The sequence below is a fragment of the Anolis sagrei genome, chromosome 11 (genome assembly GCF_037176765.1).
Source record: "Anolis sagrei isolate rAnoSag1 chromosome 11, rAnoSag1.mat, whole genome shotgun sequence".
Taxonomy (NCBI): domain Eukaryota; kingdom Metazoa; phylum Chordata; class Lepidosauria; order Squamata; family Dactyloidae; genus Anolis; species Anolis sagrei.
The window spans coordinates 14,593,122-14,881,479 of NC_090031.1; the positions used below are offsets into that span (position 1 = coordinate 14,593,122).

The 288,358-nt window shown below is 43.0% G+C and overlaps 3 protein-coding genes across 4 annotated transcripts in view; 2 read left to right on the forward strand and 1 right to left on the reverse strand.

Annotated features, from left to right (window-relative positions):
- Window positions 1-2,496: 2,496 nt before the first annotated feature.
- COL27A1 (collagen type XXVII alpha 1 chain) lies at window positions 2,497-215,631 on the reverse strand. 2 transcript variants are annotated; one of them, XM_060757312.2, is made up of 62 exons: window positions 215,323-215,631; window positions 209,613-210,006; window positions 203,435-203,505; window positions 191,237-192,729; window positions 177,681-177,734; window positions 172,291-172,344; window positions 164,006-164,059; window positions 163,832-163,885; window positions 157,853-157,897; window positions 156,107-156,160; window positions 152,113-152,157; window positions 144,636-144,689; window positions 143,253-143,297; window positions 131,803-131,856; window positions 129,382-129,426; window positions 123,227-123,280; window positions 122,026-122,070; window positions 114,349-114,402; window positions 112,227-112,280; window positions 109,999-110,052; window positions 104,303-104,356; window positions 103,883-103,936; window positions 101,341-101,385; window positions 99,158-99,211; window positions 94,377-94,421; window positions 89,892-89,945; window positions 88,094-88,147; window positions 86,721-86,774; window positions 86,393-86,446; window positions 76,724-76,777; window positions 73,456-73,500; window positions 72,711-72,755; window positions 71,393-71,446; window positions 69,864-69,917; window positions 68,887-68,940; window positions 65,825-65,878; window positions 64,634-64,687; window positions 61,437-61,544; window positions 55,682-55,735; window positions 53,687-53,794; window positions 53,374-53,427; window positions 52,798-52,851; window positions 43,968-44,024; window positions 42,664-42,717; window positions 40,402-40,455; window positions 39,683-39,736; window positions 39,397-39,450; window positions 38,689-38,796; window positions 33,924-34,031; window positions 33,629-33,736; window positions 29,341-29,394; window positions 26,986-27,048; window positions 21,624-21,677; window positions 20,149-20,184; window positions 18,462-18,479; window positions 16,810-16,845; window positions 15,485-15,511; window positions 14,295-14,360; window positions 13,992-14,160; window positions 10,931-11,040; window positions 9,404-9,610; window positions 2,497-6,707 (listed from the first exon to the last, which is right to left on the reverse strand). In XM_060757312.2, exons 2-62 carry the CDS (start codon window positions 209,663-209,665, stop codon window positions 6,561-6,563), a joined length of 5,280 nt encoding a protein of 1,759 aa, XP_060613295.2. In that variant the 5' UTR covers window positions 209,666-210,006; window positions 215,323-215,631; the 3' UTR covers window positions 2,497-6,560. The 2 variants fall into 2 exon arrangements, with proteins under 2 accessions (XP_060613295.2, XP_067328002.1); XM_067471901.1 differs by lacking the exon at window positions 215,323-215,631 and having other exon boundaries at window positions 14,295-14,357; window positions 209,613-210,451.
- A 58,043-nt stretch (window positions 215,632-273,674) lies between these two features.
- On the forward strand, window positions 273,675-284,619 carry LOC132763857 (lipocalin-like). The gene is made up of 6 exons (XM_067472235.1): window positions 273,675-273,779; window positions 275,048-275,169; window positions 276,018-276,085; window positions 276,202-276,291; window positions 282,016-282,117; window positions 284,612-284,619. The coding sequence occupies exons 1-6, from the start codon at window positions 273,675-273,677 to the stop codon at window positions 284,617-284,619; spliced, it is 495 nt and encodes a 164-aa protein (XP_067328336.1).
- A 3,369-nt stretch (window positions 284,620-287,988) lies between these two features.
- The window catches only part of LOC137097682 (beta-lactoglobulin-like), a 3,591-nt gene continuing 3,221 nt past the window's right edge, over window positions 287,989-288,358 (forward strand). The window contains exon 1 of the mRNA XM_067472236.1: window positions 287,989-288,093. Coding sequence (XP_067328337.1) covers window positions 287,989-288,093 — 105 coding nt within the window. The remainder of the gene's footprint in view (window positions 288,094-288,358) is intronic.

The window sequence follows — 288,358 nt, forward strand, 5'->3', positions numbered from 1 at the left end:
GATCAGCCACCAGAGGCTATTTTAACCGATGATTTAGAGAAGATTGTAAGCTTTCCTGTGGCACAAAATGTTGGGCTTTCAAATCTGGAAAATTCAAGTCTGGGAAATGATGGTTCTCTCTGTGAGAAAACTGGCTCAGAAAGTGCAGGGCCTCAAGGGCATTCAGGGGAGTCAGAAGTAGCAACAGCAGATAAGGAGTCTAGTGAAGAGCTGAGTGATAAGGAGGGTTCTCATGGGAACCAACCTGTAGCTACGGTGATCAACAAAAATCTTCATTTACAAATCAGAGCTGAAAATAGATTGTGTTATTCAGAGAGATTACATGAGAAAGTTGTGAAAGAAATTTGCAGCAAAAGGGATGATTTCATGTTTAAAGTCAGTTCAGGCAACGCTGCATTAGAGTGAGAAGATAAGCCTGAGTTCTCATGTTTCTAGTTCAAGTCAAGCTCCCTCCCCTTATATAACAATATTTTTATTGTTTCAACTTTACAATTTCTTTCTTACACATGGTTTCCATTGGTGCTCATATTTATACACACTTCATTTCCATATAACATTGTTTTTAATCTTGATTTTGGTTTAATTTATCCTGGAAGTTTTCTATGTTCCTGTACTCCTGTTTAACTTTTACTAGTTATACCTTCTTGATTGTAGATTTAAGCTGTATCAGTGATTTCCGACTGTTCCTGGACTTTTGTCGCCTCTGGAACTTTTGGGTCATTGTTTGGTTATCACCTTTCACTAAACCTTTTTGGATTACAGATCCTTCTTTCTTGTTCCTGATTTTATATGCTTTTTATATGTTTCTACAATAAACTGTTTATATATCTGGACTCTTGTGTGGAGCGGTGGTCATAGGTGTTTCCAGGCCTGAAGTGCAACAGTCTAGAATTCCATTGGCCTTTTTTCACAGCTGCACCATTGTTAACTCATGCTCAGACTCCTAGATCCCTTTCACAGTCATGTTCAGCTTCTTCCTCATAAAGGCTAGGTTTACAGACCTTTGATCATTTTGGTCACCTTTCTCGGGACACCTTCCATCTTTTCCATCTCCTTTTTGAATCGTGTTGCCCAGAACTGGACATAGGTTGATTCCAATCAACCTTTGAATGACGAGGTTTGACCACAGCAGAAGGAAGATGGGGTTATTATTTCCCTGAATTGAGACACTATATTTCAATCAATCTGTGTTCACAAAAGATGCTCAAAGGGCCATTCAATTTTAGGGACTCCCTTACTCCACAAAACAAAGACGTTGAAACTTGGCACATTGTGGCCCAGCATTTAGGAGCAGCCTCTCTGCTTCCATACAGTCATGGATCTCCGTACCTTTAGCCAGCATTCTGGGTGCCGATGTAAGGAATTGTAGTCCAAGATGTTTGAGGAATAGTTAATTGAGAGGAAGCTCAACCTTGATCCAGAGAAGGACAGATGCTGCCTTTGTTGGTCTACTCGTTGAATGACAAGATGTATGAAAGATGTATGGTTGGAGCCTAATTGGGCTGAAGACACAATTCTAAAATATTGAGGTCGGGGGGAAAAACTACACTCAGGAACTGTAATTAAAAGTTGCTGATGACCAGTGACAATTATTAATTGTTGACGTTGTTGACTTAATTTTTTGGGGAAAGCAAAGTGTTTACATTAACAAGAGACATTGGCTCTTTAAGTTAAGGAAATGTTTACAAGGTTTTTGATGTTAAGAAGGAAGTCAACACAAGGCTTACGTTTACCAACACCAATTAAGAAGAGTCAACATCTGTCCAGGAACTGAGATGAAGCCAGGATGTTTCAGGCTGGAAAAAACATATATCATTCATTTACAACTTTGGAACAACATCAACAAGAAATATATGAGACCTTATTACAATAAAAAATGCTATATAAGAGACCTTATTACAATCCAAAATTGTGACAAACAGTTGTGCTGATCACCTGCCATGCTCTGCTCCATGGGAAGGAGAGAGATTGTATATGTATTTGAGACTGGCAGATCTGCAATGGAAAGCAGAAGTCTGGTCACTTGCTTCTTTCTCAGGGAAAGGGAAAAAATGCCTTTTGGGAATTTTGGCGTTTTGAAGTTTTGGGAACTGTGCATTGGTAGGCTGCAAGAAAGCGGAGTCTGGCCTAAGCAGGTGGTTCTCCAGGAAGGAGAAAAGATATGGTAATATTTGGATGAATGAGGATGAATGAATGTGTATGTGTAATGTGAATGCTGAGTGAAAATGTAAATGCTCTTTGCTCATTAGCCAATGTAACTGTAGGTTGTTTGTGAATTCAATATATTTACGTAGAATCTGTATGTCTGTATGTCTAAATGTTGTTCTGTAAAAGTTCTGATACCCTTTCTCTTACTGCAAAATTGCAATAAAAAGAACCTATGCTTTAAAGTTACTGAAAAATTATTCATAACATTTCCAGGCCTGAGTTTTTGCTCCTTCTGTATCTTTTTGTATGAGTCGTCACAACAAGAAAGAAAACGATGTGCCACAAAAGTTTGGTTGCACTGCCTCAGTTTTAAATATTTATTTTAGTGTTGTGTTACTTTTAAAGAATACGAAAGAGAAAGAGAGGAAGGTGGTTAACATGAATGGTGAGGGGAATCACTGCCCTTAGGAGGATAATGAGAATCCACTTGACAAGAGAACAACGAAGACATGGGGGGAAATGGAGACTGAAGATGACACAACATAATAATAATAAAAGGAAATGGAACTTGTGATAATCATTTCACCCCAAAATAAGTTTTGGCGCAGGCAATGGTTTGGGACCAGTCTGTCTTCCCATTTCTTCCCATCCAGATGCTACTGGGAGCACAAATCCAATGCATGGCTGGGGATGATGGGAAATGTCGTCCAAACCCTTCAAGAGAGCACCAGGTTGGAAAAGGCTGGTTTCAGTGACAAATGCCCTTCCCTTAGACTGAGGTATTCTGGGTAAAAAGAACCAAGACCAGAAGGAGAGAATGAATGAGGGAGTGAACGGAGTGAAAGAGAGGATGAGAGGAAAGGGGGGATTGAGAAAATCCAGTTCAAAGCAAGCCAAATAATACACACAGAGTAAGACTCACATATATTTTTACGAAACACAGAGATTCAAAAAGAACAGGCGCCAAAGCCATTCGAAATACAGTACAGCCCCGATTACATTAATATTACATTCCTTATATAGAATTTTTTTTAAAAAAAACGATTATTATAATATTAATCCTCCTCTTTCTTTCTCTCTTTCTCTCTCTCTTTTTTAAACTCCAAATTTACATACAGAGTCTACATTTCTACAAAACAGAATGGGAAGGGGGGGGGAAAAGCAGAACAAAACATAAAGTACCCATCCGAGGCTGACTGAGTGGAGAAGTTAACAAGATACCTCCAAGTTGGATTTCCAGATTGATGTAGATTTCAATGAGAAGGTGTTTCTGTCCCCATTGTATAAACCAGAAGTCGGACTTGCCGAACAGGCAAAAGAGCTTGCATAAATTACAAACCCAGAATCATATGGGAGAAAAGCTAACGTGGATTGAAATCCTTGAGTTGCTGTGAGTTTTCCAGGCTGTCTGGCCAAGTCCCAGAAGCATTCTCTCCTGACGTTTTGCCCACATCTATGATAAGCATCCTCTGAGGTTGTGAGGTCTGTTGGAAACTAGGCAAGTGAGAGAAGCCCCAAGTTAAAGGCTGTTGTGTGTGAAGCTGCAGTGTGAAAGCCACTGTGTGAAGCTCCTGTGTAAGTTTACTGTGAGAAGAGGCTCTGTGAGAGCGAAGCTTTTTATCTGCATGAGAAAGAAGCCCAGCGTGGAAGCAAAGATGGAAGTATTCATTGCCATGAAATTGCTTATGTCTTCTTCATACAAGCCGCTATTCAATGGCCAAATGCAAGGTCCCACAGCCAAGTCTTGAGTTTCCTTCTAAAGGACAGGAGGGAGGTGGCCAATCTGATGTCTTTGGGGAAGGAATTCCACAGACGGAGAGCCACTGTTGAGAAGGCCCTGTCTCTTGTCTCCACCAATCGCGTTTGCGACGGTGGTGGGATTGAGAGGGCTTCTCCAGATGATCTTAAACTTTGTGATGATTTGTAGCAGGAGATACATTCGGACATGTAGTCTGGCCCGGAACCGTTTAGAGCTTTAAAGGTTAAAACCAGCACTTTGAATTGTACTCAGAAACAGATCGGCAGCCAGTGGAGCTGGCATAACAGAGGAGTTGTATGTACACCGCTCCGGTGAGCAACCTGGCTGCTGACTATTGGACCGATTGAAGCTTCTGGGTAGTCTTCAAAGGCAGCCCCACATAGAGCGCATTGTAGTAGTCTAGTTGCAATAGTATAGCCCAGTATAACCCAGTACAGACAATATTGAGGCTGAATGGCATTCTAAGCAAGTGGACTGACTTTTGAAAGGTTGAATGCCATCAATTATGCCACATGGTCATTTAAAACATGGTCATGTTGGTCTTTATTTACTGTACTGATTTTACAGTTTTTAAATACTGGTAGGTAGACCCAACAAAGGATTCCCCAGGCAGCAGCCAGCCAGGCTTTGAAGCTACAAGGCCATTAAATGCTAATCAAGATGACCAATTGCAACATTCACGTAGACAAGAGTTCTTTCTCCCACCCTAGACATTATTCCACAGCTGGTTAATTACCAGCTGCAATAGATTACTGCCAACCGGAAGGTGACAGGTTGGAAGCCCCAGTTGGATTGAGCACCTGACTGTTAAGCCCAGCTTACTGTCCACCTAAGCAGTTTGAAAACAGCTGAGCTGTGAATAGAGAAATTAGGGATGGCTTAAAGAAGGGAGGTATTTTACAACACTGTAAAATGACAGCAGTCAAAGAGAAAGGAGGAAATTGATCAAATTTGACTTGGCGTGATAGTGGATGAGCAGCAGCTCCTCCTGTGGCCGGAATCAAGCATAACCTCCAGGCACCAAAGTGGAAATGCCAAAAATACCTTTATCTGTCTGTCTGTCTAGAAAACTGCATTGAATGTTTGCTGTGCATTTGTGCATTGTGATCTGCTCTGAGTCCCCTTCATGGTGAGAAGGGGGGGATATAAATACTGTAAATAAATAATAATATATAAATCTCATTTGCCTCGTTTCCAACAGACCTCACAACCTCTGAGAATGCCTGCTGTAGATGTGGGCAAAACGTCAGGAGAGCATGCTTCTGGAATATAGCCATACAGCCCAAAAAACTCATAGCAATGTAGTGATTTCGGCCATGAAAGCCTTCAACAACACATTAAATTCCTTGAGTTTACCTGTCTCCTCTCCCTGTCTTTCTTGCCTGATTGGTTCTCTTGCAGCCAAATGTGTTGGTAAGACACACAAGTAAAACACATAGGCACGTACACACACATACACACACATACACAGAGAACAGCAGAAGCATGTGTTTAGTTTTTTTTACAAGCTCTAAGAAAACTCTAAGAAAAGCTTTTACTTTTTTTGTACACAACCATGACAAAAATATAAAACGACTTGTTAACAGAAAACCTGGATTCCAAAGAACATACCAAACCTTCCCCCCCGCCCCGCATAAAATATTTAATGCACTTTTTAAGTTAAAGATCAATTTGTCGTTGTTGCCTCGAAGATCACAACGTCCCTCACCCGATCCCCTCCCTTTCCTCTCAGCTCTGCTTCCAAAGTGGAGGATTCAGCAAAGGAGTCTGCGACGAGACACTGTAGCACCTCTTAGAACCTTAAATAGTTTTAGTCATATATAAAATAACACACTTCTTGTTCGAAAAATAACACAAAAAGCACCAGGTATTTCACAGTGAGAGGTAGAATCAAATGAAACAAACCCATCCCCTCTCTTTCATGATGTCTCTCTGATTTTTTCTTGTTCGATTTAGCACCAATCGCTCCGTTCCTGTTTTGGTTCTCCCCTCCTCATAAACCTATGGAAAGGAATTTCGTTTTCCCGCAAAGGGGACGAAGGATCGCACTTGGTTTTATTTTTTTGCCTTAAATAATATATAATATATATATTTATACTTTTTCTTCTTTTTTTCTCTAATATTGCACATCAAAATGCTTCCTGTTCCAGAACAACAAGCAAGATGAAATGAGTTGACAAAGCTGTCTTTTCCAAGACTTATTCCTATCTCATTCCACAAACCCTGCCCTGTTTTGTGTCCGCAATCCCTGGAAAGCCACATTTGGTATCGGAGGGACCAGGCAGGATTATTATTATTATTATTATTATTATTATTATTTTGCGATATCTCATCTACCATCTTCTTTGGCCGAAGGAAGATATTCCGAAAATCTTTGGATGTTGAATCCGCTCCGTTCAACTGGCCTCCGCTTCAATTTCCTGATTCATGTCATGTTTCTGCGAAAACCAACGTTCCCTTTGCTCTCTCTGTGTTGGAAGAAACAAGAGTCCAATGGACCCTGGATTCATGGTGGTTTTTCGTGGTCCAAACACGGAAGGGCCAGTCCACTAGAAGCTCACTGAGCTTTGGGAGCAGATGAGCCCTTTGCTCAGCGACACCCCGTCTCCAAAACAGAGAAAGCCAACGCTTGAAGGACAACAGAGGCTGCCCTTTAGAGAAAACATACGGGTCCAACCTCAAGGAGATACTGCTGGCCAGACTCTGAGGGCAGAAGGTTGTGGACGCTGACGATGGGCAGCTGGTGCAGGTCCTGCGTTCGAAATGTAAAGAGAGCCTGGTGCCATTGTCCATCCTGAACCTGAATGCAAAGGGAAGGCGGAAGAAGAAGGTTAGCACTTGGATGGGAAGCCACCAACCAATAATAATAATAATAATAATAATAATAAATTTTATTTATACCCCACTCCATCTCCCTAAAGGGGACTGACTCAGTGTGGCTGACATGAGGCCACGCCCATCAGTACAATACACAACAATATAACACAAGAACATAATAAAACCAAAAAATAAAATACATGAAATGCAAAACAATGTAATAAGCAACACAACAATATAAAATCAGACATTAAAACAGGGCCAAATTCAGGACAAAATTTTAAAGCACTGGGAGATAGGACAATGTCAAACATCAGGAGGAGGATCTGGGATGAGAAAGGATTTAATTGCACGAACCATAAGATAGAGGGCTATTGAGGTCATTTTGTGAAAGGTTTTTGGTCAGGGAGTATATTACGTTCAATCACTGAAGGCGCATTGGAATAACCAGGTTTTCAGATTCCTCCTGAAGATTGCCAGCATGGGAGCTTGCCTAATATCTCTGGGGAGTAAGTTCCAGAGCCGAGGGGCCACCACAGAGAAGGTCCGCTCTCTTGTCCCCGCAAGTCACACTTGTGATGCAAGAGCAAGAGAAGAGCCTCTCCAGAAGATCGAAGAGATCATATGGGTTCGTAAATGGAAATGTGGTCGCAAAGGTAGGTGGGTCCCAGACCATTCAGGGCTTTGTAGGTCAAAACCTGTATTTTGAATTGGGCCTGGAAAATAAAAGGCAGCCAGTGGAACTCCTTAAACAGGAGGGTTGACCGCTCTCTGTAATCTGCACCAGTTAATAATCTGGCTGCCGCCTGTTAGACCAATTGGAATTTCCGGACCGTCTTCAAGGGCAGCCCCACGTAGAGCGCCTGTAAGAATGGCCAGGTGCTGCAGGCCATTCTTTCAGAAAAAGGAACTTGGGGGGTGGGGAACCACCTCCGAGGATTCCTTGCCTAAGAAAACACAATGAGATGGTGTGGCTATACAGCAGCACATGACTTGAATCATAGAATCATAGAGTTGGAAGTTGTGTATAAAGCCCTGGCCCAATTTATCTGTCCGAATGCATCTCCTGCTATTTATTTATTTATTTATTTCCTATATTTATACCCCACCCTTCTCATCCCCGGGGGTGCCATAGATACACAACATATATAGACAGACACACAGAGGCTAGTTAACTTTCCAGCTTCATGAGGGGTATGCTTTTTGAATTTCGGCCACCGGGGGAGCTGTTGTTTCACCATCCATTTGTGACAATGATGGAGTACTTCCTCATTCTTTTGAACACTGCTGGAGAGTTTTATGGCATTCTAAATTAGTTAAATTCGTGAAAAGAAGGGGCCAGGGGACAGTTCCATCTTGTCTCCTGTATATGTCATCATTTTGGAACCCCTCCCCCAGCACCAACTGCCGCTCTGCGTCAGACTAAAGAGAGAGCGGGGCAGAAGACAGTTCCATCTTGTCTCCTGTGCTATCTTAATAATATAATATAATATAATATAATATAATATAATATAATATAATATAATATAATATATCAGATCTGCATATCTGGAAGAGATTGGCATAAACCGTAGGGGTGATGCAGATATTTGGGATTGTGAAATAGCTGATCTATTTTAACCTTTGTTTTAACCTTCGTTTTTAAGTTTTGTGGTTTGAAAATTTACTATTATATGTGTTTTATTACTGTGTATATGTGTTTTGTGTGTGTATATATGTGTGTGTATGTGTGTGTGTGTATTTGTGCATATGTGTATATATATGGTAACGGCGCTCCATGCAGTCATGCCGGCCACATGACCTTGGAGGTGTCTACGGACAACACTGGCTCTTTGGCTTAGAAATGGAGATGGGCACCACACCCCAGAGTCAGACATGACTGGACTTAATGTCAGGGGATTACCTTTACCTTTTATGGTAATGTATTTTTTTATTTTTTGGCTTTTTAAGTCTCTTTCGCTATGTTTTCCAGTGTTTTTATGAGTTATGGTCACCTGTTGGCCTGATAGGTGTACTGTGTCCAAATTTGGTGTCAATTCACCCAGTGGTTTTTGAGTTATGTTAATCCCACAAACAAACATTACATTTTTATTTATATAGATAATTATATAGATAATACAATATAGTAATATTTAATACTGATATTGTACTATGCTAATAAAATATTGTATGTATATTTATATCTTGTCAGCCGCTCTGAGTCCCCTTCGAGGTGAGAAGGGCGGCATATAAATGTCGTAAATAAATACATTAAATTAGCCTCCCCGCATAAGCGGTACCTAAATTTCCTACTTGACAGGTGCAACTGTCTTTTGGGCTGCAAAGGTCGACAGCAAGCTAGACAAATGGTCGGGAGCTTACTCCGAACCGGGCTGGCTTAGAACTCATGACCTTTCGGTCAGTAGTGATTTTAATGCAGCTGACTCCCAGCCAGCTATACACAATTCTATGATTGTATGATTCTACACCCACATTTCTGCATCATGGCTCTTGAAGAGGCTGTAGTCCCTTCTCATTGACAGAAGATGGCAATGTGGCTTTACAGAAAAAGGCACTAGGCTCAACAAAAGGGTGAAATAAGGAAGGCATTCCCAAATAAACACGGAGAACATGTTCCAGGATGTGGGCTGCAAAGCTTGCTCCCAGGTCCTCCTAAGGCAGTTCGTGAGCTGTTCTTACCTGGCAATCGTTGGCTACGACTTCAGGCATGAGCTGTCCACCAGCTTCGAAGATCTGCCCATTCCAGGCCTTGAAACGCACAGACGTCTCGGAAGGCCCTTCCTGCCACACAGGCATGTTCAAGCAGTGAATGGTGATGTTCTGGACCACCTCGGAGCTCAAGAGGTTGAGGAAATTCATTTGCACTCTTCCGATGTCGAAGTCCAGCTGGGTGGGATTTGGGAGAGATGGAAACCCACAATGAAGATCAGAGTCAAGCATCCAACCTCTGCCATTCAGGTGGGCAGAATGGATTGTCACACAACTAGTGGTGGCTAATCACTTCATAACACTTACTACATTCCACTGAGTGCTACACTAAAAATCTGGGAGTCATAGTTTTCCAAGCTCCATACCCTTCTCTTGGTGCATTTACAGTATGGAATGAATGCCCTTGCACCCCACTTTAAATGCCACGGCTCCATGCAATGAAGTCCTCCTAAGAGTGATAGTTTCCCAAGGTCCATGCCTTTCTCTTGGTGCATTTACATTATGGAATGAATGCTCTTAGAGCCCACTTTAAATGCCATAGCCCCATACTATGTGGTCCTGGGAGTTATAGTTTCCCAAGGCCCATACCCTTCTCTGGATGCATCTGCACTGGAGAATAAATGCAGTCAGGACCCATTTTAAATGTCATTATTATTATTATTATTATTATTATTATTATTATTATTATGTCATGTCGCCATGCTATGCAGTCCTGGGAATCATAGTTTCCCAAGGTCCATACCCTTCTCTTGGTGCAATGAATGGAATGAACACCCTTGCACCCCACTTTAAATGACATGGCTCCATGCAATGGAGTCCTCCTAGGAGTAATAGTTTCCCAAGGTCCATAGCCTTCTCTTGACGCATTTACACTATGGAATGAATGCTCTTGGATCCCACTTTAAATACCATAGCCCCATACTATGTGGTCCTGGAAGTTATAGTTTCCCAAGATCCATAGCCTTTTCTTGATGCATTTACACTATGGAATGAATGCTCTTCGATCCCACTTTAAATACCATAACTCCATACTATGTGGTCCTGGAAATTATAGTTTCCCAAGGTCCATACCCTTCTCTGTGGGGAAGTCATAGAAGGTAGGGAAAACATCAGTTTCATTAAAAAAACAGAGTAAGACTGAGCTCTCCTTTGCTCTCCACTGCACATACTTCCCTTCCTAAAGTAACATTCCCCAGCAGCTAATCCCCAGATTGGAGTAACACATGCAGCTAGGAAGCATGTTTCCCACATGAACAGAAGTAAAGCCAGTCTTAAACATGCTTCTATCTGTTTTGTAAAATATTCAGTGGATTGCCAGTTCACTGCCTTCAAGCCAGTAGTATTTTGTACTTCGGCCCTCAGGAGCCCAACCCAGTACAGCTGAAGCTCAGGGATTCTGGTTGGGAACCATTGTCCTGCATTATCACCATCACCATCATCATCATCATCATGCATTAACCAATGTGGTTTGTGACTCTGGCCTGCAACTTCGCATACCTTTGAGGCCACGATGGGGTTGAGGCAGGTCTGTCCTCCTTGGGTGAAGTTACAAGTAACCTGAATGCTGTCTGAAGTGCATCCAAGGTTAGGGTCAATCCAGTAGGTACCTAAGGAAAGAAGGCACGCATAAGGCCACTTTGTTTGTGGTGTCTTTGCTTTGTGGGATTGGTAATTCTTCACATTTCTCTCTTGCTTTTTATCAAAAACTAACTGCCAGGCGTTGCTGTGGCCCAGTCTGGTGATCTCAAAAATAAAATAATGAGAAAGTGTTGGCTTCTACTATATCTAATTTCTTGATGCTTGTGGATGAACAGTACTTCCTATTGTTTCTTTGTCAGTGTTGACGTAGAGATTGTCTGGTTTGCCTACTCTGGACCATGGAACATATTATTGTTCTTCTGTCACAAGAAATTCAATGTGCAGATTTGACAAATATGAATTTAATATGATGTGTGGGAATGAATGGAAGGATGCATGGATGAATTTTGGAAACATCAGTAAAAGACCAAGGCCGGCAGTAACTACCTGCTTGCTAAAACTGTGATCAAAACCTTCTAATGAGAATTGATAAGAACTGTGACAATGGTTCTTTCAAGTTAAGGAAATGTTTGCAACATTTCTTATGTTAAGAAGGAAGTCAACATAAGATCAACACCAATCAAGAAGATCAACATCTGGCCAGAAAACTGAGATGGAGCCAGGATGGAAGAAGTCTATCATTAATCTACAACTTTGGGACTACGTCAACAGAATATTCCTATAAAAGACTCAGTCTAATAATGCTCACATTGTGACAGACAGAGACGTTGTTCACCCGCTATGCTCTGCTCCATGGGAAGGAGAGAGATAGTGTACCTATGGATAGTGGCAGATTTGCAGTCTGGTCACTGGGGCTTCTTTCTCAAGGGAAGAGGAAGAAGTGCGCTTTTGGAGTCTTAGGTTTTGTGCAGGGAGTCAGGTTCTGCTGTATGGAAAACAGAGATCTGCCCCTTGGCATTGTTCTTAGGGAAGAAGTTTTGGCATTTCAGCATTTTGAAGTTCTGGCATTATGGAAGTTATGGAACTATACGTTGGCAGGCTGCAGGGAAGCAGGGTCTGGCGTAACAGATGCTTCTCCAAGGAGGGAGAAAAGGATATGGTAATATCTGGATGCATGTGGATGAATGTGTGTACACGTATGTGAATGTTGAGTGAAAATGTTATTCCCCTTTGTTTGTTAACCAATGTAATTGTAAATCCAATGTAGTTGCATAGAATCTGTATGTCTGTATGTCCAATGTCATTCTTTGTCTAAATGTTTTCCTTAATCTGATATACCTTCTCACACTGGAAATTGCAATAAAAAGAACCTATGCTTCAAAGTCATTGAAAAGTCATTCATGACACTTCTTTAGGGGTCCCTTTCAAATCTATGATATTATATCTGTGTGTGTGTGAATCATATCTATCTATATCTATGGCTGGATGGCTCTTTGTCAGGAGGGCTTTGATTACATTTTCTTGCCCTGGTGAAGGGAGTTGGACTGGATGGCCTTAAGTACCGTATATTCCGGCATATAAGACGACTGGGTGTATAAGACGACCCCCAACTTTTCCAGTTAAAATATAGAGTTAAGACCACTCCCATGCATAAGACTACACCCGCGTATAAGATGACCCCTGACTTTTGAGAAGATTTTCTTGGGTTTAAAAGTAGTCTTATACGCCAGAATATACTGTATTTTCTGTTGGTCATGGGGGTTCTGTGTGGGAAGTTTGCCCCAGTTCTCTCGTTGGTGGAATTCAGAATGCTCTTTGATTGAAGGTGAACTATAAATCCCAGTAACTACAACTCCCAAATGCCAAGGTCTATTTCCCTCAAACTCCATCTGTCTTCATATTTGGGCATATGGAATATCCATACCAAGTTTGGTCCAGATCCATCATTGTTTGAGTCCACAATGCTCTCTGGATGTAGGTGAACTACAACTCCCAAACTCAAGGTCAATGCCCACCAAACTCTTCTAGTGTTTTCTGTTGGTCATGGGAGTCCTCTGTGCCACGTTTGGTTCAATTCCATAATTGGTGGGGTTCGGAATGCTCTTTGATTGTAGGTGAACTATAAATCCCAGCAACTACAAGTCCCAAATGACAAAATCAATTTTTTTGACTGATGGTCACTCCTTGGGTTAGTAGGTGTCTTGTGGCCAAATTTGGTGGCAATTCATCCAGTTGTTTTTGGGTTATGTTAATCCCACAAACGAACTTTACATTTTTATTCATATAGATAGATGGATAGCGCAGGAAGGCAACTTGGTCAAGGCATCAGTATGGAATGGGAACTCTAGTTAGGCCTGAAGAATAAATGAAGTGCAGATGCAGCATGGCTTAGCCCTGCAGTGTCATTTCTCTAGCATTATCTAGGCTCAGCGTTGCATATAGCAAAATCTCTTCCATTCAGTGGCAATATTTGTTCCTGGTTCAAACCCGAACTCAGGTCAAACTTCTGCCAAGATCCTATTGAGTTTGGCACAGCACAGAGCATTGTGTGTTGTCGAAGGCTTTCATGGCCGGAATCACTTGATCGCTGTGAGTTATTCTGGACTAAAAGGCTATGTTGCAGAAGCATACTCTCCTGACATTTTACCCACATCTATGAAAGGCATCCTCAGAGGTTGGGAGGTCTGTTGGAAACTAGGAAAATTGGGTTTATATATTTGTGGAACAATGTCCAGGGTGGGAGAAAGAACTCTTGCCTGCTTGAGGCAACTGTGAATGTTGCATTTGGCCACCTTGATTAGCACTGAATGACACTGCAGCTTCAAGATCTGGTTGCTTACTGCCCGGGGGATCCTTTGTTAGGAGGTGTTAGTTGGCTCTGATTGCTTCATGTCAGGAATTCCCCTGTTGTTAGGAAGGCAGGGTTGACAATGACATGAGCAGAACGGCTGGTGACAGGCTGACTGGGAGGTCCCTCATTCAAAGTCTTGCCATAAGTTGAAGTCAATTTGACAATAGTTAACAATCACCATTGGAAAAGCCCAATTTTTCTGTTCCAGGGAATCTGTATGACACATACCATCCTGCATCTTCTGTTCACAGTTCATGAGGTCTCTACAGATGCGGGCAGGGTTCTCCTTTGTCCCAAGGGGTCTCTTGATGCTCTGGATGAGGGTGCTGAGGTAGTGCAGAGTCTTGAAGATCTCCCCGCCCTGGTCCAGCATTGGAAGGTCTGGTTGCTGATAGTTCTGCCCAGAACAAAGAGCAGAGAGGTAGGAAGAGGGAGTAAGCCAGGACTGCACATTAGTCAATTGGGTTCATCTCCTCCTGTATGTTGGGGACTGGTATAGGAGGCTGCAGAAATGGTGTACTCACAACATACCTCAGACTTGAAGACAGTGCTGGCATGCCTCACTGCTTGAAAAGATGCACCAAAGTCATCTTGCTGCTGGTAAAGAGGAAGCAAACACGAGACACTTGTAAGTGAGCGCTAGGAGCCAAGCATTACTCTGTAATAACATTTGCAATACACAAGCTTACAGACTTTTATTGAACAAATAGTGTGTGTAGAACAAATAGTGTGTGGTATTTGCACAAAAGCCTGACTCCATTTAACATTGTAAATATATAAGCTATGGTTCTGGGGGGTCATATTTAGTTTATGTATATAGGACCAGGCTTTAGCACAGCAGGCTAACCACCACACGCAGTAAATCTTGCCAAGCAAAAGGTTGACAGTTCGAACCTCGGGTCAGGGTGAGCTCCTGACATTTAGCCCAGCTTTTGCCTACGTACCAGTTTTGAAAAAAGCAGGGAGGTATTTAAGGCACCCATAAGGAAAGGACAGAAAATGCTGGCAATTCGATCAAGGAGGAAGTTTACAAACAAAGCTCTTTGGCAGGGAAACTGGAGTGACAGCACCCCCCTGTGGCCAGAACCAAGCACAGCCTCCAAGAGGCCGAAGTTGGGAAAGCCTCTATCTATCTATCTATCTATCTATCTATCTATCTATCTATGACAGTTGTCTGTCTTGTCAGTGTGTGACGGCATTGAATGTTTGCGGTATATGTGTTCTGTGATCTGCTCTGAGTCCCCTATTGGGTGAGAAAGGCAGAATATAAATACTGTAAATAAATAAATGGCCTAAAAACTCTACAGGCATCAGATCCTGTCTAGTCTTGGAAGCAAACCAAGATCAGTCCTGGTTGTACTTGGATGGGAGGCGGTCAATGGATACCAGGTGCTGGAGGGTCTATTTTGGAGGAACGAAATGGCCAAACCTTGTTTGCTAAAGAAATCTCCATGAGATTCATGGGGTCAAAATAAGTTGGAGTCAACCTGAAGGCTCATTACAACAATACACTTGCATCTTTGCTTAGGCTACTTGGCAGATCAGATTTTTAAACCATGGGACTTTCATGTACCAACATGAAATCCTTGTGACAATGAGACGATAAAATGTCTGCCATTTGTCCCTGTTTCGTCTTCTTTACAAATCTGCTCTCATGTGGTGAAACACAACTGCAAGGAACTTGCAAAATTACAAACAGAATGAAATCCTGGAGAACTTACAAATATAGCTGGGATTCCTGGAGGGCCCTACAAAGTCAAGAGAGAAGGCAATACATCAGATATATCAATCAAACTCTTTGGGACATAGCTCTCAATCCTTTAAAGAAGTAATTCACTGTATGGGGTCTGATCAAAGATGCAGCTGGGGAGGATTAATTAGGCATCTGCTACCCTTATTAATTATCCTTAAGTTCCCTAAATTTCTAGCACTGCATTAACTTAAATCTTCAGCTGAATATTTAAATACATTTCAGATCTCCAAAGAAAGCAGGCTGTCAGTTTCCAAGGGAATGCAGACATATGTTGTAATTCAGCCATTGATTGTGCCTAATGTCAATAAGGAAGGGGAACATGGGTTTCTGGGCCTGCTGAGCCTGCGAGCCTGCATGAGATTTTAAGTCCTGAAACTGGGCATTCTGTGTCTCCTGCAGTTACTGAAAGCGAAGGTCACATTCCAGAGAGGGGCCCAGAGAAGTCTTTCTCTAGGGAAGCAAGTTCAGAGGATGAACTGCCAGGTGAAAGGGGGAATGAGCTGATAGATAAGGAGTCTCAGCTTTCGCAAATTCCAAGCTGATTCACAGACTCAGTGAAGGTCACAGTGTTTATTAGAGAAAAAGCCGTTATCAGTTTGCCAGGGAAAGCAGAATGATTTCATGGCTTTATTAAAGAGACCAAAGGGATTTTTCAGCAGTCTGGTTAACATTGGAGTTGAATCATTATCAAGTCCCAGTCAAGCCTGCTAAGGGAATTCTTGTTTCATGTTTCCAGTTGTTCAGCTTCCATGCTTCTAAGTTTAAAGGATTGTTCTTGAATTGTTTGCATTAGATTTTATGCTGCCTTGTGTATCCTGATTCTTTTGCATTCCTGTTTTTTAATGCAACTCTTGTACCTTGAATCTTATGGACTATTTCATACATACTTAGATCTTTTTACTATTTTGCTGAATTGCTTTTTATATATTCTTCAATAAACTGCTTTGCTGATTTACACTGGATTGGAATGTGGTGTTAAATACAGAGTGTTTCTTGTTCTGGAATACAACAACACAGTGAATGTAAGAGCTCTGGGTGTAAATGACTTTCAATCTCTTCCCCCTCTCTACGACGCTAAACATTTGGGGGCTCAAGAACATTTGGTGGAGAAAATTTCTTGTAGCTATTCCTTGAGTCTCATAAATCTGTCTTACCCCCACATTCTCAACCTTAGGCTTATCAACAAATCCGCGACCCTGTATTCCAGAGTAGCATCTCTCCCATTCCACACTCACTCAATCACTAAAATATATATTTGTACCGAGAGTCTGAACACCTCTAAAGAATACCTACCGGTGGCCCTGTGGGCCCACGTGGCCCTGGGGGACCCTGGGAAGAAAAAGATCAGGGAGGTTAACAAAGAGGGATGGTCTGGCATAGCTCTGGCTTAGGTTAAAAACAAGTCAAAAACAAGAAGGAGAGAGGAAGAGAATAAATCTTTTGGTAAAATCTATTGATTTCTCCTATTGATATAATCTTAGCCATTTCTCATTTTCTTAGATTTCATTTTGTTCTTTTGCTCTTTCTTGGGTGAGCCTTTTCCAGTTTGCTTAGGGCCCGTCCAGACATTACCTTTATCCCAGAAGCTCCCACAGAAAACTGGAGGGTGGCCAAATGCCGTTCTCTGTAAACGCGGAAGCAATCACTACAAACAGCAAAAAACGCGAGATTTTCAGGGCTGGGAATATCTCGGTTCTGAGCCGATAATCAGCATCTTCGAATGTCTGTATGGTCCTGCACTCGGAAATAACAGGATTTTTTATATGGGTCTGTTCCTGGGTTTTAGATGTCTGTTCCTGATTGCTTGGTTCCTAAGAAGAAGGTGACAGTTGAATAGAAAGCAAAAACTTTGTGTGCCAGAAACTTTACGAAACATGTGGAGGGCACATTTTCTCTGGCCAGGACAAAGTTGTGGCGTCCTAGTCAACATTGTACATCTTTTCACAACAAGAGCATTCAGGAACAGACATATATAACCAAGGAAGTACATCCTGTTTGCACCGATGGCCCTGCAGCTTATAGAATCATAGAATCATAGAGTTGGAAGAGACCTCATGGGCAATCCAGTCCAACCCCCTGCCAAGAAGCAAGAATATTGCATTCAAAGCATCCCTGACAGATGGCCATTCTGCCTCTGTTTAAAAGCCTCCGAAGAAGGAGCCTCCACCACACTCCGGGGCAGAGAGTTCCACTGCTGAGCAGCTCTCACAGTCAGGAAGTTCTTCCTTGTGTTCAGATGGAATCTCCTTTCTTGTAGTTTGAAGCCATTGTTCCATGTCCTAGTCTCCAGGGAAGCAGAAAACAAATTTGCTCCCTCATCCCTGTGACTTCCTCTCACATATTTATACATGGCTATCAAGTCTTCTCTCAGCCTTCTCTTCTTCAGGCTAAACATGCCCAGCTCTTTAAGCCGCTCTTCATAGGGCTTGTTCTCCAGACCTTTGATCATTTTAGTCGCCTTCCACTGGACACATTCCAGTTTGTCAATATCTCTCTTCAATTATGATGCACAGAATTGGACACAATATTCCAGGTGTGGTCTAACCAAAGCAGAATAGAGGGGTAGCATTACTTCCCTAGATCTAGACACTGTAACCCAGGAATGGAACTTATACAATGATTTGCATGTTTACAACTTAACTGCTGAAATTTCTAATGGAAGTCCCATGGTGGCCAACGGAGACCGAAAACCCAGGACCAACAGATATGTATCTGGACATCTTCTCAGGTCCTGGATTTTTTTGATCTTGACTAAAGCATGCGATTTGGTGCTGTCTGGAACTGCCCTATGTCTAAAAGGCTGGCTTCACCTGGCTTCTATTAGACATTCACCTACTATAGCATGATAGCTCTGAGATGTTAGTATCTAAATATACATCATATTTTGCTTCAGAGAGAATTGGTTGGAAGAAACCATTTTGTTGGCAATGCTGCTAGAGACTCACCTTTGGACCTTGCAATCCCTGTGATAATGAGAAAACAAGTGGATAAAAAATTGAGAATTTTTTATTAGTTAGTGAATGAAAAAAAGTAGTCAATGTGATTAAATTTTGCATTGAAAGGCTATTGTTTACCAGTAAGCTATTAGACTTATTTTCAGAATTATCTGGTATTTTCGGGCTATATGGCCATGTTCTAGAAGCATTCTCTCCTGACTGTGAGGTCTGAGGATGCTTGCTATAGATGCAGGCAAAATGTCAGGAGAGAATGCTTCTAGAACATGGCCATATAGCCCCAAAAACCTACAACAACCCAGTGATTCCAGCCATGAAAGCCTTCGACAACACATATCTGGTATTTTCCCCAACCTTAAGAAGTATCGGTAAAGGTTCACATTCACTGAGCTTTCCAGTCAGACCCGGGGGGGGGGGGGGGGGCAGACTTCTTTAGGTCCCAATAAGCCTCCTACCCCATGATATCACTGCTCTCATAATTATTTACTGAGAGAGGAGAGAAGCAGTGTGGATAATGGGCAGTCCATAAGAAGCCAAGGGATCAGACAGGAACAAGGGAATGCAAAATAGGTGGATGGACGTGCAAAATAGTGTAACCCCAGCCCTCCACATTTGCTGGGGTTGGGGTGCAGGACCCCCAAGAAGATAGTAAAACTAAAAATAAAAATCTTCTCTTTCCTCTCTGAGAGAACATCCCGCTAGGAATCTCTAGGCAGCTCTATTTTCAAGCTCTGGTGGAAGTTGGCCATAGACGTGCCCTGGAGGACGCAGAGACCATATTAATCAAATCCATGTATAACACTATGTGACAAAATTGGGGGGGGGGGGGGGAGTATATTCCTGGTTTGAAAATATTATTTCCTGTTTAATTGTGCGGCACTTACTTTGAAAGTTGTTATATTACTACTTTGATTTGGTTGAAATTTGACAAGATATTCCTTAAAAAACTATAGAAAAATGTGCTGCAGGATGTCCCTCCTGCACAAATAAAGTTTTTGCAGTTTAATAAACTTTTCCATGTTTTTATGATAGAACCAATTAGAAAATGACATTTATAACCCAGGAACAAAAACTGTGTTATATCGTGTAATCAAATCCAAAAAAATGTAAAACCTGTAGATGTGGAGGGCTGATTGCAGTCAGGTTCTAGTTCCAACTTTCCTGAAAATAGAGCTGGCTTGGGTGTATTTCCCACTGTTGACATTGCTTCCAACACTCAACAATGTTTTCTGTCTGCCTTATCTGAGCAGAGGGATTGTTTGGTAAGGCCTGCCTGCACTGTTTTATTTTACTTGTATATTTTACTTATTTTATTGTGATGTTATTTTTTGCTGTTCTGTATTTATTTTGCTGTAATGTATTACTGGGCTTGGCCTCATGTAAGCAGATGGTGGTGGGGTATAAATAAATAAATAAATAAATAAATAAATAAATAAATAAATAAATAAATAAATATTATTATCTGAGCTGCAGGTGGTCGGAGGTCCGGCCTGTGTTTAAGGGGCAGGGGAAGTGGGGAGCCCTTCCTGAGTGTCTTCAGACCCCACCCCCCCCCCCCAGAAGACAGCTCAGACCAGCCTGGTGCACATGACCTCCAGCAGCTGGCAAGTGTTTGCCAAATGCATTCCTGATCCCCTGGTTCAAAATACAATCCGAAGAAGGGCACAAGACCACTCACCGTTTCTCCTCGGCTACCTTTGTCACCTTTGGGGCCCTGTATGGAGAAAAAGAAATGTCAATTGATGTACTCCTGTATTTAATCTATACCCCGCCTTTGCCCTGACAAGGGATCAACAGCTCTGGAAATATCTAATGCAGAAAGAAAGAATGGTTGCTTACCTGTAACCGTGTTTCTTCGAGTGGTCATCTGTGAAATCCGCACATATGGTAGTCTGCTGCACATGCGCATCACACTACCATATGTGCAATTTCACAGAGACCACGAAAGAGAAATATCTTTATGGCTGTTTCTGCAAAAATAACAACACAAGTATGTGTCTTTGGAGAGTGAGCATTCATCCCATTTCTGTCTGTTCCATCTACAGTATTGTCCTTATGATGCACTTTCCCCCGTCCTAAATTGAAGGCCTAACCCGACTGTTCACCCTTTTTGGACTCCTCTCAAATACACTTTTTCTACTTCTACCTCATCTAGGGTTTTATCATTTTATCTTGTGCATTTGGCTCACCCATTGTGTTTGATTTTTTGCTTTATTTATTTTATTTTGCCACTGTATGTATTTTATTCTGATGTAATTTTTGTTGTTTTGTATTTTGTATTTTATTTTGCTGTATTGTATCGTTGGGCTTAGCCTCATGTTAGCCGTCCTGAGTCTCCTCCGGGGAGATGGCGGCGGGGTATAAATAAAGTTTATTATCATTATCTTTATAAGTAACAACAAAACGATTATTTGTTTATTTATTTATTTACAACATTTATATGGCGCCCTTTACACCCTGAAGGGGACTCGGAGCGGCTTACAAGATATATATACATACAATACATTATATTATTAGCATAGTACAATATCAATATTATATATATTTATATATATAATACTGATATTGTATTATGCTAATAATATATGAAGCCCCGGTGGCGCAGTGGGTTAAATCACTGAGTTGCTAAACTTGTTGACCGAAAGGTTGCAGGTTCAAATCTGGGGTGTGAGCTTCTGCTGTCAGCCCCAGCTTCTGCCAACCTAATAGTTTGAAAACATGCAAATGTGAATAGATCAATAGGTACTGCTCCGGCAGGACGGTAATGGTGCTCCATGCAGTCATGTTGGCCACATGACCTTGGAGGTGTCTATGGACAATGCTGGTTCTTCGGCTTAGAAACGGAGATGAGCACCAACCCCCAGAGTCCGACACGACTGGACTTAATGTCAGGGGAAAACCTTTACCTATCTCATATATGTGAATGAATGAGAGATTCCACTGGGTCCATTATCATAAATAAATATACTACTATATAGAACTATACAATTATATTGTAATATTATTAGTAATATTACATATAATATAAAATATATAATTATGTCATATTACTGTTATTATATTGTATTACATTATAATATTATAAATATTATATGTATATACAATATATTATATTACATAAGATAAGTAAACATGAGCAGGATAGATACTTACTGGGCTTCCTGTTGGACCTGGAATTCCAAGTGGGCCAATAACTCCTTCTTTTCCCTACAGAGAGAACAGAAAGTTAGTGGATTTTTTTTAAAGCCCTAACACTTCCCATTGACGAAGCTTGAAAACAATTCCCTCTCCTTATGTTTCCAGACAACTAGCTGGTCAATGTATTGTCCAAGGCTTTCATGGCTGGAATTACTGGGTTGATGTAGATTTTTCAGACTGTATGGCCATATTCCAGAAGCATTCTCTCCTGACGTTTCGCAGGCATCCTCAGAGATTGTGAGGTCTGCCATTTTTTCATTTCAATTTTTTACAGATGGGTGAAAGGGAGGCAAAATGTCAGGAATGCTGGGTAGTGGGCATGCAGTAAACCAACTAAGCTCCACATTCTCATTGTAGGATCTCAGTTACAAAGATCTGTCTGAATGAGTGCATAGGACAAAATGAAATGAACAAGGACATTTGGAGCATCCTCCTCTCCTAAAGGGCCTGGTCTAGGGGATGTTGGGAGCTGTAGTCCGGAAGAGAGTGTTGATATGCTATTGTGTGTTTTGTTTGCCAGGGGCATCATTTTTGCACATGCGCTGTAGCGTCTTTTTGCTTTTCAAGTTCCTTCTGGTGTGTGTTTTATGAGTGATGGTCACTCATTGACCTGATAGGGGTATTGTGTCCAAATTTGGTGTCATTTCGTCCCGTGGCTTTTGAGTTATATTAATCCCACAAACAAACATTACATTTTTATTTATATAGACTAGCCGTCCCCTGCCACGCGTTGCAGTGGCCAGTCTGTGTATATGTTTTGTGTGCATATATATATATTTATATGTGTTTATATATTTGTGTATTCTTGTGTTTATGAATATGAATATGTGTATATGCATATTGTGTATATGTGTGTGCATGTGTATATGCATATTTGTGTGTATATATGCGTGTATGTATATGTACATGCCTGTGTATATGTATATATGTCTGTGTGCATGTGTATATGTATATGTGTATATATGTATATTTATGTGTGCATGTCAATATGTATATATGTACGTACATGTGTATATTTGTGTGCTTGTGCATATATACGTGTGTGTATGAATGTATGTATGTGTATATGTATATGTGTGTGCATGTGTATATATATGTGTGTGTACATGTGTATATTTGTGTGTGCTTGTGCATATATATATGTGTGTATTAATGTATGTATGTGTCTATACATATATTTGTGTGTGCATGTATATATGTATGTATATGTATGTGTGTACATGTGTATATTTGTGTGTGCTTGTGCATATATACGTGTGTGTATGAATGTATGTGTATTTGTATATGTGTGTGCATGCGTATATGTATATATGTATGTGTGCATGTGTATATATGCATATTTGTGTGTGCATGTGTATATGTATATGAGTGTAGGTATATATGTATATATGGTGTATTTTTTGGGTTTTGAAGTCAGTTCCACTGGGGGGGGGGGGATTGTGTGTTTTAGGGGTGATGGACACTTGTTGGACTGTTTACACCTATTTATTTATTTATTTATTTACAGCATTTCTATTCCGCCCTTCTCACTCCACAGAGGACTCAGGGCGGATTACAATGTACACATATATGGCAAACATTCAATGCCAATTAGACATACAACGTATATAGACATACACAGAGGCTATTTAACTTTTTCTGGCCGCCAGGGGAGCTGTCACTTTCATCATCCATCTGCGACACTGATGAAGTACTTCTGCATTCCCCACATGCTTTGCTGGAGTGCTTTTTGCTGGAGTCTTTTTTATGGCCTCATAAATTTGTTAAATTAGCCTCCCCACACATAGGTGGTACCTAATTTTCCTACTTGACATATGCAACTGTCTTTCGGGTTGCAAAGGTTGACAAGAAGCTACACAATTGGTCGGGCACTCGCTCCGACCCGGGCTGGCTTCGAACACATGACCTTTTGGTCAGAGTGCGCTTAATGCAGCTGACACTCAGCCAGCTGCGCCCCAATCCCGGTGCTAACAGTGTCAAAATGTCATGTCAATTCGACCAGTGGTTTCTGAGTTATGTTAATCCCAAAAACAAACATTACATTTTTATTTATATAGATTTCACCTTTCCCCCTTTTTCCAGCACATCTTTACTTCATCTCCTCTTGTGCCTGCCTCGTCTCCTCCACGAGTGTCATTCCCTTTGAACTGAGGTCTTCTCTTTCTGTCTTCCTGGTTTCCTATCCTCTTTCGCCATCTCTAAGTCTTTGGATCATGCAGCCAAAGACATTTTCATAGCAGCCCCCCTCCTGCCTGCTTTGGCCTGGCTTCGCTGCATTTTTTGGCTGGTCTCATCTGTCAGCTATTTACAACTCTGTGCTCATGGCTCCGAGAGACACTTTGGCACAGAAGTCTCTGTTTCTCTCATCAGAGTAAGTTAATGCTCTGTTCTTGTTCTTCATTTCTTATGCTAAACAGTTCTGCATCCCTTCTCTAACCCAAACACATCCCTCTTCAAAACACTTCTCCATGTTCCTCAAAGACTGAAACCTTTTTTGATGTCCAAGACTTCCTGCTTTACCATCCCATTTCGCATCCAAATCTCTTCCACTGAAGTGTTTTATTTCCTGCTCTTGGGATACCCCAACTTGCAAAGTTTCCCTTTCTTATTTTCTCTTTGCAAACCACCCTTTACTTTTGCTCATTCAATTCGGGTCTCACTTGTTGCCATTGTCTTATCTGCTCTGATTCATGCAAACTTTAATCTTTCCTCTTGCCTTGAATCAGCCCATCTCCAATTCTTCTCCTCGCTTCCTGTCTTTTCTTCTCTCGCTACCTTTTGTGTTATCTTTTTTGTCTCCTTTGTCATATTTGGTATGGTAATTGGTATAGGATTATGCTTTTTCCATGGGGTCTAAATACCATATCGGTGTTGGGGCTCAGCAGCAAGCTGGGGATGATGGGGATTCCTCCTTGGAGAATGAGGGGAATGATGGGTTTTTCACTGAGTCTGTGTGAGATCAGGCAGAAACACAGGCTGAATTGCAGGCCGTGGATCACCTGCAATTTAGGGCCGGCAGCTGCAGAAGAGATAAGGAATATTTGGGATTCCATTTTTCCTGGGAATTGGGTTGTGGCGCAGCTAGCTGATAGCCAGCTGCATTAAAAAAACTACTGACCAAGAGGTCATGAGTTCAAAGCCAGCCCAGGTCGATGTGAGCTTCTGGCCATTAGTCTAGCTTGCTGTTGACCTTTGCAGCCCAAAAGACAGTTGCATCTGTCAAGTAAGAAATTTAGGTACCGCTTTATGAAGAGAGGCTACTTTAACTAATTTATGACACCATAAAATCTTCCAGCAGCATGCAGAAGGACTCGGTGTCACAAATGGATGGTGAAGCAGAAACTCCTCCTGTAGCTGGAATCGAGCTGGAATTAAGCATATCCTCATGAAACCAGAAAGCTGGAATGTTAAATTGTCTGTCTATATATGTTGTATGTCTAATTGGCATTGAATGTTTGCCAAGTATATGTGCATTGTAATGCGCCCTGAGTCCCCAGCGTGGTGAGAAGGGTGGAATATAAATACTGTAAATAAATAAATACATTCATAAGATAGGGTGTTTTTCCCCAACAGCCTCAACAACGATAGAGCAAAGGAAAGATTAACTAGAAGGTCAAAAAGACTCGGTGAGAAGCAATCCTTGAAACCTAGGTGTCGAAGGGACAGCCTCATGGCTTCTTGGTCAAGTTTGAGTTTAAATTAAGTGATGTTTTTGTGGTGTCTTCAGAGCAGACAATGTTGCTGTAGAATCAAGTTCTTGTTTCAGCTCTCATTCAAGTCTATGTTCCTGTCAGAGTTTTTTCTTGGAAAAAATCCTGTTTTTCATGCTTATGGATTTATGCCTATGATCTTGATTTCCTAGATTCAATGTACCTTGCTATTTTGGACGACTGAACGTTGTATATTTGGACTACTGTTATTTTACAGCACTTCTTCCGCTACTTTTTTGGGAAATGCCTTTCCCCTTAGTAAATAAACTGCTGTAGTTAGATACTACTGGTCTGCATGTGGTGCTGGGTGAAAGGTGCTATCAAGGCTAGAGTGCAACAATTGGCACAAAATGCTATCTGATCTTGGAAGGTAAATAGTGTGAGCCCAGATTAGTTCTTGCATGGGAGTCCCTCAATAATTTCTAGATTTCAGAGATAAAACCAACTCTGAGTACTCCTTGCTTAAGAAAACCCCATTGGACTTTAACTTCCATGTTAGAGAGGATGGACATCCAACAGTTTAAGAAAGCACCACGGCCGCTTTTGGCTCCTTAAGGACAAAACACCTGCTTCATCATCATAGAACAATTACTGCCTTCCAAGGAGCAGAGCATCTTGGAAGAATTCAACAGCAAAGATGAGGCCAAGTAAGAGGGTTGAATGAAAAGTAATGCCTTCACCTTTGTTACTTGGGTTTAGATGGGAATATATTAATAAATCAAATGCAGAAATAATCCTTAGAACGTGCTCTGTAACTACCACTATTCATTTTTTCACATAATCACCAGACAATTGGATACATTTCTACCAACAATGAACAAGGTTTCTGAAGCCATCATGGAAGAAGTATAATGATGTCCCCGTAGATCTTCTTTCATTATCAGGAAGAGATGGAAGTAATTTAGTGTTAAATCTGGACTGTACGGAGGATGCTGTACGGTGGTGAGATCCAGTCTCTGAAGTTTCAAGTCTGTGCGCTTTCATTTCAGGCATCAGCATCCTGGGTATCCACTGTGCACAGATCTTCCGGTAGCCAAGCAAAGCAATAATGTGACCCACACATTCTTGTGAAATACCGATTATGCTTGAAATTTCTCTCTGTGATACGACAATCGTCCTGAATGAATCTGTTAACCTTTTGCTTGTGAAACTCAGTGTTGCTGTCACAGGACATCCAACTCTTTGTTTGTCATGCAAGTCAGATGTTCTCGCCTCAACATCTTTACGCTTACTCACCCAACGACACACAGTACTCACATCAACACAATCACCATAAACAGCTTGCATTCCCTGATGAATCTCCTTTGGGGTGACACCTTCTGAGGTAAAGAATTCAATGACTGCACGTTGCTTAAGTCGCATTGACTGACCGTCTTTAACAACACAACCATTCAATGCTAAGGCTTCCCACCAAAATTGAACTGTAGAGGAGAGTCTACTGAACAAGCCAGTACCTGCCGCATACCAGTACTGTTGCGGAGTTACGAAGGTGGAGGTATTACTTTTCATTCAACCCTCGCATATATTTGCCAATAGGAAATTTTCAAGTGGAAGCAGCTACTGAAACAAGGGGGTGGGGGAACCATGAAAGGGCTTCGCAAACTCACCATAAGACCTTGTGGCCCCTTCGGACCCTGGATGCCTTTGAACCCGAAGTCACCAGGCGGCCCCTAAAGAGATTGCAATCGAGTGTGAATTCGACAAAGCACTATTATACTTTTCAGCATTCAAGATACAGCCTCATCATTGATTTTACAGATTAGGATAACCCATGTGACATTCTTTTTAAAGAGAAATCCAAACCCAAAAGGATTTGTTCTTTTCCCAAATTCCAGCACGTGAATGCATTTTATGATATCAGTCCAACGATTACTCTCAAGAGACCCACCAAATCACCAAGACTTGCAATGGTGTTTACTTTTCAGGTTTCTATTGATTTAAAGGAATGACTTTTTCTTACAGTATAAATCAGTTTTCTTCACTACTATTATTGAAATTTTTTACATTGTTAAGAGTTAAAGCAATGACAACAGCATGAAAACCCAAAATATATAAAAAGGCCAAACAAGGAGAAGCTACAATCCTCAATATCAACTTAGCCCCCCACAAGGATGGTAACACATCAAAACATCCGGGCGTCCCCTGGGCAACGTCCTCGCAGATGGCCAATTCTCTCACACCAGAAGCGACTTGCAGTTTTCTCAAATCGCTCCTGACACAACAAAAAAACCTAATTTATGCAATACCTTTGATACAAAATAAATAAAATCATAAAATAACAATTTTAAACAACAACAATATATAATAACATCAATTCTGAAAAGTCTTTAATGCAGATAATCTCTTCCAAAGATCTATCAAATCCCCAGTTAGGTTTCTTGTGTGCCTAAAAATCTTATGAAACTTCTGGAAAATATATGTGGGATGAGTGGGACGGAATGGTTGAGGAGCCCCATGTGTTTACATTTTATTTGGATATCTAGTGACTGCTTTTTCCTCCCATCAGTCCTTCTCTATAAAACTATGAAGACGTGTGATGCAAAATCTAAATGGCAGCTGCAAACTAGACTGCACTGGGGGAGTGACACGCACAGTGCAGCAGAGGCACCTCATCCCATTATATCACAAGCAACTTGGGCCTTTTCTGGAGCCTGTCAGTGTCCACAAGGTCAGAACATCTATGAAAAGGAAAAGATGCTCTTCTAAAAACATTGGAAGCTCCATGCCTTTAAGGTAAAAGGTAAAAGTTTTCCCCCTGACATTAAGCCCAGTTGTGCCCGACTTGGGGGTTGGTGCTCATCTCCATTTCTAAGCCGAAGAGCCGGCATTGTCCATAGACACCTCCAAGGTCATGTGGCCGCCATGACTGCATGGAGCGCTGTTTAGGGGTCTTTTAAGGGGTCTTTTAAGGGATCTTTTAAAAACCCATCTAAGGGGACTTTTAAATGTGTCCTAGCAAATGTTGGAAATGCTAAAAGGAACCAAAAAGATGGTTGGAAGGAGTTAGGGTTCTTTCCCAAAGAATCAACATCCCCCCCACAAGGAGAGTCAGGTAATATATTGTTGCTGTTGTTATTGTTGTTGTATGGCAATTCTGTGTCAGGATCTGTGCCCATCTGGCTTGCACCCAGTTGACTGTGTAGCATCTACGCAGCCAAAAACAGTCCTAATAATAATAATAATAATAATAACAATAATAATAGTCAGTGTTGCAATCCCAGGCAACAGCAGGATTGATGAGAAGCAACTGGAAACAATACGAGGATTTAAAGATCAAACTGCAAAGACTATGGCACAAGCCAGTCAAGGTGGTCCCAGTGGTGATTGGCACACTGGGTTCAGTGCCTCAAGACCTTGGCCTGCATTTAAACACAATTGGCACTGACAAAATTACCATCTGCCAGCTGCAAAAAGCCTCCCTATTGGGATCTGCACACATTATTCACCGATATATCACACAGTCCTAGACACTTGGGAAGTGTCCGACGTGTGATCCAATACAACAGCCAGCAGAGTGATCTTGTCTGATGTAGACTCATCTTGTTGTGTTTCAAATAATAATAATAATAATAATAATAATAATAATAATAATACAAAATCCAGCATATAGATCTCTTTTGTTGTGACATACTGTGCTGTTGTGTAATTAATAATAATAATAATAATAATAATAATAATAACAACAACAACTATTTATACCCTGCCACCATCTCCCCGAAGGGCACTCGGGGCGGCTAGCATGAGACCGAGCTCAAAACATACAGTGCAGCAAAGTAAAATACAAAAGAACAGAAAAATCTCATCACAACAAAATACATAAAGTAGCAAAATAAAATAAACAGTGCAAAATAACATAATAAAAGTTTTTAAAAAAACACAACGGCAATGTTTAAAGAGCCCTTGGCGAAACCAAGAGGTTGCTTCGGCAATGACGGTTATGTACACACGCACTGTGATCTCACCTTTGGCCCAAACAGACCGGCGATCCCTGGAAATCCTGATTCACCAAAGTCTCCCTAGAAGTTTTCAATAAAATCAAAGAGGGAAAAAAGAACATAGATGAAAGGAAATGTTCAGTTTAAAGAGCTCAGGGCTGCTAAACTCATTACGTACGGTTCACGAGTTGGAAAGGCCAAAGACGAGAACAAGCCAAGCCATGTCGAAGGGGGAGGAAATGATGTTGTAAAGAGAGTTGAAATCCATCTGTTCATTGGCTCCAAGATATCATTTGAGCAAGAAGTGACAAGAAGGCATTTAGGAACGTAAATACTGCCAATTTGAAGGAAGGGGACAGCAAGAGGCATCATTTAGATTCAGCATACTGGCCCTAATTTTTTTCCTGTCTGGAATTCCCCTGTTTTTTGAATGTTGCTCTTTATTTACTGTCCTGATTTTAGAGTTTTTAAAAATACTGGTAGCCAGATTTTGTTCATTTTCATGGTTTCCTCCTTTCTGTTTAAGTTGTCCACATGCTTGTGGATTTCAATGGCTTCTCACCTAATCATTTCTCAACAAAGAATTCCTCCAACAGACAAGAGTTCTTTCTCCTACCCTGGACTTTCCACAGATATATAAACCCAAATTTCCTAGTTTCAAACAGACCTCACAACCTCTGAGGATGCCTGCCATAGATGCAGGAGAAACATCAGGAGAGAATGCTTCTAGAACATGGCCATATAGCCAGAAAAATCTAAAACAACCCAGTCCAAGAAATGTTATCAAATGCCTTCTCTGCATCCAAGAACATCAATGCTTCTTGCTGGTCTTTATGCTCCTGTAGATATTCTATAGCATTCTATACCATATATTCCAGGCATGGACCAAATTCCGCCCTCCCTCCTGGTGTTTTGGACTTCAACTCCCACAAAATGAAACTCCCAAGAAATGTTATCAAACGCATTCTCTGCATCCAAGAACAGCCCAAAAAACCTACAACAGTGATTCCGGCCATAGAAGCCTTTAACAACACAACTGTATTTCTGGCATTCTCCAATGCCAGAAATACAGTTTAATGGTGTAACATTAGAAAATGTTGATCATTTCCACTCCCTTGACAGCCACCTCTCCACAAAAGTCAACATTGACACTGAAGTACAACACCGCCTGAGCTCTGCGAGTGCAGCTTTTTTCCGAATGAAGCAGAGAGTGTTTGAGGACCGGGAAATCCATACGGAGACCAAGGTGCTTGTTTATAAAGCTGTTTTCCTCCCAACTCTGCTATATCTCTGCGAGATGTGAACTGTCTACAGACATCACATGCAACTCCTGGAACGATTCCATCAGTGCTGCCTCCAGAAAATCCTGCACATCTCTTGGTAAGACAAGTGGACAAATGTCAGTGTGCTGGAAGAAGCAAAAGCCACCAGCATTGAAGCGATGGTCCTCTGCCATCAACTCCGCTGTACCAGCCACTTTGTCTGGATGCCCGATCACCCTCTCCCACAACAGTTGCTCTACTCTGAACTCAAGAATGGAAAATGGAATGTTGGTGGACAGGAAAAGAGATTTAAAGATGGGCTCAAAGCCTATCTTAAAAACTCTGGCATAGAAACTGAGAACTGGGAAGCCCTGGCCCTTGAGCACTCCAGCTGGAGGTCAGCTGTAATCAGCAGTGGTGTAGAATTTGAACAGGCACGAATGGAGGGTGAAAGAAAGAAACGTGCCAAGAGGAAGGTGCATCAAGCCAACCGCGACCAGGACCGCCTTCCACCTGGAAACCAATATCCTCACTGCGGGTCAAGAATTGGGGCTCCACAGTCACTTACGGACCCACCGCCAGGACACTGATCTTGGAAGACAATCCTATTCGGACAATGAGGGAACACCTAAGTAAATAAGTAAGTAAGCTGTGGACAAGTCTACATAGCGACCATCAAACACAGTGCCCAAATCAAAGCAAGGAACATGAAAGGCACTGCAGACTAACCCAACCAGAGAAGTCGGACATAGCAGAGTACTTGGTGAACCAACCTGGACATAGCATATAACTCAAAAGGGAACAAGCAGCAAGAGGTGGCATTTACAGTTGGACGTAGTGAAAAAGGTTCTGAGCTGAATACACCCTGCATTCTATTAATCCACAGGACAAAGCATTTGTATCTCTTGATCTTTGCAGATGGAACGTTTTGAGGTGGGGGAGGAAGGGCCAAAAGGACCCTCAATGAGTCACAGAGATCTCATTAATAGGGAAAAAGAGCCTTTTATGGCCTTCAGGCTCAGCTGCACTTTTGGGAGTATATGCCAAAGGGGCTTGCTCAGCTCAGTTGTAAATGACTCAAAAGGCCAGGGAGGTTTCCACCACTTCTGTTGCGAGGCCCCTTCCAGACTCCTAACGTCCTTTGGCGCTTAGAAAAGTTTTCCTGCCCTGTTCATGAGACACACTTTGGCAAGAGTGAAGCCTGTTTGGAAGCTGAAGATGCTGCAAGAGTGCCTTTCCAAAGGGCCATCCATGAGAAAAACCGAAGGGCGGGCTATGTTGTTGACATCTCTAGAATCATAGAGTTGGAAGAGACCTCATGAGCCATCCAGTACAACCTGATTCTGTCAAGAAGCAGGACTATCATGTTCTAAGCACCCCCAATCTCTAGTTTTCATTTGAATTCATAGGATCACAGATGGAAAAAAACCCAAACACCATCCAGTCCACCCTATTCTGCTAGGCAAGAACACACAATCAAAGCTCTCCCAAACAGATGGCCATCCAGTCTTTGTGTTTTTCATTCTATTAAGATGAAATGGGATCTTGTAGAACCTTTATTAAAACTATTCATAAACTTAAGTCTCTTTCATCAGACGCAGTTCAGTAGGTGCACAACTGAAGAAACAGAGTAAGGGTGCATCCACACTATCGAATTAATGCAGTTCAAATGCACTTTAACTGTTGTGGCTCAATGCTATGGAATCTTGGGAGCTGTAATTGTACAAGGTCTTTCACTTCTGCCAAAGAGTGCTGGTGCCTCACCAAGCTACAAATCCCAGGATTTCTATAGAATTGTGTCCTGGGAGTTTAAGTGGTGTCAAAGCACCAGGCTTTAGCACAGCAGGTTAACCGCCAGCTACAGTAAATCTTTCCAAGCGAAAGGTTGACAGTTCGAAACTTGGGTCAGAGTGAGCTCCTGGCCTTTCAGCCCAGCTTCTGCCTACCTAGCAGTTCAAAAACAAATGTGAGTAGATAAATAGGTAAAAGTAAAGGTTTTCCCTTGACAGTAAGTCCAGTTGTGTCTGACTCTGGGGGGGCTGCAAGAGTGCCTTTCCAAAGGGCCATCCATGAGAAATCTTATTGTATTTTAACCCTCTGCTGTTAGTCCCTCTTCGGAGGTCGAGAAGACCAAGTTACAAAAGCTCGAGAAGACCAGGTTACAAAAGCTCGAAATAAATAAATAATAAATTGGTGCCCATCTCCATTTCTAAGCCGAAGAGCCAGCGTTGTCCGTAGACACCTCCAAGGTCATGTGGCCGGCATGACTGCATGGAGCGCCCTTACCTTCCCGCCGGAGCGGTACCTATTGATCTACTCACATTTGCATGTTTTTGAACTTCTAGGTTGGCAGAAGCTGCAGCTGACAGAGGAAGCTCACCCCGCTCCCAGGATTTGAACCTGCAACCTTTCAGTCAACAAGCTCAGTGGCTCAGCGGTTTAACCCACAGTGCCACCGGGAGTAGATAAAAAGTTACCGCTTTAAATGGGGAGATATTTAAGACACCCATAAGGAAATGCCAGAAAATACCGGCAATTCAATCAAGGGGGAAGTTTACAAACAAAGCTCTTTGGCAGGAAAGATGGAGCGACAGGACCCCGCTGTGACCAGAACCAAGCACAGCCTCCAAGATGCCGAAGATGGGAAACTCTATCTATTTACAGTTGTCTGTCTTGTCAGTTTATAACAGCATTGCATGTTTGCCATATATGTGTTCTGTGATCTGCTCTGAGAAGGACAGAATATAAATACTGTAAATAAATAAATAAACAAACTGCATTAATTCTTCAATGCAGATGCGCTCTTTGTCTATGGAGGCGTGTGCTCCCAAATTCTCCCGATTAGTTTCCATAGAGATACCAAATCTCTTTGTATACTGATATTCCAGAGTAACATGGTGACATTAGAATATTTATAGTTGTAATGATTGTGTCAACTTTTCTTTAGCTATTTAAACCTTTTCAAGTGTTGCCATGAGCCCTAGACTGGCAAAAACAAACAAACCAACAAAATTCAGTATATAAACAAACAGCCATGTGAGCCATCTACTTACCGGCTGCCCTTTGGCTCCGAGGTCCCCACGAGTGCCAGGGGGCCCCATTTCACCTGGAGGACCTCTTTTCCCTGTAGGGCCAACCTGTCCAGACAATCCTGCTTCTCCCTACAAAGAATACAGGAGAAAGGTGAGTGAGCAGAATTCAAGGCTGACATGAAAGCCAGTGTCATGAGAATTTTCTAGCTCAAATCTTGACAAAGGTGCCTTTTGCTCATGGGGGACAGAGCCTGCAACTTTTGCCGTGGTTGTAAAGGCATTGCATCACAAACAAAGCAGCTGACAAGGAACCCACCTTGAATCCTGGGGGGCCCTGAGCTCCTGGGAGACCAAGGACACCAGGGTTCCCTCTTTTCCCCGACAGTCCGGTTATGCCTTCTTCCCCGTCCTCACCTTGTTCTCCCTGATCGGGAAGAGAGGAGAAAGAATGGTCAGTTCTGCCTGTTCTAATCCTTTGTCAACACAAGTGAAAGGCAAGTCCTGAGAAATAACAAACAGGTAGAGGATCCTTATCCAAAATGTTTGGGACCAGAAGTGTTTCATATTTTGGCATATTTGCATAGATAGATGGATGGATGGATGGATAGACAGACAGATATCTTGTATACCCACACTTCCTGTCATTTCATATCCTCGCGTATCTCTCCAGCCTCATGTCCCGTTCCTTTGCTACTTGGGTTGTGTGAGATGTAAGACCAGAAGGAGGCTGAGGATCTGAGAAACTGAGGTCCTGATATTTAATATAGGGTTCATAGATGATAACCTGTACTTTGTAATTGGACCAGGAAACTCATTGGCAGCCAGTGGAGCATACTCCCTATAACCAGCTCCAGTTAGTAATCTGGCTGCCAACCTTTGCATTAACTGCACTTTCCGGGGCATCTTCAAAGGCAGACCATGAAATCATTCAATTTCCCGTGAATGTCTTTCACAACCTTCCCATATAATCTCTCTAACGCAGCATTGCCTGAACTGAACATAAGGTAAACAACTTTTTGTTTTATAAACACCCATGAAATTGTTCCGGTTCCCATGAATTTTCTCCACAACTTTCCCACGTAATCTCTCTGAATGACACACTCTATTTTCTGCTTGTAAACGAAGACTTTTGTTATATCTATAGCTCCAGGCATGTTTTTCTGGGAACCCTCCTTATCACTCAGCTCTTCACTCGATCTCTTATCTGCTGTTGCTACTTCTGACTCTCCTGAATACCCTTGAGGCCCTGCACTTTCCGAGCCAGTTTTCTCTGAAAGAAAACTATCATTCCCCAGACTTGAATTTCCCAGACTTGAGAGCTCATCACTTTGTGACACAGGAAAGCTCACAATCTTCTCTAAATCATCAGTTAGTTCAAGTTCAAATTTATTTGATGCTTAGACCTTAGGTCATTCACATATGGTTATTCACCAGATTATTAAATACAGTATAAAATACACCATTAAAATCCTATAAATCAATGATTTAAAGTGTTTTTAACTTAATGTTCTATTTACTGTTTTAAACTGTTGTTATATTTGTTTATATTTGTATTATCTTGTGGCGTCGAATTGTTGCCGGTGTAAGTCACCCTGAGTCTCCCCTCGGGGGTTGAGAAGGGCGGGTTAGAAATGTAGAAAATAAATAAATAATAATTCATTAAAATGCTACATATATCGGTGGCAAGATGCACCCTTAAAATACTACATACTGTATGGACTCGCACTGCATTATTAAAACTAAATAAACAGCCACAATTAGTTAAAAGCATTCCCAGCACAGTCGACTGCAATCAGAATTTAGTCTTTCAGATCTGGTTGATCTACAACACAAGGGATGCTATTATGATTATGTCTTCTTCCAGAGCACCTCCAAATCTGAACCCTGTCCTTAACAGCTCCCCGAAATCAAGAATGAAAGGCAATGTAACAACCATATCACTTTGTAGTTTCTCATGCTGATCTTAGATCAAGCTTCCACATAACTCTCTGGATGTTTAGTCCATGATTAAGGAAACAAAGGGGGGAACTGAAGTTCAAAGGTCAAACTGTATGGCATCAAAGAACACGGGGCAGCTGTGGCTCCGTGTCTCTTCCTCCTTTATCCATATCACATGGGGCATAATGGGATGTGACAGCATTGTGTGTCATGTCCCACAGTCTCTGACCAGCAGTGATGTGGAACGGCAATGGAGAGGAAGTGGCAATACAGTGACAGCATGGCACCCCGGACGTGGCTGTTGCAACAAAAAAAGACAGGATATGGATACTTTTGTACTAGCGGAATCCCCAATCCGTTTCCGCTCAGAACAAAGAGCCAATCCGTTAAATGGTCTGTTCTGCTTAGATACGTGGGACATGACTGCAACCTGTGTGAATAAATGAAATCCCATCATGTTATGTATTGCAAGAAAAAAAAGTTTTATTGATTTTGGCTGTTGGGAATCTGGAAGTTAAAACCAGGAAACATAACTTTTTCAAGCTCTGATTAGAGTTCTTTAGAAGAGGAACAGGACCATCTGATAGAGAATCTCCACTGCTATAGCAGCATGGGAATACGGATTATTATTATTATTTCAAACATAACAAGATTAGTACACAGCAAACAAGGTCACTCTGCTGGCTGTTCTATTGGATCACACGTTGGACACTTCCAAAGTGTCTAAGACTATGTGATGTATCGGCAAATTACGTGTGCAGATCCCAGTAAGGTGGCCTTCTGCAGCTGGCAGATAGTAATTTTGTCAGCATCGATAGTGTTTAAGCGCAGGCCAAGGTCTTTAGGTGCTGCACCCAGTGTGCCAATCACCACTGGGACCACCTTGACTGGCTTGTGCCACAGTCTTTGCAGTTTGATCTTTAAATCCTCATATCGTGTCAGCTTTTCCAGTTGTTTCTCTTCAATCCTGCTGTAACCTGGGATTGCAACATCCACGATCCATACTTTGTTTTTTAAAACAATCGTGAGGTCAGGAGTATTGTGCTCCAAAACTCTGTCTGTGAATTCAGAAGTCCCAGAGTAGCATTTTCTGTAACTTTTTCTGGCTTGTGATCCCATCCGTTCTTTGACACAGGCAGATGGTATTTGTTGTACAGGTTCCAATGAATCATCTGAGCAACAGTGGTGTGCCTCTGCTTGTAGTCTGTCTGCGTGATCTTCTTGCAGCAGCTGAGGATGTGATCTATTGCTTCATCTGCTTCCTTGCAGAGTCTACACTTGGGATCTGTCGTCGACTTTTCAGTTCTGGCTTTCATGGCATTGGTTCTAATGGCTTGTTCTTGGGCTGCCAGAATCAGGCCTTCCTTTTTCAAAGTTCTATTTGTGAGCCACAGCCATGTTTTTTCTTTGTCAATTTGGCTCTCAATTTTTCCCAGGAACTGTCCATTGTTGTTGTTGTTGTTGTTGTTTGAAACACAACAAGAATAGTCCACAGTAAACAAGATCACTCTGCTGGCTATTGTATTGGATGATACATCTGACACTTCCCAAGTGTCTAAGACTGTGTGATGTATCAGCAAATAATGCGTGCAGATACCAGTAGGGTGGCCTTTTGCAGCTGACAGATGGTAATTTAGTCAGCCCCAATTGTATTGAAGTGCATTATTATTTATTATTATTATTTCAAACATTGGTACTCAGTCCTTCTCAATCCCCGAGGGAGGATACAGGGCGACTTACAATCGGCAGCAATTCAATGCCAACACATACGCCATAACAAAATTAACACAGATTCAAAATTAATTAAAGCATTAAATAATAAAATAGCCATTTAAAGCATTGTTATCATCACAATCACAATATAACTGCATCCAAGTTCAATTGAGAGACCCACTCCAAAGCCTCTGCATTATCAGTTAAAGTATAACTTTGGACCTGCTGCCCAAATGCCTGGTCCCCAAACCATGTCTTAAGCTTATACCTGAAGGAAAGGAGAGCTGGAGCCGATCTGATTTCCCTAGGGAGTGTGTTCCACAGACACTGAGAAGGCCCTGTCTCTCGTCCCCGCCAATAGTGTTTGTGAAGAGGGCGGGACTGAGAGCAGGGCCTCCTTAGATGAGCTTAAACTCCGAGGTGGATCATAGAGGGAGATACGTTCAGACAAGTAAGCTGGGCCAGAACCGTAAAGGGCTTTATAGGCCAAGACCAGCACTTTGAATTGTGCTCGGAACTGGACCGGCAGCCAGTGGAGTTGACTTAACAGAGGGTGGTATGTTCCCTGTATGCCGCTCCGGTGAGTAATCTGGCAGGCCAAGGTTTTTAGGCACTGCACCCTGTGTGCCAATCACCACTGGGACTGTTATGTTTATTTATACCTCATTTTTCTCTTCATGAGGAGACTCAAAGCAGCGTATATTAAAAGCATTTCAGTACAATTTTTAAAACTACAAATATACAAACATTAAAACAGAATTAAGTATCATTAGTGTTAAAAAATACAGTTAAAATCCATAAAAATATTGAAAACTTAACACCACAGCAGCCCCTTCTTACATCTCTTCCAACTACAATCACAAGGATATCTAGAGAATCATATAAAATGCATTATAAATGTGATGCTACATTATTGTTTTTTAAATATTTATTTTTATTGTGTTGTTTTACCCCACTCCCACCCTCTATGATTTAAAGGCAAGTATATTTTAAGGGAGAGTATATGTTTTTTGGGCAACTGAAAGAATGTATGTGTGTTTTTTGTGCATTGGCATCTCTTAGTCCCCGACAGTTCAAAGACATACCTACATACATCAGTTTAGCAGCTGAGAAACCCAATTGCCTTGCATGAATGCCATTTTCCCAAAAGGCTATGACTCTAACAGGTCGTGCTTTTTACCAAGAGGTTATGGCATCGCTTTTCGAAAAGTTATGACTTCTAACCAGGCCATGCCTTTGCAAAGATCATAAAATCTCCAGAAGGTTATGGAGATTTCCATTTTCCAAAAGGTTATGGGTTTCCAGAAGTGCTTGCCTGTGAAGCCTGTAAAAGAAGATTTGCAAATTTTGCAAAATTGAAGAAGTAAACTGAGCTGAGAAAGATACAGAGTCTCAAGTTTTGCAGCCTTGGAGCAAACTCTCACGCTTACCTTTTGCCCAGCGCTGCCATCTTTCCCGTGAATCCCATCAGGTCCAGGGGCACCCTCTTGGCCCTGCCTTCCAATAACTCCTCTAGGTCCCGGCAACCCAACAAGACCCTAAAAAGAGATGTATCACAGCAATTATGACCATAGACCCTGGACACCACATGGGTACCTTCAGGGAGAGAGTGCGGGTTATAAATAAAGTATTCTTAATTTATTATTATTATTATTATTATTATTATTATCTATATAAATAAAAATGTAATGTTCATTTGTGGGATTAAAATAACTCAAAAAACACTGGACAAATTGACACCAAATTTGTACGCTGTACACCTAACAGACCAATGAGTGACCATCACTCAAAAAATATTGATTTTGTCATTAGGGAGTTGTAGTTGCTGGGATTAATAGTTCAAATACAATCAGAGAGCATTCTGAATTCCACCAACAATGGAATCGAACCAAACTTGGAACACAGAACTCCCATAACCAAGAGAAAATACTGGAAGGGTTTGGTGGGCATTGGCCTTGAGTTTTGGAGTTGTAGTTCACATATATTCAAAAAGCACTGTGGACTCAAACAATGATGGATCTGGTCCAACCAAGCAACACATCAAGATGAATGTAAGGGGAGAGTGTAGCAAGTCAGGAGATGCGTGGGAAGGTGGGACTGGGGGAGAAATGCCCCCAGATGAATGCTTTATCACCTACCGGAAAGCCTCTATTGCCTGTGGTCCCCTTTCGCCCTTGCTTGCCTTTCTGACCCTTAAAAGGACAAAAAGAAAGAAAAAATAAGTCCAACTTACGGTTCCATGAACCTCCCTCTATGACCCCACCACTATTTTTAAAACCATTCAGTCAGGCACATCCTCATCTCTGGTCTCACATAACCTGAAGCTGGCATCTCTTGGAGAACTAGACCTTTAGGTTATCAACATTCCCTGCTCTTCATTCAACTCTGTGGATCTGCAAGTCCTACCGCCATTCCCAAACTTACTATACTGCCTTTGGATCCTTTCAGCCCTGGTTGGCCTGGAGGTCCTGGGTGTCCCTAAGAGAAGGAACAAAGACAAAATTCTTTAGAATAGTGTTTCTCAACCTTCCTAATGTCACGATCCCTCATGTTGTGGTGACCCCCAACCATAACATTATTTCAGTTGCTACTTCATAACTGTAATTTTGCTACTGTTATGAATTGTCATGTAAATATCTGATATGCTGGATGCATTTTTATTCTTTGGACCAAACTTGGCATGAATTCTCAATATGCCCAAATGTGAACATTGGTGCAATTTGGCGGGGGGGGGGGGGGGGGGTGTGTGCTGATTTTGACATTTGGGAGTTGTAGTTGCTGGGATTTATAGTTCACCTACAACCAAAGAGCATTCTGAACTCCACCAATGATGGAATTGAACCAAACTTGGCACACAGAACTCCCATGACCAACAGAAGATACTGGAAACGTTTGTGAGCATTGACCTTGAGTTTTGGAGTTGTAGTTCACCTATATCCAGACAGTACTGTGGACTCAAACAATGATGGAACTGGACCAAACTTGACATGAATACTCAATATGCCCAAATGTGAACACAGATGGAGTTGGACTGAATCTACTAAAGATTAGTCCCAAAGTGCTCCTGGCTTCTTTTATGTTTTTGTCAGCTAAAACAGATTAATACAGCTATCTCTATCGCAACAGTAATGAAGGTTTCTTACAGGTAAGCCTTGCTGTCCAGGTTTTCCCCTTTCTCCATCAAGGCCTTCTTGGCCCTAAAAGGAAGCGAGAGGGAAGATCCAAGTTATTCTTTCACCTGAGATGTTCACTGACCAAAGGCAAAATGCTGCAGGTGAAAGAAACGTTAGCAGAAAGGTATGAATGAGAATCTTTGTCAAGAATCAAGCTTCCCAAAGCATTTAAGCCAGTCTATTACTATTTATTGGTATACTATATTTGTATACCGCTCTTCTCAGCCTTCAGGCGACTCAGAGCAGTTAGCAATAGCAAAATTCAATGCTCAAAAACATAATAAAACAGTTAAAATAATTAAAACAGTAGCATAATAAACAGTCAATATAAATCAATAAAACATATCATTAGCGTCTCATAGTTAAAATCAAGATCCAGTCTCATTATCCAATTGCTCCATATTCCTTTGTTTGTTACACTGCCTATTCAAATGTCTGCTCAAACAACCAGGTCTTCACTTTCCTCCGAAATGTCAACAGACAGGGGGCCAATATGATATCTGTAGGAAGGGCATTCCACAGCTGAGGGGCCACTACTGAGAAGGCCCTGTCTCTCGTCCCTGCCAAACGTGCTTGTGACGCAGGCGGGACCAAGAGCAGGGCCTCCCCAGACAATCTTAACACCCTAGTTGGTTCATAGGAGGAGATGCGTTCGGACAGGTAAGTTGGGCCAGAACTTTATAGGCTGAAGCCAGCACTTTGAACTGTACCCAGTAGCAAACTGGCAGCCAGTGGAGCTGGCACAACAGAGGAGTTGTATGCTCCCTGAGCGCCACTCCCATTAGTAACCTGGCTGCCGACCATTGGACCATTTGAAGCTTCCGGACAGTCTTCAAAGGCAACCCCACATAGAGAGTGTTGCAGTAGTCTATACGGGATGTAACCAGAGCGTGGACCATCGTGACCAAGTCAGACTTCCCAAGGTACGGGTGCAGTGATAAATCCAAGATCACACCCAAGCTGCAAACCTGTGCCTTCAGGGGGAGTGTAACCCCATCCAACACAGGCTGTAACCCTATGCCCTGTTCGGCCTTACGACTGACCAGGAGTACCTCTGTCTTGTCTGGATTCAATTTCAGTTTGTTTGCCCTCATCCAGACCGTCACAGTGGCCAAGCACCGGTTCAGGACCTGAACAGCCTCCTTAGTAGCAGGTGGGAAGGAGTGACAGAGTTGGACATCATCTGCATACAGATGACACTGCACCCCGAAACTCCAGATGATCTCCCCCAGCGGCTTAATGTAGATGTTAAACAACATGGGAGACAGTATTGAACCCTGAGGAACCCCACAAGACAATGGTTGTGGAGCCGAACAGGTGTCCCCCAATAACACCTTCTGGGTGCGTCCCTCCAGAAAGGACCGGAGCCACTGTAAAACAGTACCTCCAAGGCCCATTCCCGAAAGGCGTCCCAGAAGGATACCGTGGTCAACGGTATTGAAGGCCGCTGAGAGGTCCAGCAGAACCAACAGGAACACATTCCCCCTGTCTAGCTCCTGGCGTAGATCATCAACTAAGGCGATCAAGACTGTCTCGGTTCCATGCCCCGGTCTAAAGTTAGACTGCGCCGAATCCAGATAATCTGTGTCTTCCAAGAATATCTGGAGTTGTGAAGCCACCACACGTTCCAGGACTTTGCCCAAAAAGGGGAGATTAGAAACTCTGATCTGTGATTATAGAATAATAGAGTTGGAAGAGACCACATGGGCCATCTAGTCCAACCCCTTGCTGTGCAGGAAAAGCACAATCAAAGTACCACTGACAGATGGCCACCCAGCCTCTGCTTAAAAGCCTCCAAGGAAGGGGTTCCACCCCACTCTAAAGCAGAGAGTTCCACTGCTGAATAGCTCTTCTTACAGTCAGGAAGTTTTTTCTAATGTTCAGGTGGCATCTCCTTTCCTGTCATTTGAACCCATGGCTCCATTAACAATCACTCTAATTCAGGCACGGGCAAACTTGGTCCCTCCAGGTGTTTTGGACTTCAACTCCCACAATTCCTAACAGCGTCAGGCCCATTCCATTTCCTTTCCCCTTTCCTTTTCTCCTTAAGCGGCTTAGAGGAAAAGGAAAGTGCCTGAGGGTGTAAGGAATTGTGGGAATTGGAGTCTAAAACATCTGGAGGGCCAAAGTTTGCCCATGCCTGCTCCCATTACTTCAAGAGTCGCAGAACATTCCAGAGAACTTTTCCCAAGATGGTTAATTTCCTAACCAGGTATTTGGAGAAGGACTCACAGGATAACCAGGGTCTCCGGACTCTCCACGAGGGCCTCTGTCCCCAGCCGGACCCTAAAAAGAGAGCAACAGAGAAAGACAAGAGAGACGTGAACTGCAAACTCATCCTCTTTCAAATCCCTGGTTCAAGTTCAGCCCGTGGTTCAGAGCTGCCACAAAAAGCAGGGCCTTTCCAGTGCAGGCTTCTCATGGTAGAAACCCCATTCAGAGAAGGAAATTCCAATACAGGGTGGTTCCTCTCCCACTTCACACACAATGAATTGGAGTAAAGGTGGGAAATAGTGGAGAATGAACTGATGCTAACATTTCTTTCACATGTCCTGTTTGCACTTGGCTTGGAAACAGTCCACGAGAAAAGGATCTAGCAGTCTTCAGAGACCACTAACTGATCATGAGACAACAGTGTGATGCGGCAGCTGAAAAAGCCAATGTGATTCCAGGTTTTATTTATGGGGAAATGTCAAAGATAGGATGTTCTATGAGCATTCGAAGTGGTACTGTTCATCTCAAGACACAAAAGTTTAGCATGACTTGTGAGAGATTGCCTTTTTTTCAATTATTTTCACTGTGAATTATTGTAATGCTGTTTGTGTTTAATTCTGTTTTAATATTCTATATTTTTAATAACTTTTTTATTGATAAATCAAACCATACAATTCACCGTTCTGGACACAAGGTGGCAGGAAAGGTGTAACAAATGCATAGACAAATTACTCCACTAAGGCTGAAAAATCCACAAATTTGAAGACCACTGCAAAGTTATTGCATGAATTACAATGGAGTTTTTATGGCGAACAATAGTTAAGACTATTTTTCTTCCTTTCTAATTATTACAAGGAAACTGTCGCCTTTTATCATTAGGAAATGATAATACTAAGATTTGTTGATGTTTTAAAACACATTTTCTTGAAAAAATGAATTAATACATTTTATATTAATATTTTAATATATTATAATAATATTGTACATTAGGCTTTGCATTCATGTGTGCTTTCTGGAATAGCTTACAAGCATCACAACATTCAGAAACATGCAATCTGGAACATTTCAACCCACCCCCTGAAAATGAACGATCATTACCCAAAAATCTGCATCGAGCCATGGTAATTAAATGAGAGATTATGTCCCTCAAAAAGGAGGTCCAAGGGCTCCTGAAGCAGTTTCCCTTTTGCCTTTGCTCAGTACTAAGATTATCATATTACACAAATCTAATGTGGACCCTAACTTTGGAGGCGTCATTTAGTCAAAAAAAGGTGAGCATCAGATTCGAGTAAATACGATAATTGATAAAATAGGTAGTTTACTCTGTCTCCAGGTGGTCCAGGAGGCCCCTCGATCTTCCCATCGTCACCTTGTTCACCCTGGAAAACGAACAACAGGGTTAAAGTTAGGTGGAATTAAAAAAAACCATTTGTAATAGTTAAGGCATAACTAAAAATCAAAACAAAAGATACATTTATCACAGCTATATGTAATTTACAGATAATGTAACACAGAGTTTCATCTATGCTGATGATCATGTCATCACCACCCAAGCAGGGAGCTTTCAAATGGTTGAACAGAAGTTTTCCAATGCTTTAGGTGCTCTTACTGCCTATTACAGGGAAAACCAAATGATTCCTAATCCATCTAAAATGCAGACGTGTGCTTTTAACCTTGAGAACAGACAAGCATTTCAAGCTCTGGGGATTACCTGGGAAGGAATCCCACTGGGCATTACAGCACACCCAAATATCTGGGAATCACCTTGGACCATGCTCTGACTTACAAGAAGCACTGCTTAAATATCACGCAAAAAGTGGGCGCTAGAAATAATATCATACAAAACATGATGGGCACAACCTGGGAATCACAACCAGACACAGTGAAGACATCTGCCCTTGCGCTTTGCTACTCTGCTGCTAAATACACATGCCTAGTGTAGGACACTAGGCATGTGTATTAAAACAGTGGACATGGCTTTTAATGAGACATGCCACATTATCACAGGATGTCTACACCCCCACAGTACTGGAGAAATTATACTGTTTAGCCAGTATTGCATGACCTGACATCTTTTGGGAAGTAGCATCCAATAATGAAAGGGCCAAGGCAGTGACATCTCAGGCCCATCCTCTGTTCGGATATCAGCCAGCATGCCAATGCCTTAAATCAAGAAATAGCTTTCTAAGATCTAAAAAGATACTCGCAGGAACACCTCAGCAAGCAAGAATCCAAAAGTGGCAGGCTTACACTCAGAACCTCAATTCATTGCTAATAAGAAATAAGAGACTCCCTCCTGGGCACACATAAGACTGGTCAACTTGGAAGGTGCAGAACACCATGAGACACAGGGCCAGTCTTATGAAATGGGGCTACACAGTGGAGTGCACGACATGGAAGTGCGCAAAAGAACAAACTACAGACCACCTATTACAATTTATTCCGAGCCCTGCCACATGCACAATGGAGGACCTTCTCACAGCAACACCAGAGGCACTCCAAGTGGCTAACTACTGGTCAAAGAACGTTTAATATAATGCAAAGTTTTTAAATGTTGTGTTTTTAAATACATCACAACTGTACCCTTGGTTCACCTACTACAATGTGGTCTGAGTCCTGCCACATGCACAATGGAGGACCTTCTTATAGCAACACCAAAGTCACTCCAAGTGGCCAGCTTCTGGTCAAAGGACATTTAGTATAATGCCAAGTTTTTAACTTTGTTCGTGTTTTTAAATGCATTACAACGGTACTCTCAATTTGCTTCTGACATGATAAATAAATCAATAGTTTGACCTGTAGATACATCGCAGTTGTAACTTAAGATGGATATCATCACTCCTTTTTCTTTGTAGTTACAGCCACTGTTACTTTTATAGATGAAGAAAGTAGCTTTGCTTTGGTTGTATCACAGGCCAGAGGCATATAGCATTCGAATGCCTTTCTTTTTAAGGATGTCAAAAAAGGTTATCATAAAAACAAATCAGTGTTATGAGAGCGCTTGGAATTGTGACAAATTATTTTCAAGGAACTTTCCAAACTTTTGTTACGTTTGTGCCATACAACTTTTCCTTTTCTGATTCATGGCGGGGTTTTGTTTTGGACGCTTAGAGCACAGAGTCCTTAGTTATCGGCACCCACACGCTCTCCCTGCCAATTCCACGTTAGCTCAGAGCCAACATTTAAAAATAAAAGCCTAACGAGTAATAAAAAAGGGCACAGAAAATAAACACGCTGCAGCTACAAATGGAAAAGGCCAGGCTGAGGGAAGGCCTCTCATTCTTGGAGACCATCCCGAGGAGGGAAAAGCATCAGTTTGTAATTTTCAAAAGCCTTCCAGCTGGACAGCCCTCGTCTGGGCAAGGCCACGATGGAAAGCGGGAAATGTACTAAACGGAGATGGTTAATTGACTGGGAAGCTCCAAGGAGTGAACTTGCCAAAGTCCTGGAGATTAAGCTGTAAGAAAAAGGCTGGTCACTCTGCACAGTTAAAGGGGCAGTTAATGCATCAAGACCAATTCAATTTAATTCAATGTTATTCAATTCAGCTCCCCCTTTTTGAAATTCCTCTCCAAGAGTATATTTAAGCATACCCCAGATCCTTCAACATCTCACATGTGTGCCAGGAATATCAGAGTCCGGTCGAAACGGCAAACATTATTAATGAGAAAGAATACAAAAGCTAGGAGAGGCTGCAACTGAGTTTGTGAGTGCCAACTACTTTGAATGCAGTTTGTGGCAATTTAGGTAGGATGATGACAAAAGGAGAAAGTGGAAGGAGCGAAAAACTGGGGTGTTTTAGAAGCAAGTGACAAAGCAGGTGAAAATAGTGGGATGTTGTAGATCAGACTGAGGCTCCTGATGCTGTTGGGTTCACTGATGATTTAGAGAGAATTGTGGGATTTCCTGGGGCTCAAAGTGGTGAAGATTCAAACCTGGGGGATGATGCTTCTCTCTGTGAGAAATCTGACTCGGAAAGTGCAGGGCTTCAAGGTCAGTCAGAGGAGCCAGAAACTGCAACATTAGATAAGGAGTCAGGCGAAGAGCTAAGTGATACAGAAGGCTCCCAGAGAAAAACACTGGAGCTACATAGATCAACAAATATCTTTGTTTACAGAGCAGAGCAGAAAATAGGCATCGCCAGAAAGTTGGGGAGAAAATTCATGGGAACCTAAATGCTTTCATGGGTATCTATTAAATAACAAGTTGTTTACCTAAGGGTTAGTTCAGGCAATGGAGCGTTCAAGTGAGAAGCTAGGCCTGAGTTCTCTAGATCTTATTTATTTATTTATTTACATTATTTATATCCCGATCATTTATTTATTTATTATTTATTTATTTACAGTTTTTATATTCCGCCCTTCTCACCCCACAGGGGACTCAGGGCGGATTACAGCATACACAAATATGGCAAACATTCAATGCCAGTTTGACAGACAACGAATACAGACAATACACAGAAGCTATTTAACTTTTTTTTTGGCCGCCAGGGGAGCTGCTGCTTTCATCGCCATCAGCGACACCGATGAAGTTCTTCCGCATTCCACATCCCGGAGTTTTCTTTATGGCCTCATAAATTAGTTAATTTAGCCTCCCACACAAGGTGGTACCTTATTTTCCTACTTGACAGATGCAACTGTCTTTTGGCTTGCAAAGGTCGACAACAGGCTACACAATGGCTGGACACCCACTACAGCCCAGGCTGGCTTCGAACTCATGACCTTTTGGTCAGAGTGATCTTAATGCAGCTGACACTCAGCCAGCTGCGTCACAATCCCGTATCAGCCCATATCAGCCCACAGGCGACTCAGGGCGGTTTCAAGTCAAGTCATGGTTTTGGATTCTAGTATTCTGGAAGTTCCTGCTTTGGGGTTCCTGCTCAAGTTTTACTAAGTATACCTTTTGCTTGTGGACTTTGGGCTATTTGGGCCATTCCTGGACTGTGTTATCTTTGAATCTGTATGAGACATTTTGATTCCTGTTGGATTGTCATGTATTGCTAAACCTTTTTGGATTATACATCTTCTTTCTTTATTCCTGATTTTTTCCTATACTTTTTATGTGTTTTTACAATAAACTGTTTGCTTATATTCTGGACTCTGGTGTAGTGCTGTGGTCATAGGTGCTTTCAGGCCTGGGGTGCAACAATGACAGAGGATTCACTGGTTCGCTCCCGTTGTTGGGGGCTATGATGGAAGTAGGAGAGAGGGAGTTTGTTTCCCTCTCATGGGTTCTAAAATGTCCACATACTTTCAAGAGTGTAAGGAAACTTCTGTAGGTACCTTTGCTCACATGAGCAGCGTCATCCAAAAGCATGAGTGCAAAGGAAAAGACAGCTGGGAATCACACCGTTCCACACCTCCTGGGGCTCTGAATGGCAAGCCCTTAACAAAACATGAGTCATTTTCTCTGGCTTGAACTGGTTTATAGTTGAGCTGACTAAGCACAAAACGTCTGGCCAGGAGAGGGGGAGATGGGAAACGCTGGGGAGGGAGAAAAGACAGAGCAGCAGCATGACAGCTGAGTCACAGAAGCCACAGGTGGGAAGATTTGCACATGCGGGCATGCCACTCTTGGGAAGGAAGGCAGGACACCAGCTAGAAACAGAATAGGCTGGCTGAAAGATTTATGCCACCCTTGATGACAAGCAAGGCCCTCAGATCTTGAAACTCAAGAAACTGTTGCTTTTAGAATTGGTGCAAGCCACCCAGAAAATCCCTCAAAGACATAGAAAGATGCCGTAATACCCACACAGCATACTCAACCAGCACCCTGGAGCCACACAGTCCCTCTGTAGTCCAAAGGAAGAGATGGCAGGCCTTAAGTGCCTGTTGTCATTTTGAGAAAGTCTGCAGGGGAACAGAAGTATTTGGGCTTGTGGAGGGGGCATTTCTTTAAAATCTAGTGCATTTCCTAGCATAAAGGCCACATGGGCCGGGCTTTAGCACAGCAGGTTAACCGCTAGTTTAAGTAAATTGTGCTATTTAGAAAGTTGGCAGTTCAAAGCCAGGGTAAGCTCCTGGCATTCAGCCCAGCTTCTGCCAACCTAGCAGATCGAAAACAGCAATTGTGAGTAGGTAAATAGTACCGCTTTTTAAAAGCGGGGAAATTTAGGCATCCATAAGGAAATGCCAGAAAATGCCAGCGATTCAATCAAAAAGGAGGAAGTTTACGAACAAAAGCTCTTCAGCAAGGAAGATGGAGCGACACCTCCACCCCTCCCCCAGTGGCTGGAATCGAACACAGCCTCCAAGATGCTGAAGATCGGGGGGAAAGCCTACATATACCTCTATCTATGTACAGTTGTCTGCCTTGTCATTGTCATAACGGCATTGAATGTTTGCCGTATATGTATTCTGTGATCTGCCCTGAGTCCCCTTTGGGGTGAGAAGCGTGGAATATAAATACTGTAAATTAGGATCTAGTACCATCTGTGGTTTGTATCTTTTGCTAGCGAGTAGCCCTTGTGTTGTAGTTCAGCCTGTGATTGTGTCTAATGTCAATGGGGATGAGGGTTCTTCTGGGCCTGTGTCTGTTGTCAATGAGAATGAGGGTTTTGCTGGGCCTGAGTTAAGCTCAGGACAGAGGCCTGAGCTGTCTGATGGATGGAGTGTTTATCGTGCAGATGCACAAGGTCAAATTCCTGGGAAGGGCCCACAGCAGTCTGTCTCTTGAGGATAATTTGTCAGGTGCAGAATTTAATCAGGATGAACTAGACTTTTGTAAACGAAGACATTGTTCTCAGGGTTGAAGGAGGTCAATTCATCTCCAGGAGAAGAGAGATAAGAAAGCCTTATCTGGTTGCAAGAGCAAGTGAAATGCTTTCCTTTTGTTTCAGGGGCCAGGAAAGGCTTTATATTGATACTAGGAAAAGTTTCACTTTATTCTCATCAATGTTGATGCTTCATGATAGTTTGTTTCTTTAAGTGGATTTCTAGTTTCATGTTTCAAGTTTTTCCAAGTTCCTTTTCTGTTCCTGTTCTGTTCCTGTTTTTAAACTTTGTGTTTTCTCAAATACATCACAACTGGACCCTTGATTCGCTCCTAATACGTTATCTTGTTACTTGGATGTTTATGGACTCACTTTTATCTTGGAACAACATTGCTTTGAACTACAGGGTGAGGCAGCATAACTGCCTTTTTTAAAATGTGCCATTCAGTCGGTTGAAGACGTGAAGGAGCGCTAGTGGTCTCGTTTGAGAGGCGGGAGTATAAAGTTTTGTCCTGACACAGTTCAGTCGCCATCATGCATTGGAACAGTGAGGAGTGTGCTTTTGCTTTCGAGGTCTGCTTTTCAAGCTGATTTGGAGTGGCCGGCCCGCTCTCCAGATTTGACCCCTTGTGATTTTTTTCTATGGGTTTTTTTGAAATCCCGTGTTTATGTGAATCGTCCAAGGACCCTACAAGATTTGAAAACCAACATCCAGAAAGAAATTGCCAACATAACGCCTGCTATGCTGGCAAGAGTCATGACAAACGCCAGAAATCGGTTTACTCAGTGTATGGAGAATGGAGAACGTCACCTACCTAATCTGATCTTCAAAACTAGGTAAAACAAAACTTTAGGTATGTGCCTACATTATAATTTTTTTATTCATACAATGGGGTTTATTAAGTTTTGAAAAAAGGAAGTTATGCTGCCTCACCCTGTATATTGTTTTTATCATTTTTATTGCTTTTCTCACTTATATCTTTCAATGAACTGCTTGCTGGCTTACTACACTGGTGTGGTGTTTAAAGACAGAGATGTTCCTATTCTGGCACCCAACACCTTGCAAGCCAGGAGATTCTGGGTGTTAGTCCTCAAACGACTCTTCTCAAGCTCTGAATAAGTTCTGCAGCTAACCTTTCCCCCCACATGATTGATGAGAAGTGCAAAGTGCACATGTACTTCGATGCCCAGAATCCATTCGGAAATGCAGGGAAAATATGGTTCATTCGCGTACAAGCCAATGTCAAAAGGCCTCCCCTCTTCTCGCTGCAAAATCCCTTGTGATGTCTCCCACTCACTTTTGGAGAGCATTATCTACCCACACACACACAGAGCCTTGCTGCCAAATTCACATTAAAACCTCTTCTCAAAAAACCGGCTAACTAAGCATTAAACTTGCAGACTGAACTAATAATCTATAAATTATACTCAGATGACAGTGCCTCTTAGGAAGAAATCAAGATCTTTAACAGATGGTCGAGGCCCGCGTTATATGAAGCCTGCTGAGTTGGATAATAAGACTGGATTACATTTCAAATCTTGCAAAGAACGTTCCAAGTTGCAAATTAATGAAGTGCAGGTCATAACCACATACACTGGATGGAATACTAGACGTAATGAAAGCCTGATACAGTGCAGGTCTTGATCATATTAAGGGTACCCTTTGGATTTCAGGCAAAATAGGATGTGCTTGTGCTCGTCTTTAGGCCAGAAAGAAGCAGTGTGATGTTAGCCTTCTGACCCTAAGGTGAGCCTATTGTCAAGATTTGTTCAGCAGGAGTTTCATCATGAGATTGGAAATGATCCCCAACAGCTGTCCAGTCCAACCTCCTGCCATGCATGAAGACACAAACAAAGTACTCCTGACAGATGGCCATCCAGCTGTTGGGATTCTTTCCCAGCCCTACCTGGAAATTCTTGATGGCTCCCCATCTAAATACTAACCATCCTTACTTAGCTTCTGAAATCAGGCAAGTGTGAAACCACACATGAGATCTAACTGGCAGCTATGCCCCATTTCTTCCAGCTGCTCTAATGTGGCAGGGAAAGGCCTGATTAATTCTCTATCATCAAACTTTTTCCAACATCCCATAATAATAATAATAATAATAATAATAATAATAATAATAATAATTTTATTTTTATACCCCGCCTCCATCTCCCCGAAGGGACTCAGGGCAGCTTACAATGGTTAAAACAGGTTAAAATAATCATAGAAAACAAGCAATATCAAACATCAATAAACATAAAATCAGACAACATTATAAAAATGATTAAAAGCTATCACAGCTGAACAAATAAAGTGCTGGGTTTAGTTCATAATTGCTAAGTGTAATGAATCCTAAGAAGAGCCAGGGAAAGTGTGAAAGTGCGACATACCTCAGTTTACTCTAGTTGGTATTGTTGAAGATCAGCCAGAGGCTGATAGTTTAACTGATGATTTAGAGAGGATTGTGAGCTTTCCTTGGCACAAAGTGATGGGCCCTCAAGTATGGGAAATTCAAGTCTGGGAAATGATGGTACTCTCTCTGTGAGAAAACTGGCTTGTAAAGTCCAGGGCATCAAGGATATTCGGAGTCAGAAGTAGCAACAGTAGATAAGGAATTGAGTAAAGAGCTGAGTGATAAGAAGGGTTCCCAGGCGAAACCGCCTGTAGCTACTGAGATCAACAAAAATCTTAGTTTACAAATCAGAGGTGAAAATAGATTGTGTTGTTCAGAGAGGCTACATGAGGAAATTGTGGAGAAAGTTCATGGGAAACAGAATGATTTCATGGGTGTCTATTAAACAGCAAGTTGTTTACCTTAAGATCAGTTCAGGCAATACTGCATTAGAGCGGGAATCTAAGCCTGAGTTCTCTTGTTCCTGGTCCAAGTCAAGCTTGGGTATTGGATTTAATATATCCTGGAAGTTTTCTATGTTCCTGTTCATGTACTCAAGTTTAAGTTTTTACTACTTATACTTAAGCTGTACCTGTGATTTCTGACTGTTCCTGGACTTCATCACCTCTGGAACTTTATGAGACATTTGGATTATAGCTTGGTCCTCACCTGTTGCTAAACCTTTTTGGATTATTTATCTTTGTTTCTTATTCCAGATTGTTATATGTTTTTATGTGTTTTTACTTATATTCCTGGAATTGTGTAGTATGGTGGTCATAGGTGTTTCCAGGCCTGGAGTGCAACAGGTGCAAACTTAAGTTCAAAATGCAAAACTCAATTAACTTAATAAGGGGAGGAATTTTGTCATTCCCTGTAGACTCAAGAGAAAGCAAACTGGAGCCTCTCCTTGGTTGCACATTAATATATTTTGCCATCTTGGTCACACTCTGTTGTTGCCTGGCTACATTTCCCCCAGTTTCATTGCTGAAATGTTGTAATCCCTCTGAATTTTCAAGTCAGTACCCTTTTCTTTCTTGAGCTTAACAAAGCTTCACTTACCTTTTCGCCTTTGGGCCCAGGTGGTCCGATTGGCCCCGGTGGTCCTGTGTGCCCCTGACAGAAAGAAAGACAATGCATTGGAATGGTGATACTTTGGCGGGAAGATAATAAAGGCGCCCAGGCAACCTTGCCGGCAACACGACTAGAGAGGTGTCTATGGACAACAGGCTCCTCAGCTTGGAAATGGAACAAGAACACTTCCCCATGGCCAAAGTGAGCACCATCTCCAGAAGCCAGAGATGAAAGGGGAAGCCTTTATCTTTGTTCTGTGTATTTGTATGTTGTTGTTATTGAGTGTTTGCCTATCTGTGTATGTTGTAATCCGCTCTGAGTACCCTCGGGGAGATAGAGAGGAATATAAATAAAGTGTTGTTGTTATTGTTATTATTATACAGTTAAATTACTTCTGTATCTGCTAAAGTTTTGCAGATGAATCAGACAGAATCCCCATAGGGCCAATCATTTGGGTAACCTTCCCCAGCTATGGACAAACCCAGCATGGGCATACAGAGAGCCAACCTGAAGCAAAACTAGCTACAGAAAGTAATGAACAAACAGCCAAATAGAAGGGCTTACCTGGTAGCCCTTCATGCCAGTTTCTCCTTGGACACCCATTCGACCTGGAGCACCCTGCAAAGAAAAAGCAGAGAAAAGAGAGTCATCTCTAACCTTACGGAGCTCTACCTGATGGTGTTTACACTCAAATGAAACCTTGGAAATCTTCAGGCTGATAAAATATATATTTTTTAGCTGGCTGGGGGAGGGAAGAGGCAAGGTGAGTCTCTTGGGCGGGCACCTACCCACATACCAAACAAGGCAAGCGTTAAAGGTAACATTCGGAGAATTCTGCCCTGGCCTCAAATGCAAGAAACTAGCACTCATTTCTCACCATCGCTCCCAGGGTTCCTCTGGATCCTTTTGGGCCTTGAGTCCCCTTGGAACCCGTTTTCCCAGGTGGGCCGGTCTCCCCAAGTTGACCCTGATGACCTTTGCTGCCCTGCAGATGCAAGTGTAGATGTCAGCGATAGTAAACCAATGAATCTGAATGCAGAAAGGCCTCACAGGACTATAGGCTTCTCCAAGAAATAAAGAATAAATACACATGTAAGCAGAGAGGTGTCACATTGTTTGAAAGAGATGTGCAATTCAGACAAAAGCTTGTAAATCGCCTAGAGCATCCTGGATGGAGGGCGATTAATTAAAGTAATTAATTAAATGATGATGATGATGATGAAAAGGCATGCCGTTTCAGGTATATTGGAGACTTGATTCTATCCTCTCCAGGAGCCGATAAAATCCGGCTTCCTATTCCTATTCCAGTTCCCATTCTATTGTTTGAGATTATATAAAACAGACCACTGAATATTACAAATAATTTTCATTCAAACTAATTTGGGCCCAAGCCTATTGTTTGAGCATACAGTGGACAATTACAATTCTATTATTTTATCAATTTGCCCCACCTCATCCCCATCTGTTTTTAAAGCATGGTGCGCTCCCCCCCCACCCCACCCGCGGTAAACATAAAATCTGTAGATATTCAAATTCCATTATATACAATGGCATAATACAATGTTGTTCCTTTATATTTGATACTAATGTGTTTGAATATATGGATTTCATTGTATGGATTTTATGGTGCTGTGTTTTGACTGTGTTGTGCCCTGATTGGGAGGGAAAAGCATAAGACTCTCCAAGCAGTCATACCAGTCACACGACCGAGAGGTGACAACGCAGGTTCCTCAGCTCGGAAATGGAGAAAGTCTCCCCCAGAGCCAAAGATGAGCACCGCCTCCAAAGCCTTTCATCTCTCACAACTGTGCTCCCCTCCCCACTCCCAAGTCACAGCTTTTACATATCACCAGTTCTTCTTGTGGAGGTAACTTTCCTACTTTGTTTTTAAATACTTTTTCAATAAATTTTCTTCATATTTCATCAAAATCACTTTGTTTCCATACACATCTTTTAACTTTTAATATACATTTCAGCTTATCATTTCCATACACATCTTTTAACTTTTAATATACATTTCAGCTTATCATTTATTGCCAATTGCCATACTTCCTTGTACCACTCCTCTATTTGTATATTTATTTCTCTTTTCCAATTCCTTGCTATAAGCAGTCTTGCTATTGTTAATAGGTTTGTTATTGCATCTTTATCCTCTTTTTTCAATTGTTTATTGTTATATAATGATAATAAAGCTATACTAGGACTTCTTTCTATTTTAATATTCATTATATCTTCTATTTCTCTAAATACTTTCCCCCCTCCAAAATTATTTACATATTTACATTGCCACCACATATGTATATATGTTCCTGATTCTTGGCATCCTCTCCAGCAATTTTTTGAGTAGTTTTTCTTTACATTTGCTATTTTTATTGGTGTTAGGTACCATTTCCATATTAACTTATAGTAGTTTTCTTTAACCCGTATTGATAAATTCTTTAGATGTCTTTGTCTCCATAATTGTTGACACTGTTTCATTTATTTTTATCCCTAAATCTTCTTCCCAGACCTTCTTAAGGGTATTGTTTTTTTGTTTTTCCTTACTTTATTTCAATTATTATCTTATATACTTTACTAGTTATTCCTTTTAAATTTTCATGGATCTGGGTTAGAATCCCTTCTTTCTAGGAACATTTCCAGTCTTGCCCTTTTCCCTTTGGTGGCCTGGCTTTCCTTCTGGTATCCAATAATGTAAGTAAAAGTATTATTTACTCTCTAATTAATAATTCTCTTTCACCCCTCAAGGCAGATTTGGCCCTTGTGAAATGGAAAGTATGAAGGGATTCTAACCCAGATCCATAACAGTGTAACTATGCCTTGGGTTTTGCAATGTAACCATCCATAGGAGTCAAAAGAACAGAGGGAAGTGTACCTTGGGTCCAGTCTTCCCCTTTTCCCCTTGGCGGCCGGGCTTTCCTTCCGGTCCCTGAAGAAAACAAGAGAGAGGATTTCACCCCATTGTGCAACAACATTCCCCAAAGGATATTGGAACACAGAGAACGAGGATGAGGAGGAGAGGAAGAAGAAAAAGAAGAAGAGGAGGAGAGGTAGACAAGCAAGGCTAGAAGAGAGGCTATTAGGTATTTTCCCAGAGATGTAAGATGACTCATTTCTGTTTCATCACTCGGAACTTGGAAGCCAAGGGACTCTGTATTGCGATGACTCCCGCAGCCCTCGGGCGGAAGGCCAAGGAATCGGTGGGACAGAATGGAACAGCTGCTGGAGAACACACAAAAGAATGAGCTTGGACAGCATTTTGGCAGGAAGGACAAAGGACTCCAGTTTTCAACAGGATTTTCTTTGCCACTCAGTTGTATTGTTTTAAAGTCTGCCTCTGCCTCTGAACACATTGACACCACAGAAGCCCATGTTCTGGTTCAGTGCATAGATACACATAACCTCATTTGGTTCTGAACTGACCATCATGGAGATTAAGCACTCTGTATTCTGGAATGGAAGCCTCTCTGCCATTCCAAAAAGCTTCACATGCAGACAAGAAATGTTCCTCGAAAGAAGCTTCAGGAGTTTAACATATCATCACGCTGGTGAGCCTAGCAATGCCCAGAGGGAATGTACTGTTTTGCAGTGGCTTCTGGAGGACCATTCCCAGAAGGTGTTGTTGGAGGACAGCTCCTTGGCCTCACAGCCATTGTCCTGTGGGGTCCTGCTCAGTTCAGTACTGTCCCCATGTTGTTTAACATCTAGATCAGTGGCTCCCAACCTTTCTAATGCCATGACCCCTTAATACAGTTGTGGTGACCCCCAACCATAACATTTTTTTTGTTGCTACTTCAAAACAGTGATTTTGCTACTGTTATGAATCGTCATGTAATATCTGATATGCAGGATGTATTTTTATTCACTGGACCAGATTTGGCACAAATACCCAACACTTCCACATTTGAATACTGGTGGGGTTGGAGGGATTGATTTTGTCATTTGGGAGTTGTAGTTGCTGGGATTGATAGTTCCCCTACAATCAGAGAGCATTCTGAATTCCACCAACGATGGAATCGAACCAAACTTGGAACACAGAACTCCCATAACCAACAGAAAATACTGGAAGGGTTTGGTGGGCATTGGCCTTGAGTTTTGGAGTTGTAGTTCACATATATCCAAAAACACTGTGGACTCAAACAATGATGGATCTGGATCAAACATGGCGCAAATACTCTATATGCCCAAATTGTGAACACTGGTGGAGTTTGGGGAAAATAGACCTTGACATTTGGGAGTTGTAGTTGTAGTTTTCTGAACCCCACCAATGATAGAACTGGGCCAAACTTCCCACACAGAACCCCTATGACCAACAGAAAATACTATGCTTTCTGATGGTCTTTGGCAACCCCTCTGACATCCCCTCACGACCTCCCCCCCAGGTGTCCTGACCTCCAGGTTGAGAAACGCTTTTCTAGATAAAGCCGCTGGGAGAGATCATCCAGAGTTTTGGAGTTCAATACCATCTGTACTCAGATGATGTCCAGCTCTATCACTCCTTTCCACTTGCTACTAAGACGGCTGTTCAGGTCCTGAACTGGTGCCTGGCAGTTGTGACAATCTGGATGAGGGCAAACCATAATTCCATAATTTAAACCATAATTCCTAATCCTGGCTTGCAAGCTTCCACAAAGCATGGGCCTTCCCAAGTGAGGACTCTCTTCAAACCATGGTGGAACTTCCTTAACTACAAGGTAACAGCTGTTTTACTACAGAAGACATTCATATGATGGTTGGCCTCAAATCCTCGTGGCAAATGGTAGATTAAAAACCTTCAGAAGTAATCTCCAAAATGAAGAACTAAGCTCCCTGCTTTGCTGCAGAAATAGGGATTTTCTTGTTCTCCTAAACATGTTGGATTTCATTACCTACGGACTCAGCAATTACTTTCCTGGAACTGTAAAAACATTGGCTACTTTCATATTCGCAGGATACAAAGGGCTGCGTATTTATGAAAAGCCGCAGCGCTCGGCAACAGCAAGCAAATGAAAACCCATCGGCTTGGCTCCTGCCAGTTGGCAAACTCTTCGTGTGGCTTCTGGCTCATCAAGCACACGACGAAGGAGGGAACTGAAACACTTGGTGCCTTACAGCAGAGGAGCGAGAAGAGAGATTTAATAAAGAATATGTGCTCAGGAGTCTTTACTGGATGGGATGGGTGATGCTCAGCTCGGGCCAGTTGCGTCCAGCTGCTGAGGAGCTGCTGATGGTTATATAATGAAAGCTTTGGTTCACCTTGACCACAGGAGCATGACTGAATGAGCAGCAGTGTGCTCAGTGAGGCATGGAGGGCTTAAGGCATTCCTGAGAGCAGGACCCACTGAGATCGTGTAGGACGCGCACACATTAATGCCCACATTTGTCCCTGCCAATGCACAGGCAATATCTAACCTAGATGCTCAGAAGTCGTTCTCCTCTTCTTGCAATACTTCATCTCCCAGCCATACCTCAAACAAATAATTTCCCTCCCCTCCTCTTCTTTTTTTATTAAAAACTGGAACTCTTAACTTGATCAAACATTTATTCCCAATTCATTCCCAATTCATTCAGGTCAAGACCATCCCCGCCAGCATTTTTCAGTTGCATAGGAGTTTTAGGGCTTTTTGTACTCTGCCACTGAGCTACATTCCTGTTGTAGATCAGCCAGAGACTGATGGTTTAACTGATGATTTAGAGAGGATTATGAGCCTTCCTGTGGCACAAAGTGATGGGCTCTCAAGTCTGGGAAATGATGGTTCTGTCTGTGAGAAAACTGGCTCACAGGGCCTCAAGGGTAATCAAAGGAGCCAGAAGTAGCAACAGTAAATAAGGAATTGAGTGAAGTGCTAGTGATAAGAAGGGATCCGAGGAGAAATCACCTGAGCAGAAAATAGATTGCATTGTTCAGAGAGATTACATGGGAAAGTTGTGGAGAAAATTCATGGGAAATGGCATGATTTCATGGGTATCTATTAAACAGAAAATTGTTTACCTTAAGGTCAGTTCAGTCAATGCCGCATTAAAGTGAGAAGTTAAGCCTCAGCTCTCTTGTTCCTGGTTCAAGTCAAGCTTTGATTTTGAATTATCTATCTATCTATCTATCTATCTATCTATCTATCTATCTATATCTCCTGTAAGTTTTCTATGATCCTGTTCTTGTACTCTTGTTCAAGTATTTACTAGTTATACCTACTTGCTTGTGGACATGCTATACCTGTGATTTCTGGCTGTTCCTGGACTTTGTCACCTTTGGAACTTCAGGAGGCATTTGGATTGCTGTTTGGTTATCACCTGTTGCTAAATCTTTTTGGATTATATATCCTGATTTTTATATGTTTTTGCAATAAACTGTTTCCTGGACATTTGTGTGGTGTGGTGGTCATAGGTGTTTCCAAGCCTGGAGTGCAACAAAGCAAACAAAAAACTCTGCTACATTTTGTTGGGTGCCTTGAAGTCATTTCTGATTTATGGTGACCCTAAGGTGGACCTCCCATGGGGTTTTTTTTAGCAACAGGTGATAACCTAATAGTAAGCCTTTGCTTCCTCTGAGGCTGAGAGAATGGGCTTGCCCAAGGTCCTTAATGGATGTCCATGGCTAAGAAGGGATTCAAATCCAGAGTCATAGGCCAATGCTGAAAGCACTACACCACGTTGGCTCTCCGCTAGCTATCCTAAATCACAGCAGCACATTATAAAAATAGTAGTGAGGCCTAAGAAAGGAAGTGGTGAGAAGAGAAGATCATGGAGGAGGCGAGGGGCTGGCTGGGATGGATCACAAAGCAGGCAGACGTGTTTCCAAATATGATTTGTAAGAAGCAGCATTTATGTGCCTTTAAAAATATTATTTATATAAAATGTGCACTAAAAATACAAAATGGGCCCATAACACTACAATAAAGAATAACAAGGGAAAGTGATTACAAGCAAGCAGAACTGTATTGGCTCCTCGTGCTACTTTTTCAAAAGGTCATGTTTAGTTTTGGCACAAGGAGGCTGCAGCCTCCGATCTTGCCTACTGACTGGAGCGCTACAACCTCACGGGGAAGGGATGGTTTGTTTTGCTTTACAAAGCAATACTTCTCCTAGTTCTCGTGAAATGGCTGTGGGTTTTGTTTTCTCCTTTGAGGCCAGACTTTACTTTTCCACAAGGCAGACAGGCGGTCATGCGCCTGGACTCAGCACTTTCCATTCCCCAATTGAGACCCTGGGAAGTGACAATCAGGATTATATACAATCGGCCCTCTGCTTTGGCAGGCTTCAGCATGTGCGAATTTGATGAAAATGTTCTCTCTAGGAATCCTTAGACCCTTCACTGCGATTCTACAGTCAGCTTCTGCCTGGGGGAATCCTTTGTTGAGAGATAATTAGCTGTCCCTGATGGTTTTGTCCTTATGTTTCCCTTCCCTCCTTTTTATCTAGAGAGTCTTAGAAATATGAATAAAATCTCCTCCTAACGCCAGCAAATGTAGCGGGATGACTGCATATTGATTGATTTATTATTGACAGCACTTATATTCCAGCCTTCTCACCCCGAAAGGGTGTATGTCCCCAACTCAATGCCAGCAGGACTGAAGACCAGTGACCTGCAGGTTCAAATCCGGGAAGAACGCGGATGAGCTCCCTCTGTCAGCTCCAGCTCCCCATGTGGAGACATGAGAAAAGCCTCCCAAAAGCATCCAGGCATCCTCTGGGCAAAGTTCTTGCAGACAGCCATTTCTCTCACAACAGAAGCGACTTGCAGTTTCTCAAGTCGCTCCTGACACGAGAGAGAGAAAAAACACGAGCCTAAGTCTGCAACAACTATTCTTAATTAATTTATTGAGCTCAATGTCCTTAAATATTATTTTATATTTATTTAAATGCATATGAAATGTATTTTGTTGACATAAAAGTATAGAAACTCTAGTGCATATACCTGGCATTGCCCAGGTATATATTTTCTTCATGGCTCTTTCTTTCCACCATTTCTTTCATATTCCTTCTTGCTCTCTTCCTTCCTTCCTTCCTTCCTTCCTTCCTTCCTTCCTTCCTTCCTTCCCTCCCTCCCTCCCCCTCCCTTGTTTTGCCTCATACACCTCCACCTCCGTTTCTTTCTTTTCTTTTTCTTCCCTTCTTTTTCTTTCTTCCCTCCCTTCCTTTATCTCTTCTTTCTTCTCTTCCTTACTCTTCCCCTATTCTCTTTCTTCCCTTCCCCTCAATTTCTTTTCCTGTCTAGGTTGTTGTAAGTTTTCCGGGCTGCCTGGCCATGTTCCAGAAGCATTTTCTCCTGACATTTTTGCCTGCATCTATGGCAGGCATCCCCAAAGGTTGTGAGTTCTGTTCGAAAATGGGGTTTATATAACTGTGAAATGTCCAGGGTGAGAGAAAGAATTCTTGTCTGTTGGCGGTAGGAGAGAATGTTTCAGTTGGCTACCTTGATTAGCATTTAATGGCCTAGCAGTTTTCAAAGTGGTCTAGATCCATCAATCCATGCAGGAGTCTTTGTGTTACAAACCAACCAACCAACAAACATAAACATGTTGACGCGTGCACAGATGTATATATATATATATATGTACATTGACTAACTTAACCACTCTACAAGATGCCAGTAAGGTCAAGCAGCAGAGTAAAGCCAAGTAGAGAAAAAGCAAGGGATCGTGGAAACTCACGCGGACGCCTGTCATGCCAAGGTATCCGGGAGGGCCTTCTTTTCCTTTGATGCCTTCCTGTCCCTTGTCGCCTCTTTCTCCTTCAGGACCAGGCTCTCCTTTATCACCCTGGAAGAGGAACACAGGATGAACAATGCTTTCATACTCAGAGACACAGGAGAAGTATTTGGAGGAGAAGTATGAGGAGAGGAAGCAGGGGCTTCCCAAAGAAGCTCATGCAAAATATATGACTCCGACAGCAAATTTGCATTAACACATCTTTACTGATCTGATGAACTTTCCCACACAGTGGATCTAGAATACTGCTTATTGGTGTCTGATCCATTTTAGTTCATTGTTGTCAGGTCGGCTTCGACTTATGGTTCCCTTTGAATGAGGAAGACATCCAAAGCATTCTGTTCTCAACAGCTCTGATCAGGTCTTGTATATACAAGTCTCCTTGACAGAAATTACCACCTGCAATGCCATCTCTCTTTTTTCTTCCTGCCTTGTGTTTTTCCTAGTATGTTTGGACTCATTCTGATCTCTGCGTGTGTCAACTGGTGACTCATGGCAACCCCATGAATTTCTTAGGGTTTTCTTAGGCCAGGAGCAGTCAGAGGTGATTCAGCCAGTTCCTTCCTTCAAAACAGAGCCTACATAATAATAATTATTACAGACCCTACTGTTATTATTACAAGGGTTGAATGAAAAGTAATGCCTCCACCTTCGTTACTTGGGTTTGGATGGGAATATTTTAATAACTCAAACACAGAAATAATCCTTAGCATGTGCTCTTTAACTACCACTATTCACTTTTTCACATAATCACCAGGGCATTGGATACATTTCTGCCAACGATGAACGGCTTCTTTCTGAAGCCGTCACAGAAGAAATCGACACTCTGTTTCCGCAACCAGCGTCTCACAGTTCTTTCAACATCTTCATCAGAAGCATAATGATGTCCCCGCAGATCTTCTTTCATTATCGGGAACAGATGGAAGTCAGACGGTGCTAAATCTAGACTGTATGGAGGATGTCATACGGCGGTGAAATCCAGTCTCTGAAGTTTCAAGTCTGTGTGCTTCCATTTCAGGCATCAGCATCCTGGGTATCCATTGTGTACAGATCTTCTGATAGCCAAGCAAAGCAATAATGTGACTCACATGTTCTTGTGAAATGCCGATTATGCTTGAAATTTCTCTCTGATACAATGATCATCCTGAATCAATCTGTCAACCTTTTCCTTGTGAAACTCGGTGGTTGTTGTCACAGGACGTCCAACTTTGTTTGTCACGCAAGTCAGATGTTCCCATCTCAACATCTTTAAACTTACTTGCCCAACGATGCACAGTATTCACATCAACACAATCACCATAAACAGCTTCCATTCTCTGATTAATCTCCTTTGGGGTGACACCTTCTGCTGTCAAGAATTCAATGACTGCACGTTAGCTCTAGCTTGCAGCATTTGGGAAACAGGGACCAATGTCAGATCGTTTGTGTGTATGTGCCTTTAATTCCTGTCAACCAATAGCTACCAAATAAATCCCATAGGGTTTTCTCAGGCAAAGAATCCTCAGAGACAATTTGGCTAATTTCTTCCTCTGATATATAGCCTAAAGCACCTGGTATGCATTGTCTGAGCCTGCTTAAGTTTTGTGTATGATCTGATCTATAGATGCAACAAAATGAAGTGGCATGATGGAGAATGTCACATTAGGCAGAAAGCGAATGTGATGTACAGTGTTCCCTCACTACTTCGCGGCTTGCTTTTCGTGGACTCGCTGTTTCGCAGTTTTAAAATCACATTAAAAATGACAAAATGTATAAAAATGTATTTAAAAGGTATTAATTCTAACACTAAAAGAAGTCGTAATTTACAGTAAATCGTAATTTACTGTAAATTACAATTTACAGTAAATAGCATATTTACTCAGCAGATGAATACACACCAAAAGCAAAAGTAGGACTTGCACAGCGGCTGCTTGAGATGCTACTTGCTGATGTGAGATTGTAAATATATACACAGCTTCCCTATTTCACGGATTTCCACTTTTTGCGGGTGGTTCTGGAATTTAACACCCGCGATAAGTGAGAGAACACTGTAGTTAGAATATCGGCTAGGTTTTAGCACAGCACGTTAACAGCCAGCTGCAGTAAATCTTGCTAATCAAAAGGTTGACAGTTCGAAGCCAGGGTTGGGGTGAGCTCCTGGCCTTTAGCCCAGCTTCTGCTTACCTAGCAGTTCGAAAGCAAATGTGAGTAGATAAATAGGTACTGCTTTAATGGAAATGCCAGAAAAATGCTGGCAATTTGATCAAGGAGGAAGTTTACAAACAAAACTCTATGACAGGGAAAGTGAAGCAACAGCACCCCATTGTGGCAAAAACCAAGCACAAGCCTCCAAGTTGCCAAAGATAGGAAAGTGCACACGTGTGTGTATGTATGCGTGTGTGTGTGTGTGTGTGTATATATATATATATATATATACACATACACATACACACACACACATACACAGTTGACTGTCTTGTCAGTGTATAACAGCATGGAATGTTTGTTGTATATATGTTTTGTGATCTGCTCTGAGTCCCCTTTGGGGTGAGAAGAGAGGAATATTAATACTGTAAATAAATAAAAATAAATATCACTTCCCTTGAGATGTTTACCTTACTCCTGCCTTACTCCTGCCTTACTATCGGAACTAATACTGCTTCCTTTACCTCCTCTGGCTTCTGTTACATGCACAAAATATGTTAAAGATCTGAGAGGAGAAAGCATTTGTTACGGAGCCATTCAGTAATGTCTTTGGGCGCGGGGCTCAGGTGGAATCAAGGTAATTTTTTAAAAAACTGGATTATCTCATAAAGAGAGACTTGCTCAGCTGTGACATTTGATGATAGATTGCCACAGAGAAGAGCAGCAAATTATATCCCTGGACTGACATAACAAGGGTTTTTTTTGTTCATTTGGCAGGAGTTTCAAGGAGAGATTGACGTTTTCCTGGAATGGAAGAACTTGGCTGACATGGCCATGGAGTCTAGCTGGGAAAGAAATGGTACAAAGTAAGGGAAATGCGTTCTTGCTGGCTGCACTGATGAGACGGGCACATTTCCAGGCTCCTTCTAGAGAAAGAGGATTTGCGGTGAAGTGAGATTCCTCTAAGTGGGACATTTTTGTGGCCAAATGTGAAGAGAAAGAGCTGCGATCTTTACCTTCAGTCCATCTGGTCCTGCTGGCCCATTGTCCCCTTCAAGACCCGGCTCACCCTACAAAAAAAGGGTGAAGAAAAGGAAGAGAGGGAGGGAGGGAGGGGAAGGAGGGAAGGAGGAAGGAAGAGAGAATGGAAGGGAGGAAGGAAGGAAGGAAGGGAGGAAGGAAGGAAGGGAGGGAGGGAGAAAAAGAGGAAGGGAGGGAGAGAGGGAGGGGAAGGATGGAAGGAGGGAAGGAGGAAGGAAGAGAGAATGGAAAGGAGGAAGAAAGAAAGGAAGGGAGGGAGGGAGGGAGGGGGAGGGAGGAGAGAAGGGAGGGAGGGAGGGAGGGAGGAAAAGAGGAAGGGAGGGAGGGAGGAAAAAAGGAACGAAGGAAGGAAGGAAGGAGGGAAGGAAGGAAAGAAGGAAGGAGGAAAATGAGGGAGGGAAGAAGGGGAATATTAAGTTTTTGTTTGGATACTTGATAAGAATTTGTTATGAATATGGTTAATGTAGGGGGTATGAGTAGTATGTATGTACACATAGCTGTTGAGAGGAAGACAGGAAGTCACATTTTTCTTTGTTTTCTTCCTTACATACACACACACACACACACACACACATATATATATATATATATATTCCTGTAGTGTTATATTTAAGACCTGGATCACCCTACAAGAAACCAAAGGAAGACTGTTGACATACACTATCATAGCAAGACGACTTGAACTCGAGTCCTGGAGTTTCCTAGGAAGATGTCAAAACTAAGCATTGGCTCAGGAAATATGTGAGGCAGAGAGAGGATTTAACATATGTCTTTAAGACATTTCCCAACTTATGGTGATCCTGAGGCAAGCCTATTGTAGGGTTTCTTTGGCAAGATTTCTTCAGAATAGGTTTATCATTGCTTTCCCCTGAGGCTGAGAGAGTGTGACTTAGGTCTCCCAAAGTCATGGTTGATTAAGGATTCGAACCCTGGTCTCCAGAATCATAGTCCACTGCTTAAACCGCTCCACTCCACCGATTCCTCTGGTTTAACATAGTTCTTAAAATGCAATGGCAAGAAAACATCCAGCCCCTTTCAAGGCCTTTTAATGTGATTGCAAAATAGAGGGTGAAGCATATTTTGGACTTCATTTTAGGACTGGTGACATTTTGGACTATATAGCATCTTTGGTATTACAAAGTCAGTGAGATGGCATTTCTACTCACGCGTTGACCAATAAGGCCTTGTTCTCCTGGAACCCCAAGTGGTCCAATATCACCCTATCAATGTACAGAGAGAGAGAGAGAGAAAGTGGCCTTTTAAAATACAGCTTAATAAGGACAGGTTGGAAGTCATGCATTATAGCATGACCTTTTTTTTACATTGAGGACACAATAACTTCATCATTTTTACTCATTGTGTTAACACATTGTGGGTTTGATACCAAAACTAATGCACGCTTGTTTTTTCAAATATATTGATTGTTTTAATGTTATGGGTAGCTGGATTTAGACAATGTAATGAAAGTAAACCATGAAATGTTACAGCATCACTCAAACTACAAAAACTGAAGACATCATCCACTTCATAGGAAATCTGCTACAAAACAGGAGCTTTTTTGTTGAGATCCAAGGTCACAGAAGCACATGGCGAATCAGAAAAATGGACCGTTCAGGGGAGCGTGCTTGCTCCATCCATGTTCAAAATTTACACAAATGACCACCTACTGCCAGAAGGGACAGAGAGCTTCATCTATGCTGATGATCGTGCCATCACTGCCCAAGCAGGGAGCTTTCAAATGGTGGAACAGAAGCTCTCTGAAGTTTTAGGTGCTCTTACTGCTTATTACAGGGAAAACCAGCTGATTCCTGATCCATCTAAAACACAGACATGTGCTCTTCACCTTAAGAACAGACAAGCATCTCGAACTCTGAAGATGACCTGGGAAGGAATCCCACTGGAGCATTGCAGCACACCCAAATACCTGGGAGTCACTCTGAACTGTTGCTCTGACTTACAAGAAGCACTTCTTGGCTATCAAGAAAAAAGTGGTTGCCAGAAATAATATCATACGAAGGCTGACTGGCACAACTGGGGGGTGACAACCAGACACAGTGAAAACATCTGCCCTTGCGCTTTGCCACTCAGCTGCTGAATACACATTCCCAGTATGGAATACATCTCACCACGTTAAAACAGTGTATGTGGCTCTTATTTATACATGCCACATTATCCCAGGATGCCTGCACCCTACACCACTGGAGAAATTATACTGTTTAGCTGGTATCGCACCATCTGACACCTGTCGGGAAGTAGCAGCCTGTAATGCAAGTACCAAAGCATTGACATCTCTGGCCCATTCTCTATTCGGATATCAGCCAGCATGCCAATGCCATAAATCAAGACACAGTTTTCTAAGATGTGCAGAGATGCTTGCAGGAACACCTCAGCAAGCGAGAGTTCAAAAGTGGCAGGCTAAAACCCAGAACCTCAATCAGTGGCTGGGACCAGATGAGAAACTCCCTTCTGGGCACACAGAAGACTGGGCAACTTGGAAGGCGCTGAACAAACTAGAGCTCTGGCAGAGCCAATCTTAAGAAATGGGGCTATAAAGTGGGGTCCATCACATGCAAGTGTGGAAAAGAGCAAACCACAGACCATTTACTTCAATGCAGTCTGAGCCCTGCCATGTACACAATGGAGGACCTTCTCACAATGACACCAGAGGCACCCCAAGTGGCCAGCTCCTGGCCAAAGGAAATTTAGTATAATGCCAAGTTTTTGACTTTGTTGGTAGTTTTTCTATACATTATATCTGTATTCTCAATGAGCTCCTGAGACGATAAATAAATAAACCCGACTTCCTGTCTTGTACCCAGCATTTCCAGTCAATGGGATGGGCGGGCAGGCGAAGCAAATAAATGGGGATTTTGTTCCAGGGGTAAGTTAAGAAGGTGGCCAAATGCCAATGAGGGGAGGTGAAATCTTAGATGGACCCCAAGAGTCCAAAGGCCCATAGCTTCGGAGAAGTGTTGGAAGACTTGCCAAGGCAAACTGAGCCATGGGAAATGGATGAAGGACTCAAAAGGGAAACTGGATTTAATCCCCAAATAAATTATCCAACTGATGTGCTATTGGCCTTTTACCAAGAGGAAAAGAGAGATGAGAGATTGGGAGGAAGCATTAGAGTTGCCACCTTGATTTCTGAGATGATCCTTTTCCTTAACATCCATATGAGACAAAGGTGGGCACAACACAAGTTTTCTTCATGCTGAAAAGAACTGAACCTGCTGGATCCAGCTGGAGCAGAGAGTGGGTAATGTTGACTCTGACTGTTTTGAAAGGAAGTTAACTATATTTTCTGACTGCATATCTGGGACACAAGGAACTTGAGACTACAAAAGTTAAAATTCAGGAGAAAACTATTATAAAATTCTCACCCAATGGACAAAAATAATATTTTAGGGAGACTGTTATTGCCTTTTGTGGCTCTACATCTGTGAACTGACTTTTCCCTTGCAGCTGAGTCAGGTTTAAATTGGAATTGTCCATCAGATCTTGGGCAGCATTTTGGGGTTAAGATCTTGGGTAGTATTTGAAGATGTGCAGCCTTTGGGGATAAGGAATCATACAAAGATGGTACTTGGCCTCAGAAACAAAAAACATGGGTTACTGTGAGTTTTCCAGGCTGTCTGGCCATGTTCCAAAAGCATTCTCTCCTGATGTTTTGCCTACAACTATGGCAGGCATCCTCAGGGGTCTGTGGAATATCCAGGTCAGGATAAAAAGGCAAGTATGAATGTTGCAATTGATCACCTTGATTAGCATTGAATAGCCTTGCAGCTTCAAAGCCTGGCTGCAAAGACTCTCAGAAAACAGGGGAATTCCAGACAGGAAACAATCAGGGCCAGCTGACACCTCCCAACAAAGGATTTCCCCAAGTAGGAAGCAGCCAGGCGTTGAAGCTGCAAGGCTATTCAATGCTAATTAAGCTTGCCAATGGCAACATTCACACCTGCCTTTAACAGACAAGAGTTCTTTCTCCAACTCAGGACATTATTCCACTTGCCTAGTTTCCAACAGACCTCACAACCTCTAAGGACGCCTGCCATAGATGTGGGTGAAACGTCAGGAGAGAATGCTTCTGGAATACAGCCATGCAGCCTGGAAAACTCACAGCAATTCCGGCCATGAAAGTCTTTGACAACAAAAAGTAACATCATTATCTCAAATCTGAAGCCAACATTGTGTAATGAGTGGGTACATGGATCCCCCCAACCCTTTTTACCTTCATGCCTGGTTCACCTGGAAGGCCACGCCGTCCCACAGAACCGGGTGGTCCCTTGGAGAAAAGGAAAGAAGACAAAGTAAAACCCACTGTTACTAAAACTGAGAAGAAAAGATCATAGGTGGAGTTTATACAGCTGAATAGTTGAGGAAGAGAAGAGTAATGGCATATTATCACCCCTAACTTGGCTTTAGGAAAGAGAGAGAAAGAGCAGATCTATTGCCCACTTCCTTTCCTCTTTCTATTCACTTCCCTTTGAATTCTCTGCCCTCTTTCTCCCCAAAGAGTTGTTGCAGGACTTTTGCTCCAGGTTAGGATTGTCAAAGCACTGGCACTGCTTCGTGTTGCCTACCTCTTTCTGAGCTGAGTGTGAAATGCACAGTAATGAAGTGCTGCAGATAAGCCTGAGGTTCCTGAGGCTGATGGGTTCATTGATAATTTAGAGAGGATTGTGGGATTGTCTGTGAGATTTTCCGGGGCTCGAAGTGATGATGATTCAAGTCAGGGGATGATGATTCTTTCTGTGAGAAATCTGACTTGGAAAGTGCAGGGCTTCAAGGTCAGTCAGAGGAGCCAGAAATGGCAATATTAGATAAGGAGTCAGGCGAAGAAGTAAGTAATACAGAAGGCCCCCAGGAAAAAACACCTGGAGCTATGGAGATCAACAAAAGTTTTTGTTTACAGATTAGAGCCAAAAATAGGCAATTATGTGGGGAAAAGCGCAATTATGTGGGAAAGTTGGGGAGAAAATTCATGGGAAAAGCCATGATTTCATGGGTGCCTATTAATTAGCAAGTTGTGAGATAACACAAAGCAAAGTACTGGTAAAGAAAGGGACATGACAATTGAGATCTTTAAAGAACATCCACTCCTTTTATGGGAATTCTCTCTTTTGTGCTCCATCTTGGGTTCCAGAAAAAAGGGCCAAAAGGAAGCATAGACAGAGCAATGCATGCATCCATGGAAATGCTACTCACCTTATGTCCAATTTCTCCCAAAGGCCCTGGTGGACCTTGTGCTCCCTGAGGTCCCTAAAAGAGAAGCCCACAACGTTAAGCAAGCATCTGCTGGGCCAGACACAAGTCCAGCCTAATGTAACCCTATATTCCGCACTAGCAAAACACAAAAGCAGCCACCATCTGTCATTATTTAATCTTTCTCCCTGTGGGGGGACTCAAGGCGGTTAACAATCCATTCTAGACAAGTTTTAAAAGTGCAATACAAAAATTAGAAAACAATCCAATAGTAATTGTGTGGTAAAGGAATACTGTGTTCCTTTAAGATGTTTACTGACTTTCAGCAATTTCATTGGGTTTTCTTAGGCCAGGAATACTCAGAGGTAGTTTCCCCAGTTCCCTTCTCTGCAACAGAGCTGGTGTGGCTTGATCATTCTTCTGGGCTTAGGGAATGTTCTCCTTGGACTGTCATTCCCAGAATATCCTGGCACAAACAGTTGGCTAGGATATTCAGGGAATGCCAGCTCAAAAAGATACCTTTTCCCATGCCCTGGAAGTTCTGTCTCTGCATTACTTGGGGAGTGTGCTTGCCCCATCAATGTTTAACATTTGCACCAATGAGTAGCCACTGCCAGAAGGGATAGAGAGTTTCATCTATGCTGACGATCGAGCCATCACCATTCAAGCAGGGAGATTTGAGGTGGTGAACAGAAGCTCTCCGAAGCTTTATGTGCTCTTACTGCCTATTACATGGAAAACTAGCTGATTTCTAATCCAGTATTGTACCACCTGAAATCCACCGGGAAGTATCAGCCAATAATGAAAGGACCAAGGTAGTAACATCTTCGGCCCACCCTCTGCTCAGATATCAGCTAGCACACCATTGCCTTAAATCAAGGAATAGTTCTCTAAGATCTACAGAGATACTCAAAAGAACATCTCAGCAAGTGGGAGTCCAAAAGTGGCAGGCAAAACCCAGATACTTGACCCTTTGCTGATACCAAATGAGAGACTCCCTCCACACAGAAGGCTGGACAACTTGGAAGTCACTGAACAGACTACACTCTGGCATCACGAGATGCAGAGCCAATCTTAAGAAATGGGGCTACAAAGTGGAGTCTACGACATGCGAGTGCGGAGAGAAGCAAACCACAGACCACCTACTACAATTTAGCCTGAGCCCTGCCACATGCACAATGCAGGACCTTCTTATAGCAACACCAGAGGCACTCCAAGTGGCCAGCTACTGGTCAAAGGACATTTAATACAATGCCAAGTTTTTAAATGTTGTGTTTTTAAATACATCACAACTGAACCCTTGGTTTGCTCCTGATACGGTAAATAAATCATTTGGGGATAAAGGACCAACGCCCAATCTTGTGTCTACCTTCAAGTCAACACCCACTTATGACGACCCCATGACTTTCAAAAGGGCTTTCTTTGGCAAGGAAAAACCGGAGGCAATTTTGTCAGTTCCTTCCTCTGAAATACATCACACAGAGGCAAAGCCTAGGTAAATAAGAAGAGAAGGAGCTATATGGAGTACTTGCCGGGTCTCCCAGAGGCCCCTTTGCTCCCTGTGGTCCAGAAGGTCCTTGGATACCCTGCAAGAAGACAATGGAGAGTCAGAGCACCCGGCCAGAAGGCCAATGTCTCACCTATCTTAGGAGGTATCATCAATATCCTGCACATCTCTCTCTATAAAAGTCAAAGTATGTGTTGGAAATAGCAACCTTCTTCCAGCCTCCACTAGTTATTCGTTATGTATATAATTCATACTGCTTACTGTATTGTATGTGTGTGCATATGTTAATATTCAGTTTTTTCTTAACTCTAAATTGTGGGAGGGACTACAAAGCAGGTAATCTGGATTTTATATGGCAGTGTAAAAGGGGCCTAGGAAACTCTTTTGTCTGGATCTACACTGCCATATAATCCAGATTACCAAAGCAGATTATCCAGATTATTTGCTTTGGACTGGATTATTTGAGTCTATGCTGCCAAATAATCTGGGATAAACAGATAATCTGGGATAAGATCCTGGGATATAGGGCAGTGTAGATCCAGGCTTAGGTCCCTTCAACACTGCCATATAATCTGGATTATCAAAGCAGATGACCCACATTATCTGCTTTGAACTGGATTATATGAATCTACACTGCCATATAACCCAGTTCAAAGCAGATAATCTGGATTTTATATGGCAGTGTAGAAGGGGCCTAGAAAACTCTTTGGCTGGCTTTATACTGCCATATAATCCAGATTACCAAAACAGATAATCCCGATTATTTGCTTTGAACTGGATTATTTGAGTCTACGCTGTCAGATATTCTGGGATACAAGGGCAGTGTACATCCAGCCTTAGGTCCCTTAGACACTGCCATACAATCCGGATTATCAAAGCAGATAACCCACATTATCTGCTTTGAACTGGATTATATGAGTCTACACTGTCATATAACCTAGTTCAAAGCAAATAACTTGGATTTTATATGGCAGTGTAGAAGGGGCCTTAGTGAAGTACTTTTATTTTGTCCTAGCTTCTTTCCTCGCAATTTCCAACACTATATTCAATGTTATTTCTACTATCATGTGAGTTTCTTTTTAATTCCAGAACATATCAGAACAACATCATTAGCACATCAGGAAACATATACTGCAACTCTATGATTGCAAAAATATTGTGGTTTCATTTATCAACATCTGACAAATTTTATCATTCCAAGGCATTTTCAAAGGCCTCCATTGCAATAGGGTTCACTATTAGCTGTGATTTTGCACATCCACATTATGTCCAGTAACATATTCCACAGGGATGCAGGGTTTGGGCTGTACTTTACAATAAAACAAGATGTGGGTTGAACTTACAGGGAAGCCACGGGGTCCCATCTCTCCGATCTCTCCAATCTTGCCCTGCAAAGACACAGTTAGGAGTCATGAATTCAATTCCAAATGGAAGCATATCCCATAAATTGGTGAAAAAGCCAAAAGAGAATCTCTTATGCTAGGGACCAGAAATTTTTTGTATTTTGTATTATTATTTTTTCAGATTCAGGACATTTGTATATACACCTGAAATGAGAAATCTTGGAGAAGAGACCCAAATTGGGCCGGGCTTTAGCACAGCGGGTTAAACCGCCAGCTGCAGAAAATCTTGCCGATTGAAAGGTTGACAGTTCCAGCCCGGGTTGGGGTGAGCTCCCACCATCAGCCCAGTTTCTGCTCATTTAGCAGTTAGAAAACAACAATATGAGTAGATAAACAGATACCGCTTAAAGCAGGGAGGTAATAAAAGGCGCCCATAAGAACATACCAGCAATTTGATCAGGGGGACATCTAAGGACAACAAAGCTCCTCAGCATGTAAGACAGAATGACAGCACCTCCCTGTGGCCAGAGTCAAGCACAGCCTCCAGTTGCCGGAGGTGGAAAAATATAGGAAAGCCTATACTTTTCTTTATGTATTGTCTGTCCTTATTAATTGTATGATGGCATTGAATGTTTGCTGTATATGTGTTCTGTAATCTGCCCTGAGTCTCCTCAGGGAGATAGAGCGGAATATAAAGAAGGTATATTGTTATTATTTCGGAGTACTTGAAAAATATCTGACATACCTGTTGCCCATGAAGTCCATCTTTGCCTGGATTCCCTAGAAGGCCCTGTGAGATATTAAAACAGAGAGAGAGTTGTATATATATACGGGATAAATCTAACTTGCTTATGTCCTGCCTCTCAGGTCACGAATTGAGAACTTGTCATTCTGCAGGTGCCGTTGGGCCACAACTCCCATTATGTTGGGTAAAGAATTCTAGGAGTGATGTTCCAAACTGAACTAACACTGCATTGTCGAAGGCTTTCATGGCTGGAATCACTGGGTTGTTGTAGGTTTTTCGGGATATATGGCCATGTTTTGGAAGCATTCTCTCCTGACGTTTTGCCTACATCTATGGCAAGCATCCTCAGAGGATGCTTCTAGAACATGGCCATATAGCCCAAAAAACCTACAACAATCCACTGAACTAACACTTCCAAGCTGTGCCCAAACACAGGCTTTCTTTTCCACCGCTCTCCTTTATTTGTGGCAATAAGGCCAACATTGAGATCTTCTGGAGAGGCCCTGCTCTCGGTCCCACCACCTTCACAAGTGCGTTTGGTGGGAATGAGAGACAGGGCCTTCTCTGTGGTGGCCCCTCAGCTATGGAACTCTCTCCCGTGCGAGATTAGATCTGGCCCCTCCCTCTTGTCTTTCAGGAGGCTAGTGAAATCCTGGTTATGGAACAAAGCATTCCCAGAATAATGACTGAGACTAGTTACAGACCAAAGAGAGTGACCACATATGCAGACTGAGTTGAACATGATTTTACCTTGGCGATTTGGTATATATGTATTTTATCTATATGTATTTTAATCTTGTATTGTTGTATGATGTTTTAACTTGTATTAATAGCATTGAATCCTTGCTGTAAGCTAGTCTGAGTCCCTCTATGGAGGTGAGAAGATCAGGATATAAAAGTTTTAAATAAATAAATAAATGATAAACTAAATCGCACTCTTCCTCCAGCCTCTCGTTTCTTTCCTGTCACAGAAGTGGCCTTCAACTCAGCTATTACGTTCGGAGCTTGTGTTCATCTGGAGTGAATTTATAACTGCCCAATCCCTGAAGTGCACAGAAGCTGTCCTCAAATCTTCCTAAACACTGCCAAGCATTTTTGAGAGGGAAGGAAGGAGAGAGAAAGATCTGGGAGAGGAGAAAGCTTGGAAAAGAGGAGAAACCCAATGGAAACACCATCCTCGTCCTTTCCACTCGCTCAGGTTCAATGCAGCTATTTATTCTTTCTGACACTGTGGGATGGGTTCAGACAGAGCAATCTGTTCAAAACAGAATGTTTGTCTGAACTTCCTCACTGAGAGAGCTGTTCAGCGGTAGAACTCTCTCTCTGCCCCAGAGTGTGATGGAGGGTCCTTCTTTGGAGGATTTGAAGCAGAGGTTGGATGGCCATCTGTCAGGGGTGCTTTGAATGCAATTTTCCTGCTTCTTGGCAGAATGGGGTTGGACTGGATGGCCCACCAGGTCTCTTCTAACTCAAGGATTCTATGATTCTATCTCACCTCGCTTTCTGTCGTGGTGATAATTGGATTTTGAAAATTTTGGCTTGTTGTGGAAATAAGGATTAGGGATAAAGTTTCAGTGGAGACTCCTTTTCCCCATGATAATAACTCTTCCAGGAGTGAAATTCCCTCCTTCCTGTTGTCTTAGACCCATTCTTTTTTAAAAATATAATCTTTATTGAAGTTTTCTTTTTTTAAAAAGAAAGAAAACAATACAGAAAAATCAAACAATGCGAACAAAACAAAAAGAGAAAAAAGTCATAAAGAGAGAGAGAGAAAAGGAAGAAAAAGGAAAGAAAGAAGAGATTAAAAATATTTGAGAGAAAAAATAAAATAAAAAAATAAAAATCTGGAGCAGGGTGGTATGTATCTCCTTAGTTGACTTCCTGAGTATATTCCAAGTGGTTTTTCCTCTTCTTTCTTTTGTTTTGGCTGTTATCCTTCTTGTTTTCTCTTCCTTTTATATTATTATATTTCCATATTTCTGTTTCAAATAATTTGTTACTTTTGTCCAGTCAGTTTCTTTTATTGGGGTCCCTTTGTTTTTTGATATTAGGTATGTTAACCTATCCATATTTTTAATATCTACCATTTTTTCTATCCAATCACTAATTTCTGGGATCTCTTCTTTTTTCCATAGTTTCGGGTAGCAAATTCTTGCTGCCGTATTCAATGAAAAAGGAGTTTATCTGTATTTTTTTTAAAAAAAATGGTCTGTTATCCCTAGTAGGAATATCTCGGGTTTGAGTGAGATTCTTATTTTTAACATTTCCTGCAGTATTTTATGAATTTTTCCCCAATATATTTTAGATTTTGTACACGACCACCACATGTGGAAATATGATCCCTCTATATTTCCACATTTTCTCTGTTGTCTTAGACCCATTCTTAACCATAAGTCATGGTTAAGGCTTTCATAGACAGAACCACTGGGTTGCTGTGAGTTTCCCAGGCTCTATGTCCATGTTCCAGAAACATTCTCTCCTGACGTTTTGCCCACATTTATGGCATGCATCCTCAGAGGTTGTGAGGTCTGTTGGAAACTAGGTAAGAGGGGTTTATATACCTGTGGAATGATATCCAGTGTGGGAGAAATAACTCTTGTCTGTTTGAGGTGATTAGCATTGATTAGCATTGAATAGCCTTGCAGCTCCAAAGCCTGGCTGCTTCCTGCCTGGGGGAAATCCTTTGTTGGGAGGTGTCAGCTGGCCCTGAGTTTTTCCTGTCTGGAATTCCCCTGTTTCCTGAGAGTTGTCTTTGCAATCAGGCTTTGAAGCTGCAAGGCTATTCAATGCTAATCAAGGTTGTTAATTGCAACATTCATGCTTGTCTCTTTATCCTGACCTGGATATTCCACAGACCACCCAACCTCTGAGGATGCCTGCCATAGATGTAGGCATAATGGCAGGAGAAAATGCTTGAGGCAAGTGTGAATGTTGCAATTGGCCAGCTTGATTAGCATTGAATAGCCTTGCAGCTTCAACGCCTGGCTGCTTCCTGTCTGGGGGAAATCCTTTGTTGGGAGGTGTTAACCGGCCCTGATTGACAAGAATGTGGACAATTTCAACAGAAAGGCAGAAACCATGAAAATGAACAACATCTGGCTACTAGTATTTAAACACTCTAAAATCCGGACAGTAAATTTAAAAAAAACAACACTAAAAAAACAGGGAAATTCCAGACAAAAATCAATCAGTCTTGAGTCTAACAATATTAGACCAGGCTCTCATTTCCCCACAATAACGACTGTCCAGAAGTGGGTGGCAGTCTTACCTTGGTGCCTTGTGGTCCTGGTTCACCCACTAGTCCATCAGGACCTCGGGCACCCTGCGGAGGGGGAAACACATAGGTATGAATGCATATCAGTCGTTCCCACCAAACAACATTGCAAAAAATTTAAAAAGGAGAAAGGAAAAAAAGTCAAGTTGCACAAGTGGAATGAACAGCAGGTGTCTCCCTCACGCTGCAGAATAATCAATATCCTCTAATCCTGCGAGAGCTTCAGAGCATTCAACTATGCCAGAATCTTTGAAACAGAGGTAGCCAATGACAGCCCTCAACAAAGTGACTGAACTTCAAATCCCATCCTGAGTATTTTGGAGTTTGGTGCCATGAGTATATGACTGATATTCAATCTTATTACACAACGGAAAGTGCTGGTTATGAACTTTAAAGCCCCACACAGCTCAGGACCAGGTTTTCTAAAGGAATCTATTCTTCCTTATGAAGAATTCAACCCTTATGACACTTAACGGACAGGCCCTTCTCTCTGTGCCTCCCGGTTAAATTTAGTGGGAACACAGGAGATAGGGCCTTTTTGGTGGCAGCTCCCAGGTTCTGAATTCCCTTTCCAGAGAAGTGAGACCAGCCCCATTCCCTACTTTCTTTGGGCAGACAAGAAAACAGGTGTTGTGAGTTTTCCGTGCTGTATGGCCATGTTCCAGAAGCATTCACTCCTGGCATTTCACCCACACTTGTGGCAGGCATGCTCAGACACTGTGAGGTCTGTTGATAATGAGGCAAGTGAGGTATAGATATCTGTGGAATGGCTGTGCATATGCTGTACTGGATTGCTGTGAGTTTTCCAGGCTGTCTGGCCATGTTTCAAAAGCATTCTCTCCTGACATTTCACCCACATCTATGGAAGGCATCCTCGGAGGTTGTGAGGTCTGTTAGAAACTAGGCAAGTGGGGTTTATATTGCTGTGGAATGATGTCCAGGGTGGGAGAAAGAACTCTTGTCTGTTTGAGTCAAGAGTGAAGGTTGCAATTGGCCACCTTGATTAGCATTGAAAAGCCTTGCAGCTTCAAAGCCTAGCTGATTCCTGACTGAATTGAAATCCATGAGAAGCATATGGACAATTTCAACAGAAAGGAGGAAACTATGAAAATGAACAAAATCTGGCAATCAGTATTTTTAAAAATAAAATAAAATCAGGACAGTAAATAAAGAGCAACACTCAGAAAATAGGGGAATTCCAGACAAGAAACACCTCCCAACAAATGATTCCCCCAGGCAAGAAGCAGCCAGGCTTTGAAGCTGCAATGCTATTCAATGCTAATCAAGCTGGCCAATTGCAACATTCACAGTTGCCTCAAAAACAAGAGTTATTTCTCCCACCCTGGACATTATTTCTCAGATATATAAACCCCACTTGCTTTGTTTTCAACAGAACTCACAACCTCTGAGGATGCCAGTCATAGGTGTGAACGCAATGTCAGGAGAGAATGCTTCTGGAACATACAGCCCAGAAAACTCACAGCAACCAAGTGATTCTGGCCATGAAAGCCTTTGACAACACAAATAACTACGAGAGGTGTTTGATGAATGACAGTATCACAGGGAAAGAGGCATGGAAGATCAAATGGACAGAGTGGAAAAAGGGGGCCCAATTTGGCCCCAGGACCTAAGATTCCCCACAGCTGCTGTGAATAGTGGGCTCAGAGCTCTAGATAATTTTTAGCTTCCCTGGAATGTGCGGCCCCAGTTTCCTCCTCCTCCTCCATCACACTCTCAAGCAAGCAGACCACTTACACCAGCTCTTAATCAGGCAGATCAGGGCGTGGTTTTATTATATTACTATTATTATTATTGTTATTATTATTATTATTTTACTGACACAAAAACACAGTATGTCACAGCAAACAAGATCTCTATGCTGGATTTCATATCACAAAATCACAAGTCGAAGACTTCCCAAGCATCTATGATATGTGATGTATTTTTGAATGATTCACGCAGATCCAAGTAAGTGACCTTTTGCAGTTGCAGATCGTGATTTTGTCAATGTTTATTGTTTCCAAATGCCGTCTGAGATCTTTTGGCACGGCACCCAGTGTGCCAATTACCACCTGTACTCATTTATGCCAGAGCTTTTGCAGTTCGATTTTGAGGTCAAGATAACGGCTGAGTTTTTCCTGTTGTTTTTCCTCAATGTGGCTGTCACCTGGTATGGTGACATCAATAATCCAAACTTTTTTCTTTTCCACAATCGTGATGTCTGGTGTATTGTGTTCCAAAACTTTGTCAGTCTGGATTCGAAAGTCCCACATTATTATTATTATTATTATTATTATTATTATTATTATTATTATTATTTTGCCCCTGGTGGTGCAATGGGTTAAACCCTTGTGCCGGCAGGACTGAAGACCATCAGATCACAGGTTCAAATCCGGGGAGAGCCGGATGAGCTCCCTTTGTCAGCTCTGGCTCCCCATGCAGGGACATGAGAGAAGCCTCCCACAAGGATGGTCAAACATCAAAACATCCAGGGGTCCCCTGGGCGACGTCCTTGCAGACGACCAAATCTCTCACTCCAGAAGCGACTTGCAGTTTCTCAAGTTGCTCCTGACACACACAAAAAAACTTGCCTGGTAAGGAATAGAGGAAGCAAAGGGGAAAGCCAGTCTAATAAGGGAAAGGGGCGGGAGGAGAGAAAGGAAGTTGCAGCCAAAGCTGATAATCAAGATGCAGACCTGAAGCCAAAGGGGCAAAGAGCCAATATTTGGCCAAAGCGACTAGTATGAGAGTGGGAGAGGGGGAGGTGGATTACACAGAGCCACAGTGTAATTGTAGGAGATGTGTATGTGTAAGAGGGAAGGGGGCAATCTCTAAAGTAAGCAAAGTTAAAAACACACAGCAGGAAATGCTGCCGATCTTGGCCAAAGCAGCGGTGGCAGATCGCAGCAGGGGTCTGAAGGGAGGAGGGCTTGCAGGCCCCGTGCAGAAGGGCAGGAGGCCGTCCGTTGCAAAAGCAAAATCTCCGGATCCATTCATCCGCTGGCAGTTGGGCCCAATGAATCATCCACAGCTGCTCCAGAGCAAGAAGAGGGATGCGGATCTGCATTCGATTCATTTTCTGAAGCCAGAGCCAGCAAGTTAATCTATTTGCTCTCTCTGTTGTAGAAAAAAAGTCCACTAAAACTGTCGTTCCTGATTTTCTGCACAAGAATCAGGTTTCCTGCATAGAAAGCAGGATGGGAAAATACATTCCTTTGGTTGCTGTGAGTTTTCCGGGCTGTATATAAATAAAAACGTAATGTTCGTTTGTGGGATTAACATAACTCAAAAACCACTGGGCAAATTGACACCAAATTGACACCTATCATGCCAATGAGTGATCATCACTCATTAGAACACCAAAAAACAAAGTGGAAGACTTTAAAAGCCAAAAAATAAAAATTCATTACAACGCACTAAACCACATATATGCAAACAAAACACATATATACAGACTGGGCCACAGCAACGTGTGGCAGGGGACGGCTAGGTATAAATAAAAATATAATGTTCGTTTGTGGGATTAACATAACTCAAAAATCACTGGACGAATTGACACCAAATTTGGACAGAATACATGTACTGGTCAACAAATGACCCTCATTCATAAAAAATACTGGAAAACACACCAGAAGATATTTTAAAAAATTACACAAAACCACACACACACACATATGCAATCACACATATATACACATATATACAAAAATATGCACACACATACACACACAAAACACATATACACAGACTGGGCCACAGCAATGTGTGGCAGGGGACGGCTAGTAATATAGTAATAATAATATAACTTTATTTATATTCCACTCTATCTTCCCAAAGGAACTCAGGGCGGATTCCAAACATAAAATGTAAACATTCAATGCCCAATTACAACAACAATACATCCATACTAACAACATTTATACAACCTAACATATAAATACAAATTATAATTTAACACACTAAAATTAAATAAAAAGCACAGCCTATTATAAAAGACATAAGACAAAACATCAAAAAGAAACAATAATTTATTTGGCCATGTTCCAGAAGCATTCCCTCCTGACGTTTCGCCTGCATCTATAGCAGGCATCCTCAGAGGTTGTGAGGGGTTTATATATCCAGGGTAGGAGAAAGAACTCTTGTCTGTTTGAGACAAGGGTGAATGTTTCAATTGGCCACCTTGATTAGCATTGAATGGCCTAGCAGTTTCAATGTCTGGCTTCTTACTGCCTGGGGGAATCCTTTGTTGGGAGGTGATACATTCCTTTTTTAAGTCCCATGTCTTCCTAGGTACACTTTAAGTGACAGGAGAGACAGACTTCTCAGTGGCTACCCCAGACTCTGGAAAGTCTTTCTTAAGGAGGTAGAATTGACCCTCTCCTTGCTGTCCTTCTATCAACAGCAACAATTCTAACAGTTTCATCAAGTGCCATAGCAGAGCACCTTATGGACCAACCTGGACACAGCATATTATTATTGGAGAACACAGAAATGCTGGACCACTCTAATAACCACCATATCAGACGACACAGAGAAGCCACTGAAATCCACAAGAAGCATGTGGACAATTTCAACAGAAAAGAGAAAACCACAAAAAATGAACCAGTATTAAAAACTCTAAAATCAGGATAGTAAATAAAGGGAACACCCAAAAACAGGGGAATTCCAAAAAGGAAACAACCAGGGCCAGCTAACACCTCCCAACAAAGGATTCCCCCGGGCAGGAAGCAGCCAAGCCTTGAAGCTGCAAGGCTAGTCATTGCTAATCAAGGTGGCCAATTGCAACATTCACACTTGCCTCAAAAATAATAGTTCTTTCTCCCACCCTGGACATTATTTCACAGATATATAAACCTCACTTGCCTAATTTCCAACAGACCTCACAACCTCTGAGGATGCCTGCTATAGATGTGGTTGAAATGTCAGGAGAGAATGCTTCTGGAACATGGCTAGACAGCCCAGAAAACTCACAGTAACCCTTTGATTCCAGCCATGAAAGCCTTCGACAACTCCCTTGCCTAGTTTTCAACAGACCTCACAACCTCTGAGGATGCCTGCCATAGATGTGGGCAAAATGTCAGGAGAGAATGCTTCTGGAACATGGCCAAATAGCCCAGAAAACTCACAACAACCCATTAATTCCGGCCATGAAAGCCTTTGACAATTCCCTTGTCTACTTTCCAACAGACCTCAAAACCTCTGAGGATGCCTGCCATAGATGTGGGCAAAACGTCATAAGAAAATGCTTCTGGAACACCACCAGACAGCCCGGAAAACTCACAGCAACGATGGGGCATTTGCATCTCCTGCAGCATCACCTAGATCCTAAATGGATCCAGATTTTGATCCATTTGGAGAATCCGATCTTGCCAACCCATGCTGCCTCCAGCAGGGTTGGTGACATTTCTCAGCCACATGGACTTAATTCCGCTGAGGCTTTGGCGCATGAGTAAAAGGCCATGTTGAACACACGCGGTTTGGGGCATGTGTTTAAAATTAATCCTTGGGATTAAATTGTTTTGCTAAAAAAAAATTGAAGACTCCTTGGAAAAAGAAATGCCTCTGTGGAGAATGGTACAGAACGGGCTTCCTAAAAGCCACGGGGGGAGAGATACTCTGTGTGTGCGGAGAGGAAAGACTCTTCTAAATGGGAACCATTCTTGTCTCAGAAGGAATATTCTTCATCAAAGGTCTATTGGGGGTTTTGCCTAAGTCGACATGGGGTCTTCGGGGGGCCGCAATCTGTAAAACGGAGAGTCCTACACACATACATACACATCAGTCATTGTTCTTCCCAATCAAAACCAGACTAGCTATTTCCTGGGCTTCAAAAACCAAACTGACTAATGAAGCATCTACATGGAGATCAGCAGAATCCGCAAGCTTCTGGCAATCAGGCGGCCTCCATGTCTTTCCGTTCTGATTTGAAATATGTTCTTGGATGTGGGATCAGAAACAAGCTGGATGGAGAAGGGCACAAATTGGAAGGATGGTGAGGGGCTCAGCAGCAGAACAAAACCAAGGGCTTGTTCACAAGAGATTATGAAGAGGGAAGGCGGGAAAGACAAAGCTGCTTGGGTGTTCACAGCGCATGTGGCTGACATCATAGGGATGTCTCAGCTGATGTGACAGCAGTGTTCGATTAGGGCCAGGACGGCCCCCAAGCAATGTCATACCACCCAACATTTGACAGATTAAAACCGGGACAAGCAGAAATGCCAGAGTGTTGTATTGATCCTCCTTCACCACACCTTTCAGCTGCTTTTAAAATGTTCACATTATTATAATACTAATACTAATTAGCCCTGGCCCTTGAGCGCTCTAACTGGAAGTCAGCTGTGACCAGAAGTGCTGCAGAATTCAAAGAGGCATTAATGGAAGGCAAAAGGGAGAAACATGCCAAGAGGAAGGCATGTCAAGCCAACCCTGACCGGGACCGCCTTCCATCTGAAAACCGATGTCCTCACTGCAGGAGAACAAGCAGATCAAAAATAGGGCCCCATAGCCACCTACGGACCCACCACCAAGACACTACATCTGGAAGACAATAATCCTTGAGCTATGAGGGATCACCTAATGAATGAAATGAATAATGATAATAATAATACAATCAAGAAATATGATCAAGGCTATCAACACTTGGGCCATTTTTGTCATCGGATATACTGCTGGAATTGTGAACTGGACGCAAGCAGAGCTGGATGATCTGGACAGAAAAACAAGGAAATGGATGACAATCCACTCCTCATGACACCCATGTAGTGATGTCAACAGGCTTGCCCTGCCTAGAAAATCAGGAGGCAGAAAGAGAGCTTCTGCAAGTGAAACCAACGGTAGAAGAAGAGAAACATGCGCTGGCAGATTACATGAAAGGCAGCCAAGAACCAACATTGATGGAAGTCAAGAGTAGAAAACTGCTTCAAGTGCAAAAGACAAGGAGGGAATACCATGAAAATACAATGCAGAGTAGAAACTGGCTAAAGAAGGCTCTCCATGGACAGTGCCTGGGGAAAATTGAAAGCCAAATGGACAATGAAAAAATATGGATGTGGCTCACAAATGGAACTTGGGAAAAGGAGACAAAGGAGGACCTGATTGTGGCAGCCCAAGAACAAGCCATTAGAACCAAGGCCATCAAAGCCAGAATTGAAAAGTCAATGACAGATTCCAAATGTAAACTCTGCAAGGAAGCAGCTGAAACAATAGATCACACCCTCAGCTGCTGCAAGATCATGCAGACGGACTATAAACAGAGGCATAACACCGCTGCTCAGATGATCAATTGAAACTTGTGCCACAAATACAATCTGCCTGTGACAAGGAACTGATGGGATCACAAACCTGAAAAAGTTATGGAAAATGAACACATCAAACTACTTTGAGACTTCCGAATTCAGACTGACAGAGGTTTGGAGCACAAGACTCCTGACCTCACAATCGTAGAAAAAAACAAAGTATGGATCACCGATGTTGCAATCCCAGGCAACAGCAGGATTGAAGAGAAACAACTGGAAAAGCTGACATGCTATGAGGATTTAAAGATAGAACTGCAAAGACTCTGGCACAAGCCAATCAAGGGGGTCCCAGTGATGATCAGCACACTAGGTGCAGTGCCTAAAGACCTTGGCCTGCACATAAACACAATCGGCGCTGACAAAATTACCATCTGTCAGCTGCAAAAGGCCACCCTACTGGGATCTGCACATATTACTCGCTGATACATTACACAGTCCTAGACATGTCGGACGTGTGAGCAAATTCAAAAGCCGCCGTAGTGATCTGGTTATGAAATAATAACTTTATTTCTGAAGGAACTCGGGGAGATGGTGGCGTTTCTTTCTCCTTCTCCCACTTTCTCCTCTATGCTCAGCGTACTTCAGATTGCTGCAAACCGAGGTTAAACTGCAAAGACTGTGGATTAATTCAGTAAGGAGGACAAGGAAAAGAAGGCAGAGCCTTCCCTTTCCCAGGAGGCTCAGTGCTGCAGCCTCTCCTCACTTGTGTGCTTGTCCTCATCATTTTTTCTGTCTTGACCACGGGCTGATGTCACTTGGCCACACAGGTGCCGATCATCTCCTGTGAAACGTTGTCAGGAGCGAGAATTGGGCCTCAAATAGCTGTTTCAACACTTGAATTGTGAGATCTGTAGGGAGGCTTTGCTTGGACTTGATTTTCTTATGCAGAATGGTCTGCAATCGCCCAAATTCAACTTGCCCAAATTCAACTTGCCAACCTCTAGGAATACTCTGGTCCTGGCCACCCAGGATATGAAAGAGCCGGATTCATTCTAAGATTAGGCTTTTTGCTATGTTAAAGTGAAAACTCCCGCTGGCCTTTCTAAACTCTTTAACTGCCTTATTTCCACCTCATTAAAATAGTATTTTTGGAGAGCGGCTTTCCAAAATTAAGTGACTTTGACAGCTCCCGGGTGAAGGTGGCCGGAAGGTTTCACCACCGGCGCCATACTTTTCTGGTTGCCTGCTTTGCCCAGGGATTGACAGGAATGGAGATGAAGGAGGGAAACCTGGGCCAGCGAGAGCCTTTGGCAAAGCCCTTGCCAAATATCACACTTACAGGGAACGGGCTTAACTAAAAAAAAAAAAAGCAATAGAGATACAGAGCCAGGCTTTAGCACAGCGGGTTAAACTGCCAGCTGCAGAAAATCTTGCCAATCGAAAACCTGGGTTGGAGTGAGCTCCCAACCAACAGCCCAGCTTCTGCTCACCTAGCAGTTAGAAAACAGCAATGTGAGTAGATAAATAGGTACCACTTTAAGTGGGGAGGTAATAAAAGGCACCCAGGTGATTTGATTGGGAGGACATCTACATCGACAAAGCTCCTTGGCATGGAAGATGGAGTGGCAGCACCCCCTGCCAACATGGTCAGAGTCAAGCACAGCCTCCAGATGCAGGAGATGGAAAAAGATGGGGAAAACCTTTACCTCTGTTTATGTATTATCTGTCCTTGTTAATTGTATAACACCATTTAATATTTGCCATATATGTGTTCTGTAATCCACACTGAATCCCCTCGGGGAGATAGAGCAGAATATAAATAAAGTATATTATTATTAAATCAAGTCTGGGGAATGCGTCTTGGTCCCAATGCCCTTCATTTCACCGATCTGAGGTACTCCGAGCTGTGGCCCCCAAAGACCTAAACCCAAATAAGATTAGATCCATTGGGTCAACTAATAAATAGTCAATACTTGTGTATGTTTATGCACTTCCTGCTGACTCAGTGGCTATGGTATTTATTTATTTATTTATTTATTTATTTACAGTATTTATATACCGCTTTCCTCACCCCTAGGGGGACTCAAAGCAGTTTTTAGTACTTCAAGTGAGGCCAAATTTCCCAGGTCTGAATGGTCGCTCTCACTCAAATGGCCCTGCTCACCCCTTGCCTTTGTCATGAGACCCTCATCCACAACCCACTTCTGCCAGGTTTAACTCCTGTGAGGGACATGGTCTTCTTGGTTACAGCCCCCCGAAGTCTGTAGCTCTCTCACAAAAGACGTCTGTTCATCCCATAGTGATGAGTTTCAAGTAGGGGAAATTAAAAACTTATTTGACCCCCACAGGTTTTCCTGTTGTCACCTGGAAGGTTAGTGGGACACACTGTCCATGGCAAATTTTGAACATTTGAGGAATATTGACTTACCCGACGACCTTTTGGGCCTCTGACTCCTGGGGAGCCACGGATTCCAGTTGGGCCCTAGAAGGCAATGCAAAAACACTCCTGAATAAGGTTTCACAAAAATGCATTGGGCACTTTCTGTCTTACAGAAAATTATCCTTTTGGGTATCCTTTTAACACTTTCCCTCTTGCTAAATGATAAAGTTGAAACCCACAGGATAGGGCTCATATCATCAACTTGGAATGTCAATTCAAATACCACTTCATTTCCCTTGAAATAAATGTTGTTAGTGATATAACTCCTACAGGAGAACCCAGAGGTCAGTCGCAAGGAAAAGAAATCATGACTTACCGGTGGTCCCGGGGCCCCCGGTTCACCTATTCCACCTGGTATTCCTGGATGACCCTATAGAACAAAAAAAGTTTGTATGAAAATCCTGGCATTTTTATTATCCATCTGCAATTCAGCCATCACAGGGAAGGAAGGAAGGAAGGAAGGAAGGAAGGAAGGAAGGAAGGAAGGAAGGAGAGGAAAGAGGGAAAGAAAGACAACAGGGAAAGAGGAAAGGAAGGAAGGAGAAAGAGAGGGGGGGAAGGAGGGAGGGAAGAGGGAAGGAAAGACAAAAGGGGTGGTAAGAAGGAATTAAAGAAGGAAGGAAGGAGAAAGAGAAAAGGGAAGAAGGGAGGAAAGAGGGAAGGAAAGAAAGACAAAAGGGACCAAAGGAAGGGAATGCAGGGAGGGAAGAGAGAGAGAAGGAACGAAAGACAAGGGAAGGAAGAGAGGGAAGAGAAAGAGAGAAAGGGAAGGATGGAGGAAAGATGGAAGGAGGGAAAGACAAAAGGGAAGGGAGGAAGGGAGGGAGGGAGGGAGGGAGGGAGGGAGGAGAAAGAAAAACAGGGAAGGAAGGAAGGAAGGAAGGAAGGAAGGAAGGAAGGAAGGAAGGAAGGAAGGAGAAAGAGGGGGAGGAAGGGAGGAAAGAGGGAAGGGACAAAAGACAAGGGCAGGGAGGGAGGAGAAAGAGAGAAAGGGAAGGAGGGAGGAAAGATGGAAGGAAAGAGAAAAGGTTAAGGAAGGAAGGAAGGAAGGAAGGAAGGGAAAGAGAGGGAAGAAGGGAGGAAAGAGGGAAGGAAAGATGAAAGGGTGAAAGGGAAGGAGGGAGAAAGGAAGAAAGAGGGAGGGAAAGAAGCGAGAATAGGATGATTAGAGAGAGGAGGACCTGAGAAAAGAGCTCAAGGGGCCGCATCCAGGCCCATGGGCCTGGGTTTACCCACCTGAACTACTGTAGTAGATATACAACAAACAAACAAACCAAAGGATTTTCAAGTGAGCCTTTTGGCCGCTCTAATTGCACAGGCTTTGAAATGATTAATGACTTGAAGTCATCAAAGGCTTCCTCGATAAACCAAAAAGAGAACCATTGCTTTCTTTTTCGCAGACTTGTAAAAACACAGTTGATTTCAGGAGGTGGATATGGAGGAGGAAGGTGCTGGGTGGTCGGCACACTTAATCCCATGCTCGGGCACATGAGTGCTAAGATACTATAACTCGGCTGAGGTCAAGCACCCTCCTTGACCTCAAAGCGTGGGGGCGGGACACAGCAAGTCACTGCGGGGAATGCAAAGCAAATGGCAGTGAGAAAGAGGAGGAGAGAGACTGCAGGAGAGGAGAGCTATTGTTTTCCCAGGGAGAGAAGGAGAGCCAGAGAATGCAGACTTACTCCTTACCATCGACCCCTTGGCGCCTGGTGGTCCTGGAGGTCCTACCATGCCCCGGTCCCCCTAAAGGAGATAATGCAACAAAGAAGCCCGAGTGAGAAGGTTCTGTTAACAAAACACAGCAAATAACGCAGAAGCGCTAAGTCTCACTGTCCCCGAGGCCTAGGAAATCCCAGCGCGCTTGGCCTGGCTCTAAGATTGCATTGGGCTGGACTCTTTTCTCCAGTGTTAGGACAAGGGGGAGCAATCCCAGGGTGAGTGTGGTGCTTTAAAATGTGTGTGTGTGTGTGTGTGTATACAAACTCACACACATACACACACATGGGTGGGTCAAAAAGCAATGCCTCCATCACTCTAACTTATTTCTTTCAGAGCTACTGGACAATCTATGCATGATATGATAGAGAACACCTTACTCTACTGTTCTGATTGACTTATTAGAGCCATGAATCTGAAGCTAAAAGAAATAGTCATCACTGAATTTATGGCAAAAGAAAGTTGTGCACCTAAGAAAATCTGTCATCGCTGGAAGGAGGTTTATTGGGATGTTGCAATGGATATCAGCAATGTGCGATGTTGGGCAAAGAAGTCTGAAAGTTTCAGATTCCGTGACTTGAATGATGTTAAAACAGCTTTGAAATCATGGGTCACGGAGCAAAACCCTGAATTTTTCCAAATGGTTTTGATGCCTGGGTTAACCAATGGTGCAAATGCATCCAAATTGATGCTGACTATGTTGAATGGTAGTTTTGTCTAGAGGACAGCTCAGGCTATGATCTGGAGCAACTCCTGTGGTTATAGGTTCATAGTAGGCAAAACTTTTTGATTCACCCTCGACCTTCGCTTATCCGACCTTCTGTCTTATCCGACAGCTCCCATTTCCTCCAGCATTTCCCCTTCAATTAAAGGAGTGCTCCCCAACTCTCTCTCCATTCCCAATAAGTGAAAAAGGCAAGAGGAGGAGGAGGAGGAGGGAGGAAAGCGGGAAAAGAGGAGGACTGGAAGTGGAAGCGTCCTCCCTCCTCCCCTCTGTGATTTCCACGCTTCTCTTCCGCATCCGGGTACTTCCTGCTGGCCCCGAGGCATTGCCTTGCCTTAACCATTTGAGTCCCTCTTGTTAATATTCTAGGTGTCTAGCACCACATCAGACAGGTAATAGTAGGAGACTCCATAGTATCAGACATTTATGTTTACCCGACGTTCTGCTGGCCCGTTTATGTCAGATAAGTGAGACTTTACTGCAGTGGTTCTCAACCTGGGGTTCCCAGATGTTTTTGGCCTACAACTCCCAGAAATCCCAGCCAGTTTACTAGCTGTTAGGATTTCTGGGAGTTGAAGGCCAAAAACATCTGGGGACCCCAGGTTGAGAACCACTGCTCTACTGTATATTTTAAGGGAGAGTAGAGTTTTTTGGGCAACTAAAAATAACACTTCTGAAACTCTGCTGAATATATATGTTTGTGTATTGGCATATCTTTGTCCCTAACAGTTCAAAGACAAATCTGTACATCAGTTAAACAGTTGAGAAACCATGAATGCTGGTGAATCCCATTTTTACCAAGAGGTTATGACTTCTAACAAGGTTATGCCTTTCCAAAGATCATAAAATCTCAAAAGGTTATGGAGATTTCCATTTTCCAAAACCTTCGCCTATCAAGCCTGGAGGTCGCATTTCAAAACTGCAGGCCCAATTTCCATTGCATTTTAGTGCTCAGATTTATTCAAGGCTATTATTTGGTGCTTTCTGAACCCACTCCTGATCTCCTGCAGAGCTGTGCAGATGATCCAACGAGCCAGGCTTTCTTACCTTCTCCCCGACTATTCCAGGTTCCCCTACTGGACCAACGAAGCCCATCAGACCCTGAAGAGAAAGAGGAACCGAAAGGGGAAACAACAGCAGAATTGATTTTCTGGTTTATTTACTTCAGAGCAGCAAACAAGAAAGGATTTCTCCTCGCTTGGCGAATGAACCCAGCGCCCTTTGCAAACTGTCCAGAACTTCTTGCTGGCTACCGGCAAGGACACAATTGCTCCCAGGCGGTGGGCCTTTGCGCGCCAGCCAGCTGGTCCTGCCTCCGAAACCACAGTTGGGCCTTTGAAGCTCAGGCGCCGAGAGAGGAGAGCCACAAGACACACACAGCGAGAAGGAACCAATTACAGGCCGTGCCTGCACTTTGTGGATTCCCTCGGCTTAACGTTCCTTTTTCTGCATCTCAGCTGAAGGTTCCTATGAAAAGATCCCAACGTGAAGGCATTTCCCTGACTCCCATCAGATGTTTCTTCTCTCCCCCTTGAATATTAGTTGCAAGATTGCATTTCTTCTTACTACATGTTTGTATTTCCTGACCAATGCCTTAATTGGTGTCTTTTGAGAATTGTGAAATATGTGTTTGCACATGTTTCTCAAAAGTGCACATTTGTTTAACTGTGCACATTTACTTCCATGGAACCTAATAGAGAAAGAGGAAAGGAAGAACACTGTTTGCAGTTTACTCCAGATGACGTAAGACTGGAAGATACATCTCTTGGTTTTGTGTATAGTCCTCAGTACAAAACAACGTATGTTTTTATTGTATACTTGAGGTCTTGGAGAAATTCTAGAGGCAGGGTGTGGGGAAAACCAAACTTGGAAGGAATACTCAATATGCCCAAATGTGAACACTGGTGGAGTTTGGGTGGTGTTGATTGGTCTGGAACAGGCATAGGCAAACTTGGTGTTTTGGACTTCAACTCCCACAATTCCTAACAGCCTTGGGCCCTTTCCTTTTCAGCTTAAGTGGCCAAGGAGGAAAAAAAGGGCCTGAGGCTGTTATGAATTGTGGGAGTTGAAGTCCAAAACACCTGGACAGCCCACGTTTGCCTATGCCTGTTTCAGACCAACAAAAGGCTGTTTTCCCCACACCCTGTCTTCGGAGTTTCTACAAGACCTCAAGTATACAAAAAAAACACATAAGAAGTTGTTTTGTATTGAGCCAAGTTGTCAGTCTACCTAGCTCCATTTTGTCTTTGACAGGCAGTCCCTTGGCTTTCAGGCAAGTGGAATTCTGGGGCCACACTTGGGACAAATTGCACAAAAAGCATATGCTCTGCCACTGATATGTGATCCTTTCCTCTCAAAAGAAGAGACGTCGTCTCCAGTCCTTACTGTTTTAGCTCAGTGTTTCTCAATCTTCCTAATGCTGTGACCCCTTCATACAGTTCCTCGTGTTGTGGTGATCCCCAAACATTTTTTTGTTGTTGCTACATCATAACTGTAATTTTGCTAATGTTATGAATCGTAATGTAATATCCGATTTATTTCTTTATTGTCATGTCATGAGCGACCTGAGAAACTGCAAGTCACTTCTGGTGTGAGAGAATTGGCCATCTGCAAGGATGTTGCCCAGGGGATGCCCAGATGTTTTGATGTGTTACCATCCTTGTGGGAGGCTTCTCTCATGTCCCCGCATGAGGAGCTGGAGCTGTTAGAGGGAGCTCATCTGCACTCTCCCTGAATTCGAACCTTTGATGTGTCAATCTTCAGTCCCAGCACAGGGGTTTAACCCACTGCGCCACCAGGGTTCCACAATATCCAATATGCAGGATGTATTTTCATTCACTGGACCAAATTTGGCACAAATACCTGATACGCCCAAATTTGAATACTGGTGGGGTTGGGGGTGTTGATATTGTCATTTGGGAGTTGTAGTTGCTGGGATGTATAGTTCACCTACAATCAAAGAGCATTCTGAATCCCATCAACAATAGAATTTGGCCAAATTTCCCACACAGGATCCCCCATGTCTTGAAGGGACTCGCTGGGGCGAGCTTCCCTCCAATCTGATGTGCTCTTTCTTGCCTGCCACATGCACACCACACTGCCATGCGCCGAGCACACCTGCTCTCCCCTCCTTGCGTGGAGTCTCAGAAACAGCTCTGCCTTGGCTGAGAGGCTGGCCAATCACAGCAGAGAAGGCCTTTTGGTGGAGAGATTCACTCTCTCGTTTCCAAAAAGAGGACAGGCGGAGAGATCTTCAGCCTTCTTTGCCAAAGGGGTTCCTAAGACCATCAGAAACATATGGCAACCCCTCTTAAACCCCCTTGCGACCTCCCAGGTTGAGAAACATTGCCCTAGATGCTGCTTTTGTGGCCTCTAGAGTTCCTAATCCCCCTAAAAAGAGGGTAAGTATGCTATTCCTTCTTTTTCCTCTGTAGTCTCTCTCCAAATGGCAATAGGATATGATGTAACACCACTTTCTGTCACCATTTTGAGAGGGACTGCAGAAGAAAAGAGATATATTTGGGCAAGCAGGAGTGAGAGGTGGCCCAGAGGTGACTTTGGCAGGAAATCCACATAGTGACCAACCATTCATTAGAGGACTTCTCCTTCCCGGGGAGGAATTCTTGAAAGTGTTCCTCCTAATTTCTCTAACCACGATTATGGTGAAGGGTTTGGGGAGTCCATTTACACACAGCTCCAGATCAGGCAATCAGTAGGATTCTTTCAAACTGAACAAGCCCATAAAAACTAGGTTCTACCACTGGGAAAAGGCTGCCAGGACAAGCCACAGGGCCTTCAGCCAATGGCCAAGGAGCCCACAAGGGAGTCTGGCCAAAGCCATGGCGGGGCTCTTCCATGCAGTCAAGCTGGGATTGAGAGGTGCGGTGAGGTTTACACAGCACTTGGTTGGTTGAATGGTTTCAGAAGTGTATGGAGAGACTGAGAGTTTACTCCTTTTTGTCTCTGTGATTCACCCTTCTAAGAAAAGAAGGCTTTCTTCTACCCCTTCATATCTCTGGATTAGAATACTGTATGGCATTCCCCACCAGCAGACAAGGATTCCCAATGGACCCTATGTGGACATTGCATGCATTCATTTGGGCATAGAAGAACAACACTGACATTCTCAGCACATTGCGCATCAATCCAACCTGAATGTGTCTAGGAAATACTCTGATCTAACTCTTTTATTTCCAATAGGTAAAAGGAAACAGCTATTGGCCTTATTTAGTTCCTCTCTTGGCATTCTCTGTGATGGACAAAGCTTTGCAAGTGGGATGGTTGCAGGTTTTTGCCATGCTTTTCGTTCGAATGTTGCTTTTGGACAAGTTCAGTTTTAGAATGAGTCATGACTACACTTTACTTTATGGAAGTGGCATACAAATATACAAAATGAATTCATCGTATAATGTAGGGAAGAGGCTAAGCAGGGGCATTTTAAAAGGTTTTGAACATGAGCAAATAAAAGACTGATGTACTGTTATTTGAGTCTCTGATTATTTAGCTAGATGGGATTTTGAAACAGTCACACTAGCAGCCTCATACATAATTTTATGCTGATGTTGTTTTGATAATTTTATGCTCATGTTGTTTATTCTGTATGTTTTTGGTGTTTGTTACTTGGAAACTGCCCTGAGTCCTCTTGGGGAGATAGAGCGGTATATAAATAAATAAATAAATAAATATTATTCAAATAAAGGTAAAGGCTTCCCCTCGACATTAAGTCCAGTGAGTCCAACTCTTGGAGTGGTGATCATTACCATTTCTAAGCCGAAGAGCTGACATCTGTAGACACCTCCAAGGTCATGTGACTGGCATGACTGCATGGAACACTGTTACCTACCCGCAGAAGCGATATCTATTGATCTACTCACATTTGCATGTTTTTGAACTGCTAAGGTAGCAGAAGCTGGGGCTAACAATGGGAGCTCACCCCATCCCATGGATCTGAACTGCCAACGTGCCAGTCAGCAAGTTATGCAGCTTAGCGGCTTAACCCGCTGCACCACCACAGCCCCTCGTGCAGGACTGCTCTATTATTTAAAGCTAAATGTATTGAAACAATTTCTGGAGTGTAAAGTCCTGGCAGAATGAAATCCAATTTTGACCCCATTTCTGCTTATTCAGATTTTATATGGTGCTACTACTCCAGTGGTTCTCAACCTGTGGGTCCCCAGATGTTTTGGCCTTCAACTGTCTGGTAAACTGTCTGGGATTTCTGGTAGTTGTAGGCCTACCAGAAATGTATGGCATTCCCCACCACCTGGGGACCCACAGGCTGAGAACTACTGTACTACTCTTTCAATATTTTCCATTCTTCTTCAATGCCTCTAGGTAACTTTATGCATTTTTCATTAGCGCTTACTCTGCATTGTGTGTTTTGTAGTCGTCAAAGCAAGCTGACAATTTCAAATCCAAACAAGAGGGCAACACGAAACAGCTACAGTTAGACCTATCAAAACAATCTTCAGCACACAAGCCTTTTCCTCAAGAAATATGAGCCCAGAAGTATCATATATAAGGAATACTTACCAGCTCACCAACTTTTCCTGGTCGGCCTGAATTCCCCGGTTCACCCTTAATTAAGAGAGACGGAAGCAACATAATAGTCTTACAAACTGCCATATTTTTTGCACTTAAAAAACTATCTTCTGAGATACCTTATCAGAGGTAATGTCTCTTTAAGTTAAGGAAATGTTTACAAGGTTCCTTACATTAAGAAAGAAGTCAACACAAGGCTCCTTACGTTTACCAATACCAATTAAAGAGAGTCAACATTTGCCAAGAAATGAGATAAAGCTAGGATGTTTCAGGATGGAAAAAAACATCTATTATTCAGTTACAACTTTGGAACAACATCAGCAAGAAATATTGCTATATAATAGACCCCCTAATATTCCAAAAAATGTGGCAGACCGGAGAAGTTTGGCCCACCTGCCATGCTCTGTTCCACGGAAGGAGAGAGATAGTGTATCTTTGGGAGTGGCAGATATGCAATGGAACGCAATCTGGTCACTTGCTCCTTTTCTCAAGGGAAGAGAAAGGAGTGTGATTTTGGAGTCATGATACATTTGCAGGGAGTCAGTTTCTGCTGTAGGAAAAACAAGCATAGTTCTCAGGGAAAGAGGATGCAGTTTGGAAGTTTTGGAACTGTGCTTTGGCAGGCTGCAGGGAAAGCAGGGTCTGGCCTAAGCAGGTGCTTTTCCAAGGATGGCGAAAGGATAAGGTAATATTTAGATGCATAAGGATGAGTAAATGTGTATGGGTAATGTGAATGCAAAGTAAAAATGTAACCTCGCTTTTTTTAGGTTGTTTGTGGATTCAATAACGTTACATAGAATCTGTATGTCTGTATGTCTAACAGTTGCTCTGTAAAAGTTCTCTATATCCTTTCTCTTACTATTTACTTATTGTATCAGGAGCAAACCAAGGGTACAGTTGTGATGTATTTGAGAAAACACAAAGTTTAAAAACTTGGCATTATATGAAATGTCATTTGAACAGTAGCTGGTCACTTGGAGTGCTTCTGATGTACCGTATATACTCAAATATAAGCCGACCTGAATATCAGCCGAGACACCTAATTTTATCACAAAAAAACTGGAAAAGCGTATTGACTCGAGTATAAGCCGAGGGTGAGAAATGTAGCTGCCACTGGTAATCATCAGTAGGTTAAATGTTTTTGAGTATTTACATAAAACTGTAAGTTAAGATAAGACTGACCAACTCTGATTCAATCATTATTCCTTCAATATAAATGTGCTTACCTATTACCAATAATAATAGTCAAATAATAAATGTAATAACATGTAATAAAAATAATAGAGTAAATAATGGACATTTAATAATAGTAGTAATAAAGTAATAACAATGATAGAGTAAAATGATAAATATAATAATAATAAATAGAGTAAAATAATAAATGTAATAAAAATAATAATACAGTAAATGTAATAGTAGTAGTAGTAGTAGTAGTAGTAGCAGTAATAATAGAGTAAAATAATAAATATAATAAAAATAATTCTAATAACAGAGTAAAATAAAAAATAACCTTGACTCGTGTATAAGCCGAGGGGAACTTTTTCAGCCTAAAAAAGGGGGTGAAAAACTAGGCTTATACTCGAGTATATACAGTCGTTATAAGAAGGTCCTCTATTGTGCATGTGGCAGAGTTCAGGCTGCTTTGCAACAGGTGGTCTGTGATTTGTTCTTCTCCACACTCACATGTCATGGACTCCTCTTTGTGGCCCCATTTCTTAAGGTTAGCTCTGCATCTCGTGGTCCCAGAGCACAGTCTGTTCAGCACCTTCCAAGTTGCCCAGTCTTCTGTGTGCCCAGGAGGATGCCTCTCATTTGGTATCAGCCATGGATTGAGGTTCCAGGTTTTAGCCTGCCACTTTTGGACTCTTGCTTGCTGAGGTGTTCCTGTGAGTATCTCTGTAGATCTTAGAAAGCTATTTCTTGATTTAAGGTGCCGGCATACTGGTTGATATCCGAACAGGAGACAGGCCAGGGATGTCACTGCTTTTGTCCTTTCATTACTGGCTGCTACTTCCCGGTGGATGTCAGGTGGTGCAATACCGGCTAAACAGTGCTATTTCTCCAGTGGTGTAGGGCGCAGACAGCCTGTGATAATGTGCTATATCTCATTAAGAGTCACATCTACTGTTTTAACATAGTGAGATGTGTTCCACACTGAGCATGCATACTCAGCAGTAGTGTAGCAAAGAACAAGGCCAGATGTCTTCATTGTGTCTGGTTGTGATCCCCAGGCTGTGCCAGTCAACTTTCGTACGATATTGTTTCTAGCGCCCAATTTTTGCTTGATATTCAAGCAGTCCTTATTTCTCTTACTGGAAAATTGCAATAAAAAGTATGCTTTCAAGTTATTGAAAGTTATTCATAACACTAAAACATTAAACACTACAAAACAATCTCCAATTTGTTCATGAAGAATTAACCACAGGCAATTCCCAAACACAGTGCGGATAGCAGAACAATTGCTAATTGGAGCAACTAAATCATCTTCAGCTGCCCATGAGCTCTTCCCACGGTTGTTTTATTAAGGTCTCAGCTTTTCCAGACAGTGTTGACTGAAGCCACTTCACTCTTTGAGCCAGATGGGTTTCCTCCATCTTGACTGTCTCTGTCTGCCCAGGAGAATGAATGCTGCAAAGGACTCATGCCTTTGCAAAGCTTTGGTGGAGATGTGCCAAGAGAGCACAGTGCCTCCCATGCACTGCCATGGGGAAAGACATGCTCTCCTCTTAGAATCATAGAATCATAGAATCATAGAATCAAAGAGTTGGAAGAGACCTCAAGGGCCATCCAGTCCAACCCCCTGCCAAGAAGCATTCAAACATTGCATCCCACTGCATGGGATGGGCCAGTCTGTCAAGCTCAATTCTGCTTTTTCTGATCACCATGATCATTCCATCCCAGTTCCATTAGTTGACCTGGTGTGCCTTCCAATCATTCCCAACCTAGGGCAATGCTACAGCTATGCTAACACTGCAGTTTCTATAGTTATCTATAGTGACAGCCAGCATGGTTTGAGTATTGGGCTATGAGCATTGCCTCCGGACATTAGAGATGGAAAGAGGGAAGGCCTTTATCTTATCTTTCTATTATATGTCACTGTCTGTGTAAAATGGCATTGAATGTTTGCCTTATATGTGTACTGTAATCCACTCTGTCCATCTGGGGAGATAAGGGTAGGTAAAGATTTTCCTCTGACATTAAATCCAGTTGTGTCCGACTTTGGAGGTTGGTGCTCATTTCCATTTCTAAGCCGAAGAGCTGGCATTGTCCGTAGACACCTCCAAGGTCATGTGGCCAGCATGACTGCATGGAACGCCCTTACCTTCCCACCAGAGCGGTATCTATTCATCTACTCACATTTGCATGTTTTCGAACTGCTAGATTGGCAAAAGCTGGGGCTAACAGTGGGACCTCACCCTGATTCGAATCTGTGACCTTTCAGTAAGCAAGTTCAGCAGCTCAGCAGTTTAACATACTGCACCACCAGGGGCTCCCCAGGGAGATAAAGCGGAATATAAATAAAGTATATTATTATTATTATTATTATTATTATTATTATTATTATTATTACAAACACAACAAGATTAGTACAGAGCAAACAAGATCACTATGCTGGCCGTTGTATTGGATCACACGTTGGACCCTTCCCAAGTGTCTAGGATTGTGTAATGTACTGGCAAATAATGTGTGCAGATCCGAGTAGGGTGGCCTTTTGCAACTGACAGATGGTAATTTTGTCAGTGCCGGTGTTTAAGTGCAGGCCAAGGTCTTTAGGCACTGCACCCAGTGTGCCGATCACCACTGGGACCCCCTTGACTGGCTTGTGTCAGCGTCTTTACAGTTCGATCTTTAAATCCTCATATCATGTCAGCTTTTCCAGTTGTTTCTCTTCAGTTCTGCTGTCGACTGGGATTGCAACATCGACGATTTATCATCATCACCATCATCATCACTACTACTACTACTACTACTACTTCAATTGCTACAAACTGGATTCAAAGTGTGAAAGTAGTTTGTCATTAACTCAAAGGGCGAACAGAAGAGATTAGGCTCAAGCAAAAGGAAAATGCTGCTCTTAACTTCTCTCGTCTTCCTCACTGGGAACTTTTGCCATTTCTTTCTCTTAAAAGTTCCTGTTAAATGTATACTAATCCAACTGAAACTAACAGGAGCCTTAAAGAAGGCAAGCTGAAGCAAGTCACAAGCAAGAGACAGGGAAGCTTCAAGCATTGAAAAGTCTCAAATTAGGATAACATCCTACACAGGATGCCTGGCATGGAGCAGAGTAAGGGAAAAATCTTTTCTCAGATGTCTGTAATGCAATTACACAGACAGGCTGACATTTGTCAGATACATAAGTGACATTTTCATTCTAGGAAAAGAGGGGGAGGCAGAAGGAGAGAAGCCATGCCCTACGAGGCTTCTGTGGACAATTCAGAGAAAGGAAGACATGGGTGGCTAACCACTGACATTTTCGGACTGAAACACAGAGATGTTCATGGAAGGAAAGAAGGAAAGAGTGGAAAGAGTTCCAAAGATCACTGTGCTGTTGAAACACTGTGGTTTCCAAAAATATGCACCATCATTCTTGATGCTGCAGAAACCACAGTGAGTTGGAATTTCCAGGCCGAAAGCAAAAAGGAAGAGCAAAAATATTTATAGAAAAGAGGGGGAACCTCTCTGTGTTAGGAATGAATGGATGCAGCCATGGGATTCCCTCCTGCTTTTGCCCCTTTTCAGGTCACAACAAACAAAGCATCTTCTTCTTTTACCTTTACGCCATCAGGGCCTGGTTTCCCTGGAAATCCTTTCCTGCCAAGTGGACCCTGAAACACAGAGATGCACACACATTCAGAAAGATTTGTCATAGGTATACAACCAGATGAACCAAAAGGGAACACAAAGAAATCAGTCAAAATGAAGTTTTTTTTCTGCCAGAAGTGGAAAGTTTACAGCTGCCTCAGCTTGAAAGGGGGAATTCGAGATGGTGGCACCAGTGGGAAAGTTACAGAGAAATCTTTCTAAGGGGTCAGGAATGGCAGGGAAATTTTTTGCAAAACTGAAATCTAGTTGAAATTTGACAATTCATCCAAAAAGTTATGTGATGAGGAAACTAATGTACACTAGCTCTGGAACACCTTTTCACGCAGCACCACTCAGAGTCCAATAGTAGCTAACTAAAGCAGTAGAAAAGGTGCTGTGATACAAAGATCAATAGTCCAAGATAGCAAGGTATGTGAATTCCATGAAGTCAAGAGCATAACATAAATCCATAAGCATGAAACAGGAACTTTTCCAAGGCAAAACTCATTCAGGAACAAAGTCAAACTTGAGAGCTGAACATGAACTTGATTTTAAGGCAATGTTGTCTACTCTGGAGAGGCCAGGGAAACATCACTTAATTTAAGCTCAAACCTGACCAAGAAGCCATGAGGTCATCACTTCAAGACTTGGGTTTCAAGGACTGCTTCTCAAGGAGTCTTTCTGACCTTCTATTAACCTTTCCTTTGCTCTCTCTGAACGGAGGCCTAATCTCATATCGTGGGATAACTCCCCATCTTCTGAAGACTGAGAAGGCCAATTAGAAACAAATTCCAAACATCCTCTATCTCTTCTGCAGCTGTCAGCCCTCCTCTCTGATCTACGGTCTGCATTTCTGGCTGTATTTCAGCATGATCACACACAGACTCAGTGAAAAATCCATCACTTCCCTCATCCTCTGAGGCAGAATCCCCAGCATCCCCAGCATCTTGCTGCTGAGCCCCAACAACTAAGTTGGTCCCATCTTTCCATAAAATTTCTTTTAAAAATGTTTGAAAACATAAAAACAAAATTCAAAATATTTTAGATCACAATCTATACACATAATAAAAATGGAAAATGTGTGTGTGCATGGCGGAAGTGTCCACTTACACAGACAGCCTTCGGCCTCCACAAGCAGGCTATAGTTCCAAGTGCTGAGAAGCCTCCAAAGGCACTTCTTCCACTGACATTGCAGGTTAGAGCAAAAACCATGAACATGGAGCCTAAATGCTGCCAGTGTCCTCCCCAAACACTATGGCCCACTACCCAAGGAATATTTTTATTTGGGGAGAATTTCATCCTAAACTTGATGTGTTTTCTCCACCACAGGCAGGCATCCCAGGGTTCCTTGTGTGAAATGTGCATGACCTTGCTGGCTGCCTCTTCCTTAACTCTTTCCTACCCTTTCCTATGGCACATAGCAAACATAGAGGAATTGATCAGCAAGTGAACAAAGCGGAGAGGTTTGGGAGACTGACTCAACAGGAATCCAGAGCACACTGAACCCAGCCGACGACGGATCGGGACCAAAATTGGCACACAGAACCAACATGGCCAACTGTAAATACTGGCTGGGTTTAGGTTTGATTGCCCTGGGAATCTGGGAGTTGTAGTTCACCCTTATCCGGAGAGCACTGAACACAGCTGATATTGGATCTGGACCAAATTTGGCACACAGACCCAACATAGCCAACTTTGAATAATGGCAGGGTTTGGGAAGGATTGCCCCACGATTCTGGGAATTATAGTTCATCCACATCCTTATGCATTTTCTAATGGGAGCACTCATTAAAAAAAAAGGAAAGACTGTTTTTTTTTCTAATAAAAAGCATTAGACATTATCCAAACTAATATTATAAAACTTTAAAAAACAAACAATGCCTTTCTCAAATAACCCGAGCACTACCGAGTTCTCAAGCTAGTTACAAATAAAACACCAATGAGCAGAATAATAATAAGAAAATATTGTTGATTGCTGCTTAAGCTAATACTGAACATAAGAGTGTTTTGAGCTGGATTCCAAAGGCAACGAGATACTACAGATACTCAACATCACTGAAAAGGTCTTGTAGAATTTCTTTGTGGAGACTCTAATTCCAGGAACCACCCCAGCCACAATCAAAACAACTACAACTCCCATCCCTTTTCTTACCTCTGCCCCTGGAATGCCATGTGGTCCCACTGGCCCTTCATCACCCTAGAAGGGTACATAAAAGGAGCAAGTATTTACAAAATATTCAACCAATAAACAAAATAAGGGAGAATCTTTGTAGTATTGCTGTCACCCAATTGGGGGTACTTAGGTTAAATTACAACATGGGCTTTAATGAATCCAGACATAAGCTCCAGGAGAGGAAACCAATAGTGCAGAAGGAGGGGGGTATATTTTTGCTTTTTTAAGTCACTCCAAAATTTGTGCAAATAAGAAATGTGATAAAAAAGAGTTGCAACAACAATAACAAGAGTAGCAGCAAACAATGACAGCAGCAACAATAAATGCTGTGTACAGATCAAGTATTCTCTCTGCAGAGGAATCTCTCTTTTTTAGACAAAGGAGAAGGAATGTGTCTTTTGAGACTCTGCCTGTCCCTTGCAGATTGTGCAAAGCTTTCTCTTTTCCGGAACAGCTCCCTCTGTGTGTGAAAGCTCAACAATTCAGTGCACAATGCCTTTGAGGTAAGGAGAAGCGGCCGTGTTGTGCACCTTTCAGGCGTTTCCGACTTACGGCAACCCTAAGGCAACCCCTGCCGTGATTTTCTCCTCCCAAGCTGCGTTACTCAGATTGCAGCAACTGAAGCAGACTAAAGACAAGGAGGCAGATTAGGAGGAAGAGAGAGAAACCAGGACCTTTTACAAGGGAGACAAAAGAGGATTAATTGGGATTACCCTTGCCAAACTAGGGCAGTTGGAGGGTATGCAATGGCAATGAAAACATCTTGATGGGAGGCTGAGTGGAGGCAAGCAATAGTTCTGCACTTGTTATGCTAAGAGAGGTCCAATAATGGTTCCTCACAGTCTGAAACAGCATGACTAAACCCATTAAATGGTCCTATGAGACAGCTTCAGCCAAATGATTGAGAAGTTCTGTGACAGTATCTTTGATAATAGAACAACATTTCTGAGGGAGCTAGTAGGCTCTCCTTTGCAAAACTTCTTTACGGAGAAGCGGACAGCCTTCTGCTCTTGCATCTGGATGACCACAATGGGCCAAGAATTGCCACATCTGCCTGGTCCACTTGCGGTCCTTCAGATGTTGTTGGTAGACTTGTTTAATCCATGCTTTGTTTTAGTATTCTGGTTTTTGGTGGGGGTCCTGATCTGTTTCTTGGGAGGGAAGATATCTGTTTTCGTTCTGGGTTGTCGAAAGATCTGTTTTCTATTGGCCCATTATGGGGGGGGGGGGGGGGGGTTCGCAGGCACCCCTTCCCATCATTAAGCTGATTCTATCTAGAGGAGAGGAGATTAAGGCAGGCACGCACACTTTCTCTCCCTGGAGGGCACACCACATGTACTATTTTCAAGGCATTTAAAGGAGGCAAGTTCTTACAGCTGTGCCTTACCCTGGAGGAGAGACACTTGGCTGTAGGCTGGCGTGCACACTTTAAGGAGGCTTCTTGTTCCTAAAGCTGTTTTTCTTTTACTCCAGAGGAGAGGTGCTTGGCTGGAGGCGGGCACGTGTATTTTAAGAACGCTTCTTGTTCTTAAAGCTGTTTTTTCTACTTAATAGGAGAGGTGCTCGGCTGCATGTAGGCATGTACACTTTAAGGAGGCTCCATAAAGCCGTTTTTTCTACTTTATAGGAGAGGTGCTTGGCTGCAGGCAGGTGTGTGCACTTTAAGGAGATTCCTTAAAGCTGTTTTTTCTACTCTATAGGGGAGGTGCTCAGCTGCAGGCAGGTGTGCGCACTTTAAGGAGGCTCCTTAAAGCTGTTTTTCTACTCTACAAGAGAGGTGCTCGGCTGCAGGCAGGTGTGCGCACTTTAAGGAGGCTCCTTAAAGCTGTTTTTTTTCTACTCTATAGGAGAGGTGCTCAGCTGCAGGCAGGCGCGCACACTTTAAAGAGGCTTCTTGTTCTTAAAGAGGCTTCTTGTTCTTAAAACTCAAGAGGAGAGGTGGTTAGCTGCAGGAAGGTGTGTGTATATTAAGGAGGCTTATTGTTTTTGAAACTGTTTTTCTACACTACAGGAAAAGAGGTGCTAAAAGCAAGCGGACATGCGCTGTCTCTCCCAGGCCTGCACCATGCCAGCAGCCACACACTCTTTCCCAGGCATTTTAAGGAGGTTTCCCACTTCCAGGTAAGGAAGAATAATTTTCAGGGAATGAAGGTTTTCTTTTTGTTTGCTGGGGGATTAATAAAAAAGATTAAACAGTGATACCGAAAACCAGAAAAGGAGGCAAAATCAGCTCCCGCTTGCTTTTGTGTCAGGTGGGTTTTCATATCAGGGGACACTTACAGTTACAGGCTCCTGAAGTACCATAGAAAATGGAGGAAACAGAAGAAACGAAATCCACGCACATATCTATTGGTTGGTTCCAGCAGCCCTTGCCACCAAGGCTGAGAGCTGATGGGAGTTAAGTACAGCAACAACTGGAGAGCTACAGGACCTCCCAGCTCAATAATTCTGTCAAATTAAAGGGGCTTGCTTGAATCGAGACCTTATGGAAATAATGTAGCATCGTAGGCTGAGATCCTACCTCTTGGCCAGGCCGTCCTGGGGGGCCAGGTACCCCTCGAGCCCCTGGTTTTCCCTGCAAGAGATAGGAAGGAGAAAGGCTCAGAAAAGAAAGAAGCATAATAACTATTGAGGTCCCATTGAAACAGAATGGAAGTGGCTTGCCAGCGCGTGCTGCCATGGGAAGGCATCCAAAGTCAATTTTCTTGTAGAACCAATAGTGGGGAGGCAGGCGGAGGGGGGGCTGTTGGAGAGGAAAAGAAACTCTACGCCAGCTCTTGGAGCCATCTCAATACAAACAAGTCCTAAAAACCAGAGCTTTGGCTAGAACTATCCACCGGGATCTCCAGCATTCCCCCCCCCCCCCCATTTTCTTTGGTGCTTTTGTTTTCATTGGCTCTTGGCAACTCAGCCCAAAGTCTGGTTTTTCAGTGTCACTCACCTTAATGCCTTCGGGGCCGTTTTGTCCTGGTGGGCCAATGTCTCCTGGAAATCCCTAAAGAGTGCCAAGCAGAAAAGATGTGAAGAGACCAAGTTCCCAAGTCAAAGTTTCATCTGCCAGGTCTTTGGGGAGCTGCTTTGTTGCTGGACTGCATCAAAACATCTGAGGGTGATTTGGAGAGGGCTCATTTTTAAATGAAGTGACGATCAGGTTTTAATTTGGATCAAGCCTCCTCTTCAAGCCAAGTCTAATTCCATATGAAGCAAAGGCCACTTTCAACCCAAACTGAACCTCAAGCTTAAACGCGATCAAGACTATACTGGACCCAAATTGAACAAATTGCAGCGTCTTCTCTGCTAACGCAAGATCTCAATTTCAGACTGAGCCAATACTACTTTTGTCTTAAAGCAAGAATGGATTATAAGCCCAGCTGGGATGAATTTGGGAACCTTGGTTTTAAATTAAGCAAGGAATAATTAAGGTGCAGATTGAATCTTAGGCTCAAAATATGTCAAGAGGTGGTTGTGAGTTTTCCGTACTGTCTGGCCATGTTCCAGAAGTATTCTCTCCTGACATTTCACCCACATTGATGACAGGCATCCTCAGAGGTTGTGAGGTCTGTTGGAAAATAGGCAAGTGGGGTATATATATCTGTGGAATAGTGTCCAGGGTGGGGAAAAGAACTCTTGTCTGCTTGAGGCAAGTGTGAATGTTGGAAATGGCCAGCTTGATTAGCATTGAATAGTCTTGCAGCTTCAAAGGCTGGCTGCTTCCTGCTGGGGGAAATCCTTCATTGGGAGGTGTTAGTTGTCTGGATTTCCCCTGTTTCCAGTAAATAAGGACAGGACACAACCAGGGCCAGCTAACACTTCAGACTTCAAAGTGCAAAAATAAAGAGAGGGCAATTCTTCTGCAAGGCTGAGCAAGGTCCAGGAAATGCACTAGCTCCCAACGATAAAATTGGAATGGCCCAGAAGGGCAAGGAGACACAATCAGATCTACCCCAAAACCATCCCTTCTGGAACCTTCCAGAAGCTGAAATAGATCATTTATTCTCATTGGAGAAAAACCTGATGATTAAAGGGGGGCCAACCTAGCAGTTTGAAAGCATGCAAATGGGAGTAGATCAATAGGTACCGCTTTGGTGGGAAGGTAAAAAAGGTGCCAATGCAGCCATGCCAACAAGGCAACCAGGAGGCATCTATGGACAACAGGTTACTTGGGTTGGAAATGGAACAAGAGCATCTCCCCATGGCCGGAGTTAAGCATCACCTCCAGAAGCTGGAGATGGGAGGGAAGCCTTTACCTTTGTTCTGTGTATTTGCGTGTTTTTCCTACCCCTCTATTCTGCCTTGGTTAGAACACATCTGGAATAGTGTGTCCAATTCTGGGCACCACAATTAAAAGGGGATGTTGACAAGCTGGAATGTGTTCAGAGGAGGGTGACTAAAATGATCAAGGGTCTGTAGAACAAACCCTATGAGGAGCGGCTTAAAGAGCCGGGCATGTTTAGCCTGAAGAAGAGAAGGCTGAGAGGAAACATGATAGCCATGTATAATTATGTGAGAGGAAGTCATAAGGAGGAGGGAGCAAGCTTGTTTTCTGCTGCCCTGGAGACTAAATGCAATGGAGTAATGGCTTTAAACTACAAGGAAGTAGATTCCTCTTGATCATTAGGAAGAACTTCCTGACTGTGAGAGCTGTTCAGCAGTGGAACTCTCTGCCCCGGAGTGTAATGGAGGTTCCTTCTTTGGAGGCTTTTAAACAGAGGCTGGATGGCTATCTGTTGGGAGTGCTTTGAAGGCAATTTGAAGGCTGAATGGGGTTGAACTGGATGGTCCACCAGGTCTCTTCCAACTTTATGATTCTATGATTGTCACGTCATTGTATTAAAGGCACTGAATGTTTGCCTATCTGTGTATGTTGTAATCCGATCTGAGTCCCCTTGGGGAGATAGAGTAAAATACAAATAAAATGTATTGCATTATTATGAAGAGGACCCTGCGGGATGTATGTAGCCTACTAGCTTCTAATCTAAAAGCTGCTCAGCAGAGGTGGTTTTGCAATAGGGCTTAATGTGGTACTCTGGAAACAGCCCAAGGTACAAGGATGCATGAAGGATGTCTTGAGTGTCCTGCCTGTCATTCCATCCAAGCCAGAAATCTCTTACGTCAGCAAATACTTCCCTGCCATTCTCAGCTCATAAGAAAGGCCCCTGTTCAATCTGTCTTGGATTTTGACTCAGCAGCATTAGTGGCATTCTCTCGAAGAAATAAATCAAGACCTTGCCGAGCTTGACAAAAGGGAAACGGGACTTGGCGGGACAGAGAGGAAAGGTGACGACATGCTCATTAGCCGGAGGTGGCCTGACGTGGAACGCCAACGCTTTTCCGCCCACCATCCATTCAGAAACAAAGAAAGTCACAGTCCAGTCCAATGCTAACAAAGAAGACCGATTACTAAGCGATACAACTCAACCGAGAGCCGTTCCAGACTGCGCAAAATGCCAGAACACTGACAATGAAGGGAAAAGACGATGTCAGCCAATGCTGCAAGCCTTTCTCCAAGAATACATCTTTCTTTTCTTTACTAGGATAACGTAAGTTGAGCATGAGGAGATTGGACCAAAGTTTAATCCAATCTAGTGGCTCTCAATGGCCAGACCTCTGGATCTTTGGGACTTTAGCTTTTCAAGGCAGCATGGCCAATGGTCTGGAGAACAAGCCCTATGAGGAGCGGCTTAAAGAACTGGGCCTGTTTAGCCTGAAGACGAGAAGGCTGAGAGGAGACATGATACCATGTATAAATATGTGAGAGGCAATCATAGGGAGGAGGGAGCAAGTTTGTTTTCTGCTGCCCTGGAGACTAGGACGCAGAGCAATGGCTTCAAACTACAGGAAAGGAGATTCCATCTGAACATTAGGAAGAACTTCCTGACTGTGAGAGCCGTTCAACAGTGGAACTCTCTGCCCCAGAGTGTGGAAGAGGCTTCTTCTTTGGAAGCTTTTAAACAGAGGCTGTATAGCCATCTGTCAGGGGTGCTTTGAATGCAATTTTCCTGCTTCTTGGCAGGGGGTTGGATTGGATGGCCCATGAGGTCTCTTCCAATTCTATGAGTCTATAATTCTGGGAGGTGAAGTCCACACCATTTGTACCAAGCCCTCCAGCTATCCTGATTTGATACAGCCTCAATTACTTCTCTGCTGTCCCACTTTCTCAACGGCTTTTAAAATGTCCCAGTTCCTTGCCTTTCCTCCTTTTGTCTGCAAACAGAGTTCAAAGCACAGCAATAGTTCTTAATTAACTTAGCAGAAAGGAGGGGAGGAATCTCAACTTTCTTAAAAAAGACTCAGGCAAAAGCAAATTTGTCTGTTTTTTCTCATTAAAAGCCTTTTCCATTTTGACTGCACTCTGATGCTGCTTGGCCATACATGTCCCAGTTTTGATTTGTGTTGGAGGCTATGCTATAGGACCAAGAGATGGGAACTGTAGCACGCCAGGTCTGGAAACACCTATGACCGCCGCACCACACAAGAATCCAGGAATATAAGCAAACGGTTTGTTGTAAAATCAAATTAAAACGCATATTAAAAGCAGGAAGAAGAAAGGAGGATATATATTTCCCACATATATAATCCAAAAAGGTTTAGCAACAGCTGGTAACCAAACAATAATCCAAATGTCTCATAAAGTTCCAGAGGTGACAATGCCCAGGAACAGCCAGAAAACACAGGTACAGCATAAGTCCACAAGCAAGAAGGTATAACTAGTAAAAACTTGAACACAAGTACATGATCAGGAACATAGAAAACTTCCAGGATATATTAAATCTAAAACCAAGGCTTGAACCAGGAAACAGAGAACTTAGACTTAGCTTCTCACTCTAACACAGCATTGCCTGAACTGACCTTAAGGTAAACAACTTTCTGTTTAATAGACACCCATGAAATCATTCCGTTTCCCATGAATTTTCTCCACAACTTTCTCACGTAATCTCTTTGAATGACGCATTCTATTTTCAGCTCTGATTTGTAAACAACAACTTTTGTTGATCTCCGTAGCTACAGGTGGTTTCTCATGGGAACCCTCCTTATCACTCAGCTCTTCACTCACATCCTTATCTGCTTTTGCTACTTCTGACTCTCCTGCTTGCTCTTGGAGTCCTGCACTTTCTGAACCAGTTTTCTCACCATCATTTCCCAGACTTGAATTTCCCAGACTTGAGGACCCATCACTTTGTGTCACAGGAAAGCTCACAATCCTCTCTAAATCATCAGTTAAACTACTGACTGATCTACAACAGGAACCACTAAAAGAGATGTCCATGTTAGGATGACAAGCAGAATATAGACATAACTAGGCCATTCCACCTAACTCTTCATCAAAACTGCCATCCACATACACACTGCCTTTGAATCTGCTATTGGTACCAAAGCTCATAGCTGTTAACAGTTTGTAACATTGCAAAGATTTTTTTCAAGTTTGAACACACCATGTGTATATATGTAAAATAAAGCTGTGGTTGCTGAGCTTGAGATAATGAGTGGAAAGGATTAGAACAAAAATAGCAGTAAGTTATAGTAGGAGCTATTCTTGCTAGTCCTACTCAATCAATCATGCCTGCTGTTGAAGGACAAGGTTTTCATTTAGCCGTTGACCAGACCTCGGAAGTAATCAGCTAAAATGACATTTAATTAGTCATGTATCGATGAACGCTAAAGTCTCATTTTCTATATATAGTTGTGAAAGACAAATAGTGAAAAATGTGGATGGCAAGACAATAAACCCATTTGAGATTTGGTGCTGAAGAAGAGTTCTACAGATATCATGGACTGCTAAAAAGACAAATCAATCATGAACTCTCCCAAAATCTAGGATGATCTAACTGAGTTTGTTTTACTTGGACCATATCATAAAATCATAGAGTTGGAAGAGACCTCGTGGACCATCCAGTTCAACTCCCTGTCAAGAAGCAAGAAAATTGCATTCAAAACACCCCAAACAGATGGCTATCTGTTTAAAACCCTCCAAAGAAGAAACCTCCACCACACTCTGGGGCAGAGAGTTCCACTGCTGAACAGCTCTCACAGTTAGGAAGTTCTTCCTAATGTTCAGGTGGAATCTCCTTTCCTGTAGTTTGAAGTCATTATTCTGCATCCTAGTTTCCAGGGCAGTAGAACACAAACTTACTCTCTCCTCCCTAGGACTTTCCCTCACATATTTAAACATGACCATCATGTCTCCTATTCATTAGAGGGGTGCAATTCACCCAAAAGGCATGCCATTTTGGGACCCATTGTCAGCTGGCCCCTCATTGTATTTACTGGGAAGTTACTCGAATTGGGAAGGCTGAGGGAGAAAAGGAATTGTGGGAGTTGAAGTCCAAAATACCTGGAGGGCCGAAGTTTACCCATGCCTGGTCTAGAAGGTGGCACTCCTATCTCTTAAGCAGGTCATTTCCAATGTTTGATTAATTAAATTTCCATTTTAATTTGTTTTTTATTTATTTATATATTTACAGTTCTTATATTCCGCCCTTCTGTTTTTTAAAAGATAGTTTGTAAAGAACATGATAGAATTTTATACGTCAATGATTTTCCCAAGCTTGTTTTTACTCTGGAGGTAAAGCAGGAAGACCTGATTTGGGCAGAAGAGGACTTCAAAGCAAACCAAGCCATATCACATCCAGAACGTACCTCAGGGCCAGGTGGTCCTGGAATTCCAACTGCACCTTTGTCACCGGCACTTCCCTACAGAAAACCAAAGAATAGGAAGCATGAGATGGCCCTATAAACCTCTGTGTGTGAACTGCGTAACATAAGAAAACTGAAACCAGTTTTATAGAAATATAGAAGAGATCCCTGAATCAAGAAATCAAAAACACCACAGACAGCACCTTTCAACCTGATTTGTCACATGTCTACATTGTTTTCACAAGCATATTTTGTTATATCAGCTGAAATCTGCCATCTGAAGATGAATGCCTTAGGCAGAACTTAGCTAAACAATGACGCATGGGCTATCAAGACATGATGGGTGCATCAGTCTCTCTCCAATTAAAGGCAACCCTTAAAATCCACAGGACAGCATTGGCGTCGCATTAGTATTTCTGAAATTTGGTCTATTGGATTGAAAATAATAATAATAATTATTATTATTATTATTATTATTTCCAGTATTTCTACCCTGTTGCTTCTCAACCCACTCAGGACGGCTTACATTTGGCAACAATTAGATGCCACTACATATAACAAAGCAATATGACAACAATTAAAACAATAAATAAAACATTAATCAAAACAGTAAAAATTGTACTGTTTGTCTGAAAAAGTACTGAAAAAGTTTGTCTTTGAAACCAACACAGATTCTGTGGGCTGTGGTCCCAAAAGGTGTTTTTGAAGCTATGGCTTCAACAATCAAGAGCTTGCTCAGAACATCTGAGCAATGCAAAAGTCTAGACAGCTAGGTTCCCATGACCATGGTGGTTCATGGAGTATGGATCAGGTCAGTCCATATCAAGAACATTGCAAACACAGTATTCCTCAAACAGCCCTGCAGTGAGAGATGACACGTGGAAGGCCTCCATGTTGACAATTATATGTACATGAAGTTTCATGTTGCACTATGGCCTGGATTCACCTTTGCACCACACAAGAGTCCAGAATTACTAACTAAACAGTTTATTGAAGAAAACAAATATAAAAAGGCAAAAACCAATACAAAGAGCAATGTCCCAAAAAGCAATAGGAAAAACATCTGGAGACAAGTTCCATCTTGTCTCCTGAATATGCCATCAGTTGGGGACCCCTCCCCACAGCACCAACTGCTGCTCTGGGCCAAAGTGAAGAGAGAGGGGGCCAGGGGACAGTTCCACCTTGTCTCCTGTGCTATGCTAATAATATAATATAATATAATATAATATAATATAATATAATATAATATAATATAACACAATATAATATAATTTATAATATTATAATGTAATACAAAATAATAATAATATGATATTATAATTATATATTTTATAATTGCATGTAATATTACTAATAATATTACATTATAATGGTATAGTACAGTATAGTAATATATAATACTGATATTGTACTATGCTAATAATATAATGTATTGTATGTATATATATCTTGTAAGCCGCTCTGAGTCCCCTTCGGGGTGAGAAGGGCGGTATATAAATGTCGTAGATAAATAAATAATAAATAAAAAACACTACTAAAGGGTTCATCAGAGTTCATCAGAGTTCTGTTCAAAAGTAACAAGGTACATAGAAAATCAGGAATCAAGACATAAGCATAAACCCATAACCAGGGACATGGGAACTTCTTTCAAAACATGAATCCATTTCCCAAGGAACTTAAACACAGTCTTGAACGTGGAGCAACACCAAAGTGTACTCGGTAATGCAGCGTTGCCTGATCTAACCCTTTTAATAAATTACCTTTTGAATTAAGGACCACAAAGCCATGAAATCATATCTTCGACATCTGCTCTGTTGTTTCAAGGATTTCTCGTGGAGTTTCTGTGACCTCCATAATCTGGCTCCCACCTCCGGAAGATCGAGCCTCAAACTCCTACTGACCTCATGTGTTTTCCCAGGGGAAGATCTCTCCCTTCTAGCTCCTTATCTTCTGTTGTCAAGGAACAACTAGGAGAAAAGTTCTCCCTATCTTCTGATGCCACATTTCAGGTTTGCAAGAACCCTGTGAGGAAGGTGGCTCTGGAAGTTAACCCTAACTATTACGCACTCTTGGTCATGCTTGATATGGGTGATAGGAGTCAAAGCCCATCATCATTCAGAGGGCCACAGGCTGCTTTTTGCTGCAATGGCCACCATGCTACACTGGATCTCGATAGGGTAGTCCTTTGGTAGATGTCTTTACAAGGTAGAAAGAGGAAGGATGTTACTTACAGGTAGGCCTGGTTTTCCCCGGGCACCCGGCATCCCTGGCAAACCTTGGCTACCCTGAAAGACAAGGCAGAAGGGGTCAGAGGAGAGACTGAGATGGAAAATTTGATTGGACAGCTTCTTAAACTTTTTCCACTTGCAACCCCTTTCGGCCTGAGAATTTTTTTACGTGACCTCAGTTATATAAGTTTATAAAATATTTACTGATAACCAATCAGCATTTGTAAGTTTTGCTAAATAGGCTGATTTTCCTTTTTCTGAAGGGCACCTGGAGCATCTTCTGCAGAGTCCACTGTAAACGCTGCACAACAGATTTGTGTAAACGTTAAAAACAGCCACTAGGTGGCATCCAGAAATTTTTTACTATTGCCCAATCTTTCGGGATACCAACATTGAGCTACAGAAGGCATGGGCAAATGTTCTAACTTGGGGCTGCATGGCAGGCCGAAATGGGGTGGGCGGGCCAGGAGGGAGGGGAGTCTCCTGAAGTCCCCTCCCTGCCCTTTCATCCTCTTCTCTTTCGGAGGCAAAAAGTGAAGGAAAGTAATGAAATGTTTGGATCTCAAAAGGGTTAGCCTTCATCAGGATGAGATGGTAGACAGGAGAGAAAAAGTGTATCCATTAGACCCCATATTGCATACTCTTGATATATGATCCTTAAATCCTAGATCTGGAAGAGACCTCCAAGGGCCATTCAATCCAACCCCCTGCCATGCAGGAAGGCACAATCAAATCACTCCCGATAGACAGCCTCTGCAGAAAAGCTTCCAGAGAAGGAGACTCGATCACATTTCCAGGCAGCCTATGCCACTTTCCAACAACTCTTAATCTCAGGAAGTTCTTCCTAATCTTTTTGGTTGAATCGCTTTCCCTGCAATTTGAACCCATTGCTCCCTTGTGCCCTGGTCTCTAAAGCAGCAGAAAGTTTCTCGTGTTCCCGCTCTACCTTCTCTTCTCCTAGGTAAATATCCCCCAGAAAGAAAGAAGGAAGGAAAAAGAGAAGGGAGGGAGGGGGAGATGGATGGATGGATGGAAGGGTGGAATGGAATGGAGGGAGGGAGGAAAGAGAGAAGGAAAGAAAGGCAAAAAGGAAGGGAGGGAGGGAGGGAGGGAGCGAAGGAGGAGAAAGAGAGGGAAGGAGGAAAGAAAGAGGGAAGGAAGGACATCAGAGTGGAAGGGATGGAAGAAGTGAGGGAGAAAGAGGGAGATAAGGGAGGGAAGAGAGAAGGAAGGAAAGACAAAAGGGAAGGAAGGACAAAGAGAGAGAGGGAAAGAGGGAAGGAAGGAAAAAAGGTGGAGGGAAGGAGTGAGAGAGAAAGAGGGGGTAAGGAAGGGGGAGAAAAGAGAGAAAGAAGGAAAGACAAAAGGGAAAGAAGGAGAAAGAGAGAGAGGGAGAGAGGGGGAGAGAGGGAGGAAAGAGGGAAGGAAGGATGAAAGGGTGGAAGGGAAGGAAGAAGGAAGGGAGAAAGAGGGAGGAGAGGGAGGGATGGAGAAAAGACAAAAGGGAAGGAAGAAAAGAGAAAGAGAGCGGGAAAGTGAAAGGAAAGAGGGAAGGAAGGACAAAAGAGTGGAAGGGAAGGAAGGAGGGAGAAAGGGTCTTAAGGGAGGGAAGGGAGGGAGGGAGGGAAGGAAAGAGAGAAGGAAGGAATAACAGAGAAGAGGGTAGAAAAAGTGAGAGATGAGGGTCTGACAAAAAGCCCAAGGGGCCGCATCTGACCCCCGGGCCCGGATTTGCCCATACCTGAGCTACAGGGATCCCATTTGGGGTCGAGATCCCCAGTTTAAGGAGAAGTGGACTAGAAGACACTTTATGATGCCTTGCAATTCAAAGAGTCTGGGAGTAATTGAGAGAAAGCACCAGAATGAAGTGGGGTTTTCCTTTTCTCCAGGAAAAGAAAAAACAAACCTAGCTAGCACCGAACTATGGACCAATCTTTATACAACATAGGAAGAATAAATTCAATTCGATTCAGATGGATACATTCCATCAAGGAAACCATGGATCTGGAAATGCAAGGCTGTGGGTGATAGGGTGACATGGAAGTCCCCCATTCATAGGGTCAACACAAATCAGAGCCAACTTGACTGGTAGTAAACAACAAAGAGGGATCAAAACATCATTTACCTTGTCTCCTTGGAATCCAGCATCTCCTGGAATACCCGGCATTCCCTGCTCACCCTGAATACACATCAGCAAAGTAAGTTACAACAGGCATCAGACAATGGGCAAAACCTATGCCCTAGTTAATGGACATTATTCAATTGGGCAGCACAGGGGAAATATCATTCTTAAAGCTGTTTTTGAGACAGAACTGGTGGCAAAAGATCTGAACACGGTTTCTGAGTGAGCCAAGGCAGTTGTTTTTTACCGGAAGCAAACCAAAAATACAGTGAAGTGGGTCTGAAAGGAAACTGCTTTGCTTCAAAATGCTTGGCACACAGTTTCAAACAATTTCAAGCTGTTAGATCATCTTTGAGCTGTTAATGTGTTTACAGAGTTGTCTGGTCTATATAAATTATTAGGATGGTTGAAATTGTTGAAATTCTTTTCACTGATTTGTATTATACACTGCCCTGAGATCTTCTGGTACAGAACTGGGAGAAAAACACAATAAACAGACCACTAACACAAACATTCAATTAATATTTGTATTTCTTTTATATTTCAAGACTTTCAGGAAAACCTATTTGCACGATATTGTGTACTCTTCTGAGGGGGAGGGGGAGGAGGTAGAACAAGAGGCTGAGATTGTAGGAGTTGGGGATTTGGGGCCAAGTGTTGAAGAGTAAGAAGAGGGTGAGAAAAACATACAGCTGGTTCCTATGTTTCAGGAATGCCGAAGGGCAAAAGAAGAAAGGAGAAGGTCAGCTAGAATTGCTGCAAGCACGCTGATCAATCAGGTCTTGCCCTGGGAACACCTGTGTTGGGAACTGAGGGCTATAAACCATCAGTAAAGCAAGTGGTCAATGCTGGCAGCAACCATTCTACGTAGTGCTTCTGTGCTCTAATTTCCTTGCTTGCAGCTCCAGCATCTGTGAAGCGCCTCGCAAAGACGTTTTGCCCAAGACCCTTGTTTCATGTCTGATGCAAGACATTTTGCGTTGTTTCTGGGATGCAGAAATGCATATATTTTTCCCTGAGTCCATTATTATTATTATTATTATTATTATTATTATTATTTGAAGGAACATTTGTTTTGGTCCTGACAATGATGATGTATATAATGTATATAATGAAACATTATGATGATATACTTTATTTATATTCCACTCTATCTCTCCGAGGGGACTCAGGGTGAATTACGGGACACATATATGGCAAACATTCAATGCCGTTATACAATTAACAAGAACAGACAATACATAAACAGAGGTATTAGATTTTCCCATCTTTTTCCATCTCCAGCATCTGAAGCCTGGTGCTCAACTCTGGCCACGGGGAGGTGCTATCATACCATCTTCCATGCCGAGGAGCTTTGTTGTCCGTAGACGACCTTCCGATCAAATTGTCGGCATATCCTTATAAGTGCCTTTTATTACCTTCCCGCTTAAAGCAGTACCTATTTATCTACTCTTTATTATCGATCTGCTAGGTGAGCAGAAGCTGGGGTGCCGGCTGGGAGCTCACCCTGACCCAAGCTTGAACTGTCAACCTTTCAATTGGCAAGATTTTCTGCAGCTGGCGGTTAACCCGCTGTGCTAAAGCCTGGCACTTTTTGTCCATTTTTTGTTTGTCTTGGCAATTTTTCTCCATCAGAAGAAAAAAAAAAAACATCAAGAAGAAAAAAAATAGAAATGGAAGGAAAAGGAGAGAACCTTGAGGAAGATATCTGGAGGTCAAAACACATATTATTGTTTTGTTTTGTTTGAGTAGTTTTGTTTTGTTTTGTTCTTTACTGCACACATTTTTTCCTTTTTCTTTTCATTCTATTCTATTTCCTACTTTCTTCTTTTCTTCTCTATCAGTCGTCTTTATTATTATTATTATTATTATTATTATTATTAATTGTTTTTATGAAAAATTTAAATAAAGGTCATTTATTAAAAAAGAATTTAAAAACATCAAAAATTCACAGAGCTTCTGGTTGTGTGAAGGTACATTGGAGAATAAATCAGGCAAAAATCAGTAACCCTACTTTAAGCATATGAGTGGGAGTTAAACACTCATAAAGTGCCTGAAGGAGAATTTCCGAGCCAGTGACCAAATTCTAACATTTTAAATGAAAAAGGGTACAGCAGGAAAAAAAAATAGATTTGATCAGGGCTCTGCAGATGGAATATATTGGGTATGTCTGGAGCAGAGGTTAGAATAGTTAGATGGCAGGCTACAACTGCTGTAATCCCCAGGATGGAACTTGGGGAGTTGGACCACAAAGATGTAGTTTTCCTATTTGTGGCCTGGACATCCATGTTTGAATTGCAGTTGGACATTAGCGTGCTTGAACACCAACCACAGTTAAAATTGCCAAAGCTTCTCAGGTTCCAGTGACATAAAAAGCTGTCACTAATCAAGAACAGAAAAAGGGGAGGCTTTTGCTGTCCTCTTAGGGAGCACAACATGACAGAAAATGGGTAACAAGCAAAGGAAAAAAAGAAAGCCATTTGGAAAGAATTAGGCAATGCTCTCCAAATGATTTATCCCCAAAATGTAAACAGCTGACTGAAACAGCCATATTAATGGCTCTGTATTGTGTTTATTAGCATTCCTTGACCACCCTGATCCTGAGGTGAAGGAAGCATTATATTTTTGATGACCTCATAAAAGTATATAATGAAACATACATTGAAACTTAACACCTGTCAATAATGTCACCCTGGTCAACTGAATAAGGCTGACCAAAAGTACTTGATAATGGGATTTCTCATAATAAAAGTGTTCAATGGATGCACTGATGTGCAAATGGGTGGGCAAAGCTCATAGCATGTGGAGGAAAGAGCATGTCCAGATCCTACAAAATGTTCACTGGCCATAACATGGCAATTTGGGGGCCTATATGGGAAACACAAGAATGGCCAACAGACTGGAAAACATCAACTTATATCCCCATACCAAAAAAGGGAAATGCTCAAACCTTCTTACAGGGGCACTTATTTCTCATGCCAGTAAGGTAATGCTCAAGATCCTGCAAGGAAGACTCCAGGAAAACATGGAGAGAGATACTTGCCAGATGTACAAACTGGCTTTAGAAAAGGTAGAGGAACGAGAGACCAAATGGCCAATATCCGTTGGATAACGGAGAAAGGCAGTGAGTTTCAGAAAAAAAAATCTATTTCTATTTTATTGACTATTCTAAAGCCTTTGACTGTGTGGATCATAATAAATTGAGGCAAGTTCTTGGTGGTATATGTCTCCTGAGGAATCTGTATAATGACCAAGTAGCAACAGTCAGAACTGACCATGGAACAACAGACTGGTTCAGTATTGGGAAAGGCATATGGCAAGGTTGCCTACTCTCACCCAACCTATTCAACTTGTATGCAGAACACATCATGAGATGTGCGCAGCTTGACGAATGCAAGGTTGGGGTTAAAATTGCTGGAAGAAACATTAACAACCTTAGATATGCAGATGATACCACTTTGATTGCCTAGAACAAGGAGGAGCTGAGGAGTCTTCTAATCAAGGTGAAAGAAGAAAGTGCAAAAGCTGGGTTGCAGTTAAATATCAAAAAAATGAAGATTCTGGCAACCGGATTGACAACTGGCAAATAGCGGGAGAAAACGTGGAGGCAGAGACAGGCTTTGTATCTCTAGGTGCAAAGATAATTGCAGATGCAGACTGCAGCCAGGAAACCAGAAGACCTTTCCTTCTTGGGAGAAGAGCAATGACCAATCTCAATAAGATAGTGAAGATTAGAGACATCACACTGGCAACAAAGATCCGCATAGTTAAAGCAATGGTATTCCCCATAGTCACTTACGGATGTGAGAGCTGGACCATAGGAAAAGCTGAGCGAAGGAAGATAGATGCTTTTGAACTGTGGTGCTGGAGGAAAGTTCTGAGAGTGCCTTCGACAGCGAGAAGATCCAACCAGTCCATACTCCAAGAAAGAAAGCCTGACTGCTCATTGGAGGGAAAGATATTAGAGGCAAAGTCCTTTGGCTACATCATGAGAAGGCAAGAAAGCTTAGAGAAGACAATGACGCTGGGCAAAATAGAAGGAAAAAGGAAGAGGGGCCGACCAAGGGCAAGATGGATGGATGGGATCCTTGAAGTGACTGGCTTGACTCTGAAGGAGTTGGGGGTGGTGACGGCTGACAGGAAGCTTTGGCCTGGGCTGGTCCAGGAGGTCACAAAGAGTCGGAAGTGACTGAACAAATAAACAACAAACAACAACAATCACAGCAAAAGTATGAGTTCTGAAAGGCCTTGTATGGTTTGGTCAATGCAAGGAGTGGAAGGGAATACCAATCTCAACAACGATCCACAAAAGAGGTCCAGAGGTCCAGGATGGACCTATGTTTGTTCATGTCATTTCCAAGATGCCAATCACTGTGTGTTATTTGAGTAATAAAATGCATGAGACCAGATTACCAAAGTTGCTGAAAGTATTTTCAACATGCCTGATTTATATGCTTCCCACTGCACTTTGCATTTTATTTATGTATTGAATGTCTTAGCTACTACCTCTAGAGCAACTCAAGTGCATGTGGGCATGGAGTGCGCCTTATGTTAGGAATTACTTCAGGGCCTCCAAATGCATTGATCAGGCTCAGTTTTAAAGGAGTCTCCTCTGAGCACAGCTAGTTGAAATACGTAGAAGATGAACACAGAGTGGAGATTCCCTGCCTGCAGATCTCAGCGCAGAGACACCGACAGCAAAGGAGGAGAATCAGCTTGTGCCAAGCAGGATGTGGGATGCCCTGAAAATGCAGAATTCCTTTTCTCTCTTTCTCTCTCTCCCTTAGACCTTTGCAAGTCAGCAGGAAAGCAGCAGATGGAATATGTTAGATCCAGCAGGGCTGCTCTCATCTGATTTGAATTAATAATTCGGAAAGCATTGCAAGCAGAGAAACAGGAGAGTCGGATTGCCATGATGTTCCTCCCACTGAACCAGGATTGCTATCAACCCATTGTTTAAGGAGCTCCATTGGCTGCCGTTCATCTTCTGGTCCCAATTCAAGGTGCAGGTCATCACCTATAAAGTCCTGGACGGTTTGGGACCCGCCTACCTTTGTGACTGCATTTCCTACCATAAACCTGTACGATCTCTTCAATCTTCTGGAGAGGCCCTCCTTTTGCCCCTTCCTCTATCACAAGCACAACTTGTGGGAACGAGGGAGAGAGCCTTCTCCAGTGTTGCCCCCCGGCTCTGGAACTCGCTACCAAGTGAGATTAGGCAAGCTCCCACCCTAGCAGGCTTTAAGAAAGATCTAAAAACTTGGCTTTTCCGATGTGCCTTCAGAGAATGACCATTCAACCCATTTTGTTTGTTTTCATCTACAATTGTCCTCATGATGCACTTTCCCCTGTCCTTAACAAAGGACAAACCCCACTGCTCCCCCTTCTTGGGCTCCTCCCTTACAAATACACTTTTTAATACACTCTTTTATTCCCATCTCATCCAGGGTTTTAACATTTTAGCTCGTGCATTTGGACTGCCCTTTGTATTTGATTTTTTAAATTATGTTACCTTGCACTGTTTATTTTATTGTGTTATTTTATGTGTTCTGTTGTTTTGTTTTGTTTCTGTTTTGCTGTATTATTTTTGGGCTTGGCCTCATGTTAGCCGACTCAAGTCCCCTTTGGAAAGATGATGGCGGGGTATAAATAAAGATTATTATTATTATTATTATTATTATTATTATTATTATTATTAGATACACAACAAGATGAGTCCACAGCAGACACTCTGCTGGCTGTTGAATTGGATCACACGTCGGACATTTCCCAAGTGTCTAGGACTGTGAGATGTATCGGCGAATAATGCATGCAGATCCCAGTAAAGTGGCCTTTTGCAGCTGGCAGGTGGTAATTTTGTCAGTGCCAATTGTGTTTAAGTGCAGGCCAAGGTCTCTAGGCACTGCACCCAGTGTGCCGATCACCACTGGGACCTCCTTGACTGGTTTGTGCCAGAGTCTTTGCAGTTCGATCTTTAGATCCTCATATTGTGTCAGCTTTTCCAGTTGTTTCTCTGCAATCCTGCTGTCACCTGGGATTGTGACATCGATGATCCATACTTTGTTTTTTAACACGATTGTAAGGTCAAAAGTATTGTGCTCCAAAACTCTGTCTGTCTGAATCCAGAAGTTTGGCGTGTTCATTCTCTGTAACTTTTTCCGGCTTGTGATTCCACCAGTTCTTTGTTGCAGGCATTCTTGTTGTTGTTGTTGTTGTTGTTGTTGTTGTTATTGCAAGCACCTCTCGGGGTGAAAAGAATGGCACTGCCTTGGCTACTGACAAGTCAAATGTATTGGCAGCTGTATCTTTGTACCATGCTAGAGGTCAGAGAGCATCATCCTGCATACCTGAAGGCAGTAGGCTAGCTTAGGGGTTTCAAGGTACATTGTGTGGGAGATGTCCAAATGCCTCCTCGCTGTTCCCCAGCATCCATCACTTAAGGTAGCCACCTCCCTTCAATTGTAGGACAGTTTTGAATCTTTTCCTTCTGGAAAGGAAAGGATCTGGAAAACTTGCTGGCAAAGTTGGTCTTTCTCAGGTTGGAAACCCAGGACAAAGAGGATTCTGGCAATGGCTAGCTCAGGCAAGGGAGCTGGTTTCAGTCTGAATCTGAAAGGAGCTATCCAAGATGCTGAACTGTACAACTCAAATAACTTCAGCTCAATTCAGCACCATTTGGGGAACAGGTTGGATGATTATTTCACCAACATTTTTAGAGGGATATGAAAGAGGTCTACAAGGCACAGGTTTCTCACCCCATTCTATGCCAAGCCAACTATTTGATTTGCAACAGGTACAAGAAACTGTAGCATATGCACTCCAATTGATATTGGGAGGGGGGAGAAAAAGTCCACTGAAAGAGTGAGAAATGCAGCTTAGAAGCAAGACATATTTCCCTGGGAGAGATCAACAGTATTCCTGAACGTCAGGATATATTTTTTTTACACAGCATTGTATTACGTACAGAATGAAGATTGACAGCCCATGTTACCTAGAGCCTGGGCTAGACTCACACTTTTGCCACCAGACTGTCAAACAGCCTAGACTCTGTATTGTCGAAGGCTTTCATGGCTGGCATCACCAGGTTGCTGTGAGTTTTCTGGGCTCTATGGCCATGTTCCAGAAGCATTCTCTCCTGATGTTTCGCCCACATCTATGGCAGGTATCCTCAGAGGTTGTGAGGTCTGTTGGAAACTAGGACAAGGGAGGTTTATATATCTATGGAATATCCAGGGTGGGAGAAAGAACTCTTCTGAGATAATGCTTCTGGAACATGGCCAGACAGCCCGGAAAACTCACAGCAACCCAGGCAAGACTATATTTAATTACATTTAAGCATTACAAGATCTCTCTTCTCGGGAAGCAGAAGGAGAACGTAAGTCTTCAGAGCATGCGTCCTTGGGATAATCAATATGCCCTGGTTAAGAGCTTGGAAAGTTTATTGATTTGGACTGAAGCTCCCAGAATCCCTCTGAAAAACAGCTGCAGTCCAAAAAGATAAAATTTCTAAACTCTGTTCCTGAAAGAAAAGGGAGGATTGGGGGAAATGGGATAAGTTTAACAGGAGCAGGCAAGAAAAAGAAAAACAATGGAGGCAATGACGAGGGGCAGTAATGTGAAGAAAATGGGAATCTCATGCAAAGAAGTAACAACAGTGCAATAAGGGAATATTCAGATCACCTTATCACCTTTCAGTCCGTGTTCTCCGGGATTTCCCATCAGTCCCTAGTTTTGGGAAGGAGGGGGGGAGACCAGCATTATATTATTTCTCATTATTATAACCACTAGGTACACAGCCTGAAAGGGGGGGGGGGGGTGCTTGGAACTTTCTAGCATCTAAGAACGATCCTTCCTGACTATTCAAACAAGAAGCTAATTACTGCTGAGAAATCGATGCACAAGTGTATCTCTGATAAAGACACTGACAATTACCAATTGTAAATATAGACCGATTTGTTCACTAATTTATTTAACATTACTAATTTATTGTTGAAGGCTTTCATGGCCAGAATCATTAGGTTGTTATAGGTTTTTCGGGTTGTATGGCCATGTTCTAGAAGCATTCTCTCCTGACGTTTCACCTGCAAACTTAAAACCTCTGAGGATGTTTGCCACAAATGCAGGTGAAACGTCAGGAGAGAATGCTTCTAGAACATGACCATACAGCCTGAAAAACCTACAACAATCCATTACTAATTTAAGTAGCAATGTGGAATAGAAATACAGTAGAGTCTCACTTATCTGACATAAACGGGCCAGCAGTACGTCGGATAAACAAAAATGTCAGATAATACAGAGTATCCTACCTGTCCAACGCAGTGCTAGACACCAAGAATACTAACAACAGGGACTCAACGAGTTAAGGTAAGGCAACACCTCAGGGCTAGAGGGGCCCAGCAGGAAGTGCCTGGATGTGAAAGAGCAGCATGGAAATCACAGAGGGAAGAAGGGAGGACACTTCCGCTTCCGGTCCTGCCTCTTTTCCCCCTTTCCTCCCTCCTCCTCCTCCTCATCTTGCGCTTTTCACTTATTGGGAATGGAGAGAGAGTTGGGGGAGTTCCTTTAATTGAAGGGGAAATGCTGGAAGAAAAGGAGGCATTGGATAACAGCATCGGACAAGACAGAATGTTGGATAAGCAAAGGTTGGATAAGTGAGACTCTACTGTAAATACAACAATCACAATAATAATGTTCTCTTGCTTAGTTACAGTAGATTCATTTCAGCCAATAAGGCCTCCTTTCAATGGCTTTGCCACCACTTTCTCAACCCTAGGAGATAGGAGAGGGTTTTAACAAATGAAGCCTTGGTTTTGCTTCCTATAAGGATGCCAGACTTTCTGCATGCAAAACATATGTTCCTAGCAATCGGAAGGCTTCTCACCTTTAATCCTTTTGGCCCTGGAAAGCCCATTGGTCCAATGGCACCCATGTCACCCTGGTTGAATGGAGAGAGAAGAGGAAGAAGAGAAAAAAGTCAAGCTTGGGCATCCTGGTGAACAACCAAGCCCTCTCACTGCCAACATAAAGGGATGATCGTGCCTACCATTATAATTCTGACATCCAGAAACACATTACAAAGCAAAATAGATAAGCCTCAAGGATGAAAAACATCATTAAAACAAAAGCTATAGCAGGATTGTTTTTGAAAATATTTTAAGCCTTGTTTTGTAAACAGCTCAGGAAGAATTTGAGTATCAGTCGGGGAGATTCATCCACACAGGGAGAGGGCTTTATTTGATTGCTATTGCTGTGTGCCTTCAAGTCATTTCCAATTTGTGGTGAATCTATCACAAGCATGGGCAAACTTTGGACTTCCATGTGTTTTGGACTTCAACTCCCACAATTCCTAACAGCCTACCGGTTAGCAACAGAGAAACCACCAAATTCTGAAGGCATGTGACAACAACTTTTTTATGATGCCACTCCTCCTTCCCCCCAATAGGATAAGGTCCCTAGTCCAAGACTCAAATCAAGACAAATTGTGAGGGTACAGACCAATCATGGGCAAATGGGCCCTCCAGGTGTTTTGGACTTCCACTCCCACAATTCCTAAGTGCCTCACATCCCTTCCCTTTCCTGCTGAGGGGGGAAAGGAAGGGGCTTGAGGCTGTTAGGAATTGTGGGAGTTGAAGTACAAAACACCTGGAGGGACCCAAGTTTGCCCATGCCTGGTTTAGACCTAAAAGGCCCTTTCACACTCCAGAAATGTAGTGCTGCTCTTCCACTTAAATTGACATAATTGTATCCCATGGAATCCTGGAATTTGTAGTTGAATCCAAATGCAATGAGCCGTAGTACCCCATCAAACTGTACATTCCATATGGTGCAACCACAGCAGTTCAAGTGGAACCATCATGCTACAATCATGTCATGTGAAAAGGAACAAAACAAAGGATTGAGCGCCACAATCGAAGGGAGATGCTGACGAGCTGGAATGTGTCCAGAGGAGGGCAACTAAAATGATCAAGGGTCTGGAGAACAAGCCCTATGAGGAGTGGCTTCAAGAGCTGATCATGTTTAGAAGAGAAGGATGAGAGGAGACATGATAGTTATCTATAAGTATGTGAGAGGAAGCCATAGGGAGGAGGGAGCAAGCTTGTTTTCTGCTGCCCTGGAGACTAGGATGCAGAACAATGGCTTCAAGCTACAGGAAAAGAGATTCCATCTGAACAAAGCTTTCGGACAATAGATGTAAGAAGCACTTTAGAGGGACATGACTGGAACAACAATACAGCTGACAAGACTGTTTTACTGTTTTTAATGATTGCTTATGCATTGTTTAACTATGATTTATGTTCAATTGTGGTTTTATTATTATAATTGTTATGCAGTGGCCTCGTAATGATAGCCATGTATAAATATGTGAGAGGAAGCCACAGGGAGGAGGAGCAAGCTTGTTTTTTGCTTCCTTGGAGACTAGGACACGGAACAATGGCTTCAAACTACAAGAGAGGAGATTCCATCTGAACATGAGGAAGAACTTCCTGACTGTGAGAGCCGTTCAGCAGTGGAACTCTCTGCCCCGGAGTGTGGTGGAGACTCCTTCTTTGGAGACTTTTAAACAGAGGCTGGATGGCCTCTGTCAGGGATGCTTTGAATGCAATTTTCCTGCTTCTTGGCAGGGGGTTGGACTGGATGGCCCATGAGGTCTCTTCCAACTCTATGATTCTATGATTCTAAAGGAAGGTGGGAGGAAAGCAAAAAAGAGATATTTGTCCTCTCATCTGCCTACAGCATTTATCTTCCAAATAGATTTTGGCAGCATCTGCAACCTCCCAGCCACCCATAAAATGGGAGAAAGGGAAGTCTTGCGATTTGGGGAAATGAAATTCAATGGGGCAAAATGACAAACAGATTAAGAGTGGTCAAGTACAACTACTACTACTTTGTGCTGGTCATGGACCGTAATAGTTTTGTTGTTGTTGTTGTTGTTGACAAAGTAGTCTGGAGTAATCTCTTCTCCCTATGAGTTGCGACCTGCCCAAGAAAGGACCCAGAGCCCAGCAATTTAAAGACTTTTAAACAGATTGATGGTGATGGTTTTTATTCTGCCCTGACTCTAGAATTGAGTGGGTTATCTCCAGGCTGGCCTTGAGTGCTCAACTACCTTAGATAAACAAGCAAGAGGCTGGCTGGTTTTGCAAAAGGTATATTTCTCTAACGGGTGGCTCAGGAGGCCAGCACCAAGCCACGGCTTTGTAGGAGGAACAGATCTCTTTTTCATGACGCGGGAGAAAGGGCTCGCTTCATGAAACTGGCCGGGATAAGCCAGCCCACACAAACCTAGCGAACTCATAGATCAAGTTCTGGCCATTGATGGACGAATGCCCGGTGCCAGTGTGGAAAGAGACAGCAAGGAGCTGTGGTCCTTAAGGTACCCAGATTCAAAAGGAGGAAATGGGCAAGAACAACCAACTTGGCAAGAGGCAGCACAGTGGACTGATTGCAACAGCAGAGCAAAAGTGAAAAGGTCCATTTCTAGTCCCCCATGAAGCCATGGAAATTTACTGGAATCATAAGTTAATCATGCCTCTGTTAGCCAGCCACACTAACATGTCTTCAGCAGGGAGGAGGAAAATCTTGGTTGCTTCCATGAGCTCACAGGAAGAAAGATGAAATAAAAATATAGGAATAGTGATGGTGATTGAGCAAAGAGTGCCATGAGGAGTGGTTCTCTGCCTGGAGAACTAAAGCCACTCGATATCTGTCCAAAGTACTGTAGGCTCAATCGAACAGTACCTTGGACAGTTCTTTTTAGGTTTGAAATAAAAACCAGCATGGATTCACTGCTCCACTGACCAAGGATGCAATTATTCATTTTATTTATTTACTTATTTACAACATTTATATTCCACCCTTCTCATCCTGAAGGGGACTCAGGACGGAACACAGAACACATACATGGCAAACATTCAGTGACACTAAACAGACAGGACAGACAGGAGATAGAGGTATTATGCCAGCATTTTTTCCAACTTCGGCATCTTGGATGTTGTGCTCTATTCCGGCCACAAGGGGGCGCTGTCGCTCCATCCTCTATGACAAAGAGTCCTTGTTCACATACTTCCTCCTTCATTTGATCACCAGCATTTTTTCTGGCATTTCCTTTATGGTGCCATAAAATACCTCCCCACTTAAGTGGTGCCTAATTTCTCTACTTACAGCTCACAACTGTTTTTGAACTGCTTAGGGGAACAGTAAGCGAGACTGAAAATCGGGTGCTCACCCCAACCTGAGCTTCGAACTACCACCTTTAGATTGATAATGTTTATTGCTGCTGGTGATTAATCAGCTGTGCTAAAGTCCGGCTAAAGCTGTGCTAAAGTTTATTCTTGAGAGAAAGCACCCAGTTTTCAATGTCTGCTTGCAAAACAATTCTACACAAACATTGTTGTGGTTGTTTTACATTAAAACATGTTCCCAGTGTTTTGCACCTTGGAATGTCTGTCCACCTCCTCCTTTTTAAAACTTTGACTAAAGGTGGTCAAAGGGTTGGAAACCAAAATGGTCAAAGGTGTGGAAACCAAGCTGCATGAAGAACAGTTTGGGGAGTTGGGTAGGTCTAGCTTGGAGAAAAGAAGGCTGAAAGGGAACATGAGGGCCATGTTTAAATATCTGAAAGGATGCCGGACTTTAGCACAGCGGGTTAAACCACCAGCTAAAGTGAATCTTGCCAATGGAAAGGTCAACAGTTCAAGCCCAGGTCGGGGTGAGCTCACAGCCCAGCTTCTGCTCACCTAGCGGTTCGAAAACAGCAATGTGAGTAGATACATAGGTACTGCTTTGGCAGGGAGGTAATAAAAAAGCACCCATGCAGAACATGCCGGTGATTTGATCAGGAGAGTGTCTAAGGACAACCAAGCTCCTCAGGATGGAAGAATGAACGACAGACCCCCCCCCCACCCCCCACCCCCAATGGCAGGGTTGAGCACAGCCTCCAGATGCCGGAGATGGAAAAAGATGGGAAGCCTTTACCTCTGTTTATGTACTATCTGTCTTTGTTAATTGTATAACGGCATTGAATGCCATATATATGTAATGTAATCCACCCTGAATCCCCTTGGGGAGATACGGCAGAATATAAATAAAGAATATTATGATTATATTCCCATTGAGGATGTGACAAGTTTGTTTTCTGCTGCTCTGGAGACCAGGACACAATGGCACAATTGGTTCAAACTGCAGGGGGGAAAAAGATTCCACTTAATCATAAGGAAGAACTTCTTGATAGTAAAAGCTATTCAGCAGTGGAATGTGTTGCAGTGGAGTCTCCTTCTCCTGAGGTTTTCAAGCTGAGGCTGGATGGCCATCTATCAGGTGTGCTTTGATTGTGCATAGAAGGGGGTTGGACAAAATGGCCCTCATGGTGTCTTCCAACCCTATGATATATGATCAACTGTATAGAAAAAACTTACAGGGTCATTTAATTGAGAAGCAGTCACTTGGGTGTCCCAGTGGAAAGCCAAGAAGCAGGGTGTGAAGACCATCTCCCACAGTGGCTTCCTATCCTCTGACAATATCAGACCAATATATTTCCCTTTTTTCGTGTCAGGAGTGACTTGAAAAACTGCTTCTGGTGTGAGAGAATTGGCCATCTGCAAGGACATTGCCCGGAGACACCCGGATATTTTGATGTTTTATCATCATTGTGGGAGGCTTCTCTCATGTCCCCGCATGGGTAGCTGGAGCTAACAGAGGGAGCTCATCTGCACTCTCCCTGGATTCGAACCTGTGACCTATCGGTCTTCAGTCCTGCTGGCAGAAGGGTTTAACCCAATGCACCACTGGAGGCATATACTGTATATACTCAAGTATAAGCCTAGTTTTTCATCCCCTTTTTTAGGCTGAAAAATATCCCCTCGGCTTATACTCAAGTCAAGGCTATTTATTATTTTACTCTGCTATTAGTATTATTTTTATTACATTTATTATTTTACTCTATTATTTTTACATTTACATTATTTTACTCTATTATTACTTTTATTGCATTTATTATTTTACTCTATTATTGTTATTATTACATTACTTTATTATTATTACTATTATTATTAAATTTCCATTATTTACTCTATTATTATTTTATTACATGTTATTACATTTATTATTTTATTCTATCAATATAGGTGATAGGTAAGCACATTTACATTGAAGAAGGTTAGAATAATGGTTGAATCAGAGTTGTGCAGTCTTATCTTAAATTACAGTTTTGTGTAAATACTCAGAAACATTTAACCTGCTGATGATTACCAGTAGCAGCTACATTTCTCATCCTCAGCTTATACTTGAGTCAATACGTTTTTACAGTTTTTTGTGGTAAAATTAGGTCCCTCGGCTTATATTCGGGTTGGCTTATACTCGAATATATACGGTATTTCCCTGTCTGAGTCAAAGAATAACCATTCCATGTATAAAGAGTCATCAGAATTAATTGCTGAATCCACTTTCCTCATTGAGAAGGAAATCATCACCCTCTGTCACTTCTGGAGGAAGCATGGTAGCTTAGCCCGCTGTTATTTTCCTCTCAAACCTTGCTGCTGCATCATAATATCTGCTGCCTGAGACAATCCACTTATTATATCTAATGGCAGCTTGCAAGTCAGGGAGTAATGAGCACCTGAAACTACCTTATGGTGAGTCAAACCAATTGTTTACAGAGTCCATTCAGTATTGTTATTCAGGCAGCAAAATGTGTTGCCCTGTCCCTGTGGGACATAGAAGGCCTTCATCTCAGTTATAGTTGCAACTCCCTACCAATCTATGAAAACACACCTTTCTCCTGGGAAAAGTAATTCTTCATAGTTGTTTTGGCCATTCTGGAAATACAGCGACTTTCACACTCTGCATCTATTCTCAGTGTCCATTCTCCATTCTGTCCCAAACAAAATAAAGGCATGCAGTTCCTGCATGGCTCTAACTGCAAGTCTCGGAAAGAGTTTTTAAAAACCTCCAAGAGAACATACACACTCCCCCCTCCAACTCCAGCCCCAAGATATAAAGAAGTAGTAGGGAAAGCCCTCCTGCCTGCACCATACTTACAATGAGTCCATGAACTCCAGGAGGGCCTAGGACACCCACGTCTCCCTAAAAGAAAGAGAAAGTTCAGCACGGTTATGGCCTTTTCTTTGTTAACAAACAGAGAGTCAAAAGTGCCTCAGTGTGGCAGAACTTAAGGAAAGGGGAAAGAGGGAGGGAGGAGGGGAGAGAGTGCCCCCTCCTTTGCCCAAGCAATCTCCTACTTCCATTTTTTGCAGGCATGTTAATGAAAGGGGGGCAGTGGGTCCTTCCAGACACAAGGCCTGCTTGTTCTCCTCTTGCAGTTTAAGTCCAGGCAAGACCCATTTCCTCTCCCAGGAATGGACAGGAGAGGATTTCACGGTACAGTTTTTAGCAGGAAGGGAAAGCTGGAGGAAAGTTGAGGACAAGGAAGGAAGGAAGGAGGAAAGGAAGAAAGGAAGGAGAGGGGAGGGAGGGGAGGGGAGGGGAGGGGAGGGGAGGGAGGGGAGGGGAGGGGAGGGGAGGGGAGGGGAGGGGAGGGGAGGGGAGGGGAGGGGAGGGAAGGGAAGGGAAGGGAAGGGAAGAAGGAACAAACAAACAACAAACAAAGGGGAGGGAAGAAGGAGTGAGGGAAGGACTAAGACTTTATTATTTTTCTAATCTGATGGAATACACACATTAAGATTATCTTTATCTTTAAGGTCTCAATAGTCAATAGTCCTTTGAGTGCTCAGTAGTTACTACTACTCCCAGTTTAAAGGTGCGGGAACAGCAGCTGAGTGAAGAAAATTGGCAGAAGGTAGAACCTCAACATAGGTCTTTTGGATTTGGATTTAACTCACCATTCAATTCTGCCAAAAAAAAAAAAAAACAACCCAAAGATGTATCTTCACTGGAGAAGTGTTTGTGTGTATGAAAGGGAATGTATGAAGGACTAGAGGATGGAACCGGTCTCAGCACTTCAAAACAGAAATAACTCAAAGTAGAGAATGGAGCTTGACCTACACTTCAGAGCAAAGTTGCTGAGAACAGAATATGTTACCAGGTGGAAACTGTACATTTCCCTGAAAAGGTGTGTCTCTTGAGTTCAGATTTAAAGCTTGAACACAGAACTTGACTCAATCATTGAATAGTAAATCAGCACTTAGCTCCATCTCAATGATCCAGTGGGCCTATTCAACTTGGGACTATTTATTAATTAATTTATTTGCCTTATTTATATCCTGCCTTTCTCTACCCCGAGGGGGACTCAAGGCGGCTTACAATCGCACCTCCATAGTGCCTTAAAACGTACCACATCAGTTAAAACACAAGTTAAACATTAAAGCATAAGTATAATAAAAATACATTTCAATGAATCACATCATCCAGAGTATAGTCTGAAGGCCAATCCATAGTCAAATTACACATATTCCATACAAACATTCCTGCACTGCTCTATTTTTGAAACACCTGCTCCCAGAGCTAGGTTTTGACTCTCTTTCTAAACACTAAGAGGGAGGGGGCTGTCCTGATATCACTAGGAAGGGAGTTCCACAACCGAGGGGCCACCACCAACTGCGCTTGCGAAGAAGGTGGGACTGAGAACAGGGCCTCAACAGACAATCTCCATGATAGTTCATAAGGGAAAATACATTTGGACAGGTAGGCTGGGCCAGAACTGTTTAGGGCTTTATAGGCTAAAGCCAGCACTTTGAATTGTGCTTGGTAGCAGATTGGCAGCCAGTGGAGCTGATGCAACAGGGGGTGGTATGCTCCCTGTACGCTGCTCCAGTGAGCAGCCTGGCTGCCGCCCATTGGCCCAATTGTAGCTTCCAAGCAGTCTTCAAAGGCAACCCCACATAGAGCCTGTTGCAGTAACCTATACAGGATGTAACCAGAACATGGACCACCGTGGCCAAGTCATACTTCCCAAGATATGGGCGAAGTTGGCGCACAAGTTTTAATTGTGCAAAAACTCCCCTGGCCAACACTAAGACCTGGGGTTCCAGGCTCAGTGATGAGTCCAGGATCACCCCCAAATTGCGAACCTGGGGAGTGTAACCCCATCCAACACAGGCTGTAACCCTATACCCTGTGCTGAAAGTTCTGAAAGAACCAAGTGGTAGGGAGCACTGGGGTTGTTTATTTTCAACGGAAAGCAAAGCCAACCTTATTGTTATTGGCTTTAGGTTGTAGTTCTTCCCATCTAATGAAGTCCACAGCAGGATTGCAACAGGAGAGAGGAACAATGACAAGGAGGAAGGGGAAAGGGATTGGTTCATCATTGTCCTCCTGCATGCAAGATATTTGACTGAAGTATTTAACACTTTGAATAAAGGTTGGTAAAGATTTCAAGAGAGGTTAACATGACAACTGAGAAGGGTGGCTTCTTTGAATTGGCCCAACCATTAGCCCAACAGACAGTTCCTTAGTATATTCTAACAGAGATATAAAATCATAATTGAATGATTGCCAACTTACCGGGTTGCCATCAATGCCAGGGGGGCCACGTTCCCCAAAATCACCAGGAAAGCCCTAAAGAGAAGACGGAGAGAGGGAAAACCTCTTGGTTACAAAGCAGAACAAACCTCACAAACTCTGAGGATGCCTGCCATAGGTGTGGGTGAAATGTCAGGAGAGAATGCTTCTGGAACATGGCCATACAGCCCAGAAAACTCATAGCAACCCAGAACAAGATATGGATACAAAGAAGGCAAGTACAAGTCCTGGAAAGCTTTTGCCTCTTTCCTACTCATCACATCCAATTGCCAATTGTTGCTGATTAATGGAATGGTTGTTTCCGCTTTCTTTCAACCCAGTATTTAAAGTAGTTAACAAGAGAAACTGTAAATCATTCCCACCAGCACAGATGATTTAAAAACAAAGCCAGAAAGATGCAGTTAATCATTTCCAACGTATATTTATGGAAACGATTAACAAACAGAACTTGTTAAATGTTATAGCAAGACATTGCAGCTCCTGCCTTTTTCATGTTAGCTAACTTCAATATTACTTTGACTGAGGCAATCATATGAAGGAAGGACCTCCAACTCCCATTATCCTCAACAGCTCTGCTTAGGTTAGTGGTTCCCAACCTGTGGTCCGTGGAGCACCAGTAGTCCACAAGAACTAAAATAAGGTCCGCAGCCTCACAATTACTACACCATTGCAACAAGAGCGATTGGTCTTGGGAACCCCTCTTGAAGTGCCATCAACATAGTTCTTTTTTAGTGTTTTTTAACCACTCTATGTTGGATTGATCTATACATGAAGGTTAAATGAAAGGATCTCTGATCTATAGCTACAGTAGTACCACCAGTAAACACACATACTGAAGGTTTGTGCTGATTAGTCACATCCCTAGCCATGTACAAATCAGTAATTCTCTATGCCAGCCTCACATTTTATTTTTTGCACAAATAAAATAATAAAATGTAACATATCAAAAAGGATTACCACCTCACCCACTTCATAAGAAATCTGCTACAAAACAGATGCTTTTTTTGTTGAGTTCCAGGGTGAAAGAAGCAGATGGCAAAAACAGAAGAGCGGCCTACATCAAGGGAGCATACTTGCTCCATCAATGTTTAAAATTTACACAAATGACCAGCCATGCCCAGAAGGGACAAAGAGATTCATCTATGCTGATGATCATGCCATCACTGCTCAAGAAGGGAGATTTTAAATGGTTCAACAGAAGCTCTCTGAAGCTTTAGGTGCTCTTAGTGCCTATTACAGGGGAAACCAGCTGATTCCTAATCCATTTAAAATGCAAACGTGTGCTTTTCATTTTAAAAACAGACAAGCACCCCGAGGTCTAAGGATTACCACTGGAGCATTGCAGCACACCTAAATACCTAAGAGTTACTCTGCACCTTGGTCTGATGTATAACAAGCAGTGCTTGAATATCAAGCAAAAAGTGGGTGCTAGAAATAATATCATACAAAAGCTGACTGGCACAATCTGCGGATCAAAACCAGTCATGGTGAAGACATCTGCCCTTGCGCTTTGCTACTCTGCTTCTGAGTACGCATGCTCAGTGTGGAACACCATGTTAAAATAGTGGATGTGGCTCTTAATGAGACATGGCGCATTATCACAGAATATCTACGCCCTTCATCACTGGAGAAATTATGCTATTTAGCCATCTTGCACCATCTGACACTAATTGGGAAGTAGCAGCCAGTAATGGAAGGACCAAGGCACTGACATCGCCGACCCATTCCCTGTTCAGATATCAGCCAGCATGCCAGTGTCTTAAATCAAGAAACAACTTCCTAAGATCTACAGAGATACTTACAGGAACACCTCAGCAAGCAAGAGTCCAAAAGTGGCAGGCTACCTAAATCCATGGCTGATACTGGATGGGTGACTCCCTCCTAGGCACACAGAAGATGGGGTGACCTGGAAGATGCTGAACAGACTGAGCTCTGACACCACAACATGCTCAGCTAACCTTAAGAAATGGGGCTACAAAGTGAAGTCCACGAGTGTGGAGAAGAGCAAATCATAGAACCATCTATTACAATGTAGTCTGAGCCTGCCACATGTACAATGGAGGACCTTCTTATAGCAACACCAGAGGCACTCCAAGTGGCCAGCTTCTGGTCAAAGGACAATTAGTATAATGCAAAGTTCTTAACGTTGTTTGTGTTTTTAAATACATTACAATTGTACCCTCAATTTGCTTCTGACATGATAATTAAATAAATACTACTCTGCCTGGTTTTGCTATCATCATCATTCATCATGAGTTTCATGGCCTACCTCAATCTTTTTACCATTGAGGAACCTTTGAAATCATTTTCAGGTCTCATTAAAAATACTATATCAAAAACCTTTTCCTTTTTTTAAAAGGCTTTTTATATGTTCACAATCTCCCAAAAAGCCCCCAGTAACCTTTCACAGAATCCCAGGTTTCGGAAAACCTAGGTTGAGAAATCCTAGTCTACCTAGAGACATTTGGACCACCAATGATTTTGATTCTGTCCAAAAAATATAGAACTCAACAGGGAATTGTGTGATAATGTGGCACATTACAAGCAGGGTTGCTTTCTGTAATTGTGCGATTGTGATTCCATCTATGGTCATTTGTAGGTTTGGTTAATTTTTCCCTCTTTGTCTTCAATTCTGGGATTTTTACATCTCTAATGCAAGTTGCTGTTATCACTGTTGTCTCCTCTTCTCTGTTGTTGTGAAAATTATAGAGAAAGGGGGGGGGGAGCGTTATGCTCTTTCTTCTTTTGCATGGATATGATTTAGCAATAGATCAGAGAAGGCGGTTTTAGTTTTCTAAAAGTATCCGAATGCCAAAATGCATGATCTGCACCGGAGATTAGTTGTTTCAACTCTTGTGCATCATTTATCTCTCCACCTTGTTCTATAGAATCAAAGGCAGCCTTGAAGTCAGGGCAGGCAGCAATACAAATGATCTTTTCTTTCAGCTTTTTCCATATTGGTTAATCAGATGGGCAAGAGTGAGTATATGATCCATTTTCAGGGCAAAGGCGGGCTGGTCTGAATTCTACTTATTCCTTGAAGATAATGATCATTTGCAACACACAGCCCTCCCATTTACAAAGCAGATATTTGGCATCTAAGCTACCAGTAATGTCAATCAAACAGACGGGGCTTTTAGCTTTTTAGGTGATATTCAGTTTCCACTCTTATAAATGGCTAATATAACACTCTTAAACTAGCTAGATTTATAGCATCCAAAAGTTGCACCATCCCCAGTGAATCTCTTTTGCTCAAATGGGTGACCATCCTTGCCAAAAAGCCAATTAAACCTTCACTTCTTTTAATTTTTTAGAAATAGAAAAGTCACGAGAAGCCAAACTATTTTGAAGAAACTGTTACTGAGTTTCCATCTTCTCTTTCAAATAGCTATATGCACTTCCAACGTGTACATCGAAGTGAAAGTGGTTGAAACAAACCAACCAACCAGATTTTGTAAATACAGAGTTGCAAATACATTACACTGAAATAGAGTTGCAAAAAGATTGCTGTCCTGGTGAAAGACACTGCCATACTAGTCTGTACATGTGGCACTTTTGAGATTAATGGGCCATTCATACTACACAATTATAGCACTATGGTTCCACTTTAGTTCAGATCTGCAAATCCAAACAAATTGAGGAAAGAATCCTGCCTGAAACCAGCTTCCTACGCGCTGCATACTGACAGTTAAAAGTTCATTTCCTGGTATCCTCATATCAAATGATACTGTGATTTCAAAAACAACCTGTACCTGAAACTTTGAAGTGCTGTTGTCATCCAAACACACAGGTCTGGGCTAAACCGTGGTGCTGCAGTGGCACAATGGGTTAAACCATTGAACTATTGAATCTTCAGTTTTTGAAGGTTGGCAGTTAGAAGCCATAGGTTGGTACTGTTAGACTAGCTCTTGCCAACTTAAAGGTAAAGGTAAAGGTTTTCTCCTCACATTAAGTCCAGTCGTGTCTAACTGGGGGTTGGTACTCATCTCCATTTCTAAGCCGAAGAGCCGGTGTTGTCCATGGACACCTCCAAGGTCATGTGGCCCACATGACTGCACAGAGTGCCATTACCTTCCCACCGGAGCAATACCTTGATCTACTAACATTTGCATGTTTTCCAACTGCTAGGTTAGGAGAAGTTGGGGATAACAGCAGGAGCTCACGCCACTCCCAGGATTTGAACCTGCAACCTAGAAGTTCAAAAACATGCAAATGTGAGTAGATCAATAGGAACCGCTTCAGTGGGAAGATAATAAAAGGCACCCATGCAGCCATGCCAGCAATGCGACCAGGAGGTGTCTACGGACAACAGGCTCCTTGGCTTGGAAATAGAGAGAGAGCACCATCCTATGGCCAGAGTTGAGCAGTGTCTCCAGAAGCCAGAATTGAAAGGGGAAGCCTTTTTCTTTGTTCTGTGTAATTGTGTGTCATTATTATTTCACTGTGTTAAAGGTGTGGAGATCACTGCAGATGTAGACTGCAGCCAGGAAATCAGAAGACATTTCCTTCTTGGGAGGAGAGCAATGACCAATCTTGATAAAATAGTGAAGAATAGAGACATCACACTGGCAATGAAGATCTGCATAGTTAAAGTAACCTATGGCTGTGAGAGCGGGATAATAAGGAACGCTAAGCGATGGAAGAGAGACACTTTTTGAAGAGACGTTGAAGGAAATTTTTGAAAGTGCTTTGGACTGCAAGAAGATCGAACAAGTCCATACTCCAGGAAATAATGCCCGATTGTTCACTGGCAGGAATCATAGAATTATAGAATCATAGAGTTGGAAGAGACCTCATGGGCCATCCAGTCCAACCCCCTGCCAAGAAGCAGGAAAATTGCATTCAAAGCAATCCAACAGATGGCCATCCAGCCTCTATCTAAAAGCTTCCAAAGAAGGAGGCTCCACCACACTCCGGGGTAGAGAGTTCCACTGCTGAATGGCTTTCACAGGAAGTTCTTCCTAATGTTCAGATGGAATCTCCTTTCTTGTAGTTTGAAGCCACTGTTCCGCATCCTAGTCTCCAGGGCAGCAGAAAACAAGCTTGCCCCCTCCTCCCTATGACTTCTTCTCACATTTATACATGGCTATCATGTCTCCGGATATGAGAGGCAAAGATGTCTCAGGATATGAGAGGCAAAGATGAAGTACTTTGGACTCATAATGAGAAGACAAGAAAGCTTGGAGAACATAATGATGCTGGGGAAATGGAAGAAAAAAGGAAGAGGGGCCAACCAAGGGCAAGATGGATGGATGGTATCCTTGAAGTGACTGGTTTGACCTTGAAGGAGATAGAGGTAGCCACAGCCAAGAGAAAGCTCTGGAATGGGCTGGTCCATGAGGTCATGAAGAGTCGGAAGCGACTGAACAAATAGACAACAAAAAGACATTGAATATTTTCCTACCTGTGTATGTTTTAATCCACTCTGAGTCCCCTCGGGGAGATAGAACAGAATATAAATAAAGTGGATGATGATGATGATGATGATGATTATTATTATTATTAAATCCACAAATCATCAGACCTGTTCCCAATACTGAGAATTAGATGCATTCCACTCAAAGCAATGCAAAAGACTCTTTTGTTTATCCACTGTGCTTTTGATCCACCTGTCTCCAAGAGCATGATCAACACACACACTCACGCCCCCAGCATTTCAGCTTCATGGTGTTTGCCCTTCTCCTGCGGCAAGACAGCACATGCGAGCAAGAGGACAGTGACAATATGGTTTTGCCTTGGGTTTCTAGGCAACCTTTACAAAGACCAAAGCTATGCAGCTTCCCAACTGGGTACAGTTGGGTTTCAGGCCAACTCTAAGCCAAGGAGATGCGAGGAGAGGTGGTTACAAGTTGCCATCTGTACACAAATAAGCTGTTCACTCTCCTCTTTCCACTACAAAAGGTTGAAATATTAGAGAATGAATGAGATGGGGAACTGAGGAAGAAAACAGGAAATGTCCAGAAAGAAAGAGTTGGAAGGAGCCATGGTGGCAATCGAGTTCAACTTCCTGCCATGCCAAAGCTCTCCCAAATAGGCTTGCTGGATTTAAAACTAGAGATTGCTCCTATACCTTAAATGATTGGGTAGGAGAGGGAATATCAGGTAACAAGCAGTACCTGCTGAAGTTGCCTCTTTTGCACATCCATTAAAGGCACAGCATGTCATGTGCAGGAATGGTCATGACATGATGGCCATCCAATCTCTGTTTAAAGGTCCCCAAAGAAGGATATCCATCAACTTCTGAGGAAGTTTAGTCCACTATTAAACAACTCTTAGAACAAGTTCTTCCTAATCCTTAGAGGGAATCTCTTTTTTGTAGTCTGAATCCAAGAAAGGGAGGAAATTCAAATCTGGCTCGTTGCAAGAACTTAGCCTTCTCGTTCCTCGGTCATCTACATTTTCAGTCTCCTTTCTCTCAAAATTCTACTTCAGAATTTATAGCTTATGTGCCTTTTAGGAATCTAGGTTTCATTTAAGTGTATCTGAAAGATCAATTACAGATTCAGAAAGAAAGTTGGGAGCCAGAGGCACCCTCACATGGCTCCTTGCTCCCGAGATGTGCCAGGGCCCATGAGAGACTGCCTTCCTGTGGTGAGCCATTGAATTGCCAAGAACAGCTTGTCTGTGAAGTATTAATAGGCCTTGACTGACTTCCCAGAAAGAAAGAGACACGGGTTTCCTGCTCCAGTTCATTCCTCTTTAAGCAACAATGTCTTCTGGGGGCTTGACTGTTCTTCGTTACCATATCCTTGACTGCTCTTTGTTCTGCTTACTTTTATTATTTGCATTAGAAATAATATCATATGAAAGCTGACTGGCACAACCTGGGAATCACAACTAGACACAGTGAAGACATCTGCCCTTGCGCATTGCTACCCTGCTGCTGAGTACACATGCCCAATTTGGAACACATCTCAAAATAATGGATGTGGTTCTTAATGAGACATGCCACATTATCACAGGATGTCTATGCACAGGATGTCCACACCACTGGAGAAATTATATAGTTTAATAGGCATCACACCGCCTGACATCTGTTGAGAAGTAGTGAAAAGAGCAAGGCAATGACATCTCCGGCCCACCCTCTGTTCAGATATCAACCAGCAAGCCAATGTCTTAAATAAAGAAACAGCTTCCTAAGATTGACAGAGATACTCGCAGGAACACCTCAGCAAGTGAGAGTCCAAAAGTGGCAGACTAAAACCTGGAACATCAATCAGTGACATTCCTGGCCCATCCCGTTCGGATATCAGCCAGCATGCTAATGCCTTAAATCAAGAAATAGTTTTCTAAGATCTCCGGAAATACTTGGAGCAACACTTCAGCAAGCGAGAGTCCAAAAGTGGCAGGCTAAAACCTGGAACCTCAATCCATGGCTGATACCAAACGTGAGACTGCTTCCTGGGCACAGAGAAAACTGGACAACTTGAAAGGCGCTGAGCAGACTGCGCTCTGGCACCACGAGGTGCAGAGCCAACCTTAAGAAATGGGGCTACAAAGTAGAGTCCATGACATGCGAGTGTGGAGAAGAGCAAACCACAGACCACCTACTACAATGCAATCTGAGTCCCGCCAAATGCACAATAGAGGACCTTCTTAAAGCAACACCAGAGGCACTCCAAGTGACCAGCTTCTGGTCAAAGGGCATTTAGTACAATGCCAGGTTTTTATCTTTGTGTTTTTAAATACATGATAACTATACTTTCAACTCACTTCTCACACAATAACTAAATAAATAAATAATGTGGGCTACCGTTTCTCTCCTGTTGCTTTGCAGCTTGAATTTTCTCTACTATGAGTTTTTTCAATGGCCTGCTTAATGTTCCACAGAGGAGATGGGAATTAATTGGCATTCTTATAAATAACGCTATGTGAATCTAGTTTCCCCACAGAAAACGGGGGGAAATTAGCCAGGACTTTCCCATTGCTCATGGATGAGGTGAGAGACATAATGTTCCCTTTGACTACCACCACATGAGGAAACCACTGAATTCCTACTCAGACTTGCCTTACTGACAGATTGAGAAAGTAGTACAAATGCAGTAAGAGATGGTGCTGGGAGCGGGGGAAAAGCCTTCTCAAACCCTTGCTTCCAAGACACAGTCATCATGTTCCTTTCACGTCCTGTGGAGCTGAACTCCCCTGGAAAGATGTCAAGCTCTGACTCATGTCCAGCGCCGGCTATTTTAATCTCCTTTTCTTTTTCTTTTTCTTTCTTTCTTTCTTTTGCATCCTTACATCATTCCAAGAGGCCCACACAATGTAGCAAACCAAGGTTCCCAATTGCTCCATCTTTACAAGCTTTATAGCAATCAAGAGCAAGGGACATGTAAACATCTGGCTGTGGAACCTTCTCTTCCCTTGTGTATATACATTGGTCCATTTATAGAGAGCAGCTGTACAGCTGGGTGGGGGGACAAGGGAGAAAAGACAGAGAGAAAGTGACTCAAAAGCCTTTCAAAGGATCCATTGCTGGAAGGAACGCGTTTAAACTGACATGGAAGAAGCATCCCAGGCCAGAGGACTGCAGAGATGTATCTCACTCTGGAACGCAAGGGAGAAACTATTAATTGCACCAGAACAAGATATTTTTCCTGCTGAGACTGCTGAAGCAGGGACAGATTTTAACCACCAACTGCATTAAATCTTGCCAATCAAAAGGTTGAAAGTTCGAAGCCCAGGTCAGGGTGAGCTCCTAGTCTTTCAACCCAGCTTCTGCCTACCTTGCAGATCAAAAACAGCTATACAAAGAGTTAAATAGATACCGCTTTAAAGGAGGGAGGTATTTAAGGCACCCATAAGGAAATGACAGAAAAATGCCAGTGATTCGATCAAGAAGGAAGTTGCTATCAAAGTTCTTCAGCAGGAAAGATGGAGCAACAGCACCACCATGTGGCCAGAACTGAGCACAGCCTCCAAGATGCAGAAGATGGAAAAGCCTATATATATACTTCTATCTATGTACAGTTGTCTGCCTTGTCATTGTATAACGGCATTGAATGTTTGCCGTATATGTGTTCCGTGATCCATTCTGAATCCCCTTTGTGGTGAGAAGGGCGGAATATAAATACTACAAATAAATAAATAAATAAATAAATAAATAAATAAGATGGCACCACTTCCATGCTCCATGTAAGAAATGATGGGAGGACTAGGCATTGCATCTAAGTGAGAGCAGGCTTTCTACACAACAAACTTGCTATATTGTCGAAGGCTTTCATGGTTGGAATCACTGGGTTGCTGTAAGTTTTTGGGCTGTATGGCCATGTTCCAGAAGCATTCTCTCTTGACGTTTCACCTGCAGGCATCCTCTGAGGATGCCTGCCATAGATGCAGGCGAAACGTCAAGAGAGAATGCTTCTGGAACATGGCCATAGAGCCTGAAAAACTTACAGCAATTCAATGGAAGTAGTTCAGAACTCTCAATGTAAAGTATATCTTTCTCTTTCTTTATACTCCCAATCCTGAATCTCAATCAGGAGAGAAAGTGGGGATCAAGTAAATAGAAGGAGCATTAGCAACTAGGTGAGAGGGAGGAGAATGGAAAACCCCAGCAGCAGCCCTGATGCCAAATCAAGTTTGGATTCTCACTATAGTCCATGATTATTAAACTGAGGCTACCAGGCTTTGGACCACCATGAGAAAACATGATTCATCAGGAAAGTTAATAATGTGTTGTCGAAGGCTTTCATGGCTGGAATCACTGGGTTGCTGTGAGTTTTCCGAGCTGTATTAAATACATTATAACTATATTCTCAATTCACTTGTGACACGATAAATAAATACTGCACATTACAACTCGGCATTACAATTACACACATTTTATGAATAGTATTGTCTAAGGCTTTCATGGCTGGAATCACTGGGTTGCTGTAGGTTTTTTGGGCTATATGGCCATGTTCTAGAAGCATTCTCTCCTGACGTTTCTCCTGTGTCTATGGCAGGCATCCTTAGAATGCCTGAGGATGCCTGCCATAGATGGAGGCAAAAACGTCAGGAGAGAACGCTTCTAGAACATGGCCATATACCCCCAAAAAACCTACAACAACCCTTTATGAATAGTTTTTTAAAAAAAAACAAACACAGAGACATAATGAAGGGAGAGGGAATCCAGACTTAAACAATGCATGCTTGCAAAAATGGAATCCCCACTGGTCCCAGGAGAGGTGACTGAGTAGGGGAAGAAGGAAATCAAGAAGGACACTATCACAAAGCTGGGAGGGGAGGCAGAGAAGAGATTTTTTTTTTGAATGGAATACTGCAAAAGCCAAAACAACAGCTGGAAAGCATTGAACACTCAGGCACAATGTATGTGCAATCATGTCAAAAACCCCGACCAGACCTCCAAGCTTAACAACCGTTGCCTTGTTTACTTTAAAATCAGAGATTTTCTCCAATCGTATGTTTTTGACAGCAATGAGCTCAAGATGCCTCTGGTGTGACCACTCGGTCACTATTCCTGGCAGGTTTCCCTGCTTCTCCACCACCACTGGTTCTCTTGATCCCACAGTATAGAGTAAATGAGAGAGTTATTCTCACATGCTGTTTATTGTGAGAAGGACCATCGTGAAGTGGTAGAACAAAACAAAAATGGATAGGAACAGAAAAGGGAGAGAAAAGAGGAAAGTACATTATTCAGTCTGAGGGTATTGTGCAGTGGGAGATGCTCTATTGGGGCAGAAAAACAGATGTGCAGACAGAGAGGAAACGGTACCTATATACGCAACAGAGGCATATACAATTGCTCCTTGACACTGAGACTTGGACACAAAAACACCTTAGCATGGCATTCTCTCAGAAATCAGGAGTACTAAGAAGGATTTGTTAGATATAGGATGGGAAATCCCTCCAGTTTTTTTTAAGCTGATGGTACAGTTTTGAACAAATATTTTATCTGAAAATCACATCCAAATCCCCTGCAAATGCATGGCAACACACACACACAAATTAACCAGCTTCTATAGCCCTTTGCAAACCACTCCTTCATTTTGGATATCTTCTATCCCAAACATGGGCAAGCTTGGGCTCTCCAGGTGTTTTAGACTTCAACTCTCACAATTCCTAACAACCTCAGGCAACCCCTCACCGCTTAAGCAGAAAAGGAAAGGGAAAAGGAAAGGGCCCAAGGCTGTTAAGAATTGTGGGAGCTGAAGTCCAAAACACCTGGAGGGAGGGACAAAGTTTGCCCAGGCCTGTTTTATCCCCTTCATTTCCCCTTCAAAATAGTGACAGGTAGTGGCACACATTTCTGGCAACTTGAGGCAGCAAATCATTTCTGAATTTAAAGGCAAGCTTATCACTATGAGCAGTTCATATTCCTCCAACCGTCCATGGTCCTTCCAGCCCCCTCCCTGCCGCTGCTCACTCCCTCATCCCTTACTTAACGTTTCTGTTGAGCAAAAGTCTGCATAATAGACGAGGAAAAACTTTACCGGCCTACCCATCTTGCCCCTCTTCCCGGGAACTCCGGGGATCCCCTGAAAGAGAAAGAGAGGGGGAAATGTTTTCAAAAGGCTGCTGGAGGAGAAAGAGGAAAAAACAGATTTCATTGGTTTGTATTTTACAAATGTTTATTCGTGTCTTCAATCTATGTTTGCATTTGGCAAGCCACCCTGAGTCCCAGCATCGGCTGTTGCTCCGTTTCTGGGCACTGCTGAAAATGTTGGCTTTGACCTAGAAAGGAGTCAGGTCCAGTTTATTTGAAGGGCTGTAATCTCCCTTATGAATCTGTCCATGTTCTGGGATCTGTTAGGGACACAGGAGACAGGGCCTTTCTAGTGGCTGCCCTCAATTCCTAGAGAGTTTAGACCTGCCATTCTCCCTATTCTTTTTTCAGCAAACTTTTGGTTTTGACAGGCCTTTGAGGATTGAGTGTGCAAGTCAAAATGTCAACATCTTCCTGCTAACCTTTCCTGCAGAAATGGAGAAACATCCAAACACACACAAGTTTGTGTCCTCCAACCCAGACCAGGATGTAGACACTGAGCTTAGCAGGAAGAATAATTAAGCTACTGGTCTGGAACCAAACGTAGGCCAAAGCCAAGGCACTCTCTAGAGAACCTTCTGTTTATGTTTCTTATTTGGTTACACAAGCATTAAATCAGCCGCTCAAAAGCATTAGCAAATGCCTTCTGCCCGTCAGCTCCACAGGCCCAAGGATATGTTTCCTTGCTCAGAAGCACAGGATGGAGATTAGGAGTGGGGCAGATGGAGGCTGGAGGTCCCCACTGGTAACCACAAAGCCCTCCTTGACCCATAGCTGATAAGCACCTGTTCTTGCTGAAGCCTATGAGTTGCCAAGAGCACAGAGTGCAAGAGGCCTTGTTTAGAAATGGTGACATTATGAAGTATGGCTGGAATTTACTTTTGTCCTTCTTTCCTTCCTTCCTCCTTCCCTTCCTTCCATCCTTCCCTTCTACCCTTTTGTTGTCCTTCCATTTTTTCTTTCCTTCCTTCCCTCTTTCCTCCTTCCTTCCCTCTCTCCCTCTTTCTCCTTCCATCCTTCCCTTTCTCCCTTTTGTACTTCCTTCCTTCTCTCTTCCCTTCCTTCCATCTTCCACCGAGCAGCCAGTCCTCTTAGCAGGGAGTGCTAGCATGAGGCCCCCGTTAGAAAGTTTTCTTATGCCTGCTGTAAAGTAACTGAGGTATCAATACAACCAATCAGGTTCAGAACTTGGACAGCTTTTATTGTGCTATCCAAAAACTGGGTCAGATTCAACATCCCACCAATTTGGGAGCTTTAAGGGACAGGAAGAACAAGAGATCTCAAAAGGCAGGCAAAATAACAATGACAATCATTTTCCAACAATACTCACTCGTTCTCCATCAGCACCAGGCAGCCCAAACAATCCTGGCAGACCAATGTACCCCTGTGGAAGTGGAAGGAGGAACAAACAAACAGGGTTTTGTCTTCTGCAAAGAGGTGGGGAGAAGGTAGCTTAAGGTTGGAGAGTGAGACTGCCATCCCTCAGGATCAAGTTGAGTGTCCTCCAGCGCCGGGTCCAGGAAAGGTGGCGGCCGTGATGAGATAAACCTTGAGGCAAGTGTATATGCCCATGGACTGCATGGTGCTGGCTCCCACGATGTAGTCCAAGGGCACATACCCCCACGCCAGGGATGGTGAGGACTCCAGGAATGAAGGCACCCGCCAGCTGGGAGGCCGGGAGGGAGGCAGGGAGGAGGGCCTTACCTGGAAGCTGGTTCAGAAGCAGACCTGGGAGGAAATGGAGCTTGGGTCTAGGTTAACAAGTGCATTTTCTTTTTAAAGATATTAACACTGAGTACCATAGGAGATTTTCCCCAAAGACTTAAAAAAGACAAGGAAGATTAGCAGCCACAGCCTTGACACAGTGTACAGCACTCATCAGCCCTGCAGTGACTAGAAATGATGGGAGTTTTGGTCAGAGTTTGCGTGAAATGTCATTTCGAGCCACAATTACTAGACCCTGCTGATAGCCATGCTAGTTGGGAGATTCTGTGAATGGTAGCACCCCAATACAAAAATCCAGTTTGTAGGCCAACACAACTGGAAAGAACTCAGTTAGGCTTTTTGGCCCTGCAGGTGAGCCCCATATCCCATAGCTGTAAATAGAAACCTAGAATGCACAGATTCTTTATACCATATTCTTTATGACCCACAAGCCATTTACCGCAAGCCCAGGACAAACAGGGACAGTTGTATCCATGAGGCATGTCCCTGGCACAGACTAGCCAAAGTTCCCAAAACATCTTCTAGAGTAGGTATGGGCAAACTTGGGCCCTCCAGGTGTTTTGGACTTCAATTCCCACCATTCCTAACAGCATCAGGCCCTTTCCTTTCCTCCCTCAGCCACTTAAGCAGAAAAGGAAAGGGGAAAGGAAAAGGAAGGAGCCCGAGGGACAAGAGGCAGGGCCTTCTCAGTGGTGGCCCCTCGGCTACGGAACGCCCTTCCTGGAGACATTAGATTGGCCCCCTCCCTCTTAAAATTTCGGAAAAGAGTCAAGACTTGGTTGTTTGAACAAGCCTTTGAAAATGCAAGGTAAATGACATAGGAATTGGAACGACTGGATGACGAGATTGGACAAGGTTTTTATTAGGAAAAGTAATTGATGTATGTTTTTAATACTATTGTTATGGTTTTATATTACATGTTCATGCTTTTAAATGTTTTATGGTGTATTGGGCATCGAATTGTTGCCTCTGTAAACTGCTCTGAGTCGCCTGAGGGCTGAGAAGGGTGGTATACAAATACAGTAAATGAAATAAATAAATAAATAAATAAATAACTGTCTGGGCCTGCAGAGAATGGCTCGTGGGCCAACCCCAGTCTACAGACCACCTCTTTGAAAAGCATGGCTCTACTTGACATTAGCACATTAACCCCGCCTCTCATTTTGAAAACTAGCTCAAAGGTCACCCTGCTGATAGTATCTTTAGGCAAAAAAAAAATGTGACTGTTTTTTTCTGTTTTGGCAGGGAGGATAAAACTTTGGCCGCTGTGCTAACGGCTGAGCTTCAGGGCTGATCGTCACACAACAAACGAAAACTGCTATTTGGCAAATGGATCCGCTAATGAAATCCAAAAGCCAGAGGAAGTTTTGTGACAGCTGGAGCAACATTTTCTACCCTCACTCTTCCTGCACAAGAATGCCTCCTCGTTTTTTTATTATTATTTTTTACCAGCCTCAAAAATGTACAGCTGAGAGCACAAGCTCCTTTACTACCTGAGGGCACGATCATTTTTAGGATATTGAACAGCTGATTAGCACCCTTCCCTTCTCCTCCCACTTTCCTCTATCTCTCAATCTCTTTCGCATTCAAGAATGAAAACTGCTGATGGGGGTCAACTTTTGTTTATCGCTTGCAATTTTCCTGGTGAAGAGAGCCAGCTGGTAGCAGTTATAGCTCAGAAGGGAAAGGAGCACATGACAGAGAAGGAGGCAGATTTATTGGCTCAGAGCTAATACGTGATTTATAATTCCAGTTGGAGAGCAGGAGGCGGCTGACTGGAGACCTATCTCTATCTCCCTCCCTCTCTCATACACACCAAGGACGGAGGAGAAGCACCAGCCAAGTATCTTAAGTAGATCAAAAAGTGTAAGAGGTTTGCTTTCATTTTTTGTGCATACGATACCCAGATCTCACTATCCACGACTGCCATAAATGGCTCGATTTCAATACATCTCTAGTTTCATTATTAATATACACTATACTAACTAAGGTTTTCATGGCCGAAATCACTGGGTTGTTGTGGGTTTTCCAGGCTGTCTGGTCATGTTCCAGAAGCATTCTCTTCTGTCATTTCACCCCCATCTGTGGCAGGCATTCTCACAACCTCTGAGGATGCCTGTCATAGATGTGGGAGAAATGTCAGGAATGCTTCTGGAACATGGTCATACAATGTATTATCGAAGGCTTTCATGGTCGGAATCACTGGGTTGTTGTGAGTTTTCCTGGCTGTATAGCCATGTTCCAGAAGCATTCTCTCCTGATGTTTCACCTGCATCTATGGCAGGCATCCTCAGAAGTTGTGAGGTCTGTTGGAAACTAGGAAAATTGGGTTTATATATTTGGAATGTCCAGGGTGGGAGAAATATATTTATTATTATTATTATTATTATTATTATTATTATTATTATTATTATGTTTCTTAAGGCTAGGAGACAACAACCTCTTTTGTTGTTGTTATTTTTTTTAAATGATGTGTACACCCTCTTTCCATGTATTCTATATTATTTCAATAAAAAAAATATTTCTTAAAAAAGGATGTGGACCTATCTGGCTAAACATAAACAATATCTGGAACTTAAACATTTTGGGCTAATTGCAAAGTTCACATTGAGAGAATACCATAAATAGGCTAACCAACAATGTGCAGCAGCTTTGAAGCTCTCCGGGTCTCTTCCTTGCGAAAAATGTCATAAAACGCAGGAAGGTTTGGGAGATCTTAAAGTAATGTAATCTGGAGATGAAGCCAAGGAGGAGAGTCCTGCAGATAGACATCATTTTTGGAAGAGCCTGAAGGAAGAAGCTCAGGGTCCAGTCTGTGGCAACTGGTGGCTCCCACACCACCACTCCAAGTTTATTTCAGCTTGGAGCTATCCAAGGTACTGGATCTCTCTTGAGAAAGTTTCTTGGTTGGGCAATCGCTTGTTGTCTGAGTATGATGGCCTTCAAGTGCAATATCTTGGTGGTGGGTACATAGGTGACTGTGATGCCCTATTCTTGACTGACATGTTCTTATGCAGTGAGGACATAGGTTTCCAGGTGGAAGGCAGTCCCAGTCTTCCTCTTGACACGTTTGAGGCTTGGCGGGCCTTCCTCTTGGCATCTTTCACCCTCCATTCATGCCTCTTTGAATTCCACAGAACTGCTGATCAAATCTGATCTCCAGTTAGGACACTCAAGGGCCAGGGCTTCCCAGTCCTTGGTGTCTATGCCACAGTTTTTAAGGTTAGCTTTAAGCCCATCTTTCAATCTCTTTTCCAATCCACCAAAATTCTGTTTTCCATTCTTGAGTATGGAGTATAGTAATGTCTTTGGGAGACGGTGATCAGGCATTTGGACAACATGGCTTTTAGTCCAGCGGAGTTCATGGTGTAGGATCATCACTTCAATGCTAGTGGTCTTTGCTTCTTTCAGAAAGCTGACATTTGTTTTCTTCCCAAGAGATTTGCAGGATTTTCCTGAGGCAACGCTGATGTAATCATTCCAGGAATTGAGTATGGCATCTGTAGACAGTCCATGTTTTGCAGGGAGGACAGTGGCTTTATAAACAAGCACCTTGGTCTCCCTACGGTTGTCCCGATCCTCAAATACTATCTGCTTCATTCAGAAGAATGCTGCACTTGCAGAGCTCAGGCGGTGTTGTATTTCAGTGTCAATGTTGACTTTTGTGGAGAGGTGGCTGCCAAGGGAGTGGAAATGGTCAACATTTTGTAATGTTACACCATTAAGCTATATTTCTGGCACTGGGGAAAGACTGCTGGAAAAACACTTTAGTTTTTTTGATGTTCAATGGGAGGCCAAGCTTCTTGTAGATACGATTCAACACCTGGGAGACCTCCTTTAAAGTCTAGGATAACCTTGCAGGATTTGCTGACATGGAAGCCACCAGAGATCCCTAGATCCAACAGTAACTGGCATGGTAATTGTGGGAAGCACCAACACAAGGTGTGTGTACAATGGTTCTCCCTATCTTTTTTTCCCCTTATAAGTGGTATTAAAAACACGCTATCTCAGCATAATGGAAGTGGCAGTTGGTTATCTTGGTTGATACTTCTCTTCAACGTATTTGCCTAATCCTTCTTTTCTATGCCATCTATTGCCTTTTGCTCCTTGTCCTCCAATATATCTTTCTCTCTTCACAGGAGACAGTTGCCATGTGAATGGAAAACAGAAGGAGATACCATCTTCTTCTTTTGCTCAGGTAGCAGAATGTCTTCAGATGACCACAAATGACCAAAGCTAGAATGGTAGCTCTGGAGGCACTTGAAGGTTTTGCTTTTCTTGAGGTTAGTAAAAGAAAGAAGTATGGAAAAAAACCCACATACACATGTCTTTTTATTTTTCTTTTGTGGGTATTTTCGTGCTAACAAGCACAAGAATCTTTGGTGCTTTGTTTGGCTCTTCCGCTAATCATCTCATCACATTTGATGCTTTTATAGCAATAGCAGCCTCTTAAAATTACACGATGATATTTTTATTCTGCCCTGCTTTGGAATGCTTTGCCAAAAGGGTGTTTATTTTTAAACAGCAAAAGCAAAAATATATTTATATAAAGCAAGGAACAAATGAACCACTGGAATACTGCCATGAGCATCCAGAGCTGAGGATTCCTAGTAGATTGGTACAGAATTCTCTAAATTGTGCTATCCATCTTCTTCTTCATAGGTTTTATTCCTGGTCTATTTCTAAAATGAGTAATCAGCAAGTGTGCATTCTGGATATAGGCTTAAGTCTCTGGATTTAGAAAGAATTAAAAGTAATGTTTTGCCAAAAAAAAAAAAACCCAACATGTTATACCAGTCTTCTTTATGTTCCTCCTCCTCCTCCTCTTCTTCTTTGGACCCCCTGAATAGTCAACTGTCAGGACGGAGGTGGCTAACACTTGAATCCAGAACCAGTTTCCAAAGTATGAACTTTAAGCCTAGATTCCCCAAGGTCAATTGATGAAGTTATATTTGGTAGCTGATTTGTATGCGGAATTCATTTCTCCAGGTCCTGCCAACCTAGCTCCTGCCAACCTAGCAATTCAAAAACATGCAAATTTGAGTAGATGAACAGGTACCGCATTGGCAGGAAAAGGCAAAGAGATGCTCCAAGCAATCTTGCCAGCCATACAACCAGGAGGTGACAATGCAGGCTCCTTGGCTTGAAAATGGAGAAAGCACCTCCCCATAGCCAGAGACAAACACTGCCTCCAGAAGCCGGAAATGAAAGGAGAAGCCTCTGCCTTCGTTTGTGTGTCTCATTGTATATTACTGTAAAGGCATCGAATGTTTGCCTATGTATATAAATGCTGTAATCTCCTCTGAGTACCCTAGAGGTGAAGGGCAGAATATATAAATAATGTGCATTATTATTCTCTTCCCCCACATCCAACAGGGGCACCCTGCCTAAGGCAGATGAGAGCAATCTATGGGGTAGGCAGACCTCTCCTCTCATGCCTGCCTCCCACCTTAGGCCACAACATTCACTCTGCCTAATGGAAAAGACAAGCTTTGGTCTCTTCACTTTAAAAAAAGAAGCCGGGAAGGAATTCAGTAAAAAAAGATGAGGCTCCCAACTGCACATGATACCAGGAAATAAAACCTGGAGAGAAGAGTGCTTGCTCTTGATGCTGAGAATGATTACTCTGCATAGAACTGGCCAAGGGTTTCCGGCTGCTTCCTCCTGCAACAGCTGCTGGCAGGCCGAGGAAAGGACAAGGCCGATCGGTTCCAGCTGTTCCTCACTTTGGCTTAGCAAGAAGGCCGAGGAGCAAACCCTGGTGCAAAAGAGGCCACCCTCCCTCCCAGACAAGCTTGACTGCCACACTGGTTAGAGTATTGACCTCTGAATAACTAAACTTTGGTTGAAACATTCACTCCCACAAAACAGGCTAAGGCACCCTGGTTCTCTCCCCACCTCCTCCACAGCATATTCAGGGCACAAACCCTAGCCAACCTCACAGGGTCATTATGAGATGAATAGGAACCAATATGAATGCTGCCTCTAGTTCTTTGATAAGAGCGTTGGATAAGATGGAATGCCAGATATGCGAAGGCTGGATAAGTGAGGCTCTACTGTATTAGTATTATATAATATGCTGTACTATATCATAAGTTGTAGCATATATAATATCTAATATTACATTATTATATAGAATAAATTAGTATGGTTATTATTTGTTTACTATATTTGTATACTGCTTTTCTCAGCCCTCGGGCAACTCAAAGCGGTTCACAACAGCAAAATTCAATGCTCAAAACATAAAACAGTTAAAAACAATTAAAACAATAGCATAATAAACAATCAATTAAACATCAATATAACAGCTCATTATCATCTCATAGCTAAAATTAAGATCCAGTTTCATCATCCAATTGTTCCATATTCCTATATTCATTACACTGCCTATTCAAATGCCTGCTCGAACAACCAGGTCTTCACTCTCCTCCAAAATACTAACAGGGAGGGGGATGATCTAATTTCTGTTTGTTTTTTTTTTCTGATTATGTTACAATATTATTATTTCTCTATATTATTATATTGTATATATTGAGGGACTCCTGACTGATGTTGCATAATATACAAAAATAAATGATAAACAAAAAACAAATCAAATTTAATTACAGCCTATACCTCTGATAAGTGGGAATCAGATGAACATGTACACTCCTAAAACCCAATAACCACATGGTAATGTCAGGAGGCCAGTGACCTGTGTAGTATACCTAAAGGTGATGTCTTGTACAAAAAAAGTAGATTTCGAGCAGGGCAAGTTAACACAAGCAAGCAGGAAGGGCTGTCTGCTTTTCTGCTGTGTTTCACACAGATACACACAGTGAAATCTCCCTTTAATCTACCTTCAGTGTGCGTGACGCACAAACAGCCAAAAGCAGCCCAGAGGGGAAAGGAGTCTGGGTCAGGAAAATGTCCAGCAAGCAAAACGTTAAGCCCTCTTCCTCTGCTGTCCCACTTTCCTCACTATCTCAGAGTTGCCTCCTCTCCAGGGTGCTTTTACGGCTGTTGCTTGGGCTCTTTTACACAGTCAAAACCCACTGTGGTCAATTGCAAACTGGCAACACAAAGAACTGCCTTTCACTTACCCGGCTGCCTTTTGGACCAGGTTCCCCTACGGGTCCAGGTAAACCCTGAAACACAAGAGGAGAGAGACAAAAACAAAACAAAAGGCAGATAAATGTGGAGATGTTATTCAATGTTTTTCATTTCTGTAGGCTGTACCAAAATTGAGGTTGTTCTCTCAATGGGAGCTAGTTTAAGAGACAGCTAGGAAGGAAATTAAGCAGGAAAAAAGTGATGATGATGGTGATAGTGGCCACAGTGGTGCAATGGGTAGAACCGCTGAACTATTCGAAGCTGAAGGTCAGGGTGAGCTCCTGCTATTAGCCTTAGCTCCTGCCAACCTAGCTGTTCTAAAACATGCAAATGTGAGTAGATCAATAGATATCACTTTGGTGGGAAGATAATAAAGGCGCCCATGCAGCCATGTTGCCAACACAACCAGGAAGTTCTATGGACAACAGGCTTGGAAATGGAACAAGAGCACCTCGCCATGGCCAGAGTTGAGCACTGCCTCCAGAAAAGCGAGAGATGAAAGGGGAAGCCTTTGCCTTTGTTCTGTGTATTTGTATGTCATTGTTATTACAGTGAATTAAGGCCTTGAATGTTTGCCTATCTGTGTTGTTATCCGCTCTGCGTCCCCTTGGGGAGATAAAATGGAATATGTATAAAGATTATTATTATTATTATTATTAAAAGTGACAGGAAGTTGATTCAGAAGATATTTGGATTTCTAACAGGGGGATGTCAAAATCCTTCCAGAATGGGTTGTTGTAGATTTTTTCGGGCTATATGGCCATGTTCTAGAGGCATTATCTCCTGACGTTTCACCTGCATCTATGGCAAGCATCCTCAGAAGTAGTGAGGTCCTTCCAAAATGCCTGAGCAATCACAGCAGAAAGGCACATGTCAAATCAAAAAGTACAGACATTAGGCTGTAATAGAAACTGAGAAATGCTGCTGGATTATGACTCCGAGAACTTCCCATGCTATCTGGGAAATTCTGGGAGCTGTAGTCCATAAATTTCCTCAAGCTCTGAAGAAGTACTTTCTCTCTCACACACACATATATACAAACAGCAGCATGCATCCACCTCCACATGCATCCACCTATAATGAGGTCTGATGCAAAGTATACTAAAGTCCAAACAGCAACATGCATCCACCTCCACTGAGGTCTGATGCAAACTGAATACAAAATAGAGTCCTGTGTCTGAAGCCCCTCCCAGACCAAAGAGTATAGTCAGACTGGCTAACCAAAATGTACATGCAATATAGGTTAACAATTGTACACATCTACAAATAGTTAGTGGAGGCTTGGAAGGCTGCTATATCCAACATCAGCAGCATAGGTGTCTCTTTAATGTTAGGACAAAACCCCAGAGTGGATACAAGATGTCTAGTAGTTGCCACAAATCAGACAAAAAGACTACTTCTGGGGATGTAAAGTTTGTTTCATTCTCCTCACTATGAGACGCAATTTGAAACTGTATAGTTCCTGAAGACTTCATAACTTGTAAATTATTGTGCGCAATAAAATGTATATGAATTGAGTTTAAAGGCTCTAAGTCCAGCAGTCTTGTAAATATTTTTTCTCATTTTTTCAAAGTAATAAACCTCTGTGTTTATTTCCTTTTCACCAGATGACAGATTGAAATGGTCTGTTTCCTACATAAAATAGAAAGGTGTGTCTCCAACACCACTGACATAGACCTTACCCAAAAACAACCTGGATCCCAGTGTCAAGTTGTGCTCTTTTTGGCTAAAGCATCATTGTTTGTTTGTTTGTTTTCATCCCATCAGGCCAAAGTTAACACGTTGGCCTCCGATCCATGAGCCAAAAAGGAGCCAACGCCTCCACCTTTTCCATAGTGCTGCAATAGCCAACACCAGCTGAGAGAAGTAACAAGTAGTAAAAAACCAAGTCAGGAAAGTAAACATACCAGAGACTGGAGAATTTGGTATAGACAGCTGTGTTGTGTTGGCCCTGAGAGATTTAAGGAAAACAGGGCTATTTCCCGCCCGCCCCTCTTCATCCAACTTCTTCTACCAGGGAAAGAACCGTGCAAACCTTAGAGTTCAACAAAAACCTCTCATCGAACAAAACTGAAAGATTGAGAGCCTTACCTTTTGGGGAAAAAATCTTAAGTCAAGATAGTCACTGTCGCTATGAGATTCTAGGAACTGTCATTGCCAAAAGTAGCTTTTAGGTAAAGTTCTAGCAGGGGATATCGACAAAAATGCTCAAGTGGCAAAGAGGGAAATATTAAAAAAAAAGTTGTGGATATATTACGGGCCACAGTGGTTAAACCGTTGAGCTGCTGAACTTGCTGACCTGAAGGTTGGCAGTTCAAATCCATGGGACAGGTTGAGCTCCCACTCTTAGCCCCGGCTCCTGCCAACCTAGCAGTTTGAAAGTATGCAAATGTGAGTATATCAATAGATATCGCCTGGGCAAGAAGGTAAACAGTGCTCCATGCGATCATGCCAGCCACATGACCTAGAAGGTGTCTACAGACAATGTAGGCTCTTCGGCTTAGAAATGGAGATGAATACCTCCCCCAGAGCCGGAAATGAAAGAGAAAGCCTTTGACTTTGTGTATTTGTTTTCATTGTTTCAAGGTATTGAATGTTTGCCTGCATCTGTATAGATGCTGGAATCTGCCCTGAGTCCCCTTGTGGAGATAGGGTGGAATACAAATAAAGTGTTGTTGAATGTGATTTGACTTTTAATCTAAACTTTAAAGCAGCTGCCCAAAAAGCACAACCAATCTGGAAGTTGGAGTTCAGCACATTGGGATGCCTTTTAAAGTTCAAATGAAACCCCAAAGCGGATTCAGTGTCACTTCTGAGAGCCACCACTTTCTAAAACCTTGTAGAATATTGTTAGACTATGAAGGCCAAGCTCCTTTACGTTACAGAACAAAAAAGGAAGGCAAGGTTGTAATTGTTGGCCTTGCCAGGGGAACCGCATGGCACAGGTGATGGTCCAAGCCAGTCTTTCCAGACCGCCTGACTCCAACTCATAAATACACTGTACAAACATGGAAAAATTCCCTTCCTGGCAAAGAAGATAATGGCTTGATCTTTTCTTTTTCTTTTTTTTTTCACTGCCACTGTGTGAAGGAGGAAAAAGTGCAAACACTTGGTGAAGGACTGTCACGTGAGCAGAGTGCACCAAATGGCTTGGGCATTTGGACTGGTTTTCATTTACTTGCTTTTCATTTACTTGCTTTTTTAGCATTGAAAACTGCTAAGAGTATTATTTCTGTCTTTAAAAAAAACACAAATGGACCATCTGTGTGAGTTTTCATGAAGAGCACCTCGATCCCATGATTTAACATTATACCATTGTTTCTTACCATGCAAAAGCAGCCTAAAACACCTTTTCTTGACTGGCTAGGTTTTTTTGGTGCATAGAATAAAAACAATACAAACACAATAAAGAGGGCTGTGGTAGCACAATGGGTTAAACCCTTGTGCTGCTGAAATGCTGACCTGAAGGTCAGCAGTTCAAATCCGTGGGACAGGGTAAGCTCCCACTGTTAGCCCTAGCTCCTGCCAACTGAACAGTTTGAAAACAGGCAAATGTGCATAGATCAATAGGTACCACTTGGCGGGAAAAGGCACAAAGACACTCCAAGCAGTCATGCTGGTCATACGACCAGGAGGTGTCTATGGACAATGCAGGCTCCTTGGCTTGGAAATGGGGATGAGCACCACCTTCAGACCCAGAAATGAAAGGAGAAGCCTTTGCCTTTGTTTGGGTCTCATTGTATGTTATTGTAACAAGACATTGAATGTTTGCCTGTGTCTGTTTATATGCTGTAATCCAATCTGAGTCCCCTCAGAGAGAAGGGTAGAATATACATTTATTATTATTATTATTATTATTATTATTATTATTATTATTATTACCAGCCTCCTCCGCAACTATAGAGTATTACGGTTGTCATCCACCTGCATCCACCCTACAACCCCTTCCCTATGCTGTGCACAGCACAGTAAGATTTACTGCACCTGCCTGCCAGGATAACCTTTGGCACCTGGGTTTCCATCGGGTCCTTGTTCACCCTGTTCAAAAAACATAAAAGGGGAGGGGGCAGAAAGAATTATGCTTGATTGCACAAACAGGCCATCCTAACAATAACATTTCATGAAGCTCTAAGTACACTTAGAAAACCAAAGGATGCACTACAGCAATGGGCTGCAGCATGGCATGCTCCCTGCTTCAGCTTCCATTCTGCTAGTATGTTATGTCCATCAAGTGTGCTCAGTCTTCATTGGCAATTTGGGGAGTCTTTCCACTTTCTTGCTTTTGCCCCACCATTCGTTAAACCCTTGTGCTGCTGAACTGCTAACCTGAAGGTTGGCAGCTCGAATTGGCAGGACAGGATGAGCTCCCACTGTTAGCCCTAGCTCCTGCCAACCTAGCAGTTTGAAAACATGCAAATGTGACTAGATCAATAGGTACTGCTTCGGCCAGAAAAGGCACAAAGATGCGCCAAGCAGTCATGCTGGCCACATGACCAGAAGGTGCCCACAGACACAGGCTCCTTGGCTTGGAAATAAAGAAAGAACACCTCCCCAAAATCGGAGATGAGCCCCACTTCCAGAGCTGGAAATGAAAGGAGAAGCCTTTGCCTTTGTCTCTGTGTTTCTGTCTCATTGTATGTCATTATAATAAGGCATTGAATGTTTGCCTGTGTCTGCTTATTTACTGTAATCCGCTCTGAGTCCCCTCGGGGAGAAGAGTGGAATATAAATATATTATTATTGTTGCCATTGTTATTATTTTTTAAAACAGATTTTTATTTTTTACAATACAAAATATACATACTGTGCACACACAAAACATTTACAATTCCCACCATGAGTATTGTTTTCTTTTACATATTCATTTCTTTTTGAGACAATCATTATATCTTTATTTTTATACATTTCCATCCTGTATACTATATAACATTTGTATCTTATTTCTTATGGCTTGATCTCCGGAATGATTCATAATATAGTTCTTTACCCTTGTCCATCTTTCTTCCATTTCTCTCATTCTATTTTCATTGATTTTTTAAATCATTTAATTTCACATTCATAATTTCAAATTCCATTTGCTCCACCATATATTGGTACCATTTATTTACTGTCCATTTTGATTTATCTTTCCACCTTAATACTATTATTGCTCGTGCACATTCTATTATTGCTTCTTTTATTTCCCTTTTATTTCCCATTTCCTCTCTTTCCCTAATTTTCTTTGTTATGACCCACTCATTTCCTAGTATTTGATTTGACTCATTTTGTATAGTCTGCCAAAAATCTTGTACATTTTCATATTCCCACATCATGTGCAACTGTTATTATTATTAACATTTGTATCGCATTAAAATTCTCTCTCTCTAGGGATATCCATTGAGTTCTCCTCTGTACTGGCCCTCGTCGATATCTGGTGTTTCTTGTTTGTTTGTTTGTTTTGTGGGTAGGAAAGATAATTTTCTATCTAGTTTGCAGCATTTTCTGTGAAGAAAACAATATTTCTCCATAGTCATATAATCTTTTATGCAAGGAATGCTGCTTTCTGTTGTGAAGGAAAACCCCTATACATTTCATGTGGAATACATCTGAAACTGCAAAGATCCCCAGCAGTCCAGGATTCTCCTCGTCAGGGTTTCCTGACATGTTTACGATGATTGACTATTTTTCCCATCCTTAGCCAAAAAAAAAAAAAAAAATACACAAAAAGGAGATACCAAAGCAAAACCTCACCTGGTCTCCGGGATGACCTGCTGGGCCTAGATATCCTTTCTGTCCCTGTTCAAAATATAGGTTGAAAAGCTGTTGTTGTTGTTGTTAAAATATTTTCCAAACATTAGAGGTACTGTCACATACGGACAAAGCAATGTTCCCAAGGAGAAACACCAGGAAAAGGATAGAATAGCTTGCTAAATTCCAGGAGATTTCTGGAGATCTGGTTGGCCACACTCCATTTACACAACACCCTCGTGGAAGACTTTTCTAGCAACCACTCTTCCTCCCTGCCTCCTGTTCTACTTCATCCTGGCAAAGAAAGGACGGTTTGGAGAAACTGGGATGTCAAGGACCACAAAAACATCTCTGGAGCCCTATCTTTGCTCTTTACCAAGCTTTCCATATATATAAAGTGATAATCTTTGTTCGTCCCATTAGAGTCAAATGCTTTGCAGGAGCTCATGGAAAAGAAGGCAACTGGGTGTATGCTTGCCAAACATGAAAGACAACCATCCCAGTGCAGCCTCCTTTAATAGGGAGCTGAAAACCTTCCAGCTCCTGTGTGGGATCCAAAAAAGTACTTTACATTTCTGATGGCATAGCAACAGGATCGGAAGCAAAAGTCAGATCTGAGACTACTGCGTGCTTTGGCCGTCGGGGAGTATCAGATGTCGGCAAGCCTTCAAGAAGACAATCTGGGTTCTTCAGTTCTAAGAGAGGTTGCCAAAGCCATCCAAGGAGTCCCACAAAGCCACAGAACCATCTGGCTATGTCCTGGCCAATTGCAATGTTCTTTCAACCACAACTGGCTCCTCCGCATTGCCTTTGGGTTGGCCAGGATCCTAATGTATGCCATGCTTTCCTCGTCCTTCTTCATTGAAATTGTTGGTCTGTCTTTCTGCCTCACTATCTGTTCTTTGTCTTTTGCAACCAGGCGACAGCCATTTTCTGTGAAGATGAAGCCAGTCCAACACTAATTGATGAGTGCCCCAAACCAATTGGCTCCTGACCCATGAGTAAATAGGTCACTTTGACATCAGCTGGTCAGTAAGCACTGCATGTCCTTCTTTAGGGTGCAAGCTATAAGTCCATGCTGGCTGCAGATGAGGGAGGTTGTCAGTCAACACAACCTCCATCATCCACTTCCAACCCATGCATTGTGTCAAACTGTACAAGGAACTGCAAGTAAAATCTCGTTCATTGAGCCTGAATGCAATGAACTACAGCAGTTGTGATTAATTTTTACCAGTAGAAACAGAGAAGGGACAGAGAGTTTCGTCTATGCTGACAATCATGTCATCACCACTCAAGAAGAGAGCTTTGAAATGGTTGAACAGAAGCTCTCCAAAGCTTACTGCATATTACAAGGAAAACCAGCTGATTCCTAATCCATCTAAAATGCAGTGTGAAACACATCTTACCATATTAAAACAGTGGATGTGGCTCTTAATTATGCATGCCACATTATCACAGGATACCTAAGACCTACACCGCTGGAGAAATTATACTATTTAGCCAGTATTGAACCACCTGACATCCATCCGAAAGTAGCAGCCAATAATGAAAGGACCAAAGCAGTGACATCTCTGGCCCATCCTCTGTTCAGGTATCAGCCAGCACGCCAATGCCTTAAATCAAGAAATAGCTTTGTAAAATCTACAGAGAAACACCTCAGCATGTAAGAGTCCAAAAGTGGCGGGCTGAAATCCAGAACCTCAATCCATGGCTGATACCAAATTAGAGACTCTCTCCTGGGCACACAGAAGACTGGGTGACTTGGAAGGTGCTGAACAGACTGCACTCTGGGACCACGAGATGCAGAGCCAACCTTAAGAAATGGGGCTACAAAGTAGAGTCCATGACATGTGAGTGTGGAGAAGAGCAAAACACAGAACACGTACTACAATGGAGTCTGAGCCCTGCCACATGCACAATGGACAAACTTCTAACAGCAACACCAGAGACACTCCAGTTGGGCAACTACTGGTCAAAGGACATTTAATATAATGCCATTTTAAAACTTTTTTTGTATTTTTAAATACATTACAGCTATACCCTCAATTCGCTTCTGACAAGGTAAATAAACCGGAAGAAACATCCAAGTTGGTTTGTATCGTAAGACTTTTGAGTGAAGGCTCATATGCTAATTTGTATGAGCACACAACACACACAAAACCCACAAACCCAGGCCTGCGCTTATCACAGAGGAAGAACATTCTGGGAAACTCTGATCTGCCATTCATATTGAGAGCTACCCATACCATCAAGGGAAAAAAGGTCACCCTGATTGTTTGGTCAGCTGTCTCATATAATTTTGTAAATGGGAAGAAGAGGGTTGTGGGCAAGCCGGAGTGGGAACAGCCAAACCACCAGTGGGGCTGAAGCCCTGGGAAATCATGAGGCAGACATACCTTTTGGTGTGAACTGTGGCACACAAAAAGAACACATTGTGGCTTCTCCCCTCCTTTAAAAAAAACTCAGAAAGGGGAAAGCATTGAAATATTCAAGGAAAATGGCTCCGAGGCAGCAGAAAACAATATTGCTGTCAGAAGGGCTCTGTTGCAGCACATGTTTCGCCACACACACACATACACTCACAATCAATGCCTCGAGCTCATACGTTGACCTGCCAATTGGGTTACCTCATGGCAGGAGCATCTGGTCAGTGTGAGAAAAGCATGACATGTACACACAGTTCATGTCTCTTCTCACTGTATGGTATTGATTTCAAACACATTTCAAACATTGAAGGGCCCTTCAGAACAATTAGTTGCCCACTACATTGAAGACCTGGTGGTTTCAAAAAGCCTTTGAGAATGACCAGTTCTAGTACAGCCCAAACATTGTTGAATATGGCCTTATGCTTCCTACCTATTACCCCGGTCATCCCTCTAATAGGCCCTGGAAATGAGCAGCCACAAACCCGTACCTGCTATTGTCGTTAGCCTGTTATAGCACTGTTCTTACTTCCCGGCCCCCTCATATTTTGAGTTTGCACTAGCCTTGGTCCAGCTTTTAATTGCTCTGAATAGGCAGGATTATTTTTAATATACATGTGTTATTGTGATAATTTTATGCTTATGTTATTTTGTTAATTTTATGTTATGCTGTTTACTTTGTATGTTTCAGTGATGTACTTGGAAACAACCCTGATTCCCCCTCAGGGAGATAGAGCAGTATATAAATAAAGTTATATTATTATTATTATTATTATTATTATTATTATTATTATTACATTGGAAATAAGTGAGGACATGGATTCGGCTTAACCAATCGTCATGATTGGTGGTGCAATGGTTTAAATCCTTGTGCTGCTGGACTGCTCACCTGAAGGTTGGCAGTTTGAATCCACAAGACAGGATGAGCTCCCGCTGTCAGCCCTAGCTCCTGCCAACCTTGCAGTTTGAAAACATGTAAATGTGAGTAGATAAATAAGTACCGCTTCAGCTGGAAAGAAATCATGCCAGTCATACAACCAGAAGGTGACAACACAGGCTCCTCGGCTTGGAAATGTCGAAAAAATCCTCCCAAGAGCCAGAGCTGAGCACTGCCTCCAGAACCAGAAATGAAAGGAGAAGCCTTAGTCTTTCTCTGTGTATGTGTCTCTCATTGTATTGCAACAAGGCACTGAATGTTTGTCTGTGTTTGTTCATATATATGCTGTAATCTGTTCTGAGTCCCCACTAGGAGAAGGGCGGAATATAAATTAACTGTATTATTTTATTATTATGATTAATGTTTACATCTCTCATATATAGTTATCAAAAGTGTAGGGTCCACATTTGAGGGATCTCTTGGTGAGCCCACATTTGCCCTGTTTATTCCCTTGCCATCTCTGTCTTGCCTCAGTTCACATACTTTACATCATGAACATGCCATGAGAAGTTACCTCCTGAGACTACTTTTACCTTGTGACCGTTCTCCCCAAACCTAGTTGTTGTGCACCTTCAAGTTGCTTCCGGCAAACATATAATATCCATGGCCAAGTGAAGATAGTGCAGAAAATGAAACCATCTTCACAAAAAGAATCTCATTTTTCAGTCCCTTTGAAATTAAATGTTCTTCCCATCCTTAATAATTCCTACTAGTTCTAGGGTCAGAGAAGCAGATGGCAAAAACAGAAGAATGGCCTGCCTCAGGAGACTGTGCTTGCTCTGACAATATTTCACAACAAGAACAACAACAAACATTACCTGAAAGCATTTTAACATTTACACAAACCAGCAGCCACTGCCAGAAAGGACAGGGAATTTCATCTATGCTGACGATCATGCCATCACCACTCAAGCAAGAAGCTCTGAAATAGTTGAACAGAAGCTCTTCGAAGCTTTAGGTACTCTTACTGCCTATTTCAGGGAAAACCAGCTTATTCCTAATCCATCTAAAATGCAGACATGTGCATCTCTAGCTCTGAGGATTACCTGGGAAGGAATACAACTGGAGCATTGCAGCACACCAAAATATCTGGGAGTTACTCTGGACTGTGCTCTGACTTCTAAAAAGCAAAAAGTGGGTGCTAGAAATAACATCACACAAAAGCTGACTGGCACAACCTGAAGATCACAAGCAGACACAGTGAAGACATCTGTCCTTGTGCTGTGCTACTCCGCTGCCCATCCTCTGTCTGGTGATCAGCCAGCAAACCAACTCTTTAAATCAAGAAATAGCTTCCTAAGATCAACAGAGATACTCGCAGGAATACCTCAACAAGCAAGAGTTCAAAAGAGGCAGGCTAAAACCCGAATCTCAATCAGTGGCTGAGACTGGATGAGAACAGACTGCACTCTGGGACCACGAGATGCAGAGCTAATCTTAAGAAATGGGGCTACAAAGTGGAGTCCATGATGTGTGACTGTGGGAAAGAGCAAACCACAGACCACTGACTACAATGCAGCCTGAGCCCTGCCATGTGCACAATGGAGGACCTTCTCGCAGCGACACCAGAGGCACTCCAAGTGGCCAGCTTCTGGTCAAGGGACATTTAGTATAATGCCAAGTTTTTGACTTTGTTTGTGGTTTTTCTATACATTATAACTGTATTCTTAATTTGCTTCTGACATAATAAATAAACCCTACTAATAATAGTTTATCCCAAAAATTGCCATCTTACTACTTTACCTCATGACAGTTCTTCTCACATTTGCCCTATTGACCGCGTTACCACAGTTCTCTTCTTTGACTATCTTACTGTAGAACAGTTTTCTTAGAACTTGTCTATCAAGCCACTAAGTCTTCCCCCAGCCCCTTTAGCCCCTCTGTGACAAATTATTTTTTTCTAATTCTGTCTTGCATTCAGCCAACTGGTTTTCGGGATATTGGCCGTTCTCCTAAAAACATGGAGGCAAACAGAGCAGCTTGTCTTCAACTCAAGGTGTTTTCAATGGGACTATGCCAACAGAGGCTCTTTTTTCCCCGAGAAATACTTTCCCAACAGCTTTCTCTCCCTTTTTAAAAAAATTTAGGAGCCTAATAAAATACAACTTCCATCCAAAGATTCTGTCTGGTAACTTCGCTCCTTTGCCTACCCATTTTTTTGAAATGGATCTGAATGAGATTCAATGGTTAGGTGTTGGGAGGGATAATTAATATACCCCCGAGGACAGGACCACAATCCAAAATGCTCTTCACAGGTTATAGAGCTGGGCAAAAACTAACAAAATGTGTTTCAACAGAAAGAAATGCAATTAATTGCATAGATATAGGGTGGGTGATGCCTGTCATGTAAACAGTCCACGTGAAAGGGATCTAAGTGACTTGATAGACTGCAAGAGGAATATGCGTCAACAGTGTGATGTGGCAGCTTAAAAGCCAATGCAATTCTAGGCCGCTTCGAGAGCCTTAGTTCCACTCCCTTCTGTGTTGGTTAGACCTCACCTGGCAGACATGGACATGAATTATCATCAGGCCTAGTACAGATATTCCAGGACTCCCTCCATACGGTTCTCTAATGAAAACTTCCTGGGATGATGACCAAAACCAAGCATAGAGAGCACTTACCTTCCTACCAGACTGTCCAGGAAGCCCAGTTAGCCCAGGTAAGCCCACATCACCCTGTAAGCAGAAGCAAAAAAGGTTCCACCATTTTTTGTTTTTCAATGCATTTTTGTTTTCAAATGCAAAACATTTTGCCAAGCCAGTTAGTAGATGAGCAAACAACCCCTGCAGGCTTACCTTCTGTCCATTCCGTGCTTTTCCAGGAGACAACCCAGGATCACCTTTTTGCCCCTAAAACACAGAATGAAACTTAGTACCTTTTTGAACAAAACTATCACCCATTGAGCTATGACTTCAAACCCATAAAGGAGACAATTGTCAGCACCTCCGCCCATGCCCTCCCACACTATATACAGCCCTTCCATTTTCCTGAGACCCAGAAGACAGGTAGCATCATCATCCCTTCTGCCTTACAGAAGGAAGGAACGGCTCCTCAGCATGGAAGATGGAGTGACAGCACCTCCTTGTGGCTGGAATTGAGCACAGCCTCCAGATGCCAGAGATGGAGAAAGATGGGAAAGCCTTTACCTCTGTTTATGTATTGTCTGTCCTTGTTAATTGTATAACGGCATTGAATGTTAGCTGTATATATGTTCTGTAATCTGCCCTGAGTCCCCTCAGGGAGATAGGGCGGAATATAAAGTATATGATGAAGTATATCATTAATGCTTTTGTGGTTGACTCAGTACAAACTTATGATTGTAGTCCTGGGATTCTCTAAATAAATAAATGTGTTCAAGCAAGTCTGTATTCTGCTATATATTTTCACCCTTGGTGTATCTGTTAACACAGAAATTTCACCCTAAGCTGTCTAATCACATGGGAGAAACTGAAATGTTTACAGAGCTCCTGGAATATCCTCATTAGAAAATTGCTATCACATGGATCAGAAAGCATTCTCTTTCTTTCCGCCAAGTTAATCAGTGTTTTCCCAGTAATGGGGAGGAGAAAGAAAACAGCTGGATGAGCAGCAGATCCCATTAGTTTCAGTGCAGTGTGTCACTTTTGTTTTAGAGTTTCTTCCAATTCCCACAATCTCTACTACTATTTTTTCCCTCTTCAGTACATATTCCCTCACTCCCTACAACACACACATGCATGCACACACACACATTCCAATTTGGGCCAAGAGGAGATTTGGGGAGAGTGTTTTGGAGCAAGAGTGCAGAGCAGAGTGCTGCTGATTCAGTACAGATGTCGCTGCCCAAATTCTGAATGAAGACTGACCGGCTTTGCCAAGCAGTAAATGAAGTCATGCAGATAATTCCTCTTTGCATGCAGCTGTTATCATAGCTGGAGTTCCTTTATGTGGCATCTTTGGTTCAGGCCCTGGGAGCAAATTGCCAGCTCCTTTTTAGTGCAGGGAGTGGCAAGGAAATGTCCTGAAACTTGGGGCTTGCTGGGGAGGGGCAACAGAATGTATCTTTACAAAGCAACCCAGTCAATCAGCTCTTCATTATGACACTTTTCCTTACTGGTAAAAAACAACAATCCTGGTGTAAGAATGAGGAGGCATTTGCATAAATGAGAGCTATGTCCTTAGGAGGTAAGGCAATTTCAGGTGGCTGCTGTTTCTCCACAGGGGCTCAAAAGAAAAATTGCAAAAGGGACATAGCACATTATGCCTTAACTCAGTGGTTCTCAACCTTCCTAATGCCGTGACACGTTAATACAGTTCTTCATGTTGTAGGAAGTGAAGGGGCGGAAAAAAGTTAGCGATGTCTCGTTTCCTAAAATAATTGGAAATATGTGTTTTCTGATGGTCTTAAAAGGGTCATTCGACCCTGTGAAAGAGTCATTCGAACCCCAAAGTGGTCACAACCCACAGGTTGAGAACTGCTGCCTTAGCTGTTTTGCTCCACTCAGGGTTAACTCTCTCAAAATGGAGGAACAGACAGGCATTTTTGATATGGGAAATGAGCACAAAACAACAGAAAAGCCCATCTTTGGGGAAAAACACTTTTGGTGGGATTACAGCTGCCTGAAACTTCCTAGACAACATGGCAACCGTGGCTTAGGGGTATGGGCAGAAGTAGAATAATAAAGTAATGTCCATTCAGCAAGTGATCCAGGGACCAGGTGGTGGGTTGTAAGAGTTGTTGATTACTCAATTCAGGTCAGATTAGGTCAACCACAGAGTATCTAGGAGGATGAAGAGAGAAGGAATGGAGTGGTTGTCAGCTGGTGCAGAAGTATGTCCAAATGAACAAGGTTGGGAAGAATTAAAACAGAGTCAGAAACTGTAGCCAGTAGACTTGAGCACGGATTTGTTCAGAGCTGCTTCCTTTGTCGCTTTCAGTTCTTCGGAAATTTTGGGAGCCCGCAAAGGCAAGGGCCCTCCTGGTACAAAAACCCACCAGCAACTAAACCAAGTGGGAACCCATCTTGGCTCCTCCTCCACTTTTCAGAAGAATGCAGATCTCCTCACACAGCATGCTGAGAACTGCCGCATGCTCTTTGCATGGGGTTTCCCTGGGAGCCCTGTCTGTTGGGCCAACTGGAGGAGATTAATGCCATGACATGTCTCACGCAAACTGAATTTATTTAATGGCACAATTGCCTCCATTTTCTCAGTTCTGTCGTGTTTCAGTCCGATTGCCTGCTGGTGCCAGTCAAGATCAGGGAAACATGAATACAGAAAAGCATTGGCAACTGTGGGGAAGGAAGGCTGAAAGCAACAAAGCTGAATATGCCCAGCACCTTCAGGCTTTCCATATGTTTTGTTCTCCATATTATCTTCATAGCCATTCTCCGAACCTACCCCAACTTGTCACCATCTTTTTTAAAAAATGAGGCACCCAGAACTGAGCACAGGACTCCAAATGAGAAATAGAATATAGCAGGACTTTACTTTCCTGGACTTGGAAAGTATGCTTCTGTTAATGCAGGCTAAAATAGCTCTCATCTTCATTCAAACTTCCAGCTGCCAAAGTCCAGAATCCCAACGGAAGCAAACCCTCTCTCTATCATTATCAAAAACTAAGGCCAACCCAAAACTACAGGAAACATTGGAACATGTCAGTCCGCAGGAGGGCCGTAAGCCTTGTTCCATTTTCCGAAGCAAGGGAGAGACCTCCACCCACCCGGTGAAGTTCCTCCCATCCCTAGTCAGCCTCCAAGCTGCCATAGAGGTCATCTGGAAAGAAAGTGTTTCCTTCTCTGGCCAGCCAATGAGACAGGCAACCCCTCTCAACCCAAACAGATGTGGTTGTCAAGTGAGAAAACGATCTGATAACAACAACAAAAAGCTTCACCAACCTGACATGAAGACACCCCAGGTTGCCAAAGGTAACAAAAGCAATCCAGTCTGACAGACAGATAAGCAAGTCCAAGATGACAGTGAGGTGGGGTGTACAATACTATACAGTCCAAGTGCTATAAAAACAAATAAGAAATTCCACCGGCCTCAAGAGATGTAGCCTGGTGCAACTGTTTGCCATGTGGCCCCAAATGTATGTAAAGTCACACAGCGCTCCACGTTGATTTAACTTTCTGGAGAACTTCAACCTGGAAGCAAACATCTGCTGGCCACCACACCCCTTTCGCTTTCTGTCAAACCTAATTAAACACAGGTTTTTGCCCAGCCACTGAAGCATCCTGTTCCTATCAACAGATTGTTAAATCAGCAGATCTTAAGCATCTTATCACCTGCCCATCCCCCCCCCCCCCTGTGTGATGAAGAATTAATTTACATCATTCACTTTCTTCACACTATCTGGTTCAAGAATGCCTGTGTGTGTGCTTTCAATGGATGGTTTCTATAAAGCAGGAAGTGTCTTGTGACTATACCCTACAACATCTCACAGCTGAAAATTGGGACATGTGTGACCAGGCAACATCAGAGTGTGGTCAAGATGGCAAATGTTATTCATGAGGAAGAACACACAGGCTAGACAGGCTCCTTTCTGGGTCCATTTCAATCTGGTTTCAGGCCAGGCCATGGGACCTTGGTAAACTTGGTGGATGATCATTGGTCACCTTGGTGGATGATCTATGAAGAGAACTAGACAGGGGGTTTCAAAACTGAAAGGAAAGCATTTTTCTATACCTTCCCACAAGATAACAGTTTGTTATCCCTCTTTTGTTGTAGCCGAACTGTTTGCCTCAGTCTCTGAAAGTTCTGCCTCTGTTTACTAAAACGTCATTTTCTGTCCAAGGTTTCACTGTCTTTTTCTTCATTAACTCCTGCACCTGACAAATCTATCTCAGTATAATTCTCAGACAGTTGTTCTGAGAAAAGTGGTGAGAGAGGCCTCTCTCAGAAATGTGGCCTTGTGAATCTTCCTGAGACAGCTCAGGCCCAAGCAACCCTTCATCCCCAGTGCTAACAGAACCTGGCCCAGGAACCAGAACATCATCCCCATTCCCATCAAGAACATTTCCATGATGAACATCAACATGAACATCATTCCCATCATGAACATCAGACACAATCACAGGGTGACCAGGCTGACATACAACAATGACAGCCTGTGTTGGATGGGGTCACACTACCCCTGAAGATACAGGTCTGCAGTCTGGGAGTGATCCTGGACTCATAGCTGAGCCTGGAACCCCAGATGTCAGCGGTGGCCAGGGAACGTCTTTGCCAGCTGTGCCCATACCTTGAGACGCCAGATCTGGCCATGGTAGTCCATGCTTTAGTCACATCCCACTTAGACTACTGTAATACTCTCTACTTGGAGCTGCCTTTGTTAGCTGCAACTGGTTCAGAGATCAGCAGTCAGATTACTAACTGGAGTGTCATACAGGACTAAATACAAAATGTTGGTTATTACCTATAAAGCCCTAAATGGTTCGGGCCCAGACTATTTGAAAAACCACATCTCTGCATGCAAATCAGCACAAGCACTGTGGTCTACAGAGGAGGTCCTGCTCTCAGTCCCACCCCTGTCTCAAGTGCAACTGTTGGGAACGAAAGAGAGCCCTTCTCCGTGGTAGCCCCCCTATCTCTGGAACTTTTTGAAAGCTTTAGAAAACCCACCTGTGTTCTCTAACTTATGGAAAGGAGGATGATGAAGTAGGTTTCTGAAACCCGCTCCATCGTGGGTTTAAGCCCTGTCTGGAAGCGCCCTCTATGCTGGGAATAATGACTGATAACAAGTTGATTTACACACACTCTGAGACACATCTTGATTTTTGAGGACTGCAGGTGGACTTTGTATAAGGCCAGCAGCAAATGTTTAAAGCTTTTGACAGCATCGTATAAAATAAAGAGTTTTTTAAATTAAAAAAAAACACGAAAAAGCATGATCTGGAAGTCATCTGCGAAAACCTAAATACAAAAGGCTATAATGTAAGTGGGTTGGGTTTTTTGTGTATTTTTATGACTTTGCTTTTTTTTTCCAGACTACAACAGTGCTTTTTAAATTCAGAACAGCTGTTGTCCGCCAACACATCTCCAGCGCCTAATTTTTAATCAGACTGAGGCAATGGGCCAGTTTCGGGCTTTTTTCTTTCTTTCCTGTTTCTGTTTGAGAATTTCAAGGGATTTGGAGACACTGTTGGAGCACATGGGGGAAGGGGGGAAACTGCATGCAAGGAAGGCAGTTGCACTGTATTTTCTTAAAACTGTTTCTAAAGTGTTTCTAATTTGGCTACTGTTTTACCCTCACAATTGCAGAATTGTATGACTATGCCAGGCAAACTTGGGCCTTCCAGTTTTGGATGAAGTTTTGGACTTCAACTCCCACAACTCCTAACAGCTTTAGGCCCTTTCCTTTTCCCCCTCAGCCGCTTCAGCTCCTCAGAGTGGACAAGAGCAAAGTGGACAAGAGCACGAGGCACAGAGGCTGTTCCCTTAAAGCCCCAAAGCCCTGTACTCTCACGCTAGCACTCCCTGTGGCGCTAGTTCTCAATAATAATAATTTATACCCATAATAAAAAGTTATATCGATATATATAAAAATGCTCTGTGCATAATGAGTATCCTAAAAACAAAAGAACCAATGAATGAAATCACACCAAATTTGGCAACAAAACATCTCACAACACAAGGAGTGACCATCACTCAAAAATTATGATTTTGTCATTTGGGAGTTGTAGTTGCTGGGATTTATAGTTCACCTACAATCAAAGAGCATTTTGAACTCAATCAACGATGGAATTGAACCAAATTTGACACACAGAACTCCCATGACCAACAGAAAACACTTGAAGGGTTTGGTGGGCATTGACCTTGAGTTTGGGAGTTGTAGTTCACCTACATTCAGAGAGCACTGTGGGCTTGAACAATGATGGATCTGGACCAAACTTGGCACAAGCACTCAATACACCCAAATATGAACACAGATGGAGTTTGGGGGAAATAGACCTTGTCATTTGGGAGTTGTAGTCACTGGGATTCACAGTTCACCTACAATCAAAGAGCATTCTGAATCCCATGAATGACAGAATCAGGGCAAACTTCCCGCACAGAACCCCCAGGACCAACAGAAAATACTTAAGGCCATCCAATCCAACTCCCTTCATCAGGGCAAGAAAACATAATCGGAGTCCTCCTGACAAAGAGCCATCCAGCCATAGATAGATAGATAGATAGATAGATAGATAGATAGATAGAGATAGAGAGCTGTAGTTGCTGGGATTTATAGTTCACCTACAATCAAACAGCATGATATAATTGAAAACACAGAAAACACTAGAAGGGTTTGGTGAGCATTGACCTTGAGTTTGGGAGTTGTAGTTCACCTACATCCAGAGACTACCATGGACCTAAACAATGATGTATCTGGACCAAACTTGGCATGAATATTCCATATGCCCAAATATGAACACAGATGGGCCAGACTTCCCACACAAACCCCCCACGATCAACAGAAAATACTCAAGGCCATCCAGTCCAACTCCCTTCACCAGGACAAGAAAACGTAATCAAAGCCCTCCTGACAAAGAGCCATCCAGCCATAGATATCGATAGATATGATTCACACACACACAGATATAGTATCATAGATTTCAAAGGGACCCCTGAAGAAGGACAATTATATGTTGCATATTCCAGAGTAGGCAAACCAGACACTCTCCACATCAGCACTGACAAAGAAACAGCAAGAAATACTGTTTACCCACAAGCATAAAGAAATTACATATATTAGAAACCAACACTTTCTCATTACTTTATTTTCCAGATCAACAGACTGGGCCACAGCAACGCATGGCAGGGGACAGCTAGTCCATAATAAAAGTGAAAATGTATATGCATGTGTATGTATGTGTGTACATGTGTGGCTGGGATGCTCACTTCCACAGACAGGCTCCCACTTCCACAAAACAACTTCAACTCACAGTGCTGAGGAGCCACCAAAAGCCTTCCCCCCAACGACATTTCCAATGGCATTTCAGGTTATGACAAGCACCCAACCCCTACCAATGTCCTCCCCAAATACCATACTGCCCCAAGTTTCTTACTCTCTCCATTGGTGTGGAATTTGCATGACCCCACCCACTGCCTCTTCCTTAACCCTTTTCTACTCTTTTCAACTCTGTCTGCACAACAAATAGAACAGAACTAATCAGCAACTAAACATACTTGAGCAACTAAGCACATTGGGTACCCAAGGTAATAGTAATAATAATAAACTTTATTTATATCCTGCCCTATCTCTCCATTGGTACTCAACTTAATGCAAAACACCTCTCATACATGAAGATGATGACTCTTAACTCAAGACACTCTTAAGTTGGGATTCTCTTAACTCGAGGTTCCACTGTATTCCTTTATGGCTTCTCTCCCAGCTATGGGAGAGAAGGCCTAAATATCCTCAAAGGATCAGATCCCATCAGATCTTGAGAGCTAAGCTGGTTAGCACTAGGATGGGAGTCTGCCAACACAAACCAGGGGCTGCAGGCTATATTTCTGAGAAAGGAATAAGCAAAACCACCTCTGAGGATTCATCACCTAAGAAATACCTATGCAACTAGTATGGTAAACATACAACTTCAAGACACTTGAAACACATATACAAGGGAGAAAGTCCACTTAGCCCACTCAGGCTATTTTTGCAGCTATCCATCATTTCCCAAACCACCTTCTCTATCCTCCTAAAAACATTGCGAATTGCCTGGCCTTGAACCCCCTTGAGTGACAATTCCTCTTTGACCTCCACTGGAAGGTCTTCTAAAATAGTAAAAGTCATCTTGTTCTCAATCAAGAAATTGATTTAGGACCATTTCCAGTTTTTGTTCCTTCTCCCAGTTTTTGTTATTTCACCCAGCCCATGAGACCCAGCAGATTCTACAGGGGAAAAATGTCCCTCGCACTTGCCACTGATCCTTGTAATAGAGAGTTTGTCTTTCTGACAGTAGTGTGGTAAAGACAAAGAAAACAAGCCACCAGATAAAAAAAATTGCCCAATTGTAATTCCCAGCATCCTCTAGCCCGAAGGACAGAGCAGTTGCTCTTTTGTCATTCCATTTAGACACATGGTGATCTACTGTACACATAGGAACTTTGTCCTTACCTTAGCACCAGGTGGACCAGGCCGTCCAGGATTCCCATGAGGGCCAGGAGGACCCTAGAGAGAAACACAAAGTCAGGGTCAAACTGGCCGCACAGACAAAAAAAAACCTAGGCCAACTAAGTCGACACCTGTCATTGTTGTACATAAGGAAGAAAGTCAGAAATTAAGATTGACCGGGGAGGCCCTGCTTTCGGTCCCACCTCCTTCACAGGTGCAATTGTTGGGAGAGAGAGGCCTCCTCAGTGGTGGCCCCTTGGCTATGGAACTCCCTCCTCAGTGAGATCAGATCCGCCTCCTCTCTCCTGATCTTCAGGGGAAAAGCTTGTGACATGGCTTTGGGACCAAGCTTTTGATAATTGACTGGAGAAGTGCAATATGTAACTATGAAATAATGTGACTGACAACAGAAAGGCCCAGGACTATGTTTTGGATGGTGTGATTTTAACTGATGTTTTAATGGATGTTCTAATTATGTTTATTTATAAGTTTTGTCTGTCTCCTGAGGAATCTGTATAAGGACCAAGTTCCAACAGGAAGAACAGACCATGGAACAACACACTGGTTCAAAATTGGGAAAGGACTATGGCAAGGTTATATACTCTCACCCAACCTATTCAACTTGTATGCAGAACACATTATGCGATGTGCAGGGCTTGATGAATGCAAGGCTAGGGTTAAAATTGCTGGAAGAAACATGAACAACCTTAGATATGCAGATGATACCACTTTGATGGCCAAAAGCGAGGAGGAGCTGAGAAGCAAGAAGAAAGGGCATAAGCTGGGTTGCAGTTAAACATAAAAAAAAAACCAAGATGATAGCAAACAGACTGATTGAGAACCTGCAAACAGAGGGAGAAAACGTGGAGGAAGTGACCAACTTTGTATTTCTAGGTGTGAAGATTACTGCAGCTAGGAAATCAGAAGATGTTTCCTTCTTGGGAGGAGAGCAATGACCAATCTCGATAAAATAGTGAAGAGGAGAGACATCACACTGGCAATGAAGATCCGTATAGTTAAAGTAATGGCATTCCCCATAGTAACCTATGGATGTGAGAGCTGGACCATAAGGAAGGCTGAGCAAAGGAAGAGAGACGCTTTGGAACTGTAGTGCTGGAGGAAAATTCTGAAAGTGCCCTGGACTGCAAGAAGAAGATCCAGCCTGTCCATCCTTAGGAAATAAAGCCCGACTGCTCATTGGAGGGAAGGATATTAGAGGAAGTCCTTTGGCCACATAATGAGAAGACAGGAAAGCTTGGAGAACGCCAGGGAAAATGGAAGGAAAAAGGAAGAGAGGCCAACTAAGGGCAAGATGGTTGGATGGTATCCTTGAAGTGACTGGTTTGACTTTGAAGGAGTTGGGGGTGATGACGGCCGACAGGGAGCTCTGGCCAGGGCTGATCCAGGAGGTCACCAAGAGTCGGAAGCAACTGAACGAATAAACAACAACATAGATTTTTAACTGTAACCATTTATTTGATATGTGTGTATGGCATCGAATTGCTGCCTGTTGTGAGGCCGCCTTGAGGGGACTCAAAGTGGCAAATAAATAAATAAATAAACTCGGTATCAATGAAGTCAAGCTCAAAATGGTCTCTACAGAAACAGCAAAATGATGATCCTCCATAAGGTTATTTCTGTATCAACCTCCCTCAGACAAAATGCTGGCATTGCTCCTCAAATATGAATGCTGACACCCCAAATTAAAGTTGCCTTCAGTCCCCAAATTTCTAGTACTGCAATAGCTTCAAAATCGGGCAGATAAATCTAGATAAAAGGGGTAGAAGACTAACTGATGTCGGGCATGCAAATGTGAGTAGATCAATAGCTACTGCTTTAGCACTCCATGCAGTCCTGCCGGCTACAAGACCTAGGAGGTGTCTATGGACAGCACAGGCTCTTCGGTTTAGAAATGGAAATGAGCACCAACACCCAGAGCCGGAGATGAAGGGGGAACCTTGACTTTCATCTGTGTTTCATAGTTTCGAAGCATTGAATGTTCGTCTTGTCTCTGTAGGTAAAGGTTTGCTCCTGACATTAAGTCCGGTCATGTCCAGCTCTGAGGGTTAGTGCTCATCTCCATTTCTAAGCCGAAGAACCGGTGTTGTCCGTAAACACCTCCAAGGTCATGTGGCTGGCATGACTGTATGGAGAGCTGTTACCTTCCCACTGGAGTGGTACCTATTTTATCTACTCACATTTGCATGTTTTCAAACTGCTAGGTTGGCAGAAGCTGGGGCTAACAGCGGAAGCTCACCCCACTCCCCGGATTTGAATCGGTGACCTTTCAGACAGCAAGTTCAGCAGCTCAGCGGTTTAACCCACTGTGCCACCAGGGACTCTTGTTTCTGTATATGTCTGTATATGCTGGAATCCACCCTGAGTCCCCTCGGGGAGATAAGGTGAAATACAAATAAATTATTATTATTATTATTATTATTAGTGTCAGCAGTGACTTGAGAAACTGCAATTCACTTCTGGTGTGAGATAATTGGCCGTCTGCAAATATGTCTGCTTGGATGCTTTTTGATGGGTTTTTTTTTTACCATCCTTGTGGGAAGCTTCTCTCATGTCCCCACATGGAGCTGGAGCTGATAAGAGGGAGCTCATCCGCGCTCTCCCTGGATTGGATTTGAACCGGCAACCTTCAGGTCAGCAACCCAACCTTCAAGTCATCAGTCCTGACAGCATAAGGGTTTAACCCACTTTGCCACCAGGGGCTCCATCATCATCATCATCATTATATATTTGTATTAATAAAAATATTGATTTTTTATTTATATAAGTGTTTTATTATTATTACAAAATACTTAAATAAAAGTTAGATAAAAGGGGTTGAAGAGGGTGGTTGGTAAAAACAGAGCAAACATGAGAACTTCACATATGATGAACTTTACTGCTAGAAATCTGAAAACTTCAAGAAAATGTCAAGAAGGGCATAAATCTTATTGGAGAGGGGATGCACAGCCCTCAATTTTGCCTCCCTCCTTGCACAAAACAAAACAGGCCAGAAACACAACCTCACCATTCATGCCGCCCCTCAAATTCCATGGAAAGTTTTATCTCAAGATGCTGGGCAGCTAAGAACCAACAAGGGTAAATGGCAGAGAACAATCCCATAATGTGTTCTCTGCAACTGGGGAGGTGGAGTGGGGAGGGGAGGAAGAGGGGAGTTCCCAAAGGTGGTGGGGGTGGGCATGCAATCAGGATGGAATGCCATTCCCATGAAGTCAAGGGAAGAGGCGGGAGAGGAGTCGCTAGAGAGAGACGCAGCGAGGGATAGCGAGCGGCCATCACAACATCAGGACTGGAAGACCCCCTTCCCTCTGAAGGTCCCCCTTCCTCTTCCCCTTGTTGACTCAGCGTCTTCAAACATCAACAAGGAATAATCCAGTGTGTGTCCTATTTGCCTCTCCCCGCTCCCCTGCTCCCCTCCAAGCTTAGGCTGATTCTGGAGTGAAGAACTGTCCAGTTATTTATTTCTAAGTCATGTTTGGGATATCTGAGGGGTATAAAGTCAGAAGTGTGTGTGTTGGGGGGGGGGGTGTAATCTGTGGACAGCCTTTTCCCTCTTGACCTATCAATTCCCCCCTGACCTTTGACTTGCCAGAGACAGGAAAATAGTTGAAGGCAAGCCAAACAAACTCTCTCTTTAAACTGCTTGTGTAACTCTCTTTTTCGGGTCTCCCTTTCTCTTTCTTTATTTTCTCCCGTTTCCTCACAAAGACTTGAGCAGGAGGGGGATTGGATCTCTACAAATTTGAGGAATAATCAAGACTTAGAATCATAGAATCATAGAGTTGGGAGAGACTTTGTGGGCCATCCAATCCAACCCCCCGCCAAAAAGCAGGAAAATCGCATTCAAAGCACTCCTGACAGATGGCCATCCAGCCTTTGCTAAAAGCCTCCAAAGGAGTCTCCACCACACTATGGAGCAGAGAGTTCCACTGCTAAACAGCTCTCACAGTCAGGAAGTTCTTCCTAATGTTCAGGCAGAATTTCCTTTCCTGTAGTTTGAAGACATTGTTCCGTGTCCTAGTCTCCAGGGCAGCAGAAAACAAGCTTGCTCACTCCTTCCTATGACTCCCCTCATATTTATACATGGCCATTATGTCTCAACCTTCTCTTCTGAAGGCTAAACATGCCCATCTCTTTAAGCCACTCCTCATAGGGCTTGTTCTCCAGACTTTTCAACATCTCTCTTCAATTATGGTGCCCAGAATTGGACATAGTATTCCAGATATGGTCTGACCAAGGCAGAACAGAACAAAAGAGTAGCATGACTTCCCTAGATCAAGACACTATACTCCTATACTCCTATTTATGCAGGCCCAAATCCCATTGGCTGCTTTTTTTTTTTTTTTTGCTTCTGCATGACATTTGTTCTGACCAAACAAAAGGATTTTTATTGATCAGCCAACTGGCCTTTAATTGGATTTGTTCCATTATCAATAATTTGTTTAGACCCCAATTTTCAGCCCTGTATAATATCACAGGGACGATCTTTGCTTTGTCAACTTTTATTATTGGGATTAAAGACTCTGAGTATCTATGAGATAGTAGTCTTGTCAATGTGTTTGAGCATGGTAGGTAAAGGTAAAGGTTTTCCCCTGACATTAAGTCCAGTCGTGTCCAACTCTAGGGGTTGGTGCTCATCTTCATTTCTAAGCCGAAGAGCTGGTGTTATCCGTAGACAACTCCAAGGTCATGTGGCCGGTATGACTGCATGGGGCACTGTTACCTTCCCACCTATTGAACTACTCACATTGGCATGTTTTTGAACTGCTAGGTCAGCAGAAGCTGGGACTGACAGCGGAAACTCACCCCGCTCCCTGGATTCGAACCTGTGACAAGTACAGCAGCTCAGTGGTTTAACCCACTGAGGCACTGCGGATTTGAGCATGCCGTAGTTTTAATTGTGCATGAGTGAAAATGCACAGGCCATGAACCCGATTCTAAAAAGACTAAACCTAGCTATGTAATGAACTGACCTGTACTATACCATCAGAATCTAGGAACCATTTATGCCTTGGAGGGCAATTTCCAGACACCATTATTTTTTATTTAGTTTTGTTTATTGTCATCTCGTTCTTGTGGAACTTTCTTGTGGAAAGTTTGCTCAGTAACCTCCTTAATCCAATTTGCGTGTTTGATATCAGAACCATATTGTCCGCATATAAAAGTGTATGTACGTGTCTGTTACCAATTTTTGGCATATGTACTTCAGAACCTCTAAGATAACCTGGCAGATCATTAACATAAAGGTTAAAAAGTAAAGGGACTAATAGGCAGCCTTGTCTTATGCCTTTGTAGGATTCTACTCTCTTTGTCGGGGCCCCACTGATTCCCATTCTAACCTCAATACAACCTACACAGGTTCCACCCCTACTTACCCGTGGGCCTCGCTTGCCAGGCGGTCCTGGTAAACCGGGCAGACCTGGGGGACCCTATAAAGGAAGTAAAGAAAACCGACATTGAGCTTAGAGTTACATCACACAGATGTCCTCCAGGGTAGGAAAACAAATGGGATGCTTTTGGGAAATGGAAATCTCCATAACATTTTGGAAAATGACATTGATTACCATTTGGGAAAACCAAGAATCTCCCTGAGAAGAGTTAAAAACTCACTTGAGTCAACCTTTTCCTTAGTTTTAAATATCCAGTAGTATTCATGTAAGGCAATTACGTTTCTCAGGTGTTAAACAGATATACCTAGATATCTCTTTGAACTGTTAGGGACAAAGATATGCCAGTGCACACACACACACACACACATATATAGCAGAGTTTCAGAAGTGTTCTTTTCAGTTGCCTAAAAAATCTACTCTCCCTTAAACATCTTGTTTAAATCACTCTCAAGGGACCAAAAATAACATAGTTGTCGTTAAAATAGCATAGTTGGTTTACTCACAAACTTAATGTATTCAGCATACAGGTATATTTCTTATCAATCCAGTTACAGACAGTTTCTCTATGCAGATAACACAGAGCATCTTTCTTAAAATCTTAACAATCCAAAGTCTAAAGCCTCTTTCTGTTCTGAGAGTCTGATAGAGTCTGTTTCAACTGACTTCTAAAAGGATATTGTTTCTATAATGGAGTCTGAGTCCTGAATAGTCCCAGATCTCATCACATGGTTTGCGGCCTCTCCCACAGCATAGAGTTAAGAAAAATTGCATACCAATGCACACACATACAATACAGTAAGTAATCTGAAGTATACACATAACTAATAACTTGAAGAAGGTTGCTATTTCCAACAGATCCAGCCAAGTTGAGACTTGCTTAATCAGAGTAAGCTTTGCTTTCTTTCACACCATGAAATGATAGCAGTTTGATTCCACTTTAACTGCCATGGCTGCATCGTATGGAATCCTGGAATTTGGAACTGTATGAGCCATCAGGATGCACTAACAGGAATCATATGGAAGGTGTGATTTGCTTGTTTTTGACTGCTTCAGAGGACAGACTTTACACCAATTGATTCAAATGTCAAGGTAGGAGATTCTGACTAAAGATCTCCTTCACTGGAGATTTTTAAAGATAGGTTGGATACATGTCAGAGATACTTTAAGTGAACACTGTGGACATTCTGCATTGACAGTCCCCGAAAGGACTCAGGGCCGTTTCCAAAATATAACAGAAATATAACAGAATGGCAAACATTCAATGATATAAACCAAAGAACAGTAATCGAGGCAAAACAAAAAATAAAATAAACTCAATATAAGTTGTAGGTAAAGGTAAATTAAGTCCTGATTTTAAGTCCAGTCGTGTCTGACTCTGGGGATTGGTGCTCATCTCCATTTCTAAGCCAAAGAGCCGGCGTTGTCCATAGACACCTCCAAGGTCATGTGGCTAGCATGACTGCATAGAGTGCTATTCACATTTGCATGTTTTCGAACTGCTAGGCTGGCACAAGCTGGGGCTAACAGCGGGAGCTCAACCCGCTCCCTGGATTCAAACTGGCAACCTTTTGGTCAGCAAGTTCAGCAACTAGGCAGTTTAACCCACTGTGCCAACAATTTCGGTTGTTTATATAAGTTGTAAACAACCAAAATTAATCACGGATACAGCTAGCTAGTAGCCAGCTGCATAAAATCACTACTGACCAAGACGTCATAAGTTCGAAGCCAGTCCGGGTTGGAGTGAGCTCTCAACTATTAATAGTCTAGCTGGAATGTTAAATTGCCTCTATGTCTGTCTATATATGTTGTATGTCTAAAGGTGTTGAATGTTTGCCATGTATATGTGCATTGTAATCTGCCCTGAGTCCCATGCGGGGTGAGAAGGGTGGAATATAAACACTGTAAATAAATAAATAAACAAACATAATATGACACCAGTCAAAACACAATACATTAAAAGCATTATATATATTTCAACATATATGGCAAACATTCAATGCCAAAAAGGAAAAACATACAAATTACATCAAAGCAGACCACATCAAGCAATATAAAAGCAACCTAACTTTAAAATTAATAATAGACGAAAAAGAACCAAATATGAAATCTTAAAATGACCCATACAAACATGACCACACATAATATGTTATTACTTGACTAGCTGTACCCGCCACACATTGCTGTGACCAACCTTCCCTCCCTCTTTTTTTCTTTCTCTCCTTCCTTCTCTTCCCTTCCTTCCCTTTTTTCCCTTCCTCTTTCTCCCCTTTCTTCCTTCTCTACCTATTCTTGGACTACTCCCAGCAGTCCTCCTGATTGATCTATCTACCAACTTATCTATCTCTATCTAATCTATCTTGGCCGCTGTGACGATCTGGATGGGGGCGAACAAATTGAAATTGAATCCAGACAAGACAGAGGTACTCCTGGTTAGTCGCAAGGCCGAACAGGGTATAGGGTTACAACCTGTGTTGGACGGGGTCGCACTCCCCCTGAAGACTCAGGTTCGCAGTTTGGGTGTGATCCTGGACTCATCGCTGAGCCTGGAACCCCAGGTTTCGGCGGTGACCAGGGGAGCATTCGCACAGTTAAAACTTGTGCGCCAACTGCGACCGTACCTTGGGAAGTCTGACTTGGCCACGGTAGTCCACGCTCTGGTTACATCCCGCCTTGATTACTGCAACGCTCTCTACGTGGGGTTGCCTTTGAAGACAGTCCGGAAGCTCCAATTAGTCCAACGGGCGGCAGCCATGATACTAACAGGAGCGGGGCACAGGGAGCACACAACTCCTCTGTTGTACCAGCTCCACTGGCTGCCGATCTGCTACCGGGCTCAATTCAAAGTGCTGGCGTTGGCCTTTAAAGCCCTAAACGGTTCTGGCCCAACTTATCTATCCGAACGTATCTCAGCCTATCAGCCTGCCAGGGCCCTAAGATCTTCTGGGGAGGCCCTGCTCTCTATCCCGCCGGCTTCACAGGTGCGGCTAGCGGGAACGAGAGACAGGGCCTTTTCTGTGGTGGCCCCTCGGCTTTGGAACACCCTCCCTATAGAGATCAGGTCAGCCCCCTCGCTGATGGCGTTTCGGAAAAAACTAAAGACATGGATGTTTGAACAAGCATTCGGATAATCCGACGAAACGAATTTTGACGATTAAGGATTGGTAACTACAGACGACTAATTTGGATTGTGATTCCAGTTACGAGATGCATTTGGATTGTTATTGGTGGCCTAATAATTCTGTATTTTATATGTGTTTTTATGCTTTTAAATTGAATATTGTTGTTTTTAGATGTTGTAAACCGCAATGAGTCGCCGACTTAGGCTGAGATATTAGCGGTATACAAGTGTAATAAATAAATAAATAAATAAATAGGAAACTGGAAATATGCAAGGATTGGGATGCTCTCAAAGAAATCCAAGGAGAAGAAAGCTTGCGGCTTGGAAGCAGTGCATTTGGATTATCCTCCTCTCCTAAAGGGCCTGGTCTAGGGGATGCTGGGAGCCAGGCCCGTAGCGAGGGGGGGAGGGTTAGGGGTTCAACCCCCCCCCCCGAAATGTTTCAGATTTTTTTTCAAAACCTGGTTTACTCATGAATTTTAACTGGTTAACCAAATCCCCATGCTAAGTCTATGAGATGCAAAAATCAAGAGTCCCTCCAGAACTGCAAGCACTATCACAAGCAAATATTAGCAATTTATTCACACTGTCATTACTTGCAGCAATAGCTTATGTAGTTGTTCTGGTACAGCTGTACCAGGAGCTCCAACTTTATTTGCTTTGTATTAAATGTTTGCTTGCAGTCCTAGGTTTCAGGGACTCTGCAGATAGGTAGCTTCTTTGGTTGCAGTCATAGGGCAAGTCACCTGTCCATCATTGTTTAGTTTTGGTCCCGCCCCTTGCTCAGGGCAATTGGGAAGGGAGCCATTTTTAGTTAGACTCAGCAAGGTAAGCTTATGTAGAGGATGTGTGCAAGCTTCCCCTGTACAAAAGCTTCAACCCTTAAGACCTTCCGGGGGAGAAAAGTCTTAAGAGTCTCCAAAGAATTTCCAGGAAAACAGCCCTAAAGACCAAAGAACTCCAGCTGGAGAACATCTACTGCCTTGCTGGTAGGTCCACTCGGCATTCGAGATGCAGTTCAACCCGGTAGCGGAGCCCACATCAGTAAGGGTTAGATTACAGTCAGCCTGGGAGAAGTTAAAACGGGGATTTTCCTTTAAAGAAGAAGTTATTGAAGACAGTTGCCTGTCCTTCGTGGGCAAGATTAGGAATTCACCAGTTGCCTAAAAGCTTGGAATCATTTGCTTAACTTTACTGAAGACAAGAGAAGTTTCTGTTTGATTGTTCATTAATAAAAGACTTTGTTGTACTTCTCAAGCCATCTAAAGACTGTTTGTGGTGGAAACCTCTGAGAACTTCTCTTTAGGCCCCCTGGCTTCCCGCTGGGCAAAGGTTGCACATCCTGTTCTAAAGACAATTATTTACAGGCCCAGCGCACGACAGAACAGTAGTGAAGCAACCAAGTTTTTTTGGGGGGGGGGGATGTTGAATGCTCTCATTAAGGAGGCCAAACTTGGTGGAAGTGGTTGACAAGGGCGGAGCTGCAGGCTATTGAAGGCTGCTCTGCCCCCTGCTGTGCTCTTTGCTTCAGCGTGAGCGAGGAGGCAGGTTTCAACCCCCCTGTGAAATTTTCAACCCCCCCCCCAAATTTCAACCCCTCCTGAATTTTTTTTCTGGCTATGGCCCTGCTGGGAGCTGTAGTCTGGAAGAGAGTGTGGATATGCTATTGTGTGTTTTGTTTGCCAGGAGAAGTTGTTTTGCGCATGTGCTGTAGCATCTTGGCCTTTTAAGTCCCTTCTGCTGTGCTTTTCAGTGTTTTAATGAGTGATGGTCACTCGTTGGCCTGAGAGGTATATTGTGTCTAAATTTGGTGTCAATTCGTCCAGTGGTTTTTGAGTTATGTTAATCCCACAAATGAACATTACATTTTTATTTATATAGATTAAAAAATCGAGAAACTAATTGCTAAAACCTTATAGAAAAATGAGGTGATAAGGACGTGAAGTGAGAAGACGAGAGAAAAACTGAGGCATTGTAAAAGCAGCTAGGAAACTCAGGTGACCGAGAATTAATCCCGACTGCCCTGACCATTTGTGGCAGTTGGAGGGAATGCTTTTGGCCATGCCCCGAACCTATAGCCCTAATGTTTGCTGTGTTTGCACCTGCTGCCCTGCAGAAGCTGTGGCCGATTCCCAGGTCTACTTTTGGTCAAAGCCCTGTCTTTTCCAGGGCTCTTGAGAAATCAGGCTGCCTTCCAAGCATTCTTGCGTCTTCTGGTTTCTCTCATTCTCTCTCCCCTCATGCAAAAAGGGGGAAAAGCATCACTCATAATGAGCTACTTGATCATAAATCATCGAGGAGACACCTCAGTTTATTCTGAGCCTTGATGCTGCTGCCAAAGAGAGCCTGGAGGAGGGGAATGCAGGAATATAATTAGGAGCTCCAGTAGTTTTCTGGACAATTGGACACTCTAGTCCAGCTGGAAAGCCTGAGTCTGGAGAATGCAACAGTTTGAGCTTAGCATCTTTTAACCCTCAGATGTGTACATTTCCGAACTGCCCTTGAAGCAGTCTCACCTCTCCCTTCTGATTCTTCCTAAATACATAGCCAAGAGATCACGTCACTTGGACATGGCTCCTTCTCAGACAAGGAAAACCACAAGAGGGACATTTCTGCTCGTGCTCTTTTACAATTTGAAAATATATTAACTAGTGTTGCTGCAAGTTTTGGGGGCTGTATGGCCATGTTCCAGAAACATTCTCTCCTGAAGTTTTGCCAGCATCTATGGTAGACACCCTCAGAGGTTGTGAGGTCAGACCTCTAAGGATGCCTGTCATAGATGCAGACAAAATATCAGGAGAGAATGCTTCTGGAACATGCCCAGACAGCTCGAAAAACTTACAGCAACCCAGTGATTCCGGCTATGAAAGCCTACATCAATATATTAATAGGTATTTCACTTGGCACTTGTTGAACTGCCAACCTTTCGGTTGACAGGATTTTCTGCAGCTGGTGGTTTAACCGGCTGTGCTAAAGCCCGTCCTCTTATGTCTTGTGTCATGTGGTATTCCAGATCTTGGACTATAACATCTACCAACCATAGCTAGTATAGCTAGTACTGAGAGATGCTGGAGGTTGCAGTATTGCCATATATAGCATGCTGCACAATTCTCATTAACACTCAAAAACAGGGGAACTCCAGACAAGAAACAATCAGGGACAGCTAATCACCTCCCAACAAAGGATTCCCCGGGCAGTAAGAAACTGCTAAACCATTAAATGCTAATCAAGGTGGCCAATTGAAACATTCTCATCTACCTCCAACAGACAAAAGTTCTTTCTCCCACCCCAGACATTATTCTATGGATATATAAAACCCCATTTTCCTAGTTTCCAACAGACTTCACAACCTCTAAGGATACCTACCATAGATGCAGGCGAAACATCAGGAGACTATGCTTCTGGAACAGGGCTGGACAGCCTGAAAAACTTACAACAACCCACTGTGCTTATTATTATTATTATTATTATTATTATTATCCTCAGTTCATTTCAATTATTGCCAAAGGTGTCTATGCTCAATTATGTCAATTGGGGAGAGTGAGGATAGGAAAGGGAGAAATCCTGCCCTTTCCAGGGACTTAGACAAAAGCAAAAAGCTGCAAACACTTCTGCCTTGTGTGCTCTTTTTTTTTTAATAATAGTAAAAATAACCACCTACTGATGTTACTTGTTTCACCTGAGAAATGTTTGAGGGTATGCCACGAAAAAGCCACATTTTCTCTTCACCTGGTTTAAAATAGCTTCCAATAATGAGCATTCTGGGGTACAGAGACATCATCTACTCAGCAAGCTTTTGTCAATATCCCGTTTTAGCTCACTTTTCACCCCCCTCTCTCTCACACACATATATAAATGTTTGCATGGACAACTGTTTCTTCCAACCACATGAGGCTTTACTTGCAGCCTACGCTTTCAAACCAAGTAAAGTTGGACAAGAGCATCCACATCCACCCGCTCCCCAGAAAAATCCCTTCTCTATGTATACAACAGAAATTCTCAAGTTGGGAACTGTATATATACCCAAGGGCTTCCTCAACACCAGATATAGTCATGCAGTCATATGTTGTATATTTTTCCTTGCTGTGTTTTCTGAAGGGCTTAAATAGAAGCTTGACCTGCAAGGAAGGATTTCGCAGGCAGGGGGAAAGCTGGATACTGTTGTATATGACAGAGGATACAAAGGGATATGGATACCGTTGCAGACTCCCCGATTCCCAGAAACATGATTAGTTCAGAATAGCAGAAGGATATTTACAAACGACCACAAATGAAGAAAAAGGAAGGGCCGTATACAGATAATAAAGAAGGGCAGCTCAGTTCAATCACTGTTTGTTCATGATTTCTTTGTCTACAGGGAAGGGCAAGGTTTGACCTCCTCCTCTCCTCCTTCCTCTGGTGAATTTACTGAGGCCCCTTCCACACTGCAATATACAATCCAGATCATCTACTTTATTTCTGATGGTCTTAGGAACCTCTTTGGTAGAGAAGGCTGAAGATCTCTCTGCTTGTCCTTCTCTTCCTTTTTGGAAACAGATTGGCAAATCCTCCCAGCTCTCAGCCGGCCTCTCAGCCCTGGGGAGGGCTGTTTCTAAGACTCCAAGTGAGGAGGGAAGAGCAGGCATTTTCAGCTTATGGCAGCGTGGTGCACATGTGCGGATGAGAGAGAGCATGTGAGGTTGGAGGGAGGCTCACGCTAGCGAGTCCCTTCAAGTCAGGGGGTTCTGTGTGGGAACAGAATGGCCCAATTTTATTGTTGGTGGGGTTCAGAATGCTCTTTGATTTGATCCCAGCAACTACAACCCCCAAATGTCAAGGATTATTTTTCCAAGTGTTCACATTTGGGCATATTGAATATTTGGAGAGCTTCTTGCTCAACCATTTCAAAGCTCTTTTCTTGGGCGGTGATGGCACGATCGTCAGCATAGATGAAACTCTCTGGCCCTTCTAGCAGTGGCTGGTCATTTGATGTCTACAATACTTTTTAGCCAGTTTTGCACCACCTGACATCCATTGAGAAGTAGAAGCCTGTAATGAAAGGATCGTGGCATTGACACTTACAGCCCATCCTCTGTTCGGATATCAGCCAGCAAGCCAATGCCTTAAATGAAGAAATAGTTTCCTAAGATTTACAGAGATATTCACAGGAACACTTCAGCAAATGAGAGTCTAAAAGTGGCAGGCTAAAACCTGAAACCTCAATCAGTGGCTGACACCAGATAAGAAACCCCCTCCTGTGCTCACAGAAGACTGGGCAACTTGGAAGGTGTGGAACAGGCTGCGCTCTGGCACCACGAGATGCAGAGCCAACCTTAAGAAATGGGGCTACAAAGTGGCATCCACAACATGCGAGTGCGGAGAAGAGCAAACCACAGACCACTTACTACAATGTAGTCTGAGCCCTGCCACATGGAGGACCTTGTTATAGCAACACCAGAGGCACTCCAAGTGGCCAGCTTCTGGTCAAAGGACATTTAGTATAATGCCAAGTTTTTAACTTTCTTTGTGGTTTTTCTATACATTACAACTGTATTCCCAATTTGCTTCTGACATGACAAATAAATAAATAAATAGCCTGTGGTGAACCATGCATAAGCTACACCATTCTTTAGCATGTTCTAAACTACCGCTTCCCTGCAGCCAAGTTGCAATCATCCCCAACTATATTTTCTCCTCCTCGGCCTTTGTTTGGCTCACCACAGTGGGCTGCCCTTTCTTTTCCAACATCTGGGAAGCCCTAGCTGCACAAGGAACAATTTGCAATTTTCGCCTTGCAATTTGTCCAATCCAAGTGGGACGGGCACAGAGATGAAACAGAACATGCCAGATTGAGGAACGGTTCTTCGGCTGCAGGCTGAATCTCATCAGAAATGCCTGCCCGAAAGAAAGCATGGAAGCGATGCCAAAGCAGTTACTCAACCAGAGAGCTATTTATTATCAGCATCTGCATTCTGAAGATGCATTTGTCTGGCTGCATAAAGAAAGAACATTTCTCAAGATGTCATCTCGCTCTGCCATCTGAGCACATCCAACAAAGTATGAGAGAGAAACTAAAAAAGAAAGAACAATGCCTAGAAAAATGAGTCATCAAAGAAGTCAAGGAAGCCAATTCCAACATAGGCTGTAACCTTTCCCTCAGTAATGTGCTCTTTTAAAAAAAAAATCTGGGAGGTCAAAGAGGCCAACTTGTCCACTCTTTCCAGGACAGACTGGGATTGTGAACATTTTGCAAACTGTGGAGAAATCAGAGTTTTGTGTCTGGAGACATCCATTCCTGATTCCAGGTCTTCCATCATTCCACAGATGTACGGGAACACATGTGGCCAGACAACAAGTTATTAGAGATGTGCAACTCATTAAAAATGGTCCAAAAATCATTACAAAACTGGTGAGCGCTGGTGCTTTATTTCTAAAGTGTTTCTAAAGTATACTTAGTAAAAATTTCATTACTGCAATGAAAGTAATGCAATTTCGTTACTATTTTGTTATAGTAATTGCACATAATTAAATGACTAGACTTGGGGAAACTCAAGGGGCTCCTATCTTTGCCATTTTTAAAACTATTGGGGTGAAACTTGCTACAATGGTAGAACACATTTACCACTGTTAGCCCACCAAATTTCAGAACGTTTCACCTATCCGTGAATTTTCAAAGTTTCAAAGTTTTCTGCTATCTCAATTGGTACTTTCGGATGATGTGTTGTACTCCAAGTTAGGAAACACCACTGTTCTTACTACCACACTCCAGTCCAAGTTAAATCGGCCAAGCAATTTATTGAAGCTTATATTTAAAAAAACACTTCAGCAAAAATAGTAAAAACTTCAGAGTCTATATGTGTATAATAGTCCACAAGGTTCAAGGTACAAGAGTAATCCAAAATCCCAAAGCAACAGGACATCCAGTACAGGAATGCAAGAAAACCAGGAGATATAAGGCAGCATAAAATCCAATATAAAAATTCAGGAACAATCCTTCAAACTTGGAAGCATGAAACAGGAGCAAAGACACCAAACTAGAATTCCCTCAAAAAGCATGAGTAGGACTTGGCAAGAGCTGCTGCCTCAATTACCAACTTTGTCCAGAGTGGCTGGAAAATTCTCCTGGCCTATTTAATAAACACATGAAATCATGCCTCCTCCCATGACTTACTGATACAGGTCTCTTCTCTAACAAGTGCTGTGACCTTAGGAGATTATGTTGAGCAGCATGAAGTTTACAAAACCTGAATCTCCTATCAACCATCTTGCAACGCATTCTCTCCACCTGGGATTTCAGCCTCTGAACTTGTTTTCCTAAGGAATAACTCTTTTTCAACATCTCAGCACCTCTCTGGAATGTGACCTTCACTAACTGCTGGAGACACAGACTGATAATTTTCAGGACTTCAAATCTCATGTTGGCTCATAGGCCCAGATTTCCCATGATCCCTTCCCCATTTACATTGCTATGAGCCACAACCATGGGCTAAACTACAATATGCTGATGCAGTCTGGGAAATGTAGTTCAGGGCAGGACGTTTTGAATTCTCTGGCATAGGGCTCTTCCCTTCCCAAACTACATTTCCCAGAGTTCTGTGCTGTTCCCAGAATGCACTGCTCCATCTTTTGCCTGCTGCTACTGGCAACACTACATTCGTTTCTCAGCGGAATGACAAGGAACGAAGCCAGCCTTTGGCTTTGCTTCCTTGCCTTGCATTGAATATGAAAATGACTTTGGGAGCCTTCCGAGATTGACAAAACTAAAATGAAATACTATGAAGTAAGTTTTGATTCTAAAATATTTGGTGCGGGTCATGCAAACAATTCGGATGTGGCTTCTGACATACAAAACTTCCGATTTTCTTATGGTTTCCAAAACTTCCGATTTTTTTTGCACAAGCCTACAAGTTATTAATGAGGAAGAATACAGAAGCTAGTCGAAGCTGCAGCGGTTTGCTTCTGCGTGTGCTGTCAGGGAAGACTCCTTCTCTCCTCCTCTGAGTTAATGGAGTGGAAACTACTTTTGTACTCTGATTTCAAGAGGGAAGATCCAACCAATAGCAGAGAAAGGTGCTTCATAATGAGTCACCAAGCTCAGTATTATCTGAAAACCCTTCTTGAGTTTTGACAGAACCTTGCTGCTTCTGTTATTTCAGGCTTTGGCAAAGCTATGCATTCTGCCACAATATACCTCTGAGTGCCATAAGATTTCCCTCAGAACTGCGGTTATTTAAAAAGAGTTTTACAAGCCGTTAGATGCCTAAACAGAAGCATGATTCATTTTGCAGAGCCCAGAAAGATGACACATGGAAAAACAATTCCCCAGCAAAAGACAAGAAAAGGGAATAGTACCTGGGAAGGAAAAAATGTTATTTATACCTTTGCCACTTTTTAGTGGATATTGAGCTTTATAAAGGAGTTCGAAAGGTTTTTCACTAAAGCTGGCCAAATTGACAGATCTGTCACTCCATTCATTCACACGTTTAAGGAAAAGAAGAAACTCGCTGGATGAACACAGACTTGCATGCCAGAGGTTGCAGTGTGAATCCTCAGTTTGTCTGGCTTCGTCTGATAAAAATCCCTCTTCAAAGCTTTGAAGACTCAGTATGCCAGGCATGGGCAAACTTCGGCCCTCCAGGTGTTTTGGACTTCAACTCCCAGAATTCCTAACAGCCTACTGGCTGTTAGGAATGGTGAGAGTTGAAGTCCAAAAGACTCTTTGGCTACCAGGTGCCACAGCTTCTATCCTTGGTGATTCAAAGTGAGGCTGGGAAAGACTCTTGCCAAAATTCTGGGCCTAGTCCTCATAAAGACACGAATCAAAGAACATGAAAGGCACTGCAGACTAACTCAACCAGAGAAGTCAGCCATAGCAGAGCACCCGATGAACCAACCTGCACACAACATATTATTTGAGAACACAGAAATGCTGGACCACTCTGACAACTAACATGTCGGGTTACACAGAGAAGCCACTGAAATCCACAATCTTGTGGACAATTTCAATAGAAAGGAGGAAACCATGTAAATAAATAAAATCTGGCTTCCAGTATTTAAAAAAACTCTAAAATCAGGACAGTAAATAAAGAGGGACACCCAAACAACAGGGGAGTTCCTGACATAAAACAATCAGGGCTAGCTCACACCTCCCAACAAAGGCTTCCCCCAGGCTACTTCCTGCCTGGGGGAATCCTTTGTTGGGAAATGTTATTTGGCCCTATTTGTTTCCTGTCTGGAATTCCCCTGTTTTCTGAGTGTTGTTCTTTATTTACTTTCCTGATTTTAGATTTTTTTTAAAATACTGGTAACCAGTATTTAATACTAGTAGAAGCAGACAGGCTTTGAAGCTGCAAGGCCATTCAATACTAATCAAGGTGGCCTATTGCAACATGCACACCTGCTTCCAACAGACAAGAGTTCTTTCTCCCACCCTGGACATCATTCTACAGCAGTGGTTCTCAACCTTCCTAATGCCGTGACCCCTTAATACAGTTCCTTATGTTGTGGCGACCCCCAACCATAATATTGTTTTAGTTGCTATCTGATATCTGTCATTTTACTACTGTTATAAATCGTAACATAAATATCCGATATGCAGGATGTATTTTCCTTCACTTGACCAAATTGAGCACAAATACCTGATACACCCAAGTTTAAATACTGGTGAGGTTTGAGGAGGATTGATTTTGTAATTTGCAAGTTGTACTTGCTGGGATTTATAGTTCAGCTATAATCAAAGAGCATTCTGAACTCCACCAGTGATGGATTTGAACCAAACTTGGCACACAGAACTCCCGTGACCAACAGAAAATACTGGAAGGATTTAGTAAACATTGAACTTGAGTTTCTGAGTTGTAGTTCACCTATATCCAGAGGAGCGCTGTGGATTCACGCAAGCTGGACCAAACTTGGCACGAATACTCAATTTGACATCCCCTCACGACCCCCTCAAGGGTCCCGACCCCCAAGTTGAGAAACACTGTTCTACAGGCATATAAAGTCCACTTGCCTAGTTTCCAACAATCCTCACAATCTCTGACGATGCCTGCCATAGATGTGGGTGAAATATCAGGAGAGAATGTTTCTTGAACATGGCCATACAGTCCATAAAACTCACAGCAACCCTAGCCAGCTTCTCTTTCTATAAGACATTCCTTCATATAAGTAAAAATAGTTATTATATCACTTTGCTTTTTCACGCTAAACATATCCAACTCCCTAACTCATTAATTTAGAGGTCCGTAATTGCAGTCCTGTAGTCAGAGAAGTGAGGATCATGGTCAGAGCAGTAGGAGCCCAGAGTGGCTCTTGGAAACCATTCCCAACCCTGCCAAAATATTATTACCATTCTTAAGATGGAAACAAGTCACCCATTTAACAGTAGGCATGGCTAGAAGACATGTTTCTGACTCCTGCTGCCCAAACAACCAAGTAGATTACTTACCGGGGGACCTCGATCTCCTTTCAGTTCAGGAAGCCCCATCACAAATGGAAAGAGAGTGGGCCCAACTGGATCAAACATCTGATATCCATCTGTGGCAGCTGGCGTAGTTAAATTCACGCTTTCCAAATTCGTTCTGAGAACAGGATAAACAACTCCAAGCATTGGTCTGGTATACAGGATGGTAGCAATAGTAGGATCTGGTTTCTTCGGTGCTGGTGTAGTTGCGGACTTCTTTGGTAAGTTGGCCATTCCTTGAGTCTTGGGTTTTAAGGTCGCTGGGTGGAGATTGCGGGAGGAATTCTCTGTCTTCTTTATCGGTGGCTTCGTAGTAGTCGAGGCTGAAGTGGACTTGATGGTTTGGCTTGGACTGATTGTAGCTTTGGTCACTTTGGGCACCTCTTTCTTACTGGCAGCTGCTGTGGGGTTCATGGTTGAATTTGGGAAAACCAAAGGAAGGTTTTTGTTTGTGGGTGAATGGGGTTTCTCCAAATTCATCTTGGAAGTAGAGCGGGATTTCCCAAAGGCTGTGACTGTGGTTGTTCGGGGGGTTGTTTTGAAAACTGGACGGCCTACTATGACTGTCCGGTGGAGCTGGGCTTCAGCATTTTGCGGGTTTAGAGGGGACACCACCACAATCTTTGCAGCTTTGGTGGCTGGCAGCAGAGGTGGCAGCTTTGATGGAACGATGGTGGTAGACACCACCACTGGTCTTTTGTTCCTCTGAGAAGTGGTGACCTTGGAGAATAACGATGGAGGCATCACAGTGGTCAGATTAGACAAGCCTAGAAGGAAAAGCTCAGTCTGAGCTGGTGATGGGGATGGAGTCCTTGTAGATGCTCTTGGATCTTTGGGCAGAAGTGGGACGAGAGGCTGAAGATTCGGCCGATATGTGTCTGTCTGCCTACACTGTTTTTTCAGGAACTTACAATAATTATGAGCTGCCTTGGCGGAAGGATAAATATCAAACTGGCACAGTGCACCTTCAAATTGCACCGAGTGCTGGTTGAGTTTCCCTAAGAGGAAAGACCCACCAGGGTCCAGCGTCTCATCTTTTCTGTGGTGCAAATCCGCATGCACCCTTTGCTTCCCGCACGAAGTAAACAGGGTGACGGCCTGGCCTCGGATGTCGATGGCAAAATTGTGCCACTGCCCATCATGTACATTGTAATCGAAATAGACGGAACGCTTGTGGCCAACGAAGACAATGATCTTGCCAGGGATGAACTGCACCCCCAGTTGGAGCTTCTTCTTTTGGTTCTTGATGGTGAACAGGAAAGCACTGTTGACCCGGTGAGAGCACAGGCTCAGAACCAAAGCCAAGTCTGTTCCAAAAGCAGTGGGAATGACAGTGCTGATGGGCACTTCGATGCGTGCCCGCTGGGTGAAGATGACCCCTGACTTGAAGGGGATAACTCCCTGAGGAACGGTGCTGCGGGATGACGTGCCCAGAGGCCTCGGCCCCATGAGGCCCAACCGTTGAAGAACATCCACATCTGAAACACAAACAGGGAGGGAGGAAATCCAGCATCAAATAGGTGCAGATCTCAGGTCTTACTTACTCCTAGGTCTCAGATCAAGGTGGAGGAATCATAAGGTGGGAGAACTGCCCTGAAAAGTATTTCTGTGTGTTTTTGCAATCTCCTATGTTAGGTTTCTCATAGGCAACAGTGGTGCAGCGGGTTAAACTGCTGAGCTGCTGAACTTGCTGACCAAAAGGTTGGGGGTTTGAATCCAGGGAGGGGGTGAGTTTCCATCATTAGCCCCTAGCAATTAAAAAACATGCAAATGTGAGATCAATAGGTACGACTTCGGCGAGAAGGTAACAGCACTCCATGCAATCATGTCGGCCACTTCACCTAGGAGGTGTCTACGGATAATGCCAGCTCTTTGGCTTAGAAATGGGAAAGAGCACCACTCCCTAGAGTCAGATATGACTAGATTTAATGTCAAGGGGAAACCTTTATCTTGATGTTAGGTTTGCGGAGGGAGGGGCGTTAATGACTTGGATGACACACTCCAAGAAACTGTAGTTGATGGTAACTTGATCGGGCCAGATTTAATTACAGCATTTGGCTTTGATAGCAGGCCACTACATAGTGACCACAGGAAGGTGGTGGTGGAGAGAACTGTGTTCCAAATACAATCTGCCATCCCCCCCCCCCAAATTTGTCTGCTACCTTCCATTCTAGGAGTGGGTAAAACCGCTAGATGCAGGAAATCTGCTGACCGGAAGGATGAGCTCCCAATTGTCAGCCCTAGCTTCTGTCTAGCTAGCAATGCAAAAGCATGCAATGTGAGTAGAACAATAGGTATCACCTCAGTGGGAAGGGAAGAGGGCGCCCCATGCAGATACGCGAACATGATGGCAACACAATTGGAGATGACTATGGACAATAGGCTCCTCGGCATAGAAAAATAGAACAAGAGCATCTCCCCATGGATGGAGTTGAGCATCACCTCCAGACACCACAGAAGGGAAAAGAGGAAGGCCTTCACCTTTATCTGTGTTGTATGTTGTTGCTGTGTGTAAAAGGCATTGAATGTTTGCTTCACATATGTATATAATAATCTGCTCTTAGTCCCTCAGGAGCGGTAAAGCAGAATATAAATAAATATATATCACTGTTATTAGTAGGCAATGCTTCCCATCAGTTGTATTAAAAGAAGATTTAACTGTTCCAGCTCATTTTTTCCATGGAACAGGTTAATTGTCTTGCAAAGCCAACCGTCTCCATCCGGCCCAGTCAACATACATGTATAATTTGATCCTCTGCTATCCATGGCTTACTAGACTTACTTGATGACAAAGGTAACGGGAATTAAATAATCAAAGACTATTTCAGGGGCTCTTTTGAGAGGTTTTAGCCCACCTGAGCTTCAATACTTTACAATTACCCATTCCATTAAACCCTCTGTATCTCTGGAGCCAGCAAAATGCTTTTGAAATAAGTAGAAGAACAAATAATCCAAATTTTGTCAGATTGACATCCATAATGATTTCAAGCCACAAAGGCAATATTAAGAAGAAAGAAAACCATAAATCCCTATTGTTGGCCAACATTTTCAAAGTAACTCCTAAGCAATGAAGCTACCATGGTGATTTCCCAATATCTCCTGCTAAAAAAAGAGGGCAGGGGAAAACCATTGGATTCCTGCAAGCTTTCTTCTCCTTCCAGGCCCCACAGAAGCAAAAACAGCAGATCTGTTTCAAGGTCAAGTGGAAAAAGCATGGAAAGCTTCACTGCTTTACCTCTTGGGATGAAGAGGATAGTTGATTGATAGCTACTGCAAGCAAGATTGATTAATATCTGTGCTCCTGGCAAAAATAATGCTCTTCTTGAGAATTCCTCCTCCTGTGAAATATGGTCTCAATGTTCCAATTTCTCAAAAACAGCAAATACCAAAAGGGCCTGTCCAGCAGAAACTCTATTGAAGTGTAATGAAAATCCTATCTACTGATATACACCAGAGGATTATGAGTGACGCCCCTTCCTTGTTGCATCCAACAAACTGTGGGAATGAGAATTGTGCAGCATGCTATATATGGCAGTACTGCAACCCTCAGCATCCCTCAATGTTACCTATACTAGCTAGGGTTGATAGATGTTATAGTCCAAGATCTGGAATAGCACATGACACAAGACATAAGAGGCCGGGCTTTAGCGTAGCAGGTTAAACTGCCAGCTGCAGAAAATCTTGCTGATCGAAAGGTTGACAGTTCAAGCTCGGGTTGGGGTGAGCTTCCAACCATCAGCCCAGCTTCTGCCCATCCAGCAGTTCGAAAACAATAATGTGAGTAGATAAACAGGTACCACTTTGGTAGGAGGGGGGGGGGGTAATAAAAGGCACCCATGTGGAACATGCCAGCGATTCAATCGGGGCAGCATCTAAGGACAACAAGGCTCCTTGGCATGGAAGATGGAGCAACAGCACCCCTCGTGGCTGGAGTCGAGCACAGCCTCCACGTGCCAGAGACTGAAAAAGATGGGAAGCCTTTGCGACTGTTTATGTACTGTCTGTCTTTGTTAACTGTATAACGGCATTGAATGTTTGCCATATATGTGTACTGTTAATCCACCCTGAATCCCCTCAGGGAGATAGAGCAGAATATAAATAAAGATGATGATGATGATGATTATTATTATTATTATTAATTAGTCATGCTACCAATGCTCTATTCTGCCTTGGTCAGACCACAACTGGGATACTGTGTCCAGTTCTGGGCACCACAATTGAAGGGAGATGTTTACAAGCTGGAATGTGTCCAGAGGAGAGTGACTGAAATGATCAAGAGTCTGGAGAACAAGCCCTATGAGGAGCGGCTTAAAGAGCTGGGCATGTTTAGCCTGCAGAAGAGAAGGCTGAGAGGAGACATTATGGCCATTTAGAAATATGTGAGGGGAAGTCATAGGGAGGAGGGAGAAAGCTTGTTTTCTGCTGCCCTGGAGACTAGGAAGCAGAACAATGGATTCAAACTAAAGGTAAGGAGATTCCACCTGAACATGAGGAAGAACTTCCTGACTGTAAGAGCTGTTCAGCAGTGGGATTCTCTGCCATAGAGTGTGGTGGAGGCTCCTTCTTTGGAGGCTTTTAAACAGAGGCTGGATGGCCATCTGTCAGGGATGCTTTGAATGTGATTTTCCTGCTTTTTGGCAGAAAGGGGTTGGACTGGATGGCCCACGAGGTCTCTTCCTACTATATGATTCTATGATTGGAACACTAAGAAACTCCTTTTTCTCTCAGAAGAACTCAGTTGATGACGGTGAATGTTTTGAATATCTCTTATTTTTTTTGTAAGCCTGAACAAGAGGAAAAGTGAGATATAAACAAATTTAATAATAATACTGATTATAATGACCATGCGTGTCTGATGCTTAAAAGCACAAACAGAACCTTTATTCAGTGTAATCACTGGGGTTTATTGCACGAGTTGGCCCCATTTTACAATTTCTTTCAATGAAGCACACTTCTCAAGCTACCCCACAAGCAGAGAAATTCAAATAATCTACTAATAACAGCAACAATATTTATGTTTGGATTGAGTATTTGTTTCCAAGAGTGTGCATATTAAGCCAAAAACATTCCAGGATTCTACAGTTCCGCTGGGAGGAGGAAAGCATCACTGAAATTGATCACAAAATATATATCCCAGAGTAGTGTTTGTGTGTTAGAAAGAGAGAGCTAAATATTTGGTACTCCTTTTTTTCCAGAGTTAGCATACAGCTCAGACTGAAAAATGTTTGCTTAAGTGATTCCACCAGATGTTCACCTCTTACGCGAGGAAGTAATAAATCGGACTGGGGGGCAGCACGGAGGAAATTAACATTTGCCTCATGTTACAGGTTCCGTCTCTTTTCCCCCTCCTATTTCCTTTCTAATAGTATTCTGCAATAATGGATAAGCAGCCTGAATTCCCAGGAATTTTCTCCTCCGTTTGGGTTCTTCCCACACATGTGTCTCCCTTTGTTTCTGATTGTTTTGAGTCAGCAGGACAGAACAACAATCACTCCAAGGAGATAAGGAGCGATGGAAACTCTCTGAGAGAGAGAGACACCGCAATGGATAGGGAAAAAGGCAAAAAGAAAAGAAGACTGAAAGAGGTACTGTGGTGCATGAGCCTGAGTCTCATTCCCTCAGTCCTACCAATGGGCAAGGAAGTTTGTCAAACCTTGTCAAAACCTTGAGTCAATCCAGGAGGGAAGGTTTTGCTATTTTAGGAGAAAAGAGATAGTTTGCCAACAAGCAGATGTCCCAGAGAGTTGCACATTCCAACCAGGCAGCTGTGGCAACAACAGAGCAATTTCTTTAAAACAGTCAATGCGTAACTCTTTTGTAATACAACTCACAGAATCCCCTAGACCTTCAGGGGAATACTCTCAGTATTCCTAACAGCCTCAGGACCCTTCCTTTTCCTCTCAGCCACTTAAGCGGAAAAGGAAAGGGAAATTGAAAAGGAAGGGGCCTGAGGATGTTAAGAATACTGGGAGTTGGAGTCCAAAACACCTGGTAGGCTCTCGTTTGCCCATGTTTGCCCTAGCCAGACTGTCTACAGTCTGAGAGTTGGTCATCCAAAAATGAGCTCTAAAACAGGGAGGGAATGCCTCAGCTCTCTATGTTCTCTTGTTTAGGTTCTGCACCAGAGTAGACCCATTGAATTAATGGGGGCACGGTGGTGCAATCAGTTAATCCAATGGTTCTCAACCTGTGGGTCCCCAGATGTTTTGACCTTCGACTCCCAGAAATTCTTACAGCTGGGATTTCTGGAAGTTGTAGGCCAAAACATCTGGGGACCCACAGGTTGAGAACCACCGGGTTAAACCCTTGTGCTGATGAACTGCTGACCTGAAGGTTGGCAGTTCAAATCCATGGGATGGGGTGAGTTCCCACTGTTAGCCCTAGCTCCTGCCAATCTAATAGTTCGAAAACATGCAAATGTGAGTAGATCAATAGGTTCTGCTTCAGTGGTAAAAGACAAAAAAGAAGCTCCTAGCAGTCATGCCAGCCACACGACCAGGAAGTGTCTACGGACAACACAGGCTCCTTGGCTTGGAAACGGGAATGAGCACTTCCTCCAGAGCTGGAGATGAACACCGCCTCCAGAGTCGGAAATGTTTGTGTCCTTGTGTTGCACTGTATTTTACTATAACAAGGCACTGAATGTTTGCCTGTGTCTGTTTACATGCTGGAATCTGGTCTGAGTCCCCTCTGGGAAAAGGGCAGAATATAAATAAATTATTATTATTATTACCAGCCTCCTCCACAACTATATGGTACCGTGGTTTCTATCCACCTGCATCCACCCCACAACCCCATCCCATCCCATTATTGTTTTTTTAAAAAAAATTTAATTAAATTTTATTTCGAAAAGATAATACACCAACCATATATGTTGCAAAAATGTGCACATACACATACACATACACATACATCCACCTGCATCCACCTCACAACCCCATCCCATCCCATTATTGTTGTTGTTGTTGTTATCGAAAGCAACTGACCCCATCCCATGATGCAGGGGTGCTTCCCATCTGTGTTGGAGATGAGCACCACCTCCAGAGCCGGAAATGAAAGGGGAAGCCTTTGCCTTTGTCTGTGTATTTGTGTTTCATTGTATTTCATTGGAACAAAGCATTGAATATTGTTGAAGGCTTTCATAGCCAGAATCCCTGGGTTGCTGTAAGTTTTCTGGGCTGTCTGCCCATATTCCAGAAGCGTTCTCTCCTGATGTTTTGCCCACATCTCTGGCAGGCATCCTCAGAAAACTTTACAAACAGGTTCCTCATTTGGGTCTTAGCTAGTCTGCCTAAAAGCATTTATCCGGTATCTTTTATATTGTATTCATGGAGCAGAGTGATCAGGTTTAGACTTACTGCGTCTCTTAACCTCCGTAGGGGTGGTGGACCTATTAAAATGGTCCGCCCCAGGAGACTTATGGATCCGAATGGATTCCTGTGGATTTTCCTGCCTCCTTGGTAGATGACTCTGTTGATACCTTGGTCTCCTGCTGGAATAGTGAGGTGACTAGGGCAATCGACACAATCGCCCCGGAACGCCCCCTCTCAAATAACTGAGCTAAACCAGCCCCTTGGTTTACTGAGGAGCTGGCAGTGATGAAGCGAAAGAAGAGGTGGCTAGAGTGCATGTGGCGTTGGAAGAAGTCCAAATCAGCGCAAACACGTCTAGACACCTTCCTAAGGTCCTATGACATGGCAATAAAGCGGCACAGAAGTCATTTCTTGCACCCAATATTGCGTCTGTAAAGAACCGTCAGGCCGAGCTATTCCGAGTCATCAGAGGGCTGTTAAATCCGCTGAAAAGCGAGATCCCTGACGACTCGGTGGCTCACTGTGAAGCATTTGCTCAGTTCTTTGCGGATAAAGTTGCGCTGATTCGTTCCGAGGTCGATGCCATGTTAACAGCAGTCTCTGAGGATGTGATGAGAGCACCTGCTTGTCCGGTTTTATTAGATTTATTTCAATTGGATCAGCTTGAGGATATGGACAGGATCCTTGAAGAGGTGAGACCTACCACATGCATCCTAGACCCCTACCTATTCTGGCTGATAAAAGAAGCCAGAGGGGGGTTGGCAGAGTGGGTAAAGGTGGTGGTTAATGCCTCCTTACAGGAGGGCAAATTTCCAGCCAGCTTAAAATAAGCTGTTATAAAACCACTGTTGAAAAAACCATCACTGGACCCCATCCAATTAGTCAACTTCCAGATAGTTTCCAATCTCCCCTATTTGGGCAAAGTCGTGGAACACGTGATGGCTTCACAACTCCAGGGATTTCTGGTAGACACTGATTATCTAGATCCATCACAGTCTGGCTTTAAGCCGGGACATGGAACTGAGACAGCCTTGGTCGCCTTGGTAGATGATCTTCGCCGGGAGCTTGACAGGGGGAGTGTGTCCCTGTTAGTTCTGCTGGACCTCTCAGCGGCCTTCGATAGGTATCCTTATGGAACGCCTCAAGGATATGGGACTTGGGGGTACTGTTTTGCAGTGGCTCCAGTCTTTTCTTGAGGGACAGTCCCAGAAGGTGTTATTGGGTGACACCTGTTCGACCTCACAACCATTGTCATGTGGAGTCCCACAGGGTTCAATTCTGTCCCCTATGTTGTTTAACATATACATAAAGCCACTGGGAGAGATCATCCGGAGTTTCGGAATGAGGTGTTATCTCTATGCGGATGACGTCCAAATCTGTCACTCCTTCCCACCCATTACCAAGGAGGTTATCAGAACTTTGAACCGGTGCTTGGCTGCTGTGTCAGACTGGATGAGAGCTAACAAATTGAAATTGAATCCAGACAAGACAGAGGTCCTACTGGTCAGTCATAAGGCCGAACAGGGCATAGGGTTACAGCCTGTGTTGGATGGGGTTACACTCCTCCTGAAGATGCAGGTTCGCAGCTTGGGAGTGATCCTGGACTCATCGCTGAGCCTGGAACCCCAGGTTTCCACGGTGGCTAGGAGAGCTTTTGCACAGTTAAAATCCGTGCGCCAGCTGCACCCGTACCTTGGGAAGTCGGATCTGGCCACGGTGGTCCACGCTCTTGTCACATCCCAAATAGATTACTGCAACGCGCTCTACGCGGGATTGCCTTTGAAGACTGTTTGGAAACTGCAATTAGTCCAATGGGCAGCAGCTAGATTACTCACTGGAGCGTCATACAGGGAGCATACCACCCCTCTGCTGTGCCAGCTCCACTGGCTGCCGATCCAATTCCGAGCACAATTCAAAGTGCCGGTCTTGACCTATAAAACCCTATACAGCTCTGTTCCAGCGTACCTGTCTGAACGTATCTCCTTCTACGTCCCACCTGGGAGCTTAAGATCTTCTGGGGAGGCCCTGCTCTAGGCCCTGCCTTTGTCTCAAACACGTTTGGTGGGGACGAGGGACAGGGCCTTCTCGGTGGTGGCCCCCCTCCTGTGGAATTTGTTCCCCGGGGAAATTAGGTCATTGAAATCCCTCCTCACCTTTAGAAAAAAGGTTAAAACATGGCTGTGGGATCAGGCCTTCCGGCAATCAGGTTAAAGGACAATTGATAATGTTTGACTATGGCATGGAAGAGGATTTGGATAAGTTAAGAGGACTAATCATTAGTAGATGGCTAGCTAAACAGCCACCAGACGGCCAATAGCTAATCAGAGTGTAAGTATACTGTTTTAATCTTTATTTATTAATGTTCATGTTTAATTGTTATATTTGTTATTCTGTATTTTATGATGCAGCATTGAATTATTGCCAATTGGAAGCCGCCCTGAGTCCCGCCAGGGGTTGAAAAGGGCGGGGTAGAAATGTTCGAAATAAATAAATAAATAAATTTTCTAGTTCCTCTAAACCATATCCTCTGCAAAGAGTAACATTCAGAAAAGGGCATGTTTAGTTTAGATTGAGTGTAATTTTTATAACAAAAACCTACTCAAAATACAATAGTTTTGGTAGCAAAACGCAGACATTCCACTTCCACCAATCCAGGATCGTTCTAATAACTCTTAAATTCCGGAAATTGCTATTACTTCTTGCTATAATCATTTCGGTTACTATAGCGGAGGAAAAATCTGATACAAATCCAACTATATTGAACGTAAAATTTCTATTTTGGTCATTGGAACAATTTTAAATAAGAACATTAGAAGGCAGCCACCAGCCAGTCTTTGAAGCTGCAAGGCCATTCAATTCTAATTAAGGTGGCCAATTGCTACTTTCACACTTGCCTCAAGCACAGAGGAGTTCTTTCTCCTACCCTGGACATAATTCCACATAAACCTCACTTGCCTAATTTCCAACAGACCCCTCAACCTCTGAGGGTGCCTGCCATAGATGTGGGCAAAATGTCAGGAGAGAATGCTTTTGTAACATGGCCATATGGCATGGAAAACTCATAGCAACCCAGTGATTCTGGCCACAAAAACCTAAGACAACAAATCAATATATTTAATCTCTGGATGGATCAATTTATTTGTAGTATTCCCAGTGGCAAAGTGATTCTGGGAACTGTAGTCCAGAAGTTACTTTGCCAAACACTGATGACGCTCTCATACACCTTTGCATCATTTTTCCCAGGAAAAATGTAATAAACTGGACAAACTTGGCTGATGTGTGTCAATGGAGTGTTTTGTGTTTGGCTTTGTTTAAATTAGGACCAGGAATGACCTTCTGAAAGGCAGAGTCGCCAACTATTCAATGGCAAAAAAAAAAATTACCAAGGAAATGCCAGGAACCAACAGATGAAACCCATTACTGTATTGCTGGGCTGGCGGCCGAGTCAAAAGCTCTGTATACCATCATTGTAAAAAGGAAAGGCAGGCCAGAAGATCTCTCCCAGCAGGTGTGGGGAAGAGAACATGATGTAAGTTAAGCATGTTCTCCTAAAGGGAGCCATGCCACATAGAGGGATGGATCTATAGTATGGGGAGCAGAGATCTCTGGCAACCTCAACCCTGACATTTCAAATTGTGTGGAGTTGATCCAATGATAGGTTTCTTGTTATAGATCAGACAGAGGCTAATGGTTTAATTGATGATTTAGAGAGGATTGTGAGCTTTCCTGTGACACAAAGTGATGGGCTCTCAAGTCTGGGAAATGATGGCTCTCAGTGTGAGAAAACTGGCTCGGAATGTGCAGGGCTTCAAGGCCCTTCAGGGGAGTCAGAAGTAGCAACAGCAGATAAGGAATCGAGTGAATTGCTGAGTGATAAGGAGGGCTCCTAGGAGAACCCACCTAGAGCTACAGAGATCAACAAAAGTCTTTGTTTACAAATCGGAGCCAAAACTAGATTGTTGATCAGAGAGATTACGTGGGAAAGTTGTGGAGGAAATTCACGGGAGACGTAATGCTTCCATGGGTGTCAAGTTATTTACCTTAAGATCAGCTCAGGCAACGCTGTGTTAGAGTGAGAGGCCCGAGTTCTCTTGTTCCTGTTCCAAATCAAGCTTTAGTTTTGGATTTAATATATTCTGGAAGTTTTCTATGTTCCTATTCGAGTTCAAGTTTTTACTAATTATACCTTCTTGCTTGTGGACTTATGTTGAACTTGTGATTTCTGGCTGTTTCAGGACTTTGTCACCTCTGGAACTTTTGAGACATTTGGATTACTAATTAGTTATCATCTGTTGCTAAACCTTTTTGGATTATATATCTTCTTTTCTTATTCCTGATTTTTAATATGCTTTTTATGAGGTTTTTTTTTTTTTTACAACAAACTGTTTGCTTTTATTCCTGGACTCTTGTGCAGTGTGGTGATCATAGGTGTTTCCAGGCCTGGAGTACAAAACTTCTCTTCTTCGCTTGAAATATATACATCTTTGTGTGGTGCTATAGGACAACAGAAGTAGGCTGAGGGACAAATGGGGAAGGTATTCCTCAGTTATTATCTCAGCTTTTATATCTTATCAACCTGCTTGTATGTCTGATCAATTATTGTAGATAAAATACATTGCATGTGGCACATAGAAAAAAGTGTGTACATGTTTAATCACAATGCTGGAAGGAAGGGAGAGAGGGAGGGAAAAGAAAGAAAGAAAGAAAGAAAACAAGCAGAAGGAAGGAAGGAAGGAAAGAAAGAAGGAAGGAAGGAAGACAAAGGAAAGGAAAGGAAGTAAGACAATTGAAAAAGAAAGGAAGGCAAACTAAAGGAAGGAAAGGAAGAAGAAAATGAGACAGACAGGCAAACCTACTCAATGGAATTTACCTTCAGAATTTCCCTCTGTGAATCCAAGGAAACAGGTGAAACAGAAAATTATCCAGAGATGAGGGAATCCCCTAAAAAGAAAAATCATTTTAAAAACTATATATTTCAGTTTCAATGCATATAAAACAGACATTTAAGACAGCAAAAAAAAATGGAACTTGTGGTCCAAAGATTGATAAACCTTACAAATAACAAAATGTTTGCAGAGCACTTTCAAGTGTCAAAAGTAGTTTGAATACATTGTCTGAAGTCCTTTTGGTAGCTTATACTGGCTTAACCGACTGATATAGGCAGTGATGGCAGGAGGAAATAATCATGGGCATCTCAGATGTTTTGTCTACCTTCCCTCAATACCCCTGCATGGCTTGCAAAATAAGTGGAACCACCAGTATAGCACACTGACCTGTTTCTGTCAAGTGGAGTCTCAAACAAAATGTAATATCATTGAGTGTTCATGCTCCTGCCTTCCATGCCTTCCTTATTTAAAGCTTGGAGAACTGAGCAATGGTTTGGATAACGACAGAATTCACACACAACTTTCATATTATTGTTGTTCTTGTTCCTTAAGCATTACACAAAGGAAAACTTGGTGCTGCCCAGCTCGTATCTGCAAGACTGTATGACACAGCATCCAGCCAATTTTCCAAGCCAAAGCTGACATAATTTCAGCATATGCATACATGCGTGTTTCTGTTTCTCTGTGCTTGTGTGTGCTTGTGTGAGCCCAACAGGGTGGGTGTAGTGATGACTCCATGTGGGCTGCTTCCAAAATCCCCATTCTGTGGAGCAGTTTGGGGAAGTTTCAACACAACTCATGTTCTGCTGAAATGAGGCAGGAACTTAAGACACGGAGACCTGCAAGATGTTCCAACTAGCGCCAGGTCTTCATGTTGCAGCGTTTGTGGAGAGCCAGCTCTGTATGAGACACTAAGACAGACAAGAGAGCTAGAAAACACTAAGAAAAGGGAAGGGCACACAACAAACACAAAATCCCACCTCTGTGAATAAACAAAATGCAACATTTAGTTATCACACCTGTAAACAGAGGGCCCTCTGAATTGTATACTCCATCAATGTTGAATATTTACACAAATGACCAGCCACTGCCAGAAGGGATAGAGAGTTTCATTTATGCTGATGATTGTGCCATCATTGCCCAAGCAGGGAGCTTTTAAATGGTTGAACAGAAGCTCTCCGAAGCTTGAGGTGCTCTTATTGCCTATTATAGGGGAAACCAGCTGATTCCTAATCCATCTAAAATGCAGACATGTGCTTTTCACCTTAATAACAGACAAGCATCTTGACTTCCGAGGGTTACTTGGGAAGGAATCCCACTGGAGCATTGCAGCACACCCAAATACCTGGGAGTCACTCTGGACCGTGCTCTGACTTATAAAAAGCACTGCTTGACTATCAAGCAAAAAGTGGGTACCAGAAATATCATACAAAAGTGACTGGCATAACCTGGCAATCACAACCAGACACAATGAAGACATCTGCCCTTGTGCTTTGCTACTCTGCTTCAGATTATGTAAGCCCAGTGTGGAAAACATCTCTTAATGAAACATGCCACATTATTACAGGAAGCCTTTGCCCTACACCACTGGAGAAATTATAATGTTTAGCTGGCATTGCACCACCTGACATCTGTCGGGAAATAGCAGCCAGTAATGAAACAACCAAGGCATGGACATCTCCAGCCCATCCTCTGTTCGGATATCAGCCAGCAAGCCAATGCCTTAATTCAAGACACAGCTTTCTAAGATCTACAGAGATACTTGCAGCAATACTTCAGCAAGCGTGAGTCCAAAATTGACAGGCTAAAATCCAGCACCTTAATCAGTGGCTGATACCAGATAGGGGACTCCTTCCTGGGCACACAGAAGGTGGAGCAACTTGGCAGGCACTGAACAGACTATGCTCTAGCACCACGAGATGCAGACCCAACATTATGAAATGGGGCTATAAAGCAGAGTCCACAACATACGAGTATGGAGAAGTGCAAACCACAGACCATCTACTACAATGAGGTCTGAGCTTCATCACATGCACAATGGAAGACCTTCTCACAAGGACACCAAAAGCACTCCAAGTGGGGTCACCATAAATCAACAGAAGACCTGAACGCACATGCACGCTCAACAAGAAGAAGGCACTTCATGGAACTCTGCCATTCTCCCTCACGCTTTCCAGGCATGCTATCCTAGAAAGTCGTCCATGCCCTTCTCTTGCTCAGTCACCCTGCTCTTTCCTTTCTCCTTCCATTGCGAATTCCCAGGGACTTCCTCCCTGCTCTGTCCCCCTCCTGCTTCAGGCGCTGGCTCTTGACAGCTGCCGTCTGACTGCTGGCCTCTCTCCTTTGGAGCCTGCTCAAGAGTCAGGCAGGTGTTTCCCCTCCAAAAGCTGAAGAAACCCAGCTCCTCCTTTGTGGGGAAGGTAAACCTGGGCAAAAGGGGGGTGAGTAATTACCAAGACTTCCAGACATGCCGAAGCCAAGTCTGGGCGAAACGGAAATGTTTTGGCATATTTCTTTCCCCCTGAAGCAAATACACACCTTTCTGCAGCTCCAACCACAGACAGCCTGCATCACTGCACCAAGTGCCCAGCTCTTTCCTTCTTTTTAATTGCAAATGGAAAAGGAAACCTGAGTGTCTATACGATAGAGTCAATTGAGCACTAATTTACAGCACAGAGCATGAATGTTTGATTCACCGCTTGGGCAGTAACTTTAGGTGAGGCACACACTCTCAGCCCATAAGACAGAAACCACTTGAAGGCACAACAAAAAGGCAATCTGCTTAGCATAGATCAGGCAATTTCAAAGCCTGGACCATTTAATTTTGAAACGCAGCACTTGGAATATGGCTCCCAACCAACCAGAAGTCACTTGCTTCCCCATGCTTTGGTCTTCTCGGTGACTCCTCATGGCTTCTATGCTCCTTTCCTGTCGTTTGAAGCCATTGTTCTGCAGCCTCCGCCATACTCCGGGGCAGAGAGTTCCACTGCTGAACAGCTCTCACAGTGAGGAAGTTCTTCCCTGTGTTCAGGTGAACTCTCCTCCCTTTCCTCTCATTTGAAGCTATTGCTCCATTGCATCCTAGTCTCCAGGGCAGCAGGAAACAAGCCTGCTCCCTCCTCTCTATGACTTCCCTTCCCATCTCGATCCATGGCCCTCATCATGTCTCCTCTCAGCCTTCTCTTCTGCAGGCTAAACATGCCCAGCTCTTTAAGCTGCTCCTCATAGGGTTTGTTCTCTAGACTCTTGATCCTTTGAGTCTGGACACATTCCAGCTTAGCGTCAACATCTCCTTTCAATTGTGGTGTCCAGAATCAGACACAGTGCGATTCCAGGTAAAGTGGTCTGACCAAGGCAGAATAAAGAGGGAGCAGGACTTCCCTGGATCTAGGCACTGGACTCCTATTGATACAAGCCAAAATCACATTGGTTTTTTTTAGCTGCCACATCACATTGTTGACTCATGTTCACCTTCCTCCCCACGAGGACTCCAAGATCTTTTTCCCACGTCCTGCTGTCGAGCCAGGCATCGTCTCCTATTCTGTCTTTGCATCTCCTTTTTTCTGCCGAAGTGGAGTATCTCGCATTTGCCTCTGTTAAACTTCATTGGGTTATTTTGGGCCAATCATCTCTCTAACCTGTGAAGATCATTTTGAATTCTGCTCCTGCCTTCTGGAGTATTGGATATCCATCCCAATTTGGTCCCATCTGCAAACTGGAGGATCATGCCTTCTAACCCCTTATCTAAGTCATGAATCAAGATCCTGAACAGGACCGGGCCCAGGATGGAACTCTGCTGATGGCACTCCACTTGTCACTTCTTTCCAGGGTGAAGAGGAAGATTTGGGGAGAATCAACCTCTGGGTTCGTTTGCTTAACCAATTAGAGATCCACCTAACCTTAGTTTTGCCTTACCAGAAGGTCATGGAGGACCTTGTCAAAGGAAGACCTTTCTGAAATCAAGATATGCTCCATCCGCAGCATTCCCTACATCTACCCAGCTTGTAAGTCTAGGATTCCAAGTAGGAATCCTGTGATCTTCCAGATGTTGCCAGACTGCAACTAATACTGAGTGTGGGAAAGACTGCTGGCAGGGTGCATAGTGCGTACCTTTGATAGAAAGCACAGCCATTTCTTTCTGTTCTCTTTGTGCCTCTGCACCAGAGTTTACAAATTTTTATGCAAAATTCTGTTCCTTTTCTATTTCTAGTGATGCATTTCTTGGCAACCCATAACCCACTGGCTATCAAAGGAATCACATCCTGGGACTTCTGTGTGGGATTGCTACTCTTCCAAGCTGCATCCTGGTCCAGATTTTAAACCCTGAAAGCTAGGCTCCTGGCCGCCTCTAACCCTAAGACAGCCACACTTCCTTTGCATACCCTGGGTCTGTCTGACCAGGGAAACTGTCATGTGCTTGTCTGAATGCTCACGATTGAGGTGTCTTGTCTTCCTCCAACTCCCAACCCCTTCTGCCAAAATGAAAGAACCCCAAAGCATCTCTTCAGCAAAGGGAGTATCTACAAATCATTATCCAGGCAGGTAATTCAAACCAGACAGACTTAACGCTTTATAGCAGGCATGGGCAAATGTTGGCCCTCCAGATATTTTGGACTCCAACTCACACAATTCCTAACAGCAGGCAGGCCAAAGAATGCCAGTGCCTCAACAAGCTACAAATCCCAGGATCGAATAGCATTGAGCTATCACAAGTAAATTCCGTGTGGCATCCCTCAAAGAGGAGTTCCAAGTGCTTCTCCTGAAGCAGCTTCTTCCCCCATTGCTTTGGCTCAGCCTTATTATGCAAATCTAATGCATACTATGCACTCTAAGTTTGGCAAAGTGATTTAGCCAACACAAGGTGAGTAAGTAGTCAATACAATAATATAATTAATTCAACTCTCCCCCAAAGCATCCTTTCCCCATCTATCTTTCAACCCCTTTTCACTCTCCTCGCTGTGGGTCATGGAATCATAGAATAACAGAGTTGGAAGACACCACATGGGTAACCTAGTCCAACTCCCTGCCATGCAGGAAAAGCACAATCAAAGTATCCCTGACAGATGGCCCTCCAATCCCAATAATAATAATAATGATAATGATAATAATAATAATAATAAAGTTGGAAGAGTCCCCATGGGCCTTCCAACCCCATGTCATGCAGGAAAAGCACAATCAAAGTACCCCTGCCTCAATAATAATAATAATAATAATAATAATAATAATAATAATAATAGAGTTGGAAGAGCTCCCATGGGCCTTCCAGTCCGCTCCCCTGCCACACAGGAAAAGCACAATCAAAGCATTCCTGACAGATAGCCATCCAGCCTCAATAATAATAATAATAATAATAATAATAATAATAAAGTTGGAAGAGACCCCATGGGCCATCCAGTCTGACCCCCTGCCATGTAGTAAAAGTCACTTTAACTGCCATAGATGAATGCAATAGAATCACGGAATATGTAGTTGCTGAAAGGAATATATGTATGCACACTACCATTCCCATAATTTCAAAACAAGATCCCTGCAGCATGCCTAATGTTTACATTGGCATCAATGCAGTAATAATCTCTAATGCAATGATTTCTACTGTTGAGTTCAGCTATGATACCCTGTAACATGAGCAGGATAATGAGAAACATGTTATGCTCCAAAGACCGAGTTCCTATCATGGAATTCGTACCTCCTGGTCATTGAAGGGAATACAGAACTATAGCAGTTTGAGTCCACTTGAGCTCATCTGGGCAAGAGGGACAGTTCCTATCATTCCTAGCCAGGTGGATTCTGTGATTGGGAGTCCTGGGAAGGCCCATACTTTGGAGTCAAACATAAACACACAAACAAACACGTGAGATTTGGAACTCACCTCTTGGCTGCTGCTTTGAGTCCTCGCAGCCCACTGTTGGTCTGCAGCCCATAGGTTCTAAAGGACTCTAAAGGACTGAGTTCCTAGCACGGAATTACATTCTGGTCTCTGAAGGGAATATAAGGATATATCCACACTACAGTTCAACCCCACTTTGAACTCATATGGGCAAGAGGGACAGTTCATATCATTCCCAGCTGTGTGGATTCTGGGATTAGGAGTCCTAAGGAGGCCCACACTTTGGGGGTCAGACATAAACACATACACACATACACGTGGGACTTGGCACTCACCTCTTGGCTGCTGCTGTGAGTCTTGAGCCGGGTCCCAGCGCCTCCTCCTTCATCCCGTTGTCTTAGTGCATGGTTTCTGCCTGATCCCTCAGAAAGCTGCCGAGATGCCGGTGCATCCTTTCCAATAATAATAAGAGCAATAATAACAATAATAACAAAAGACAAGCTTGGCCTTGGCAGTGCTGGGTAGACCAAAGAGAAAGTGCTCCTCTTTTTCCTCTCTTTTTTCTTTTCTTCTTTATGGTCTCAGATACTTATGCTTCTTCCTCTCCAGAGGTTTTAGTCTTTTGGTTGCTTTTCCTCTCTGTCCTCTTATTTTCTTTATGGTCTCGAATGCTTATGCTCCTTCCTCTCCAGAGGTTTTGGTCCCATTTAAGTCTCCGATCTCGACCGCCTGGGGGAACAACAAGGGGAAGGAGAGGACGGGGGCCTTGAGAAGCCGCCAACAAGAGGACCCATCATCCTCAACCCCAGCACACACATCCACACACTTCCTCTGCTTCTCCCCCTTCCTTATGAGGATTTCAAAACCCTATAAACCTCTCTCTTTCAAAAGCCAAAGGAGCTTGGTTTCCTTAGTGGTGGGTTTTCCCACCACTCCATCACATCCACATCTAGGAATCCCTGCTGCTGAGTGCTGAGTTGATTTTGGGTGGCTTTAGCTTTCCATTGATTCTTTTGCCTCGCTGCTTCTTCTGCTTTTTGGAGAGGTTTGCAAACTTTTGCCTTTTGCTTCTTCGAGAATGGGAAGGAAAAAAAACTGCCTGGTGGGCTTCTTCTCTCTTTTTTGCAAAGGAGAAAGAGAAAGGAGAGAGAGAGAGAGAGGGAGGGAGGGAAAAGGATTCGGAGAAAAGTGGAAGGGAGGTGAAGAAGAATTTACAACACACACACACAAAAAGAAAAACCCTCCAAGTTTTCCCTCCTCTGTTGCTCTTTACTGCCCTCTAGTGTCGAAATGAAGGCATTGGGAACTGCTCTTCAGGAGGTTGACATCTCAGTGAACATGAAAGGCACTGCAGGCTAATCCAACCAGAGAAGTCAGCCATAGCAGAGCACCTGATGAACCAACTTGGACATAGATAGATAGATAAATAGATCTTGATTCATAGATAGAAATAGATAGATAGATAGATAGATAGATAGATGATCGATAGATAGATAGATAGATGATCGATAGATAGATAGATAGATGATCGATAGATAGATAGATAGATAGATAGATAGATAGATAGATAGATGATCGATAGATAGATGATCGATAGATAGATGATCGATAGATAGATGATCGATAGATAGATGATCGATAGATAGATGATCGATAGATAGATAGATAGATGATCGATAGATAGATAGATAGATGATCGATAGATAGATAGATAGATGATCGATAGATAGATAGATGATCGATAGATAGATAGATAGATAGATGATCGATAGATAGATAGATAGATAGATGATCGATAGATAGATAGATAGATAGATGATCGATAGATAGATAGATAGATAGATGATCGATAGATAGATAGATGATCGATAGATAGATAGATAGATGATCGATAGATAGATAGATAGATAGATAGATGATCGATAGATAGATAGATAGATAGATAGATAGATAGATAGATGATCGATAGATAGATAGATAGATAGATGATCGATAGATAGATAGATAGATAGATGATCGATAGATAGATAGATAGATAGATAGATAGATGATCGATAGATAGATAGATGATCGATAGATAGATAGATGATCGATAGATAGATAGATGATCGATAGATAGATAGATGATCGATAGATAGATAGATGATCGATAGATAGATAGATGATCGATAGATAGATAGATGATCGATAGATAGATAGATGATCGATAGATAGATAGATGATCGATAGATAGATAGATGATCGATAGATAGATAGATGATCGATAGATAGATGATCGATAGATAGATGATCGATAGATAGATGATCGATAGATAGATGATCGATAGATAGATGATCGATAGATAGATGATCGATAGATAGATGATCGATAGATAGATGATCGATAGATAGATGATCGATAGATAGATGATCGATAGATAGATGATCGATAGATAGATGATCGATAGATAGATGATCGATAGATAGATGATCGATAGATGATCGATAGATGATCGATAGATGATCGATAGATGATCGATAGATGATCGATAGATAGATGATAGATAGATGATAGATAGATGATAGATAGATGATAGATAGATGATAGATAGATGATAGATAGATGATAGATAGATGATAGATAGAAAAAACCAGAGAGGTCAGCCATAGCAGAGCACCTGATGAACCATAGCAGAGAACCTGATGATAAAATTTTGTTAATTTTATGTCATGCTGTTTACTCTGTATGTTTTGGAGATGTTACTGAGTCGCCCTCAGGGAGATAGAGCGGTATATAAATAAAGTTTATTTTATTTATTTAGACACAAAGAACCCAGAGAAGTCAGCAACAGCAGAGAACCTGATGAACCAACCTGGACATAGATAGATAGATAGATAGATTGATAGATAGATCTTGATTCATAGATAGAGATACATAGATTGATACAAAGAACCAGAGAAGTCAGCCATAGCAGAGCAACTGATGAACCAACCTGGACATGATAGATAGATAGATAGATAGATAGATAGATAGATAGATAGATAGATAGATAGATCTTGATTCATAGATATACATCAATAGATACACAGAACCAGAGAAGTCAGCCATAGCAGAGCTCCTGATGAACCAATCTGGACATAAATAGATAGATAGATAGATAGATAGATAGATAGATAGATATTGATTCATAGATAGAGATACATCGATAGATACATAGAACCAGAGAAGTCAGCCATAACAGAGCACCTGATGAACCAACCTGGACATAGACAGACAGACAGACAGAGATTGATCAATAGATAGTAATACATTGATAGATACAAAGAACCAGAGAAGTCAGCCATAGCAGAGCACCTGACGAACCAACCTAGACACAGCGTATTATTGGAGAACACAGAAATGCTGGACCACTCTAACAACCACCATGTCAGACTACACAGAGAAGCCTTGAAATCCAGAAACATGTAGACAATCTCAACATAAAGGAGAAAACCATAAAAATGAACTGGTATTAAAAACTCTAAAATCAGGACAGTAAATAAAGAGCAACATTCAAAAAACAGGGGAGTTCCAAACAGGAAACAATCAGGGCCAGATAACACCTCCCAACAAAGGACTCCCCCAGGCAGGAAGCAGCCAGTCTTTGAAACTGCAAGGCCATTCAATGCTAATCAAGGTGACCAATTGCAACATTCACACTTGCCTCAAACAGACGAGAGTTCCTCCCTCCTGGACATTACTCCACAGTGAGTGCCTCCAGGAAACAAAGGCTAGACCATCTGGCGGTGGTGCTTTGAATGTGATTTTCCAGCTTCTTGTCAGGCAATTGGACTGGATGGTCCACGAGGGCTCTTCCATCTGTATGTTCTACTTCTATGCAGATACCCTCACTGATTGACTTTGAAGCTGCAAGGCCATTCAATGCTAATCAAGGTGGCCAATGGCAACATTCACACTTGTTTCAAACAGACAAGAGTTCCTGCTATCCTGGACATTAATCCACAGAGTGTACCTCCAGGCAACAAAGGCCAGGCTACATCTATGAAGATACTCTCACTTATTGACTTTGCAGCTGGAAGACCATTCAGTGCTAATCAAGGTGGCCAATTGCAACATTCACACTTGCCTCCAGCAGACAAGATTTCTTTATCCCACCCTGGACATCATTCCACAGATATGTAAGCCTCACTTGCCTAGTTTTCAACAGACCTCTCAACCTCTGAGAATGCCTGCCATAGATGTGGGCAAAACGTCAGGAGAGAATGCTTCTAGAGCATAGCCAGAAAGCCTGGAAAACTCACAGCAACTCAATGCCAAACTCCCTTTAAAGAATACATCTGGGTGATTCCAGGCCCTTTCCTTTCATGTACAGATATTAAATGTGTGAGGGTAGGTCAAAAAGTAATGCCTCCATAGCTCTAATTTTTGTTTCTTTCAAAATTACTGGACTATCTATGCACGGTATGATAGAGGTAACCTTACTCGACTGATAAGAGTCTGTTCTTGTTCCGATTGACTGATTAGAACCATGAATCTGAAGCTAAAAGAAAAAGTAGTCATTGAATTTTTGGCCAAAGAAGGTTGTGCACCAAAGGAAATCCATCATCACTTGAAGAATAAGTTTATGATTTGGCCTTTTCTAACGTTGGCTTGTTTGGACCTCCAAAAGACAACCGACTTGCTTTCAGATTCAGTGACTTGAATGGCGTTCAAAACAGCTTTGTTGAAGGCTTTCATGGCCAGAATCACTGGGTTGTTGTGAGTTTTCCGGGCTGTCTGGCCATGTTCCAGAAGCATTCTCTCCTGATGTTTTGCCTGCATCTATGACAGGCATCCTCAGAGGTTATGAAGTCTGTAGGAAACTAGCAAAGTGAGGCTTATATATCTGTGGAATGTCCAGGGTGGGAGAAAGAACACTTGTCTGTTTGAGGTAAGTGAATGTTGCAAATGGCTACCTTGATTAGCATTAAATGGCCTTGCAGCTTCAAAGACTGGGTGGTTCGTGTCTAGGAAAATCCTTTTTGGGAGGTGATCAGCTGGCCCTGATTATTCCCTTGTTTTTGAGTGTTGTTTGTCACAATCAGGGCCAGCTAATCGCCGCCCAAGGAAGGATTCCCCCAGGCAGTAAGAAGTCAGACCTCAAAACACCAAGGCCATTAAATGTTAATCAAGGTGACCAATTGCAGCGTTCACACTTGGCTCAAACAGACAAGAACTCTTTCTCCCACCCTGCACATCATTCCACACTTGCATGGTTTCCAACAAACCTCACAACCTCTGAGGATGCCTGCCATAGATGTGGGCAAAACATCAAGAGAGAATGCATCTGGAACATGGCCAGAGAGCCAGGAAAACTCACAGCAACCCAAAACCCTGAATTTTTCCAAAATGGTTTTGATGCCTGATGATGGCACAAAGGTGTGCAAATTGATGGTGACTATCTTGATTGGTAGATGGTATGAATGATAGATGGCTATCTATCCAATCTCTAACCAAATTGGACACATTTGTGCCATCGTTGAACCCGGGTATCAAAAGCATTTTGGAAAAATTCAGGGTTTTTGCTTCATGATGCATTATTTTAAAGCTGTTTGAACATCATTCAAGTCTTTGAATCTGAAACCACGTTGGTTGTCTTTCAGAGGTCCAAACAGGTCAGAAGGTTTCAGATTTAATGAACAGCTTTATATGTTCATTCATAATGTTTTTATGACACAGGAGGCAAAACTTTTTGATCCACCCTCTGGTAATATATTCTCTGTGGACTTTTCTTCAGGTCCGAAAGTCCTAGCTTTGCAGAGGGGGACCATGAAAACCATTCACAGCAAGCACTTTGCCGGCTTCTTTGCTTTGAACCAACTGCACCGTGTTTCAAAATGCTTAGCCAAAGTTTGAAAGGACCACAATGCTGGAAAGGTGGGGATTGAGAGGGAAATGCAGTCGAATGGGGCAGAATTCTCAGCAGAAGGCAAATAAAATTTAGGGTCCATCCCCCGAACCTCCATAGATACAGCTTTCATTTCATCCAACACACATACCATTTGGGATATATATTGCATACTTACTTTGGAGCTGGAAGATTCAAATGAGCAGCCATTGCTTTTCAGCTGATGTTTCTTTCCCCAATCTGATCTTTTGCAGATTTTCCTTTTCCAACAGATACAGATTCAGGCAGAACCTGTAACTTGTGTACCGAGACGGCCAAATCTCACAATCCAGGCATCCTTGGTCCCTCTGATTGGAATAAGGCAGGTGCCTTCACCCTGCGGCTCTCTATGAAACAATGCTGGGAAAGGCCAGCCCATGGAGGAATGGGTGAGGTGGCCCCAGTGTTTGCAAAGCAGTGGAGATGGGGAACCAGGGGGCTGTTGGTGTGTAGGTACAGAGAGGTGTGTTTCTCACAAGCCGCCCCTTGTGCTTTTAAAGAGCGGCTTTGATGGAGCTGGATGGAGCCAGGTGTCTGGTTTCAGCTCTCCAGCTAATGAGCAAGCAGACCGGCCTCTGGGAGGGCTGTTGCATTTTGGGGGGGAGAATAATACAACAAGGCATACAAGGACAAGGCATACAAGCGACCTGACTTACAGCTGGGCGAAGGAAGCCACTGTATGGAGCCCTGGTTCCCAATATGTGGGACAGTTTGATTTTTAAGAGGGGGGGGGGGCAATTCCAGAATGATTTTTTGGCTTTTCTTATGGTTCTAGGGCAGCGTTTCACAACCTGGGGGTGGGGACACCTGGGGGGGGTCACGAGGAGGTGTCAGAGGGGTCACCAAAGACCATCAGAAAACACAGTATTTTCTGTTGGTCATGGGGGTTCTGTGTGCCGAGTTTAGTTCAACTCCATCATCGGTGAAGTTCAGAATGCTCTTTGATTGTAGATGAACTATAAATCCCAGCAACTACAACTCCCAAATGACAAAAATAAATCCCCTCCCAACCCCAACAGTATTCAAATTTGGGCAAATTGGGTATTTGTACCAAATTTGATCCAGTGAATGAAAATATATCCTGCATATCAGATATTTACATTATGATGCATAACATTAGTAAAATTACAGTTAGCAACTAAGACAATTTTATGTTTGAAGGATCACGACAATGTGAGGAACTATATTCGGGGATCACGGCATTAGATAGGTTGAGACACACTGTTCTAGGGGCTTCCTATACAGTATATAAATATACTGAATTTACTCCAGTCTAATGCTCCCCTTTTTTTGGCTCCATTAGGTAAAGGTAAAGGTAAAGGTTTCTCCTTGACATTAAGTCTAGTCGAGTCTGATTCTGGGGAGTGGTGCTCATCTCCATTTCAAAGTCGAAGAGCCAGCGTTATCCTTAGATACCTCCTAGGTCATGTGGTTGGCATGACTGCATGGAGTGCCATTGCCTTCTCATCGGAGTGGTGCCTATTGCTCTACTCACATTTGCATGTTTTCGAACTGCTAGGTTGGCAGAAGCTGGGGCTAACAGCGGGAGCTCACCCTGCTCCCCGATTCGAACTACCAACCTTTCGGTCAGCAAGTACTGCAGCTCAGTGGTTTAACCTGCTGCGCTACCAGGGGCTCCTCTTTCCCTAAATTAGGGTGCCCGTTAGATTCACGTCATACTATCTGGAACCATGGCTGCGCTAAGGGTTAAACTTTTGTGCCAACTGAACTGCTGACCTGAAGGATGACAGTTCAAATCCTCCACGAGATGGGATGAGCTCCCATCAGTCAGCTCCAGCTTCCCACACTAGGACATGAGAGAAGCCTCCCACAGGATGGTAACACATCTGGGCATCCATGAGTAACGTCTCTGCAGACAGTCAATTCTCTTACACAAGAAGCGAGTTGCAGTTTCTCAAGTTGTTTCTGACACAACTAAAAAAAAAGTCATACAGTCATCTTAGGGCTGAGCCAAAGCAAAATATTTTGGGAAATGGCAGGCAGAGCCTTTGCACTTTGTTTGCTGTACTGTGAAACTGTAAGCAAGGATACTTTCAAGTGCAGCATCTGTTGTGCATTATTGGGGTTGAGAAGAAGGGCACTGTAGTTCAATCCATGAGTAGGTAAAAGTAATGGTTTTCCCCTAACATTAAATCCAGTCGTATCCGACTCTGGAGGTTGGTGCTCATTTCCACTTCTAAGCCGAAGAGCCAACGTCATGTGGTCGGCATGACGGCATGGAACGCCGTTACCTTCTTGATAGAGTAGTACTTATTGATCTACTGACATTTGCATGTTTTCGAACTGCTAGGTTAGCAGAAGCTGGGGCTAACAGTGGGAGCTCACACTGCTTCCTGGATTCGAACCTGCAACCTTTTGGTTAACAAGTTCAACAGCTCAGTGATTTAACCCAATGCACCACCGGGGGCTCCATGTGTAAGTGAATATAGATTTTGACCTCAGCCTAACGCTAGAGATAAAAAGATTTTTCCCTTCATATTATTTGAAGTGGGCTGGAATTCTACTTTTGCAAAGGTCTATACAAGTATTTAGCTAGTTCGTTGTTGTGCACCTTTAAGTTGTTTCTGACTTATGGCGACCCTAAGGCAAACACTAAGGCTTTTCTTGGAAAGATTTATTCAGAAAAGGTTTGCCTTTGCCGTCCTTGAGGCTTGTGTTGCGCGTGTTTACTTTCCCCCAAAAAGCATGTTAATATAGAAAGGCCGCACGGATTCCCTAAAAACAAGCTCCCCCAGCCTCGGTTGGAAGCCTCGCCCAAAAGGTGGGCATGAAAGGGCTACTTTGCAACAAAAACCCCTTGCCGCCTCGCTGTGGTTGGGGCCCACGCCTTCTGTGGCCAGCCTTTCTTGGATTGACACCTCATCTTAGAAGGGGGGACCCTGTGCTGGAGAAAGGAGGAGACCAAGACGAGGGCGGAGGCCGAGGAGGACCGATTCATTTGTCTCTTGGGCTTTTGTCTAAACCTTTCCTAAAACTGCTCTGTTCAGAAGATGCAGGAATCACATCCAAATTCAAGAGAAGTAAGAAGAGGAGGAAATCTTGCAAAAACCAGGCCAAGAATTACCCGTATTGACTCGAGTCTCTTTTGGAAAAATTATGATCTTTAGAAAGGCATGGCCTTATTAGAAATCATAACCTTTTGGGAAATGGAAATCTCCATAACCTTTAGAAAAATTGCATTCAAAGGACTTAATGTCAGGGGAAAATCAGGAATCTCCCTGAGAAGAGTTAAAAACTCGCTTGACTCAACCTTCTCAGTGGTAGGTAAAGGTTTTCCGCTGACATTAAGTCCTTTGTCTGAATCTGAGGGTTGGTGCTCATCTCAATTTCTAAGCCAAAGAGCCGGCGTTGTCTGTAGACACCTCCAAGGTCATGTGGCCAGCATGATTGCATGGAGAGCTGTTTACTATCCTGCTGAGGCAGTACATATTGATCTACTCACATTTGTATGTTTTGAACAGCTAGATTGGCAGGAGCTGAAGCTAACAGTGGGAGCTCACCACGTCCCGCAGATTCAAACCGCCAATCTTCCACTCAGCAAGTTCTGCAGCTCAACGGTTTTACCTGTTGTGCCACCGTGGGTTTTTGGTTTTTTTGTCTTGTCAGGAGTGACTCCTGGTGTAAGAAAATTGGCCGTCTGCAAGGACGTTGCCCAGGGGACGCCTGGATGATTTGATGTTTTTATCATCCTTGTGGGAGGCTTCTCTCATGTCCCCGCATGAGGAGCTGGAGCTGATAGAGGAAGCTCATCCGCCTCTCCCCGGATTCGAACCTGCGACCTGTTGGTCTTCAGTCCTCCCAGCACAGGGCTTTAACCCACTGCGCCACCGGGGGCTGCCACCGCGGTGGCCCCCTATATTCCACTCTCAGGCAGCTCTAACAGAGAATGATTTGTATTGCTGTTGTTGTTTTTGCTGATGTATTGTGGGCTCGGCCTCATGTAAGCCGCACTGAGTCCCTTGGGGAGAAGGTAGCGGGGGATAAATAAAGTATTATTATTATTATTATTATTATTATTATTATTATTATGTGGTTTGAGCCATCTCAGAGCCTAATCATGTGGTCTGCAGGCACGCCCACAACTCTCAGGGAACATAGAGTAAAGGAAACTGCATACCAGAACATATATACAATACAATTAGCAGCAGGATCGTAGACAAAAGAAATTACTAGAGGAGGCTTGAAGAAAATTATAATTTCCAACACTCACAGGAGAAGACTGTTTTCTGAAAGGAAGAACACACAGAGCAAAAAATTTATAAGATGCCTTGCGGCTTTGGACTTCCATCTCAGTGACGCATTGAACCTACTCCATGTTTTAGGCTGGTGTGGGCCCCTAGCTCCAGATTAGGCTCAGCACTCTGGGGAGCTCCTTTAAAATCAGACTCCTTTAAAGCACAGTCTCTAAAACAGCATTTCTGAACCTGGGGGTCAGGACCAATGGGGGGGGGGGGTTGCGAGGGAGTTTCAGCAGGGTCACCAAAGACCATCAGAAAACATCTATTTCTGATGTTCTTGGGAATCCCTTTGGCAGAGAAGGCTGAAGATCTCTCTGCTTGTCCTTCTTTTCCCTTTTGGAAACAGACGGCGAATCTTCCCACCAAAAGCCCTCCTCTGATTGTTCGGCCTCTCAGCCAAGGGGAGGGCCATTTCTGAGACTCCAAGCAGGGAGCGGAGAGCAGGTATGCTTGGTGCATGGTAGTGTAGTGAGGGAGAGCGTGCGAGGTTGGAGGGAGGCTCATGCCAGTGGGTCCCTTTAAATCATGGGAGTTCTGTGTGGGGAGTTTGGCCAATTCTATTACTGGTGGGGTTCAGGATGCTCTTTGATTGTAGGTGAACTATAAATCCAAGCAACTACAACTCTCAAATGTCAAGGTCTATTTTCCCCAAACTCCACCAATGTTCACAGTTGGGCATATTGAGTGTTTGTGCCAAGTTTGGTCCAGATCCATCATTGTTTGATTCCACAGAGTTCTCTGGATGTAGGTGAACTACAACTCCAAAACTCAAGCCCATCAAACCCTTCCAGTGTTTTCTCTTGGTTGTGGGAGTTCAGTGTGCCAAGTCTGGTTCAATTTCATCGTTAGTGGAGCTCAGAATGCTTTTTGACTGTAGGTTTAACTATAAATCCCAGCAATTGTAACTCCTAAATGACAAAATCATTCCCCTCTCCCAACCCCACCAGTATTCAGATTTGGGTGTATCAGGTATTTGTGTCAAATTTGGTCCAGTGAATGAAAATACATCCTGCATATCAGGTATTTACATTATGATTCATAACAGTAGCAAAATTACAGTTATGAAGTAGCAACAAAAATAATTTTATGGTTGGGGGCCGCCACAACATTTATTTATTTATTGTGTCAGGAGCAAACCAAACAGTTGTGTTGCATTAAAAACAAACAAAAAAAACAAAACACAGTTTGCAAACTTGGTGGTTGATTAAATGTCCTTTGACCAGTAGCTGGCCACTTGGAATGCCTCTGGTGTTCGGAATTATTTAGAGAATGTGTTAGGATGTGGAGCAGAAAAATTAAGACTGAGACTGATATTTCAAATGTAACTTCTGTAGTTTGATGTATAAATGGCATGTACAAGGAGGGGAGGGTGGGAGTGGGGAAAAAACCAATAAAACAATTAAAAAAAATCTCCACACTCGAAAGTCGTGGATTCCACTTTGTGGCCCCATTTCTTAAGGTTGGTTCTGCATCTTGTGGAGCCAGAGCACAGTCTGTTCAGCGCCTTCCAAGTTGCCCAGTTTTCTGTGTGCCCAGGAAGGAGTCTCTCATTTGGTATCAGCCATTGATTGAGGTTTTGTGTTGTGTCCACAACATGAGGAACTGTATTAAGCGAGGTTGAGAAACGCTGCTCTAAAACCTGCTGCCCTTCTGCCAGTCATGCCAAGCGACCAGGCTGAAGAGGGCATAATAAAACTGAGCTCTGACTTCAAGCTTTTTGGTGTGGAAAGACTTTTCATCTTGTGCTGAAATGCCTGATTTTCTTTGAGCTGTCCAATTGCCACGGATGCAATGCCATTTCAAGCATGACCAGTGGTGACTGCTTTGATTCTCTTTTGTTTTGTTCCTATTAAACAGATAAATAAAGAATCAAACAAACCACATCGTTCCTTCCCAGGACCGTGTCCGAAACTGGAACACCCCCATGTCCCAGTCCGTGCTACGGAACAGGAGTGGGCAAATCTAACTGGTCCAGTGACCCATTTTCTTCCATTTCCAAAAGAAAGCTCCTCCAAAACAACGGCCTAAAACAACTGGACAAAAGTCCATGTCAGTTGTTGCATTTTAAGGGCACCGTTGAATGTTTAAACACCACTGCAAGGCTGCAAAAAGAAACTTTGGACATTAACTTCTGTTATAAGTTACTAGGAGGGGATGTATACCCACCCACTGGTGGAGATGAGCACCACCTCCAGAGCTGGAAATGAAAGGAGAAGCATTTGCCTTTGACTGTGTATTTGTGTATCATTGTATTTCATTGTAAGAAGGCATTGAATGTTTGCCTGTGTCTGTTTACATGCTATAATCCATTCTGAGTCCCCTTGGGGAGAAGGGCAGAATATAAATAAAGTGTTGTTGTTGTTGTTGTTTGATACATAACAAGATTAGTACACAGCAAATAAGATCACTATGCTGACTTTTATATTTGACCACACGTCGGACACTTCCCAAGTGTCTAGGACTGTGTGATGTATTGCCAAATGATGTGTGCAGATCCGAGTAGGGTGGCCTTTTGCAGCTAACAGATGGTAATTTTGTCAGCACTGATTATTTTTAAGTGCAAACCAAGGTCTTGAGGCACTGCAACCAGTGTGCCAACCACCACTAGGACAACCTTTACCAACTTGTGCCAGAGTCTTTGAAGTTCTATCTTTAACTCCTCATATCGTGTAAGATTATTATTATTATTATTATTATTATTATTATTATTATTACCAAAACCTTTGCTATCTAGACCACGCTCCAATATTGCTTGCCCCAAATGGTACCCCAGTTTTCATCTCCGAAAGGCTGGATAGTGTGTGAATGGCTTGGTCACCAGGGAAATCGCAAAGCTTGGTCCTCTTCCTTTCCCTTCCTGACTGCTGCCAAACAGCTCCAAAACCTTCAAGAGGCCTTTGACAAATTATGCAGCCTCCATTCCCATTATTTTTCTTTTGGCTCCCTGGCCAGCGGGGACATGTTTCAACTCCTGCCACCCTTTGATGTCAGATGTTTGGCATACTTTCTCTGAACACTCGGGGCCATTGTTCCTTGACCACCACCTCTCCCTGCAAAAGGAGGGGGTGCCACAGTGGCAAAGGCAAAGGGGACAGCAGACGCTTCGGGGTTGTTCCTCTCCAAAATTACTCTGTCTTGGGGAACCTGGAATAGTGGTTAATGGTTGACCAGCCCTCTCTATCACTGTTTTGGTCTACAAGCTTGGATTATTTTGTCTGCCCATTCGTCAATCAAATCTCTGCAGATTGGGACAGGAATAAAACAATACTGCAGTGGCAGTGTGATGAATTGGCATTGAATCCTAGAGTTGGAAGAAAGCCCAAGGGCCATCCAGTCCAACCCTCTTCTGCTATGCAGGAAGACACAATCAAATTGGATGGCTGTCCAGTCTCTCCTTAAAAACTTCCGGAGAAAAAGATCCCATCACACTAAGAAGCAACATATAATAATAATAATAATAATAATAATAATAATAATAATAATAATAGGTAAACATAAAGGTTTTTCCCTTGACATTAAGTCTAGTTGTGTCAGATTCTGTGGGTTGGTGCTCATCTCCATTTCTAAGCCGAGGAGCCAGCGTTGTCCATAGACACCTCCAAGGTTGTGTGGCCGGCATGACTGCATGGAGCACTGTTAACTTCCTGCCAGAGTGGTATCTATTGATCTATTCACGTTTTCATGTTTTCGAACTGCTAGGTTAGCAGAAGCTGGGGCTAACAGTGGGAGCTCACAACGCTCCCCGGATTCGAACCTGCAACCTTTTGGTTAGCAAGTTCAGCAGGTCAGTGGTTTAACCCACTGTGCCACTGGAGGCTCCAATTATTATTGTTGTTGTTGTTGTTATGATTACTATCTAATAATAATAATAAAGATTACCATCTGCCAGCTGCAAAAGGCCACCTTACTGGGATCTGCACGTATTATTCACCGATACTTCACACAGTCCTAGATACTTGGGAAGTGTCCGACATGTGATCCAATACAACAGCCAGTAGAGTGTCTGCTGTGGACTCATCTTGTTGTGATTCAAATAATAATAATAATAACACTTTATTTGAATTCCACCCTATTTCCCTGAGAAGATTCATGGTGGATTCCAGCATAGACAGAGATACAAGGTAAATATTCGATGCCTCAAAACAATGAAACACAGACACACAGATAAAGGTAAAGGCTTCCCCTTTCATCTCCAGCTCTGGGGGTGGTGCACATTTTCATTTCTAAGCTGAAGAGCCTTCATTGTCTGTAGACACCTCCTAGGTCATGTGGCTAGAATGACTGGATCGAGCGCTGTTTACCATCCTGCTGAGGTAGTACCTATTGATCTACTCACATTTCTTTGTTTTGAACAGCTAGGTTGGCAAGAGTTGGAGCTAACTGCAGGAGCTCACCCCATTCCACAGATTCAAACCACCAACCTTCCGGTCAGCACTTCTGCAGCTCAATGGTTTAACCTGTTGTGCCACCACGGTCCCCTATTTTCCACTCTCAGACAGCTCTAACTGTCAGGAAGTTCTTCCTAATGTTTAGGTGGAATCTCTTTTCCTGCAAATGAAATCCATGGTCCTATTGTGTCCTAGTCTCTAGTCGAAAGCAAGTTCCGCCCCTCTTCAATATGACTTCCTTTCAAATATTTAAACAATATGCCTCATTATAGACTGCTCAGTGTGAAAGAGTACACTACAGTATGTAACCAAATTTGAAAAATGTTCTGTTCCTGGTTTGAAAGTGTCATTTCCTGTTTAATTGTGTGGTCCTGACTTTGAAAGTAGTTGTTCTACTCCAGAAGAATAGTTTTCATAGCTGCCACAAACTAGTTGAATGTGTCCAATTCTGGGCACCGCAATTTATTTATTTATTTATTTGCATTATTTCTACCACGCTCATATCAGCCCGAAGGCGGCTCAGAGCGGCGTACACAATTGGCACAATTCGATGCCATAAAAATACACACATTGATAAACAAAAAGAACCATTATAGTGCAATTAGACATAAGACAGTGCATCATAACAATATTAAAAACTATATCCTCTCATTCAAGTCCTTATCCGTTCCATCGTGTTGGGCCGTTCCTGGGTCATTTTCCAATTCAAGTTTGTCTATTTATTCGGAGGTTCCAAATGCTTGCTTGAAGAGCCAAGTTTTTACTCTTTTCTGAAAGATCAGGAAAATTGAAGGGAGATGTTGACAAGCTGGAATGTGTCCAGAGAAGGGCAACTAAAATGATCCAGGGTTTGGAGAACAAGCCCTATGAGGAGTGGCTTCAAGAGCTGGGCATCTTTAGTCTGCAGAAGAGAAGGCGGAGAGGAGACATTATGAGGGCCATGGATCAAGAGGTGAGGGGAAGTCATAGGGAGGAGGGAGTAAGCTTGTTTTCTGCTGCTCTGGAGACTAGGACGCAATGGCTTCAAACTACAGGAAAGGAGATTCTATCTGGACATGAGGAAAAACTTCCTAACTATGAGAGCTGTTCAGCAGTGGAACTCTCTGCCCCGGAGTGTGATGGAGGCTCCTTTTTTGGAGGCTTTTAGGCAAAGGCTAGATGGCCGTCTGACAGGGATGCTTTGAATGCGATTCTCCTGCTTCTTGGCAGAATAGGGTTGGACTGCATGGCCCACAAGGTCTCTATGATTTTATGAAATGCAGCTGAAAAAAGGGGGAGACAAATAATTATTTGAGTGCTATGTTTGGCCACTATGTTTCCTCTTTAGTTTCTGGAGGAAAGGCTGTTTAACTCTGGCAGGTCCATATGGGGTGAAATAATCTTTCAGTACTGTGGACCTAAACCATATGGGGCTTAATCCGTCCTAAGCAGCACTTTGAACTATAAAATTGGAGAGTGAGAAAAACAAAGTTCTTCATACACTGCAGCATCTTTTTTTTTCTGGAATTTCTTGCCCCTTTTTTCTTTTCCAAGGCCCATGAATTTGGGGTCACTGCTTTAAAGAGATCAGGGTGGGGAGAATGTATTTTATGGCTGTTTGGATTGGGAGGCAATGGATAATATTTCTTCTTTCCTTGATAGCCAAACATTAAGTCAATATTTGGATGCCCCAGAGTGAAAGCAGCCCTTCCTCCCGAGAGGCCAGCAAAATAAAACCCAGTGATTCAGAGAGACGTTAAAGAAGCTATATATATAATACATATATTCCCCAGCAGAATCATATGGCATGGAGGGAAAGTGACCTCACAACCCAAGGTGTCCTGAATGAACAACACTTTGTTGCTATTTGGTTTCACCGGGCTGGAGGAACAGAAAGAGGGACTTCAAGAGAAGCCACCCCGAAATAGGGATGGCTGTGCGTCACTATCCTCATGTTTGAAAAGGGAATAGTTGAAAAGCAAGAATCATTCAGGGGACTTTCCAGTAGGAAAAATAATTTTGGAGCCTATCCTTGGGATGAGAGCACGGCTAGGCGACACTTGGAGGACCCAAGCCATATAGGAGTTCATAAAACCTTGTGGAAACAAGGATTGGAGATAATGCTTCATTGGAGACCCCTTTTCCCCATGACAATGATTCTTCAAGGAGTGGATTTCCCTTCCTTAAAGTAGAATCCTCTCCCAGTAGTCTCACCCTTGTTCTTAGCTAGGAGTCCTTAGCTAGGACAATTGGCGGATCCAAGCCATATAGAACTTCACAAAACCTTGTGGAAACAAGGATTGGAAAAAAAATGCTTCATTGGAGACTCCTTTTCCCCATGACAATGATTCTTCCAAGAGTGGATTTCCCTTCCTTGAAATAGATTCCTCTCACTTCCCATGGTCTCGCCCTTGTTCTTAGTTGGAGTCCTTGGCTAGGACACTTGGAGGACCCAAGCCATATAGCAAAGCCAAATAGGACTTCACAAACCCTTGTGGAACAGGGATTGGAGATAATACTTCATTGGAGACCCCTTTTCCCCATGACAATGACTCTTCCAGGAGTGGATTTCCCTTCCTAGAAGTAGATTCCTCTCACTTCCTGTCATCTCACCCTTGTTCTTAGCTAGGAGTCCTTGGCTTGGACACTTGGAGGACCCAAGCCATATAGCGAAGCCATATAGGACTTCACAAACCCTTGTGGAACAGGGATTGGAGATAATGCTTCATTGGAGACCCCTTTTTCCTATGACAACGACTCTTCCAGGAGTGGACTTCCCTTCCTAGAAGCAGATTCTTCTCACTTCCTGTCATCTCACCCTTGTTCTTAGCTAGGAGTCCTTGGCTAGGACACTTGGAGGACCCAAGCCATATAGCGAAGTTATATAGGACTTCACAAACCCTTGTAGAACAAGGATCGGAAATGATGCTTCATTGGAGACCCCTTTTCTCCATAACAATGACTCTTCCAGGAGTGGATTTCCCTTCCTAGAAGCAGATTTCTCTTACTTCCTGTTGTCTCGCCCTTGTTCTTAGCTAGGAGTCATTTGCAAGTCAGATGCTAGTAACTTGGAGAATGCCTGCATTGGTTTACATTCTGCAGCATCTTTTTCTGGAAATTTATTTTGCCACTTATTCTCCCCTCAGGCCACTGCTTTAAAAAGATCAGGGTGGGGATAGTGTATTTTATGGTTGTTTGGAGAGCCATTGGCATCCCTTTCCAGACTTATGTGTATCTACACCAGGTCTATTTTGGGAGAAGTGTGGCTGCTTTAGTGCTGATTTTTGCAAAGGTCAAGCTGACATATTTTCATCAGATTCTCCTGAACAATCCGAACATGTTATGATGCCACGTTCTCCATTCCAGAGCTTCTGTGATTAAAAGTCTCAATAGACGTTATATGTTTACTTATTTTGCTTATTAAATGTGATGACGGTGATGGAGATAATAACATAATACTAACACTTTATTTATATTCTGCTCTATCTCCTTGAGGGGACTCAGATAGGCAAACATTCAATGCCTTTAATACAGTAAATAACAATGACACAAATACACAGAACAAAGGTAAAGGCTTCCCCTTTCATTTCCAGCTTCTGGAGGCGGTGCTCAACTCCAGCCATGGGGAGGTGCTCTTTTTCCATTTCCATGCCAAAGAGCCTGTTGTCCATAGACACCTCCTGGTTTTGTTGCTGGCATGGCTGCATGGATGCCTATATTACCTTCTTACTAAAGCAGTACCTATTGATCTGCTCAGATTTGCATGTGCTGCTGTTAGCCCTAACTCCTGCCAACCTAGCAGTTCAAAACATGCAAATGTAAGTAGATCAATAGGTACCACCTTGGCAGGAAAAGGTAAAAACAAACGCTCCATGTAGTCATGCCGGGTCACACAACCAGAAGGTGTCTATGGACAGTGTAGGCTCCTAGGCTTGGAAATGGAGAAGAGCACCTCCTTCAGAGCTGGAGATGAGCACTGCCTCCAGAGCTGAAAATGAAAAGAGAAGCCTTTGCCTTTGTGTATTGTCATTGTATGTCATTGTAACAAGGCACTGGATGTTTGCCTGTGTCTGTTTATTTGCTGTAATCCGCTCTGAGGAGTCGTCGTCCACCCCCCCCCCCCCCCGGAAGAAGGGCGGAATATAAATAAAGTTTTTTTAATTATTATTTTAAAAAATGTTGGTCAATACTGTCCCTCTGAGAACAACACCTTGACTCTTATTTCCAAAATATTATTTCCCCTTCTTTGAGTAGTGTGGTGAAAGGCAAAAGCTAAGGGTGGATCTACACTGATCATATAAAACTGATCAAATGGCGTTATGTGTCAGTGTAGAACTAGCCTTAGTCTATCCATGGTGAATCCGTGGGGGCTGTGGTGCCCCAATGGGTTAAACCATTTGAACTGTTGAACCTGCTGACTTAAAGGTTAGAGGTTCAAAGCCATAGGTTGGGATGAGCTCCTGCTGTTAGTCCTAGGTCCTGCCAACCTAGTAGTTCGAAAACATGCAAATGTGAGTAGATCAATAGGTACTGCTTCAGCAGAGAAAGGCAAAAAGATGCTCCAAGCAGTCATGTCGGGCACACAACCAGGTGTCTATAGACAACGCAGGCTCCATGGCTTGGAAACGGAGAAGATCACCTCCCCCAAAACTGGAGATGAGCACCACCTCCTGAGCCAGAAATGAAAGGAGAAGCCTTTGTCTTTGTCTGTGTATGTGTGTCTCATTGTATTTCATTGTAACAAGACATTGAATGTTTGCCTGTGTCTGTTTATATGCTGTAATCCGCTCTGAATCCCCTCGCGGAGAAGGGCGGAATATAAATAAAGTGTTGTTGTTGTTCTTGTCATTGCTTCCCCCTCTCTGCAGAATGACACTTTGACTTACCTACAGGTCATATCCATATCCATATCCATAATTTTGGCCCACAAACTGCCATCGACTTATACACGAGGCCGACTCATACACGAGTATTTACAGTAAACTGAGAATGAATGGAGAAAGTAGAAAGAGGAATGAGGAACTGAAACATGTGAAAAACTGCTGGCAAAGTGGAAGTAAGATTCACAGTTGGAAGGTATAGAAGTTATGCTTCAGGGAGCTTCCACTCTTCAATGGGGCAGAAAAATGTCCAGAGAGTTGCAAAGGCAGATAAGCCTAAAGCACCCTTTGCTGCATTTTTGCCAATAGGTAGTTCCCGTTTTCTAGCTCAATGTGACTCCTCTGAACCACCTCCCTTTTTCTGTAAATTTCCACGGGTATTCATGTATGTATTTAAATCTCCACCATGTGGAATGCAAACAGCCTGCCCCCAATTTCTGCCTTTGATGAGGAGAAAATAATCAGCAGCTTGTCCATGCTTCTCTCTCCACTCCCTGCCCTCCCCACCTCACTCCAACCTGAGTTGTTTCAATTCATGGACATTTGTGGGGAGGAGAGAAATAGTACAGGTTTGGTGTCTGAATCTGGGCGTCGTGAAAGGCAAAGCTGCCGCCTGGCCCTGATGGATTCATTTTGGCGCTCTCCGGCCTTGCCCTGAATGAGCCGATGTTTGCTGCCATACAAGGACCACCTTCACGTCGGCCTTAGAGAGACAAAGGCGGGTGGGTGGGGGTTAACCAGAAATTACATATCACCGAGCAGGCGAGGAACCGCAGGAAGCTTAATGATAGTTATTGAGACATGTCAAGCCTTCGTCCCAGGTTTGGCCTCTCCCTTTTTTCACCAGAAATAACCAGGAAAAGTAAAGGTAGCAGCAGAGCTTAAACAAACCAGAAACTCAGAGGTGCTCATTAAACACCGAAGCAGGAAGACCCGCCCTGGCTGCCCCTGGCACGGCACGCGGCAGAAGACAAGCGCCCATTTCTTTGCAGGCCCGGTGTTTTGAAATGATGCATTAACGGGGATGGATTTTACCTGCCTGCTGTCCTACCTAAAGATGCCTAAACATCCAATTATGCTTCCACAAACCAAACAGGGCCGTTTAGAAATAGCGCTGGAAGGAGCATCTACTCCACCTAGGGTTGCCAGATCAGGACTGTGCCAAGCCCTAGAGGCAATACCATTAAGCATAAACCAAAGTCACACAGAGTGTGCCATTCAATTTTTTTAACACATGAGGCGCACACACATTTTTGAAGACAGTACCCTCACCCTAAAATCCCTCCATTGAACCTAAGGACCAAGAAGGAGAGCCAAGGATCCGAGATCTAAGATACTTCAGTTCAACCCACAGCAAATGCAGGCTTTACAGCAGGCATGGGCAAACTTTGACCCTCCAGGTGTTTTGGACTTCAACTCCCACAATTCCTAACAGCCGTCCAAAAGTCCAAAACACCTAGAGGGCCGAAGTTTGCCCATGCCTGCTCTACAGCAATAAAGCCTCCTTAGAATATGGATAATCAAGATGGAAACAGCTTTGGCCGCCTTGGTGGATGAACTAGACAGGGGGAGTATGACTCTGTTGGTCTTTCTAGATCTCTCAGCAGCATTCAATACCATTGACCATGGTATCCTTCTAGAGTGCCTGGTGGGGGTGGAACTGGGAGGCACTGTTTTGTAGTGGTTCCTGTCCTCTCTCCCAGGTCATCTCCAGAAGATGGTGTTGGGGGAGTCCTGCTCAACTCCATGGTCTGTGGGGTCCCATAGGGCTCATCATTATCCCCAATGTTGTTTAACATCTACCTCTGAAACCACTGGGAAAGATCATCTGGAGTTTTAGAGTTTGGTAGCATATGTAGGCAGATGATGCCCAACTCTACTACTCGCAACCGTCTCATGAAGTCCACTCAGAGCCCCTACTGGTGCAATGGGTTAAAGTCTTGTGCCGGCAGGACTGCTGAGCAACAGGTCGGAGTTTCAAATCCAGGGAGAGCTCCCTCTGTAAGCTTCAGCATCTCATGTGGGGACATGACAGGAGCTTCCCACAAGGATGGTAAAGCATCAAAACATCCGGGCATCCCCTGGGCAACATCCTTGCAGACAGTCAATTCTCTCGCTACTTGCAGTTTCTCAAGTCGCTCCTGACACAGGAAAAAAAACTATTAATGGACATTCTTCCTAAAATTTAGCTGGAATCTCCTTTCTTTTAATTTGAATCTATTTATTGACACCTGATCAGCTGGCACAGTGGGAGAGATGAGAAGAGTGTGCTGAATCTTGTTCCCTGGAGGCTCAGGCAAAGGCAATCAGTTCCAACTTTTCCCGTCTTCTCTTTTCTCCCTCATTCATAACTTTTTGCCCTCTTCACCACACTCCAAAGTTGCAGGGCTACACATGTCCTAGTTTACATCTGGGAAACACTGATCAGACCACACAGGCCAGAGTCCAGATCTGAATCCTGGTCCTCAAGATTGCTGCTTGCCTACTGCCACATTGAGCATATTGGTTTGGCCATACCTACAGAAGTTGGTTTGGGTGGCCACGTCAAGCCACGTCAGCAAGACTGAATCCTATGCTGTGCCTCATTGACATGGGAAAGAAGAGAGACTGGGCGAAAAGTCAAAGCCTGTGATCTCTAGGCTTCCTTCCCCAGCAAAACGAAGCAGATCTGTGACTGGGCAGAGGAATGCTCCCTTGCACAAGGGCTTCTGAAGGGCCTGGAGAAGTTGGCTGGTGCTGCTGTGAGCGGGCCCTGGCATCCCATTTGGGCAAAGCAGCTAGCTATCAGCCGGATCTCTCCTCCATCAGGAGCTCTTTGTGTGGCTTTTGTTTTGCTGGCTGCAGGAGTCTCTTCCGAAGGCAGGAAAACAAACAGCTCTGCAGACAAACTCTTCTTGTCATGGAGAGAACAAAGCCAAGAATAGATTAATCACAGCATGCTATTTCTAGGACAGAAATCCGAGGGACTGAGAGAGACACTTTGTTATTAAAACAGTGGCTCTCGCTGCTGTCGAAACCCAGATTCTTTTTTGTCCCGTGGGTCAGTGAAAAAGGGAAATATAAAGAAGTTAGACGGTCCCAGCTGGAGCCAAAAGCAGGAGAGATGAGTTACACAGGAGCTCTTTCTCTTGAGCCAGTGCTCAACTGCACACTCATAAACCCAGCCTGGGACTGTAACCCTGTTGGGGGACTGGTGGGGGATCCCAGGAGTCGAAAATAGCTATGCAAAAATAAATATGACAAAATCCAAGGAAAATAAATGCATAGATAAATACAGATCCACGGGCAGAGATTTATCATGCCCAGGTGATGGTTAAAGTAGACCATCTGATCCTTTATGCTATACTGTAGTGGCACTATTAATGTATTCCATGGTTCCATCCTGCAGAATCCTGGGATTTATAGTTTGGTGAGTCACTAAAAGCTCTGCAGAAGTGAAGTCTAACTAGCCCTCCGTAATTGGGTATAAGAAAGGGTAACAAAGGTCCTTAAAGGGTCTGAAAGTGAAGCCACATGAAGAACAGTCTGGGTATATTTGGATTGGAGAAGTCTGAGATGTGATTTAATAACAATTTGTGATGCCAAAAGAGGTTATTTTCTGATGCTCCAGGAGGGAAGATGCAAAATAACAGGATCAAGCTACAACACAGGAGATTCGAACCTGTGGAGGTAAGGACTATGTTGTCAACTGTGGAGCGGACTATTTTTTAAGGGGATCATCTCTCCTTCAAGTCTTAAAGCAAAGATTGGATGGCCACCTCTCATGGAGACTAGCTATGGAGCCTTGCCTTGGCAGAAGGTTGGACTCAATGATGCATTACCTCCTAACAACTTTGTGGCTCTTCTTCACAATTTTTTTTCTACCAAATTTCAGTGGGGATTGGAGAAACCCATTAAGGAGAAAGGAACCAATGACTGATGGTCATGATTGAATATAGGTAGTTATATCTACCTCCTGGATCAGGAGATAGATGAGGTGTATCTACTTCTTTAAACTAGTTTCTGGGGAACATGAGCAGGAAGTTGCTACAGTCCTCATATCCTGCTTGGAGCCTTCCAAGAGGCGTCTCGTTGACTGCTATGGAAAACAGGAAGTTGAACCATAAAGATCTTTGGTCAGATCTAGCTTGGTTCTTAACCAACATAGCCTTCAAAGAAAGCTTATTCTAAATATTGATGCGCGCAAAAGACAAACAGTGTTGACAGCTGCTTAGATCACAGGAAAGGGCTGACACGCATTCATATCCAGATTGTATGTAGCTTCTGTATGGTTAATGAGGGGGGACCGTTTCCTCCTGGAGTTTCTGATGTTGATGACTGTCTCCGACAGATGGGTCCCGTTAGTGCTGAGGTTCCCGCCAGCTTCCAAAAGCTCTTTGGCCATTATTTCAAGGAAGGAATGGCTGAACCATGCCATGGCTTTGCGACTCAGAGCTTTGATGCAGTTTAGTAAATCCCAGATCAGCATTCTTTTCGGGGCGGAACAGGCCAAATTGGGTGGCCAACTCTGCTTTACCAAAAGGGAGGGGAAGAAAGAAAGGAAATGCATAACTAAAGAAGAAATGAAGATAACCATTTTAGAAATAACAAGTGTGCTATAAAATAGCCGGCATGGTGTTGTGGTTTGAGTGTTTGACTGTGACTCTGGAAAGCAAGGTTCAAGTCGCCACTCAGCCATGGGAACCCGCCTTGGTCAAGTCACTTTCTCTCAGCCTTAGAGAAAAGCAAACCACCTCAGAACACATTTGTTGCCACAGAGACATTGTGTTGCACTCTAGCCTTGAGACACCTTTTCATCAAGCACCATAGTAGAGTCCAGTAGTACTATCTACAAAAGTTTGCTAAGAAAAGCATATGCAAAGGGGAAAGGGGGCATTTCCCATAAGTGCAGTAGAGTAGGAAATACAAAACAGCAGCAATCCAAAAATGTCAAAGTACATGAAATCAATAGAGTCAAAATCTCAAGCATAAATCCATAAGCATGAAAGCAGGAACTTTTTCCAAGGCAAACCCTCCAAGAAACATAGGTTAAAGCAGGAAAGTTGAGTCATAAACTGGAGAGCCGAGACAGGAAAGCCAGCCTTATGGCAACATTGTCCCCTCTGAGAGGCATCAAGTGAACACCACGTAATTTAAGGCCAACCAAGAAGCCATGAGATCATGCCGAGCGCACCTGGGCTTCAAGGATGCCTAATGGATTCTCTCAGGATGTCTAATTAGTCTATCTTTAACTCCCTCTGTTCTCAAACCTAATCTGGATTCTCAGGAGAACTCCCCATTGGCCAAAGGTCATTTCACAAGGGAACTGAAACCTTCACTTTCTGTTGCCTGGGAACGAGCACAGGAATCCCAAACAATGGCCTCCTCGGACTGCATTTCTCTCTGATCACTAGCAGATTCTTCACTTTGAAACCCATCAGTTCCCTCATCCTCTGAAACATCAGAAAAATCTCCTGCCGCTTGCTGAGCCACAACAAATTATGAGGGAGGCCTTCTCATACCTGGAGAAGGGAGAAAGCACGCAGGCAGCTGTCCCAATGACATCCAAGCAATGCTAGGTATATCTGCTAGTATAATAATAATTCCAACATCTTGGAAAAGCCATCTGTCTCCTTCTTTCCTACCAAATATCTATTTGGAAAAATGGTGGGGAAAAACTTAGAGCTCAATTAGGCTCACATATGGAGATGCCTCATATAATGTCCTTTTATGAATCTGGACCTGACTCAGGCCTGTAGCGAGGGGGTGGTTTTAAGGGTTCAACCCCCCCACCCCCCCGAAATGTTTCAGATTTTTTTTAAAAACCTGGTTTACTCATGAATTTTAACAGGTTAACCAAATCCCCATGCTAAGTCTATGAGATGCAAATAATTAAGAGTCCCTCCAGAACTGTAAGCACTATCTCAAACAAATATTGACAATTTATTCACACTGTCATTACTTGCAGCAGTAGCCGATGTAGTGAAGCAACCAAGTTGGGGGCCAGACTTGGTGGAGGTGGTTGACAGGGGTGGAGCTGCAGGCTATTGAAGGTTGCTCTGCCCCCTGCTGTGCTCTTTGCTTCAGCGTGAGCTAGGAAGCAGGTTTCAACCCCACCCACCCCCAAAATTTTCAACCCTCCCTGAAATTTTCATCCCCACCCCAATTTTCACCCCCCCCCAAATTTTCAACCCTTCCCGAAATTTTTTTCTGGCTACGGCTCTGACCTGACTCAAGATCTATCTGTACACGGCTAATATTACTTTCCTCTGTAAGTGTTGTTTCTTGCAGTATGCATTCGCTCCATGTTCCTACACACAGAGCATTGTATTCGCCCAGGCCAAAGCCAGAAACAACCTTGTGAAAGCTTGCTTGCTTGCTGTTTGATGACATTCTGATGGGTTTTAAAAAAAGGTCTTGCCTGACTGTGCGGATTGGGGAGCTTCACCCCATTGTGGGCTCTGTATGTGAAAAGCTGGCATTCTCAGGTGGGGCTGACCTGAACCCCAAGCTGGTTTTGGCTCCCAAGCCTTTGGTACCCACCGACAGTCCAACCCAGGCACCACGGGATAAAAGGGACCTTCATGGAACACAGGAACTAGTTCAGCTTTTGACTTTTGGTGTTTGCCAACTGCTCTTACCACAGAGTTATATGTACAAAAAGGCATGTTTCCCCATGCCAAGGATCTGTTCCATCACTGGAGCTCTTTCTAACTTAGCTCTTACTTTGCTGTTTTTCTTTTCTAAATGTTTTTCTGCCAATGTCCGGCCATGTGTCCCATGTGTGCTGATGAGGAGAGAAGTTTTGTACAGGGCTGTCATTTTAATTTGGCATTGTATATATCAGGGCTTGAGTCTGCATGGATTCCAGGATCCACAGAAGATCATCGAACCAACCTTCAATAGATACTATATCATGAGATATATGCTGTCTTCACTTGTTTGTTGATTTGTTGTTGTTTATTTGTCCAGTTGCTTCCAACTCTCATGACCTCATGGACCAGGTCACGCCAGAGCTCCCTGTCGGCCGTGGCCATCCCCAGAACCTTCAAAGTCAAACCAGTCACTTCAAGGATACCTTCCATCCACCTTGCCCTTGGTTGGCCCCTCTTCCTTTTTCCTTCCATTTCCCCCAGAATCATTGTCTTCTCTTAGCTTTCCTGTCTCCTCATTATGTGGACAAAGTACTTTATCTTTGCCTCTAATATCTGACCTTCTCTCCAGTGAGTAGTCAGGCTTTATTTCCTAGAGTATGGACTGATTTGATCTTCTTGCGGTCCAAGGCACTCTCAAAATTTTCCTCCAGCACCACAGTTCGAAAGCATCTCTCTTCCTTTGCTCAGCCTTCCTTATGGTCCAGCTCTTGCATCCATAGGTTACTATTGGGAATATCATTGCTTTAACTATGCAGATCTTCCCCAGGGATCATATTAGTCTGACCTCTCTGCCATGACCTTCCCGTCGTGGGTGTCCCTTTACGGTTTCACTCATGGCATCATTGAGGTGCTCAAGCTCCAGCACCACAACAAAGTAACGATCCTTTGCTGGAGCACTGGTTTGGGCATACCATGCAAAACATACACTCAGTTTGCAGCCAAAGTTCAGTGTTGTGTGTAGCAACTATCCATGCAACACTCTGTTGCATGCAGGCAATTCACATTTTAAATGCTCCGCAGCATATGAAAAAACAGCTACATTTTCTTTATGAAAAAGCCAAAGCGAAATTGGCATAATTTGAAAGATTCCACTCCCCAAATTGGAACTGGATTATGGCGGTCCCAGTGACTGGATTTTTCCATCCCAATACCAGATTAACAGCCAAATCTGAGGCTGTGGATTCCTGGTGCAGCAGTGAACCAACCTTCCAAAGTGTCCGGCTTTATACAAACAGATCCACACTGATGCGCCTTAGAATCATAGAATCATGAATGTGCTGGAAGCTTGTGTTATCTTACCCCTTTTATCCTCCTCTCTTTTCCCCTTCCCGATTTCCTCCATCACAGTACGTCCTTTCACTCCTTTTCAATACGTGCAGCTTCACCCAATTAATCGGAGCGAGAAACAAGCAAGCTTTTTAATTAAAGCAAGTCAGCCTCAGGTTGGAACAGTAAGGCTACAGTGTGCTGGCCTGGCGTCCTTTCCTGGGCAACAGGATATCATGGGCTTTTGGCTCTGATGTGCCAAATTAACACATTAAACTAAAGAGAGCCCAAAGGAGGGGGAGGCAATAGAAAGATTCTTTAAATGCACTGCAGTGCGAATGAACCCAAAAGTTTGACTTGGCCAAATGCCACCGGGCTGGTTGGCAGGGATCCTTTCTCAGCGTGAAATAAGAATTCCTTTGGAAGTAAAAGGCGCTCTCTCAGGCCCCGCACACAAAGGGCACCCTACATTTTTCTCTCTTTTTTTGTGATGCGCTCCCATGTCACAGGTGGAGAGAAGCATTGCTCTCCACAGGGAAAGGAAAGCGAGGGGCTTTGAAAGCCCCTCTTCTGAAACCCAAGCATTGTGAGTTGGCCAAACAAAACCAAGCGGCGGTTGAGTCAGACAGGAAAATGGCCTGCGTGCGCGACGGGGATGAAGCTACACCAGACCAAAAGGAGGTCATTAAACCCTCAATCAGGACCTGGTTCTCCCAGGTGAAATGCTCCTTCAGTCACCACATTTTGAGAACTGCAAGAACTTAAAGCGTCAGTGTAAAGCCTTTAGGAACAGGGTGCTGTTTTTCTCATCTTCCTGAAAGGAAATACCAAGATTTTCATACCAAGAGCTTGCATGTTTTGGTGTTGGTCACAATGCTACATCCGCTTCTAGGCCTCACAAGACGGAGGAGAACAAGCTAAAACTTGTCCAGTCTACTCATGTCCGGCTCTGGGGGTTGGTGCCCATCTCCATTTCTAAACCAAAGAGCCGGCATTGCCCATAGACACCTCCAAGGTTTTGTGGCCACTGGCATGACTGCACAGAGTGCCATTTACCTTCCTGCTGAGGCAGTACATATTGATCTACTCACATTTGTATGTTTTGAACAGCTAGGTTGGCAGGAGCTGAAGCTACCCTGCTTCACAGATTCAAACTGGCAACCTTTTGGTCAGTAAGTTCAGCAGCTCAGTGGTTTAACCTGCTGCACCCCTGAGGGCTCCAGAACCGATTAGGAAGTGACATTTATAAGCGTTACATAGGATGATGGTCAATGATAGGGCCTCCATAAGTCTGAGACAACTTGACAGTGCATTACAACCACAGCATTCATGTAAAGGAGTTATTGTTCCATTTTCCTCATTTGACCCCCTTTTCTTTCCTCCTGTTAGTCTAAAAGTGGAGATTATTTGCCTGGCAATGAGAATGAAAAACGCCAGATTTACACACACAGAGGGCATAGAAATTGGATGGCTATGTTAAGAAGCATTTGTTAAAAGCAAGCCAAAAAGCAAAAAAAAAAACACCTCTACAAGGTGTGTCAGCAAAATAGTCCAGGTTAACTTAACAAGGCTGGCCATTTTCATGCGGATTTTATTTGGGATTTGTTTAAAAAAACCAATTTCCAAGTTCCTAAAGTCAAGTCTTTCAAGTTTTAAGAAAGAGAAGAAGGAAAAGTAACCCTCTGTCTCATGAAGCATCTGCCTCCTGATGAGCTTTCTTGGCTATTTTTAATCTGTGTTTCTCATCTGTCCTTTGGGGGAGCTTTGCAAAGGAAGTGTCAGGAGAAGAGCTTCCCCTCTTGTTATTTTTCCCGAGCAAATAGCAGCTGGCTGTCAAATCTTTTCCTTACCTGATGAACAAGAGTGTTGTGAGAAGAAGGAAGGTGGGCCCGGCTTCTGACTCAAGATTCCTGGCTAGTGTCGCCCAGGGACAAAAATTCATCTGTTTGCACCAAAGTGGCTTGCTGCCATGGCTTCTCCCTTGCCGAGCATCTTAGGAGATGCCACATCAAGCCGTTTTGGAGTGCCATTTTGAGAAGCAGAAGGGCTAGAAGAAGCTCTCCCTGTAAAGCAGTGTTTCTCAACCTTCCTCATTCCACAACCCCTTAATACAGTTCATGTTGTGGTGACCCCCCAACCATAAAATTATTTTCATTGCTGCTACAGAACTGTAATTTTGTGACTGTTATGAATCATAATGTAAATATCTGATATTAAGGGTGTATTTTCATTCACTGGAGAAAATTGGGCACAAGTACCCGATATGCCCAAATTTGAATACTGGTGGGGTTGAGGGGTATTGATTTTGTCATTTTGGAGTTGTAGTTGCTGTGATTTATAGTTCCCATAGGTCATGCTCCTGCCTCCTTTGAACTTTCCTCTTTTAAATAATAGCCATTGAGGCTTGAATTCACAGTGCCATCCCATTTCAGAAGGGCTCTGGTTGCCATCTCAGTTTCTCCATCTCTCTATATAGAATATTCATGCTGGATTCCTCGGATTTGGCAGATAAACTCCGGGTACCATTAGAGTCATATTTTTTTTTCCTTTCCCCCTTTAAAATTCTTTGAATGGAGTCTTTTAGACGAGAACGAAAACCCCTTCATTAATATTTCTACCTATACATATGCCTTCTCTCCCTGGCTTCCTGTGCAAATCCAAACAGAATCTCTGCACAGAAAAATGTTAGGAAAAAATGCACATATTTACTCCTTCTGCCTCCACCCAAAACAGTAAATGGGGCAGGGAGGTGAAGGGAGAGAAGGTTTCCTTTTCCCCCCTTCTTTTTGATACTGAAGGCCTTGTGGTGATGGAGAATGTGAGAGGCTGTCTTCCTGCTGCTTCGGAGGATGAAGCCGTCCATTCATGAAATAGGAAAAAGGCCAGCAGAAGGTCCAGATGAAGAGAAGTCAAGCCAACTGAAGTCAAGCCAACCGAAGCATGGCATTTTGCATCTGTATTGTTTTCCATCATAGAGTTGAAAGAGACCACAAAGGCCATCCAGTCCAACCAACTTCAGCCAAGCAGGAAGACACAATCAAAGCACTCCCGGCAGATAACAACAACAATAACAATAATACTATTTATATTCTGCCCTTCTCCCCAAGATGACTCAGAGTGCATTACAGCATATAAACAGATACAGGTAAACATTCAATGCCTTGTTATAATGAAATACAAATACACAAACAAAGGCAAAGGCTTCTCCTTTCATTTCTGGCTCTGGGGGAGATGCTCATCTCCGGCTCTGGGGGAGGTGCTCATTTCCATTTCCAAGCTGATGAACCTGCGTTGTTCTCCTGGTCATGTAGCCAGCATGATTGCATGGAACATCTTTTTGTCATTTCCCATGTTTTCGAACTGCTAGGTTGGCAGGAGCTAGGGCTAACAGTGGGAGCTCCCCTCATCCCATGGATTCGAACTGCAGACCTTCAGGTCAGCAGTTCAGCAGCACAAGGAACTAACCCATTGTGCTACCCACAGCCCTAGTCTCTGTTTATAAGGTTCCATCAGACTCCACTGCTTCACAGCTCTGACCAACAGGAAGTTCATATTAATATTTTGGTGCAATTTGGATCTATTGCTCCATTATGTCCTAGGCTCCAGGACAGTAGAAAAACAAGCTTAGCTCCCTCTTCAATAGGACATCCTTTCGAATATTTAATCATTGCTCTTCTGTCTCATTCCCCCAGCCTTCCTTTCTTCAAGCAAAACACTCCCGGTTCCCTTAGCTATTCCTCATAAGGCTTGACTTTCTAACCTTTGATCATTTGGGTCACCATTCCATCTTGTCCATCTTCTTCTTGAATTGCTTTGACCAGAACTGGACACAAGACTATTCCAAGTCATGTGTGAGCAAAGCAGAATTGAGTGGAACTATGAGTCCCCTCCATCTAAACATTATCCTCCTCTTGATGCAGCCAAGAACTGCATCGGTTTTTTTAAGTCGCTACATACAGTGTTGACTCATGTCCAGCTTGTGGTCTCCTAAGACGCCAAGATCCCTTTCACATGTACTGTTTTCAAATCAGGTCTTACCCATCCTATATCTGTGCATTTCATCTTGATTGCCAAAGCGGCATTTGGCACACTTCTCCTTGTTGAAATCCACATGTTAGTTTCAGTCCAGTTCTCTGTGTCGAGATTATTTTGGATCCTAATCCTGTCCTCTGAGGTATGAGCTATCCCTCCGGCTTTGAGTTCATCTGCAAATTGATCAGCATGCTTGTATTCCGTTGAGCAAATTATTGATAAAGATGATAGAGAACTGGGAATTGAAAAAAAAATACTTGTGAACTGCGATTCCCTTTCCCTGGGCACTTGTGCCGCATTCTATGTTGTGCTGGTCATAGACCGTAATAAACCATTGATTGATAGAGCACTGGTCCCAAGACAGGACCCTGTGGCACTCCGTTGTTTCTTTCCAGGATGAAGAGGAGACATTGGGCATAGGCTGCATAAGCCACATTATGTACATGGGGCAAAACAGTTGCCATTGTGTGACAGATGTATTCTGCTCATAGTGGCAGAAGCAGAGCATGTGCATCGGCATCTTTCCTGCTTCTTGGCAGGGGGTTGGACTGGATGGTCCACGAGGTCTCTTCCAACTGGATGATTCTATGATTGTCATTGCAAGTTGCATGTTGTGCATTATAGCTGTGCATCCTATATTTTGCATTGTGATTCTCTTCTATGTGCAGTTGTGCTTCAAGGGCTATCCATTGCGCAATGGCACTGGGCCATTGGTGTGTACAGCGCAATTCTGCTATGGTGAGGGTTGCATAGTACTGCTGTGGCATGTGCCCACACACATGTATTGACACTGTGCTTAAAAGAATGTCAAACAGAGGCCTCTCTCACATACACACACACACACACACACACACACACACGAGTTGTCAGGAGGAGAGGAGCAAAGGTTAAGATAAGGCCAGCCATGTTGTTTTCTTACCAAGAGGAGCGAGATTTCTGTATACACAAGTCAGGGATGTGAGTCAACCAAAACAGTTCAGGGTTGGAAAGCCTTACAGAAATATTTTTTATATATAGTGTAGGAAATAAATCTTATTGGGTGATACCTTTTTCTCCTCCCTCTCCCTCTTCCCTTCCAGTGGGGGATAAAGAAGACTTTCTCTAAGTCCCTACCATGCTGTTTCAAAATGGGAATTCATTCCTGTCTTGGTGGAAGCTTGTCTGCAAAACTCAGTGGAAGGCCTTGGAAGAATGGCACGGGCTTGACGAATCTCACACACAAACAACACCTTGATGGCACCTCGGTGTTTTGAACTTGGTGAAAAGGTCACAATTGGCACATTTCACCATTCTTTGATCAAAGCAGACCTTTGAACCACAAAACCATGGAAGGGGGTTTATTGCAAGAGAAGGACGGCGAATAAATGGATGAAAAGCACTCGTCATCATCTCTCATTTCTTATTGGGGTTCTCCTATCTCAGGCCCTAGAATTTCTTTTCCAGTCCTTTAGGGGAAGGAATCCCAGGACAAGAGCACTGCCTTTGTTGTTGAACATGATACCCCGCCCCCAAAAGATCTATAGTTCACTGAGAGCTCCACAGCAACATTATATTTATTCTTAATTTTTTAGCTTATACGCATCAATGGAGATCAGGAGCAGACCAGCGAGTGGCTTCCCCACAAAACTTTAGCATTTCAACCCTTTAATCAAAGGTATCTTTCTATTTTAACTTTGTGCCTTTTTTGTATCTTTAGATCTCCATCCAGGTGCTCCTTCAATTTAGTGAACAGATAATAGTCACTGGGTGCAAGATCAGGGCTGTGAGAGAGGTGGCTTAAAACATCCCAACCAAATGAAGTCAACAACTCTTGTGTTGCACGAGCTGTTTGCAGACGTGTATTGTCATGAAGGAGACAGACTCCCGTCAGCACTCCACGACGTTTGTTTTGGATGGCTCTGTGAAGTTTCTTCATGGTCCCGCAATATATTCCATGCCGATTTTGTCACATGCTTTCTTGAAAATTTGTCCTCTCCTTAAACCGAAACGATTTTGTAATGTTCATGCCCTTAGCATTTAGGTCGCGTATTACAGCGTTAAGGACTTTGCACTTGGAGGGAAACAGAATGAGGACGCTCATCTCTAACCTTCACCACAACACCAGTCGATGAGCTTCTGATGACTGGTACTGCTTGTTCATTTCTGCTGGCTTCCCGCTACACAGCAGTGATACCACCTTCCCCACAAAAATACTGTTGGTCAAGGGGGTTCAGTGAGACAAATTTGGCCAATTCTATCATTGGTGGGGTTCAGGATGCTCTTTGATTGTAGGTAAACTGTAAATCCCTGCAAATACAACTCCCAAATGAAAAATCACCCCACCAGCAGCATTCAAATTTGGGCAAATCAAATTTGGTCCAGTGAATGAAAATACAACCTGCATATCAAATATTTCATATTCCATAACATCATAACAGCAGCAAAATTACAATTGTGAGATAGCAACAAAAATAATTTTATGGTTGGGGGTTACTACAACATGAGGAATTGTATTAAGGAGTTGCAGCATTAGGAAGTTTGAGAAACACTGCTTTAGACTGTCTTCCACATGCACAAAATCATGCAACTTTGTAGGCTCTTAGGAATTGTGGGAGTTGAAGTCCAAAACAGCTGGAAGACTAAAGTTTGTCCATGCCTGGTATAGGTGCTGAATCAATTCCCGAATGAAGAGTCAAAACAGAGGTAAATCTCATTGATTCAGTAGGAACTGGACCATCCCATACTAAACACATACCTAACAGAACCTTTGCTGTTAACATATTATGAATGTGCTATGCCAGGAAGCAGAGGAAATGCCAACAAAAATTGCTAAGGTTCATGCAACTCAAAAATCAATGGTGCATGCTGCTCCCATAGACCTCCACAGCAAGCAGGATAGATAGAGGTGGATATATTTTTTTCCTTTTTTTCTGACAACTCACCAGGGCCCCATAAGTTGGTTCTTGCCATTTTTTTTATTTGAACCTGAAGACACTGGTGGCTTTAAACCATCTGCACAATGATTAATAGCCACCCAGATTCTAGATCTGTCAGAAAGAGTGGCAATTCAAAAGCCCCAAAGTTTCTTCTCTGGCCAACCTGGTGGGGATTCATGTCACGGCTAATAAATAACATGGGCCTCGGAAGAGCGGAGTTTTCAAAAAGAGGTGGAAAAAAAGGAAAATGAGAGGAAATGAAGTCACGGGATTATTTTGTACGTAAACAGAGAGTAATGCCTGGGGTCTCTTGGATTGATGGGGGAAGGAAACCTGGGTGGTCAGGCAAAGAAGCACACTCTGAAAAATGTACTTTCTCAACTACAATTCCCATAATTCGGTCTGAACAGACTGGTTGAGAGGGGGGAAGATGTCTATGGGTTGGTATTCAAAAATGTGACTTTTTCCAATTCTGAACAGAATCCAAAACTAGGTTCTGAAGGAATCCTTTGGGGATTTTGGAAGAAATTAGAAGACAACCACATCAAACCACCCAATAATGATCCTTGGTTGCATGCCCAGCTTGAAAAATCTGAACAAGCTGTGGATTACTTATTTCATAAAAAAAGAAAATAGAGGAGGGATTCTCATTATTCTGGAGGACTTATTGTATCAGCAGTTTGTAGCTCAGAAATGGGCAAACTTCAGTCCTCCGGGTGTTTTGGACTTCAACTGACACAGTTCCTAACATCCTAGCAGCTGTTAGGAATTGCGGGAGTTGAAGTCCAAAACACCTGGAGAGCCAAACTTTAACCATGCCTGTTATAGCTCCTTGGCCTCCAAGGCTAATACCTTTAGGACAGCATTTCTCAACCTGGGGGTTGGGACCCTTGGGGGGATCATCAAGGAGTGTCAGAGATCATCATAAAACACAATATTTTCTGTTGGTCAAGGGGATTCTGTGTGGGAATTTCGGCCCAATTCTATCATTAGTAGGGTTCAGAATGCTCTTTGATTGAAGATGAACTATAAATCCTAGCAACTACAATTCCCACATGTCAAGGTCTATTTTCCCCAAACTCCACCAGTGTTCACATTTGGGGATATTGCATATTCATGCCAAGTTTGGTCCAGATCCATCATTGTCTAAGTCCACAGTGCTCTCTGGATATAGATGAACTACAACTCCAAAAACTCAAGGTCAATGCCCACCAAACCCTTCCGGTCTTTTCTGTTGGTCATGGGAGTTCTGTGTACCAAGTTTGGTTCAATTCCATCATTGGTGGCGTTCAGAGTGCTCTTTGATTGTAGGTTAACTATACATTCCACCTACAACTCTCAAATGATGAAATCATCAGTTGTCTTGTTTATTATTATTATTATTATTATTATTATTATTATTATTATTTAAAACACAACAAGATGAGTCCACAGCAAACAAGATCACTCTGCTGGTTGTTATATTAGAACACATGTTGGACACTTCCCAAGTGTCTAGGACTGTGTGATGTATCAGCGAATAATGCATGCAGATTCCAGTAAGGTGGCCTTTTGCAGCTGGCAGATGGTAATTTTGTCAGTGCCAGTTGTATTTAAGTGCAGGCCAAGATCTTGAGGCACTGCACCCAGTGTGCTGATCACCACTGGGACCAACTTTACTGGCTTGTGCCAGAGTCTTTGCAGTTCGTTCTTTAAATCCTCATATCGTGTCAGCTTTTCCAGTTGTTTCTCTTCAATCCTGCTGTTGCCTGAGATTGCAACATACATGATCCATACGTTAGTTTTAACATGATCATGAGGTCAGGAGTCTTATGTTCCAAAACTCTGTAAGTCTGAATTCAGAAGTCCCAGAGTAGTTTGACGTGTTCATTTTCTGTAACTTTTTCAGGCTTGTGATTCCACCAGTTCTTTGTCGCAGACAGTATTTGTGGCACAACTTCCAATGAATCATCTGAGTAATGGTGTTAGGCCTCTGCTTGTAGTCTATCTGCGTTATCTTCTTAGAGCAGCTGAGGATGTGATCTATTGTTTCATCTGGTTCCTTGCAGGCTATATACTTGGGATCTGTCATTGACTTTTTAATTCTGGCTTTGATAGCATTTATTAGTAGTAGTAGTATTAGCACACAAGGGAAAGGACACGTGTCTCATGTTATGAGGAACAGTAATGCGATATTATCTTCCCTTCACTTTTGAAGATATACGTGACTACTTTTGTGAAGACAGAAATCCAGCACCAGAAAACAGGCAGATGTTATTTCAGGGCGTGAAGTAATTCTTTAAAGTAGAATACGATGGCCTTCACTCAGCCATGAATCAAAACAGAAATGAGAAGGGGACTTGGACCGGGAGATGTATTAAATTATATAACAAAATTTGAAAAAAAATCTGTTTCTGGTTTGAAAGTGTTATTTCCTTTTTCATTGTACAGGACTTACTTTGAAAGTAGTTGTTCTACTCCAGAAAGTTTGTTTGTGTGGTTGCCACAAACTAGGTTGAATTGGTTGAGACTATGAGATATTCATTGGAAAACTAGAGCAAAATGTGCTGCAGGATGTCTCCAGAATCCGGGATTAAGAGAAAACCCAAGTATTCAGTGCCTTGAGCTCCTCAGCTCTTCAGAGCAGCCCTGTGTTGCAGTCCTTCTTCGCAGGGCAGGCCAGAAGACAGGCAGCCTCAGCTGACGGTGCACTGCTCCTCTACTCTGAGGCCCTTCTGTTGCCTTCTTGAGTCCTAGGACCTCCAGGCTTTGGCTGAGAACCTGCTGCCTTCCACGCTCCTCCGACCTCTGATTTGAAACACACTGGGGCTCATTCATAAGAAGTTCACCTGAGGGAAATCTCTTGCTCTTCAGCGCCAAATATTTGCACACAAGCTTCTCTAACACTCTACCTAGCAACACGGATCATCTTCTGTTAACCCAGAAGTCTGCGTGTAGATTCCTCGGTGTGTGTGTATGTGTGTAAGAATTTGTAAGAATTGGCAGGATTTGGAATTTCTTTTTCTAAGTGTGCACTGTTGCACAATCCTGGTAGAGGCCACCAGGAGACACTAGAGAGAGGTGGAAAGTCCATTTTACGGGGGTGGCGGGTGGGTTGAAGATGGAAAAATATTTCCCCCTGTGTTCCTGTTACCCCCCCCCCCACCCATGTCCTCAATGTGGAAACAACCCTCTTTTATGACATGGGAAGAGGGGAGGGGGGAGCTTATGATGCCTTTATATATATTATTCAAATAGAAAACTGTGCCCCTTTAAAGCAATGTTTCTCAGCCTGGGGGTCAGGACCCCTGGGGAGTTGTGAGAGGGGTTTCAGAGGGGTTGCCAAAGACCATTACAAAACACATATTTTCAATGGTCTTAGGAAGCCCTTTGGCAGAGAAAGCTGAAAATTTCTTCCCCTGTCCTTCTCTTCCTTTTTGATGTTGGTGAACTACAACTCCCAAAATTCAAAAACAACCCCACCCAAGCCCACCAGTATGCCATGTTGGCCATGTAGGTAAGGTGCCAATTTTTGTGCAGATCCATTGTGGGCTGGCTTCAGAGTGCTCTTTGATTGTAGGTGAGCTATAAGTCCAAGCAACTACAACTCCCAAATGACAAAATTGGTCCAGTGAATGAAAATACATTCTGCATATCAGATATTTACTTACTAACATTAGCAAAATTCCAGTTATGAAGTAGCAACGAAAATAATGTTACGGTTGGGAGTCACCACAACATGAGAAACTGTGTTAAGGGGTTGCACTGTATGCAAAAACACAAATGTATGTCTATTTCAACAAATAAATAAATAAATAAATAAATAAATAAGAAAAATAAAGGAAATAGTTTTCCTTCTTCAACTCCCCCCCCCCCCAAATGGACTATCCTTCTCTCTCTAACGCCTTCTGGTGGTCTCCACTCAAATATTGGAACAGTACCTCTAAGGCAGGCATGGGCCAACTTTGGCCCTCCCGGTATTTTTGTACTTCAACTCCCACAGGCTGTTATGAATTGTGGGGATTGAATAATAATATTACAATAACACTTTATTTATATCCTGCCCTTCTCCCCAAGGGGACTCAGCATAGAAACAGACATAAGCAAACATTCAATGCCTTGTTACAACGAAATACAATGAAACACACATATACAGACAAAGGCAAAGGCTTCTCCTTTGATTTCTGGCTCTGGAAACAGTGCTCATCTCCGGCTCTTGGGGCGGTGCTCTTCTCCGTTTCCAAGCCAAGGAGCCTGCGTTGTCCATAGACACTTCCCAGTTGTGTGGCCGGCATGACTGCATGGAGTGTCTTTTTGCATTCCCGCCAAAGTGGTACCTACTGATCTACTCACATTTGCATGTTTTCGCACTGCTAGGTTGGCAGGAGTTAGGGCTAACAGCAGGAGCTCAACCTGTCCCGCAGATTCAACCTGCCAACCTTCAGGTCAGCAGTTCAGCAGCACAAGGATTTAACCCATTGCACCACCCGAGGCCCAACCTCTGCCAATGTGCCAGCCAATGTGACAACAAATAATAATAATAATAATAATAATAATAATAATAATAATATCATTATTATTATTATTAAAAATTGTAATGTCTCAATGATACAAATGATATGGCACGTTAAGCCTTAAGGGCATTTCCTTTGCCGCCCTCTTGCGGGCACAGGAACATTTGCACTTGCCTTGAGATTCTGATCTGTAATCCTTTGCTGCCATCAAGTGGCCAGATAGGGAAGTGCACCCTTGAGCTATGGAGGGTGACTTTGTGCTGCCATCATGTGGATATTGTGGGGAAAAGCACCTCCATATTATAAAGTAAAGTGTATTATTTTTCCCACCAAAGGTGGAAAGGAGGAAAAATGAATAAAGAAGGGAAAGGGGGAGTGACAGGAGGAAGGTAAAATGAAAACGTTAAAAGGCACCAAATGGGCACAACGGGACCTGACCCACATTAAAGAGGCCCTAAACAACATGTAAAAGGAAACAAATGGTCAAAAAGCACCCTGGACAACCCTAAGGATGCCCTAAACAAGTTGTAAAAGGCACCAAATGGGCAAAACAGGGCTGCGACAACCCTAAAAAGTCCCTAAACAATTTGAAAAATGGGCAAAACAGGTCCTGGCCAACACTCAAGATGCCCTATTTATTTATTTATTTACGGCATTTATATGCTGCCCTTCTCACCCCGAAGGGGACTCAGAGCAGCTTACAATATATATTTTCATACAATATATTATATTATTGTTGTTGTTGTTCATTCGTTCAGTCGTCTCCGACTCTTCGTGACCTCATGGACCAGCCCACGCCAGAGCTCCCTGTCGGCCGTTACCACCCCCAGCTCCCTCAAGGTCAGTCCAGTCACTTCAAGGATGGCATCCATCCATCTTGCCCTTGGTCGGCCCCTCTTCCTTTTGCCTTCCACTTTCCCCAGCATAATTGTCTTCTCTAGACTTTCCTGTCTCCTCATGATGTGGCCAAAGTACTTCAACTTTGTCTCTAGTATCTTTCCCTCCAGTGAGCAGTCGGGCTTTATTTCCTGGAGGATGGACTGGCTGGATCTTCTCGCAGTCCAAGGCACTCTCAGAACTTTCCTCCAACACCACAGCTCAAAAGCATCGATCTTCCTTCGCTCAGCCTTCCCTAAGGTCCAGCTCTCACATCCGTAGGTTACTACAGGGAATACCATGGCTTTGACTAGGCGGATCTTTGTTGCCAGTCTGATGTCTCTACTCTTTACTATTTTATCGAGATTGGACATTGCTCTCCTCCCAAGAAGTAAGCGTCTTCTGATTTCCTGGCCACAGTCTGCATCTGCAGTAATCTTTGCGCCTAGAAATACAAAGTCTGTCATGGCCTCCACGGTTTCTCCCTCTATTTTCCAGTTGTCAATCATTCTTGTTGCCATAATCTTGGTTTTTTTGACGTTTAGCTGCAACCCGGCTTTTGCGCTTTTTTCTTTCACCTTGATTAAAAGGCTCCTCAGCTCCTCCTCGCTTTCGGCCATCAGGGTGGTGTCATCTGCATATCTGAGGTTGTTAATGTTTCTTCCAGCAATTTTCACCCCAGCTTTGCATTCATCCAGCCCCGCACATCGCATGATGTGTTCTGCATACAAGTTAAAAAGGTTGGGTGAGAGGATGCAGCCTTGCTGTACGCCTTTCCCAATCTTGAACCAGTCTGTTGTTCCGTGGTATAGGAAGGATAATAATATTGAGGATAGTTTTGACGGTGTGGTGAATGAATTAGAACCAGACATCCTGAGGAGTGAGGTTGAATGGGCCTTAAGAAGCATTATATTATTAGTATAGTACAATATTACCATATTGCACTATATCATTATATTGTAATATTAAACAAGTTGTAAAAGGCACCAAATGGGCAAAACAGGCCCTGGATAATTCTAAAGAGGGCCTTAAAAACTTCTAAAAGACAGGCATCCTTTCCTGCCATCAAGTGACCAGGTAGGGAAGTGTGCCCTTGAGCCTTGGTGCAAGGACCCAATGAAGAGGCTTGGGATTACAAACAGGAACCTCATGAAGAGCAATAGGAATGCCAGCAATGACCCCATAAAGAGGCCCGGGATTACAAGCAGGGACCCCAATCTGCATCACTGGGGTTGAGAAATATATTTAAAGGAAATGGGATGTTAAAGTGACTTTCAAGCAACTATCCTGCTACATTAGCATCTAATGTGTATCTCATGTGATTTGATTTTGCAATAGGGCACAATGTTCAAAATGTATAACTTACTTTTGCCTTTTTCTCCTTTTGTTACAAAATGAGATACATCAAGTATTTAGGTATATCACAAATTGGGCAGAATGTTACTGTTATCAATGAGAAAGCAGAAATGCTCCTGTAGAACAAAACATTGCAAACTATTTTATGTTTAGTCTCTCCCATAATGTTAATCAGTATTAAAGGGGATATGGACACAGTTCGAATTTGACGACTGAAGGCTCTGAGGAAGGAAAAGCCCAGCACACCAACGTGGCAGTATTGATCTCATACACAATAACACAAAGCTTAGCTCAAAATCCAACACATGATATTTCTTTCCAATCTGTCTATCACAACAACCGTGAACATGCATGGGCCTAGGACCAGCAACATCTTCTGCATAAACTTCTGAGACTTCTGAATTATAGACATGCAATACATTGGAAATAACCTTCCCAAAAGTGATAGGCAGGGAAAGCAAAAGCCCAGCCCCACAATGTACAAGAGGAACAAAAGACCCATCCAAGCATGAGTTGGAACAGGTGAGTGCCTACCTTTGATGGCTTCTTCGATTCACCTGGAATGGTCCTGGCGGTGGGTCATGAAGGATGGGCGCGTGGTTTTTCTGTTGAGAGAAGATGCAAAAAACACCTTTTCAAGAACTGAAACAAAACAAAATAGCAACACACACAGGTCCAGAATGGGGAGTATATGGCTTGGAAGCACATATGAAAAGCATTTTGGGAGTGCACTCAAATACATACAGAACACAGCCAGGTACTGTGGTGGCAACAAAAGGAGAGAAATGCAATAATGGACTACATTAAGAGAGACATAGCTTCCAAATTAACAATTTGTAAGACGTTGGTTCTGCCACTTGCTCCCTTTGAAACATCACATACATCACCTTGTTGATTGGAGGCATCCTCTGTTTTGGAGGTGCTAACTTGCCCTTTACTGTATGTTGTCTGGACACCTTTCAAATAGAAGATGTCTCCAGGCAACAGAGGCCAGGCTACCTCTATGCAGGCACCCTCACTGATTGACTTTGCAGCTTCAAAGTTATTTCTCCCAACCTGGGCATCATTCCACAGTTATATAATATACACTCCACTTGCCTCATTTCCAACAGAACCCCTGAAGATGCCATTAGCACCTTAGCATTAGCAAGCCAAACATTCGGAGAGACTGCTGCTAGAACATATTGGCCTTTACTTAGGCGATCCCTCGTTGTCCAAGTAGGATAATCTTCCAGGGTGGGTCCGTAGGTGACTATGGAGCCCTATTCTTGATCTGCATCGTCTCCCCAGTGAGGGCATTGGTTTCCAGGTGGAAGGCGGTCCTGGTCGGAATTGGCTTGATGCGTCTTCCTCTTGGCACATTTCTCTCTTTCACCCTCCATTCGTGCCTCTTTAAATTCTGCAGCACTGCTGGTCACAGCTGACCTCCAGCTGGAGCGCTCACAGGCCAGAGCTTCCCAGTTCTCAGTGTCTATGCCAGAGTTTTTAAGGTTGGCTTTGAGCCTATATTTAAATCTCTTTTCCTGTCCACCAACGTTCTATTTTCCATTCTTGAGTTCAGAGTAGAGCAACTGCTTTGGGAGACGGTTGTCAGGCATCCGGACAACGTGGCCGGTCCAGCTGAGTTGAGCATTGCTTCAATGCTGGTGGTCTTTGCTGCTTCCAGCACGCTGACATTTGTCCACTTGTCTTCCCAAAAGATTTGCAGGATTTTCCAGAGGCAGCACTAATGGAATCGTCCCGGAAGTTGCATGTGACATCTGTAGACAGTCCACGTTTCGCAGGCATATAGCAGGGTTGGGAGGACAATAGCTTTATAAACAAGCACCTTGGTATCCCTACGGATGTCCCAGTCCTCAAACTCTCTCTGCTTCATTTGGAAAAATGCTACACTCGCAGAGCTCAGGCAGTGTTGTATTTTGGTGTTTATGTTGACTTTTGTGGAGGGATGGCTGCCAAGGTAGCAGAAATGGTCAACATTTTCTAATGTTACACCATTAAGCTGTATTTCTGGCATTGGAGAGGGATTGGCCGGTGACTGCTGGAAGAGCACATTGGTTTTCTCGATGTTCAATGACAGGCCAAGCTTCTCGTATGCTTCTGCGAAGGTGTTTAGAGTGGCTTGTAGGTCTTCTTCTGAATGCGCACAGACGATGTTGTCATCAGCATACTGGAGTTCTGTAACAGATGTTGTTGTAACCTTGGTTACCTTACAGCCCAAAACACTCATAACAACTCAGTGATTTCAGCCATGAAAGCCTTCAGCAACAACATTACTGTGGTTGTTGTTGTTGTTATTCTTATCACCAGAGTGTCAACATCAATATTGTTGTTGTTGCTGTTATTGGAAAGGCCTTTGTGCCATTGAGCCCAGGTCAAAATAAATATCATTATTATTATTTAGAAAGCCCTAGGTGCCAACTTGATGGCAGGAAAGGATTGCAAATCAGAATCTCAAGGCAGGTGCAATTATTCCTGTGTCCACGAGACGGCGGCAAAGGCCATTAGGATATAAACTGCCATGTCATTTGTACCATTGAGACATGGCAATTTAATAATAATAATATGTTGGCACATTGGCTATAATAATGATAAACACACACACACATCACGCCTATCCTGTTTCCAGGTGCTTTTCTCCCTTGTTCTTTGCCTTTCTTCTTTTCACAAATGCATGTATCTCCATATTTCTTTCCACAGGAAGAATTTCTCAAATTGTATCTATCTCTACACACATATATATCCTATTTCCAGGTGTTTTTCTTCCTTGTTCACCTTTCTCTTTCTTCTTTTTGCAGTATCTCCACCTTTCCTTCAGCTTTTCTTTCCATTCCTCACATTTATCTATTTCCAATTTTCCCCCTGTGGAGAATAAGATGATTGTTTTTCTAGCTTAATCTCTTCAGTTTCTCCTCAGAGAATCCATTCAAGGTGGAAATAAATCCATATTTTCACCCTGAAATTGGTTTTTTTTGGGCTATTTTCTATTTCTATCCCCTATTTCACTATTTTTAATTTTAATTTAAGTAAACCCTTGTCCTAAATTGTACATACAATGAAGGAGAAATAGATATTTCCTCTCCCTCGTGTTTACCTCAGAAAGCACTTATATACCTTCCGCCTATTTCTAGCTTAATCTCTTCAGTTTCTCCTCAGAGAATCCATTCAAGGTGGAAATAAATCCATATTTTCACCCTGAAATTGGTTTTTTGGGCTATTTTCTATTTCTATCCCCTATTTCACTCTTTTTATTTTAATTCAAGTAAATCCTTGTCCTAAATTGTTCATACAATGAAGGAGAAATAGATATTTCCTCTCCTTCACGTTTACCTCAGAAAGCACTTATATACCTCCCGCCTATTTACTCCTCCGAGCCTCCCATTGGTCGGCCGCCCTGCCAATCATAGAAAGGCGCGCGGCCCTTGCTTAGAGCGCAGCTGTGGGGAAGTTTAGAACAAGGAGGTGTTGGGCGGGAAATCGCGCGCATGCGCAGCTGCCAAAGATGACAGCTTCTTGCTTCTGAAATGCTTCTCAGCTTCGTCCCGCCCAAACTCTCTCCTCCGAGCCCCTCATTGGTCGCCCGCCCTGCCAATCATGAAAGGCGAGCGGCCCATGCTTAGAACGCAGCAGGGCTGAGTTTACCAAGATAGGGAAACGCGCGCATGCGCAATGCGACATCTTTGGCAGCGGCGCCTGTTCTCACGCTTTATTGGAATCAGCTGCTGATTGGATCCCATCTTTGGTTCGACATGACGTCACATGGCGCCCCCTGCTGGTTGGCGCTGCAATAACCTTTAAAAGAATGACACATTGGCCGGTATCTATATAAATAAAATGTAATGTTTGTGGGATGAACATAACTCAAAAACCACTGGACGAATTGACACCAAATTTGGACACAAGACACCTATCAGGCCAACAAGTGACCATCACTCATAAAAACACTGAAAAACACAGGAGAAGGGACTTAAAAAGTCAAAAAACAAAAAATACATTACATCTCATGCACATAATCACATATATACACATATAGACAAATATATACACACATATATACACACACAAAACACATATACACAGACTGGGACACAGAAACGTGTGGAAATGGATGACTAGTCTATATTCTTTGGGGACGATGGGAATCAGAGCCAATTATGAACACATTGCTTTGATTCTCAGACTAATATTATTATATTCTTTTCAAATGGGAGACAATAAATAAATAAATTTAATGTATTGTTCGAAGGCTTTCATGGCTGGAATCACTCAGTTCTTGTGGGTTTTTTCGGGCTATATGGCCATGTTCTAGAGGCATTTCTCCTGACGTTTCGCCTGCATCTATGGCAAGCATCCTCAGAGGTGAGGTCTGCTAGAACTGGGAAAAAAGGGGTTTATATATCTGTGGAATGACCAGGGTGAGACAAAGGGCTTTTGTAAGTTGGGCTAGGTGTGGATCTTTCAACTGACCACCTTGATTAGCATACAATGGGCTGACTGTGCCTGGAGCAAACTCTTCTTGAAAGGTGATTAGATGTCCCTCCCTGCCTGTTTTTCTCTCTGCTGTTTTTGCTGTTGCAATTTTAGAATTTTTTAATACTGGTATCCAGATTTTGTTCATTTTCATGGTCTCCTCCTTTCTGTTGAAATTGTCCACATTGTGGATTTCAATGGCTTCTCTGTGTTGTCTGACATGGTGGTTGTGAGAGTGGTCCAGCATTTTTGTGTTCTCAAATAAAATGCTGAGTCCAGGTTGGTTCATCAGGTGCTCTGCTATGGCTGATTTCTCTGGTTGAAGTAGTCTGCAGTGCCTTTCATGTTCCTTGATTCGTGTTTGGGCAATGCTGCGTTTGGTGGTCCCTATGTAGACTTGTCCACAGCTGCATGGTATATGGTAGACTCCTGCAGAGGTGAGAGGATCCCTCTTGTCCTTTGCTGAACGTAGCATTTGTTGGATTTTCTTGGTGGGTTTGTAGATTGTTTGTATGTTGTGTTTCCTCATCAGCTTCCCTATGCGGTCAGTGGTTCCTTTTATGTATGGTAGGAACACTTTTCCTCTGGGTGGATCTTCATCTTTACTCTCGTGGCTTGTTCTCGGTTGTCTTGCAACTCTTCTGATGTCTGAGGTGGAGTCTCCATTGGCCTGTAGAGCCCAGTTGAGGTGGTTCAGTCCATCTTGGAGGAGGTGGGGTTCACAGATTTTTTTTTGCACGGTCTGCCAAGGCTTTAATGGTGCTTCTTCACGAGAGTCAAGATGAAGATCCACCCAGAGGAAAAGTGTTCCTTAACCTTGATATCATTCAGCCTTATTATTATTATTATTATTATTATTATTATTATATTTTCATCATCATCGTCATCATCTGACTTACAAATGACTCCTAGTTAAGAAAGAGCAAACAGGACGTGAGCAGAATCCACCCCTAGGAAGGGAAATTCATTCTTGAAAGAGTTATTATCATGGGGGATGTTGATGTCTGTGAAGATACATGTGTGTGTGTGTGTACTTGGAATGATTTAAATAGGTTTCTCAATCAATTTTCTGTCCACATGTACATATATATGTAAATATATATATGTATGTATATGCATATAATATTTAAATAAAGAATATTTAAACCACATCGCAGTAATTTTTCGTTCTTCTGTGCCAAGGTTTATATTAACATTATTATTATTTGAAACACAACAAAATAAGTCCAGAGCAGATAAGATCACTCGGCTTGGATCACATGTCAAACACTTCCCAAGTGTCTAGGACTATGTGATGTGAAGGTGACCGTTTTAATACCACCGAATGCCACCAAATGTGAAGGTGCGTGGTAAACTTACTGCCACCTAATCTGTGAGGGAAGCCGGGCAACGATCAGTATCAGCCTAGGAGCTATTTTATAAAGGAACTGTTAATGACAAAAGGTTTTATTCAGTGGATAGCGTAGCGTTTACTGTCTCTGGCTGACTTCACTATTGCAGGCTGTTCAACTTAGGAGAAACTGTATCAGGCAAGGCTTGAGGAAAACAGTAACAAGTTTATTTTAACAGGAGTATAATATGTTTAACTGTTTCTTCACAAGAGGCACAAATCTTGATGGTTACACTGGAAAGGTTTCATGAGTAATCTCAGGCACAGACTTCAAAACGTTTCACAGCAGGCACAGCAGGCTTAAACCCAGCCAAACCTTGATTCTTAATTTAGAATCAACAACCCCCTGTAGCTCTCTCACTACCGGGTCCTTCTCTGCAACTACTTTGGTCACCGATTGATTCCCTGAATCCCCACCCTGAGATTCAGTCTTTCCTATAGCACACCGGCTACAGACACATTCCCTGAATCTCCACCCAGAGACTCAGTCCTCTCAGTAGCTCACCGGCGTACTGACTGACTTTTAAAAACAGCTGCCTCCTCAAGAGGTAGTTGGCTCCGCCCCTGTTGCTATGGCAACTCAGCTAACGCCAAGCCACCATCTCCCACAAAACATAATCTCCCATACTTACCATCCCTAAACTACTGTCCAAACTACACATAACCAAAGGAATAAAACTTACACATCATCACAGATGTATTGGTGAATAATGTATGCAGATCCCAGTAGGGTGGCCTTCTGCAGCTGGCAGATGGTAATTTTGTCAGCGCCGATTGTCTTTAAGTGCAGGCCAAGGTCTTGAGGCACTGCACCCAGTGTGCCGATCACCACTGCGACTGCCTTTACAGGCTTGTGCCAGAGTCTTTGCAGTTCGATCTTTAAATTCTCATATCATGTCAGCTATTATCATCATCATCATCATCATCATCATCATCATTATCATTTTTATTATGATTGTGTGTATTGGAATTTTTATTTTATTTTTATTTTATTATTACTATTATTTTATTATTAATTTAATGTCATTTTGATTATGTTGTTGTTGTCTGATGTATATGCTTTGATTTTATTACTGTATTATGTTGTCCGGGCTTGGCCCCATGTAAACCGCTCCAAGTCCCCATCGGGGAGATGGTGGCGGGGTAGAAATAAAGATTATTATTATTATTATTATTATTATTATTATTATTATTCCTGAACTGGCCCTTGTGGTCTCTACCTATGTCTAATCTCCTTTACCAATGCCACATAAAGTTAGGCATATAATTACTATGTCCTTTTTAGTTGATGGTTCATTGACTCTAAATAGATAGGAAACTCATGTTCCCATGAATCTTAATCAATGAGCCATAAATGTTATATGCACAAGGAAGCATAGTCTGTATCCTTTTACAGCACTAAACCAATCCTAGAGTTGGAACGGATCCCCAAAAGCCATCTACTCCAACCCCGGAAAATACAAGCAAAGCCCTCCCAACCATATCCATCCAGTGAAGAAACAGAAATTATTGCTGTAATTGAGAGAGGGGGGAAGAAAAAGAAAGATCGATAGATAGATATTAGATAGATAGAGATTGTAGTCCATCATCCACAACTGGAGTTTGTTGGCATCCTTTGGACGAACCATCAAGGGAGGGATATAAAGACGAGTGTTGCAAAGCTCAAAACCAACGACAGCCTCGAAGATGGCCAAGGCCTCCGTGAGCCGGATCGCATTGCTTCTGCTGGGTCTCCCCTTCCTGGCCTTGGCCTGGATAGATCTTCCCATTAGATCTCTACGCTCTACAACACTTGCTCCTGTAATGAAAGGCTTCAACATCCAAAAGGTAACCATTTCCAGGTGTTTCAGGAACGATGCATTCCAGTTGGGATAAACATACAATACAGGTAAGTATTGTATGGTGCGCCTTCGGTGATTAACCATACAACATGGCCCAACTTGAACCACCAGCTGTTCTTGGAAAATCACCCCCTAATAATAATAACTACATTTATAACAGATTTTAAGAGCTTGGAAGGGTCTCAGCCAAGCTCAGCCCCAGCCCAACCCCAAACATTCTTGGGAGGATTAATCAAATCATTTACCAAACCAAAACCTGGTTTGTGAGGAAACCCCTCGGGCCATACAACATGATATCAATGTTTCTTCTTAGAGTACACCCCCTCCTCGCCTGTACGAAGACTCCTCTCGACTTCATTCCTGAAGAGTTTCTCCCATGCAAATAAATCTGCTCCACCCCTATCTCACCCCGCATTTTTAGCTTTAGTATCTTATTCTGTACATGCTGTCTTACGAATGATTATATATATATATATATATATATATATATATATGCCGTTACACCCAGACGCTTTTATAAAAACAAAACTATGATGTGCTGTTCCTTATGTCTGGGTGAACTGCTGGTGCTTTTCTTGAGAAGATTGAGATTCTCAGCAACTGAGTCTATTACAAGTTCTGAACATCAAAAAAGGATATTTATTTCTCAAAGTTGCAAACAGAACAGTCAATTGATAAACCAAATAGATATTGCTTCTTTCTCTTCTCCACCAGTTACTGAGTCATTCTTTCCCCAAGTGGCAAAGGGATCCAGGGATCCTTCACCCTAATCCAGAGCTGTTGTCTTTTTAGAAAGAACAAATCTTTCCCTATCTGTCTAAGCTCCAGAGTCTATAAGACTCTATCAAACCCAATTCTCAAAGCTCAATATCTATTTTTCTTTATACTCTATAACTCTCTTATAATCTACCTAACTATAGCTCAATTCTTCTCAATAAACCTCTTAATTCCTATCTATAACTCAATTAAGCTCATCTAACTATAATATCTCAATTATCCTCAGTTGTTTTTACAGTGGTTTGTCGGAGCTACCTTTCTGGCCACCAGCACATCAGATTCCTTCTTCAGAACTGAACAGGCAGGGAGGACTCCAAAATGGAAGTCTTTCCCCGGGAGCAGGGGCGGGCTCAAAGAGTTGCTCCCTAGGCCAATCATTGCAAAGAGTTTGCAGGCTGGCTTTTCCCGCCTTTGGCTGTTAAACTCCAGGCTTTGCAAGGCTGCAGCAGCTCCTGAAAGAAAGGCAAGGGGCAGCCACTCCAAGCAACTAAAAAAACAATGCAAACCAGTCTCCTGGAAGACGGAACAATATACTAGCGGTCCCCTGCCACACGTTGCTGTGGCCCACATGGGGGTTCTGTGTGGGAGGTTTGGCCCAATTCTATTGTTGGTGGGGTTCAGAATGCTCTGTGATTTTAGGTGAACTATAAATCCCAGCAACTACAACTCCCAAATGTCAAGATTCTATTTTCCCCAAACTCCACCAGTATTCACCTTCGGGTATATTGAGTATTCATGTAGAGTTTGGTCCAGATCCATCATTGTTTGAGTCCACAGTGATCTCTGTATGTAGGTGAACTACAATTCCAAAACCAAAGGACATTGCCCACCAAACCTTTCCAGTATTTTCTGTTGGTCATGGGAGAACTGTGTGCCAAATTTGGTTCAATTCTATCGTTGATGGGGTTCAGAATGTTCTTTGATTGTAGGTGAACTATAAATCCCTTTTCTGAGTGAAGGACATACATTGAGTTGTTAGGTGTCTTGTGTCCAAATTTGGTGTCAATTCGTCCAGTGGTTTTTGAGTTATGTTAATCCGACAAACGAACATTACATTTATTTATTTATATTTTACTATAAATATATATTACTATATTTGATACACACACCCGTTTCTCTCTCCACTCCTTGCAGTGGCCCGAGGGGTTTCCTCACAAACCAGGAGCGGCTTACAAGATATATATACATACAATATATTATATTATTAGCATAGTACAATATCAGTATTAATTATTACTATATTCTATTATGCAGTTATATTGTAATATTATTAGTAATATTTTATTAGTATTATATTGCTTTACATTATTATATTTATTTATTTATTTATTTATTTTGAACACTTTTACCCCGCCCTTCTCAACCCCTAGGGGGACTCAGGGTGGTTTAATATTATAAATATTATATGTATATACAATATATTACATTACATTACATTATTAACATAGTACAGGAGACAGGGTGGAACTGTCCCCTGGCCCCCTCACAAACCAGATTTTGGTTTGGTAAATGATTTGATTAATCCTCCCAAGAATGTTTGGGGTTAGGCTGGGGCTGAGCTTGACTGAGACCCTTCCAAGCTCTTAAAATCTGTTATAAATGTAGTTATTATTATTAGGGGGGCGATTTTCCAAGAACAGCTGGTGGTTCAAGTTGGACCAAGAAGCACATGTTCCCAGTGTAGATGCACCCATGGCTTGCTCTTCCAGACCATTGATACACACACTGTTTTCTCTCTCCACTCCTTGCAGAGGCCTGAGGGGTTTCCTCACAAACCAGGTTTTGGTTTGGTAATTGATTTGCTTAATCCTCCCAAGAATGTTTAGGGTTGGGCTGGGGCTGAGCTTAAAATCTGTTGTAAATGTAGTTATTATTATTAGGGGGTGATTTTCCAAGAACAGCTGGTTGTTCAATTTGGGCCAAGCAGCATGAGTTCCCAGTATAGACGCACCCATGTCTTGCTTTTCCCATCCATTAACCCCCCCCCCTTTTCTCCCTCCACTCCTTGCAGTTGTCTGGAAAGTGGTACCCAGTGTTGACCATCAGTCCAGACCCCGCTCCAAAGGCCACCCGGGCCTGTATTATAGAGCCCCAGAGCAATGGAAATGCCTTTATGACGGTGGAAATCCCTGTGTAAGTTTTCCCCCGAAGCCTCCAAAATCAGGCCAAGACTTGTCTCTGAAGAATTCATCAATGGTGGGTGTGGACCTGGGTGTCAAATCAAAAAACAACCCCAAATATAGGACATTTCTGGTCCCAAGAAAGGAGAGCAGAGGGTCTTTCAAACCAGGGCAACAATGGCTACCATATTGTGAGTTTTTTCCTCCCTCCCTCCCTCCCTCCCTCCCTCCCTCCCTCCCTCCCTCCCTTCCTTCCTTCCTTCCTTCCTTCCTTCCTTCCTTCTTTGCTTTCTTTGCAGGAATGGTGCCTGCAAGTTGAGAAAGGTCCTTCTCAGCAAGAATCGCTTCTGGAATTCGATTTTCTCCACGTTAGGTAAGCCAAGATCACATGGATCAAAATAGATGATATGTAGATACTGAGAAAAATAGATAATGCAGATAGATAGATAGATAGATAGATAGATAGATAGATATGCAAAGGGGGGGGGGGAAGATGGATGAATATAGATACCAATAGAGATAGGGTAATAGGTAGATAGATAATAGAAATACTAAAAGAGATAGATACAAGAGATGTGGGTAAATTTATTTATTTATTTATTTACCTTACTTATATACCGCTGTTCTCAGCCCGAAGGCGACTCACAGCGGTTCACAACAAATACGAACAGCAAAAATTCAGTGCTACAGTATAGAAACAGTTAACAACCTAACACATTACACAATTAATAAACAGTTACTACAATACCCATTCACTGTCGTCTCGTCATCAAAAACATGTTCCAGATTCGTCATCCATTGTTCCATTCCAGTGTTCATTAATCAATCATTGCACTAATTATTGGAACGCCTGCTCAAACAGCCAGGTCTTCACCTTTTTGCGGAATACCATTAGAGATGGTGCTAGTCTAATGTCCGTAGGAAGGGCGTTCCACAGCCGAGGAGCCACCACCGAGAAGGCCCTATCTCTCGTCCCCGCCAGCCGAGCTTGAGAAGCAGGCGGGATCGAGAGCAGGGTCTCCCTGGAAGATCTCAAAGTCCTGGTGGGTTCATAGGCAGAATGATACATTGATAGAGATGGATCAATAATATAAATACTGATATAGATAGATAGTAGATGATAGATATAGATAAATGAAATACTGTTAGAGACACCAATTTAGATGTTAGAGATACAGACATATGATACACTGATAGAGATGGATTGATAACAAAAATACTGTTAGATAAATAATAGATGATAGACCAGATAGATAGATAGATAGACAGACAGACAGACAGACAGACAGACAGACAGATAGATAGATAGATGAAATACTGTTAGAGATATTGATAGAAATAGATATTAGAGATCTGATACATTGATAGAGATGTATCGATAACATACATACTCTTAAATAATATATGATAGACATAGATAGATGATAGATAGATAGATAGATAGATAGATAGATAGATGAAATACTGTTAGAGATACTGATAGAAATAGATAGAGATGGATCGATAACATAAATACTGATAGAAATAGATGATAGATATACGGATAGATGAGATACTGTTAGAGATACTGATAGAAATAGGTATTAGAGATACTAACAGATGATACATTGACAGATTGATAACATGAATAGTGATAGAAATAGAGAGAGAGAGATGAAATACTGTTAGAAATACTGATAGATATATTAGAGATACTGATAGATGATACATTAATAGAGATGGATTGATAACATAAATACTGATAGAAATTGATTATACATGATAGATAGATAGATAGATAGATAGATAGATAGATAGATAGATAGATAGACAGATAGATGAAATACTGTTAGAGATAACTGATACATTGATAAAGATGGATCGATAACATAAATACTGATAGAAATAGATGATACATGATAGATAGATAGATAGATAGATAGATAGATAGATAGATAGATGAGATTCTGTTAGATATACTGATAGAGATATTAAAAATATTGATAGATGATACATTGAGAGAAATGGATTGGTAACATAAATATTGATAGAAATAGATGATACATGATAGATAGATAGATAGATAGATAGATAGATAGATAGATAGACAGATAGACAGATAGACAGATAGATGAAATATTGTTAGAGAATCTGATAAAAATAGAGATACTGATAGATGATATGTTGATAAAGATGGATTGATAACATAAATAGTACTGATAAAAATAGATAGATAGATAGATAGATAGATAGATAGATAGATGATAGATAGATGAAATATTGTTAGAGAATCTGATAAAAATAGATAGAGATACTGATAGATAATATGTTGATAAAGATAGATCGATAACATAAATACTGATAAAAATAGATAGATAGATAGATAGATAGATAGATAGATAGATAGATAGATGAAATACTGTTAGAGATACTGATAGATGATACATTGATAGTGATAGATTGATAACATAAATACTGATAAATAGAGAGATGATAGATAGATAGATAGATAGATAGATAGATAGACAGATAGACAGATAGACAGATAGACAGACAGATAGGTGAAATACTGTTAGAGATACTGATAGAAATAGATATTAGAGATATTGATAGATGATACTTTGATATGGATGAATTGATAACATAAATACTGATAGAGATAGATAAATAATAGATAGCTAGATTAAATACTGTTAGAGATAGGGGCCTCAGGTCTTGTTGTAGGGTTGATGGACTGCCATGGGTTTTTCTGGATAGAGGGAAAAGCCTTCATCATTGACACCGACTACGAGACCTACTTCTTCTCCTACTTCACCAAAGCAGACGGTTTCCTCCTGCAACTCTATGGTACGTTTCCCAGAGATATATTAGGGGCCTCTTTTTTAAAAAGTCCATTAAGAGGAATGGGAAGAGTCCCTCCCTAGGACAATCAACACATTATTATTATTATTATTATTATTATTATTATTATTATTATTATTATTTGAAACACAACAAGATGAGTCCACAGCAAACAAGATCATTCTGCTGGTTGTTGTATTGGACCACACGTCGGACACTTCCCAAGTGTCCAACACTGTGTGATTATCAGCGAATAATGTGTGCAGATCCCAATAAAGTGGCCTTCTCCAGCTAGCAGATGGTAATTTTGTCAGCGCCCATTGTGTTTAAGTGCAGGCCAAGGTCTTGAGGCACTGCACCCAGTGTGCTGATCACCACTGGAACCACCTTGACTGGCTTGTGCCAGAGTCTTTGCATTATTATTATTATTATTATTATTATTATTATTATTATTGGATACACAGCAAGATTAGTACACAGCAAACAAGATCACTATGCTGGTTGTTGTATTGGATCACATGGCAGACATTTCCCTATTATTATTATTATTATTATTATTGCATGTTATAGTCTAATGTTTCCCCAACTTTGGCCTTCAAAACAGGGGAAGCCTTACCATAGACAAATAGGAAAGCCCCAGTAGTCTAATGCAATGGATTGGTCCTTAGTGTGTACTATACATTCCAAATGGATTAGTGAAGCGAGAAAAGGTATCCCAGTCAATATCATTAAGGTTTCTGCAGGATGCTGCTATCGACATATATTCTCAGGTAGGGAACCCCCATTAATTGAGTACAACATGTAGAAAATGTTGTATTACATAGAAATGCATTGCATGGAACTGCGGCCCCCATTCCGAAATATTATTCTCAGGGCACCCATGAAGGGGGCCCTGAGAAGATAATCATTACGAATCAATTTTTGGTCAACTTTAGATTTGGTTTGGTTATTTGCAGCGCTGATTCAGAAAATTGCATTGGATAGACCACATCAGCTCTAGTTTCTGATACAGAACATATGTCATCCAGTAGTTGCCATCTGCTCACCCACAGAAAACCATATTTAATAAGTCTTGACTCTTTAAGAGAGTTTTGCAAGACCAGTCACTCTCGTTGCAATGGTGTAGTAACAGCAAGGCCACTGACCATATTTTAGTCCTTCCGGACTGCTGATGGTCTACGAACACAGGTTGAGAACCACCGGGTTAGTCCTTACAGCTGCATTCAAATCACTCCACTTCTCTGCAGAGAATATTTATAGTGACTTCTCGAACAGTAGAAATCAGCTCCTGACACATTGTGGTAAAAATACATGATCTCTCTGCATCTGTAATCCATCGCCGTACTCATTGTGAGTATCTTGCTGTGATTGTGAGTATCTCTGTATACTGATAGCAGACCTGTAAATAGTTGTGTGTAGCAACGACTGAAGAATAAAACTCCAAAAGAATTTGGATGAAAGCCAGAGATCAAGTGTACTTATTCAAGCTGGTGAGCTACTAAGCAAAAGTCAGAGGTTGTGCTATAAAAACTCTGCTAACTGTGACCAAGACTCTGCAATGCTTTGGGGATGAGAACTATTTATTTATTTATTTATTTATTTATTTATTTACGGCATTTGTAGCCTGCCTTTCTCAGCCTTACGGTGACTCAAGGCGGCCTGAGTCCCCTTAGGGGTTGAGAAGGGCGGGGTAAAAGTGTTCGAAATAAATAAATAAATAATGTAATACAATATAATACTAATAATAATAATAATAATATTACTAATATATATTACTAATAATATTACAATATAATATTACTAATAATATTACAATATAATTGCATAATAGAATATAGTAATAATTAATACTAATACTGTACTATGCTAATAATATAATATAATATATTGTATGTATATATATCTTGTAAGCTGCTCTGAGTTGCCTTTGGGGTGAGAAGGGCGGCATATAAATGTTGTAAATAAATAAATAATAAATAAATTTCCCTACTGTCCTTTTACCCCATGACACAATTGATTGGTCCTTAGTGAGTACTATACATACCAAAAGGATTGAGGAGATGGGTGGAGGCATTCTTATGGGGTGTTTTTCTAACATTGCCATAGACAAATGCTCTGAGATTCAGAACCCATTGAAGTGCATGCAACAGACGTTTCCTTAGTGTATACTATATCTTCCAAATGGGTTAGGGAAGTGGAAGACAGTGTTCCAATCCATGCCATTGAATGTTCTGGGGGAGCCTTTCCAGTTCTAGGTTCCTGCCCCCATCAAGGCCTGGCAACGGGACCACCTCCAGGCCCATTGTCCTGCACTATATCTTCCAAGATGACACCTTCCCGTCCCACTGTTTTTGTCCTTTCTGGGATCTTCTTCCAGCCAAATCGAAAACTGTGTCTGAGGAGGTCCGGCAGAAGTTCCTGGACATCGTCAATCGCTCGGGGCTCCCGACGCAGCATTACCAGGCTCTCAGGGAAGAAGGTATCTGTGGGTGATGGGTTGCGTAGTTATTGGGAAGAGGAAAAGAGGCCACTTCCTCTCAACTGAACCTCACATGTCTTTTCTTCTGCAGATTTGTGCACAAGCCCTCCAGCGAACGGATAGGTAAGATGACTATACGAGGGATGTTCAACCCAGCTTTCCCCTGACCCACTTCCTGTGGACTGAGAGCAATGAAATGTGGCCCAGTTCTGAGTCCTTCTCTCCATTGGTGCCACAATCTAGGGACACACACTTATCCCCTCTCTTGAAGCAACTGTAAATATCTCACTTGTCAAAGTCAACAAGTTGCTCCAAAAGCTTTGGAAATCAGGGTCTCATCACTTGAGAAAGGCTTGCCCTTCACAAATAACTTCATGATTGGAAAGAGGTGGACTTTCAATGGTGCGAAGTGGGGTGAATCAGGGGGATGTGGTCAAATTGCAAAGCCAGAGGAGCATGCTTCTTCCATTGGGGCAGCAGGTGAGTTGGGAACTGGTACATTGTCTTGCAAAAGGTGGACAACTTTGGTGAGCCTGTCATATCTCTTGGTTTGGATGGCCTGCAATTTCAACAGCAGTGAAGCCTAGTCTGCCCCAGTGATCATTGTACCCTTTGCTAGGAAATCCATCCATACTCCTCCGTGCTGTTCCCAAAATACCGTGAGCATGATCTTGCCTACTGAGAGTTAGGCATGCGCCTTCTTTGGAAGTGGTGAGTCAGCATGCTTCCATGGCATCAACTGGAGTTGAGTCTCAGGATTCGAGTGATGGACGCAGCTTTCCTCCTGGGTGATCAGTCTGTTGACAAAGTCCTGATTTCCATGGCACGTCAATGTTAATAGAGCCTGAGAGCATTCAACTCGTTCCTGATTCTGGAAAGGTGTGAGCAGCCAGGAGACCCAACAAGCGGATACCCTATGCATGTGAAGATGGTCTTGGATGATTTTTTCCCATGGATCTCACACTCATCTTGATATTTTGAATTAGGTTAGCTGGAGACCCTCCCCTCCCAGCACCAACTGCTTCTCTGGGCCAGAGTGGTGGGGGGGGGGGGTAGGGAATAGTACCATCTTGTCTCCTGCATATGTCATCAGTTGGGGACCCCTCCCCCCAGCATCAACAGCTGATCCAGGCCAGAGTGAATAGAGAGGGGACCAGGGGACAGTTCCATCTTGTCTCCTGCATATGACATCAGTTGGCAACCCCTTCCCCCAGCACCAACTGCTGCTCCAGGCCAGAGTGAAAAGAGAGGGCGCTAGGGGACAGTTCCATCTTGTCTCCTGCATATGTGTTATCAGTTGGGGACCCCTCCGCCCCAGCACCAACTGTTGCTCTGGGACAGAGTGAAGAGAGGGGGGCCAGGGGACAGCTCCACCTTGTCTCCTGCATATGTCATCAGTTAGGGACCCCTCCCCCCAGCACTAACCACTGCTCTGGGCCAGAGTGAAAAGAGAGGGCGCTAGGGGACAGTTCCATCTTGTCTCCTGCATATGTGTTATCAGTTGGGGACCCCTCCGCCCCAGCACCAACTGTTGCTCTGGGACAGAGTGAAGAGAGGGGGGCCAGGGGACAGCTCCACCTTGTCTCCTGCATATGTCAACAGTTGGGGACCCCTCCCCCCAGCACTAACCACTGCTCTGGGCCAGAGTGAAGAGAGAGGGGGCCAGGGGACAGTTCCACTTTGTCTCCTGCATATGTGCTGTCAGTTGGGGACCCCTCCCCCAACACTAACTGCTGCTCTGGGCCAGAGTGAAGGGGGGGCAGGGAACAGTACCATCTTGTCTCCTGCATATGTCATCAGTTGGGGACCCCTCCCCCCAGCTTCAACTTCTGATCTAGGCCAAAGTGAATAGAGAGGGGACCAGGGGACAGTTCCATCTTGTCTCCTGCATATGACATCAGTTGGCGATCCCTTCCCCCAGCACCAACTGCTGCTCCGGGCCAGAGTGAAGAGAGAGGGGGCCAGGGAACAGTTCCACCTTGTCTCCTGAATATGTGCTATCAGTTGGGGACCCCTCCCCCAACACCAACTGTTGCTCTGGGCCAGAGTGAAGGGCAGGGAACAGTACCATCTTGTCTCCTGCATATGTCATCAGTTGGGGACCCCTCCCCCCAGCTTCAACTGCTGATCCAGGCCAAAGTGAATAGAGAGGGGACCAGGGGACAGTTCCATCTTGTCTCCTGCATATGACATCAGTTGGAGACCCCTTCCCCCAGCACCAACTGCTGCTCCGGGCCAGAGTGAAGGGAGAGGGGGCCAGGGAACAGTTCTACCTTGTCTTCTGTGCTATACTAAAAATATAATATAATATATTGTATATGTATATAATATTGATGATATTATAATGTGAAACAATATAATACTAATAATAATACAATATTATAATTATATATTTCATATTACATGTAATATTACTAATAATATTACAATATAATGGTATAGTTCAATATAGTAACATATAATACTGATATTGTACTATGCTAATCGTATAATGTATTGCATGTATATATATCTTGTAAGCCGCTCTGAGTCCCCTTCGGAGTGAGAAGAGCAGCATATAAATATTGTAAATAAATAAATAGGTGGCGAATGGTTACATGTCAATTTTCCAAAATGGTGACCTCCACTTGCTGTATGGGGTCACCCTGGAATTTGAGCTGTTTCCACCAAAGTCTGACCACATTTGCATTGATGATGCCAGTTCTTGACTTCATCATATGGTTGGGAATCAGCATCATAAACCTCTTTTGTTTCATCGAACGTCTCATTTGGCGTGCGGCCTTTCAAGGAAGGAAACTTTAGGACCGCTCTGGATTCCACTGGGTCAATACTCAAACTTTACTCCACTTCTGCACCTCTAAAATTAAGACCATTCTCAGATCTGAGTTGTAAATTGGCACATAAGCTATAGCGACTTATATCATTCCACATGTGCAATTTCAACATCCTGTGATAAATACGAGGGTTGAATGAAAAGTAATGTCTCCACCTTTGTTACTTGGGTTTGGATGGGAATATTTTAATAAATCAAATGCAGAAATAATCCTTAGAATGTGCTCTTGAACTACCACTATTCACTTTTCCACATAATCACCAGACAATTGGATACATTTCTGCCAATGATGAACAAGTTTTCTGAAGCCATCACGGAAAAAGTCGACACTCTGTTTCTGCAACCAGCATCTCACAGTTCTCTCAACATCTTCATCAGATCTTCTTTTATTATCAGATGGAAGTCAGGCAGTGCTAAATCAGGACTGTATGGAGGATGTCGTACGGTGGTGAGATCCAGTCTCTGAAGTTTCAAGTTTGTGCGCTTTCATTTTAGGCATCAGTATCCTGGGTACCCATCGTGCACAGATCTTCCAATAGCCAAGCAAAGCAATAATGTGACCTACGCGTTCTTGTGAAATGCCGATTATGCTTGAAATTTCTCTCTGAGGGATATGACGATTGTCCTGAATCAATCTGTCAATCTTTTGCTTGTGAAACTCGGTGGTTGCTGTCACAGGACGTCCAACTCTTTGTTTATCACGCAAGTCAGAAGTTCCCACCTCAACATTTTTAACTTACTTCAAACTTGAATGGTTGTGTTGTTAAAGTGCGAGGTATGGAACTCTGTGCAGACGGTCGGTCAATGCGACTTAAGCTACGTGCAGTCATTGAATTCTTGACAGCAGAAGGTGTCACCTAAACATCTTTAAACTTACTCGCCCAATGACGCACAGTACTCACATCAACACAATCACCATAAACAGCTTGCATTCTCTGATGAATCTCCTTTGGGGTGACACCTTCTGCTGCCAAGAACTCAATGAGTGCATGTTGCTTAAGTCGCATTGACCAACTGTCTGCGCAGGGTTTAACAACACAAGCGTTCAATGCTAAGGCTTCCTGCCAAAATGGAACTGTAGAGTCTACTGAACAAGCCAGTACCTGCCACATACCAGTTGAGGAGTTACGAAGGTAGAGGCATTACTTTTCATTCAACCCTCATAGAAGTGGGTCAGGGAACATCTTTAATGAATGGCCCAGAGATATATTATTACCATTATATTCAGGGGTGGCTCAACCTATTATGCAAAATAAGCATTTGCAGTATAGTTGATTTTGCCCAGGGGCACTCTTGAGGTGCAATTGGGGGAAAAATAGACCTTGACATATGTGAGTTGTAGTTACTGGGATGTATAGTTCACCTACTATCAAAGAGCATTCTGAACTCCACCAATGATGGAATTGAACCAAATATGGCACACAGAACTCCCACGACGAACAGAAAATATATATCAGTGATTGGTTGGGGGGGGGGGTCACCAAAATACTGTTTGCTTACCGTTGTAAATTACCTAGGGCCGCCCCTGATTATATTTGAGTATCCCACCTTTCTCCCAATAGAGGACCTCAAAAGGGGGGTGTAATAGGCCTCCAAATAGAGGGGATGCTGGGATAGAAACAAGTGGCCACGTCCTTCATTGACCATTTGCCCCTTTCATTCTGCAGGGCCCTAAATGAACCCAAGAGGCAGCCATGGCTATGTTCCTCCAAAAGCGGGATTCGAACATCGAGCGGAATGGAAGGACACCGACATCAACACCGAGTCCCAACAATAAAAGAATAATGAAACCCTAAAACGTCCATCTGTCCTTTATGTAAACAAATCCCAAACAGCCCTTTGTATGAAACTCTTACGAAGGGTTGGTATGACCTCCGCTTTGCTAGTGAAACTGAATGACCGTGTCACAAACGGAGGCAGGTTGCAAAACCGTGTCGCCAAGAGGAAAAGAACGGAAAATTAACGCAGCTTAGGGTAGAACATGAGTTCATTATGGATATATTTATTCTGATAGATGGCCCATCACCTCTGGATGCAGCAGAAGCCCATGTTCCCCTAAATCTATCATCAATGAGCCATCTATTAAAAGGATGCCATAAATATGTTCACAGTCAGCGCTCACTCTGTACCCCAATTCTAGTTTGGAAGGGGGCCCAAGGGCCATCCAGTCTGCTTCCCATTCTGTCGCAAAGGGAGACACCATCCGATCCCTCCTGACAGATGACACAGCCATAGATATTATAGGAGAAAGAGATGATTGAGACACAGGCATAGATTCCTAGAGTTGGAAGAGACCCCAAGGGCCCTTCGGTCCAACTTTATTCAGCCATAAAAGGGCTGGGCTTAGCACAGTGGGCTAAATCACTGAGCTACAGAAAAATAGCAGTACCTATTTATCTACTCGCATTTCTGCTTTCGACCTGCTAGGTGGGCAGATGAGCTGGGGTTAACGGTGGGTGCTCAACCTACCTTGCAATAGGAGTTTGAGCTTGGGTCAGGGTGAGCACCCAATGTCAGCCCCAGCTCATCTGTCCACCTAGCAGGTCAAAAGCAGAAATGCAAGTAGGTAAATAGGTACAGCTTTTAACAGGGAGGTGATAAAGGCGCCCTTAAGGACAACGATCGGGAGGAAAAGCTCTTCGGCATGGAAGATAGAGCGACAGGATCTCCTGTGGCCAGAGTTTAGCACAGCCTCCAAGATGCCGGAAATAAGATGGGAAAAACCGTCTTTACCTCTGTTTGTGTTGTCTGTCCTTGTCAATTGTGTAATCGGCATTGGATGTTTGCCGTGTGTGTGTTCTGTGAGCCACTCTGACTCCCCTTGTGGACTGCTCTGTATCCCACTGGCTCCATTCTCAAACCTCACATTGCTGTGATAAATGGAATAGGTCAGGGGAAATCTTTAAAGAACACCCCTTGTAGAATGACTTCCCAAGACACGAAACTCCAATGTAGAGGGAATGCTGTCACTGGAGGACAATGCTTCAGGCCCACTAAGCCTCCTAAGTCCCTTCCCCATGGACAGTTGTGTCCTTCGGGGGAGATCAATGGCCATCTGTTGGGGTGAAACAGCCTACAATGCAACGAAGGCCACAATCTTTTCTCTTCAATGGCCAACCTACAGGGGTTGAATGAAAAGTAATGCCTCCACCTTCGTTCCTTGCATTTGGATGGGAATATTTTAATAAACGCAGAAATAATCCTTAGAATGTGCTCTTTAACTACCACTATTCACTTTCCCACATAATCACCAGACAATTGGATACATTTCTGCCAATGATGAACAAGTTTTCTGAAGCTGTCACAGAAGAAGTCAACACTCTGTTTCCGCAACCAGCGTCTCATGGTTCTCTCAGCGTCTTCATCAGAAGCATAACGATGACCCCGCAGATCTTCTTTCATTATTGGGAACAGATGGAAGTCAGGCGGTGCTAAATCTGGACTGTATGGAGGATGCCGTACGGTGGTAAGATCCAGACTCTGAAGCTTCAAGTCTGTGCGCTTTCATTCAGGCATCAGCATCCTGGGTACCCATCTTGCACAGATCTTCCGATAGCCAAGCAAAGCAATAATGTGACCTGCACGTTCTTGTGAAATGCTGATTATGCTTGAAATTTCTCTCTGAGTGATCCGATGATCGTCCTGAATCAATCTGTCAACCTTTTGCTTGTGAAACTCAGTGGTTGCTGTCACAGGACATCCAATTCTTTGTTTGTCTCGCAAGTCAGATGTCACAACCTCAACATAGAATCATAGAATCCTAGAATCCTAGAGTTAGAAGAGACCTCATGGGCCATCCAGTCCAACCCCTGCCAAGAAGCAGGAATATTGCATTCAAAGCACCACTGACAGATGGCCATCCAGCCTCTGTTTAAAAGCTTCCTCCACCACACTCCAGGGCAGAGAGTTCCACTGCTGAACAGCTCTCACAGTCAGGAAGTTCTTCCTCATGTTCAGATGGAATCTCCTTTAAACTTACTCATCCAATGACGCACAGTACTCACATCACCACAATCACCATAAACAGCTTGCATTCTCTGATAAATCTCCTTTGGGGTGACACCTTCTGCTGTCAAACATTCAATGACTGCATGTAGCATAAGTCACATTGACCGACTGTCTGTGCAGGGTTGCATACTTTGCACTTTAACAACACAACTGTTCAATGCTAAGACTTCCCACCAAAATGGAACTGTAGAGGAGAGTCTACTGAACAAGCCAGTACCTGCTGCATACCAGTACTGCCATCTGTTGAGGAGTTACAAAGATGGAGCATAACTTTTTATTCAACCCTCGTAGAAGCCCAAAAGAGAAACTATGTTTATTTACTTTTGTCGAGGGACACCTTCCAAATACAGAACTATCCAGAACAGAGAAGACCACATCCTGGGCCGAGACATTTGCAAAATGGCTTCCTTAAAAATGGGTTGAATGAACAGATGGCCACAACTTGTCCATCATGGTTTGTTGGCCATCCTTGGCACCTCTGGACAAAACGGCAATTTCTTGGTCCATTGGCAAAACAAGATCTTCTCAAAGCAATTTGCTCACACTTCCTTCCTTCTGGCAGAAGGCCGACTTTGCGTGGACTTTCTTGCCTGATCAATGAAGGCATCAAGGGAGGGATATAAATGCAAGGATCACAAAGATGAAGCTCAAAGCCAAAAAAAAACCCCACGAAGATGGCCAAGGCATCCCTGCACCCGCTCGCATTGCTTCTGTTGGGTCTCCCCTTCCTGGCCTTTGCAGATGATGTTCCTGTCATGACAGATGTCGACGTCACAAAGGTAACCGTTTCCAGGTGCATCAAGAGTAATCCCCACAAAAGGTGATACATACCAATTGGGATCGACATACAATACAGGTAAGTAAGGGAAACAGTGGACTGGGACACCGAAACTGGATTCGGCACATCTCAATCATTCAGTGAGTTCCACAGTATGGGAGTAAGGGAATTTTGAGAGGCAATATAAGAATAATAATAAACATCATCATATTTATTTTTTTATTGGTACCTCCCAAAAACCTTTGAAATTATATTAGTAATAGCAATACACCCCAAAGGACTGGGGTTTGAATCCCCATTTCGGGTGCAGCTACATTTGTGAGTAAATGCAGTTTGTCCCTGCTTTATCTGCCCTGATCTCAATGCTATGGAACCCTGGGAGTTGGAGGTTAGTCTTCAATGACAGAAAAGGCAAGGGGCCTTGGGGAACTACAGCTCCCAGGATCCCCTGTGTTGCTGAAACACAGCTATCTGTCACCAGGGGCATCGTAGCTGCCCATCACGTCATGCTAGTTTGAAAACCAGAAAAACATGACCAGGTTTGAAGGCAATAACAGAGGTTTATTCAACTGTCCAGATGAATAACAGAACAGTGTAATCACCAAAAGAATAGGCATAACTCATAGAAAAAAGTGCAGCACATTTTATACAGCCTGGCAGCTATTCAAACCTCCCACTTCCTCCCCTGGTTGGACATGCCTCATAGGATCTGCTTTCTCATTGGCTGAGACTTCCTCCTGACATAACAGACCTGGGGTGGAGAATGGAAAAGAACTGGGTCTGTTTTGTGAATTCAAAATATGTATAATTTCATATACATGTGTGTGTGTGTGTCTGTATCTGTATGTGTTGGAGTTTCTTGAGGATGCAGTTTAAGGGAAATTTATAATTTTTATTATTATTTATCTCGAGGCTGAGAGAGCAGAGCTTGGGAGGTAAGGGAAAGGTCAATCCTGGAGTGAATCTTAGCAGAGAAGAGAGGGGAAAAGATAGAGAGGAAGAAAATAATGGGCTGGCCTGAGGGGTTTCCTCACAAACCCATTTTTAGCTTGGTAAATGATTAGATTAATCCTCCCAGGAATGTTTGGGGACCCAGCCAAGCTTTAAAAATATGTTATAAATTTATAGTTGTAAATATTAGAGTAGGGCTGGTCATTTTTTTAATAACTGGTGAACCAAGTTGGGCCAACTTCATTCTGCAGTGTAGATGCACCCTGACTTGGTCGTTCCACGCATTAATCTCCCTTTTCTCTTTCCCCCTCCTTGCAGCTGGCCGGAAAGTGGTACCCGGTAAAGACCATGAAGGCAGGCTCTGATCCAATTGAAATCTATGCCTTCACCCTAGAGCCCACAGCTGATGGAAGCATGATAACAAATGTAGAGATCCCTAAGTGAGTGGCCTTCGTAATCCCCCCAAGTCATGGAGCAGGTCATGGCCTTAGGAACATGAGTTCCCCAAGGACATCACCTTCAAAGCACCTCCAGAAGGTCCCAGTTGGAAAACAGTGCCAAATATGGGACAATTTTGGTCCCTAGAAGGGAGAGCAGGGTGTCCCCAAAAGTGGGACTTTTTTACCTTTGTCCTCTTTTTCTTTCTTTCTTTCTTTCTTTCTTTCTTTCTTTCTTTCTTTCCTTCCTTCCTTCCTTCCTTCCTTCCTTCCTTCCTTCCTGCCTCCCTCCCTCCCTCCCCTTCTTTTTCCTTCCTCTTTTGCTTTCTCCCTCCCTTCTTTCCTTCCTCTCCTTCCTCCCTCCCCTTTTTCTATCCCTTCCCCTCTCCCTCCTCTCCCATCCCCTTCCTTCTGTTCTTTTTCCTTTTTTCCTTGTATCCTTCCTTTCCCTTCCTTTCTTCCCTTCCTTTCTTTTCCTTCTTTCCTCCTTTATTCCATCCTTTTTCCTTCCTTTCTTTTCCTTCCTCCCTCCTTTATTCCAACCTTTTTCCTTCCTCTCTTTCTCTTCCTTCCTTCCTTCCTTCCTTCCTTCCTTCCTTCCTTTTTTTCCCCTCCCTGCCTGTCTTCCGTCCTCCCTCCCCTTTTTCCTTCCTTTTCCTCCCTCCCTTCCTTCCCTTTCTTTCTTTTTCCTTCCTTCCTTCCTTCCTTCCTTCCTTCCTTCCTTCCTTCCTTCTTTTTCCTTCCCTTCCCTTCCCTTCCCTTCCCTTCCTTTCTTTTTCCTTCCTTCCTTCCTTCCTTCCTTCCTTCCTTCCTTCCTTCCTTCTTTCCTTCCTTCTTTCCTTCCTTCCTAGGGATGGAGCCTGCACCATTAAAAAGATAACCGGTACCAAGAAAAGTCCCGGGGTCTTTGTCTCATCAGGTAAGCCCAGAAGACAGGTTAGGAGTTGAAGTTTCCCCAAGGACCTCAAGCCTTGTCTTGCCGTGGGCTTTATTGGGGTTAATGAGCATCCATCTTCCATGGGTTCCTCTGGACAGATGGAGAGGCCACCATCATGGACACGGACTACAAGACCTACCTCTTCACACATTTATCCACTGGCAACCTGCGCATCCTGGAACTCTATGGTATGTTTCCCAGAGATATATTGTGTTGTTCTTTACTCGTTCAGTCGCTTCCAATTCTTTGTGATCTCATGAAGAGATATATTAGGGGGCCCGTTTAAAATGTCAATTGGGATGAATGGGAGGATCTCTCTAAGACAGTCAACATACCATTATTGTTGTTGTTGCTGCTGCTGCTGCTGTTGTTACATGCATAGATTAGTGTTTCCCCAAATGTAAACTTTCGGACTAAAGGAGGGGAAGCCCTGCCATAGACAAATAGGGAAACCCCACTAGCCAAGTACAACAAACTGGACCTTAGTGTGTACTATAAATCCCACATAGATTAGTGTAGAGGAAGAAAGTGTAATTAAGGGGGGAGGACGGGGGAAACGACTCTGTCATAGGAAAACGCTCTGAGATCAGAAACCTCATTAGTCAAGTGAAACCATATGTGGGCCTTGGGGTTTCCGACTGGAGCCACCTCCAGGCCCATCATCCTGTACTACATCTCCCAAGCTTGTTGTAGAGCAATTTAGAATGACTGTGGATTAGGCCCAAGCTGTTGTGGGTTGCCTGGTGAGAAAAGAGAAGCCAATATTGCAAAATAAATCTCACCAAGTTGAAGCAGAAGCCACCGAGATATTTATTTCATTCCAGCTCGAAAGGATGACGATTGCAGTAATTCTGCCAAACAAATTGACATGTCTGTTAGGCAAGTAAATACAGAATATATAGGTTTCAGATTCAAAAGTTTCCATGCCCACTCCCTTAGCCAGCTGTGTTGTGATTGGCTGCAACATTGGCAAGTTAGCAGGATAGCCAATGGTGGCCTGAGCTCTGCTTTGGCCTCTCAGTCAATGGGGTAGAAGGGAGGCGGGCAACAAGAAGACAATGAAGAAATGTCCAGTTGACTGGTTTAAATGACTAATGTTTGCAAAATGGCCCAGCGATTGTGTAAGCCCTCAAGCTGGCCAGGGTTTATTGTTTAAGTTCCTTGGAATCATCTTTTGAAGTCTGGTCCAAATGGCCAGGTCCTCCAATATGGGTTTCCTTGATGAAGCAGAGATTGGTTTCAGAGATTGGGATATGACACAGCAGGAGAGGCGGCGACAAATCCCCAGTTCCTCGCAGATGGGGAGATGTCCTTTGTGTTGAGTGATTCAGTATGTCCATAGACTCCCGTTATCCTGGATGGTCTGGCATTGGGCCCTCCGAGGTCCATTTGTCCATGCAAATGGGTATGGTGAAACCTTTCGTTTGGGGATTAGTAGCTCAGGAAGCATGAGCCAGGTGAACTGCTGTATTTTGAAAACAGTGGCTTTTCCTTCATCTATATATATAAATTTGTTAGGGGCATCCATCGAGGAAACAAAACTCAAAAAACCCCCATCGAAACTTAACCAAAATTCCCATGCCCATAACACAACCCACAAGGTACAAACATATCTACTCAAAATGAAAAACAACACAACAACACACTCACAAAACGGCAAAACAACAAAACTCAAAAAAACCCAACGAAACTTAACCAAAATTCCCATGCCCATAACACAACCCACAAGGTACAAACATATCTACTCAAAATGAAAAACAACACAACAACACACTCACAAAACGGCAAAACAACAAAACTCAAAAATCCCCCAACGAAACTTAACCAAAATTCCCATGCCCATAACACAACCCACAAGGTACAAACATATCTACTCAAAATGAAAAACAACACAACAACACACTCACAAAACGGCAAAACAACAAAACTCAAAAATCCCCCAACGATACTTAACCAAAATTCCCATGCCCATAACACAACCCACAAGGTACAAACATATCTACTCAAAATGAAAAACAACACAACAACACACTCACAAAACGGCAAAAGGATAAAACTCTAAAAAAACCAACGAAACTTAACCAAAATTCCCATGCTCATAACACAACCCACAAGGTACAAACATATTACTCAAAATGAAAAACAACACAACAACACACTCAAAACGGCAAAAAAACAAAACTAAAAAAAACCCAACGAAACTTTACCAAAATTCCCATGCCCATTACACAACCCACAAGGTACAAACGTATCTACTCAAAATGAAAAACAACACAACAACACACTCACAAAACGGCAAAACAACTGAACATGCGCATTGGCGCCCAGCCGCAAGTTCCCTGGCGCGCGCACATGCCCTTCCGGCCAACGTTCCCTCTGCGGAAACCATGCCCACTCCAAGCCCCGCCGCGCCGCTTCCCGCACACACACACACCCCTGCCGCACATACACACACAACCCCACACTCCATCACTCCCCCCGCCGCCGCACACACACACGCAACCCCACTCCCCCCGCCGCCGCACACACACACGCAACCCCACACTCCATCACTTCCCCCGCTGCCGCACGCACACACGCAACCCCACTCCCCCCGCCGCCGCACACACACACGCAACCCCACGCTCCATCACTCCCCCCGCCGCCGCACGCACACACGCAACCCCACTCCCCCCGCCGCCGCACACACACACACAACCCCACGCTCCATCACTCCCCCCCGCCGTCGCACACACACACGCAACCCCACTCCCCCCGCTGCTGCACACACACACGCAACCCCACGCTCCATCACTCCCCCGCCGCCGCACGCACACACGCAACCCCACTCCCTCCGCCGCCGCACACACACACACACAACCCCACGCTCCATCACTCCCCCCCGCCGCCGCACACACACACGCAACCCCACGCTCCATCACTCCCCCACCCCAATCTTACCTCCTTTTACTTCACGCCACCTCCAAACCCCACCCCGCCCCTTCCCGCCCTGTCAAAATCTAGGAAAGACAGGAAGGAAGGAAAGAAGAAAGAGAAAGGGAGGTAAAGAAAAAGGGGGAAGGAAGGAAAGTTAGAGAAAGAAGGAAGAAGAAAAGGAAAGAAAAGGAAAGATGGAAGGAAAGAAAAGAGAGACAGCAGAAAAGAAAGAAAAAGGGGGAAGGAAGGAAAGAGATAGAGAAAGAAGAGGAGAAGGAAAGATGGGAGGGAAGGAAGGAAGGAAGGAGGGAAAGAAGGAGAGAAAGAGGGAAGATTGGCCACAGCAACACGTGGCGGGTAAAGGTTGTTATTTCTATTATTATTATTATTATTATGCTATTGTTCCCTGGAGGAATGGGAGAGGTGTCAGGTCCCAGAGGCAATGCATTGCATTATTGTTATTGTTATGATGGTGGTAAAATAAAAGGAAATAAAAAGTGAAAGAAGGAAGCAAACAGGGAGGGAAGAAAGGCAAAGGAAGAAAGGGGGAGGGAATGAAGGAAAGAGAGAAGGATGAAACCAAGTAGTGAAAGAAAGAAAGAGGTAGAGAAGGAAGAAAGGAGAGAAAGGGGGAGGAAAAGGGGGAAGGAATAGGTAGGGACCTCTCTTTCATAATAGTCCAGATATCTACCTGAACTTTGATAAGTTTTACTATAGGCCACAGCAACGCGTGGCAGGGCACAGCTAGTATTTCATAAATATAGACACACAAACACACATATAGGGAATGAGGAATGAGGCAAAGGAGCATACACAAAGTTCATAGGGGATATATTATATAAAGGCAAAGGGGAACCATATCAGCCCTCCCTCCCTCCAAAGTTAAGACAAACACATTTGTCTCATGGCCATTTGAAGGGGATTCGACCCCCTTTTGCATTTCCATGAGGGAATAGATGGGAATCCCAAAGTTTTTCCATTTAGCCCAGGTAGACAAGGGCCCAGTTGGGGTACACCCTGGGACTAAGGGGTGACGCGAGGAATACATAGGGTTCATGCAGGGAAGTGGGGAGAGGGGTCCCTGATACCTAAAAGTTCATAAAAGTGGAAATGAACGGCAGGGGAAACATAAAGCATAATGTTTCTCCTGGCTAACCTTTAGCCTAGACATATAAATGTTTCTCAGCTCAAAAGGTCTATGTCTTCATAGACCTGTCAGCGGCTTATGATACTGTGAACCACCGCCTCCTCCTGAGAAAAATGTATAATATCACAAAGGACTACCGTCTCACCTGCCTCATAGGAAACCTGCTACAAAACAGGAGCTTTTTTGTTGAGTTCAAGGGCCAGAGAAGCAGATGGCGGAAACAGAAGAATGGCCTGCCTCAGGGGAGCGTGCTCGGTCCATCAATGTTTAACATCTACACAAATGACCAGCCACTGCCAGAAGGGACAGAGAGTTTCATCTATGCTGATGATCGTGCCATTACCGCTCAAGCAGGGAGCTTTGAGATGGTTGAACAGAAGCTCTCCGAAGTTCTAGGTGCTCTTACTGCCTATTACAGGAAAAACCAACGGATCCCTAATCCATCTAAAACACAGACATGTGCCTTTCACCTTAAGAACAGACAAGCATCCCGAGCTCTGAGGATTACCTGGGAAGGAATCCCACTGGAGCATTGCAGCGCACCCAAATACCTGGGAGTCACTCTGGACCGTGCTCTGACCTACAAGAAGCACTGCCTGAACATCAAGCAAAAAGTGGGCACTAGAAACAATATCACACGAAAGCTGATTGGCACAACCTGGGGATCACAACCAGACACAGTGAAGACATCTGCCCTTGCGCTATGCTACTCTGTTGCTGAGTACGCATGCCCAGTGTGGAACACATCTCACCACACTAAAACAGTGGATGTGGCTCTTAATGAGACATGCCGCATTATCACAGGGTGCCTGCTCCCTACACCACTGGAGAATTTACACTGCTTAGCCAGTATTGCACCACCTGACATCAGCCAGGAAGTAGCAACCAATAGCGAAAGGACCAAAGCAGTGACATCTCCAGCTCATCCCTTGTTTGGGTCTCAGCCAGCATGGGGTTTAAATCAAGAAATAGTTTTCTTAGATCTACAGAGACATTCACTGGAACACCTCAGCAAGCGAGAGTCCAAAAGTGGCAGGCTCAAACCCAGCACCTCAATCTGTGGGTGATACCAGATGAGAGACTCCCCCCTGGGCACACAGAAGACTGGGCGACTTGGAAGGCGCTGAACAGACTGCGCTCTGGCACCACGAGATGCAGAGCCAATCTTAAGAAATGGGCTACAAAGCTGAATCCACAACATGTGAGTGCAGAGAAGAGCAAACCACTGACCACCTGCTGCAATGCAAACTGAGCCCTGCCACAAGCACAATGGAGGACCTTCTTGCGGCAACACCAGAGGCACTCCAAGTGGCCAGATACTGGTCAAAGGACATTTAATCAACTACCAAGTTTGCAGAATTTGTGTTTTTTTTCTGTTTGTTTGTTTTGTTCTGTTAGAAATGTAATACAATGGTATGGTTGCTGATGACACGATAAATAAAATAAATAACTCAAAAGAGAGTCCCTTTTGTTTGTGAGCCATTGACTGAGATGGGGAACTATTAGCAGAGTCGTTAATTCTCTAGCCCAGGTGTGTCTCAGATGGAAAAAGTCAAATACTTTTGTGGCATGGTTTTCAGTTATAAATTTGTTACCTTCTGCTATAAATATATGAAAATAGGGCATAAAACCTTGATTAAATGATACACACTCTCTAACATGGGAAGGGTCCTTGTTGTTGTTGTTAGTGTCTTTGCAAATTGACCAATACTTAACCCTTATTATCCAGTCTGATGTCCTTGTCCTTAGCAAAACTATAAGTTACTATCTTTTATTGGGGGGAGGGGGTCATGTTCGACTTCAAGCTGACTCCCTTTTCCCCTCCTCCTTTTCTGGGGTCCCCTTTCAGGCCGAAAAAAGAAAGTGTCTAAGAAGATTAAGAAGAAGTTCAAAGCCTTGGTCAAAAAAGTGGGGCTGAAGCCAGCACGTCGCTTGAAAGTGCGGAAGAAAGGTAACCGTATGTGATGGGTTGTGTTAGTCATTGAGAGAGAGGCTGCTTCTGAAGCCGATAGGAGCTTTAGGAGGGTCTTCCCCAGGAGGAAGGACCCTAAGACCCCACCAAAGAGGGATCGCTACTTTAGCGAGCCAGAGAAGCCTGATTTCAGCAATTTTATTTAGATTAAAAATTCAGAATAAATCTCACCAAAGTTGAAGAAGAGGCACCGAGGTGTTTTTATTAGCGATTCAGCTGAAAAGGATGCAATGTAGCAATCATTCGCCTACAGAGCATACCAGTACAGAGATCAGAGACATTTTATAGGGTTTACAGGTTTAGAAGTTTCAAAATTCCCGCCCTCCGCCCGGCTTGCAGGTGATTGGCTGATGGGATAACAGCTGGGAGGAGGCTTCGTCGCCCGCCTTGCACCAGGGCCAATCACTGAGCTCCTCCGCTGCGCAGGAGCCAATGGGAAAACTCCTACCGCCTCAGCGCTCTGACGAATCAGGAGAAGGGAGGCGGGACGAGGAAGAAACAATGGGCTGGTGAATGGATTAATGGATTTCATGCCTTGGGGTCTGCGATGGATGCCCAGCCCATTGTCTTTGAATGGATTTGTGATAGACATTGATTACTTTATCCGAGTCTTCCTGTCGCCATCAGATAGGACACAATGGAGGGACTGGGGTGAATGTTTGTCATGGCAAGTTTTGAAAGGAGAAACCGTTTCAGGGAAAAAGACCCTCTTGAGGGTCTTCCGCCCCCCCCCCCCCCCCAGGAGTGATGTGATCAAAGGTGCCAAGCAAAACCTTTTCATTGAATGGGCCAACTCCGAGGTTCAATTTGAGGTTTCCAATTCTGTGTTTTCCATGCACAAGTTATCATGATAAGAGTTCTTTGTGATAGCTAATCGTCCTTTTCAACAGCTGGCCGCTTTGTTGATGAGCTTCCTCCAAGAGGGAGGGGAAAGGACGATGGGTTGGGTGCCAGGGCAAGAATTAAGTAAAAATACATGGGGAATATAGGAATCCAAAGAAATTCATATGAAGCATCCCTTCCCACCCCCTGCCCGCCAGAGAAATTGATTGAAACAATAACTTTAATAAAACATGTGTCCATAGTTCATACTGGGGAAGTTCAGACGCGAAAATGAGTTCTTTAGAGTCAAAAAGAATTGAAGAAAGTCCAACAGTCACAAAAAGGAGCTGGGTGATTTCCACTGAGCCAAGAAATGGATTCCTGCAGCGCCAGGATCGAGACTTCTCCTTGGCCCTTGGAAAACTGTAACTCTTTCCAATGGCTGGAGCCCAGGGACCAATCTGCTCCCTGAAAACCTCCTGGGGTCCTTGCTGTTGTTAGTGTCTTGGCAAATTGACCAAGACTTAAACCCCTATTGTGCAGTCTGGTGCCCTTGCCCTTTACAGAACTATAAGTTACCATCCCTTATTTGGGGGGGGGGGGGACATGCTCGACTTCACTTCCTCTCATCTGAATCTCACGTCTTTCCTTCTGCAGATTTCTGCAAAACGCCTCCAGCATAGGTAAGATGAAAATATATTATTACCTTTATATATGTGTATCCCACCTTTCTCCCAACAGAGAGCCTCAAAAGGCATGTCAATAGATGGGATCTCTTGTTCTATTCCTCCTTTCTCCCAACAGAAGGCTTCAAAGAGGGGCCGGGCTTAGCACAGTGGGCTAAACCGCTAGCTGTGGAAAATCCTGCCAATCGAAAGGTTGGCAGTTCGAGCCTGGGTTGGGGCGAGCACCCACTGTCAGCCCCAGCTCTCTGCCCACCTATTAGATCGAAAGCAGTAATGGAAGTTAAGAGTATCAGTAGATAATTAAATCCGCCATTAAGGACATCAATCAGGAGGATGCCTAAGGAGGACAAAGCTCCTAGGCATGGAAGATGGAGCAACAGCACCCTCCTGTGGCAGAAGTCAAGCACAGCTTCCAAGATGCTGGAAATAAGATGGGAAATGCCTTTACCTCTGTTTGTGTACTGTCTATTCTTGTTAATTGTGTAACAGCATTGAATGCTTGTCGTATGTGTGTTCTGTAATCTCCCCTAAGTCCCCTCGGGGAGATAGAACAGAATATAAATAGAGTATATTATTATTATTATTAGTAGTAGTAGTAGTAGTAGTTCTTGTTGATGTTCTGCCAACTTTGCAGTTTGAAAACATGCAAATGTGAGTAGATCAATAGGTACCACTCCGGTGGGAAGGTAACGGCGCTCCATGCAGTCATGCCGGCCACATGACCTTGGAGGTGTCTACGGACAATGCCGGCTCTTCAGCTTAGAAATGGAGATGAGCACCACACCCCAGAGTCGGACTTAATGTCAGGGGGAAACCTTTACCATTACCTAGTAGTAGTAATAATATCAAAAGGGGGCTGTAAAAGCCCTGCAAGTAGAAGGGATGCTGGAATAGAAACAAGTGGACGTGTGGGGCAACCCACTGCCCGCGTCCTTCATTGACGGTTTGTCCCTTTTCTTCTGCAGGTCCCTAAAGGAACCCAGGAGGTGTAGGGACACCAACATCACCACCGACTACCAACAATAAAGGAATAATGAAACCCTAAAATGTCCTGCTGTCCTTTATGTAAACAAAACCCAGACAGCCCTTTGTATGAAACTCTTATGAAGGGTTGGTATGACCTCCGCTTTGCTAGTGAAACTGAATGATCGTGTCACAAAAGGAGGCAGGTTTTGCCAAGAGGAAAAGAATGGAAAGTTAACGCAGCTTAGGGTAGAACATGAGTTCATTATGGATATATTTATTGTCTTGCCCTTCTCATACATGACCTTTGGATACAGTAGAAGCCCACGTTCCCCTAAATCTATAATCAATGAGCCATGTATTAAAAGGATGCCATAAATATGTGCACACTCAGCACACACTCTGTACCCTTTTACACAATCCTGGTTTGAAAGGGGGCCCAAGGCCCATCCAGTCCACTTCCCCTTCTGTCGCAAAGGAAGATACCATCCGATCCCTCCCAACAGATGGCCACACAGCCATAGATATTATAGGAGAAAGAGATGGTTGAGATACTGGTATAGATTCCTAGTAGTAGTAGAGTTCGAAGAGACTCCAAGGGCCCTCCAGTCCAACTCCATTCAGCCATTAATAATAATAATAATAATAATAATAATAATAATAATAATATAATCTATATAAATAAAAATATAATGTTCGTTTGTGGGATTCATATAACTCACAAACCACTGGACAAATTGACACTAAATTTGGACACAAACACCTATCAGGCCAACGAGTGACCATCACTCATAAAAACACTCAAAAACACAGCAGAAGAATGTTTAAAAGCCAAAAAAGCAAAATGACGCTACAGCGCATGCGCAAAACCACACATACATACACACACACACATATATAGATGCAAACGTATATATATACATATACACAAATATATATACACACAAAGCACATATGCACAGACTGGGCCACAGCAACGCATGGCAGGGGACAGCTAGTAGTAGTAGTAGTAATAACTTTATTTATATTTGACTCGAATATAAATTAATATAAATTAATTAATGCCCGAATACAACAACAATACATCCATACAAACAAATTTATACAACCCAACATATGAATTATAACTTAAGAAACTAAATTAAATAAAAGTACTGTCTGTTACAACAGACATAAGACAAAACTTCAAATGGAAACAATAATTTCCCATTTCTTTGGGGCAAATCGATTAATCATTGCTCAAGATATCTATTGAGCTGGTGGAGTGAGCAGGGCACGGATACGGATGGCAACTATTAATCAGAGGTATAATGGTAGTATCACCAACTCCTGCTCTTAAGCCAGTGAGCAAAGGTATGTCTTCCATTGTTTTTTAAAGGGGTTGGGCTAAGCACAGAGGCTAAATCACTGTGCTACAGGAAAACCCAGCCGATTGAAAGGTCGGCAGTTTGTGTCTGGGTCAGGGTGAGCACCCACCACCAGCCCCAGCTCATCTGTCCACCTAGCAGGTCAAAAGCCAAAATACAAGTAGATAAATAGGTACTGCAGGGAGGCAATAAAGGCATCCTTAAGGACATCAATCGGGAGGAAAAGCTCCTCGGCATGAAAGATGGAGCAACACCACCCTCTGTGGTCAGAGTCGAGCACAGCCTCCAAGATGCCGGAAATAAAATGGGAAAAACTGCCTTTATCTCTGTGTTGTCTGTCCTTGTGAATTGTGTAATCAGCATTATATGTTTGCTGTATGTCTGTTCTGTAAGCCACTCTGACTGCTCTTCTGGACTGCTCTGCATTCCACTTGGTCCATTCTCAAACCTCACATCATGATAAATGGAAGTGGATCAGGGGAAATCTTTAAAGAACACCGCTCATATAATGACTTCCCAAGACACCAAACTCCAGTGGAGAGGGAATGCTGTCACTCCTAGGTCCCTTCCCCATGGGTGGTTGTGTCCTTCGGGGGAGGATCAATGGCCATCCGTTGGGGTGAAACAGCCAACAATGCAACGAAGGCCACAATGGCTTCTCTTCAATGGCCAACCTACGAGGGTTGAATGAAAAGTAGTGCCTCCACTTTCGTTACATGTGTTGGGATGGGAATATTTTAATAAATCAAATGGAGAAATAATCCTTAGGATGTGCACTTTAACTACCACTATTCACTTTCCCACATAATCACCAGACATTTCTGCCAATGATGAACAAGTTTTCTGAAGCCATCATGGAAGAAGTCAGCACTCTGTTTCCGCAACCAGCGTCTCATGGTTTTCTCAACATCTTCCTCAGAAGCATAATGATGTCCCCGCAGATCTCCTTTCATTATCGGGAACAGATGGAAGTCAGACGGTGCTAAATCTGGACTGTATGGAGGATGTCGTACGGTGATGAGATCCATTCTCTGAGGTTTCAAGTCTGTGTGCTTTCAATTCAGGCATCAGTATCCTGGGCACCCATCATGCACAGATCTTCCGATAGCAAAGCAAAGCAATAATGTGACCCACACATTCTTGTGAAATGCCAAATATGTTTGAAATTTCTTTCTGAGTGATACTACGATTGTCCTGAATCAATCTGTCAACCTTTTGCTTGTGAAACTCAGGGGTTGCTGTCACAGGACGTCCAACTCTTTGTTTGTCACACAAGTCAGATGTTCCCACCTCCACATCTTTAAACTTACTTGCCCAACGACGCACAGTACTCACATCAACACAATCCCCATAAATAGCTTGCATTCTCTGATGAATCTTCTTTGGGGTGACACCTTTTGCTGTCAAGAATTCAATGACTGCATGTTGCATAAGTCACACTGACTGACTGTCTGCGGAGGGTTCCATACTTTGCACTTTAACAACACAACTGTTCAATGCTAAGACTTCCCACCAAAATGGAACTGTAGAGGAGAGTCTACTGAACAAGCCAGTACCTGCCTCATACCAGTACTGTTGAGAAGTTGCAAAGGTGGAAACATTACTTTTGATTCAACCCTCGTAGAAGCCCAAAAGAGAAACTATGTTTATTTATTTTTGTCGAGGGACAACTTCCAAATACAGACAGAGAACTATCCAAAACAGAGGAGACCACATCCTAGGCCGAGACTTTTGCAAAATGGCTTCCTTAAAAATGGGTTGAATGAACAGATGGTCACAATTTGTCCATCATGCTTTGTTGGCCATCCTTGGCATCCCTCGACAAAACAGCCATTTCTTGGTCCGTTGGCAGAACGAGATCTTCTCAATGCAATTTCTCACACTTCCTTCCTTCTGGCAGAAGGCCAACTTTGCGTGGACTTTCTTGCCTGATCAATGAAGGCATCAAGGGAGGGCTATAAATGCAAGGATCACAAAGATGAAGCTCAAAGCCAAAAAAAACTCCCACGAAGATGGCCAAGGCCTCCCTGCACCCGCTCGCATTGCTTCTGTTGGGTCTCCCCTTCCTGGCCTTTGCAGATGATGTTCCTGTCATGACAGATGTTGATGTCACAAAGGTAACCATTTCCAGGTGCATCAGGAGTAATCCACCCAAAAGGTGATACATGGCAATTGGGATCGACATACAATACAGGTAAATAAGGGAAACAGTGGACAGGGACACCAAAACTGGATTCGGCACATCTCAATCATTCAGTGAGTTCCAAGCTATGGGAGCAAGGAAATTTTGAGAGGCAATATAAGAATAAAAATAAATATCATCATATTTATTATTTTATTGGGACCTCCCAAAATCCTTTGAAATTATATTAGTAGTAGCAA

What these genes read in the sequence shown, in the direction of transcription:
- LOC132763857 (XM_067472235.1), top strand. Translation starts at nt 273,675, where the DNA reads ATGGCCAAGGCATCCCTGCACCCGCTCGCATTGCTTCTGTTGGGTCTC. An exon ending in ACAAATGTAGAGATCCCTAA is followed by an intron (nt 275,170 to 276,017) that starts GTGAGTGGCCTT and finishes CTTCCTTCCTAG; the next exon opens with GGATGGAGCCTGCACCATTA. An exon ending in GCGCATCCTGGAACTCTATG is followed by an intron (nt 276,292 to 282,015) that starts GTATGTTTCCCA and finishes GTCCCCTTTCAG; the next exon opens with GCCGAAAAAAGAAAGTGTCT.
- COL27A1 (XM_060757312.2), bottom strand. Translation starts at nt 209,665, where the DNA reads ATGAAGGAGGAGGCGCTGGGACCCGGCTCAAGACTCACAGCAGCAGCC. An exon ending in CAGGGCCAAAAGGATTAAAG is followed by an intron (nt 122,071 to 123,226) that starts GTGAGAAGCCTT and finishes TCCCAAAACTAG; the next exon opens with GGACTGATGGGAAATCCCGG. An exon ending in CGGGGGCCCCGGGACCACCG is followed by an intron (nt 86,447 to 86,720) that starts GTAAGTCATGAT and finishes ATTGCCTTCTAG; the next exon opens with GGCCCAACTGGAATCCGTGG.